This window comes from Dama dama, chromosome 15 (assembly GCF_033118175.1).
Source record: "Dama dama isolate Ldn47 chromosome 15, ASM3311817v1, whole genome shotgun sequence".
Classification (NCBI taxonomy): domain Eukaryota; kingdom Metazoa; phylum Chordata; class Mammalia; order Artiodactyla; family Cervidae; genus Dama; species Dama dama.
The window spans coordinates 67809460-68097817 of NC_083695.1; the positions used below are offsets into that span (position 1 = coordinate 67809460).

Here is a 288358-nt window from a genome sequence, read left to right on the forward strand (position 1 = left end):
TTGATAACCACCAGGCAACCCCACAATGTTCTGTGGAAGGAGAGAATCAGAGTCCCCCACATTTTATCCAAAGATCCTAGAATCCTAAGGTCGTTTCTTGGCCAGCTTCTCCTCAGGCTTCAGCTCTGTTCTGATTTACACCCCTCTCCCTGTTCAGTGGCATGTCTGGAGGCAGGCTTGCCACTGAGCCTTCCTGGACTTTGCTGGGGAAGGTTGAGGGAGATCACCAATCCAACTCCTCTACAACACTGTACTCTCCCCACACAAGAAAGTGTCCCCTCCTCTCTGGCTTCCTCTTCTCTTTCACAGGGAAACCCAATGGGGAAGAAGTGAACCCCATGGTTGCCAGCAGTTGTCCTCAAGACACACAGAGGAAAAGGTTCACTGGCAAGTAAGAAGACATCTAGATGTTGCTATTCTTTCAGCTTCTACTTTTTTCACAAATCATGGCTATCCAGATGCTCAGGAAAGTTATTACCCTTTTTTCCTTTATTGTTATTGACTTTAAAATTATCACAGCAGAGTTCAGAGCACACAGGGGTGAGAGGCCCAGCAGGAAATATTTCATAGAGCTACACAGCTACACACAGAAACCTTGGTTCAAAAGGCCAGGCACAGGGTGGGGCTTGGCAGCAGCAGTGGTAGCACCCACTGCCCTAGAAGTGGAGGGCGTGTGCTGGGGGAGCTTCTGGGGAGGCGGTGACAGAGGAACATGCTGTCTGACGCTTTAGGACCCCTCCCCCACTGCTCTCCTGCCCGCCCTAGAGTCCCCAGGGGGCTGGAGTCACAGCTGAGGCTGTCTGCAGGTGCTCCCAAATGCCTTGTTCCCCTGTTGGAAGAAAAAAAGGACAGGTCACTTGGAGGAGGAGTTTGTGTCCCACTTTCCTTTTACCTGGATCTGTTTCTCCAACCCCAGACCCTCTCCTGGAGGCTAAGGCCACCCTCAGGCCAAAGCAACCAACTTCAGTTCTTCTTTCCACCCACCCGACCTCCACTGACAGACTGACTATTGGGAACATGTTGCCCCAGGAGCCTGAAATGCTGGTCTTTCAAAAATGTTTTGCCTCCATCCACTGAGTGGAAAAGATGGTAGAGATCAGCTGTGGGCAGCCAAGAAGAGCCAGGTGAAGGACCACTCACTGCTCCCGGAGGAGGAGCCAGCCACCCCTTCCTCTCCACCATCATCAGCTTCGAGCTCATGGCATCAACCTGGGTCATGACTCCTTCCAGGACAGTCTCCAGCCGCAAAACTCTCCTTGTGAGCCTGTGCAGGATTTGAGAGAGACCAAAGGAGCAGAAATATGTGTCTGGAGAGCTGGGTGATTCTAGGGGAAGTGGGTACAGAACAGGGGGTACCTGTATGGGAGCAAGCAACATAAGGCCCAGTGGTGCTGGGAGAATTAAAGGGGGACAGGGGTTTTCCCTGGGGTAGGATAGGGAGTTGGAAGGAAGCTCAAGGTAGGACGACATAAACACAGTCAGCCCTGGGCCCCCTGGCTGCACGTACGTGTAGAGTTCTTCTCCCGAAACCCAGCCACCTGCTTTGGCAGCCTGCTTTGGACTCGACTCGCCTGGTAGGCTCCTCACAATGGACCAGCCCAGGTTCTCCAGCTCAGCATGGATGGCCACCTGAACAGGAAGTCAGAGGTCAGGGAGAAGATGACTTGGGAAGTCATCAGCTCCTGCTCCATCACTTGCTCTAATGGGCTTTCAGGACCAGGCCTTGGGCTATAGTTATTGCTATTTCCTTTTCCCCTCAAACTCTAGAGACAACAGAATCAGAGTGGTGGTGCTGGACACAAAGCTGGCCTGACCTCTGGGAGAGAATCACCTCCCCAAGAAACAAAACGCAAGCTCCTTGAACCACTGATGAATGAGGCACTCACTAGAAGCCAACTCTGTTGAGGAAGAGGAGAGACAGTGTCCTGGCACTGCTCCTTTAGCCCTTGGCTTTTTGGTCTATGCAGGCTAGGGATGAAGAGGCATAGAAGGGGCAGCTAAGAGTTTGAGAACTCCAAGGAGAAGGCAAGTGCTCTGAAGGAATTGTCAGAAATTCCTCGGCACTTGGTCCTTTTTTCCCTGAGGCTGTGTTTTAGAGCAATGATGATCAAGCTTGGCTATGCACTGGAGTCACCTGGGGAGCTTTAAAACTGATGAGGCTTCCCTGGTGGTTCAGTGGTAAAGAATCCACCTGCCAATGCAGGAGACATGGATCCAGTCCCTGATAGGGGAAGATCCCACTATGCCATGGACCAACTAAACCCATGCACCACAACTCCTGAGCCTGTGATCTAGAGCCTGGGAGCTGCAACTACTGAGCCCACATGCCACCAGCTACTGAAGCGCACGAGTCCTGGAGCCCATGCTCTACAATAAGAGAGGCCACCGCAGTGAGAAGCCTGCACACTGCAACTAGAGAAAGCCCGCAACAAAGATCCATTACAGCCATGAATAAATAAATTAATTAAATTTAAAAAATCAGCCAGTGTCCAATTCTGGCAGAACCACACTGAAAACAAATGATGGCTGACCCCCACTGACTCCCCCAGAGATTCTGGTCTGGAGTGTGTGGCCTGAGCATGAGGATGTTTTTAAAGCTCTCCAAGGGGTTCTACCACACAGCAGTTTGAGAACCACTATTCTAGAGAGCTCTTTCCCACCCATCCAAGTTGGTTTGTGTTCTGGGTGTGCTGCAGGAAGAGGAGAACGAACAGTTTCCTTGTAGCCTCTCCACCAGCCATCTGGGCTCACCCTCTCCCCCTTCAGGTTCTGCCGCATCTCTTTCTGCTCCTTCTCATCTAGGATGCCATTCCCATCTTGGTCAAACCTGGTGAAGGCAGCCGTGAGCTTGGTCTTCTCATGCTCTGTGTGCTCCAGCCTGAAGATAACAGGGGATGGGATGAAATGACCTCTGACCTGCCATGGCTGTGAGCTCTCCATTATGGACTCCTCACTCTTTTTTAGCTAGACTCTGGCAAGAGTCTTGCTCTTTAGGGACAAAGGGGTCCACATGAGAAAGCCAGGATGTCAAGGTCTAGTGATTTGATACCCCTCACCCAATCCCTTGAATCTATTTCTTCCTTCCCTGACTCCTGCTGACTAGGTTCAGGCCCTCAGGATCTCCTAAAAGAATTACTGCAAAAGCTCTTTGCCTCCAAATAACCCACCCTCTACCTGCTCCCTACCTCCTGCCCTGTGGCCTTCCCTTCATTCCCTACCCCTGAAATCCATCCTTCATACTGCAACTAGAGTAATTAAGATTTCTAAAGTACAAGACTAGGGAATTCCCTGGCGGTCCAGTGGTAAGGACTCTGCATTTTCACTGCCAAGGGCCCAGGTTTGATCCCTGGTCAGGGAACTAAAATCCCAAAAGCTGTATTGCATGCCCCTCCCCTACCCCCACCCCAAAAAAAGAGTACAAGACTAACTATAACCCTTCCCTGCTTAAAACCCCTCCTGGGCACCCTATTCTTTGGATAGAGAAGTGGTGTTCAAGGTTTTTCCCAGTGTGGCCTTAGCCCATTTCTCTGCCTCATCTGTTTGCCCAACCTTTCATTTAATGCCTTACAATGCTCAGTTACTTATTACTCCTGTGTATGTGGCTCAATTTCAGACCTCTTTGCCTTTGTATGTGCTTTTATATCTCCATGCTCCCTCTCTTTTAGTTGTTTCTGTTGTGGAACAGAATCACTGTTCTGTGATTGCTGTTTATGTGCTTACATGTCTGTGAATTCCTGGAAGACAAATATTATCTCATTTGATTGTATGCCTGGCCCACAGCTGGTACTCACAATATATCTGTTCAATGTTTATTCATATGTTTAACTGAGAAGCAGGGAGAGGATGGCCAAGGAAATGATCCTGTGTTTGTGAGGAAGCATAGAATTAAGCTCAGAGTTTTGTGGGAGTGAGGGATGTATACAGTGGTTAGGGAATCATGGTATTACACTAGTGCTAAGGGTTGTTCAACAAGGTCCAGAATATCACAGAACACGATCAGACTCCTTTAAACCAAGGGCACAGTTCCGTAGGTCAGGATAAGAGACCTATAAGCCAGGGTCAAAGGCCTGTAAAACAAGGTCAGAAGCCCACAGGCCAAGATCGGAGGGTTACAAAGGGCATATGCTTGAGGGTCAAGGACTTATAGACCAATGTCAGAGAAGGTTGGATTTCCGCTTGCTCACTCCTTCAAGCTGTTGGTGAAGTCCTCGAACTGGATCTCCTGCTCCCCAGCCTGCAGGACCTTCTGCACATCTGAAACCTGCTCCTTCCTCAGACGCAGCCTCTGTAGGGTCTTGTTGTAGCCCTGGACAGGGACAGGAAACAGGCCTGGTTCCCGCCCACAACCTCCTCCTCATCTCTTGTCCCCACCTGCACTCACAGGATGGCAGGATCCCAGGGATAAGCTGAAGGCACACGAGAGCACAGGCCCCTAACCCATCAGGCGCAGACCAGGACACAGAGCCTTGACCTGGGCCCTGATGCACATGTACGGCTCAGGGAGACTGAGTAGTCACCTGTCTCAGGAGGTCTGAAAGCTGTAGCTCATCCTTTTGTCCAGCCAGCTCCTCCTTGACCTCTGAGTATGTGTCATTGATGATGGCCAGGAACATGTTCTGGAGGAGAAAGCAGGGATCAACGTCCTCACTTCCAGATCTACTGACAGCATCAAGTCCATTGACCCTATGAATGGCCCAATGTGTGTTCTAAAAAGGCCGATACTTCCAGCCCCATCTCTGCAGCCCAGTAATCCCCACATCTCAGGGTCCCCAGAGCCAGCCTTTCAGCACAATTCTATTATGGGGGTGGGGGTAGGGGTCATGCCCCCTCATCAACCTGATGTCCTCCTTCACTGCTGCAGTAATCTGGCCACTAAGATACCCCAGCATATGCCACAGGCCCCCTTCATGGAAGGGTCTGCCTGTCACTGAAGCCAGAAACTTTCCAAGGTGAGTAAAATTGTGCTCTCTTTACCGTCTATCCCCAAATCCATATCTGTATCCCTGTCCACCGATCAAATAAAGAAACCTGCTGGCTTTTCTAACAAAAATCAAACACAGATCTTTCATGGTTGGCAGGGAGAGACAGCAAATACAAAACAATGGTAGTAGAAAGAGCCAGAGAGCCCCAGGGGGAAGGGGGGCATTCTTAGAAAATAGGCAGAAAGGCTTTCAAGGGCAGGCCCTTCTCCTCATGAGGTAGACTTTCTTCTCTTTCCATCCTTGGAGGACAGGGGTTTGATTTTAGGGAGGAAGCTTGCAGATTCCTTTATCCTCTGCAAACTGCCTAACTGTGCTGACCACACACTGGCCAACTTTCAGAAAATGCAGAGGTTCTCCTCACCCCCCACCTCTCCATCCTTGGTTTGAGAAACCCACCATAATTATTAGTGTAGAACATGGGTGGAGGGGGGTGCAAAGCCCCACCCTGCAGGCCATTCACATGTCCACTCCTCATGTTCCCAAATCCCCATCCCTCAGTGGGACCCTCACCAGGAGCACGAAGAAGACGAAGAAGACATAGGTGACAAAGTAAACAGGTCCCAGGATGCGGTTGGCGTTGTCAATAGCATTGTAGTCAAAGTCCCCAAGGATGATCCGGAACTGAGTGAAGCTGAGATACCATGGCCTGGGCTTCACCCTGAGCCCAACCGTGACCTTGACACCATCTCACTTCCCTCCCTACTGCTCTTCAGTGAACTCAGAGCCCTGACCCAATCTGATGCGGACAGAACAGGGTCAGAGATGCTGAGCACACACACTAGGGCTTCTGGGGCCTCATCCAGATGCCTTAAGCACAGAGCCACCCACATCCACATCCCCCCAAATTCCCCAAGGATACACACACCCCTAGAGCCAGAGGGTGAGGGGCCAGGGAGGAGTGAAGGAGGAGGGACACGCACATGCACTTGACGAAAGTGCTAAAGTTTTCCACTTGGGTCCCGAAAAGCAGGTAGCCCAGCTGGGCGTAGGCGAAAAACACAATGAAGAACATGACAGCAAAGCCCAGGATGTCCTTGGCACAGCGGGCCAGCGTGGAGGAGAGCTGGGTCATGGTCTTGTTGAAGCTGATGTACTTGAATATCTGAAAGGGCCATGTTGAACCAAGTACTTAGGGAAGAAAGATAAAAGCCTGAAACAGTCCACTCCGGGAGCCTAGGGAGGCCACAGGAGTTGCCAAAACCAGACAAGGAAAATGAGACAAGTCCTAGGGAAGGGAGAATGAGGTGCTGCTGAGGGTGCGGGGCCCCAGGGTACCTTGATCCAGGCAAAGAAGAGGTTGACGGCGTTCATGTTGTTGTATTGTGTCTGCCAGAAGGCGAGGAACTCGAAGTCAGCATACATGTTTGGCTGCTGTAGAAGCTTCTCCATCAGCTGATTCACCTCGAGGGTTCGGAATATGTGGAAGCCCACAGCCATAATGGAGAGCTGTCACAACGGGGGTTGAGGGGTGTCAGAGAGTCAAGAGAATCTCAAGGGAAGTTCAACCATGAAGTCCCAGGGGAGACCTGGAGTGGATAAGACAGGTGGGGGGAAAAACACCGCTTTCCCTGCTGAGTGGTTGACTATCTTAGGTTCAGATGGAACTGGATAGGATGATTGGGAAACATCTTAAAGTCCCAGAGAAGGCTGTGAGACCAGTGGTAAATATGTAGGTTGTAAAGGACCATGTAGAGATGGAGCCAAGCAATTTTATTTCCCCTACCTCTTTCCAGCCTTGGTCAGAAATGCCTGTGTTCTGTTAATGGGAAGGAGAGGAAGATGAAGAGGCAGAAAATTTTAATAGAGGAGAAAAGGCAGGAGTTTCAAGGGGACAGGTCATGAGGGGGAGAAACAGAAGAGGAACATAATGTCAGGTACAAAAAAGAAGCAGGGCCTGGATCACAGGCCAGAGGGAGAGGAAACATGGAGATAGGATTCTTCTAGGGCCGAGCCTGGGGCACATCAGCCTCTGGCTTAGGGAACTGTTACACAGCGATTTGACCAGAAGTCTCAAGGACTTGGGATGCCAGAAGGAAGAACTGGGAGCCCCTCTCAGGGTCGACCTCCCTGCACCACCCCAGGTGTCCCAAGTCTAAGACATCTGTCCCTCACCAAGATGACCACCAGGTCCAGAATGTTCCAGATGCTGCTGAGATAACAAAGCCCGTGGATGTGGAGCTCTAGGATCTCCTCCACTATGTAGTAGAAGACGAAGATGCAGAAGGTGATCTCACAGCCAACAATAAAGAAGTCCCAGTTGCTGACATAGCGGATCAGCTTAACCGTGCGGATTTGCCAGGATGGGATGGCACCTCCTGTAGCTGGAAACTCCACCACCAGCCTGTGGGAGAAGTGGGGTGTCTGGTGGGGCCTTGCGCTGGGACAGTTCCTCCCGTCCTCTCCCCTCCCCCACCATAGGGAACACATTTAAGGAAGGATCTCCAGCAAAGGCGAAGTGAACCAGGAACCATGGATGACAGAGGGAAGGCAGGGGGATGACAGAGGGAAGGGGACCCACCTCAGAACACAGAAAAGATTGATGTTAGCATTGTAGACTGAGAAGTCGATGAAGACCACCCGAGTGCCCCTGTCAAGCCACAGGCCCTCCTGAAGGTCCCTGAGTGCCTCTGCACAGGCCTGTTGAGATCCTGGAAAGTCCAGGTAGTAGCCACCTCCACTGTAGCTTGTGAGCTGGCCCCAGTGAGAGGAGCCTCCCAGCTCATCCTGCGAGTGGTAGGTCCATCTGTCACAGAAGAAGCCATCTGAGTGGAGAAGTCTGAGCCAGTACCAGAAGCTGGTCTCCCAAGGCAACGGCAGCATTTTATAACTGTCTGGGCTTTACAGTTTCATATATATTACCTATACATATCACAGATACACTTTACATGTATTATCTTGTTTAACATAACTATTTGAGAAGGAAGGAAAAATATTATCCACATTTTACAGAGGATGAAACTAAGACTCAGATGTCTGAGATAATCCAGCTAGTTAGTGGCTGAAGTGAAATTCAAATGTAAATCTCCTGATATTTTACAATATCACCCAAGTCTACAGATAACAAACCCAAGTCCACTTTTGACTCCAGTCTGAGTAGTCCCCATGAGGAAAGCCCAGAAAAGGCCCTTTCTTCTCTTGTGGTTGTGCACCTGGCTACTTAGTCCCATGATTCTCTGTTCTGTCCACAAACTTTCCTCCCTGGACCCTCATTTCCTTCCCCTTCTTTCCTGTCCTATCAACCCTTTTCCCCTTTCTTCCCTAATTCCTCATCCATCCTTGGCCCCTTGCTGCCTTGCCCTAATAGCTCCAAGGGTCAGACTCTTCCAGCCATGACTTGTTTGGAGCATCAATGTTTCATCCATTCTCCATACCCAGGAGGGATTTCTGGGCAAGAAAGGATGCTTCCTCTGGCAGGACTGCCTCCAGAGTAGGGCAGCTGTGACAGGGACCTGTGTGTGAAGACAACTCTGGAGGCTATGGCTCTGTCTGCTAACATACCTTCTCTGTTCCTCAATGACCCAGACCAGGGTCTCCAGTCACAGATGGGATTCAGAGAGATGCCTCTCACCTCCCCACCAAGTACCCCCAAGGCTCTTTAAGTCTGAACGGAAATGGTTCCCAAACCTGGGATGGGCATCAGGTTCAGAGGGGCAAGCCCTGTGACACTGGTTGGGGGACTCACTCACGCTGTGCCATTGAGGGGCCCAAAGGGGAGTTGTTCTTCCTTGTCTGGGGAGTAGACATCGTAGCAGCTCAGAATGTCCTCGCGGAAGTCCTCATGCACCACGCAGGAGTCATTGCGGACCCGCAGCTGCCGCAGCCTTGGAACCCCCAGCAGCAGGTTCTCATAGTAGATGAAGGAGTGGGGGCCACGGCCAAGGCTCTGGTTGTTGTACCATTTGGTCCAATACAAGCTGTCCAGCAGTGGGCCCTGGGCAAACTAGATCACGAACTGGGTTGAACCTGACCCAGACTCTCCTGACTCTTACCCTTAGAATTCCCTTTTCCCATACTCACTGACCCCCTCCAGCTTGTCTCCAGTCTGCTTCTGTTGGGCTCTTCAGCTTCCCCGTGAACTCTTCCGCGTGAAATCTTAGCCTGATGGCCTTACTCTTGACTTAAAATACATTTTGAAGTTCTGCTTTACCTCTGACTCTCAATACTAGTTTAAGCACTGACTTGACTCTCTGATGATCATCCCGATCTCTAACCTCTCATTACCTGAACTCTGTCTAGTCTGACCCATTCATTCATGCCTGACCCCGTGACTCAGCCTGATACTGGAATGCCCTGGTCTCTGGATATGGCCTTATCTACCATTTCACAGCCCTGAAACCTGACCCATGGCCTCAGGCTTTAGGCCACTGTGAAGAAGAGGGCAGGGGTAGAGGAGATCTCATACTCACCTCCCAGAAGTCCTCCATGCTGCTGATGGCCTGGAAGGAGATTCCCGTGTCTGATGGGGAATGTAAGAAGAGCTCAGACATCACTTTGGTGTAGTAATAGGCGCTGGAGCTGGTCATTCCGTAGGTCACTAGAAACCAACCCAAGAGGCTGTGTCCTGAACACTGTTTCCTTCTCCATTATCCGGAAGAGAGAGGATAGCCACTGCCTGAGGTCAAAGATGCTACCTGGATGGGATATACCCCCTAGAGTTGGCTAAAGGGCTGACAGTGGCATTGGGGAAACCAAGGAATTAGGGGAAAGTTGTAGTTATAGCTCTCCTCCTCTCTTCCCAACTCACCTCAGAAAAACTTAACTCCACTGTAACTATCTCTTGACATTGTCATTCTAAATAGTCACTTTTCTCTTCCTGAGCCGGCTTAACTTCCTAGCTCTTACTCCCCAGAACCAAAAAATTTCTACCTTCTACATCAGGTAGTGCTTCCCTTTATTTGTCGTATATTAATGCCCTTGGAAAAATGCCTCCAAACTCGAGTATGCCAAGTTCAGTTCGGTTCAGTTCATTTCAGTCGCTCAGTCATGTCTGACTCTTTGCAACCCCATGAATCACAGCACGCCAGGCCTCCCTGTCTATCAGAAACTCCCGGAGTTCACTCAAACGCATGCCCATCGAGTCGGTGATGCCATCCAGCCATCTCATCCTCTGTTGTCCCCTTCTCCTCCTGCCCCCAATCCCTCCCAGCATCAGGGTCTTTTCCAACAAGTCAGCTCTTCGAGTCTGCCAAAGCCATGCCCAAATGCCTTGCCATGGAGATGGGCGTCCTGGACCTTGGAGTCAGTGACTGCAGCTATGGGAGTAGGAGGTAGGCATGGCACCTTTGGCCCCAGTGCAGCCTGCTGGGCATAGCTGTTCTGAGAGAGGGACTCAGAGCATTCCAAGAACAAAATAAAACCTGGCCTTTGTTCTGAAGAACCAGATCCCCCTTGACCACCTTGACACACACATCTAGACCAAAGTAGGGCTGTCAAGGGAAGTTACAAGTTTTCTGGTTAAAGGGCAGAATTGAAGAGTATAAGCTATTTACTTTATAGATTGCCCCTCAAATGAGATTTGTCTGGTGTTTCCTTGTGTTTAAATTCAGGTTTTGCATTTTTGGTGAGGAATAACAGAGTGAGACTGTCCTTTTCAGTGCTTGATATCAGGAGGCACAAATTGTCTAACTGCATATTACTGGTGATACTAGCTTTGATCCCTTGTTAAGATGATATCTTCCAGCTTTCTTCAATATACAAATATTATTTTTCTCTTTGCAATGAACACATTTTGTGGGAAAATACTTTGAAACTATGCAAATATCCTTTATTCATCAATTTTTCACCATTGATGACTTTTGCCTAATTATTATTATTCTGGTTGTCATGCTGTGATTTGCTCATTCTATCATTCCTTCTGTGTTTATTGGCATTCTCTTCAGGAAGAGCTTTCCTTACTTCCTCACTAATTTATTTTTTATGTTTATCAGTATGAAACTCTTTAATATTTCTATAATTCTGTAAAATTTCTATAATATGTCAATTTTTTTAGACAGGTCATGAAAAGCAAAGAAATTGTCCTAAAATACTAAAGAACTCTTAAAGATTAAGAGAGACTAAAGAATCATGAAAATGAAATGCAGTATGAACATCTAGTTAGGATTATATTCTGGGCCATAATTTTTCCTTTTTCTATAAAGGCTATTAGTAGAATAACTGGTGAGACTGTAATAAGGGGTGTTCGTTAGATAATAGTACTGGATCATTGATAGTTTCCTGGCTTTGATCGTTTCCTTATTTTTAGGAATAACAGGGCATTATGTCTGCAATTTACTCTCAAATAGTTGTGTGTGTGTGTGTGTGTGTGTGTAGAAGGGGGACGAAGAGAGAGGGATAAAGAAAAAGCAACCACAGTAAAATATTCACATTTGAGACATTTGGGTGAAATACATATAAGAACTCTTTCTATTATTCTTGTAACTTTTCTGTACATCTGTAAATTAAAGTTTTTAAAAATTGAAGTAGGATTTGTCAGCCTCTTGTGAACAACTCCCTTTAAGAATTTTCATTTTCAAATCTTGGAACCTATTTTCTTCCAGTGCCCCATCTGGAAAGGGAATGCCCTGGGATGGAACTGAAGTTCACTCACAATTTGGGAGGAAAGAGAGGCCAGTGAGTGGTCTCAGATTAGGCACAAGCAACACCATTCATTTCCAGGGAGAAATCAGCAAAAAGAAAGCATTATTATTTCACATTTCCCCATTCCACTCTACTAGTTCCAAGAGGTGACTAGATTTCTCTCTAAATAAAATCTGTGATTACCCTTCCTTAGTATCTGGAGGACTCAGACTCAACTCATCTGAATCTGGAAAATGGGTTGGAAATCAAACTCTTCTGTCTGCTGAGAGCCTACCACAGTTAGAACTGATGGTCAGTGAGCTGAACTTTTCCTAAATACCGCTGCTGTGCTGTGCTCAGTCATATCCGACTCTGCAACCCCCCTGGACTGTAGCCCGCCAGGCTCCTTTGTCCATGGAATTTTCCTGGCAAGAATACTGGAGTGGGTTGCCATTTCCTTCTCCAAAGGCTCTTCTGATCCAAGGGATTAAACTCGCATCTCTGGCATCTCCTGCATTGGCAGTCGGATTCCTTTACCACTGCGCCACCGGACATTGCTGATTAAAATGTTATACCTCTAGAAGGCCACTAGGTGGTATTCACAACTATATCTTTTTCTCTTCTCCAATTCTAAATTACCCCTCAGAATTAGTATTGCTCTGAACTGGTTCTCAACCCTTTATGGAGGAGGCATAACATCTCTGATTATTATCCAAGACAGTAAAGACTATGTATTCTGAGAAAAATGGTTTCACCTAGTCAAATGCCCACTGATACTCAGAACACCTATTATATGCTCTATGTTAAATGCTTGACATGACTATTTCATTTAATCCTACAACAACCCAATGTATTAGGTGCTATTATTTCCCCTATTTTCTACTCTCAGAGGGCTGGAGTCACTTGCCCAGGGTAAATAACATAAGGGAGCCAGGAATCAAGGATGGCCCTATATCCAAGAAGTAGAAGTTATAGAAGGAAAAACTTAAGTTCCATTAATGGCAGAACTTCCAAACCGTGTGTGCTTCCTGTTAAAAAATAGGCCACTTCACAAACATGCATTTCACCCCTGGCGGTGTCAGCAAAGGACCACGTGCTGAGGATCACATTGAGGGGGTTTCTGCAATGGGCAGCCGCTGGCCTTTCCAGTTCCTTCCTTTAAGATCCAGTGAAGGAGTGGAATGGCTTCATATGTTTCAAAAGATAACACTAGGGGCGGGGCTGGGGGCGCTGGGCCCCGCTGCAGACCCCGCGGCGGGCGGGGGGCGCCTGGCTGCCAGGACCGGCCCTGTGGGGAGAGGGGCGGCGGCGGCGACCGCGCGAGGAGAGCCCCCGGCTGTCCTGGTAACTTACAAGATTAAAGTTAAATTTGGTTGACGATTCTGAACAAATACGCTGTTTTATTTGAGGTATGCCATTTGGAAGACTGAGACCATGGAATTTTATCCTTGAGGATAAATCTTTGATACTCTGTATTTTGTATAGCAAGAATAGGAATCCTGAAGCTGAATTACCTAAGGGGCCTCTACAGCGAAGTGAAATAGATGTTGGTGGAAGCATTTACATCCAATCAGCTTGAAGAGTCTCAAATGGACCCTATCACTGAGAAATCAAGATGGCAGTCCACTATGGGGAATTGAGAAAAATGAATTAATACAAGAGTGCTGTGATAATATGCAACCAAGACAGGGTTCTTTTCACATGAATTTCATGAAATGAATGAAGATATAGGTTTCTTAATAGCATAAATGGACAGTGAATTTGACTTTCTAGAGACTTTTTGTATCATTAAGAATATTTTTTACTTTTGTAGAAAAAGATGGCACATTAACAGATGATAGTTTGTATGCCTGGAATTTTTTGCGGTTTGATTTGTACGAGTACGACCTTGTGGAATGTTAACTTTAATAAAATTTCTAACACTTAAAAAAAAAAAAAGATAACACTAGGGCAGAGAAAGACAAGCAACGGGGAGGAATTTGAATATATGTCAGTATGTCAGATGTCAGTGCTAAGCCACCTTTCTGGTGTAGTGAGGGCCTCATTCCAGGAAATTTTCAGATACTGGACAATGACTGCATGAGAATGCTGTGAAAGGGATTCAGAGACCAGGTGGCCATCCAGTACAGAGAACCTGATTTTTTTTTCTCTTAGATACTAAGTTCTCCTACACAGTATATCATATCTGGTAACTTTGGCTTCAGATCAAATTCCCAGTTGCTGAATAATAACAATAATTGCCATTACTTACTTATTATTCACCAGGCTTTGCATACATTTTCTCCCATAATCCTGAAAAAAAACCCTCATAAAGTAGGAACTATCTATATTTTATGCAGACAACAGAAATCCAAATGTTATTAAATAACTTGTCCAAAGATCAGACAGCAAGCAAGTAGAATTTGGATTCAAACTCAAGTCTGACTTACTCCAAGGACCATGAATTTAGCCATTGCTCTACATTATACTAATATATCACTCTACTACTCAACATCCTTCTGATAACGGGTCCTGGCTCTCCTTCCAAAAGTCAACACATATGATTAGGATGGTGCAGGTTTATAAGGTGTCCTTAGAAGAAAACTATTTGAAGAGTTTGACATTTGACTCAGGAGGCAAATTATAAAAGCAATTGGTGAACTCAAGATGGGAACACCTTAAAAGAAACTTCAAATTTCTTCTGGTATAAATGGAAAATGTATATAAATCTGTATCAAGAATCACATTCTGACATAGATGAGTCCCAAAGAAGGGGAAAAAATCACGTAAAATTGTTAACCTGGGTTATTCACAATATCAAAAAATTACAAACAACCTACATGTCCTACAGAAAGGCAGTAGTTAAGTAAATTATATCACTGAGACACTTAATGGAGTATGATACAGCCATTGAAATGCTAATAAAAGCAGAATGAAAAATTGTTTCCCTGCTATCACTATATTTAAGTATTTTTAAAATGTTAAACATGTAAAAATTTAAAGGAAAAGTGAACTTTTAATGAAAAGTATAATAGATTCAATTAATCCTATAATAATAATAATAATAGAATAGAAACAATTCATTTAAAAAAATCTTCTCACCTTTTTGTTTTAAAGTCATGCGTTGAAATTTCCAGGTGCTAGATGCTCTACTGGGCTTTGTGACTGCTCCCCTAAGATCCTCTCTTGGTTCATACCATGATTTTATGTGAGGTATCACACCTCTCCTGATCATCTCACCTATGTCTCCAGATGCTGAATCCACCCCTGGATCTAGGACTTGGACAGGAGGCTCAGAGCTAAGCTGATCCACAAATACCTCTCCCTTGGTACCATTATTAGTTCAGAGATGAGCATCTAATACATTTCAGATCAAAGACTCATGAAGAGAGATTTCTGGAACCTTTGGGAATTTCCTCTCTCTTGCTAGATATGAATAAGAAGGCCCCAGATGATCCAGACTTAGGATGAAACTGATCATGCAGCTGACAAACTGAATAACAGAAATAAGTGATGATGTCATTAAGTCACGAAGCAACTGGATTGATCAACCCTGAACCTTGCCCTCCTTTGGATCTTCACCTGGACAAAAAGTCCCATTAAGGTGTAAGCCTGTTTTCACTGGATTTTATTTTATTGTAACAGTCCTTACTTATATGGAAATCAAGACATTTTCAAAAAGATTGCATTATTTCTGAGGAAAATGGAGCTAAAAAAGCTTCTGCTACTGTCTGAACATCTCTAGAAGGTAGTGGATGGTAGCATATCTGTGCCAAAGTCTACATTAATTAAAATACATTACAGCCCTATAAGAAAGAGGGCTTGGTGACCAAGCCAACTGATGATGAGGATATTCTAGGAACACACCCATCATTCTGAAACAAAACTTTCTGAACTTTATTTATTAAAGTCAGGTTTCTAGAATATCATGAAATTTACTTATATACCTACTCCTAAAAATTGCCTTTATAGAATAAGGATATTATACAGATTTTAAGAAAGGCAGATATAAAAAACAATCAAAAGTAGCAGAAATTTTTAATATTGCCTTTATCCATTATGATATTCCATGTTCCTTATATACAAAATCCAACGAAGCTAATTCTTCCAGAGTTACATCTTCTTATTAACTGGTGTGCTCTTTCTTACAATGAGAACTACTCAATCCATTTGTGTTTTCTTTGCTTTAGCTGCCAGGAACCTCAGGGTTTTTTCTCATTTGTAGTGCCTTTGTTCATTTTAAGTTATTTTCCTCCCCTTCCTCCTCTTATTTTGCCATGTCTTTTTATTACAGTTTTAAAAGGTTATATTTTATTGTATCTGTGCTTCTTAATGTAAACTGGCTCAGGTTCCTTATGGACATAGGTAGGCCACAACATCCACTGGATCATCAAAAAAGCAAGAGAGTTCCAGAAAAACATCTATTTCTGCCTTATTGACTACGCCAAAGCCTTTGACTGTGTGGATCACAATAAACTGTGGAAAATTCTGAAAGAGATGGGAATAACAGACCACCTGTCCCACCTCTTGAGAAACCTATATGCAGGTCAGGAAACGACAGTTAGAACTGGACATGGAACAACAGACTGGTTCCAAATAAGAAAAGGAGTACGTCAAGGCTGTAAATTGTCACCCTGCTTATTTAACTTATATGCAGAGTACATCATGAGAAACGCTGGGCTGGAAGAAGCACAAGCTGGAATCAAGATTGCCGGGAGAAATATCAATAACATCAGTTATGCAGATGACACCATCCTTATGGCAGAAAGTGAAGAGGAACTAAAAAGCCTCTTGATGAAAGTGAAGGAGGAGAGTGAAAAAGTTGGCTTAAAGCTCAACATTCAGAAAGCTAAGATCATGGCATCTGGTCCCATCACTTTGTGGGAAATAGATGGGAAAACAGTGGAAGCAGTGTCAGACTTTATTTTGGGGGGCTCCAAAATCACTGCAGATGGGGATTGCAGCCATGAAATTAAAAGACGCTTACTCCTTGGAAGGAAAGTTATGACCAACCTAGATAGCATATTTCAAAGCAGAGACATTACTTTGCCAACAAAGGTTCGTCTAGTCAAGGCTATGGTTTTTCCAGTGGTCATGTGTGGATGTGAGAGTTGGACTGTGAAGAAAGCTGAGCACCAAAAAACTGATGCTTTTGAACCGTGGTGTTGGCGAAGACTCTTGAGAGTCCCTTGGACTGCAAGGAGATCCAACCAGTCCATCCTAAAAGAGATCAGTCCTGGGTGTTCACTGGAAGGACTGATGCTAAAGCTGAAACTCCAATACTTTGGCCACCTCATGCAAAGAATTGACTCATTGGAAAAGACCCTGATGCTGGGAGGGATTGGGGGTAGGAGGAGAAGGGGATGACAGATGATGAGATGGCTGGATGGCATCACCGACTCGATGGACATGAGTTTGAGTAAACTCCGGGAGTTGGTGATGGACAGGGAGGCCTGGCGTGCTGCGATTCGTAGGGTCACAAAGAGTCGGACACGACTGAGCGGCTGAACTGAACTGAGGGCACAAATATACATTATTAAATAAGTATGACTGTAATAATTATTATTAATCATCATCATCATGAACTTGTGTAATAACTTGATTTTTCCATTCCAGTGTTCATAGTAGAGACTGAAAGTTCTTGTCCTCTTTTTTGAATTGCTAGAAGACCTTTCCAACTCAGAGCAATAAATCAGAAGTTGCTTTGTTCTTTTCGTTTCCCAGGTGATCATCACATAGGTCATCATCACCCAACTCTGAGCTCCTTGCCTGTCCCTAGTTACTATTTAAAGAAACAGAGCCATCCTTTTCTAACAGCATTCTCCTTGGGCAGGAATGAGATCCTTTCTTTCAACTAACTGACAAAGTACCTTGAAGAACTAAGGTGCTTCCACCAGTAAGTGTATAATTCCTTTATGTGTCTACACTACTCCTCTGCTGGAAGAATCTGTGTCTTCAAGTTTTTGACACTTAAAAGCCAGCTACTTCTTTCTTAAGCTGGCTGGCTCTGAGGAAAAGCACTGCAGATGCTTCTCTAGAAAACTGCAGGTCCAGTTCCAGCCCTGGCAGTGATCATGTGGATAGAACTTCCACTGTTCTATCCATCCTCCAATTGCAGAAGAGCTGGAAGTTCCTTGGGCTTTACCAGTCCTATATATTTAACCTATAGCTCCTCTGGTGGCCTTTTCCTGAGCCTCTCTTATCACCTTGCTTGCTGAGAAGCTCTCTGAAATATCTCTACCTATTTATTAGAACATTGGATCCCTTTTGGTTTTGGTCACATACATAATGTGGAAGGAAATAAGGTTTATGGTTGGCTTCCCAGGTGGCTCAGTGGTAAAGAATCTGCCTGCCAATGCAGGAGACATGGGTTTGATTTCTGGATTGGGGAGATTTCCTGGAGTAGGAAATGGCAACCCACTCCAGCATTCTTGCCTGGAAAATTCTATGGACAGAGGAGCCTGGTGGGCTGAAGTACATGGGGTGGCAGAGAGTCAGACAAGACTGAAAAACTGAGCATGTGAACAAGGTCTATGGTTGTCCCTAAAGGACAATTCTACTTTCTTGTGAAATAAAATACAGTGCCCTGAAACTCACCCTTCTTTAATGTCTCCCCAACAATCTTTAAAAATAGTTTCACAAGAGCTTAAATAAACATTGGAATACTCCTGCTGGAAAAAAAAATCAGATCTCATTAGCCTCCATTATGATTTATGTCAGGGATTTCTCTAGGTTCCATTAGCTGTTGCTGTTCTCCTGCCAAACTATGGAGAAGATTTATTCTCCCCCTACCTGCCATAGACTGTTAGCTATTCCCCAATACATCTCCTCTCTTTTCTGTATAGTAACATTATTTTATCTAGGTGCACATGACTGCCAAACTAAATACCACATTGCCCAGCATCCCTTGCAGCTAGGTATAGTGGCCATTTGAGTAAATTTTGGCCAATGGAATAAAAGTGAATGATATGTTTCCATGTGCCGCTCTGACTTATGTCCTTAAAAAGAAGGAAAATGTTTTCCTTTTCTACTTTCCTACTTCCTTCTACCTAGAGCATGGACATAAGAGCAGGAGCTAGAGCATGAGACAGATGCCATATGTTGAGGATGGCAAAGCAATATGGTAGAATGAGCCTGGGCCCCACATGATTATGGAGCTCGACATTAGTTCAGGGCTTCTTATACCTCAGATTATTACATGAGAGAGAAACAAGCTTCTGTCTTATTTAAGCCACTGTTATTGCAGCTAAACTAATATCCCAACAGAAGCAATTCATATGAATAGATCCATATCAGAAGGGTACTTTCCAAAAGGACTTTTTCTAAGAAAATTAGGATAGGCATAGAGGGAAAAAGAAAGAGTTGAAATCAGCAAGCTGTTAGCCACAAAATTCCTGTTCTAAGAAAAGTCAAGTCTAATCACAGATCTCTTGTTAAAATCACTTCTTGGATACACAGAACATTTTTCCTTCTCTTAGTAAGACATTCCCTATTAAGAAATTATTTTGTTCTTCTTGGGCAATTCCTCCCTTTGTTCTTTTCTTTACCTGCCATCCTACTCACACATTCTGATTCATGCTACTGGATTATCCAAAGTTGGATTCCAAATACTTTATGTTTCTTAAGATGGACCGTAGGCAGAAGAAAGTTGGGACCTGGAAATGAAGGAAGTGTTAAGTCCTCGGAGTGCTGAATGAAGGATTTCACATAGGTGTATCTAAGAGGACACAGCTGAGAGAACTAGATCACTCACAGCTGCTTTGGTAACTAAGTCCATGAGTATTATCAAGCCTTTCAGGAGTTAAAAAGATTAAAGTTCTAGAGCAATCTATGACTACATATGGTTAGTTTCTTCTTAGGAAATCAGATTCAAGGCCAAAGAGTTATGAGTTGCTTTAGAAGGAATTCAGTCAGGCTAAAGGTGATCATTCTGAGAAGTGGAAAATGAATCCAAGAACAAACCAGTGGTCTCCCTAAAGTTTCTGGTAGCTCTGAGATCTTAGGGCAGGGGTAAGAAAAACTTATAAATATCTTTCCATCCTGAATCAATGTAACAGATTGTCTCAGGAGATGAAATATTGAAATAAGATACCTAGATGATTATCATGCTGAGTGAAGTAAATCAGACAAAGACAAATATCATATGATTATCGCTATATGTGAAATCTTAAAAAAATTATACAAGTGACCTTATCTACAAAACAGAAACAGACTCACAGATTTAGAGAATGAATTTATGGTTACCAGGTTAGAAGGGTTTATGGGAGGGATAGATTAAGCATTTGGGACTGACATGTACACACTACTATGTTATATTTAAAATAGATAACCAATAAGGACCTATTGTATAGCATAGGAAACTCTGCTCAATATTCGGTAATAATCTAAATGGGAAAAGAATTTTAAATAGAATGAAGTGAAGTGAAGTGAAGTGAAAGTCGTTCAGTTGTGTCTGACTTTGCGACACCATGGACTATACAATACATGGAATTCTCCAGGCCGGAATACTGGAGTGTGTAGCCTTTCCCTTCTCAAGGGGATCTTCCCAACCCAGGGATTGAACCCAGGTCTCTTGCACTGCAGGCAGATTCTTTACCAGCTGAGCCATAGGGAAGACCTTAATAGAATAGATACATGTTTATGTAGAACTGAGTCACTTTGCTGTTCATGTGAAACTAACAACACTGTTAATCAACTATGTCCCAATATAAAATAATCAAAGTTTAAAAAAAAATAAAAATTATATCAATTGTCAAAAATGATACCTAGATGACTGGAGATGGGACTAGGGAACAGGCCACAAGAATACACTTATGATTAGCTGCTGGAACTTCTCTGTTCTATTCAATTTCTCAGTGCAGATGCAAGGGAGAGCAAAAGCAATTGATTCTTACAGATTTAATATAAACTTAGCTGATAGGTTGTAAACTGTTACATAATTTCAGAACCCAAACAGCATAGTTCTTATGTAATCCAGAACCCTCAAGATATAAAATGAATTTCAGCAATGTCATGAAAGATATATAAGACATATAGAGCTTTGGTCTCTAAGAATAAGGGCACACTGTTTTAAGAGAAGATGCCAACTGGAGTATAACATAAGAGACCTGCCTTAGTATGGGGTTTTTTCCTAGTTGCTTGTCTGAAGTGATTCTTACACATATTTTCCTAGAAGGTTACAGAAGAAGACTGTGCTTGCTCTTATCTATGTTTCCTTCAATGATTTCACCTGAGATCTCCTAAAGACTAATCATGAAGGAAAAAAAAAAAAAAAAAACCAAGGCCATAGAGAGGAGTATACACCTGAACTTTAAAGACTTTACAGCCTATAGCTATACCAAAGAGCTATTTCATGTTAAATCTGAGGAAGCATTAAAAGAGGAGCCCTTTAAGTTAAAGGGTACCATGGTTAGAATTCTTGAAAATTTGGACCCAAACAAGTTGAAAATGAGGCAATACAGATAAATGACATATTTAGGGGCTACCCCAATTATGATGCCACCATTTCATGCACTATCCTTACAAAATATCACAGAAACGTGACTAAGGTAGTAGCATTGGTAAGGAGTGATTTCACGACATAGAAGTCATGGACTTCACCTGTAATTTTGCTGTTCAACCTGCATGCATCAATGATTCTGTGAAGATTATAGGATAATCAATACCATGACTAAACTACAAAGAGATCAGTCCTGGGTGTTTATTGGAAGGCCTGATGTTGAAGCTCAAGCTCTGATATTTTGGCCATGATGTGAAGAGCTGACTCATTTGAAAAGACCCTGATGCTGGGAAAGGTTGAGGGCAGGAAGAGAAGGGGACTACAGAGGATGAGATGGTTGGATGGCATCACCGACTCGATGGACATGGGTTTGGGTGGACTCCGGGAGTTGGTGATGGACAGGGAGACCTGGCGTGCTGCGGTTCATGGGGTTGCAAAGAGTCGGCATGACTGAGTGACTGAACTGAACTGAAACGACATGATCATCCAGTGCCAAGAACTGATTCTGTCTGGAGTTATAGGGTCTGTTAAAGGTAGCCTCAACATTGATTGGCTCATAAAATATTGCAGAATTAAAGCAGTTCAGGAAAAATGTACAAAGACAGCTTCAGACACATCACAAAAATATATCACCTCCTTTACTATAGGGCATGCTCACTCAGTACAGAACAAGAGGCTCTCAAATGATTCTACAGAAAGGGAAGACATATTTAAGTAATTAAAATATGAACTGACTTTAAAATAATTTAAATAGAGACATGTCATTATCACTTTGAAGGGCGTGAATGCCTTGAAACACATTATCAAACTTTCCCTATGTAAGCTGGTACAGCCACTATGGAAAATAGTATGGAGGTTCCTCAAAAAAAAAACTAAAAATAGAATTATCATATGATCCAGCAATCCCACTCCTGTGCATATATCCAGACAAAACTAATAAAAAAAAAATACATGCACCACTATGTTCACAGAAGCACTAATCACAATAGCCAAGACATGGAAGCAGCCCAAACGTTCACCAACAGATGAATGGATAAAGAAGATACGGTATATATGTTACTAAGTGAAGCAACTCAGAAAGAAAAGGACAAATACCATATGATACCACTTATATGTGGAATCTAAAAATGACACAAATGGACCTATCTACGAAACAGACTCATGGACATAGACAACAGACTGGTGGTTGCCAAGGGGGAAGGTGATAGGGAAGGATGGAGTCGGAGATTGGAGTTAGCAGACATCAGCTATTACTTATGGAATGGATAAACAACAAGGTCCTACTGTATAGCACAGAGAACTATATTCAGTATCCTATGATAAATCATAAGGAAAATAATTTTTAATGCATATATATGTATAACTGAATTACTTTGCTGTACAGCAGAAATGAACAGAACACTGTAAATCAACTATATTTCAAATAAAAATGTTCAAAAATTAAAAGACAAAGTGAACTTTCCCTGGGGTTGTCAAATTAAAACAATATTCACAATCTAAAAGTTGAGAGTTAACAGTTTACTTGGTGGAGATTTTTAGGATTTCAAGTCTGGCAGGCAACATCTCAAGTAACCCTAAGAGAACTGCTCTGAGGAGGTGAGGGGGGAGCCAGATTATACAGAAGTTTTGCAACAAAGGGCAAGTAGTCAGAACATCAAAAGATTATTGTAAATGACAGAAAACCAAATATCCCAAGTTAAGGAATTTAGCATTTTTATGTGTATGGAAAGATGCAAGAGCCTGGGCTCACTGAAACCATTCCTTTGACATACACTTCAGCTATGTGGGGCTGGTATTCTGTATTTAGACAGCCTGAGTTTCCTCAGGGCTTACCATAGGGAGTGGCTGCAGTCTGATGGCTGCTAGATAGCAGGTATTCTTTCATTCCTGAGTTTTCTCAGGAATCACCAGCTCCTGGTGGAGGGCTGCAATTGCTGATAGCTATAACATCCTTTGTTTACTGATATGGCGGGCAATATTCCATTTCTCAGGTAGTGAACAATATTTTCCTGGAGTTCCCATCAGAGATAGCCTTTCAAAGAAATCTCAAGAAGCTGTATCAGGGACAGAGGTCAGGGAAAAGGCTATAGACAGTGGAGCAGAGAAAGAAGTAAAAAAGAATGAAGGTTCCAGCTCAAGATGGCAGAGTATAAGGACATGTGCTTATCTCCTCCTCCTCCTCCACCAAAATAGCAACTAGTTGTTGAACAACCATCAACAGGAGGACATTGGAATCCACAAAAAAAAAGATACTCCACATCCAAAGACAAAGAAGAAGTCACAATGAGACGGTCGGAGGGGAACAATTATGATAAAATCAAATCCTATACTGGACACCACCCTTATGGTAGAAAGTAAAGAGGAACTAAAGAGCCTCTTGATGAAAGTAAAAGAGGAGAGTGAAAAAACTGGCTTAAAACTCAACATTCACAAAATGAAGATCATGGCATCTGGTCCCATCACTTCATGGCAAATAGATGGGAAAACAATGGAAACAGTGACAGATTTTATTTTCTTGGGCTCCAAAATCACTGCAGACAGCAACTATAGCCATGAAATTAAAAGACACTTGCTCCTTGGAAGAAAAGCTATGACCAACCTAGACAGCATATTAAAAATCAGAGATATTACTTTATTGACAAATGTCCGTATAGCCAAAGGTATGGTTCTTTCAGGAGTTATGTATGGATGTTAGAGTTGGACCATAAAGAAAGTTGAGCGCCAAAGACTTGATGCTTTTGAACTGTGGTGTTAGAAAAGACTCTTGAGGGTCCACTGGACAGCAAGGAGATCAAACCAGTCAATTGTAAAGGAAATCTACCCTGAATATTCATTGGAAGGACTGATGCTGAAGCTGAAGCTCCAGTACTTTGGTCACCTGATGCAAAGAACTGACTCCTTAGAAAAGATCCTGACGCTGGGAAAGATTGAAGGCAGAAGGAGAAGGTGATGACAAAGGATGAGATGGTTGGATGTCATCACCAACTTGATGCACATGAGTTTGAGCAAACTCTGGGAGTTGGTGATGGACAGGGAAACCTGGCGTGCTGCAGTCCGTAGGGTTGCAAAGAATCGGTCATGACCGAGCAACTTAACTGATACCTGCTGGGTGGGCAACCCACAAACCGGAGAACGATAATACCCAAGAAATTCTCCCACTGTTCTGAATATTCTGAGCCCCATGTCAGGCTTTCTATCCTGGGGATCCAGCAAAAGGACTGGGAATCCCCAGAGAATCTGACTTTGAAGGCCAGTGGGATTTGATTACAGGATTTCCACAGGAGTAGGGGAAACAGAGACTCCATTCTTGGAAGGCACAAACAAAATCTTGTGTGCATTAAGACCCAGGGGAAAGCAGCAGAGGATACTGAACCAGACTTACCTGCTAGTGTTGGAGGGTCTTCTGTGGTGGCATGGGTCGGCAGTGGCTCACTGCAGGGACCAGGGAACTGGCAGCAGCGGTCCTGGGAGCTGCATCTTGGCTTAAGTACTCTTGGAGGTCACCATTTAACCCTACCGTGCTGTGCTGTGCTGTGCTTAGTCACTCAGTTGTGTCTGATTCTTTGTGACCCCATGGACTGTGGCCTGCCAGGCTCCTCTGTCCATGGGGATTCTCTAGGCAAGAATACTGCAGTGGGTTGCCATGCTCTCCTCCAGGGGATCTTCCCAACACAGGAATTGAACCCAGGTCTCCTGCATTGCAGGTGAATGCTTTACCATCTGAGTCACCAGGGAAGCCCAAGAATACTGGTGTAGGTAGCTTAATCCTTCTCTAGGGGATCTTCCCAACCTAGGAATTGAACCTGGTTTTCCTGCATTGCAGACAGATTCTTTACAAGCTGAGCTACTAGGGAAGCCCTAACCCTACTACAGAGCCCTGCAGATCCCAGGGCTGGGTGACTTCAGGCCAAACAATTAACAAGGAGGGAACAAATCCCACACATCTGCAGAAAATTGGATTAAAGCTTTTCTGAGCATGGCCCTGCCTACCAGATCAAGACCCAGTTTTTCTCACTGCTAGTCCCTCCAGTCAGGAAGTTTATACAAGCCTCTTAGCTTCATCCATGGAATGGCAAACAGAACAAGCAAGAAGAACCATAATCCCACAGTAGCTAGAACAATAACCATATTACAGAAAGCTAATCAGGATGAAAAATCAGAAGATTATGTCCCAGATGAAGGGACAAGATAAAATTCTATAAAAACAATTAAATGAAGTGAAGATAGGCAACCTTCCAGAAAAAGAATTCAGAATAATGATAGTGAAGATGATCTAGGATCTCAGAAACAGAATGAGGATGATGCAAGAAATGTTTTCCAAGAGATGAATAATACACTGGAAGGAATCAATAGCAGAATAACTGAGGCAGAAGAATGGGTAAGTGACCTAGAGGACAGAATGGTGGAAATCACTGCCACAGAACAAAATATAGACAAGAGAAAGAAAAAAAAAAAAAAAGAAGAAGAAGAAGATGGCCTCAGAGACTCCTGGGACAACATTAAATGCACCAACATTTGCATCGTAGGGGTCCCAGAAGGAGAAGAGAGAGAGAGAAGGGACCTGAGAAAATATTTGAAAAGATAATAGCTGAAAACTTCCCTAACATGGGAAAAGAAATAGTCAACCAAGTCCAGGAAGTGCAGAGAGTCCCAGGCAGGATAAACCCAAAGAGGAATACACTGAGACACATAGTAATCAAACTGACAAAAATTAAAAACAAAGATAAAACATTAAAAGCAACAAAGGAAAAATAACAAATAACATACAGGGGAACTCCCATAAGGTTATCAGTTGATTTCTCAACAAAAACTCTACAAGCCAGAAGGGAATGGCACAATATACTTAAATTGATGAAAAGAAAGTATCTACAACCAAGAACACTCTACCCAGCAAGACTCTGATTCAGATTTGACAGAGAAAGCAAAAGCTTTCCAGACAAGCAAAAGTTAAGAGAATTCAGCACCACCAAACCAGGTTTATAACAAATTCTAAAGGAACATCTCTAGGCAGGAAACATGAGAGAGGGAAAAGATCTACACAAAATAAACCCCAAACAACTAAGAAAATGATAATAGGATCATACATATCAGTAATTACCTTAAATGTAAATAGATTAAATGCACCAATCAAAAGATAGACTGGCTGCCTGGACGAAAACATGTGCAAGTGAGACAGGGTGCTCAGGGCTGGTCCACTGGGATGACCCTGGGGGATGGGATGGGAAGGGAGGTGGAAGAGAAGTTCTGCATGGGGAACATATGTGCGCCCATGGCTGATTCATGTTGATGTTTGGCAAAAACCACTACAATATTGTGAAATAATTAGTCTCCAACTAAAATAAATAAATTAATCTTTTTAAAAGTGCAAATATGCTCTTCCACTTACCACACTCTAATTAACCTCCCAAATTGTATGTAATTATTTTATATTGTTAGGTTAATCATGTTTCCATTATGGGTTGCAATTGTAATGATCTTTTTTGTCTGGCTATTGATGGTGAAAACTGATAAACCTCTTCTATTATTGTGATTTCTGCTTAAAACAATAATTGTATAATGACTGGTCAGCAGAAAATAATAGAGTTCTGTATCACTGAAATTACCATTTAATAGAAAAACCTGTAATCACTTAAAAATCCAGAGGCATATCAGAATTATCTTGGAATTTTTTTAAAAATACAAATGCTCAGGTATTGCTTTTTTCCTCCAAAACTCCAGATATGTTGCTAATCAGCAGCCACTTTTTTTTTTATTTTTAGCAGCCACTTTTAAAAACAACTAAAGTATATATAATGATCTTTTATTTTTATCTAGTTTGTTTCTCTTTTTCTATTTCATATTCAGTACTCCCATTTCATTTAGTTTATGTTTTCCAATTTCTCTTTTTTATGTTCTTTCTCAAGCCTTTATCAAGAGTAGCAGAAAAGCTTTTATATACATATATATAAATAGTATGTATAATATAATAAATACATTTTAGAAAACTTATGGATTTTCGCCTAGATAAAAATTTTATGACATTTTTATTCCACTTGTTTGACTTGATATGAAGAGAATGAGAGATTTTGAATTTATATTCACTCAAAACTTTGATATAGTTCCACATATTTTGGCATCTAATATTACTGCTAAAAGTCTAGAAAGTTTATTATCTTACTGATTTTTAAAAAAATAAAAAAATTTGAGTGAGGCTTGAAACTTCTAATCCAATTCTGAGAATATAAAGAAATATTATGTTTAAAAAAATAGGAAATTAACATGTGATAGATTATTATTAACTAAAGTACAGATTTTGTTCAAATTTCACAAAATTTTATGCTAGTGTCCATTATTTGGTTTCATATCTTATTCAAGACTTCACATTGTATTTAACTGCATTGAGCAGCTTCAGCTGTATGCAACAAATTCTGTTGAATTCTCATTTTTATTCTATTACAAAATATTTTCTAATTTTCCTTGCTATGGCTTCTTAGATACATCCATCATTTAAAAGTGGACATTTAATTTCTAAATACATGAGATTTTTTTAAGTATCTTTGGTATTAATTTCTGATTTTGATATTAATTTTTCATTTAAATGCTTTCTTCTCTGCAGTCACCCTCTGTGCTTCTTCAGTCTTCTAATTTTATTGAGGCTTTCAATGGCTAAGTCAAAGATCTCTCTTGGAAATGTTATATTGCACTTAAAAATACGTGGATTATTTTCAAATATCTTTTGATATTGATCTCTAGTATAATTCCACAATGATAAGAGAACAGACTCTGTAAGATTTCAATACCTTTACAACGTGAAATATTTGCACCTGGTCTTAAGTCCCTGGATATGTTCTAGTGTTTCCTAGTTATTGTCTATGGGAAATTCAATAGAATTTGTATCCTACTGTTGTGTGAAATTTGTATAAATCTTAATTATGTTGAATGCTTTTCAGGTCTACTATATCCTTCTACTTCTCTGTATATTCATTCTATTAAGTTTTGAGAGTTTGATATTGAAACTCCAATTAAAAATCTTAATTTATCTACTTAAAAAATAATTGTAATATATAGCAGAATTATATGTAATTTTGTTCTGTATTTTCCAAGTCTCCTGTAAATGTGTTATCATATTTTCATAATTAAAAAAAATTAAAAAGAAACAGAAAAAAATAAACACAGGAAAAAAAGTTAAACAAACAAAAAAAAACCCCAAGCCATCAGAAGCAGTTTACCAACTACAGGAAGTCTCACTATAATGTATTCATTGACCTAGGTGCCAATGTAAAATTTCATTCTGCTAATAAATGTTCATTTTTATCCTTATGTATAATGCAAATTGTCTAACGATTTCTTCTCTTGTTTACCTATACTAATAAAATTCAAAATTGAAGCCCAACTTTAATCTCTCTGAAGGAAGGTATTTTTGCATAATCATATTTTAACTCTGTCCTGGTCTTAATCTTCCAACTCTGTTTCCTCTGAAAACAGATTTTATCTGTATAGGATTTTCTAGTTTAGTGTGTGGGTTACTACATTTACGTTACATTGCTCTGTAAAATAAGGCAGGGAATAAATATGCTATTTAAAGTTTTTTTAAAAAAGGAAAGAAGGTCTTCGTGTTCGCATTTTAAAATTAGGTAAATGACCTCATCTTTCAAGCTTGAATTCATTTTTACTTTTAATTTTATTTTATACAATGTGTAGACAGTTCCCTGTTCTCTGCATTTAGAAGTATAAACAATATAAAGCTGTTAATTCTGTAAGTAATTTTTATAATTATGATGTAACTCTATCCTATCCTTAAAACATTTAAAATAAACCCTTTATGTGCAAAAAAAAGAAAAAAGGAAAGAAGAAGATTCAAATACTGTGGGTAGAGGTAAGTGAGAAGAAAGCAAAGCCGACTAGCATCTGGGGAGAGAGATGAGAGACAAGAAAGAAGACATTGGGAGAGGTGGGTCAAGTTACAGAAGTACCCAGGGACATTCTTGGTGTTTAGGTGGCAAAGACTCTGTGCTCCTAATCCTGAGGGCCCAGGTTCCATCCCTGGTCAGGGAACTAGATCCCACATGCCGCAACTAAGACCTGTCACACCCAAATAAATAAGTAAATACATAAATAAATATTTTTTAAAAAACAAAGAAGTACCCAGCAAGAAGCACTGTATCTGATTCCTGCCTTCACTGCAAGCTGTCAGTTTCTGGCAGATATTCTGAAGTGTGAGTTAGTTTCTACAAAGTGCATCAAGAGTTCCTACACTGACTTTATTGCCATCAGCCATCAACATCTTAGGAAAGCCTCCTATGCTTATCATCTTCAGAGCACATTTCATTTCTGTTTGCCTAGAACAAACCATCTGTTTGCCTATAAATCAACCAAAGTCTCTTTTCTAAAATTTCTACCTATATGTGCCTGGGCTTCCCTTGTAGCTCAGGGGTGAGAGAGTCAATTCTTAGGCAGGTTGATAAGAAATCCGGGGTCCGAGGAGGAGACAGGGGTCTGGAATTTTCAAGGAGGAGGAAAGGACAAACTTTTTTTTCCCTCTACATTCCTTAGTCACATAAAACGTTTTTTCTTTAAGCCTGAGGATTACACAACAAACAACTCTGTTGAAACTCTCTACTAAGGATTATAGAACAACAATGTATCCTGGTTGAGAACAGTTTCTCCTTCTTAAAAACCATCTGACTAATCCTGTTATCTTAAAATGCAAATTGTGGTAGTGGGTCTGTGTGTGTGTATTTAGTCATTCAGTTGTGTCAGACTCTTTTTGACCCCATGGAACCTTGAGACATTCTTTTGATTTATTGTGATAACCAATTAAAAAAGTATAACTCCTTTGCTAACACTAGCTGGGGGGCACTCTCCATCCCCCTTCTGATGTCTATATATAGAAGCTTTCTCTGTCTCTTTTCATACTTTAATAAAACTGCTACACAAAAGCTCTTGAGTGATCAAGCCTGGTCCCTGGTCCTGAAGCTAAATCTTCTTCGGAGATCAGGAATCCGACATCGTTCACCATAAGCTCTCAGTTGTAAAGAATCTGCCTGTAATGCAGGAGATATGGGTTCAATCTCTGGGTCTGGAAGATCCCCCTGGAGAAGGAAATGCCAACCCACTCCAGTATTCTTGCCTAGGAAACCCCATGGACAGAGGAGCCTTGCCAGCTACAATCCATGGGGTCGCAAGAGTTGGACATGACTTAGAGACTAAACCACCACCACCAACTTATGTGCCTAGAAAATGGCTCAAATGATACACACCGAACTGTTAATAGTGGTTAATAACAGTGGCTTTATTGGGCTTTTTAAAACAAGGACTATGTATTAACATTTCAATAAAGATGTTCCCAGAAACTTTTCGGGGGGGGGGGGGGGGGCGCGGGGTTTGGAATTTTTTGTAAGTAACGAGGAAAAACACTATTTTACATTTTCCTGTTATACTTGTCCTTTCAGACTCGGAGTATGGCAAAGCTCTTGTGTAACTATAGTCTGAGGCCTTAGCTGGCTCTGGCTACCTCCTCCAACCCCTGCCTCCTCCAGGCTAACAGCCAATGATGTTAAAACAAGCAGGCAAGCAAACAGCAATGACTTTAGGCCTCTTTGGCATTGACTCTGGGTCTCCTCAGATGCAAATGCTTGCCTGCCTCTGGGAGCTGCGAGTGCTGCCAGATTGCTCTGACCATTTTGTTGCCCACATCTTGCCACAGTCCAGAGCACCCCTTCACCATTGTATTCATCACACCTTGTCACTGTTGCTTTACATTTCTACCATCTTTCCTCCTTGAGGGCAGAGGACGAATCTCTGTATTTCAAACCCTTTAACAGTTGGCCTAGGGCCTGACATAGTGAAAAGTGAAAGTTCGTCACTCAGTCATCTCTGGCTCTTTGAGATCCCATGGACTGTAGCCTGCCCAGCTCCTCTGTCCATGGAATTCTCCAGGCAAGAATACTGGAGTGGGTTGCTATTTCCTTCTCCAGGGGATCTTCCCCACCCAGGTATTGAACCCTGGTCTCAATTCTTTACCAACTGAGCCACTAGGGAAGCCAGGACTTCATATATGTTTGAATGAAACAATGTGAATACCCAGGCTCTTGTCCTTCATTGGAACTCTTTCCTAATAAGCTCTCTTTGTCTCATTTGTCCTTTTCCTCAATGTTGTGAAATAATTTGGTTTGACTAGATCAGACTCATTCTCTAAGTCAGTGGTTCACAAATATTTTGTTCTCAGGAGCCCCTGAAAGGGTCTCAGTATATCCAGGTGTCCTTAGAGCACAACTTTGAGAACCACTGCCCTTTGCCTATTTCTGTGACTAGCACCTCCACCCAGACCTGAGAATCTGCCTGAACGTAAAACCCTAGACTTTCTCCTGCTACCATTCCACAGTGTAAAGAGATCATTATCAATGTAATCCCTTACCTGTGTACCACATTACATAGTTCACAAAGAGCTTTCCCCTGCAATATCTCCATATAGCTTGTCAGACATGGTGTGATCTTTCCACATTATCCACAAGCAGTTTCCTATGAATTATGAGGTTCAGAGTTATTTGACTAGCTAAGGTCATTTAGCTGGCAAGAGGCAGAGTCAGCACTCAGACTCATGCCTTATGAATATGAACTACGTGTTTTTTCTCTGGCCACTTACACTGGCAGTGCCCCAGATTTCATCGGCTAGTGGTGCCTGCACTTCTGTGCTTGACTGAAGCATGGTCACGTTGCTGTTGTTGTTTACTTGTTAAGTCATGTATGACTCTTTTGTGACCCCATGGACTATAGCCTGCCAGGATCCTCTGTCCATGGGATTTTCCAAGCACGAATATTAGAATAGGTTGCCATTTTCTTCTCCAGGGGATCTTCCTGATCCAAGGATCGAACCCGTGTCTCCTGCATTGGCCAGGTGGATTCTTTACCACTGACCCACCTGGGAAGCCTGAAGCATAGTCATAGTCATAAGAAAAACCCTTTCCCTGATCCTAAGATCTAGCACTTAAATGTACTAGTGTGTTTCTAGAGACCAGTGACAGCCCCAAATGGGAGAAAACTAAATGACAAGTTATCATTCAGCATTGGACAGTAGGATATGTCCAAACCCACTGGTCTTATAATAGTGATCCAGGCCCTGAAAATTCCGGGGCACCAGGGAATTCCGCTACAGATCAAAGCCTGCTGTGCTGTGCTGTGCTTAGTCACTCAGTTGTGTCTGATTCTTTGTGACCCCATGGACTGCAGCCCGCCAGGCTCCTCGGTCCGTGGGGGCTCTCCAGGCAAGAATACTGGAGTGGGTTGCCATGCCCTCCTCCAGGGGATTTTTCTAATCCAGGGATTGAACCCAGGTCTCTGGCATTGTAGGTGGATTCTTTACTCCCCGAGCCACTAGGGAAGCCCCAAAGCCTGCTGATAGGGCCTAAATCTCTATCATTTAGGTTTAATTGACTCAGATCATCTCACCCTAGTACTGGAAGGACATCTTAATTCTCTGGGTCTGGATGGGCCATGGTTAACTAAGTATGCTAGGAGAGGCATGAAATTATTATCCCATGGTCATCCTTTCTTTTTTTTTTTTGACTGTGCCAAGTCTTAGTTGTGACCTGCAAACTCTTAGTTGTGGCATGTGAGATCTAGTTCCCTAGACAGAGATCAAATCCCGGGCCCCTTCATTGGGAGCATGGAGTCTTAGCCACTGGATCACTAGGGAAGCCCCCTCATGGCCATTCTTAGTATTTGGCAACCTCATCTGGAGAGTTAGTCTTTCTGATCCTTGCTAAGCATTATATTGGTACTTTCAAACAGATCTCAGGTTCTGGTGGGTTAAACTTTTCATTTCCGTATTTTCCAAATTTATGGAAATGATGTGGAATGACAACTGATATTTATTGAAAGTCCACTATACGCCAAACACCATATTAAGTACCTTTTTTTGTTTTCCACTAGTCTCACAAAGCAAACATTATCCTCATTTGAAATACAAGGAAATCAAAACCTCCAGGGATTTAAATATCTTGACCTACATCTTATCAAAGGCACATGTCTAATAACTGGTTGCACCATCATTTGAAGGAAGTCATCTTATTCTAGGTCCCATACTATCTCCATCACCACTGTGCCTTCACTAATGTTATGATTCTATATGACCAATTATCTTCTGCCATCATTACAGCCACATGGGGGCATGGGGCTCACCGAAAGATATTTCCTTAACCTCTAATATCTTTCTGTTCCTTTCTTTGTTAACTCTAGGGACGCTCAGTCAAGAAAGTCATCTTCTATGAAGGTTTCTCAAAAAATTAAAAATAAAATTATCATATGATCCATTAATTTTATTTCCAGGTATTTATTCAAAGGAAATGAAATCTGTACACCCCTATGTTTACCGCAATATTATTTGCAATAACCAAGACATGGAAACACTGATGGATGAATGGATAAAGAGAAGGTGATGTGTGTATGTGTGTATGTAAAGAGAGAAATACTGTGTAACTTTACTTACTGGTAGAATCTTAAAAAACAAACAAAGAAACCAAACCAAACAAAACAAAACCCCCCAAAAGAAAACCATCTCAACCTCCTGAACTCATAGGTACACAGAACAGATTGGTGAGTACCAGATGCAGGAGGTGGGCAAAATGGGTGAAAGTGGTCAAAATGAAAAAATTTCCAGTGATAAGAAATAAGTCTTGGGCTACAGGGCTGGTGACTATATTTGAAAAGCTGCTAAGAAAGTAGATCTTAAAAGTTCTCATTACAAGAAAAAAACCTGTAATTATGTGTGCTGATAAACTAAACTTAACTAAACTTACTGCGGTAATCCTTTAACAATATATAAATATATCAGAACATCATGTTGTACATCTAAAACTAATACAATGGTACATTATCAATTGTATCTCAGTCTAAAAAAAGACATATTCTTCCTAATCTCCAAGCTTATTCCAGCCTCTCCTGTTAGCGTAAGATTCCATCAGTCTACAGACAGAACCTTAAAACCCACTAAAAGAAAGCCGAGTGAACAGGCATTTCCTGACAACCAGTAGTGGATAAAGAACATCCAATTGACATTAATTGGAGTGTAGATATAAGTCGCCAAAGGCCAAGGGTCTTTGCCCTCCTCCGCAGCTCCATGGTGACCAGACTCAGCCTTGTCTTGGCTCAGAGCTGCTTCTATTCCAGGGGAGTGAGGGACAGTCCCAGGTGCACCTTTGAGATAACAATACTGTCTCCTAAAACAAACAGCCATTGTTTCTACACAAAGACCTTCAATGTTTCCTCCATCAACAAAAGGCTACAGCCATCCTACCAAGAAGACAAAAGGCTGGAAGCCCTTTCAGAAATAGCATGATGGTGGGAGGGAAGAGGTGGGGGCAGGAAGATCATTCTTAAGCACTTTCTCTGCCCAGGAATAGGATTGACTCTACTCATCAGGAACCAGACTGAATTACTGATCATTCCTGGACTATTCATAATGACAATTGTAACAGCTTTCTAAGCTGTGGAACGGAAATAATAGTATCTACTCCTTACAGGATTGCTGTCAGGATCAAATGAGATAACAGGTGTGAAAGCTCTTTGTGAAATTTAAAGGACTGCACAACTGATATTGTTATTATGAAAAGATTGATAGTTCACCCATAATGCCTCTATCAAAAAGACAGATTTATTTTAACCAGATGAGACTCCAAATACCCTGGTGTCTAGATCCACCCAGTTCCTGAACCAAAGCATAACAGAGAAGAAATGTAGTTAGTATGGCTAAGCACCATGGTTTACTAGTGCCCATTTCAGCTCAAATTGCTGTGCAGGTGATGCCTGACCTAGCTGACTATTCTATCCAGCCCCAGGAACCCACATCCTGGAAGTGAGCCCCTTGGTGGTTGGTCCCTACCTAGGGTCTAATGTGCCAAACGTCACCCCCAATCTTCTTCCTTGCTCTTCTTAAAATGTATTTCTTATGCAATTATACAAAAATAAACACACATAATATATTAAAACATGAGAAAACTGTCTATCCTCACTAGTGACCAAAGACAAATAAATTAAGGCAAACTGTACTATGTTATGCCTATTTAATAATAAAAATTATAAATAAGAATATCCAATGTTAACAAACTTGTGACAAAATTGGTGTGATCTTACAATGCTAACAATATAATAAATCTATATGGTTGCTTACAGAGGGAAAATAACAACACATAGCAAGTACTAAGAAGACATTCCTGCCTTTGGCATAGTAACCTCTCTCCCTGGAAATTCCAAGGAGGTCATTCAACAAAAGTGGTGAAAAAAAGCAGCAAGTATAGATATATTTACCTGTTCTAGGCAAATACTGAAATAACAAGAGAAATGTTTTAGTTAACTGTGGTGTGACTGTAGTCATTAAAATGAAAATATAAAAAACACTTAGAAACATGAGGAACTATGATATAATTCCAAGTGAAAGTACACAATATGATGATGAGGCAACATAACTTCATCAATCATATACTATGGTCTACGGCTTCCCTGGTGACTCAGCTGGTAAAGAATCTGTCTGCAATGCAGGTAGATTGACCTTGGTTTGATCCCTGGGTTGGGAAGATCCCCTGGAGAAGGGAAAGGCTACCCACTCCAGTATTCTAGTCTGGAGAATTCCATTCTAAACCCATAGAATATACAGCACCAAGAGTGGACCATAATGTGAAGTATGGACTTTGGATGATGACGACGTGGCAACATAACTTCATCAATCATAACAGGTACCACCCTGGATCTGTGTGTGTGGAGGTGAGGGGTCCTTCCACTATCTCCATAGTTTTGCCTTTTCCAGATTCAGATGCCAGCTCTTCTCCTTACTAGTTCAAGTATTTGGAAATCCCCTTAACACAAAGATAAATACTATCAATGATTGTGTGAGGTTCTTTATACATTATCTCCATAAGTATTATTATCTTTGTTCTGGTCTAGTGTTTCTTAACATTTTTTGCATTGTACCCTAACCCAGGAGCCTCTTTAGACATTTTTTTTCCTAATCACCCTACACCCTAATTAAATTTTAATATCACATACACTTTCTACATTAGCTCAAGTACTAGGGTCCTTTGGAGATCCAAAAGCTATAGAAATAGCTAAGCAGGGTTGTTTTGTCCTGAAGGCAACTATTTTCACCCCTTTGAGGGCTACATCATCCCCACTGAGAATATTTAGTTTAGTTGCAGATGGCCAGCGCTCAGGGAGACTGTGTGAAGAAGCGAAGATGCTAGAAAGGTGAGGTCAGGACCCTGGAGAGCACCAAAGAAGCCCTACTGAGACCTTGTCTAAGACTCAGTGTTACCTGAAGATTAACCTGAAGCAAGGAAGGGGCTATGAGAGGAGGGGGCCTAGGAAACTAGTCTTAGTGGTATTTTATTGCATGTTGTAGGAATCATCAGAATATGAAGGCCTCCAAATTCTCTCTCAAAAGAAAGCTCTTGAGGGGGCTGGCAGTCTGTACTTATAACTCTTCACAGGGTCCTCAGGATAACATCCCAATTACATATTATACCTTATAAAGCCCTTCACAACACCCTCTGCTTAAATGGCTGGCCTTGTCTTCCTTTACCACTTTGTTCTTCAAATTCCCTGCTCCAGCCACACTGATGCACTCTCACTAAACTGTGCCCTCTTTCACTTCTGGGGCTTGGCACATATTATTCCCTTTTCCCAGAAACATCCTCATCTTCACCTTTCAGGAAGCGGAATTCTCCTCCTCATTCAGGTTTTAGTTCAGACATTATTTCCTCTACCTGTCCTCATACATCCCTCAGATCTGGAGTAACAGCATCACAGAACTCTGAACTGGCTGGATTGACTATGGAGTATTTTGTCCATTAGGGGTATCATATAGATCAGACCTGGAGACAGGCAATCAGGATGGTGAGCATTATGGAATATACATGCTAGGCATGGAGGTAATGACTCCATGGATCTTACTTCATGTTTCTCACGTAATAATCCCATTGGATTGGGTAGGTATAGAAGAGAAAACTAAAACTCAAAGAAGTTAAGCTACTTACTCAAGGTCCCTCACCTGGTAAATGGTAGAACATGGTGTTTGAACCCAAATCTGTGTAAATTCAGAGCCCATGCCTTCAATCTCTGCATAATACCACTTCTGGAAACCATTTTATAATGACTGGATTAGTGGGAAATTAGCAGGTATCTAATCCAGAGAACAGATCACCACATCCATTCACACAGCTGAAGAACTGTCACTTTGGAGAGTAACAGGGAAGTAGATGGCTCAATAGAAGGAAGTTCTTAAAAGGAGAAGGTTGAGCCCCTGAAAGGCCCAAGGATCAGTCATTTCTGCGTATCTCAGTCCAAGGTCTGGTACAGAAGGGGGAGCTCTGTGAATGGAAGGAAATAGCGCTGTCCCATGAAACAGTGAAACTCTCATGGATGCTCCATAGGTTGTAGTCACCTGACAAGGCACCACAGGGAGGATCAAGGAGAAAGGATTTCTATCTCTTTGAACTAGATGAACTGTAAAGCTCCTGGACACTCAAAGATTCTGTGATTATTGGATTGAGTCTATGACTCAGACTTTGGCAAGTTACAGACCACCTAGTATTCGGCAGTGCATTGGGATCTCAAAAAGTAGAGAATGTGAGCGGATGGACTAGTGGGCTCTGAGAACTGCAGCTTCCCACCCTGAAGCCAGAATGGTTCACTCTGACTCTGGGGATCCAGAAACCTCCTGATCTTGCTCTGGAAATAGAGACATTCCTGTCATTTATAAAGAAAGGCTCTGCCTACCTGTTACAGCTGCTGTCATAGGATCTGAAAATGGAGAGAAACACTCCTTCCTGGCAGATGGTTGAGACAAAAGACAGTATGTCAACAAATGAATTTCTGACAGTCATTTGCTGAGAGGAATAAAATGGGTCCCACAAAACATACCCTGGGTTGACTGTTGTTCCCCACATGCTCTGTCTCCTTTCACTCCATGCTGATGGCCTATGGTAAACATAGAACTGCCCCCCTCTCCCCACAGAATGAGTTCCAACCAAGTACAGCCAAAACAAGTGCTCAGCTTTCCTAGAGGGCTCATATAAATGTGGATGGCTCACAAACATGATGAAATTTTTAACCTAAATTATATTATCAGAACTTCAGATTCTGCTTGCAGAATATTTGTGCAACCTAGAAAGAACAGAGACTTCTGTGAGGTATGTGCTGTGCTGTGCTTAGTCGCTCAGTCGTGTCCGACTCTTTGCCACCCTGTGGGCTGTAGCCCGCCAGGCTTCTCTGCCCATGGGGATTCTCCAGGCAAGAATACTAGACTGAGTTGCCATACCCTCCTCCAGGGGATCTTCCCAACCCAGGCATCAAATCCAGGTCTCCTGCGTTGCAGGGAGATTTTTTTCACCGTCTGAGCCACCAGGGAAGCCCAAGAATACCGAAGTGGGTAACTTGACCCTTCTCCAGGGGATCTTCCCGACCCTCAGGAGCCGAACTGGGGTCTCCTGCATTGCAGGCTGATTCTTTAAGCTGAGCTACCAGGGAAGGCCTCTGTGAGGTATAATATCACCTAGTAATGGAGGCACCTTAGCTGTATGATCTAAGCTGCAGCTTCAGTCAATACACGTACCCACACAACTCCATCAAACTAACCAAAATTCACTTGTGCAAGAACTTAAAGCAGCAGTTAACTAAATACAAAGCACACTTACCTATAGGTCTTATAGCATCTGCTCGATCCATCTTTATCACTACCTCCAGTTATTTGTTCTTCTATGACTCACTGATCTACTTGCAAAATATTTATGTTAAATATGTAAATATGATAAATATTACAGTTATCAGAGAAGCTTTTCACTTGCTTCTCTCAAGGGACAAACCAAACCTTCCCAGCTTATATCTATAGATAGAGCTTCAGATAAGCTTCCCTCCATACCCTTGGCATGGGAGAATCTTAGCTACACTGATTACCACACCATTTGCATCTTTAACCTTTTATTAGGGATATGAATTCTAAGGCCTGCCTGAATCTTTTTCTTTCTGCCTCCAAAGAAAAGTGGATCAAACATAGTCTACGTTAACTATGTGAAACCCACCAAACTATTTTTTTCTGAACAGAAAAGAGTGTCATCCACTCTTTACAAAAGGTTAAAAACTTCCACCTGCTAACAGAGAACAGTGGTTGCTAAGTCAGTATCAAGAACTTGAACTTAAAATGTGGATTCCCCTAAAAACGAAACAAACAAAAAAAAGTGGATTCCCCCTTGTAACTCTTGACAAAGCAACCTGTATGAAGTTTTCCCAGTCTGCCTTTTTCTCCTGAACTCAGTGACATGCACTTTTTAATTAAAAGGCCTGAAGCTGGAAAGGTATAAAATAGAATGTTATTATTGATATAAAGGTCCTAGGACACGGTCTGATCACACAGGTGGAGGAGGCTGTCCCCACAGACGCTGCCCACAGAGGTGTGTACACAGTTGCTGTACACACAGGTGCTGATCACACACAGATGTACACAGAGACAAACGTTACTCACAGAGACAGATGTCCACCAGGAACACGATGTATACCAAAAGCTCCCGCAGGGTGATCTTGACATACAGCTCCCGGTTCTCAGCTGTGTTTTCAGTCAAGGTCGTTCCCCAAAGTCCTAAAGGGAGGGACATTGGAAAGATGTCCAGAATTCCCACAGCAGGGTTCCTTCCAGTTACCCCACCAACCAGTCCCTGGAATTTATGCTCATTTCTACCCCAGCCCCTTTTCCCATCACCTTATCCCAGATGGGGCAGGCTAGGGTATCATCACATCCATGTCTTCCCTCAAACTAGCTCCCATATACGCTTCTGAGTCCCCAAGAGATGACTGTGCCAGGCTTTCCCTCTGAGAGACTACCACACTAGCCTCTGTACCCTGGGGCATTCAGATCTGACACAGACAGTTCACAAACCCCAAAGATACATCTTCATACTGTATCCCCTTCCCAAAGCCTCAACTGGCCCCTTCTCCCGACCCCAGTATCTCAGGAGGTGCCTCCCCCCACCAGGCACCTCTGATGCCACGACAGATGCGAAGGCAGCAGCTGGACACCAGGGTCCTGTGTGCTTTCTCCTGGGGTCCATCTTCAGGCTGCTTCGGTTGGGATTGAGGCGGCACTGCACTGGAGATGGTGCAGATCCTGAGGGTCCCTTGAGGGGAGGGGGGGCCGCTGTAGGTGGGGTTGTCCCAGGCTCCATTCCCCAGCTTTTGTAGCTCCTGCTCCTCGGGGCTTCCCACAGCATTCATGGGGAATGAGGCAGGGGACCTGGCACCTCAGGTACCCACTGTCACCTGGAAAACAGAGAACAAAGACACAGGTTAGCCTAGCCAGCAGAGGGAAAGGGAAGGGGATGTGAGAGCAGCTGGTCTCCCGCAGCACGGGGAGTCTGTGCCCGCTGCGGGGAGGGAGCAGAGGAGATGGAGGGTGGGGAGTGACCGTCAGTGCTGCCAGGGGCTCTCTCTCCCCTCAGCAAGTGCAGGGGACAAGAAGAAAGAGGGTGGGAGGGAACTGGGAGGCAGGGGTTTGATGGGGGAATAGGAAGGTGTGGAGACTAGGTTTGGAAGGAAGGTGGGGCAAGAGAGGCGAACACTGTGGGGAGAGCAGGGCTGCTTGCAGATGGGGCCTGGGAGGAATGCACCCCCACCAGATAGGAGAGGTGATGAAAGAGCAATGGGTGGGGCTGGGAGGAAAGGGAGGCCTTGGAACTTCACTGCAGGTCTGAGCTCATTGTCACTAAAAGCTCCTGAAAGGGCCGCCATGGATCGGGGTGGGGACCCAGGCCAGGCACAGGGACTGAAAAGTGCTGCCTCCCTCCAGGCTCAGTCAATGGTGTCTGAGGCTCTGTTATTGTCTCACCTTGAGCTGACCCCTGGTGGGGTGAAGAAGGGGGGCTCTTCTCCCTCATTCCACCCTCACAGCTGGGGGGAAGGATCAAGACAGGAAGTCCCCCTCTTTCAGACACTTATGTGACAGGGTCTCTGACCGCAGATGAAGAGGGGGAATGCCTGCAGAGGTCCAGATCACCTGTATTCTTTTTTCTGAGGTCTGTCCTCTTAGAGGGTCCACACTCTAGCTTACAGCTGAGCTATACTGCCAGAAAGGTCTTCCTGCAGGGTGCAGAGCTGTTTAGGGAAGAGGCTAAGCACTGATTGGGAAGGCTGACCAGAGAGCAAAGGGCAAGGGCTGTGTGACCTGGGACTCCTTAAGGGGAGTGTACATGTGGACCCAGCTCAGCTGACAAGCTTATCTTAGCCTCTGCTTAATGCTGGACCTAGAACAGTGAGCAGGAGCACAAAATGCAGCAGGAGAAATAGCAAGGCTGATTGGCTTCCCCCCCCAATCTTAGGTTTCTGAATCAAATCCCTGGCAAGGACCCTCAGCAATCTTTGCCTGTGCCTAGCTCCAGGCCCTGAGCAAGTGCCCTGGCTTGCCTACAGGCATGAGCTGTGGCTCAGAACAGAGCTGGCCCCATGGATGCAGATGCTTACCTCCTCCTTGATGGCTGGAGTGGGGGCTGCCCTCTCTCCTCCTCCTGACTCCCTCTCTGGGCTACTCTATTGCTGGTCTGGCCTGAAGCCCACCCACCTTTGTGCTCAGTGAAACATCAGCCTGGTGGAAGTCAGCAGTCTTAGGTGTCCCCATAAAGAGATCCTGATCCCAGACAACTCAGGGCTGGGCTCAGCTCCTCATGAGTGTATTTTAGCATCGGAGACAGCATCTGTCCTACCCCCGGGCCTGCTGCATGGCTCTCCCACCCCAGCCCGGGGCCACTATGAAGGGAATGAACTCTCCATCTGGGCTGTAGCTGACCCAACTCTGTGAGCCCTCCCAGATGGAAGAGTTCCCCTCTTTGCATTTTACTGGTTAATGAGACACATTCCAAGGTGATAGTTTTCTTTGGGAAGACAAAAGATCAGGACTGGGCCTGTACTGCCCATCTGATCTGAAACCATCTGACAGGGAAGGAACAGGAGTTTCTACCTCTCACCCATAGGCTTTTCAAACAATTGCAAAAGGACCCTTGGCCTGCAAAACTGAGCTCTGGGACAGAGGCGATGAACAGGAAGCTAGAGTCCAAAGAAGTGGGGAGAGGAAATGGAGATGGTTTCTGATTCCTTTGGGATGATTTTATATCCTAAGGGGGGCTTATGATCAGCAGGGGTTTGGATGGACTCAAGGAGGTCCATCACGTGACGGGTCCTAAGCCCCAGGGAGCTTAAGGCCAGGGATATGGGACCTGTCTCGGTCACCTACCTGGCCAACATTGTTCTTCCCTGCTCAGTCCTGAGCACTCCCCATGGAGTATGATCTATAAGGCCCACAGTGGGCACAGGTCATGTAACAGCTTGAGAAATTCTCTCAAAAGGCATTCTGCATTCTTAGGATGTTAAATCTTACTCAAGAAGTTGCAAATGTGGTAATAAAGTGGGATCTCCTGATGATTTAATGACCAGCAGTTCTCCAGGCCCTCCAGCTCCTATTGGCACTAGACTCTACTCTGTTAAAAAAAAAGCAACTGATTTCAGAGGAGTCCTGCGGCTCAGACTGCCTCTTATCGGCTCAGCAAAACCCAAGAGGCTTGAACTTGAAACCAAAACTCCCGGGTTTAACTCTTGGCTGAAAAACACATTAATCAGATGGTTCTAGGCAACAATAAGAGTCCCTTTGAGGCTCTGTTTACCTATCTGCAAAGTGTTGATGATAAGGCCTGTCCTGCTAAATTTAAGGATTATTTTAGAACTGAAATGGAAGTCTTTATAATCTGTGCACTATAAAGCACACAACAAATTTAATAATCCTAAAAAAAAAATAATAATAATAATCCTAGCATGACATGCACCCTAGTGCATTCCACTCAGACACAGCGTTCATGGTTAAAAGAGACACCTTCAGCCTGGACTCTGTTGTCATTGCCCCTGAAGGACAAGGGTCCAAGAACTCTCTGTGTCCACACCCACTCCACTTCAGCTGACACCAACAGAATGGAATGATAGCATTTCACCTGGAAAGTATTATACAAGTAGTCTTTAAATGAAAGCACCTCTTAGAAGAGTTTTACAACCACAGGACCAGCCTTGTGACTCATTCAAATCAAAAGTACCTCTTCGTCATGAAGCCTCTTAGCCACTTGGTGACTTGGTCCCGTTGCTTCAGTAAGACAAATTTTTTGGTCACATCTTCTCCTCATGCAGTCACCAGGAAGAGGGTTACCCCATGCCTGCCACCGGTACACTCCTTTTCACAGCCTCCCCATCCCAGCCAGCTTCTCCAGGGTTTCTGGGATCCAATAGGCCTTGACAAAGGGTTCAGAGACATCGAAGTCTACAAGATGGAATCTTGTGCTCCATCTCCTTATAAGCTTTCCTTGGAAGTTCCTCTGAGATAGGACACTTTCCATACTTTAGAGAAAGGAATTCTAGGGTGATTCACAGTCCAGGTTCTACAGGGAGAAGCAAGCTGCAAACCACCTTCTGTACTCTACATAGTGACTCAACCTTTTTCACCCCAATAGACATAAACAGTAAGAAACACTTTATAAGTAACAGTGGCTATGGCAATGATTCTCAATGGAAGACACTGGAAATCACTTATCTGTAAGAAAGAAGCCTGGTATAAGAGCTTAACCTTCACTGATACACCACCACAGTCATCTGCCTGGTAAAAATACTGAAATTTGAGTAGCCCAAGTTTTCAACAACAAACATGGTGGATCAAGCAAACCAACCTGAGTAAGCTAAGCCAAAGGGACTCCTCCCCTGCCTTTTTCCATGTAACGAACACCACAGCACTACACCAGGGGGCCTGCACAAGCCCCAGCTTCTCCATAATATATTAAAGTGAACAAGTCAGTTCTGTTGGAAAGTCCAGGTAAATGAAGTCCTGTAGCAGCTGTCCCAGCCCAGACAGCAAGAAAATAGCCTCTGTCTTGTTTCACCAGACACCTCACAGAGAGGCTGGATGTGACCCACCTCTTCATTATAAGGACCCACGTTAGCCTTTTCATCCTTTGCTTTTACCTCCCTGATTTCAGAGTCCTTCTGGAATACATTTTGCATCTTCCATCTCTCTAAAAGGAATCCTTGTGAATGAGACCCTCAGCTTTCCTCCCATTTCTAGAGGATCCGCATGGACATTGATGTCCATCTGTCCATACTGTCTACAGAGATTTAGACAGATGGAGGAAAGCAATCAAACCTAGGTGGTAAGATACAGATGACACTATTTACAAAAACAAAGTTAGGACTTCCCTGGTGGACCAGTGGTTAAGACCCTGCATGCCACGCAGTTCGGCCAAAAAATAAACAAACCAAAAATAAAGAGGTTGTCACTTGACTAAGCCCTAGAAAATGGATCTGAGCTCACGTGTCCTGACATAATCCATCAGCAGTTTCCTTTCTAGGCAGAGCTCCTACTGTGGCAGGCAGGGTTCTTTAGCTGGTGTGTTGCTGCTGCTGCTGCTAAATCACTTCAGTCATGCCCGACCCTGTGTGACCCCATAGACGGCAGCCCACCAGGCTCCCCCGTCCCTGGGATTCTCAAGGCAAGAACACTGGAGTGGGTTGCCATTTCCTCATCCAATGTGTGAAAGTGAAAAGTGAAAGTGAAGTCGCTCAGTCGTGTCTGACTTGTAGTGACCCAATGGACTGCAGCCTACCAGGCTCCTCCATCCATGGGATTTTCCAGGCAAGAGTACTGGAGTGGGGTGCCATTGCCTCCTCCAAGCTGGCGTGTTAGTGGAGTGTTAATCAGGCCACCTGCTGGAGGGGGTGGATTGGGGAAGGAAAGAGCTCCATGTGAGTAGGAGACACCAGGCTAGAAAGAAAGAGGAGGAGAGGAGAAAGAAAGGCATGAGAGGGAAAGGAGATGGAGGATAGAGAGGCTCGGGGAAGAGGACGTGAGAGAATGCGGTTCTCCTCAGAGCCACTCACCACATTTCACATGAGGCACTTTGACTGACTGTCCCAAGCCTGTGTAGAGGGGAGACTGGAGCCCCAGGGCAGGTCCCTCGGGGTTCACTCCTCCAGCATCACCTCAGGCTCTCAGGGCAAACATCCATCATACCTCCTTGTACCTCCCTCTGAGAGCCCCATTAGAGAAGCCACATCTTCTTCCATCCCGAGTCCTCATTCCAATCATAATTCACTCCACAGATGTTTACTGAAATAGCAAAGGAGATCATTAGGGCCCCCTGCCTCATGAAATTTACATTCTGGTGAGGAAGATAAACATTAAACAAATATACAAATAATTGATGGTTTATCATCATAAAAAGTACTGTAAGGGAGAAGCAACAGGTGCAACAGGTGCTCTGCGGCAGGAGATCCAACTTTCTGAGGTCAGTGAGGAATGGAATGATGATTTCTATCTCTCTTCCCGCTTCTTGTTCCTGCAGCACACCACATTTTCTGAGAGGCAGACATGTTTTACAGATAGCACGCACAAGAAAACAGATCAAGTTAAAAGATCAAATGAAAAGAAAGTTACAACACTGCAAGAAATATTAAAACTTACAGTGATCTTTATTCCTCATGGTCACTGGAATGGGAGCTGAGCTAAGCTTGAATTACTCATGCCTTAGCTTCTTTCCAAAAACAGGGAATCCAACAACTTTTTCACTCCTGAAATTGGTTATCTCTTTAAAAGCTGAAAAGGAGACAAATGAATAAAAGAGCTAGAGTAGCTGGTGAAACTACTAATTGATTAAAATTTCCTGAGGTGATGGTTTTAAAGCTGTACACTTATTGCCAAACTCACTAAGTGGTATACATTAAATAAATACAGATTTTTGTATGGCAATCACACCTCAATAAAGGTCAATCATTTTTCAAATTTTTTTTAAAAAACTTCCTGAACAGGAATTCAGAACCAAGAGCTTTCTTTTCTTTTGTTCCACTGGCCCTGTTATCTAAAATCGAGAAATCTACCTTGGTATCTCTATCAATATGATTGATAAGTTATTAATTTTTTAAAATGCTGGAAAAGAGGAAGCCCAAATATCCAACAATAGAAAAAAAGATCAAATAAATTAAGACACATTCACATAATGGATTGTTGTGCAGAAAAAAGCAACATTTTTGAGTAACATTTAATGTCATAAGAAAAAGCTCAGTGTATGTTATGTTAAAACCTCTAGCATATACATGTACAGAATTCAAATTTTCTCTGTATATACTTAGATAGATGCATCAAAAAAGGACTATATCGAAGAATAAAAGTATTTAGTAATGGTAGCTCTGGATGGTGTGATTATAGATGCTTATTGTTTTGCTAATTTTTTCTACAATGATTATGAGTACTTTCATATTTGGAAAAAATAATTATTTTTAAAAAGCCAGTTGTCGGTAGTTATGTACATAAAAATCTGAGGTTCATTTTTATTTCAGACTCAGAGAACCTCTTGGCTGGTTGCCTTCACAGCACTAGCTCTCCATACCAGTGAGACATCAGTGTGTTCATTTCTTGACATGGGAGTCACCATGTAGTAGACTTGCTTACCGCCTGCCTGCTCTAAGCCTAATTGCTACTTCCTTGGAGATTACAGCTGGGGAAGAATATGGGTGAAAAGTATGGCAGATATGAAAATAGCTACAATGATAAGTAATATAATGGGAAGTACAGTATCTCACAGAGGAAGGAAGGTGATTGAGTTTGGCATTGGGAAGGTCAAGAAGGGAATTTTGAATGGGAATAGCACCAAAATGGATTTTGAAGGATGGATAATATTTTAAGAGGCAGAAATAAGGTATAGTTGGGGCTTCCCTGGTAGCTCAGCAATAAAGAATCTGCCTGCAATGCAGGAGACATGGGTTCCATCTCTGGGTCTGGAAGATGCCCTGGAGGAAATGGCAACCCACTCTAGTATTCTTGCCAGGAAAATCTCATGGACAGAGAAGCCTGGCAGGCTACAGCCCACAGGGTCGCAAAGAATTGGACTGAGCACAGCACAATAAGGTATCAGTTCAGTTCAGCCGCTCAGTCGTGTCCGACTCTTTGCGACCCCACAAACTGCAGTACGCCAGGCCTCCCTGTCCATCACCAACTCCTGGAGTTTACTCAAACTCATGTCCATCGAGTCGGTGATGCCATTCAGCCATCTCATCCTCTGTCGTCCCCTTCTCCTCCTGCCCCCAATCCCTCCCAGCTAGTTACCACTTAACCAAAATGCCAGATTCTTTACTGTGTATTAATATGACCTCAGTTATCTCTCATACAATTAGCTTTTCATTATCTCTATTTTACAGGTGGAAGAAACTGAGGATCAGAGAGAGAACTTATGGTGGTGTCAGGCTTCCAAATGGGGTCTGACGACAGTGGTAATGACTTCCCGCGTATCAGCCTGCAGGGGCAGCAGCGTGTATGAAGCCAGGCAGGTGGGAAGCTGAAAGTAAGTCTCTTTTGGAAGAACAATCCCACTTTGGCTGGAGTATAGAAAGGGAGCCAGGAAAGAGGGTTGGGAGAAAATATGGAAGCCCTCATATACCAGCCATTTTATTTATTAGGCAACAGAAAGACAGACAAAGCATCTGAACAGAGTAACTATATTAAAGCTATATTTTATGGAAAACAGTCTGACAACAGGATAGGTTGGTTTGGGGAGAAACTGGAAGCAAGCAAATCAGTTGGAAAATTGCTGTGTTAGTTCAGGGACAGATAATGAAAGTACGAATTTCATTTGGTGAAATAAGACTAGAAAGGAAAGGAAAGATATATGAGAAATCTCTTAGGTGGCATCTGCTGGGATTATGATGTACCTGAAGGATGTGGGGTACAAGGGAGAGAAATCAGAGGCAGATCTAAGGTCTCAAACCTGGACAATTGGAAGAGTGGTGATGCTATTACAAGGTGGGTGGGGAGATGGAGCGAAAGAGGAGTGGATTTCAGTAGGAAGGTGATGAATTTGGCTTTAAGCATATTTGAGTCTAAAGTGTTAAGATGATGAAATCTGACAGTCTGTTGAACAATTTGGGCTAAAGTTTAAGTGGGCAATAAAGACTATGGACAGTAATATGGGGATTGTGTGGCTAGAAGTTTATTGGAGCCACAGGAACAGTTAAGATTGCCAAAGGATTAGATTGAATAAAGAAAGAAAAGAACTTGAGTTGGAGGACAGAAGAGGAGCCAAAAGGGAGAAAGAGTCATTAGAGACAGGAGGAGGACCAGAGATTTTCAAGACACGAAAGTCAGAGGAGGAGTGTTTGAAGAAGTAGGCGCTGATGGACGGTATCAAATGGTGCTAAAAAGTCAAGAATTCCAATAAAAGTTTCTGGATGTTTAGACTAGAATCTCTCAGGAGACCTTGAAAAGTGAGGAGGCTAGAGATGCCTGATGTGGAGGAGCAGGGGTGTAGAGGTTAAAGGGTGGGTCACAAGGCAATGAAAGAAGTGGCTCCATTTAACTGCACATGTAAATTTACTAAGTATTTGAGTACCTGCTGGGCAAGCTTCTTGCACATCTGCTTGGGGATGTCCCAAGAAACTGAAACCAACCATCCTCATCTTCATGTTCTAAAAGCTTCAGTTCATAATATCTGAAACTAACCCAACATTGTAAATCAACTATCCTCCCAATTAAAATTAAAATTCTTCTATTTTTTTTCATTTTAAAAATAAAAATTATTTTAAATAAAATAGAAGTTTCCATTCATTCCAACTCCTCTTCTGGTGCTGAATTTTAAAAACAGATTTATTGAGATATAATTCACAGATCATACAGTTTACCCATTTAAGTATACAAGCTAGTGATTTTTAGTATTTACACAGATGTCCAACCATGGTGTTGACTTTAAAGGATAAACATTTGAATCTGGAATTCAATTCTTATAATTTATGTTGTAAATGAGGGAGCTGCTGCTGCTGCTAAGCCGCTTCAGTCGTGTCTGACTCTGTGCGACCCCATAGACGGCAGTCCACCAGACTCTCCTGTCCCTGGAATTCTCCAGGCAAGAACACTGGAGTGGGTTGCCATTTCCTTCTCCAATGCATGAAAGTGAAAAGTGAAAGTGAAATCACTCAGTCGTGTCTGACTCTTAGCGACCCCATGGACTGCAGCCTACCAGGCTCCTCCATCCATAGGATTTTCCAGGCAAGAGTACTGGAGTGGGGTGCCATTGCCTTCTCCGAAATGAGGGAGAGGGGATCCCAAGGCCCAGAATAGATTCTTCACTCCCATCTTCTTGAGCAGGATCACAGAACAGTGGGAAGGCACAACGGTGCTTTGCCTAAAACACCCACCAGGTGGTAGCACTACCCTTGCCCAGTTTGAAAGGCTGTGTCCTCAGGGTCTCCCACCTAGGGACTGGTCTCTCCTCTGCTCCTTCCTGTTACTTACTCTTCTCTTCTTGGTAACTCTACTAACAGGTCCTAACCAACAGGGATTTATCATTCTGGAGGCATGGTAACTTTTTGTGTGAATCTGTGTCCTCTGAGAAGCAGAGGCCAAGGATAAAGCTTGTGAGGGTATTTAGTGTGGGAAACACTTGTAAGTGAAAATAGGGACTGAGCCTAGGAAGGCTAGGAGAGTTGTCAGACTAGAATGTGAATCTGACCCCAAATGAAGAAGAGACAGTAGGAAAGTTGGTGTGGAGCCTCCTGCAGTATAGTTAGTCTCAGAAACGTTGGCCAAGACCTTCAGGAAGCCCAAACAAATGACCAGAATTCTGTCTCCCAGGAAGGAGCCTGCCTTAGTATCCCTGCTAAGCTCAATTATTGGCTGGGCTGCTCACCTGTAAGTGGCCCAGGTGGAGGCTCTTGGTCAATTATCCCACCAGCAGTTGGTAATGTGTAAGGCCTGTTCTCATGGCCTCCACATCTTCCTTCAGAAAAGGAACAGCCTCAGGCCTCAGGTACAAAATGACACAGGGCAAAGGCTAACAGAGTTCTACCAAGAGAACACACCGGTTATAGCAAACACTCCTCCAACAACACAAGAGATGACTTTACACATGGATATTGTCAGATGGTCAATAATGAAATCCGACTGAATATATTCTTTGCAGCCAAAGATGAAGAAACTCTATACAATCAGCAAAAACAAGACCTGGAGCTGACTGTGGCTCAGATAATGAGCTCCTTATTGCAAAATTCAGGCTTAAATTGAAGAAAGTAGAGGAAAACACTAGATCATTCAGGTATGACCTAAATCAAGTCCTTTATGATTATACAGTGGAGGTGATGAATAGATTCAAGGAGATTAGATCTGGTAGACAGAGTGCCTGAAGAACTATGGGCAGAGGTTCATAACATTATACAGGAGTGGGTGACCAAAACCACCCCCAAGGGGAAAAAAACGCAGGAAGGAAAAATGGTTGTTTGAGGAGCCCTTACAAATAGCTGAGAAAAGAAGAGAAGCAAAAGGCAAAGGAGAAAGGGATATACCCAACTGAATGCAGAGTTCCAGAGAATACCAGGGAGAAATAAGAAAGCCTTCTTAAGTGAACGATGCAAAGAAATATAGTAAAACAATAGAATGGGGAAGACTGGAGATCTCTTCAAGAAAATTAGAGATACCAAGGGAACATTTCATGCAAAGATGGGCACAATAAAGGACAGAAATGGTATGGACTTAATAGAAGCAGAAGATATTAAGAAGAGGTGGCAAGAATACACAGAAGAACTATACAAAAAAGATCTTAATGACCCAGATAACCATGATGGTGTCGTCATTCACCTAGAGCCAGACATCCTGGAGTGTGAAGTCAAGTGGGCTTTAGGAAGCATTACTACAAACAAAGCTAGTGGAGGTGATGCAATTCCAGCTGAGCTATGTCAAATCCTAAAATATGATGCCATGAAAGTGCTGCACTCAAGATGCCAGCAAACTTGGAAAACTCAGCAGTGGCCATAGAACTGGAAAAGGTCAGTTTTCATTCCAATTCCAAAGAAAGGCAATGCCAAACAATGTTCAAACTACAGGACACTTGCGCTCATTTCACATGCTACCAAGGTAATGTTCAAAATCCTTCAAACGAGGTTTCAACAGTATGTCAACCGAGAACTTCCAGATGTACAAGCTGGATTTATAAAAGGCAGAGGAACAAGAGATCAAATTGCCAACATCCATTGGATCATAAAAAAAGCAAGAGAATTCCAGAAAAACATCTTCTTCATTGACTATGTGAAAATCTTTGACTGTGGATCACAACAAACTGTAGAAAATTCTTAAAGAAATGAGAATACCAGACCACCTTACTTGTCTCCTAAGAAACCTCCTAAGGTCAAGAAGCAACAATTAGAACCTGACATCGAACAACAGACTGGTTCCACATGGGCAAAGGAGAACACCAAGGCTGTATATTGTCACCCTGCTTATTTAACTTTTATGCAGAGTTTAACATGCAAAATTCTGGGCTGGATGAATCCCAAACGGGAATTAAAATTTCCAGAAGAAATATTAACAATCTCAGATATGCAGATGATACTACTCTAATGGCAGAAAGCCAAGAGGAATTAAAGAGCCTCTTGATGAAGGTAGAAGAACTGAGTGAAAAAAACTGACTTAAAACTCAACATTAAAAAAACTAAGATCATGGCATCCAGTCCCATCACTTCGTGGCAAATAGAAGGGGAAAAAGTGGAAACGGTGGCAGATTTTATTTTCTTGGGCTCCAAAATCACTGCAGATGGTGACTGCAGTCACAAAATTAAAAGACGCTTGCTCCTTGGAAGAGAAACTCTGACCAACCTAGACAGCATATTAAAAAGTGGAGACATCACTTTGCCACCAAAGTCAATCTAGTCAAAGCTATGGTTCTTCCATTAGTCATGTATGGATATGAGAGTTGAACCATAAAGAAGGTTGAGCACCGAAGAACTGATGCTTTCCAATTGTGGTGCTGGAGAAGACTCTCGAGAGTCTCTTGAACAGCTAGGAGATCATACCAGTCAATTCTAAAGGAAATCAACCCTGAATATTCATTGGAAAGACTGATGTTGAAGGTGAAGCTCCAATATTTTGGCCACCTGCTGCAAAGAGCTGACTTATTGGAGAAGACCCTGATGCTGGGAAAGATTAAAGGCAGGAGGAGAAGGCAGTGACAGAGGATGAGCTGGTTGGATGGCATCACCAACTCAATGGACATGAGTTTAAGCAAACTCCAGGAGATAGTGAAAGACAGAGAAACCTGGTGTGCTGCAGTCCATGGGGTCACAAATCGTTGCAGCTTAGAGACTGAACAACAGCCCTCAGTAGTCTCCACCAAGGGCCATCTGTGTTCCCCATCTCTGAGGGGGGCAGTTCAATCCCCACTTCACACCTCTTGTGCTGACTTCATGCCCCACTCCCCAACCTCTCTCCCATCTGCTTCATGCTGCATCCAACTCTCCACCTTCCTGGATGAATCCAAGCCATATACCCTCCCAAGAAAGCCCTACCTTTTCGAGGCCCCTGTCTTTGGCACCTTCCTTCTTATAAGCTCTCGAAAACTGAATGAGGTGATGGGATTAACTGGGTATTGGCTTCAGCCCTGACCCACAGGCCCAGGCACCAGTCTGCCCTGGCAAGAGATGGGTTGACCAGCACCAGGGCCCATAACATAGCTTTGCCAAGTGGTCCAGAGGGCCAGGGAGCTCTTGGGGGCCAGGAAGAAGTTGGCATTTGCCCACGGAAAGCAGAAGTTTGGGGAGAAGGGTGTTAGGGAAGAAGACGTGTGGGTACCCGACATGACAGGAACTTACCACGTCAGTCGCCTCCGAGGGCTGCCCTGAGTGCTGAGGGCTCATTGTGCTTGGACCTCTGGGTTTTGCCCCTCTCTCCCCTGGCTGGTCCTCAGCTGAAAGACAGGGTTGGCAGAGATGGGCTGATTACAGCTAGCTCTCCAGTCTGTTGCTTGAAAGAAGCACATGCGGAAAGCAAGGATTCTGCAAGAGCATATCTGGGCCAGGTGACATTGCAAACACAGAGTCCCTTAGGGAAATAGGAAGAAACAACTTGGGAGTTTAAAAGGGAAACCAGGCAATCCCTGGCATGGGAGCAGCAGAGAATGGCCTGGCAATCTACCCCAATTGCATTATTTTCACTTAGATGACAGAGGAAGCTGAGGGCAAGTGTGGGGTTTCCCCTTTTCCCTCCTGAGCAGAGAGAGGTGGAAAAGAAAGGTGGAGTTGGGGAGTGGAATAAAAGGAAGACACCTCAGGTGATACGGAAGGTGGTGGTGGTGGGGTGGGTTTCCAGACTGTAACCTGCCCAGGGACCCGGACCAGGGTTGATGGAACCAGGATGGGGGCAATGGGACTAGCAAGACTCCTTTCCACTCCCCACTCAGCACATTTGTTCCATGCTTGGAATGAACTCCTTGCTAGACAAACCTATGAAGTATATATCCACCCCTAGCAAAGGGAGCTGATATGTACCCCCCAACATCACCCCCACCCTAATAGCCCCAGACTGGTACAGCCTTCTGAGCCTTGTAAAATAGGCTAAATATATCAATAAATATTAGTAGCTTGTCAGAACACCCAGGCCACTGCATAGGAAGAGACGCTCAAAAAATTGCTAAATGAGTCTGTCTCAAGCCCATTCTCTCCTATAACCAATTCTAGGGGCACTTCAGTTAGGAACCTCTCCTGAACCCACTCCCCATTTAATAGGGTCTGTTTGTACCCTGCGGTCATCAGATGCTATCCTGCCCAGTTGGCTATTGTACTTTGTCCTGTTTCCTTTGGAAAGCTGTGAGCTCCCCGGGGACAGCTTCAGAGCCTTGGCTGCATTCTCCACCACCTTCCCACCCACCACTACCACCCCGGCAGAGCAGAGAACTAACACTCCACTGGGCACTGTGAAGGCTCAGTCAACACTCAATCCTCAGGTGGATACACTGGCTCAGAGGGAGAGCAGCAGGCTCTTGGCTGGGAGAGGCTGCGCAGAGAAGGCGCCAAGGGAAGCCTGACTCGGGACACAGACAGCTGCCCTCTGGTCCGGGCACCCCTGCTGTACCTGGCTCAGCTGCTGTGTCAATGGAAAGCAGGGTGACATCAGCTGTGGAAGAGGTTACTATCAGGCAAAGGGAAGGGCAGGGAGAGCAGGCCAACTACCTGTGGAGGCTAGAGGCTGGATCAGCTGGGGAGAGGGTGCCTCGTGGGGGCTGGGTTCAGGTAGGGGCCTGCAGGGAGCAACAAGCAGGGAGGGAGAGATGCAGAAGAGAGGGGCTGAGGGCATGGATGGTTAAGGCCTCTAGCCTTTCGCCTGTAGGACAGAGGGAACCTTGGTTTGGAATTCTGGAAGACAGTGAGACTCCCCTTAGCCACTATACGAAGCAAGCGGGGTACACCTCTCTCTGACCACAAAAGCAAGGATAGGGCAGGCCCTCTCTTCTCCATTCAGGTCAGAACAGAGTCAGGGCAAGAAAGGCTTTCCTTCCAGCTCATGTATTTGTTATTGGAGGCCCTGGGTCAGTCCTTCTTGCTGCCCACCACAGATGAAATGCTCAGGTATGGGACATCTTCCCTGGCTGGGGTAAGAGCCCTGGGGAAAAGTCAGGCCACCACAGAAACTGCCAGCCTGGCCCCGGTCCCAAGATCTGTTCCTGGGTGTCACCGCCCCCACCCCAGGGCGTCAGTGAGATCGCCAGCCTGGACCTTTGAACAAAGGTTCTAATAAGACCTTTGTCTCCAAGTCTCGCATGCCCAAACTCTTAGGCCCTGGTCCCACATTCTGCCCATTTACTGCCCCCAGTAGCACTCACTCTGATCTGCAGACATAGGCCCAGTTCCCAGAGACGGGCAGTAATTACTTGGTAGAGGCACCAAACCTGCTCCCCACCCCCCCGCACTGGGGACACAGTGGCACATGGCTGTATGTGTGTACACACAGGCATGCACACACACACACACTGCTGTTCTAGGCCTGACAGGAGGACTGTGGCGAGGGGGATGGTGTAGATACACAGACATGCAGTCAAACAGGGAGCTGGCTGGAAAAGTGCCCCAACCTCTCCTCAACCAGGGTCACATAGCACAAGACCTCGCACCATCTCTCTGGCCTGGGTCCTTGGAGGAGTGTGTTTCAAGTCCTATTCAGCAGTGTCAGTTTTGAGTCTCTCTTCCTCTTCTGAGCCTCTAAACTTGTCAACTGCCCTTCTCCACATCCATCCCAATGGTACCTTGAGACTCACCACTGCCACCTCCTCCAGGAAGTCTCCCCTGATTCTCCCAAGCTGGTCTGGTATGTGCCTCTCCCTGGAGTCCATAGCACCCTGAGCTAAACACCACTATCCAGGGTTATAAGGATCTCCACTACTATGGTGAGTTGCCCAAGGTCAGGACCTCCTTATGACTTAAGCACTTACCATTATGCCTGGGACCATGTGGCACTCCATATTCACTGCATGAGAGAGCTGATATATTTCTGGAAGTGCAGGGTCTCCATCCCTTGTTTTACTCAATTTCCCCCAGAAGCCAGTGGGAGCCCAGAAGATAGACTAGCCTGGTCCCCACTCCTCTGGGCAGGAGGAAGGGAGTCCACCGATGCTAGCTCTCCTGGCTGTCTGCTGTCTGTGACTCAGCTTGGACCACGAGACAGGAAGGAGCCCAAAGCCCAGGAGGGTCCTGCCCCTTGTCTCTGCACAGAGAACAGGCTGCGGACAAGCCCAGGCCAGATGTGGGTGCTGACTTCCCTCCGTTCTCCACATTGCCAGGTCTCACGGGAAACCTTGAGGTCAGGGAGGTGATGACAGTCTGGACAGCTCTGGTCTCTTGCCCTGATGTCACAAGGCCATGGGCAGTATGGAAGGACAGTGACATGGGGCTGGCTGGATCACACCTTGTCTCAATGTGCTTGTTTGAGTAAGCAGACACTTTAATCTCAGGATCTGAGGGACTGAAGAGAAGCCTTGGGTACCTGTCAGTCATGGGGGAGGAAATGAGCCTAGTTACCGTCATCATCGGGTAGGACGTTAGGTCAAGGAAATGAATTATCTCTACTTGTGTGTGTGTGTGCTCAGTCATGTTGCGACCCTTTGTGACCCCATGGACTGTAGCCCACCAGGCTCCTCTGTGCATGGGATTCTCCAGGCAAGAATACTGGAGTGGGTTGCCATTGGGTGCCATTTCCTCCTCCAGGGGATCTTCCTGATGCAGGGATTGAACTTGCATCTGCTGCATTGGCAGGTGGATTCTTTACCATTAGTGCCACCTGGGAAGCCCTTATCTTTACTTATGTACATCTAAAGTTTGGCTTAGATCTGTGGGAAAGAGCGAGGAAGAAGGAAGTAAGGAAAGACAGATCGGGGGGGTGGGGGGGGGATTGGGGCAGGGGACAAGTGTGAGGTCCCTGAGCACCTATGAGGGTCGCAGCCAGTCCTTCTGTAAACCTGACCTCCCCAGGTTCAGATCTTATAGATGTTACTGGTTTCTCCATACAGGGATCCCTGAGAGCAAAAGGAAGAGACTGCCGAGTGGGCTGTCCAGGTCACAAGAAGATCTGTGAACGTACTCCCCCACCCCCATTTGACATTTGACTGGGACAGTCACAGATCCTCAAGGGAAGTGTTACCCAAGGCCCAGCCCCCACCACTAAGCTGCCACTCCATCCCCCTCTTTCCTTCTGCAGCCTAATGTGCCATGATCCCAAACATGTGTCCTCAAGCCCTTCTTCCTAAACAAGTCAAGGGAAGGAAAAAGGGAGGCCCAAACTGTGTCCAGCACAGGGGCCTTTCTGTGTCACAAGCAAGTGTTCATGAGAATCATGTGATTTCCTGGGATACAGGTCACCCGTGTACAGAAAGCCAATCACATGGGCCCTCATCCTTTCCCCAAACCCCTGGGAGACCAGAGCTAGGTATTCATTGACTTCCCTCCTATGAGAAAAGTATATGATAACTGAAGATGGCTTGCCTCCATTTTGCAGAGGAGAGATTGAGGGACAAAGCGTTAAAAGAGCAAGTTGGAGATGAAGTTGGGACGAGAGTTGGAAGTGAAAGGAATCAGCTCTGGAATCTTGCTATTTTCCATATTCTCAAGTGTCGGTTTATTTCCCAAGCGGGGTTGTCTACTGTGTCACCCCACTGCCTACTACACAAAGGGAAAGAATGCTGAAACCTACTAACCTAAGCTGTGATGTGGTCAGCTACAAAGCAACAGGGAGCCAGTATCCTAACACCCAGGATGCCAGGGTCTTCAGAACAAGGATTCTGGAGGCTTCACCCTGGATCCAGAAAGCAGAGAGACACTCATAAACTGACAGAATCACCAGCATGCAAAGTACAGCCCCTACATTTCAAAACCTTTGCCCTGGCCACATGGAGTCCACAGAGGGACTGTCCTGACAACGTAGCAGCTGGTTTTGTAGCCAAGAATGACTCACAGTCACAGGAGGTGAAAAAGGGAGAAGGAACCTTGCCTCACAAGTCTGCTTCTTCCTGAAAGCTTTGGGCTTGGGCCACTCTCCCCACCCCAACACCTGAAAGACGCCCCCTCCAGGAGGATCATGGCCTCCCATGGAAGCCTACTGCCTTCCCACTGGGCTGCTTAGCGTGAGACACCCAAAGCCAGGCTTGGAGGGGCCAGGTCACTAAAGAGAGGCCTTCACACAAGGGGAAGAGCTGATGCCAGGCTGAGAAGCACCTCTATGCCCCAGAAGTATCTCTCTCTCTCCTAATAGTGACCTGCTTGCCTGCGTGGGGTCATGTTCTTTCTTGTCATGTGGGTGGGGGAAATCTTTGCCTTCCCAGCAGTGGGAAGAGGTAGGAAAGTCCTCTGAACTGTCCTCCCTTTTCTTAAGAATCCCTGTAAGCCAGAGGTCAGGTAAACGCAAGCGCACAGTATGGGGGATAGTTTAGCTGCCAGCTCCTGAAAGGAAGTAAAATGAAAGAAGAGCAAGGGCACACTGGCAGAAGTCAAGAAGGGATAGAGGCCGGGTAAAGAGACTCAGCAGTTCTGGCGAGTTTTGCCCGTAGGCTGTCCCTTGCAACTACCTGCAACTTAGAAATGAACCTCACCCAGTAGTGATTCCATCTACTTTGGGTCCAGTCCAGAAACATATAGGGCAGCAAGTGCTGAGTACACATTTGTATCCCAAAGGGGAACCAGAAAAGTCATAGCTAAGTGGGAACTCAGTCCAGAAATAGGCACAAATATTGAAGCAGCAGACTATTAGGGCCGGCAAACTGTAATTAAATAAAAAAGACATGGGCTTTGGGCTCCTCTTGAGCATAGATCATGCCCAGAATCTCCAAAGTTTCTGCATTTCATAGAACAATTTGCTCTAAATTCCCTTACTATCCCCACCCCCCCCCACGCCCAGCACTTGCTATTAAATATGTCTGTTAATTGTCTCTCCCATCAGAATGTAAACTCCATGAAGGCAAGATTGGGGAGCTTTATCACCAGTGTTCCCAACTCCTAGAACAGTGCCTGTTGTAGAGTAGGGGTTCAATGGATATTTTACTGCCTTCTCACACTACTTCTCACACTACACATTAGTTATTCCTCTTACTAGATTTCATAAAAAGGAAATCAGTCAGTATGTTACTTTTGGTGTCTAGCTTTCAGTGAGCATGTTTTTTTTAAAACAATCATCCATGTTGTTGCACGTGTTTGTAGTTCATTCTTTCCATACATTGTTTATCCATTCTCCTCTTGGAGCAACTTTGGGGATGTTTCCCATTTGAGGCTATAATGTATGAAGCTATAATGAATTTTCTTGTACAAGTTTTTTTGTGGACATATGTTTTCATTTCACTTGAGGACAGTTCTAGGAGTGGAATTACTGGATCTTCAGATGGGAGTATTCAGCATTTTAAGAAACTGCCAAACTATTTTCAAAGTAGTTGTACTGTTTCATGCTTCCATCAACGTTTGAGGGTTTCAGAGATTTCACATGGTCACCAACATTTAGAGTGTTCTCAGCCCTTATAGGGATTCCCTGGTTGCTCAGTGGTAAAGAATCCACCTGCCAAAGCAGGAGACAAGGGTTTGATCCCTGGGTCTGGAAGATCCTGAGGAGAAGGAAATGACAACCCACTCCAGTATTCTTGCTTGGGAAATCCCATGGACAGAGGAGCCTGGTGGGCCGTCCTCCATGGGATTCCAAGGAGTGACAACAACAACAAATTTACTTTATTGTTTATTTACAATAAATTTCTTTATTATGTTTATTTACAACAACATAAATTACTTTATGTTTCTATAGATCTCGCTATTCTGGACAGTTCATATAAGTGGTATCATACATATGTGCTTCTTTGTGGAGTGGTTTCTTTCCCTTAGCATATTTTCAAGGTTCATTTATGTCATGGTATGTACCAGTACTTCATTCTTTTCTTTTAAACGCTGAATAATAGTCCTCTGTAAAAAATTCTACCTCTTACTTTTCCGTTAGTCAGTTGATGGACATTTAGGTTGTTCCCATTTTTTTTTTTTTTTTTGGCTGTTATGAATATCTGTATAGACATTTATCTGTGCACATATATTTTTTTATTTCTCTTGGGGATATACCTGGGAGTGAAATTCTGGACCATATGGTAACTCCATGTTTAATCTTTTGACGAGCTGTCAAACTGTTTTTCAAAGGTGGCTGCACCATTTTCCATTACCAATAGCAAGGCTTCAATGTGTCCATATCCTCACCATTTTTTATGTTTTATTGAATATAGCCATCCTAACGGGCATCAAGTATCTGACCTCAGTTTTGACATGCATTTTGCTAGTGGCTAACAAAGCTGAGCATCTTTTCCTATGCTTATAGGTCATTTGTGAGTCTTCTTTGGAGCAGTACCTATTTTTAATTGGGTTAGTTATCTTTTTACTACCGAGTTGTTAAGAGTTACTAGTACATTCTAGATATGAATTTCTTTTCTGATATATGATACGCAAACATTTCCTCGCATTCTATGGGTTGTCATTTCACTTTCTGGATAATAACCTCTGAAGCGTAAAAGGTTTAATTGTGATGAAGTTCCATTTATCTATTTTTTTCCTTTGTTGCCTATGCTTTAGCTCTCATATCTAAGACTAGTGCTGTTCAGCAATTTTTCATGTGCTATTAAATAATAGCCAATATGGCTATTTTTATACCTCCTTTTGTGAAATGTATGTTTAAATCTTATGTCATTTTTCTGAGTTATCTTTTTATGTGCTGTGATATATGTTCTCATTCACTGTCTTATCTATTTGTTTTCTTAATAGTTTCTTTTGGTATCAGAAAATGTTAACTTTCTTGAGTGCAATTTATCAATTTCCCCACCCCATGGTTCTTGCTTTTTGTATCCTGTCCAAACAACCTTTGCCTACCTCAAGGTCACAAAGATCTTTTCCTCTATTCTACATAGAAACTTTATAGTTGTAGGCTTTACATTTAGCTCTCATTTTTTTTTTTTTTTTTTTTTTTGTGGAATGAGCTAGAGGTTGAAGTTCATTTAACCTATATGGTTATCCAGTTGTCCCAGCAATACTTGTTAAAAGAGACTTTCCCTCTCACATTGTACTGACCTGGGACCATTGTAAAAAGTCAGTTAACGTGTGTTGGTGGGTTTCTAAAATTTCTAATTTGTTTCATTGACCTGCTTGTCTCTATTTCCCTAATACCACATTCTCTTGAATACTCTAGGCTTATGGTTAAGTCCTAATTAAAATATTTTACTCCTTCAGCTTTGTTCTTTTTCTCCAAGATAATTTCTGACTACTCTAGACCCTGTGCATTTCCACTTAAATTTTAGAGTCAGCTTGTCTATTTCCTCAAAGAAATCTGTTGGATTTTTATAGGGATTAAATTAATCCATAGATCAACATCAGTCCAGAAACTGCTATGGTATACCCTGCACCCGTTTTCACAAAGCAAGGTTTATAGGTCCAATCTTCATCTCCCAAGCATATTTTGTGCTTTCCTATTATGCACTGAAACACCTATCATCTTAATCAATGTATACATGCAATTGAATACAAATATTGATAATATACTTATTTATAACTTCTAATTTGCCACTGACCTAATACTTCTTGATATCAAAGTTCATGCTGGGATTCCCCTGACAGTACAGTGGTTAAGACTGCACTTCCAATGTAGGGGGCACACGTTTGATCCCTGGTCAGGGCACTAAGGTCTCTCATGACCGAAAAAAAAAAAAAATTAAAGCTCATGCTTTCCCCATAATATTACTCCTACCACATAGCCACATTTCATGGGTTGTGGCAAGCTACTGAGTTTTAAAGTAGTGGGTGATACACTCCTAGCCATGTGATATGCCCCAGATGAACTTCAGGGAGGAAGCCCAAGCTAGGGAACCACTCACCTTTCTACTATAGTTATCAACAGTGAGATGGCTCTGGCCATTCCCCTCCTCCCCAAAACTCTCTCCTTATCCAGACCTTCTATAAACTCCCAGAGATTCCCCCACAGGGTAGCATCTTGTCTTTAGAGAGGAATAAAATATTCCTGATTCTCCATTTATGTCTTGGCAGGCCCCCTTTCCTTTCTCTTGCAGAACATGAATGACCTAGCACCTAGCTTACATAGTAATGGCAGCATTAAGTGATATCAGCAGTCATACCTACCTGAGTCTAAGTGAGGAGGAGGGCAGTTTCTAGAGAACTCTGATGTTTCAGCTCGTTCCCTGACGAAGTAGAGGAAATAGGCTCAGATATACCTAGTCAGTTAAAGGGAAAGAAATTTGGTATCAGTGGTAGAGCCACTTTTGGCCACAATTGAGGGTACACCCCCAAAGCAACCCTGACTCTTCTACCTTGAAGAACAGCCCTATACATGGCAGAGGAATTAAGCCAATTAGACATTGCAGAAGAGCCTGGAGAGGAGCAGCAGTGCCCAGACTTCTCTCCCCCACATACACGCTGAGGGCTACTGAGCCATGACGAGACAGCTGTCTGTATCTAAAAACATCTAGTCTCATTCAAAACTTTTGCACTGGACAGGGAGTCAGGACTGGAATGGAGGTGGATGGTGACCGGCCAGGAGGCTGGCCAGACCCCAAGACCTGCGGCCTACTAGTGAGCTCCTTAATCATCCTTCCAGGCCATCCCAGGTGCCTCTCTTCCAGAAGCTAGTTGTTGGCACAAAACTCCTCACTTTCTTCTCTTCCCAAACGGATGGTATTTGGGGAGACAGGGGTGTGGTTGGAGTCTGGGAGAATGCACAGCCTGCCTGGTTCCCAGCTTACCCCCATGGTAAGGCTCCCACAGCCCTCGGAAAAGGCAAGACTGTGAGCCACAACACTGAGGTCAGAACATGTCAGGGACCAGGGATTCTGAGTAGGGATTAAGACCTGGGCTCCATCATTATATTTCTGGGATCAGCTACTAGCTCTATCATTGACTGGCTGCTGTGACCATAAGAAAGTTATTTAATTTCTCCATAGATCACTTCTCTCATCTTTTAAAAGGGAATAAATGACTACCCACCTCACAGGGCCACAAAGTGAAAGTGAAGTCACTCAGTCATGTCTGACTCTTTGCAACCCCATGGACAGTGGAGCCTGCACCAGGCTCCACTGTCCATGGAATTTTCTAGGTAAGAGTACTGGAGTGGGTTGCCATTTCCTTCTCCAGGGAATCTTCCTGACCCAGGGATCGGACCCAGGTCTCCCACATTGTAGACAGACGCTTTACTGTCTTGAGCCCCCAGGGAACTTCACAGGGCCACAAGTAAGTATCAAATGAAAGGATTCTTGTGGATTGGCTTGCAATCAATACCTTTTGGCTATTCTTGCTGCACTTATGAGTTCTTTCTCCTGCTTTTGAGTGAAAGCACGTCTGTACTTTCCCCACGAAATGGCCTTTCCCAACGAAGGCAATTCCAAAACAACAACCCGACAATCTAAAGAATCTCCAGAACATCCCTCACTCGTTCTGTTGGCGTGGGCACAGGGATAGCATAGTTCACTGGTGCCTGGCAGTGAACATTCCCTTTCGACGTGCCCAGTGGTTGAACCTCTTGCGCGCGTGCAGATGTACACATCAGTGCATCTACTTGTGTGTGCGCCGCCTCCCGCCGGCCTGCCCGCGGGGAGGCCCGCATGCCTGTTCAGCAGTCCCGGGTTAGCGCTGCGCCGCTGGTGGGCGGGGCCCGGCCATTGTTCCGTGGCCAACCGAACGGCCCCCAGCCCCCTACCCCGCATCCCCTGAGCGCTAGCGACAGAGGGAGGCGGGGCTTCGCCAGGCGCGCGGCCCGGGACCCGGGGTTTGAGGGCACGTCTCCCCTCCCACGCGTCTAGGCGAGCGGGAAGGCCGGGGTGGAGTTGTGCGGAGTGGTAGCCCGCGTGGTTTCCCCACTCTTTCCCGGGAAACTTCCCCAGTGCCCATCTATTTGCGAATTGCCCGGGGCCAGTCCAGGGCTGACACGCATCCCCGCACCGTTCCCCGACCGGGTCCTCTCCCTCTTCCCGAGCGCCTCCGAGGCGGCAGGATGCCCGGTAGAGGCCCAGCGGCCGGTGGAAGAGAAGCCGAGGAGAAAGGGAGGGGAGGGGGAGTGAGGAGCTCGCGGCAGAGGGAACAGCAGATTGCGCCGAGCCAATGGCAACGGCAGGACGAGGTGGCACCAAATTCCCTTCGGCCAATGACGCGCCAGAGTCTACAGAAGCCCATTAGCATTTCCCCAGGGGCAGGGGCAGAGGCAGGGGCTACGGCGGCCAAGCCGCGGTGTGTCTGCAGCATCCAGTTCTTGCTTCTCCGGCCGCCAGCACGCCTCGGCTGTCTGTCTCCTCCCCTCTCCCGCCCATGCGGGTCTCCCACGGTGAGCCAACTCTGCGCACTTTGCCCCTAGCTGGCAGCGAATAAAAGGGGTCTGAGGAACTACGGGGCACGGTCACCCGCTGCCAGCGCTAGCCTTTAAATCCCCAGAACAGCAGGTCCGGTTCGGACACCAATCCAGCGCGCACCGTGCAGCGGAAGGTCCCGAGCGCAGCGCCGCGGATCGCCACGCAAAAGCAGGCTCAGGAACTAGCCTACGCTCAGTTCGGACTGCCCCGAACTCCGCTCCGCAGTCTCAGCCCTGGGAAAGTGATCCCAGTGTCCGAGGGCCCAGATGCCGGCCCACTTGCTGCAAGAGGAGGTGAGAGCTTCCGAGGAATGGCCCCCAGGTCCCGGGTTCGCCGGTGCTGGTGGGGCTTCTAGGTGACTCACTGGAGAAGAGTTGAGATCATCGCAGGAGAACATAACCATCTTTTGCGAGTTGTACTGCCTTCAGTTTGTTGGGAATGGGGGTTGTAATTTGCGAACTTAGGTCTCCAACTTTCGTTTCTTACGCTTTAAAGAGAAACCTGGTCCTGCCGGTAGCCTTATGTATGTAGGTATGCGGGCTTTCTTTGTGTGCTCGTTGGGGTGCGAGTGTTTCACTCCTCTTTCTTATTTCCCCTTCACCTTGAGGTTTCACCTCCTCTCCCCAATCTCTGCATAGTTCCTGGGGACTTCCCTGTCTTCCGTCTGCCATAGACCTTGTCCTCAGGTAACCTGGGTATTGGGACCAGGTCTGTGCCTATCCCCCGCCCCTCCCCCAGCTTGACTAGGGAGTGAAGTGGTCCCTACTACCTCCACGTGTCCTCTCCTCTCTCTTGATCCTCCACTCCGTCTCCCTTCCAGATCTCTAGCTCCTACACAACCACCACCACCATCACAGCACCTCCTTCCAGGGTCCTGCAGAATGGAGAGGGCAAATTGGAGAAGACTCCCCTATACTTGGAAGAAGACATCCGCCCTGAAATGAGAGATGACATCTATGACCCAACTTACCAGGATAAGGAGGGCCCAAAGCCCAAGCTTGAGTATGTTTGGAGAAACATCATCCTCATGGGTCTGTTACATTTGGGAGCCCTGTATGGGATCACATTGATCCCCACCTGCAAGATATACACCTATATCTGGGGTAAGAAGTTCCCATGTCCTCCCAACCCAGTACCCCAGGTTCTCTCCACTCTTTTAGTTAAGTAGGAACTTACATAGAGTAGAAACACCAGCCCCTCCAGGCCGAGGTTTTCCCAGCCATTTCTCTTTGGTGTCCTGAGAGGCTGGGTGGCCTGGGAACAGAGCCTTTGGGATGCAGGAGCGTCCACTCTGGGGGATCTTTTAATTTCAGTGTTGGGGCTGGAGCCCTGAGACCATGGGCCTCAGGTTTTGAGATGAGCAGAACTATACCAGAGAGTCATCTTTCTCTGAAAGAGGTTTTCTGTTTTAAGTCTTTTGCTTGACTGCTTGTCCCAGCCCTGCCAGCCAGGAAAGAATCAAGGTCCCTACCTGGGAGGCATGGGAACATGGGACTAGATGAGTGACTTTAGAGGGCTTAAGCTGAGTCTAGTCATGGGGTAACAAGAACAGCTTCTCAGGAAGAGAGTTAGTAGTAGAGGAACAGAGTGGTGGTCATCCACAAACTTATTTTGCCCTGACCCTGGGCCCTTTCAGGCTCCTTGGTTACATAAACAGATGAAGAAGGCTCCTGTGTAACTTAGTTTATACAGATGATTGATCTGTGATTCTGTGTAGGTCTTGACCGTACATGACACTCGACAAATTGTTCTTAGATTGAAATAAGGTTCAAGAAGTGTTCCATGTCCATTCCACACCCATCCTGCTCCAGCCCCTCTCTCCTAGGCCTGGGCAGCCCTGGCCTTCAGGCTGCTGCAGTGAGGGGGATAGTCCCCAATGTATCCCTCACCTGCCTGTCCTTAACTCAGCTCTTTCAGGAATCCATGGGCTTGGGCTGATAGCAGGGCCTTGCCGCCTGCACACACACATGCGCTCTGTGGGCATTCCCACCTCTGCCACTATGAGTCTGGCTTGGGAAGGGGAAAACAGAGAACCCTAAAGACCAGGGATGGGAGGGTGGGGCACATCAGCACTCTCTGAGAGGGGCAGACCAGAACTCCCCCTCCAGAAAGCAACTGTAGGTCTTCCAGAGCAGTCTTGGGTGTGGGGTGCTTGCAGACAGCTGCACTCCTGGAGGGGAGTTACATAGAAGGGCTGGCGGGCCAAGTTTCAGACAAGTCCTCCAGAACCTCTTTGGTCTAAAGGTGGTGGATCTGGTATGTGGAGATTTTGGGAGGAATCCTCTTGGTAATCCATGGACAGAAATGTAGCTGGGTAGATCCCCTCTCTCAGTTTTTCAAGGAACACACTGGGGACAATAGTACTTTTTTTTTAAGATTAGAAAGGTAGTGCTTTTTTACATGTGTTTAATTGCTGGGGCCAGCCAGGCACCGATGAAATCGTTTCATCGGCAGACCAGGAAGGGCTCTTATTTTTGAGGGGAGGGGGACATCTGTTCTCTAGTCCTTCTGAGAACCCAGCAGAACTTGAGTTCTGGAATTTCAGTTCAAACTGAGGAATCAGGAGCAGGACAGGGATTCCCCAGGGAGGCTTCGGACTCCTCTCTCCACCCCTTCTCCCCAGTAGAGAAGTCTTCACCAGGTGTTTGGTGAAGGTGTTTGGTCACCTGCAAGCCCCTTCCAGCCCCAAGAGTCCTTGAAAGCCTCGTAAAGTCCTGAGCTTGACCAGATGCTGTTGCTCACTCCCTTCCCTTGGCTGCTGGTGCAGGGGGCAGAATGCTATCCCCAAACCAGGGCTGTGCCCGCTACCTTTTTGGTGTCCTGCCCATGGGTGTGTGCTGTGCCTTTGGACAGAGAAATGTGTCACATGGAGCCTGGATGGTGACTTTTATACTCCTGTCCCTGGGCCCTGTGGTGGATGGCTTAGCTGATGGAATGACTGGTTTGGTGTGGGGATTTCAGAACTCTTGTCTTAAGGAACAAAAGGGCAGTGGGAGGAGGGAGGGTCAGAGGGGCCTCAGAGTTCAGGAGCTTGGCTTTACCTTTTCTTGTTTTATCCCTAAGGATGGTGTTAAATTAGCAAATGGTTGTGATTCCAGCTTTTCTCATGACTGAGCAGTTTTGGTGTCTCAGAACTGCCTTGAGGGAATGGCCGAAGAGATATCTCTGGCTACACTGAGGGACCATGGGGTAAAACTTCTCCAGTCTCTTTCTTAGGACTAAAACTGAGGTTTTGCTTAACCACCAATTTGGACTTTAAGAGAATGAATTTCCAACTGACCCAGAGCCTTCTAGTAGATAGGCTTAGAGGTGCTGATGAGAAAAAAGCCACCAGAGGGTTTGAGTGCTTTTTCCAATTCCTCTGTCAATGCAGGGATCTTAGGTACTTTTCTGAGTCAACTTGCCAGGGTCTTCTGTGGCATGAAACAACTCTAGGAGCTTCTGTGCTTCTGAGCTGAGTGCTTCTTCTTTTGTGCCCAAAGAACTTTCCTTTACCCTGGGTGATTGGTGGGCTGTGGCTCAACCATCATCTCTCCAGGTGTCGATGCAGACAGATACGGCATCTGAAAGGCTATTACCACATGCCCAGGGACCAGCAAATCACCTAGGGCCCCAACCCAGTCCAGAGGGCTATGAGTAGAGGAACTCTCACTGGGACAGACTCTGGCTCCATGGCTCTCCTCCTGTAGGAGAAATTGGATAGGGTAGAGGAAGATGGGTGGGGTGGGGGCTTGTTTAGGAAACTGGTGTCTGTGGCAGGAGAAGAACACAGAAGGATTTGTTACAATGTGCAGTGTCTCCAACTGCAATTAAGTTCAGTGGCCACTGAGAATCTATTGTTTCTAGCCCTTCCCTAGGAATGAAACATTGTCAATAGTCACTGCTCTACCAAGGCCTCAACCCCTGCCTCCCTGGAGCTATTGAGCAGAGGAAGGTGGGTGGCTGTTGGGTTGCCCAGCAACCCACCTCCCAGTTAGAGACTCTATCTGGTGCCTGGAGCCAGCAGGCCTCCAGGAAGGTGAGGCATGACAGTGTTGGGCAACTTTGAGCCTGTCCTGCCGTTATCTAGAATTAGCCTTGCCAGCTGGAGTATGGACTGGCAGAGAGACGTGGCAAAGGCGAGACATATCTGGCGAGACATATGCCACGGAACCATGGGCATATCTTGGGGAGGTGGATAGTATACATCCTCGTGCCAGACTTCTGGAACACAAACCACTTTGTTGAGACAGAAATCTAGTTTCAAGCCATGGCTCCATTTCCTAGCCATAGGACCACAGATAAACGCTTAACTTCACCAAGCATCTGTTTTTTCAGCTGCAAAGCAAGGGATATTAAACCCCTTTCAAGGTATCTAGTGAATCAGAAAACATAGAATCCTTGGTGAAGCTTAAGACACTGCAGCTATGACTGATGTGCGGGGTTGGTTTTCCCCTCCTATGGCCACATTGCCTGCTAAAAGTTTTTTGGACCACTTGGTAAATAGTCCTAGTTCTGAGCCCCCTTAATGTGCCCTAGAACCCAAGCACCCTCAAATGGGTCAGTGCCCAGACTATACTGTCTGTTAAATATTTTAATACCACCCTTGCCTATGGGTCTTAAGCACTGCCATAGTGGTCTGTGGTCCTTAAAACATTGAAGAAGGTTAGCAGAAGGTCAGAGGGGTTGGGACCTGGGAGAATATCCATGACTGAGAAGGCCAAATGGCCAGGGAAGGTGGGGGTGGGTAAGAGCCCTCTTCTCTCTCCTGCCTTTCTGAAGTTCCCTGGGACTCCTAAGCTTATTCCAGCTCCTAGGTTAGATGATGAGAGGGGGTGGTATTTTTCAAGTGATTAAAATCAAAGGCGCCTAAGAGATCAAGGTATCCCTGGAGTTCAGGGAAAAGCAGATCCTCACCGGGAGCCTGAAGAACACACACTGTGACCTGAGGAAAACATCATGCAAATACTCTCCTAGGTTACTGACTGCCTGCCCTGTCTTATCCTGGCAGTGTTATTCTACTATTTGATGGGTGCCCTGGGCATCACAGCAGGGGCCCATCGCCTGTGGAGTCACCGAACCTACAAAGCCCGGCTGCCCCTGCGGGTCTTCCTGATCATCGCCAACACCATGGCGTTCCAGGTGAGAAGCCAGCTGTGCTCAGCTCTTTCTCTCCTCACTCTTTATCGATAAGCCGGTGGCGGAATGGAGGCAATCAGTGCCTGGAGAGGGACAGCACCTGGACAACCACTTCACTTTCCTCTCTCCTTGTGGTTAAGTTCAGGTTCGGTCCCGAAGTCCATAAAACATAAGGATACTTCTGAGTGACTGGCAGAGGCAAGTAGGAGATAAAGAGGAAAAAATGTCGGTGGGTAGGGTCGTTTTTGAACCTCTGTTCTCACTCAGTCTGGCTGTTGTGGTCTTTCATAAGTGCATAAGGCAAGAACTGAGCCTGGTTTCACGGGCAGACATTGGACAGAACATTCACAACTCTGGGTGGATGTCTTAGGACTCTATCACAGTGGGGTTGAAGTTAATGTTTCACAGATTTCTTCTTTTAAACTCCGTTGTTTTCAGGTAAGACGATCAAACACTTTTATAGTGCTAACTATATGTCTGACACTACTCTAAGCACTTGACATAGACTGCCTCATTAAACCCTCACAACAATCTTAGGAGGTAGGTAGCATTGTTATCCCCATTTCACAGATGGGGAAATTTTGTCACTGAGGGTTTAGGTAGACCAACATTATGCTCCTTTTAATGGGTTACCAGGCTGCCTAAGTCAAGTGTTGAGGTTTGTTGAAGCAGAAAGTTTTTAGCAGAGATAGAATGAAGGGGACTGGAAAAAGAGAACTCATAGTTATTAAGCAGTAGCAAAGGGCAAAAGATAGCATGTAGTGAGGGGCCTAGCTTGGAACAAGAGGAAAACACAAGGAAGCCCAGTTAGTCCCCTTCTCCATGGCAATATCCATGGTTGTGTAATCATCTCTGCCATATGCCTTAATGCCTCAAAGGCTCCTGATATTGTCCCTGTAGGGCAAAAAAAAAAGGAAGAGAGATTGGCGCACTCTATGGAATAGAAACAGTTCCAGAGGCCATTTGGGAATGTGGTCATATCATGATTTATCTGCATGGCCTTTTCGAGTTGTATGAAGTATCTCTTGCCAAGGCATCAGAATGGAGCTGCCCACAGCTTCATCCACTGACCAGGGTGCTAAGACATAAGGCTGCCTGCCTCCTGTTATCCACGCTCAGGGATTAGCCCGCCACACCCCATTTCTTGCTTGAAGAATTGCAGTGTTCCCTCCTAATGTAACTCTGAGCCCTGTACAATCTTCCTGCATTCCACCCACCACAAAACCCTCAAGAAGCAGCCAGCCCTGTTCATGTGGTCCTGAGACTTGAAGTTGCTTTTCCACTTATGCTTCAGCAGCAAGTTTAGGGAGGAGAGGAGGCAACTGCATGACTTCTCCTTTGGAGCACTGACTCCTAGGTATTTTGTGAGGTTGGGCTGAGAGCTGTGGGCTCTGGAAGATGCCCAGCAATTGGAATTCCCCTGAGAGGGTGTCTCTTCACAGGCCTTCATTCCTCTTCTCTGTTCCTCTAGAATGACGTTTTTGAATGGTCCCGAGATCACCGTGCCCACCACAAGTTTTCAGAAACGGATGCTGATCCCCACAATTCCCGACGTGGCTTTTTCTTCTCTCACGTGGGTTGGCTGCTTGTGCGCAAACACCCAGCTGTCAGAGAAAAGGGTGCTACGCTAAATTTATCTGACCTAAGAGCCGAGAAGCTGGTGATGTTCCAGAGGAAGTGAGTGACATGATGATGGAGCTGGGGACCTGGCATTTGGGGACCCCCTTTTTTCTCCTAGGACTTGTCAACATGAGCTGAGAAATTTACTTGGTTTCCACATCTCAGATTATAATTTAAAATCCTAATTTTTAATAGCCCATGGGCCCAGAGCCATAGACTGTTGTTTCTTTTTCTCTGAGCTACCTAAGCCAATTAAATTCAACAAATGTTTGTTGACCTAGGACAGTCATGGATACAAAGCCAAATGTGTCAGTCCTTACCTTCAAGGAGTTCATAGCTTATTGGGGAGTGGAAGGATAAGCCAAGTGTCCAAATACCTATGATACATGGCAAAATATTTTCCATAGCGAGGAGAGGCACAAAGGGGAGGGAGACTGTAGAGTGGGGAACATCAGGGAAGGGCTTATGAAGAAAGTAGCTTTGGAATCCACTGATGGATGGCACAGGGCAGGTGGGTGGGGGGACAGTGCAAATAGAAAGAGCTGAAGTGTGTTCCTGGAACAGAGTCCTTTTGCTTGAAATACGGGGTGTGGTAGGAAAAAAGACTAGCAACAGAGACTGATGCCATTCTTATGGAGTCTTACAAGCAGACAAGGTTTAATTCAACCCAGGCAATAGGAAACCATGGAAAGGTTTTTGAGTCAGAAGGTGGCATGGTTGGAGGTGTGCATCCATCTGGGGTGGATGAGAGAAGGCATTGAATGAAAGAGGTGGGAAAGTCCTGGGTTTCCGTGTGGGGAAGTGGTGGTAGGAATGGAGAGGAGTTGAAGGCAGCAGGGGTTACTAATGATACAAGAATAGCAGACTTAACTGCTGAAGGCATCTAGGAAATCAATTCCCTGGTAATGTCGATGCCTGCTGTACCTTTGGGAGGAGGAAGACTGGAACAGGGCCTCCAGAGGGACAGATCTGCTGGCATCTAGGACATTTGGGGTGCCTCTCTGAGGGAGAAGAAGAGGAAGGATGATAAAGATTCCTGGCTAGCAGGAGATGAAGGCAACATACTAAGCAAAAGTTCTGGGGACTTCCCTGGTGGTCCAGTGGTTAAGACTCCACACGTGCACTGGGCACGGGTTCGATCTCTGGTCCGGGAACTAAGATCCCCTCATGCCACCTGGTGTGGCCAAAAAAAAAATAAAGATTGACTTAAACATAGATTCTGCAAAGAGCACTGCTGAAAGGGAAAGGAAGCCCAAAGGCAGATCGGGAAAACCCGGGAAGGAGAACTCAGTCTGTAATTTGGACCCTGTCTGTTCCCCTGAAGTAGTAAAAGAGAGCAGTGGATTTAGAGTCAGGAGATGAAGCATTCCAGTCCTTGCTCCACCACTCCCTGGTAGTGTGACCTTAGAAAAGTCATTTAACCCCTTATTACCTCATCTCAGAAGTATGATAATAACACTATATTCTCAGAAAATTTCCTTGCCCATTCCCTCTTGCTCTGTTGCCTGCCACATTGTGCTCTCAGTGTAGAAGGGACAGCCCAGCCCTGTGAGAGTGGAAAATCAGGTAGGCCTCAGCATCCTCTCTCCACTCACTAAGTGTATGATCTCTCAATGCAGGTACTATAAACCTGCTGTCCTGCTGTTGTGCTTCATCCTGCCCACACTCGTGCCGTGGTATCTATGGGGTGAAACGTTTCAAAACAGCCTGTTTTTTGCCACCCTTTTCCGTTACGCCGCTGGGCTCAACGCCACCTGGCTGGTGAACAGTGCTGCCCATATGTATGGATATCGCCCTTACGACAAGACCATCAACCCCCGAGAGAATATCCTGGTTTCAATGGGAGCTGTGGGTAAGTCAGCAGTCCACAGCAAGACCACGTCTAGTGGTCTGCTGCCTAGGGTATTAGGTTATGAGCCAGGAAAACTAGATTTACCTGTTTTATATCCCCTTTCCATATGTCATTCCACTATAAAACTAAGGGACAGTATTAGAAAACCCTTGAAAGTTAAGCCACAAGTCCTATGTAAAGAGAAAAGGGCGAAAAATAACAATGCCTTTAATTCCAGGTTTAAGAGCAATCCACAAATGCTATGTATGATGAGCCCCTTTGGGCTGTCCTCTTCCCAGTCATCTCTGATCTGGGTGGTAGTCTTGCTTGGGGCAGGGAATGCATAAATAGAAGAGTAGGGTCATCTGGGTGGCCAGAAAGCCTAGTGTTTTATATTTAGACGTGATATACAAAACAGATACTTGTTGTTTAACTCAATAAGCTTCTCTTTTATCACCTTCCTGTATTCAGAGGGGCAATATTTGAAGTGTGTTACATGCCTTACTGCCTGGTGATGCCAGTATGAAGGATATTGAAGCAACTGTTGGTGGCCCTTTATCACCACTTACCACTCTCTTCTCTTATCCTTTATTTTTCTCTCTTCTGTTTCTCTGCTGTGCTGGGAACACTCCCTCCCCACAGTGTGACTTAGGAAACTCCCAGTAAAGCAATTACTTACTGACCCAATGCTGACTATTCAGGAATTTATTTCTACCAGTCCTGTTCCAATAGCCAGACAACAGGGTTCTGCCATCTGTCTCCATTTTCTTTTTCTTTGGTTTTTTTTTTTTTTTTTTTGGTCTGTCACTCTTTTCAGCTAAATATAGAACTTGACTAAGGCCTGGAATTAGGTTTCCTTAGGCAGACCCCACGGCCTCTTCCAGTGATCAGGGCTTCTGGTCATCCGGCATAGATAGGTAACCTCCCTGTTCCACACATGTACATATGCCATGGCCTAGCCATCACTTGGTTCTCTTTAAAACCTTCCTTTATATTCTCAACCCTGATTGTCTTTTTCTTTTTTATTACTCTCTGTACTAAAGGCATTTTTTCATTCCTTTTTAATTTTCATGCATCTTCCCCTCCTTCCAGACACCATGTACTGTTTACATGTTCTTACTCTGAACCATGCTTGAAATCAATCACATTATAGGCTATTTTCATAGAAAACCAGTGAATGTAATGGAAGGTTTCTGGAATGAGATCAGTCCCGTACTGCAAACAGATCTGTTGTGAGCTTCCCCAAGCCTATTCAGAGTGGCTGTCAGTATCTCACTTATCATTTGTTCCTTCATCCCTGGTGCTCCCCACTTATCACCTCACTCTTTGTTCTCTGGTCGCCTGTTTCCCTGCCATTCTAATCTTGTTCTTGAATTACACCCCCCCCCCCCACCCCCAGTCACATGCTCATCTTCTCTCTGCCAGAGCCAACCTCCCCGCTTGAGCATCTTTTGGCTGTATCTTGCTGTTCCATTACAGAGTCTCATCCTTCTTTTGCCCACTAACCTTCCTCCTCTTTCTTTCCTCTCTTGGCACCGTGTGTGTGTCTGATTGTTTTAAATCTGATAAGTGTGGGCCTAGCTAGTGCTTAGACAGAGCCTAGTTGCAAAGTCATTTATGGAAATTAGCGATCTTCCGTCAGTACCTTTAGCCTTGGGGTTATCCTACCCTCCAACTCAGTTCACACTGAATAAACTGATGATCCACACTGTGAGCAAACCTTGAAATGGCGCCCTGGATGGTGTTATTCCCATCATAGGACTTCCTTCCTTGTTGGTTATTAATGTCATTATTACTGTACTGGGGCTCTTTCATCTTCAAAGGGCTCAGCACACTCTTTTATTAGCTATTCTTTACCCAGCTTTACCCCAGCCTCATAAGGGTATTGTTATTGAATGTGGTTGCAAAGAAGATCCTGCCTAGGACTGGAGAACTCTATGGAGTTTCCACAGCTTGACTCATTACAGAAATTATTCTGAATCTAGAATTTCTTTGATTTTCCTCTGTCCAGCAAAGTGAACTGCTTGTTTCAGAACTTTAGAGGTTAGAAGGAATACCTAAGCTTTTTGATTCTTATTCCCTCAGAGAGCTTCTGTTTTATCAGCATCACCCCCAGGATGAAAGCTCAAAGAATTAGGAGCCAAAACAGTCCACTCTGAACCAGTAGAGGCTGAGGAAACTTAGGCCCCTGGGCTAGGCCTCCTTTCTTCTGACTTTTGACTGTGCCCCCCAGTTTCTTGGTACCCTTGGAGAGAGTGCCTGTGCAGTGGGGGAAAGTGTGCTCCTTTGCTCATCTTTGTAAGAAACCCAGTAAAAGTTCTTCATTCTGGACTCTCTCTCCACTCTAACATGTGCACATATACATGTGTTATATGTGGTATGTGGTTATATGTGGTTATGTGTGGTATAAGAGCCTTTAGGGTCTTATACCAATATGTAGTGAAGCGCTGGAATTTTCTTATCTAAAACCCATTTCTACTGATAGCAGTTTCTCTGAAATCATCTTATCTTCTCAGAGAAACTGCCAGCCCTCCTCCCACAAAGGTTCCCAGAGAGCCATGGTGACCAGGTTCTCCCCAGTCATTTCTTAAGATGCCTCTCAGGGCATCTATTTGATTCAGAGTTTAAAAGACTAGCTTCATTCATTCATTCAACAGCAACAGGTTTCTACTAGGTGTGAGGCATTCTGCTATGGAACCAGAATGCCAAGATCAAGAAGCCAGCAATCCACAGTATAGCTACATAACTTTTCTCTGCTTTTGTTCCAGGTGAGGGCTTCCACAACTACCACCACACCTTTCCTTATGACTACTCTGCCAGTGAGTACCGCTGGCACATCAACTTTACCACATTCTTCATTGATTGCATGGCTGCCATCGGTCTGGCTTATGACCGGAAGAAAGTATCCAAGGCTGCCATCTTGGCCAGGATGAAAAGAACTGGAGAGGAAAGCTACAAGAGTGGCTGAATTTTTGGCCCCTTGGGTTCCTTTTCCAAAAGCCAGCTGGGCAGAGGTTTAATGTTCTGTTTATTAACTACTGAATAATGCTACCAGGATGCTAAAGATGATGTTAACCCATTACAGTACAATATTCTTTTAAATTTTCTTTTTAAGTTGAAAGCCAACAACTCTGCCTTTATGATGTTAAGCTCATGTTCTTATTTCTTCTCTTATCTTCTTTCTCTTCTGTTCCCTTTATCCTTCCCTTTGTTTAGTCCCTATCACCTTTCTTTCTCTTTCCCCTCATTGCCTCCCAGGCAAGCAGTTGGTCAGTCATTGGCGGGTTTCCAGCTTCCAAAGCCTAGACAACCTTTCTGTAGTCTAAAACTAGTGGTCTTTGCCCCAGCTAACCCTTTCCTTGAGCTATCTGAGATTTAAGGTGGATGGCTCGAGCTAGAGATAGAAGAGAATCTTCTGGGAAGGGCCCTGATGATCTTCAGCCCAGGGTTTTGCTGGATGAAATGGAAAAATAACTTTATTTTGGCACCAAACTGCGAAAACAGGTAAATTGTCAGGGGAGAGAGTCAGCATGCATGGTATGATTGATAAATAGGATGAGTTGAAGTGGGAAACAAGGCAGGAAGCTCCTGCTGTGATCAGACACCCCTGTCTGCCCATCACCCAGCATGCTCCCTTTCTCTCCTGACTCTGACTGGGAAATAGCCATGGAGCAGGGCAGTCCTAGAACTCAAAAGCAAATCTCAATGTCCTGATATACTTTAGGCTGAGGATAAAGAAGAAGCATTTAGTTTGTGGTAAAAGTGGTCTCTGCTGCAGACAAATTGTTTTCTTTCTTTCATAACAGGAAGATTTCTTATTCTAGATAACAAGAAATCTTGAGGTTGGTTGTTTCCAGAATTGCTGACTCTAGCAGCTCAGGAAATTGTCAAAATTCTTTCATCTTTCTACTCTGCCATCTTTGGGATATTGGTCAGCTCCCCTCATGGTAAGAAGGCAGCTACAGCATTTTGAAACTTCCAAAAAAGAGATGTGTTGGTGGTATGGTGGTGAGCATAGCTGCCTCCCAAAAAAGAATTTTAGGAGGTGGAATTGGGTCAAACATAAAGCTATATATACGTGGGTACTTTGGTTGGAATATTAAAGTAATTCTCTCAGAGTATTTCCCTCTGAAAGAGAGGGGGGCTTGAAGAAGAGGAAGAATTAGCCAGGTTGTCTCCTTTCCTCTCGCTGCTGGACAGGAGATGGAGAGGTTGAGGGGCAGGGTCTGTAGGCAGTTCCCAAGAGATAAGGTTACAAAAGAAAGGCTCTGAGATCGCATTGCTGGGGGATTCAGAAGGTTACTGAGTAAGTTGTTGGGTGTCCTGATATGGAAGCTGGTTATACAAACAAGTTAGATGTTGGGTTCATTTCATTAATTCCACTTTCTCCTTGGAATGAGAAAGCATTAGAAGGCTTCTCCCCACAGTGTTGAACCCTTTCACTCATTCCTTCTATTAACTTCTAGCTGAAAGTATAGGACTGGCTGGGGGATGGGGTAGGAATCTCTTTACTACCCTATCGATTCTTGGCTCTGCCTTCTCTGTCCCCTTTCTCCTGCTGGTTCTATCTCCTCGATGTTTCCTTCTTTCTCTGGACAGGCAAACCTCTTCTGTGTGTATTCCAGAGGCAGTGATGGCTACTGCGGTTCCAAGTTGTTCCCTCTCTTACCAACAGAATGGTCAGGGTCACTGAACCACTGTTTCTCTTTACAAAGTTGAGCAAGCTGCCACTTTCACTTGGCCTCCAGAGCCTCCATCTATATCCTTGTGCTCCTTACCACACTGATGACTCCAGACAAGGCTGGCAAACCCTGCTAGAAACATCCTGGGCACAGGCATTCACACTCATGAGGCACGGCCAAGCCGAATGCTCATATTGTGCCAGAGCCAGCCATGGGGCAAAAGAGGATTTGTTTTTAGTCTCCTCTGTCTGGGTCAGAACCAGAGAGCATGCTGGCTGCCCCGGGCGTACTGGGTAAGCTGCCTAGCCTGAGTCAGTGCTCCCAGTGCTTGCAGAAGCACTGCAATGCTTGCAGAAGCAGGGGGAGCCTAGCCTTCACTGGGAAGCACAAGAAGCAAAGGCAGGTTCCAAAGTGCCTCACTCAGAAGGTGGCCCCAGCCCCTGGAGGGAGCAAGGGTATACCGCAAGACCTTGACTGAGGCTTAAGATGTGAGATGCCATGAACTTTGCTGAACAGTGTCTCTGTTCAGCAAACTAACCAGCATTCCCCACAAACACAGTCTAGAGCAGACAATAGTATAGAGGAATGTTGGAAGAACCTTGGGTCTCTCTGTCCCTGTAACCTCAGTTGTCAAGGCAGAAGCCTGGCTTTATTCTATTTAAAGGTTGAAAATATACAATACCAAATGCTCTGCCACTGTTGAGCTCCAAGGATGGAAAGGAGGAGCGCATTTCTTCCTGTATTAATTGGAAAAATGGCAGCTACAGGGCTTGGGCTAAACTAAAGGCATCCTTGTCTTTTGAGCTGTTCCTCTCAGTAGGAAAAAAAAAAAAATCTAATAGAATATCACTGTAGATTAGATCCTCTGACTGAAGCACCTACCCCTTGGAAATGCCTGTGGGGTAGTTTTAATTCCACAGGTCGTCTGATGTGTGCTTTACAACTGATGATCAAAAACAACATATCTTTCTATTCTAATTGTGTTCCATGGATCTGACCTATACCATGACCCTACACAAGGCTGGATGGTGTCCTTGGGCCCAGGGTACTTGTACTTGTGTAGGTGGGGGTTGTCTACTGAGTAAGGAATACTGTTTTTAGGGTTCTAAAGGTAAATTCAAATGGCGTGTTAATGACCCAGAAACTCAGATCTGATGCTGTCTGAATTTCTAATAGTCCTTGCTTTGTGGGTATGCTGACAACTTATCTGGATGCCTTACATCTTTTCTAATCAGTGTTGCCTCTGAGCCTGCTCTGCTCCCTCCCTGCTCCTTCTGTGGAGCCCTTTGCACCCCAGAGCCTGCAAAAGTGGCCTGGCTGGAGAATGATGAGTATAGCTGTTTGCAGGATTCCCTTCTGGGCTTCATTTTGGAAACTTTGCTTAGGGCTATTTTTCTTAATTGCCCGCATTTGATGGAGGGTGGAAGGAATTTTGAATGTATTTGATTTATTATTATTATTATTATTTTAGATTAAAAGATGGTTGTAGCATTTAAAATGGAAATTTTTCCTCCTGGTTAGCTAGTATCCTGAGTGTATTCTCTGTAAAGTGTAGCTCAAATGGGTCATCATGAAAAGTTCAAGAAAGCTCGATGTCAAAGTTATATGGGTGGTTAAGGCCAGGGCCTGTCCTACCACTGTGCCACTGACTTGCTGTGTGACCCTGGGCAAGTCATTTAACTATAATGTGCCTCAGTTTTCCTTCTGTTAAAATGGGATAATAATACTGACCTACCTCAAAGGGCAGTTTTGAGGCATGACTAATGCTTTTTATAAAGCATCTTGGAATTCTCTTAAGTCCTGAGTATTTTTATAGTAGCAGTATCCACCATGAACTGTGTCCACCATGAACCTGTCCTGGAGGCAATCAGGAATCTATATGGTTCTCTCTGAGGGATTGAATAAATGCATTAGCTAAGGGGTGGATAACTAGCCAGACAAAATCTGAGAATGCATAAACTCGTTGCCATGGAAACATACACAGGATACCTTTTCCTTGATTGGGTGGGATTTTTCCCTTTTTATGTGGGATAGTAGTTATTTGTGACCTAAGAATAATTTTGGAATAATTTCTATTAATATCAACTCTGAAGCTAGTTGTACTGATCTGAGATTGTGTTTGTTCATAATAAAAGTGAATCTGATTGCCCTGTGTCTGAGCTTTTTTGGCTGTGATTCAGTCTCTTCACCACCCTGTTTATGTCCTATTCCTGTACCTTTAAGAGTAAAAAAGAAGTAGAAACCACAATGGTTGACTCATACCCCAGTAACCTGCCCTGCCCTCCTGCCCTTCTAGGGGTAACTTTAGGTTAAACTCAGCCTTGGCAGCAGGAATCCAGGAGTCTGCTGCCATTAGATAAAACATGTTAACACCCAGCAAGCACTTTGGGTCTGGGGAAATACCAGGTCTCCTGTGTGTCCCATGGTCACATGAGCCCAAAATAGAGAAACAGAGAGGAAGGGAGCAGCAGGAGACATTCTTTGGAAAGCAGTTCTGTACCTGGCAAGCCGGGCTGGGCCATCCAGGTCATTCGTCTGAAATGGAAACAGAAACGTGGTCCCTGAGGGGAAGAAAGCTTCCTGAAAATGCTGATTAACAGCCGCAGGAAGACATGAAAAAAATTCAAGGAAAAGCTTGTAAATTCCTGGAATAGAGAGGGCTTCTTGATCATTAGGGGAAAAAGGCTTTTAGCTTTTACTACCTTATCTGAGACTGGAGAAGGAAATGGCAACCCGCTCCAGTATTCTTGCCTGGAAAATCCCATGGACAGAGGAGCCTAGCAGGCTACAGTCCATGGGGTCGCAAGAGTTGGACATGACTTAGTGACTAAACCACCACCACCACCACCTTATCTGAGAATCTGAGTGGAAAAGAGAAGGACATTTTCTGGTTTGAGAGAGTTTCATTTTCCAACAGGAGCTACCCGGTCAATGCCTGGGCTTCTAAACATTCACCAGAACCAACCTCCCTCACTTCCTAATGTCTTGCCAGACCTTAATAAGTTGATGGTGCACTTTCTTAATCAATATCTGGCTTTCCACCCCTTTCCCTCTATTTTGTTTGAAAGGTTCAGGTTGGACATTTTTTTTCTGTTGCTCTATAATTGCCCTGTACTTTCCAAGTCTTACCTTTGTCTTGGAGACAGAGACACCAGCCACATGTAAAAACAACAGTTGCTATAAACTAAAGTCTACCTAGAATGATATATTTGTGATACCAAACTCCTTGGAAAAGTTCACAGATGTACCATGTTCTATATTAGATAGAGGGATTGAGCCCAAACATGAACAGGAATCCCACAGACTTTTGATGCTGAAAGTCTGAGTTCTAAGTCCACCAGACCCACAGACGCCATGATAATATTTACAATAGCCAGGCACTATAGCGAGCACTTGACAGAGTGCATTTTCTCATGGTATGTGAAGTGCTCTGATTACTCCAGTTTTACTGATGAGGGAACCAATTTCACTGGGAGAAAAAACACGGTGTGGCAGTGAGCAACAAGTCTGTGATCCAGTTCCAGAAGTTCACTCATTAACTGCTCTGCATAACCATCTAGGTAAATCTGGAGTGCACAAATCTCATATGCAAGTAGATGCCCGGTGAGATGCACTTTTACACAGGCAAAGCTTGGCTGCAGTGGCCGGGAGCTAAATTTATGCAAAGTTAAATTGCAGATGTATTCTCTGGTCCAGACGAACCCAACTCATGCCACCTTGTGACCTGTTTTAACATTCAACCACACCTGAGTTTTAATCTCTCTAACAATAGAAACCTATCTGACATTTCCTCTAAACTTTTACAAACCGTACTCCACCCTGCTGTCACATTTTGAGATCCTTAGCAGTATCTCTTGGAGAAGAAAATGGCAACCCACTCCAGTATCCTTGCCTGGAAAATTCCATGGACGAAGGAGCCTGGCAGGCTACAGTCCATGGGGTTGCAAAGAGTTGGACACGACTGAGACTTCACTTCACTTTAAGGGTATCTCTTCTTTTAGAAATGTCTCCTGCACCTGAACAATCTGTGTTTGATAAAGTTATTGAAAGACCTCACATCTCATTTTAAATTCTGTCTCTGCAACAAACTGTGTGAAATGTCACAGGGGGTGGGAGTTGTATTCTGTGACTGATAGTTAACTTACTAAGCCGCAGGCAAAGTGCTGCTTCTTGTATGCTGACTTTGGAGCAAATGCCACAGGCCTTAATTGCAGGTTCCAAGCAGTTGAGATTCTATACTAGGATGGCTGGAGGCAGGGCCTTCCCCTTTTCTGGACCCCGGTTTCCCCCTTCCCTACCCTGGCCTGCCCAGCCTGCTGCACCCAAGCCACAGAGAGCTCACAAAGCCCAAGTGTCTGCTATGCTGACTCGTGCAGCTCTTCTACGGCCAGGGCAGGACTGTCCAGAAGGGCCCGAGGGAGGCCCTCTCCTTTTGGCCATCTCCCATAGGAGCAGTGTACAGCCAGGGCTGGGCCAGGCTTTAGAACTTTGTGACCGACCAGAGGAAAATGAAAATGAAAGGGCAGACTGCACAGTCAGAGAATTCTGAACAGCAGTGAGGATTCACCCTTCAGTCTTTTTCTTTGCTTGTTTCATATCCATATGTTTTAAGTAAAACTCACATACCATAAAGTTAGCCATAGGGTGACATCTTAGTCCATACGGAACACTGTGCAACCCCTATTTCTATACAGTTCTGAAACCTTTCCTTCACCCCAAAAGAAGACTTGGTACTTGTTCCACACTTGTTCCTCATGCCTGCCCCCGGCAACCTCCAGTCTGCTTTCTGTCTCTATGGATCTACCTATTCAGGATATTTCATGCAAATAGAATCCTACAAGATGTGACCTTCTGTCCACACAGACCTTCTGTGTCTGGATTCCTCCTCTCAGCATAGTGCTTTTGAGGGTCACCCACACTGTAGTATGTATCAGTACTTCATTCCTTTTTAACACCAAATAATATACCATTGTATAAATATACCACAATTGCTTTCTCTATTCCTCTGTTTCCACCTTTTGACTATTATGAATCCTGTTGCTATGAACACTTGTGTGTAAGAAATTGAGTATGTGCGTGCTCACTCACGTCTGACTCTGCTGCGACCCCATGGACTGTAGTCCGCCAGGCTCCTCTGCCCATGGGGTTTTCCAGGCAAGAATACTAGAGTGGGTTGCCATTTCCTCCCCCAAGGGCTCTTCCCAACCCAGGGATCAAACCCACGTCTCCTGCTTGGCAGGAGGATTCTTTACCACTGAATCACCTGAGAAGCCCCAAATAATTGAGTGTGGTCTTCAATTTATTTGGGTTTATACCTAGGAGAGGAATGGCTAGATTATATGGCAATCCTACATTTAACTCTTTCCAGAACCACCAAACTGTTTTCCACAGCAGCTGCACCATTTATGTTTCTACAAGCAAGGCTCATGTCACACATATTCTTTTATTTTTTTCACCCTTTATACTTAACAGTGTACACATTTGTTTCTTTCCTGCTCCCTACTTACAAGAAAGCAGCGGTAGAGGATGGGAGAAGCTGCACCTCTAGTAGAAAGATGATCCCCCCATAAACCGGGGCAGCAGGAGCCCCTCTGGCCTTATGCTTTGCCTCTGCTCTTGCCTCTTCAACAAACAGGATTCTGTGACCAGGAACAGAGGAGGGAAGGCTTCCATCTCCCTGTGACACACCCACCACAGCCATTTATGTTATCCCATAAAACGACCCTCCCAGCGCCCTGCAACACTTCCCTGCTCACACAGAATATCCCATTAAACGGTCTTAAACAGCCAAAACTGAGAACAGAAAAGAAGCAGCTCCGTGTGGAAGCTGCCAACCTTGGCTCAGCTCTGCAGGCGAATGTTTAAACTCTCAGCTCAAGCTTAAGATCTCCGAAGACACAACCCCGAGCCTTGTGCTGCCCAGCCCCCCTGCTAAAGGGCCTGCCTGTCTGAGCTTGTCTGGACCTGGCTGGGAGCAGACATGAATGGAGAGGAAGAGCTTCCCTCTCCACCCCCTCTCAACGGGGTTACTGCCGGTCACAGAGCTATTTACATTTACAACAGCCCAACAGCGCCTGATCAGGCGGGAGCCAATCAGCAGCCCCCAAGCTTGTCTGACTCCGTCTGCGCCAATCAGGAGGTGCTATCCTTATAGCCTCTCTTTTCTTTGAATCACACAGGTCGGTTGTCGCCTGTTTTGGGGAGGGGAGCCTGATTCAGAGTTCAGGCTCTCCCTAGACTTCAGTTTGTCATTCACTGGAATGGGGAAAATACAGAAACAACACTCAGCTTCCCGGGGAGACAGCTGCACATAAAATTCTAGGAGAGTGTTATAAACAAATGGAGAACACTGTCTTCCTTCCCAGCATAGATTCTGTGCTTCTCCGCTGCGAAAAATTGTATAGACAGAGTTTCTCCTCCTTCACTGCCAGCCCCTCCCTGACTCAGGATTATCAATATGGGCTCTTAATCCATGATTGCCTTGCAGGCGGTGCGACATTGCTGACCACAACAGGCCAGTAGGCAGAGCTAATTTTTTTTCTCACCAGCAATAGTGCAAACACCTGTCAGTAAAAGGCAAAGAGCAAAGGATCAGCAAAACAGGCTAAAGACTGGATAGTCACAGGGTAGAGCAGAAGCAAGAACGTGTTTGGGAGCGGTCAGGGCTGATGTAACCGGAACCTGCAGGACTTGGAGTGCAACGTGGAGAGAGGCCTTGAAAGCCCTCCTGGAGCGTTTAAACATGCTTCCGTGAGTGATACAGAGCCCCGGGGAGCCACCAGTCATTTTCAAGCAGGAGAAGAAAATAATTTCCTTTCTCCCAAAAGTTATCTCTGATGATTCAGAAAGTTAACATAAAGAGCAGATCAAGGAAGGATCAGATTAGGGCTGGAAGATCAGTTAGGAGGTCATGAGACCTAAATACTAGGATAGTAATGGCCAAATGGAAAGGACGGGCCCGGGTTGAGAGGTATTTTGGAGTCAAATCGATAGCACTTAATTGATTGGATGCTTCCCAGGTAGCGCTAGTGGTAAATAATGATCCTGCCAAGGCAGGAGACAGAAGAGAAATGGCTTTGATCCTTGGGTTGGGAAGGAAAAACTTCTTCCTCTTCCCTTTCTAGGTTTGTCTGTTGTTCTAAGAGAAGGGCATGGCAACTCACTCCAGTATTCTTGCCTTTAGAATCCCATGGACAGAGGAACCTGGTGGGCTACAGTCCATGGGGTCATAAAGAATTGGACACTACTGAAGCAGCTTAGCAGGCATGAGAGATGACACGGGAGAGTCGTCAGAAATGACTTTGAGGTTTCACTCCTGTGTGACTGGAAGGGAAGCACCTGCACTAACTGAAATAGGTAGTTTAAAAAAGAAAAGTAGATTTTGGAAAGAGAATAGTTCAATTTTTAATATGTGGAGTTGAAATTACAAGAATACCTATGTGGAAAAAATACCTAGTCGACTGTAGGGAATAGGGATCTTAGTGCCAAAAAGAGAAATAAAAATGAGCTCCAAGGGATTTATACTGAAACTAGGAAGAAAACTGATCACCTGGGAAGGGACTGCACAGTAAGCAGATTCAAAACCAGAATCTTGGGAAATACTGACACTTAACAGGGAGAAAGAGGACACAGAGTTAGCAAAACCTAGGCTAACAAGTATGAGATATGAGGAAAAACAAGCAAGCAAACTAGAACAGCATATGAGAAGTAAAATATTAATTCCAGGAAGAGGGAGCAGGACATGGCAAAAAACAGATACCTGACAAAAGGACATTGGTTAAACAAATTATGAAACATTCATTTAATGGACTACTATGCAGAAATTAAGATTATCTCGTAAAATTATTGCCATCAGAAGATGTTTAATAAATCTAGTTAAGAGAAGCATCCATTTTTAAAAATAGTATGTACAAAATAATTTTTAAAAATTACATATATGACTGCAAATGGGCATGAGGGAAATTTTAGGGGGAGGGAAATGTTCTATATGCTGACTGAGGCAGTAGTAACACAGTTGTATACAATTGCCAAACATCCTCAAACCATAATGCCTTAGAAAAGGAGACGTGGCTGTCGATGGTGTCTATTTCATAGAGTTATTCTGGGAATTAAGTGGCATGGTGCCTGGAACATAAGAAGGGCTTGGTCAGTGGTGAAGGAAAGGGTAATGGTGAAGAAGGAAAAACTTTTTCCTCTTCCCTTTCTAGGTTTGTCTGTTGTTCTAAGAATTAAGTTGACATGAGACAGATTAACAAGAGATAATAAAATTCAATTGCATACATATAGGGGCCCTATAAGAAAATGAGATCCAAGGACAGCTGTTACAGGTCTTGGGAGAAGTAAGCCACACCTCACCGGATTTGTCCAACCTCTTGTATGGGGTGTGATAATGGATGAGCTTACCTCTTTGATTCCACCTAATTCTTAAAAAATATTTAACTTTTAAAAAAAGCCTTTATTGAATTTATTACAGTATTGTTTCTGTTTTTATGCTTTGGTTTTTTGGCTGTGAGGCATGTGGGATCTTAGCTCCCCAACCAGAGATTGAACCCTCATTCCCTGAATTAAAAGGTGAAGTCTTAACTACTAGACCTGCAGGGAAGTCCCAGGTTCCACCTAATTTTAAGACTCTATGATTTTAAGTACATGAAAGCCCTTTCTCAAGGTGATAGAAGTTAAATTTTGTTGTTTTCAGTCTGTGGAATGGATGTCCACCTTGCCTCTTTTGATTGTCTAAGCAGTATCCCATCTCTTTATGGTTTTAAGCACATCTATTTAAATTACCTTTATGACCTGGAATAGAGGAGCTTAAAATGGTCATGTCTGGCTAATAACAACTAACTGCATTTCAAAGTAGGCCTGTGGTAGAAATTTTATTATTATTGTGTTTTATTGAAGTATAGTTGATTTACAATATTACATTAGTTTCAGGTAGACTGAACTGAACTGAACTGATACAGCTTAGTGATTCAGTATGTTTTTGTTTTTGTTTTTTTTAACAGATTATACTCCATTAAAAGTTATCATAAGATAATGGCTGTAATTCCCTGTGCTATACAATATATCCCTGTTTCTCTATTTTATATACAGTAGTTGATATCTCTTAACTCCATACCCCTAATTTTCCACTTTCCCTTTCCCTATCCCCTTTGGAAACCACTAGTTTGTTTTCTGTGAGTCTGTTTCTGTTTTGCATATACATTCATTTGTGTTATTTTTTATTTATTTGTGTTATTTAGATTGCACATAAGTGATATCATACAGTATTTGTCTTTCTCTGTCTGCCTTATTTTACTAAGCATAATATTCTCTAGGCCCATCTAGGGTGCTGCAAATGGCAAAATTTCATTTTTTCTTAATGTCTGAGTAAAGTTCCATTGTGGAATTTCCCAGATGGCTCAGTGGTAAAGAATCTGTCTGCCAGTGAAGGAGACACAGGAGACCTGGGTTCAGTCCCTGGGTTGGGAAGACCCCCCCTGGAGAAAGGAATGGCAACTCATTCCAGTATTCTTGACTGGAAAATCCCATGGACAGAGGAGCCTCACAGGGTCACAAAGAGCTGGACATGACTGAGCACACACACACACAAAATTCCATTGTGTGTTTATATATATATATATGGATGTATGTGTGTGTGTGTGTAACTGTATGCCCCATCTTCTTCATCCACCTGTCTGTTGAGGGGCATTTGGGTTGCTTCCATATCTTGGCTGTTGTAAATAGTGCTGCTATTAACATTCAGGTGCATGTATTTGATTATTCGGCTTTAATATGGGTGCACATTATATTTTATTATCTGTATCACTCATTTTGGCATTCTGCAGTATAATGGAGAAACTATTAGATGAGGAGTTAATAGGTCCTAGTTTCAAGTGAAACTAAATGCATGACTTTGAGAGAGGCATTAAATGCAGGAGCTTTCAACATGTGATCCATAAACACCTGGAGATCCCCCAAGAAGCTTTCAGGGATCTTTGAGACCACAATGAACTTCATTGTATTTCTCACTGTCACCCACTTGGAGGGAGTTTAAAAGTGTTCATTTAAAAGTGTTCTTGATTAGGAAATAAAACTTATTAATTATATTAAATCTTGACAGTTGAGAAATATCTTTTAAAAGTTCTGTGTCAAAAACAGGGTGTATACATAGAGCACTTCTGCTAACTATCACAAAATGAAAAAGCAATACTGTAAACATTTGAGTTGTAAGTTAAATTAAGCACTTTTTTCTTTTTTCTAATTACTTTTTTCATATAAGATCATTTTTACTTAAAGGAATGACTGACAGGCAAACTATAGACATTCAGACAGATGTTATTTTGAACATGAGTGATTGTTTTCATCAATGAAAACATCAGATTGTTTTCATTAGTGAAATCTAGAAAACAACTGCCAGTATATGTTCTCATGATAAAATTTGAGCTTTAAAGGAAAAGTTAGAAGTTAGGAAAACTTGTGTGTGGCATTGTGTTGGACAACTTCCCCCAAATTACAGACTCCTCTGATGAAATCAGTGGTATTATTAATGATGGTGGTTTTTTAACATTGTAGAATAAAATGTGTCAACATTTTGGAAGATTTGCATAACTTTGTGAGCCAGTGTTTTCAAAATGAACAAAGAGCATTACAAAATCATGCATGGATAAAAGCTGCATTCGAAATGCAAGAGAGATCAATGGATTCTAATAAAAACAAAAAGTTCATTGATGTGGTTTCATATTCTGCACTGCAACTAACCTTTAAGTTGGTTGTTATTTTTCCATAAAAATTTGTTATGCTATCTGTTTATGTTAACATGTAATAGGTTACTTTTGACTAGACGGACCTTTGTTGGCAAAGTAATGTCTCTGCTTTTTAATGTGCTGTCTAGGTTGGTCATAACTTTTCTTCCAAGGAGCAAGTGTCTTTTAATTTCATGGGTGCAGTCATCATCTGCAGTGATTTTGGAGCCCCACAAAATAAAGTCTGTCACTATTTCCACTGTTTCCCCATCTATTTGCCATGAAATGATGGGACTGGATGCCATGATCTTAGTTTTCTGAAAGTTGAGTTTTAAGCCAACTTTTTCACTCTCCTGTCACAAAGAGTCAGACATAACTGAGCAACTGAACTGAACTGAATAGGTTACTACTTAGAGGTTATTGATAGGTTGTTGTTTAGTCACTCAGTTGTGTCTAGCTCTTTGCAACCCAATGGACTGTAGCCCATTAGGCTCCTCTAGTAGAGAATCCATGGGATTCTCCAGGCAAAAATACTGGAGTGGGTTACTGTGCTCTTCTCCAGAGGATCTTCTCAACCCAGGGATCTAACCTGTGTCTCCTGAATTGGCAGGCAGATTCTTTACCCTTGAGCCACCAGGGAAGCCTTAATGATAGGTTATGTGGGTTTTTTATATAAAGCCCATATAAACAAACCCTCTTCAGAGTCCTCTATTTTTCTTAATAACAGCTCTATTGAGATATAATTCACATACCATAAAATTCACCTATTTAAAGTGTATAGTTCAATGGTGTTTAGTATATTCACAGGATTGTGTAACCATCATCACAATCAATTTTAGCAGATCCTCACTAAACATTTATTAGCAAACTGATTAATATAGCATAAACAATCTTGCCTATGTTCTCAGGGAGGCAGAAAGAAAAGTTACTTTTTTGGAAGTCACTGCCCCATCCCCAGCCACTTTTTGCTGTCAACTTGCTAAACTTGCAATTAGTTAGACTCATAGCCTTTTTTTTCCACCTGAAGTGTTAAGCAAAATCTTCCACACGCTGTTTATAAAATTAATATTTTGAATATAAGCATGGTAAATTTCATTTTTTTGTTAATCTTAACTTTGCAACCTATTGAGTTTTTTGAATTCCCCAATTCATTCTTCTATGATATTAAATATCTCTCCCAGCTTTGCTTAATTGAAAATAGGATAAGTATGCCTTCTCTGTCACAGATAAGAGGGTTGTCTAGGTCAGACCCAGGGACAGTGTGAAATGTTTTGAACTAATCTAAAATGAGAGATTCTTCTCCCCTGAGTACCATGCAATGAACAGATAAGCACACCTGACCTACCAGGGTCACTTAACTGTGTCCTCCAAAAAGTTCTCTTATTTATATCATGGGCCAGCCTCAGAACCAGAGCCAGTAAATAGCCAGTGAAAGGGAAAGAAAAAATATTCTAGAATTTGGTAGCTTAAGGATAATGTTCTCTGCACAAATAAGCAAAGCTAATAGGGCTTCTGCCTTTTATCCCTGGTGACCGGCAACACAGTAAGATGAAAGGGTAACAGAAATAGTCTGTTACCCAAGTGTTAACAACTTGGCAAGTGTCCATATCTGCTAAAAGGAGATGTACCCTGAGGCCATCCTTGTCTCTAAAGAAGGAGAATCTAAAGGAAGAAGGAGTAGAAGGTCCATTTACAATCAAGGGTTTTGGAATCAAGATATTCAGTGAAATGTAAGGAAGAGGAAATACATTAGGAGAGACCATCTGAGTCTCTGAGATTTGTAACTTCAGTGGAAAGGCTTTAAATTGTCCCCGGAGAAGTTATCTACTGATAACGGACTAAAGGTGACCCAGGGCTCCTAACAAGATCCCAGAAGGGCAGATCCCAGACTCAACCAGTGTTTCCCTTTCCTCTGTCAGAACTTTGGTTTGTTGAGGTGGTGGAGATACTGGGGAGAGGCTGGTGATTTATGAGATAAGACAGGGTTTGATAATAGCAATATTGGAGGGGTGGGGAATGTTGCAATGGGCTCTGTTCACTTGAAAACTCTTTTGTAGTTTCTTTGAATTTTGTTTTTATTTTAGACCTAAGTTATACATATACATAAAAGAGTCAAATAGTTCTATAAGTCTTGTTTTGAAAACAGCAGTATGCCATCCACATCTCCTCACCATTTTCTGCTCCACAGAAGTAACTATTTTCAACTCTTCTTTATTGAATTTATCAATATTGCTTCTGTTTTTTTTATGTTTTGGTTTTTTGACTGCAAAGCAGGTGGGATCGTAGCTCCCCAACCAGGGATCAAACCCTCATCCCCTGCATTGGAAGGCAAAGTCTTAACCAGTGGACTGCCAGGAAAGTCCCCATTTTCAACTCTTTTTAGCTGACTCTTTTGGCATTTACTTCTGTATCTCTAAATGACACACTTGTGTGGCTATCTGTTGGTATATAGATTTCATATACATTATTTATTGACTTCCCTCCATGAAAGATGAGACTCCCACCTTCATTATCATTATCACCACCACCACCACCACATTCACACGGGCTGGCAGGCTTCACCTTCCCTGTCCTCTCCAAATGGCTGTGTTCTGATGTTTGGTTAAAACAATATTCAGTGTTTATATTGCTATGACCATGTAAACATTGCTCACATATAAGCCATATGATATACCCATGATTTCTTTTTTTTTTTCCTCCATGATTTCTTTCTTGCACAACTTTTTGTTTTCTCTGGCCCTCATGATGACATTTTTTTCATTTAGTTTTCTATGTACTTAATCATCAGTTCAACTCAAACTCCCCATTAATTGTCTACATCTCTTCTCAATAAATTTGGTCATCTTAGGTATTCTCTCAGTTTCATCTTCTTGAAGAAATCTCCCCTGGAGCCGTGTCATCTGCTCTAACCTAGACTGGTTACTCTTTAAGCTGTTGCAGAGTTCTTGTTCTGGGAATTCTCGTTGGCGTCATTGTAGAGATTCCCTTTTCTTCTTTTCTAGTTGGATTCCCTGCTCCTGCATCCTGTGTGACTCTTTTTCTTGGTTTCTTCTTTTTCTGAAGAAACCAATTCTCTATTAATCTCATGAAGAATGTTCTTAAGATAGTTTCTTTGTCCTTAGTTTTCCAAAATTTCATAATGCTGTGCCTTGGTCTGGATCCACTTTCATTCAACATCAAGGACTTTGGTGGACTCTTCAATCTAGAAATCCTCGTCATTCAATTCTGATAAATTTTTTTATTATTTCCTCCTCATCCACTCTTTATTCTCTCACTCTAGAGTCTCCAGAATTGATCCTTTATTAGGAAAAAAAAAGAATATTCTATTTTCCATGTCTTTTTCTTTTGCTTGATTTTCTAGGTTTCTTCAACTTCACCCTACAAACTTCTATTGCATTTTTTAAAGATCTTATGATACTTTAATTTCTAAAAGTTCTTTTGGAGTTTTCCTTTTTATTGCCTCTTGTCTTGTTCTATGGATGCAATATTCTCATTTATTCCTTTAAAAATATTAATGATAATGTGAGGGAATATTTTCTTTCTCTTTGCATAGTCTCTTGTCCTCCAAGTTTTTTTATTTTTCCTGTTTTTAGTTTGGGCAGATATATTTCCACACATAACTGATGATCCTTAGTTCTCTGTCTACATACAAGAGTAGAGCACCAAAGAGCCAATCAGAGGCTCTGAGCATGTGTTAGACACATTTGATTTCCATTGCACATAAGCAGATCTATATGTTTCTGACTGGATTCTTTCTTTGAGTCATCCTTAATATTGTAGGTTTTTCCTTTTAGACTATCAGCCTTTGCAAAGAAGACCCCTTCAATTTCCTGCCTGAATAGTTCAGCTTGGCTGCCAGCATTTAGAAGCTGAAAGAGCAAAGAGGCTGACCTTCAATATGTAAATATTCTACCGAGCATGGGAATATTTTGTATAATATTGTGTGGTTTCTGTCTCCTGAATGGACCCAGATTGATATAATAACTCTTCCTTTAACTGAATCTGATGTTTCCCCATTAAGAGACCCTTGGTTTTACCCTGTCCAATGAAGTTATGTGTTATGTCCAGTGTTATGTGTTGAGTTGAGGTACCACCAAATCTTGAACCTTAGTGGCTTCTTCAGTGTAAATCACAATTCTTCTTGGTTCTCCCTGACTGCTGGCTTAAGCTTTAGCTTTCCAGGTTCTACTAAGACAGTGATCATTTTTTCATCTGTTTTCCAGCTTCTGAACTCTTATTGTGGTCTCGTCTCCCATTCTTTATGTCCTTGTGAGGTTATGCCTCCTTTACTATTATTTTACTAGGGTTTAGGGAGGGAGCAAATGCATGTATTCAAAATATCTTCCTTATCTGGAAACTTTCCTGTAGTCTCTCAGACCCTATTTATCCCACATAGATTCATGGAGTGCCTCATACTGCTTAAGCACTCGGGACGCATCAGTGAACAAAATAGAATATCCTTGTACTTATAGAATTTACATTTGTGTGCTTGTATGTATATGTGTGTGTGTGTGTGTGTGTGTAAGGAGAGATAATAAAAATAAAACCTAAATACATAGAGTATATATTAGGTATTATATAGGTAAGGTAGAAAGTGCAACAGGAGGGGAGAGTATGGAGAAAATGGAACCCTCCTACACTGTTGGTAGGAATGTAAACTGGTATAGTCACTATGGAGAACAGTATGCAGGGTCCTTAAAAAAACTAAAAATAGATTACTATATGATCCAGAAATTCTACTTGTGGGCATATATCTGGAAAAGACAAAAACTGATTCAAACAAATACCTGCACCCCAATGTTCATAGCAACACTATTTACAATAGCTGAAACATGGAAGCAATGTAAGTGTTCATTGACAGATGAATAGGATAAAGAAAATGTGATATGCATATACCATGGAATATTACTCAGCCATAGAAAAGAATTAAAACCTGCCACTTGCAGCAATATGAATAGACCCAGAGATTATCATACTAAAAACAAAGTAATTCAAATACATGATATAACTTATATGTGGAATCTAAACAAATGATACAAATGAACTTATTTTTAAAACAAATTAGACATAGAAAACAAACTTGTGGTAACCAAAGGTGAAAGGAAGAGAGGGATAAATTAGGAGAATGGGATTAATAGATACACACCACTATACAGAAAACAGATAAACAACAAGGACCTACTATATAATGCAGGGGACTATATTCAATATCTTGTAATAATCTATAATGGAAAAGAATTTGGAGAACACATATAAATATGAACCACTTTGCTGTATACCTCAAACTAACACAGTACTGTAGATCAACTAAACTTTGATTTAAAGAAAGTGCAGCAGGAATCAGTAGTAATTGGCAGGGGGGGGAAGGTTGCAGTATTTATTAATAATAAAATGATCAATGTAGGTCTTATTAAGAAAGTAAAATTTGAGCAAAGACTTGAAGGAATTGGAATCATAAATATGTATACTCCTTGTTGGATGGGTTTCCACATATTGTCCACAAGTTTAGCCTCTGTTTATCCTTAGCTTAAAGGGAGACCAAAGTCTTCTCTTTATTTTGCACCCTCACTATACTTGGCTTTTAACTCTTCAGAGAACCCAACTTCACTAGCTGCCTACATGCCTGGAGAGATATTTGGTCTACGGCCATACCACCCTGAATGCGCCCAATCTCGTCTGATCTCAGAAGCTAAGCAGGGTCGGGTCTGATTAGTACTTGGATGGGAGAGATATTTGAACTTAGGGGCTCACCAGCCATATTCTTCTGGGTAAAACACAATTCCTGAATCTCAGTTTTTCCATTTGCATATGGGAATGATGGTGAATCACTGGGCCTCATTCTCTACCTGGAAGCTAGTACCCATTTCTTCTAAGATTAGTAAAATAAACAATAAAAATCATGTGATGAGTATGACGTCTTTGATGATAAGAGAGACACAACCAACATTTTTTTTTGGGACAGGGAGAAAATACTGAACTTATCTTGGACTTTAGATTTACTAGGGGCTTCCTTGATAGCTCAGTTGGTAAAGAATCCACCTGCAATGCAGGAGACCCCAGTTCGATTCCTGGGTCAGGAAGATCCGCTGGAGGACGGATAGCCTACCCACTCCAGTATTCTTGGGCTCCCCCTGTGGCTCAGCTGGTAAAGAATCCACCTGCAATGCAGACCTGGGTTCAATTCCTGGGATGGGAAGATCCCCTGGAGAAGGGAAAGGATATTCACTCCAGTATTCTGGCCTGGAGAATTCCATGGACTGTATAGTCCATGGGGTCACAAAGAGTTGGACACAACAGAGCGACTCTCACTTCACTTAGATTTACTCTGGAGTATACTGAAGTAAGCTGGTTTGACCCTACCAATCCCACTCAGCCACCCCTCAAGCTCCCACCCACAGTTTTGCAGGCTGACTTCATGATCAATTAGCCAAGCAATATTCTTCTATCCAGGGCCACAATCAAAGGAACCAACTTTGAGTGCTTACAAGCCCAGTACTATGCTGGTGCTTTGTCTGTTGAAACTCACAACAGACTGATGAGACATAAGTTTCTAGCCCTAATTTCAAATAAGGAAACTGAGTGGTAGAGTTTTTGAAATGTGAGCAAATTAACAAGAGAATAAAACCCCCATTTTATTTAGTAGGTATATTAGTATGGGTTCTTCAGAGAAAGAACCAAAGGGACTTTTACCTCCCCATCTCCCCATCTATTGACTGATGAACAAATGGATAGGTTTACTATCTATAAGGAATTGTTTCACATGATGATGGAGGCTGAGAAGTCAAAACCTGCAGAAGTTATTATCTATGCAAGCTAGACACCTGAAGAGTGGGTGGTATAGTGCCAATGTTCCATAAAACATTCTGAACTGCAACTCCAGGAGGCTGTCTTCTCAGGCTGTTGTGAGTGTCACCATGTATTCACCCATGTTGATATATTTGTAGTCATTATGTATTATGTATGACTAATATTTCCTGACAGCTCAGTGGTAAAGAATCTACCCGCCAATTCAGGAGACACGGGTTCTATCCATGGTTCAGGAAGACCCCCTGGAGAAAGAAATGGCAACCCACTCCAGTATTCTTGCCTGGGAAATCCTATGGACAGAGGAACCTGGTGGGCTACAATCCATGGGGTTGCAAAGAGTCAGACACAACTGAGTGACTAAACAACAAGTGACTAATATTAATATAATACATGCAACATAGATGTAATATTATAGCTAGTCATCATTGATAAATCTATAGTTATTCATCCATTCTCATGCTGATGGACATTGAGCTTGTTACCAACTTTTTGCTATGCATATTCTACATCTGTCTCCTTGTAAACATGAGCACAACTTACTCTAGAATTGGAAGTTTTGGGTCACAAGATTTGGGTCACCAGCATCTTTGACTTTATTCAGTTCAGTTCATTTGCTCAGTTGTGTCCGACTCTTTGTGATCCCTGGACTACAGCATGCCAGGCTTCCCTGTCCATCACCAACTTCCAGCGCTTACTCAAACTCATGTCCATCAAGTCAGTGATGCCATCAAACCATCTCATCCTCTGTCATCCCCTTCTCCTCCTGCCTTCAATCTTTCCCAGCATCAGGGTCTTTTCCAAGGAGTCAGTTCTTCGTATCAGGTAGCCAAGGTATTGGAGCTTCAGCTTCCAATGAATATTTAGGACTGATTTCCCTTAGAATTGACTGGTTTGATCTCCTTGAAGTCCAAGGGACTCTCAAGACTCTTCTCCAAAGCATCAATTCTTTGGCACTCAGCTTTCTTCACCATCCAACTCTCACATCCATACAGGACTACTGGAAAAACCATAGTTTTGACTAGACAGACCTTTGTTGGCAGAGTAATGCCTTTGCTTTTTAATATGCTGTCTAGGTTGGTCATAGCTTTTCTTCCAAGGAGAAGGCGTCTTTTAATTTCATGACTACAGTCAACTATCTGCAGTGATTTTGGAGCCCCCCAAAATAAAGTCTGTCACTGTTCCCATTGTTTCCCCATCTATTTCCCATGAAGTGATGGGACCAGATGCCATGATCTTAGTTTTTCAAATGTTGAGTTTTAAGCCAACTTTTTCACTTTCCTTTTTCACTTTCATCAGGAGGCTCTTTAGTTCCTCTTCACTTTCTTCCATAAGGGTGGTGCCGTCTGCGTATCTGAGGTTATTAGTATTTCCCCGGCAATCTTGATTCCAGCTTGTGCTTCATTGAGCCCAGCGTTTCTCATGATGTACTCTGCATATAAGTTAAATAAGCAGGGTGACAATATACAGCCTTGACGTACTATTTTCCCAATTTGGAACCAGTCTGTTGACTTTATTAGATATTAATAAATTTTCTCCCCAAATGGTTGTATCAATTTACAGTCTCACTAGCAGCACAGAAGAGTTTCTACTGTTTCATTTACTCACCAACACTTGATAGTTTCAGACCTACTTTCCAACATACTCTTGTAGCTTTAATTCCCACTGCTCTCCTTCATTAATCTTTGATTTCAGCTAAATTCTAGTACACACTGATACCTGAATATATACTGTAATGTACTTCCTTTCTCCCTCAATATTTATTGAGTAAGTACACTATGCCAGAGGCCCAACTAAATATTAGGAAAAAAATATGAAAAGACATAGCTCCTGTCCTAAAAGACTTTATACTTCCCTGGAGGGACAAGACTTGCAAATAGGATTTAGAATATAATTGTTATGATGAAAGTCTGTATAAATTACAGTACGCAGTAAGGCAGAAGCAGCACATAAATGTTCCTCCATTTGGGGCAGGGAAAGGAAGGGGAGTGGGGAGAGATGGTCAGGAGAGCCTGCCCAGAGGAAATAGTTTAACCATGTTTTCACTCTGGAAGATCTTGTCCTTTTCATGACCAGCTCCAAGGCCAACTTCACACAAAACATCCCAGTCACCCAAGGGAAGTACTTTGCATTTTCCTTACAGGCAGCATTATACCATCTTATATTGTTGTAGATATCTGTATATGTGTGCTTTACCTCTTCTGCTGCTGCTAAGTCACTCAGTCATGTCCGACTCTGTGTGATCCCATAGATGGCAGCCCACCAGGCTCCTCCGTTCCTGGGATTCTCAAGGCAAGAACACTGGAGTGGGTTGCCACTTCCTTCTCCAATGTGTGAAAGTGAAAAGTGAAAGTGAAGTCACTCAGTCCTGTCTGACTCTTAGCGACCCCATGGACTGCAGCCTACCAGGCTCCTCCATCCATGGGATTCTCCAGGCAAGAGTACTGGAGTGGGGTGCCATTGCCTTACCTCTTCTACTAAATAATAAATTCATTTGTGGGAGGTGTTTCTGTCTTAGACATCTTTCTGTCTCCCACCCAGCCTGGAAGATTACTGACATACACTGTAAATTCAGTCAATGGTGCTGAATGAAAGATTAATACAAAAGAGAAGGGGTTAAATCATTTGGCTTCCTTTCTTTCAAATGCTTGACTTTTGAAACATTTTAACTAATTACTAAATCAGACTGATTTGGGGCTATTATCCAAGTAACAGGAAGACTTTAAAAAAATCCTTTATAAACATTTATTTTTAAATTTAATTAATTAATTTAAAAAATCTTTTTCAAAGTCAGTTGCCCAATTCCTTTGGTGCAAAAAAAAAAAAATATTATGTAACCTTATAAAATCTGGCCAATCAAAAGGCCTTTCCCTAGTCTTGTTTCCTGCTTCCTTAATAAACTCTACATTCTCATTTCAAAAGATCTTGCCAACATTATTTCATTATCACTGTACCCATCGGCAGAATGAAAAATGTTGGCATAGTTTTTTGGTATAGCAATGGAGAAATGAGGTCGAAGCAATTTAGGACTTGGAAGCTAGTGGCTTTTATAGTCTCTATAGAATGTCTTCCTCTTTCTCTTCCAACCTGAGTTCCCACCCCATCCTGAAACTGACAGTTTGATTTTGTTCCAGGATTTTGTGAGAAACATATACTAGCTATTAACTAACAAACCTATATGAAAAAATTTTCATAACTTTTTATACATACCACTTTAAGTGAAAGTGTAGTTGTTCAGTAGTGTCCAACTTGTTGCGACCCCATGGACTGTAGCCGACCAGGTTCCTCTGTCCGTGGAATTCTCTAGGGAAGAGTCCTGGAGTGGATTGCCATTCCCTTCTCCAGTGGATCTTCCCAACTCAGGGATTGAATCTGGGTCTCCCACATTCCAGACAGATTTTTTACCATGTGAGCTACAAGGGAAGGCATCCACTTAAGGACATTATCTATACAGATGAAAACAGAAAGTTTCATAAACTTCAGTTCAGTTCAGTCGCTCAGTCGTGTCCAACTCTTTGCGACCCCATAAACCGCAGCATGCCAGGCCTCCCTGTCCATCACCAACTCCTGGAGTTTACCCAAACTCATGTCCATTCAGTCGGTGATGCCATCCAACCATCTCATCTTCTGTCATCCCCTTCTCCTCCTGCCTTCAATCTTTCCCAGCATCAGCGTCTTTTCCAAGGAGTCAGTTCTTCGCATGAGGTAGCCAAGGTATTGGAGCTTCAGCTTCCAATGAATATTTAGGACTGATTTCCTTTAGGATTGACTGGTTTGATCTCCTTGCAGTCCAAGAGACTCTCAACAGTCTTCTCCAAAGCATCAATTCTTCAGCACTCACCTTTCTTTATAATCTAACTCTCACATCCATACATGACTACTGGAAAAACCATAGCTTTGACTAGACAGACCTTTGTTGGCAAAGTAATGTCTCTGCTTTTAAATATGCTGTCTAGGTTGGTCATAGCTTTTCTTTCAAGGAGCACGCATCTTTTAATCTCATGGATGCAATCACCATCTGCAGTGATTTTGGAGCCCCCCAAAATAAAGTCTGGCACTGTTTCCATTGTTTCCCATCTATTTGCCATGAACTGATGGGACCAAGCTGAAGTTGAATGGCTCTATGAAGACCTACAAGACCTTTTAGAACTAACACCCCAAAAAGATGTCCTTTTCATTATAGGGGACTGGAATGCAAAAGTAGGAAGTCAAGAAACACCTGGAGTAACAGGCACATTTGGCCTTGGAGTAAGGAATGAAGCAGGGCAAAGGCTAATACAGTTTTGCCAAGAGAATGCACTGGTCATAGCAAACACCCTCTTCCAACAACACAAGAGAAGACTCTACACATGGACATCACCAGATGGCCAACACCAAAATCAGTTTGATTATATTCTTTGCAGCCAAAGATGGAGAAACTCTATACAGTCAGCAAAAATAAGACCAGGAGCTGACTGTGGCTCAGATCATGAACTTTTTATTTTTTTAGATCATGAACTTCTTATTGCCAAATTCAGACTTAAATTGAAGAAAGTGGGGAAAACCACTAGACCATTCAGGTATGACTTAATCAAATCCCTTATGATTATACAATGGAAGTGAGAAATAGATTTAAGGGACTAGATCTGATAGGTATAGTGCCTGATGAACTACAGACGGAGGTTCGTGACATTTACAGGAGACAGGAATCAAGACCATCCCCAAGAAAAAGAAATGCAAAAATGCACAATGGCTGTCTGAGGAGGCCTTACAAATAGCTGTGAAAAGAAGAGAAGCAAAAAGGAAAGGAGAAAAGGAAAGATATACCCATTTGAATGCAGAGTTCCAAAGAATAGCAAGGAGAGATAAGAAAGCCTTCCTCAGTGATCAGTGCAAAGAAATAGACGAAAACAATAGAATGGAAAAGACTAGAGATCTCTTCAAGAAAATTAGAGATACCAAGGGAATATTTCATGCAAAGATGGACTCAATAAAGGACAGAAATGGTATGGACCTACAGAAGCAAAAGATATTAAGAAGAGGTGGCAAGAATACACAGAAGAACTATGCAAAAAAGATCTTCATGACCCAGATAATCATGATGGTGTGATCACTCACCTAGGGCCAGATAGCCTGAAATGAGAAGTCAAGTGGGCCTTAGGAACATCACTATGAACAAAGCTAATGGAGGCGATGGAATTCCAGTTGAACTATTTCAAATCCTGAAAGACGATGCTGTGAAAGTGCTGCACTCAATATGCCAGCAAATTTGGAAAACTCAGCAGTGGCCACAGGACTAGAAAAGGTCAGTTTTCATTCCAATCCCAAAGAAGGCAATGCCAAAGAATCCTCAAACTACTGCACAATTGCACTCATCTCACATGCTAGTAAAGTAATGCTCAAAATTCTCCAAGCCAGACTTCAGCAATACATAGACTGTGAACTTCCAGATGTTCAAGTTGGTTTTAGAAAAAGCAGAGGAACAAGAAATCAAATTGCCAACATCCACTGAATTACTGAAAAAGCAAGAGTTCCAAGAAAACATCTATTTCTGCTTTATTAACTATGCCAAAGCCTTTGACTGTGTGGATCACAATAAACTGTGGAAAATTCTGAAAGAGATGGGAAACCCGACCACCTGACCTGCCTCTTGAGAAACCTGTATGCAGGTCAGGAAGCAACAGTTAGAACTGGACATGGAACAACAGACTGGTTCCAAATAGGAAAAGGAGTACATCAAGGCTGTATATTGTCACCCTGCTTATTTAACTTATATGCAGAGTACATCATGAGAAACGCTGGGTTGGAGGAAGCACAAGCTGGAATCAAGATTGCTGGGAGAAATATCAATAACCTCAGATATGCAGATGACAACACCCTTATGGAAGAAAGTGAAGAAGAACTAAAGAGCCTCTTGATGAAAGTGAAAGAGGAGAGTGAAAAAGTTGGCTTAAAACTCAACATTCAGAAAACTAAGATCATGGCATTCAGTCCCATCACTTCATGGGAAATAGATGGGGAAACAGTGGAAACAGTGGCTGACTTTATTTTTGGGGGGCTCCAAAATCACTGCAGATGGTGATTGCAGCCATGAAATTAAAAGACGCTTACTGCTTAGAAGGAAAGTTATGACCAACCTAGACAGTGTATTAAAAAGCAGAGACATTAGTTTGTCAACAAAGATCTGTCTAGTCAAGGCTATGGTTTTTCCAGTAGTCATGTATGGATGTGAGAGTTGGACTATAAAGAAAGTTGAGCACTGAAGAATTGATGCTTTTGAACTGTGGTGTTGGAGAAGACTCTTGAGAGTCCCTTAGATGGCAAGATCCAACTAGTCCATTCTAAAGGAGATCAGTCCTGGGTGTTCATTGGAAGGACTGATGTTGAAGCTGAAACTCCAATACTTTGGCCACCTGATGCGAAGAGCTGACTCATTTGAAAAGACCCTGATGCTGGGAAAGATTGAGGGCAGGAGGAGAAGGGGACTATAGAGGATGAGATGTTTGGACGGCATGAGTGGACATGAGTTTGAGTAAGCTCTGGAAGTTGGTGATGGACAAGGAATCCTGGTGTGCTGCAGTTCATGTGGTCACAAAGAGTTGGACATGACTGAGTGACTGAACTGAACTGAACTGATGGGACCAGATGCCATGATCTTAGTTTTTTGAATGTTGAGTTTTAAGCCAACTTTTTCACTCTCCTCTTTTACTTTCATCAGGAGGCTCTTTAGTTCCTCTTTAGTTTATTTGCTTTCTGCCATAAGAGTGGTGTCATCTGCATATCTGTAGTTATTGATACTTCTCCCAGAAATCTTGATTCCAGCTTGCCTCATCCAGCCTGGCACTTCACATGATGTACTCTGCATATAAGTTAAATAAGCAGAGTGACAATATACAGCCTGACATACTCCTTTCCCAATTTGCAACCAGTCTGTTGTTCTAACTGTTGCTTCTTAACCTGCATACAGATTTCTCAGGAGGAAGGTCAGGTGGTCTGGTATTCCCATCACTTTAAGAACTTTCCAGTTTGTTGTGATCCACACAGTCAAAGGCTTTGGCGTAGTCAATAAAACAGAAGTAGATGTTTTTTCTGGAACTCTTGCTTTTTTGATGACCCAACGGATGTTGGCAATTTGATCTCTGGTTCCTCTGCCTTTTCTAAATCCAGGTTGAACATCTGGAAGTTCACAGTTCACATACTGTTGAAGCCTGGCTTGGAGAATTTTGAGCATTACTTTGCTAGCATGTGAGATGCTTGTAATTGTGCAGTAGTTAGAACATTCTTTGGCATTGCCTTCTTTGGGATTGGAATGAAAACTGACCTTTTCCAGTCCTGTGGCCACTGCTGAGTTTTCCAAATTTGCTGGCATATTGAGTGCAGCACTTTCATAGCTTCATCTTTCAGGATTTGAAATAGCTCAACTGGAATTCTATCACCTCCACTAGCTTTGTTTGTAGTGATGTTCCTAAGGCCCACTTGACTTCACATTTCATGATATCTGGCTCTAGGTGAGTGATCACACCATCATGGTTATCTGGGTCATGAAGATCTTTTTTGTATAGTTCTTCTGTGTATTCTTGCCACCTCTTCTTAATATCTTCTGCTTCTGTTAAGTCCATACCATTTCTTTCCTTTATTGAGCCCATCTTTGCAAGAAATATTCCCTTGGTATCTCTAATTTTCTTAAAGAGGTCTCTAGTCTTAAACTTAGGTGAGAATATTCCATATTGGCTTGTAAATCCTCTGTGTTAAAAAGACTAATCTGCAACCTTCCCAGATTTTAGGTTGGGAAAGAGATACAGCAGATACCAAAGATATCCATACCCATAGACTCTTTGTTGCCAACTCAGCTACACTGGTGACTTGGACATATCAGTGGAAGCTTAGTTTGAAGCCAAAATCTAGTAACAGGTTTACTTTACAAAGAATTGGAATGGGAAATGATCTTTCATGAAGGAAGATAAGAGGTAAGTACTTGCCTATCATAGTGAGAATCTTTAGCTTTTCCTTCATGAGGGAAATTCCCTTTGCATCTAGCCTTTTGTCCTAGATAGGAGATTCTAAGGAAAAAAAAAAAATTCTTTTCATGAAGATACTTGCAAAATCAAGTGTAATGTTTTTCTCTTCTTTGAACATTTCACAGAAAAAGCTATTGATGCAGTGATTTAGCTGCCACAAAAATCAGGAGGAAACACACAGGAATTCATTCATCTCACTCTGGTGATGGAAGACCAGCACACAAGACCTACAGTAATGTTTCCAAACTTGAAGGTGAGTGTATGTAATACTTCCTGCAGTTATTAGACTTGTATGAAGAAAGTGGACCTCTTCACATTATATTCAATCAGGGACTTTTTAAGAATGGTGCGTGGGATAAAGAGGATGGTGAGTCTCCGCAGTTAGGCATAGGGTCTAACATTCAGTGGTGCCAGAATGCAGAAGCCAGAGGGCAGAATGATGGCTTCAGGCAGGAATCAGCAGGAGTTGCCTCTGCTTCTTCTGTCAGTATTTCTTCTTTCCATTTTCTGAGACATGCACTTCTCTGTCACTGTCCCATATATTCATTCCACTCTACCCTCTGTTGGGGAAGAAAAAGACACCAGACCCTTCATAGCCCTGTTCCTGGTCCACTACTGAAGGGCTTACCTTCAATTATCCTTAGCTTGGACATCCATACTCCTTTTCCCTCAGTCTGGCAACTTAGCAAGTGATTCAATAAAAAGAAAAGGTGTTGGTCAACCTTTTTCAGATGCCAGTAAAAGGGATACCTTCCCACCTTTTGGATTCATCCAACAAAGCTAATAAAATTTTCTAATCCTATATTTCTTAGTCTGTGAGTTCAACTGACTTAATCCTAGATTAAGTCAAATTCAACCTCAGACAGACCAGGCAATGCCAAAATTTTGACACTAACATTGAAAAGGGAAGTAGTTCTCCTGTTCAGCTGAGCATGCCTACTCTCAAACAATTTAAAATTCTAAAATTTTGGAACTGGTAGAGACCTTTGTCCTTGTGACTACCCCTTAGTCTTGCTACTCATGAGTCTTGCCTCCAAAAATGTCCACTTTATGTGAAGTGGGACTCTGGTACAGCCAGATTTTTTTCTGTTACCTCTTTGTAATCAGAGAAAATGCAAGTGGCTGAGATCGTTGTCAGTATGTGGGTGTGGCTGGGGAAAAAATACCCTCTGTGACCAATAGTTCTTTCATCACTGTACTCTGCTTTCATACTGTTGCTCATGAATAAAACATATTCACAGGACATTTTGTACTTTTCTTTCCTTATTCAGTTTATGCAGATAGCCACTTCCTTTGGGCAGTAGGACAGAAACCTCAGTTCTGTGTAGCTAGAGATGAAGAAAAAGAGGCATGAAGAAGCTAGAGCATTTGCTGAAGAGCACATGATGGGACCCTCTTAGAAATAGGATGAAAAGTCACAGTCCTGGACCCTGGGTCCATAAGTTGGTCTGTTTTCTTCTCAATGAAAAGCTTGTTTACTAAAGAAATTCACAATGACTTTCTTTTGGGGAGGGACTTTCTTTGGGGACTTTGTCCTGTCATCAAGAAGAAAGAAAGGAAAGGAGAGAAAGAGAATCAGAGTAGTTTCAATTTTTTACAAAACTACAAACTTGGGCCAGTTTGAAAATATGAACATTCCATAAAGTGAACATGAATTCTTTGATTTGGTAACAATAACAAGGTAAATCATATGGAAAGTCACACGCAACCAGTGCAGTTCAGTTCAGTTCAGTCGCTCAGTCATGTCCGACTCTTTGCGGCCCCATGAATCGCAGCACGCCAGGGCTCCCTGTCCATCACCAACTCCCAGAGTTTACCCAAACCCATGTCCATCGAGTCAGTGATGCCATCCAGCCATCTCATCCTCTGTAGTCCCCTTCTCCTCCTCCCCCCAATCCTTCCCAGCATCAGGGTCTTTTCCAGTCAGTCAACTCTTCACATGAGGTGGCCAAAGTTTTGGAATTTCAGCTTCAACATCAGTCCTTTCAATGAACACCCAGGACTGATCTCCTTTAGGATGGACTGGTTGGATCTCCATGCAGTCCAAGGGACTCTCAAGAGTCTTCTCCAACACCACAGTTCAAAAGCATCAACTGTTCAGTGCTCAGCTTTCTTCACCATCCAACTCTCACATCCATACATGACTACTGGAAAAACTATAGCCTTGACTAGATGGACCTTTGTTGGCAAAGTAATGTCTCTGCTTTTAAACATGCTATCTAGGTTGGTCATAACTTTCCTTCTAAGCAGTAAGCGTCTTTTAATTTCATGGGTGCAATCACCATCTGCAGTGATTTTAGAGCCCCCCAAAATAAAGTCTGACATTGTTTCCACTGTTTCCCCATCTATTTCCCATGAAGTGATGGGACGAGATGCCATGATCTTAGTTTTCTGAATGTTGAGTTTTAAGCCAAATTTTCACTCTCCTCTTCACTTTCTGCCATAAGGGTGGTGTCATCTGCATATCTGAGGTTACTGATATTTCTCCCAGCAATCTTGATTCCAGCTTGTGCTTCTTCCAGCCCAGCATTTCTTTTTTTTTTTTTTTTTAATTTTTCCAGTGGGTTTTGTCATACATTGATATGAATCAGCCATAGATTTACACGTATTCCCCATCCCGATCCCCCCTCCCACCTCCCTCTCCACCCGATTCCTCTGGGTCTTCCCAGTGCACCAGGCCAGAGCACTTGTCTCATGCATCCCACCTAGCCCAGCATTTCTCATGATGTACTCTGCATATAAGTTAAATAAGCAGGGTGACAATACACAACCTTCATGTACTCCTTTTCCTATTTGGAACCAGTCTGTTGTTCCATGTCCAGTTCTAACTGTTGCTTCCTGATCTGCATACACGTTTCTCAAGAGACAGGTCAGATGGTCTGGTATTTCCTTCTCTTTCAGAATTTTCCACAGTTTATTGTGATCCACACAGTCAAAGGCTTTGGCATAGTCGATAAAGCAGAAATAGATGTTTCTCTGGAATTCTCTTACTTTTTCTATGATCCAGAGGATGTTGTCAGTTTGATCTCTGGTTCCTCTGCCTTTTCTAAAACCAGCTTGAACATCCAGAAATTCACGGTTCATGTATTGCTGAAGCCTGGCTTGGAGAATTTTCAGCATTACTTTACTAGCGTGTGAGATGAGTGCAATTGTGCAGTAGTTTGAGCATTCTTTGGCATTGCCTTTCTTAGGGATTGGAATGAAACCTGACCTTTTCCAGTCCTGTGGCCACTGCTGAGTTTTCCAAATTTGCTAGCATATTGAGTGCAGCACTTTTACAGCATCGTCTTTCAGGATTTGAAATAGTTCAACTGGAATTCCATCGCCTCCACTAGCTTTGTTTGTAGTGATGCTTTCTGAGGCCTACTTGACTTCACTTTCCAGAATGTCTGGCCCTAGGTTCAACCTGAATGGAGTTAAGACAGCCACACATTCATCCTGAGATGCTGGGGGGAGCTGGGACTGGCCTGACCAGATCATGTCACCTTCAGTCCCTGACCTTTGGGATCTCTGAAGTGACTGCTTGGCCCAGGCTGGGTTTTCCAGTAGCTGAGTTACACCCATGCCAACTTGGCTTGTGAAATATTTAACAAGCAGTTTTAAATATTATGATTAAAGGAACAGATATATCCAGAGGGCTTTAAAACCTCCCTTTCCTAAGCTATCAGAAGGATTTTCAACAGGTTTGGCCCTAATATTTTCAGAGCTAAATCAAGAAAACAAACAAAGGCTCACATATTATGTTCAAATATTTAGAATTTACAAACAAACCTGACAAACTGTTAAAAGAGGACAGAGGTGTCATCTTTCCTTCTGCTGCAACACATAAATGCCTCCATATTTTAAAGCCTAGATTTGGATTTAGAATTTCCGAATGGCACAGAGTTCCACACCAGAAAGTGTGGTGAGAGCTGGCTCCCAAGTTCCAGCCTCTGGACCCTTCCCCAGGCCTCCCCACTCTCGGAGGTCCTTGTGCTCCTCCAGGCTAACTCTCTAATCCCCACATTTCAGTTCCAGTTTTGTGCCCTTCAAACAGCCACACCAGGGATGTGGTGATGCGTGCACAGGTGGTGCAGTCCACCCTTAGAAGGTAGGCCAGGGAAGAGGCCCACACAGACTCTGGAATTGGGTTTTAGGCCACTTGGGCAAGAAGTGCTAGGGTTCCAAGTCCCCAAAACCTAGCGGAAAAGGAGGTGAATACAGATTCAGGGTGGACACAGCCACTTGGTCCCACGGATGCTTCCACCTATTGAAAGAAGGATCAAAGAGGCCCTAAAACCTGGGACTTGGGACACAGATTCCTCTCACCTTGGTCCAAGTATGAAAGTAAAAGTCGCCCAGTTGTGTCCGACTCTTTGCAATCCCATGGACTATACAGTCCATGGAATTCTCCAGGCCAGAATACTGGAGTGGATAGCCTTTCCTTTCTCCACCTTATCTTCCAAACCCAGGGACTGAACCCAGGTCTCCCATATTGCAGGTGGATTCTTTACCAACTGAGCCACAAGGGAAGCCCAAGTATACTACTTGGTCCAAGTGTACTAACTTTCACAGAGCAGTAGTGCCTTGTTTTTTTCCTTCTAGTTATGCTGAGATACAGTTGACATACAGCACTGTGTACACTTAAGGTGTACAGCATATACTGATGTGACTTTACATAAATGATGTAAGTCAGATCAGTATGCTGTACCCTGAATATTCATTGGATGAACTGATGCTAAAGCTGAAGCTCCAATACTTTGGCCACCTGATGGGAAGAGCTGACTCATTGGAAAATACCCTGATGCTGGGAAAGATTGCAGGCAGGAGGAGAAGGGGACGGCAGAGGATGAGATGGTTGGATGGCATCACTGACTCAATGGACATGAGTCTGAGCAAGCTCCGGGAGTTGGTGATGGACAGGGAAGCCTGGCGTGCTGCAGTCCATGAGGGTCACAAAAAGTCGGACAAAACTGAGCGACTGAACAACATTACAAAATGATAATCACAATAAGTTTAGTGAACATCTATCATCTCATGTGGACAGAAAATTCACAAAAAATTTTTTTACCTTGTGATGAGAACTCTTAGGATTTACTCTGTTAACAACTTTGATATGTAACAAGCAGCAATGTCAATTATGTTTCTCATGTTGCACATCCCTAGTACTTGTTTATCTTATAAATGGAAATTTGTCCCCCTTGACCACACTCATCAGTTTCCCCCTCTCCTACCCCTCACCTCTGGTAACCACAAATCTGATCTCTTTTTCTATGAGTTTGTGTGTTTTTGAAGGATAACTGATCTGTAACAGATATTAGTTCCTGGTGCCAACACAGTGACTTGATGTTTCAATCCATTATAAAATGGTCACCACTTACTCATTTTTATTAAAGTAATACATATACATAAAGCAGATCAAATGGTAAGGATGAGTTTATAATGGGAAGTCAAATATTTTTTCCTCTCTGAACCACTCCTAGAATTTTCCTCAATAAAGCCAGATTATGTTTTCACCTCTATTTATTAATTTATCAACTTTATTATCTTTTTTATATAAACAATCTTATTCTACTGAAGGGTTTTAAATAGGAAAGTGACAAGCAGATGTGCATTGTAAAAGATCACTGTGGATATAGTGTGGTGAATAGACTACAGGCACAGGAGCAGACACAGGAAATCTATTAGGAAGCAATTTCAGTTCAAAGGAAAGCTATTGGTGGCAGCAGAAAAGAGGGAAGAGGACAAACTGAAGAGATACTTGGGAGTTACAACTGAGAGGATAGATAGAATTGATAGGTATGGAAAGGAGAAAGAGTCAAAAATGATTCCTTCCCTATCTTTTCCTTGGTAGTGCTTACAACAATTATGATGAATTGGGTATTTGTATGATTGTTTAATGTTTGCATTCTCTTCTGGCTTATAAGCAACCCAAGGACAGGGGCCAGGCTTATCCAACACCTTATTTCTGTGTTCATGTGCTAGCATAGTATGTGACACACAGCAGTATTTAAAAACTGTTTATTGGTTAAATTGTATTTTGGGTTATAAGCAAATGGGTTTATGGTGGCATCATTCACCGAGTTCAGGGCATGGAGGAAGAAGATGAAATGTGGAGAATGAGTTTTGACCATGCTGAGTTGCAGGTTCCTGTGAAACATCCCAGGGGAGAAGTAATTGGAAATACATGTCTAAACCTTGGGAGAGACAGATGAGCCGGAGAGATGTGGGAGTCAGGAGCATAGAGAAGATGGTCAAAGTCATAGAGGATTTGAGACAGCCAAACCAGAAGTGAGCCCAGCTGGTAAAGAATCCACATGCAATGCAGGAGACCCCAGTATGATTCCTGGGTCAGGAAGATCCCCTGGAAAACAGATAAGTTACCCACTCCAGTATTCTTGGGCTTCCTTGATGGCTCAGATGGTAAAGAATCTGCCTGCAATGTGGGAGACCTGGGTTCAATCCCTGGGTTGGGAAGATCCCCTGGACGAGGGCATGGCAACTCATTCCAGTATTCTAGCCTGGAGAATCCCCTTGGACAGAGGAGCCTGGTGGGCTGCAGTCCACGGAGTTGTAAAGAGTCGGACATGACTGAGTGACTAAGCACACAAACCAGAAGCTTAGAATAAGAAAAGAGATCCTAGGAGAGCGCTCTGAGGAAGTAATATTTAAGGATCGTGCAGAAGAACAGCAATCGACAAAGGAGATAGAGAAATGGCCAGAGTGTTCTAGGTAGGAGGAAAACCAGGAGAAATTGGAGTGTGAAGTTTAAGAGAAGAATTTTAAGAAAGAAGGAGGGGTCAACATGTCCAATGTATCTAGGAACTCAAGTAAGGAAGGTAACCAATAATCAGGGTCAATTCAGTGGTGGGTAAAAAAGCCAGAGTGAATTAAGGTGAAAGTGGAAAGAAAATGAATTTAGCAAATGTGAGTGGCTCATTCAAATTCATTTATCAGACTAGTTCACTGTCATCTTTAAAATCAGTTTAGATTTCAGAGAGGATAAAATGAAGAGCTTGAATTAAAAAAAAAAAAAAAAAGAGAGAGAGAGAGGGACAATAGAGTTTGACTATAATTAAGCCCCATCTCTCATAGGTAGATGAGGGGATACCAGAGAGGTGAGGCTAGGGCTGAGGAGGCGGCTCTGGGGTGCATGCCTGTAAGAGGGAGGAGAGTAGCGTAGAGAATTCTGATTAGTTCATCATTTTGCCTTGTGTGTGCTAAGTCGCTTCAGTCGTGTCTGATTCTTTTGCAACCTCATGGACTGTAGCCTGTCAGGCTCCTCTGTCCAGGGAACTCTCCAGGCAAGAATACTTGAGTGGGTTGCTGTGCCTTCCCCCAGGGATTCTTCCCTCTGATTAGTTCATCATTTTACATTAGGTCAGCCCGAATCCTCACCTAATTCTCTGCCCAAGGGAAAAGGTCACAGGATTTATTACCAGGGTTTAGCTGATGGAATACCACCTCTCACAAATAGATTTTGTTAAGGTCCTCACTCAAGCAGCAAGAAGATAAAGCTCTGCTGAGAAATTTTAGGACATTTCACTAAATTTCTCAGTTTCTCCTCTGCAAAGAAGCTAACCAGTGATGAGAGCAAAGAATGTTGAACAACAACAACTAAACTTCCTTTTGTTGAGAAATTGAGATTAATAGCTGGCTAACCTTTTTTTGTGGTTCAGGAATTTGATTTGTTGTATATAATCATTTGTGCCCCTTATCTTGTTAAATCAACATTGGGAAGAACAAATAAAAGCATTTGTATGAACTGCTTCAAACTTTAAAATCAACAATAAGAATACAAGCGGACATTTCCTTCCCTAAGGGTTAATAAATTAAATATTAACCTAAAGTGCCACTTACTACTGGAGGCTTACACATTCAGCCCAATTGCTAACTAGAAAAATGCGAAGATAAAGTATAGATTCAGCCCTGATCTTGAAATTTCCTGATCCAAAATTTCCAGCTTTTTGGAAAAGCTGGCCAGAACAATGACTTTTCAAGCTGTAAGAACAAAAAACCAGACCCTCACAATAGCCCTGACCCCTAAGGTCTCAGACCAACTTCCTCAGGACACTGGATCCTAACAGCCCTTCAGTAAGGAGGAAGCACATTCCATCAACTTTGCCTAGGTAGCCTGTTTTCAGTTCTTTTGCTTCCTAAAACCTGCACATTCCTTGTTTAAGGTCAGAAAGAGTCTCTTCTTCCTTGCATTCTCTACGCCCATTTCCACCACCTTGTAATCTCTCCTACCATATAACTTCTTGTTCTGGACAGGTTAAAGTTGATTTGAAAAGAAAGCTGAGAGAAGAGAGTACAGAAAGTAAAATTTCTACCCAGAAAGCAATATCTCCATGGCACGTATGAGATTTTTTACTAATAGGCACAGTAGTTCAGAAATCAGGCAAAATTAGAAGTTATAAGAAAGCTGTCCTTTCAATGTACTTCAGTAACAGTAAAGATGTTTTTGCATATATACGTTTTCCACAAAGCTCTTGCAGTGGGCATACGTGATAATGAGGATTAAGGGGCTTAGAGGCAGGCTCACAAATACCGGAGATTGGAGTCCAAAAAGATAAGTCTGCATTTCCTTTAATCTTTACCCATCTCTTTACTCCAGTTAAGTGTTCCTGGACCCCATAAACATTTTTCTATTAATGTTTCCACATATCTTTATAATTTCCAAGAAGACCCTTAAGTCTGTCCCTAAAATTCATTCATTCAACTTAAGTTCCTTTTATTTTCCACCACCGAGCCAAGCACTGCCGATATAAACAGGAGTTAGACATGATCCTCAACTTTGAGGAGCTTATGGTTTAGTGGTGATTCAAGAAAAAAGAAATTAAAACACTTCTGGAGATCTAAAAGCATTTTTAGAAATATAAAGTGATAACATCTGGGTCTTGTTTTGTAGATAAGTTAACATCTTCTGATTTTGTATTATTGAAATCAAGACTCCAAGTCTAAACCCACCTGTTTATGCACGTAATGATGCTTTTGAACTGTGGTGTTGGAGAAGACTCTTGAGAGTCCCTTGGACTGCAAGGAGATCCAATCAGTCCATCCTAAAGGAGATCAGTCCTGGGTGTTCATTGGAAGGACTGATGCTGAAGCTGAAACTCCAATACTTTGACCACCTCAAGCGAAGAGTTGACTCATTGGAAAAGACCCCGATGCTGGGAGGGGTTGGGGGCAGGAGGAGAAGGGGACGACAGAGGATGAGATGGCTGGATGGCATCACTGATTCAATGGACATGAGTTTGAGTAAACTCCGGGACTTGGTGATGGACAGGGAGGCCTGGCGTGCCGTGATTCATGGGGTCGCAAAGAGTCAGACACGACTGAGCAATGGAACTGAACTGAACTGACTGAGGCACATAACCTTAAATGTTTACACGGTTAAATTTTAAACTGGTCCTTAAATAGAGGGGTTTTGTAATTTATTCATTTTTGAGTTTGTTTCTGAGGTATTTCTTAATACTGAAGCACTTATGGGATGATTTAAACATACTCACAAATTTTGAGAGTCAAACGGCATCTCTGAAAATAAGTACAGGGTACAGTGTCCAAGAATTTCCTGTTCTCCCTAGCTTTGATGGCTTTGTTTGCCTTGTTCAAAGAGATATTTGACTATTATGTAGAACTCATATTTAACAGACAGCTTTGCAAAGCTGAGTTGTGATATTTTCTCTTTTGCTGATCCATTTTACCATCTGAAGAATGTTTTTACGGTTTAGTATCTGGGCTCCTAGCTTCAAACACATGGGGTTTGAAATTGAGATACACAGTTAAAGTGAGACAAAAGTTCATGATGCTTCACCATAATTATTTAATATTTATCTTTCATTTTTCTAATTATTAACTCAAAGTTTTGGCTCAAATGATTCTAACCTGTAATCTGTATACGATCAGTCTTAATGAATGCTGAGTAGATTAACCCAGAGGTAGAGGTAGCCTATGAACTTGAAATCAAGTTATCTTGTAGAAAATAAATATTACAATTTCATTTCATTCTTTCATTCACAAACATTTATTCAGGGCCTTCCAAAGGATAAGAACAGTTCTAGGTGTTGAAAAGACATCAGTGAACAAAACAGGCTCCCCTAGGGAGCTCATTTTACTGGAGCTTACATTCATTTGACCAAAACCCCTGAAGAGCCAATTTTGAGAAGGAACTCCACTTTTTATGGGGGAAGGGAGACAAACGACAATAATCCCAGATCACTTGAAAGCTGCATCAGAGCAGAGTCAAAGGGCCTCTGGATTCGCAATCAGGAGACACTGATCATAGACGTCCTGTAACTCATTTTCCTTGCTGTTTTCTGGGTCTTAGTTTTCTCATCTATTAAATATTCATAATCTCAAGAGTCTCTTCTGGAGTGAATAGTCCATTATTCTAAAATATGTAACAGGCATTTACTTGTTTAGGGTAAATTCACATACAGTGAAATGCACAGATCACAGAGATTTCTTTTTCAAAAGTACAGAAATGTCTGGGAGCCATCTTAAACTTCTCTATCTTCTGAAGCTACAGTATGGTGTAGAAGTGTATTTTATGTTCAGAGTAATGATCCTGAGGCATTGCAGGATGCTGAATCAGTAAGACAAGGTTTAATTATGTTCATTAGACTACGTATTAAAGCAACAAAATAACTGAGGCAATACAGAGAGATTTCAAACAAAACTGTCTTCTCATAACCCATAGTTACTCAGAAACCCAATTAACCAATATGCTCCAGTCCATGAGTTTACAGTTTTCAGACTTATTTATTCTTCTTTACAACCATGACCAAGTCACTGATCCAGATTCCAGCCATTTCACACTGATTCCACTAAAATCAGTGGATTATGTCTCCTTCAAACAACATGAGATGAACCGAGAACTTCCAGATGTACAAGCTGGATTTAGAAAAGGCAGAGGAATCAGAGATCAAATAGCCAACATCCGTTGGATCATAGAAAAAGCAAGAGAATTCCAGAAAAACTTCTGCTTCATTGACTATGCTAAAGCCTTTGACTGTGTGTATCACAACAAACTGGAAAGTTAAAATGATGGGAATACCAGATCACCTTGCCTGCCCCTGAGAAATCTGTATGCAGGTCAAGAAGCAACAGTTAAAACTGGACATGGAACAATGGACTGGTTCCAAATTGGGAAAGGAGTATGCCAAGGCTATGCATCATCACCCTGCTTATTTAACTTATATGCAGAGTAAATCACGAGAAAGATAAGCTGGAATCAAGACTGCTGGAAGAAATATCAATAACCTCAGGTATGCAAATGATACTATCCTAACCACAGAAAGCAAAGAGGAACTAAAGAGCCTCTTGTAGGTGAAAGAGGAGAGTGAAAAAGATGGCCTAAACTCAACATTCAAAAAATGAAGATCAGGGCATACAGTCCCAACACTTCATGGCAAATAGATGGGAAAACAATGGAAACAATGACAGACTTAATTTTCTTGGACTTCAAAATCACTGTGGACGGTGACTGCAACCATGAAATTAAGACAGTTGCTCCTTGGAAGGAAAGTTATGACAAACCTAGACAGCATATTAAAAAGCAGAGACATTACTTTGCTGATGACGGTCTGTATAGTTAAAGCTGTGGTTTTTCCAGTAGTCATGTATGGATGTGAAAACTGGACAATAAAAAAGGCTGAGCACTGAAGAATTGATGCCTTCTCAACTATGGTGCTGGAGTAGACTCTTGAGAGTCCGTTGGACAGCAAGGAGATCAAACCAGTCAATCCTAAAAGAAATCAACCCTGAATATTCATTGGATGAACTGATCCTGAAGCTGAAGCTCCAATACTTTGGCTACCTGATGGGAAGAGCTGACTCATTGGAAAAGACCCTAATGCTGGGAAAGATTGAAGGCAGGAGGAGAAGGGGACAACAGAGGATGAGATGGTTGGATGGCATCACTGACTCAATGGACATGAGCCTGAGCAAGCTCCAGGAGTTCGTGATGGACAGAGAAGCCTGGCGTGCTGCATTCCATGGGGTTGCAAAGAGTCAGACACGACTGAGCAACTGAACAACAACTACCACCAAAACAATCACTTCAGAGACAGAAAAAAAATTATTTAAATAAGAAACAGGCTTATATAAGACTTATAGGACTTATATAAGTCTTCTTATGTTAAATAAGAAACAGATTGAGTGAAGTGATACAATTCTGAGTTGTGCGTGTGTGTGTGTGTGTTTTAAATGAAGGGGCCAAGGCCCACGATAGGTTAGACACTTAAAGGATAGGCACCTGAGACAGAACAGACACCAAGAGACAGCTCAGTAGACAGAAGGCATATAAAGTGATAGGTGCTCAGGAGAGCTGGGCATTTTCCAGGAGACTAGAGGCAAATCTGGAAGACATTTAAAGAGGCAAGAGCTGGGTATGAGAACATATTTATTAAAGAGGCAGGAAAAGGGAGTATCTTGTCAGGGCCCTGGGTAGGAAAAAGAACATGCACTCCTTCTCTTCTTCATGTGAAAGAAAGAAAGGAAGAGAGAAAGAAAGAAAAAAATATGAGCAAAGTGATAAAGTTCTGAGTTTTGTTTTACAACATTCCAGATGTATTCTATCAAGTATATGTGCAACTAAAAAGCAAGTGAAAATAAGAAACAAAATATCTATTTTCCAAATATGCTTTTACTTCAATAAATCTTAATCCTTTCTAAATTCTAAGCACTAAAATATGCTAAATAAGGGTCTCTGGAAAACATGCCTCGCTGATGAGGCTGAGTGTTGGAAAGGCTACAGTGGCACTAGTGGTAAAGAACACACCTGCCAGGGCAGGAGACATAAGAGACGTGGGTTCAATTCCAGGCTTGGGAAGATCCCCTGGAGGAGGGCAGGGCAACCCACTCCAGTACTCTTGCCTGGAGAATCCCACGACCAGAGGAGCCTGAAGGGCTACAGTCCATAGGGTCACAAGTAGTCAGACATGACTCCGAGACTTAGGACTGACAGATGGAAAACATGCCTCACTGATGAAGCTGAGTGTTGGACTGAGGCAAGACTGTCCTCCTCCTCAATTCATGGTATCTAAGGAGCTAAAGCACAACCAGAACTCTTTGAATCTTAATGGACATGTACACTGGCTTGATTCTTATAGAAGAATAAAGTCAGATTTCAAATTGGCTTTGGTCTTCAATACTTGATTGTAACATTCAGGAAAAAATCTGAAGTCTGGCCTGTTGTTTTAAAGCTGTGTTCATTCACCAACTGGGTGAATTTACAACTCACACATTCCAAAAGTAAAACTTTCTTTCATACGATACCTTTTGAAACATTCATCTTGGTCGTCATTCAGTGAAGAAATCTTATTTTCCTCATGCATGAATCACAATATCTCCTCAGAAGTTATTGTCCACAATAACATTTCCACTTTTAAAAAAAAACTAGACTAATTTCCTCCCTTCATGTTGCCTCTGATTAGACCTGCTCTTCTGTTTTCCTTTTCTGAAACTACTTCCTTCCACTGGTCAGTTAAATCAGTCTTTTAGAAACATTATTTTTCATCCCTTTCTCTTTCCTGGCTCTCCTTCACCTCTCATTCTCTTAAAACACCTCTCCCCATTATTCAGTCAGCCCAAACATTCATGTTGGCCAGGCAGTGCATGTCCAACAATGCAGATGTCTAAAGGCTAGAAGAGATCTAGGCTTGGAACCTTCAGTCAAGGGGCTTTCAGTCTGGTTAGGGAGACAGCAAGCATATCAGAGCAAATAAAACCACAAGGAAACCAGGACACTAGACACTGCGATCCGGCTACCAGATCTGAACTCTAGAGTTCAGAAAACCAAGCAGCCTGAAGTTGCAAAGCAAAGAAACAAAGCCATACACCATCATCTGCCAAGAAATCGTACACAAATATGCAGAGACAGATCTTGCCCAGTGTGACTTCCCAACTTTGGAACCAATATGCAACTGTTACAAAATAAGTACACTTTTAACATCTTCTTTCTAGCTGTATTAATTTGCTAGCCAGATCACTAAAGATGATCAGGCCATTGAAAAAATGTGTCCATAAATATCAGAAACATGAGTGTGTGCGTATGAGAAATAGACAGACAGAGATGGAGGGAGACTTAGCCAGGTAGGAATCAATCAAAAGGTGAATAATCAGAACACAGTGTACCCCAACCTGCTCCATCAATATAGCCAATGTGTCACTGTGGAGAAATAGCACCATTTAAGAGGTCTGATATATTAATTATGCTTGAATTATCATATAAAAATTAATCTTTCCAAGATATACCTTACAGCAGGTATTACCTGCGATAGATATGTTTTAAATGAAGTCACATATTGACTGGGAAACGGGGACCACTCTAGTCTCCCTGAGCAAGACTGTCACAGAGATTGGCATTTAACGTCAGCAGAAGGCTTGGCCATGCCTGTGTACCTAGTCATCCCAGTTTATTCTAGTTTCACAGTGAGGAGATCTTTGTTTTCCGTTTGGCGCAATGTTCCTTCCACCTCGTGCCTTTCTATAAGGACGTTTACTGAGGTCACCCCACACAGGTAAGGAGACTGCCTCGCCTAAAAATGTAAGGAAATGGTGCTCCCTGCAGGACAGAATGGTCATCGCAGCCCCAGTGACCCTTGAGGACGGCGTCGTGCTTTTTGTAGTGCAATACTATTTCTTTCCACAATGTGGCGCTGCTGTTCTAAACGTCGTTTTTCAGCCAGTTTTGGGTGGGAAAGCGGGTGACGGCGACAGTGAAGATATAGGGTGGGAAGTACAAGCAAATTAGGAGGGGAGATTGGCTAAGGAAGAAAGCAGACACTTTCTGCCAGAGAGGGCTTGCCTGGCAACTCAAATCAGACCCATTCCAATTAGGAAAGTTACCCCCGAGCCCAAGTAATTCATTTTGGATCATTTAATCCAATGCTTCCCAAACCTTTCTGACCAACAGAATCACCAGGGAACTTTTTAAAAAGATATAGATCCCCAGATTCTACCCCCAAGAAACTCTGATTCATAAATTTGGGGAGGAGCCCAGCCATTTGTCTTTTTTAAAAGCTCTCCCGAAGATCATTGCTATTTCATTTATACAAGTTTTGGAGAGGAAAACAAAAATTTTAAGAGGAATCAATTCTTGCAGCATACAGTTTCCATTTCTCAATTCAATAACAACTAACGCCATGAGAATCTATTCCTGAGTTCTCTAGGAAATCAGAGCACAATTGATTGACAATGCCCATCTGTCTCCTTGAAGTGCTTACTAAACAGACCTCTATTCTGTGTTTCCTCTCACCAGCTATGGGCAAAGACTGTGACCCAACAGAACCATAATCCCCTAGTACCAGACCACACTGTCTCCTTTCCACGCACTGATCACCCCAGTCAGAGAGCAGAGGTGGTCTGGCTAACTTTGGCATCATTCAGAACTGAGTTTGAATCCTAACCCAACAACTCGTCGGCTATGGGGCATTTAAAAATTTACCTAACCTTTCTGAACCTTTATTTATAATACGAGATAGTCATACTTGCCTCTGAAGGCTGTAGAAGACTCAAATGAGGTGATTTAAAGTCCATACATCCTGCCTGGCACAGGATGATTAATGAATGGTATTTATTACTGGCAGAAGTAGTCATGCTACCTGTGATCTCTGGAATTTCTCTCCAGCACCCGCACAATCTAAGGATTCTCTACATACATGATGTTTTTTGCATCCTAATGCCCTGTTTTGAGAAAGACTGCTCAGCCTTGTTTCTAATGACCTGTTTAAAAAGTAAGAAAAGTGTCCTTCCCTTCTCTGAATCATAGCAGATAGACAAAATAAACATCTTTAGCAATCCTTAATCCCCCAATCATTCATGTTAGAACGATACTGTTGGAACTTACCTTAGCAGGAGTTTTCAGGTTTTGGTGAGTGATCAAATCCTCCAGAGCACTTATTAAAAGCCCAGTTTCCTAGGCTACGGCTCATGATTCTTGATTAAATTAACCTGGCACGGAGGCCAGGCATTGTCACTTCAACAATCCGCACACTTGCACCGTGAAAAACATGGCCTTAAAAATAGCTTAGTCCCAGGTGATGGGTATTAACAAAACAGGGTGGTGATCCTCTTGCAATATATATGTCTGTCGAATCAGGTTGTACACCTTAAACTTCTACAATGCTATATATCAATTATATTTCCATAAAATGGGAAAATTACCCAGTTCCAGGGTATCAAACTCAAAAGCTTTCAGAAGCCAAGCAGATTGTGCATGTACAGGAAGGGACAGGGTGTCAGGTAAAAATGGTGTGATGCTTACCAAATGGAACTGGAAAGCCCATGCCCTATCTTCTTTACTTTTTAAAAATTAAGTTACGATGCATTTGGAAACAATTTGCTAGACAAATGGAATTTGTCTCTGAGCATAGGAAGGTAAAATGACTTGCTCTTTATCATTTGAGGAGTGGTGGAGCGATACTCACTTTGTGAATGTCCTGGTTACTGTGCCATGTGACAGCCTCTTGAGTGGAACTCAATAGTCTCCTTCTTTTTTGGCCTGAGACTAAATTTTATATCCAGTTGGAGAAAAGGAAAAACAGCATTGAGAGAGCACAGCTCAGAGGGTGATTCCAGCCTAGACTGTTCCCCTAAAGAAACCTTTTTTTAAAGCAAAGAAGCCTTGAGTTCACAGAGGAGGTCTTTATCCAGTGGTCCTGAGTGCCAAGACCTCTCAAACTGCAGACAATATGTGCCATCAATTATTTTTGATGGACTTTAAGAAAGCAACCATTAGCAGCCTGTCTCCCTCCTGAGAGAACTATCCACCTGGTGTGTGCTAAGCTTAGTTGCTCAGTCGTGTCCACCTGGTGATGGTGATCAATAGAGCCAAGGAAAGACAGAGTCGGATTAAATGGGGGAAGGGAACAATGTCAGGAAACTGTGGGAAAGCAAGACATGGCATTTTTAAACATGACTCGCCTGTCTCATAAAATTTCAGGAAAACCAACATCCCATAAAAATAAGCAACAGAAAAGCATCAAGATTAAATCCAATAAAGGTTATCATGAGGAAAAGGAGAATGAGAAGCAGATAACATTTTTACAAACAGTGAAAATGAAAGCACACCAGAAACAGATGAAGGCTATTCTGCTCCAAAATGAGCTGAAAAACACTTTTAAATGATACAAGACATAAAATAGTAGAAATCAGAAGTAGAGATACTTGAAATAAAGTGACAGAACTCATAAAAGAACTAGAAACAAAGGAAAAAATTCAGAGACTGGAACACCAGAGTGAACAAACAAACAGAAACCACCTTAACAGACATAGAAGGTGAAAAAGAAGGAAACTTTAAAACCAAAAAGAAATCGAAAATATTAAAGAGAAAGTGACAAATATTAGAGGCAAACTAAACAAAAGTGAAAGTCGCTCAGTCATGTCCGACTCTTTGCAACCCCACGGTCTATACAGTCCATGGAATTCTCCAGGCCGGAATAGTGGAGTGGTTAGCCTTACCTTTCTCCAGGGGATCTTCCCAACCCAGGGATCGAACCCAGGTCTCCCACATTGCAGGTGGATTCTTTACCAGCTGAGCAACAAGGGAAGCCCCCAAAAGACAAACTAAGGACATCCAATATGCTGAGCATAGTTTTATACTATCATAGTTGGGAGAGATCCCAACTAAATTGGGAACATAAATGTTTAAAATTTTTAAATTTTTTAGTCTATCTTAAACTAAAAAGGATTAAAATTCATTCAATGATTTTGAAGTTTTTCACTGATTAGAACCCAAATCCCCCCTTCCTGGGACTTATCATGTGAACCTGTCATTCCATTTCCAAGTATTTACCTCCAAATAAATGAAAGTATATGTTCATACAAGGACTTGTATTAAATGTTAATAGCAGCTTTCTTTGTAAAAGCTAAGAACTGGAAGGGGTTCCTTGGTGGATGCAGGAGACCTGCAATGCAGGAGAACAGGTCCAGTCCCTGGGTTAGGAAGATCCCCTGGAGAAGGAAATGGCAATCCATTCTAGTATTCTTGCCTGGGAAATCCCATAGACAGAGGAGCCTGGTGGGCTACAGTCCATGGCCTTGCAAAAGAGTTGGGCATAACTTTGCGATTAAACAACAACTGGAAAAAACCCTTATGACCACCTACTTGTGAACAGGTAAGCAAAATATGGTACATTCATGCAATGGAATACTACTTAGCAAAAAGAAAAGAAATGAACTTGATAAATGAACAATTTGAAAAAAAAACTCAAAAACATTATATTGAATGAAATGACATAGACAAAAAAAAGTACGTACTGTATATGATTTCATTCATACAAAAAATTCTAGGGCTTCTTTGGTGGTCCAGTGGTTAAGAATCCGCCTGCCAATGCAGGAGACATGGGTTCGATCCCTAGTCTGGGAAGATTCCACATGCTGTGGAGCAACTAAGCCTGTGTGCTGCAACTATTGAGCTTGTTCTCTAGAATCCAGGAGCCAAAACAAATGAGCCCTTGTGCCACAACTATTGAAGTCCTCATGCCCTACAGCCTGTGCTCCACAATAAGAGAAGCTACTGCAATGAGAAACCCATGCACTGCAACTAGAGAGTAGCCCTTGCTCACTGTAGCTAGAGAAAAGTCCTTGAAACAACAAAGACCTAGCACAGCCAAAAATAAATAAAAAAAATTTTTTAATTATAGAAAATGCAGACTAATTTATAGTGGTAGAAAGATGAGTGGTTGCTTGGAAAATGTAATAGGAAATGGGGGTGGGGCGGGGTAGAAGTTGGTAACATGGTATTGTATAATTGAAATTTTATAGGGGAGTAGAATTTAAGTATCCACACACAAAGAGAAAAGATGAATATGCAAGGTGATGGATGTGGTCATTAACTAATGGGAGGGAGCCTTTCATATGTACATGTATATTAAATCATCAAGATGTACATTTTAAATATCTTACAATTTTATTTGTCAATTATACCTCAATATGGCTGAATTACAGAGAGAGAAATGAGGGAAATGACTGATAAAGAAGGGATAACCATGACTAGTGAGAAACACACCAATAAATCACCCTCACAGGGAGCCAGCTAGGCTGGTGCTCAGAAAACCTGAGTAGTTAAACAGTTCAGGCAATGGCCAGGCCAAAGCCATCTAAAGCCATAGGTGAGGTGTCACTTCATCATGGCTCCTTTAGAACATTAGCAGAGGTATGGGCATTTGGGTGAGGATAGTTTTGTGTATTACTTGGTGCTTATTTTTTTTTTTTTAATATGAAATGTATTTCTTCAGAAGTCCAGAGTAAAATAAAACACCAGAGGGTTTCTTGGAGGGCTGGCTTTTGGACAGGCAGAGACCATTAGATACTGTGTTTCAGTCTTATAGAACTTAAGCTGAATAGTTACCAGGGGTCTCCTTGACTTGTCCTGTAATTGATGGTACTAAGGCATTCTCTCTCTCCAGCCTGTACTTTGGCAGATTGCAGCTGCTAACACAAAACAGCTTGCCTTTATTACCCTTTCCTTTATTTCCTCTCTTTTTTTATTGTGATTAAAAACATATAATATAAAATTTACCATCTTAACCATTTTTAACGGTATAGTTCAGAAATGTTAACTATAATTGTCATCATTGTGAAACAGATCCATTCTATTTCCCCTTGCCCCAAACCATCTCCTTGTCTGTTCTCCGCTTTCCCTTAATAAGCATCCTACTTTTCGATTCAAAATCGCAGAAACAACCTTTGTCTACCTCTATTCCACTTGCTAATTCCAGTCAGTTCCATCTGTAAGTTGTTAGAGGCTGTAAGTCAGTCTCCTAACTTTCTCATCTCATCAGTTCCTTCCTTTCTCATCTCTGTCTCTTTCCTAGTCTAAAGCCTTATTACTTCTTGCCTGGATAACTAAGAGTTTTATAAGTAATTCTCTTATCTCCAGGATCTCTCCCATTTTGATCCATTCTTTACCAAATTAACATTTTTAATAAAAATGTGGAAGCATAGTATTAATCTGCTCAGAAAAATCTTCCATGACCCCCCTATAAAATAAAATATGGTGTCCTTAGCCTATCATATAAGGGTCTGCATGATGTGCCATAAATTATCTTTCTAGCCTCATCAATAATAAGCATGGTGCAACTTCAGAGGACTGAGAAGAAAAGAACCATTGTCAATGTTCAAAGCAGAGAACACATCTCCATCGAGACCATTCCATAACAGCATATGACCCTGATTTCACTAGTGCTCTTGTTTCAAAGAATGCCTTTCCCTTTCTCCATATAATGTAAGTGTACAAGCCATTGTGAAATCATAGGCATTAAAAGTTATATGTTCATACTTCTTGCATGCTACATTATTTTTCTTTTGGAAATAAAAATATTAATTTCCTTGGACAATCATAGAACCAATGTACTGGAAAAAGTCTTCGTATCTGTCTACTTTTCTTTTCATCTACTGCTACCACTCTTGACCAAACCACCATCATCTTCTGCTTGGACCTCCACAGAAGTCCCCTAAATGTTTCTCTCTGTTTCCATTCGATCATTTGTCTAAAGTGTTCTTCACACAGCAACCAGAATACATTTTTCAATAATGTTAACCATATTATGATACTACTCCCCTGCTTAAAATCCTCCTATGACTTCCCATTGTCTTAGAATCAAATCCAAATATCTTGCAGGCTCTTCCTGATCTAGTTTATTCTAATCTATTTGACCTTATCTCCAACTATTCTCCCCTTTCTGCTTACTAGGCTTCAGCCACACAGGTTTTCTTTTGGCTCCATAAATCTGCCTGACTTGTTCCTACCTCTGGACCTTTGCATCTACTGTTCCATTCACTGCAATGTTCCTCTGTGAATCCATGCTTGGTGGCTCCTTCCTGTCTTTCATGTCTCATTTCATATATTCCTCTCTTTAGAAATTCCTTCCATCACCACCTGATCTAAAGTAGGTCTCTGGTCATCTATTTTTTTAAACTGAAGTATGGTTGATTTACAGTGTTGTGCCAATCTCTGTCACACAGCAAAGTGACTCAGTTATACACATATATACATTCTTTTTTTTAAATTCTTCTCCATTATGCTTTGTCCCAGGATATTGAATATAGTTCCCTGTCCTATTAGTCATTAGTCATTTCTTATTAATTATCCTGTTTGATAGCAAGTATCATCTGAAATTGCTGTGTCATTTATTCATTATCTATCTCCCCACCATCACCACCTCTGTAATGTGAAGTTCCATGACATAAGTTCATTTCTACGTTTCCACAGCTGTCTCTCTTGTGCATAGAACAGCATCTAGAACAACAGAGGCACTCATTAAATGTGTTGAATGAATGAATGAACTACTTCCAAGCAGACCGAAGGGAAACAGATTGTTCTCTCCTTAAACATCTCCAGAGATGATACCACCATTTTTCTGAAAATGAATTCCAGCATCCAATAACTTTTAGTTGTCAGAAAGTTCTTTCTAATATCCAACCTAAATCCTTTCTAAAGTAATTTCTGTCTCTTCCTATTTGGTTCTCAATGGAATCATTAAATTGCCCTCTTACAGTCAGTCATAAATTTGTTATTAGGCCCTATTAACACTGTTTTTACTCTTCACATTTTGTAACATTGTTGTCTTCTTCTGTTGTTGTCAAATTCTCCCTCTTAAACTTTGTGAGCCCAATATTGGACACAAATATTACTGCTTAAAATAATGCCTGTGTAAGAAAACCTCAGCTTATAAGTACCTACCTTAAAAAACAGCAGTTGTCATTGTCATCCCACCTCTTTCTTAATCTCTTTTTCTACAGGTTCCATATGTGTTTTTATAAGAGACTTTATTGGGCTTCTCTTGTGGCTCAGCTGGTAAAGAATCCGCCTGCAATGCAAAAGACCTGGGTTTGATCCCTGGGTTGGGAAGATCTCCTGGAGAAGGGAAAGGCTACCCACTCCAGTACTCTGGCCTGGAGAATTCCATGGACTGTATGGTCTATGGAGTCGCAAAGTGTCGGACACGACTGAGCGACTTTCACTTTCACTTCACTTTATGAAAATGCTTGGATTTTACAAGAATCTGTAAGTTCAAATGAGAATTGAAATAGCTGAAGGACACAGATCCTAGAAAAAGATCCTCAGTTTGACCGATCCAACTGTATTTTAGCCTAAACTCCACACAAAGCAGATTAGAGGCACAAGGTCTGAGCTTCCAACAACCCAGAGGAAGGTTGAATGGATAACAGTGAAAGAACACTTCAGTGAGAAGTTATCAAGACTAAAAGTGAGTTTTAGGGGTAAATCTCTTCAAAGTTGAGATGGGGGAAAAGGTAAACAGAACTTTTAAACTAGCTGTTTAAAAGGAATCTTTAAACTAGCTGATATTCAAGAATGTGGCATAATTTTATTTACGATAGCCAAGACATGGAAGCGACCTAAATGTCAATCAACAGATGCATAAAGAAAGATGTGGTACATATATGTAATGGAATACTAATCAGCTGTAAAAAAGAATGAAATAATGCCATTTGCAGCAACGTAGATGGACCTAGAGATTGTCATACTAAGTGAAGTAAGTCAGACAGAGAAAGACAGATAACATGTGATATCACTTATATATGAAATCTAAAATATGACACAAATGAACTTATCTATGAAACAGAAACAGACTCACAGACATAGAAGACAGACTTGTGGTTTCCAAGAGAGAGGGAGGATGTGAATGATGGATTGGAAGTTTGGGATTATCAGATGCAAGCTATTATATAGAGAATGGATAAACAACAAGGTCCTACTGTATAGCACAGGGAAATGTATTCAGTATCCTTTTTAAACTGATAAACCATAATGGAAAAAAAATATAAAGAAGAATGTGTGTGTATGTGTGTAAAACTGAATTACTTTGATATACAGCAGAAATTAATACAACATTGTAAATCAACGATACATCAATAAAATAAATTTTTTAAAAAAGAAACCCATCTTTAGAAACAGTGTAGTGTAGCTGCAGGACACCCAAGACAAAAAAACTATCTTAAAATGAGACAGAAAGTCACTACTTTCAAAGGAAAGATTATTAGATTTACATCTGACATTTCAGTAGGAACAGTGGAAGCCAGAAAACAGTAATGTATTCAATATGCTCAAATAAAATAAGCATAAACTAGAAATGTATATTTAGTAAAACTGTCTTTCAAAAAGGGCTTCCCTGATAGCTCAGTTAGTAAAGAATCCGCCTGCAATGTGGGAGACCTGGGTTTGATCCCTGGGTTGGGAAGATCCCCTGGAGAAGGGAAATGCTACCCACTCCAGTATTCTGGCCTGGAGAATTCCATGGACTGTATAGTCCATGGGGTCTCAAAGTGTCGGACATGACTGAATGACTTAATATCTTTCAAAAACAAGAATGAAATAAAAATATTTCAAACAAATATTGAGAGTTTGCTACAACACTGCAGGAATTCTAAAGAGTTATAATTCAGGTGAAAGGAAAATGATCTGTTTCTGCCAAAATAATTAGCAAAGAAAGTGGTAAATATGTGGGTGACTCTAAAAAAGCAATAACTAGATGAAATAATGACAACGTCTTGTGGCGTTTAAATAAAACAAGATAGAATTTAAATGCATGAAAATAATAGCATGTAAATTGGAGATCTTTGGAGGCAAAGTTTTCTACAGTCTTTTTTATTGTCAGGTGTGGTAAAGACATTGATTACCTTTGGACTTTGAAAAGTTATATGGATAATAAAATTCCAAGGGTAAACACTAAAAAAATAGAGAATATGTATAATTTCTAAGTTACTACTGGGAAATAAAGAATGAAAAAATATTCAATCATTTTAAAAGAGGCAAAAAAAGATATAAAAAGACACATGCGGGAAGGTGGGACAAAGAGAAATCACATAGAAATACAAATATGTCTGTAATCACAATAAATGTAAATGGGTTAAATGGTTCCATTTAATCAGATTGAATAAAAGTAAGTTTATCTATATGAGGTTTTACAAGAAAGACATAAACCATAACAACTTTTCAAGGAAAAAATGGAAAAAATACATCAGGAAAAGCACTAGCAATAACAATAAAATATATTAATATTGGACAAATCAGTGTTAAAGCAAAAAGCATTACTTGAGATAATGCAGGTCAATTCAAGAAAGTTTAGCAATTCTGAAGAACATCATTCACAATTTAATCTAATAGATCTAGAAGATACCCAACATTACAAGGTATATACTCTCTAGAATTCAAAAATACTTTAAACTAAGTGACATATACCATATATGTGATACAGCTAAAGCAATACTTAAAAGGAAGTTTATAGTATTAAATGCTTTTGAAAAGAGGATGACCATACTAGGGCTGGTAAGTGTTCCCCCAACACAGCAGTTAGCTTCTCCCAGAGCAAGTCATCCAAGAATGAGAACAAAATGGCATATAGCTTAAGAAGTTAAGAAAAGGGAAATAATAAATCCAAAAAAAGTAACTAAAATGAAAGAAATAATTAAGATAACCTCAGAAAGTAAGACTTTTACATAGTACTTTCCACGTGCAGGGTAGTGTTCTAAATTCTTAGCACTTATTAACAAAACCATGCAAAATAGAAAAGAACATAAGCAAAACATTTTTGAGCATGCCAAGAGGAACATGAAAAAATGTTCAGCATCATTAATTAATGGAGAAATGCAAATTAAAACTACAATGAGGTATCAACTCACATTGGGTCACAATGGCCATCATCAAAAAAGCCTACAAATTACAAATGCTGAAGAGGGTATGCAGAAAAGGGAACCCTCCTGAACTGTTGGTGGGAATGTAACTTATGTAGCCACTATGAAAAACAGTATCAAGATTCCTTAAAAACTAAAAATAGAGTTACTACATAATCCAGTTAGCCCACTCCTGGATATATATCTTAAAAAGATGAAAATTTTAATTTAAAATGATACATGCACCCCTATGATCATAGCAGCACTGTTTATATTAGCCAAGACACGGAAGCAACCTAAACGTCCATCAGCAGATGAATGAATAAAGAAGATGTGGTATATATACATAATGGAATATTACTCAGCAATAAAAAGAACAAAATAATGCCATTTGCAGCAACATGGATGGACCTAGAGAATATCTTACTAAATGAAGTAAGTCAAATAGAGAAAGACAAATGTTGGTATAATTTACATGTGGAGTCTTAAAAAAAAATGATACAAATTAATTTATTTACAAAACAGAAACAAACTCACAGACAGAGAAAACAAACTTAAGGTTACCAGAATGGAAAGGGATGGGGAGGAGAGATAAATTAGGAGTATGGGATTAAAAGATAGAAACTACTATACATAAAGTAGATAAGGAATAAGGATTTACTGTATAACACAGTGGACTATATTCAATGTCTTGTAATAACCTATCATGGAAAATAATCTGAAATATATATATCTGAATCACCTTCCTATACACCTGAAACTAACACAAAATTGTAAATCAACTACACTCCAATTTAAAAAGAAAGAAAATCATATAACAGAAAGAATGAACAAAATCAAAGCTTCATTTTTAGAAAAAAAATCTTAAAATTTTAAAATCTCTGGCAAGATTGATCAAATAAGGGCGGGGGGGGGGGGGTCCAAATAGTAATAAGTATAAAAATGACAGAGATTAAGTAGGTAATAAGAGTATATTATGAGAAAAAAACAACATAAATGAAAACTTGCATGAAATGAACCAACTTCCAGAAAAAAAATATAGCTTTCTCAAACAGACTTAGGAATAAACAAAAACCTTGACTAATTCTATAATCATTAAGTCATTGAAACAATAGTTGAAAATCTTCCCAGATAGAAATCAGGTCCAGATTGTTTTACCAGTGCGTTAAAATACACATTGAAGAGCCAAACAATTTCATTTTATATAAGCCAATCCAGAGTATGGAAAAAAATAAATTACTCCCCAACTGATGAAAAGCAAAATCCCGGCACCAAAACTTTATGAGAAAAGGGGCTTCCCTGGTGGCTCAGTGGGTAAAGAATCTGCCTGCAATCCGGGAGACCCAAGTTTGATCCTTGGGTCAGGAAGGTCCCCTGGAGAAGGGAATGGCTACCCACTCCAGTGGAGACTCCCATGGAGTCTCCCATGAGACTTGCCTGGAGACTCCCATAGACAGAAGAGCCTGGCAGGCAGACGAAGATTGTAGGCCAGACTCATTCAATAATATAGATGCAAAAATCCTTATAAAGTATTAAAAAACTAAATCCAATAATGTAAAAAAGGATAATACGTTATAACCAACTTGGGCTTATCCTAGAAATACAAGCTTGTTTTAACACTAGAAAATCAACCAGTGTAACTAATCGTAGTAGTAGTGTTGTGTCACTCAGTCTGCATCTTTGCAACTCTGTGGACTGTAGCCCACAAGGCTCCTCTCTCCACGGGACTCTCCAGGCAAGAATACTGGAGTGGATTGCCACTTCCTCCTCCAGGGGATCTTCCCAGCCCAGGGATCAAACCTAGGTCTCCCCCATTGAAGGCAGAGTCTTTACTGTCTGAGCCACCAGGGAAGCACAACTAATCATGCTGGCACATTAAGGAATGATAAAATTCAAAATAAGATGGATAAAATTCATATAATATTCAACATCAATTTGTAATTGTAAAAAAATATCTTATGAAAGTAAAAATCAGTGGGAACTTCCTTAATCTGATAAAACTTCTACAAAATCTCCCTGTATTTGTTATTCATTTTATAAAATAAATTACCCCAAATGTTAATAGCTTCACTCAATAATAAACATTCATGCTTTCACATGATTTCTGTGGGTTAGAAATTCAGGACAACTGAAGTTAGGCTTTCACACAAGGTTTCAGTCAAGAATGTTGGCCAGTACTGCAGACTCCTGAAGACTTGACTAGGCCGAGAGGGCCCATTTCCAAAGAGGCTTACTCATAGAACTAGCAAATTGATGCTGGCGGCTGGCAAGAGGCCTCTGCCACACTGACCCTTGAGTAGGCGCCCAACACAGCATCTGGTTTCCAAAGCAGAGCAAAGTGGAAGCAGCAATATCTTTTATAATCTAGCCTCAGAAGTTGTGCATGGAAATAACACACTGTTGTTTCCACGATATCTTGTTATACAGGTCAACCCTATTCAGCACCGGGTTGTGAATATCATTAGGCAAAAACCATTTGAAGCCATCCTGAGGACTGGTTATCACAAAGATATGACAAATGTTTTGTGGTGAAGCATTCAAAGTATTGCAATTTCACAAACAAGACAAAGGTTGCCACTCTCATCACTTCTATTCAGTATGGAACTAGAGGTCTTGGCTGATACAGAAAAACACGAAAAAGAAACAGAAGGAAGAAACAGTTACTATTTTCAGATTATATAATGTGTCAAAAAGGAAACAACAAACAAATATACCACAACATAAAAGAATTAAGGTGAATAATATTATGTTTCTAGATACAAAGTCAATTTATGAAATTCATTTTTAAAATTTTAAATTAAAAAAACATTTGTTTTATTTATTTGACTGTGTCAGTGCCTAGTTGCAGCACTCAGGATCTTTGATCCTCGCTTCAGCATGCAGGATTGTGGGATGTTTTTTTTTAGCTGCCACATACAGGATCCAGTCCCTGACTAGGGATCGAACTCAGGCCCCCTGCATTGGAAGTGCGGTGCCCCAGCCACTGGACCACCATTACACATTAGCAACAATGTTAGAAAATTCAATTTAAGAGATGATTTAACTTACAATAGCATAAAAATTATGAAGTACCTAGGAATAAACCTGACAAAATATATCTGAGACCTTGGAGGAGAATATCATAAGGCTTCACTGAGTAACATTACCGATCACCTAATAATGGAGGGATGTATCACCATCATGGACTGGAAGACTCAGTGATGCAAGGGTGCCAATTCCCCCCAAATTAATCTGCAGATCTGATAAATTCCAATCAAAAGCCTAAGAGAGTTTTGGGAGGAGGAGAGAATTCACAAAGTGATTCTAAAGAACTAGATAGGAGGGCTTGCCATACAAAATATAAAGAATGATTATAAATTCCAAATAATTAAACTATATCTTACTAATATAGAGATAGAAATGTAGCCACTGAAATAAAATGGCACAGAAACAGACTCATGAATAAATGAAAACTGGACTTACGATAGAGCTGGTAAAAAAGGGCAGAGGAAAAAGGATAGCTTTTTTTGATAGATACTTGGTTATCCATATGAAAAGTAATTAAATTGGACCCCTACCTTACACCATAAACAAAAATCAACTCTTAGTGAATTCAGAATCTAAATATAAAGGGCAAACTGTAATATTTTTATAACACAATATCAGAAATTATCTTTATAACCTATGGATAGGAAATAATTTCTTAAACAAGACAAAAAAGGTACAAGTTGTTAATAATAATGATAATAATAACAGCAGAAACACTAAATTTCATAGAATGTCAGATGCCAATGATTATACGATGTACCACTACTTTTAAAATAGGAAAAATATGTTAATTAACTATAGGACAGTTTTCTTATTAATCAGGATTTTTAACCTTATATTTTATATACTTACTTAAACATAGATTTTATGTACATACATGCATAAGAAAGACAATTTCAGAGAAATAAACTGATTAAAATATTCAATATCCAGTATATACAAAGAATTTATATACTTCATTTAAAGAGCCAATAAATAAAGCCAATAGAAAAAAAACAGGTGAAAGATTTGAAATTACACATCACAAAGTACCCAACAGAGTATAAAACACAAGTTGGAATGTAAATTAGTATAATTGCTTTGGAAAATAATTTAACATCATCTTCTAAAGTGGAAGATGAACTAGCCCTATGATCATGGAATTTCACTTTAGGTGTATATATTCTAAAGAAACTACTGTGAATGTGTACAAAAGACATCTATAAGAACATTCATAGCACCTCTGATACAGATTAGTAAAAGATATGACACAGCCAAATGCTATCAACAGTAACATGGATAAATTGTAAACTATTTATACAATTAGATAGTCTATCGTGGTGAAAATAAATGCACTACAGCTGTACATTAATGGCATGGATAATCTCAGGAATGTAATGTTAAGTTAAGAAAGCAAATTGCAGAAGAATACATACAGTATGATTTCATTAATATAAGTTCAAAAACACAAAACCAGGGGACTTCCTTGGTGGTACAGTTAAGAATCCACCTTGTAATGCAGGGGATGCAGGTTTGATCCCTGGCTGGGGAGCTAGATCCCCACATGCCATGGAGCAACAAAGCCCCTGTGCCACAAGGACAGAGCCTGCATGCCGCAACTAAGAACTGATGCAGGGAAATAAACAAACCCTAGAAAAAACAAAACAAAAACACAAATCAAAACATGTGAACAGCAAAAGCATGTTAAAGGAAAAAAAACTCAAGATATTATCTATCTCTGAAGGGGGAATAAAGGAGATAAGCTTGGGATGAGATATAAAGTGCATTTCAAACATAATAGAATTAGTCTATTACTTGTATTAAGCTGCATAGGTGTTCATTGTATCTTGTCTTTAAATTTTTAATGTATTCTTGTAAATTTTATTTTCATATTAATTAATATCTAAAGACAATTTTTAAAAGATAAATATAATAGTACATATAAGTATACACCTACTTTTCAAACACAAATGAAACAGTCATGTAACTTGAAAGAAAATCTCGAGGAACTTCAAAAAAGTCACGACTATACAAGCTACACTTTCTGATCACAATATAATACAGTTAAAGATTAACAATAATTTTTTAAAATGCATCCATTTAGAAAATATAAAATGCTTAATTAAATCAGATTAGAGCTGAAATCAAACAGAAATTTAAAAATATGGGATGTGGCTAAGCAGTTCTCACAGAAAAAATTTAAATGCATATACTAGAAATTAATGATAGAAAATGAATAAAGCATATAATGCAAGAAGCTCTAAAAAATAAATTCAATTGAAGCAGATGAAATTAGTAAAGTTAAAAGTCAAAATGAAATAGAAAACAAATGATAGGAAGAAGCAACTCATGGAATAACAATCTGAATAACTGTCATTGGTAATCAATAAAGTGCAAATTAAAATGAGGTACCATTTTTACAAAAGAGATACCATTTCACACTCATTAGATTGAAAAAATGTAAAATGTGAAAATAACCACTAGAGAATCTAAAGAATCTTTCATTCAATAGAAATGAAAAAGAAAAAATTGTGAAAATACCAAATGTGGATGAAGATGTGAAGAAACAAGAATTTTCATATTGCTTATGGGACTATAAATTGTCATGAATACCATGGAAAAAAATTTGGCAGAATCTGACAAAGCCAAGAAAGCATACTTTTGGGGCCAACAATTATATTTATATTTATATATTTTAAAGAAACTTTGATATAGGAGTTCCAGGACACATGAATATCTGTGTAAAAAATTCTTAAATATTCACCAAGAAAGAATGGATAAATAAATTTAGTATATTCATGAAAGGTATGTTATGTGGTAGTTTAAATGAAGAAATTAGGTTACATGAATCTAAATGAATAAATAACTAAAGAAGAAGAAAAAAACCAAGGAAGACATAAAACTATGTGGCATATGATTGCATTTGTAGAAATATTGAAAACATCCAAAGCAATACTACACATTATTTAAGAATACATATAAAGAATACATATGTATTTATACAAAGTATAAAACTTGCTTGGGAATTATAAGCACCAAATGCAGAATAATGATATGCCTGGGGAAAGAATGAAGGGAAGAGAATTGGGATGTAGTATGTTAGAGACTTCGAGTATATCTGCTATCCTTTATTTCTTTTTAAAAAAATTAAGCAAATAAATTACGACTTCCCTCATAGCTCAGTTGGTAAAGTATCCGCCTGCAATGCAGGAAACCCGAGTTCAATCCCTGGGTCAGGAAGATTCCCTGGAGAAGGAAACGGCAACCCACTCCAGTATTCTTGCCTGGGAAATCTCATGGACAGAGGAATCTGACAGCCCATAGGGTGGCAAGAGTCAGACACGACTTAGCAACTAAACCACCATGAAGCAAGTAAAACAAAATGTTTGGATTTGATAGAAGCAAGATGAATATAGATGTTTGTTATGTTTCAGCTCCGAATGATATATTTTATAATATTTTAAACTTTTAAATGACTCAAGAATATGTAGAAAACCTGAAAAGATGGATATTTACAAAAGATATGAATATGTTCTACTCAAGACAACAGCATCTGGTTAACATAATTTTATGAGTCCTAACAAATCTTAAAGAAATGATAATTTTTATGTTATTTGTATCAGGACTTAGAAAAGGATGAAAGTCCTTCAGTTTATTCCAAAAATCTAGCATAATCCTGCTACCAATACCAAACTAGGATGACATTTAACATTTTAAAAAGGGAGGCAGGTAGAGCTAAATTTACTTACACTCATAGATGAAATATCTGAAATGACATGTTAACAAATTAATCCAGCAACGCAGTACAGTAATAATACATCATGAACCAGAAACATTCATCCCAGAAATCCATGAATGATTCTAAATTAGGAATTATGTTGATATAATTCACTACATTAACATAGTAAAGGAGGAAAACCTATCATCTCAATAGATACCACCAAGATAATTTAATAAGATCAAAGCCCATAACAGATTTTTTTTAAACTCAGCAGAAATATTAAGAAAATTTCTCAGTCTCATGAAGGATACTAATCTACAACAAAAATCATATTTAATGATGAAATATTTAGCAGCATTTCCACCTAAATAGATGGAGAAGGCAATGGCACCCCCACTCCAGTACTCTTGCCTGGAAAATTCCATGGTTGGAGGAACCTAGTAGGCTGCAGTCCATGCGGTCACTGACAGTCGGACACGACTGAGCGACTTCCCTTTCACTTTTCACTTTCATGCATTGGAGAAGGAAATGGCAACCCACTCCAGTGTTCTTGTCTGGAGAATCCCAGGAACGGGGGAGCCTGGTGGGCTTCTGTCTATGGGGTCTCACAGAGTCGGACACGACTGAAGCGACTTAGCAGCCACAGCAGCAGCCACCTAAATAGAATAAGATAAAAACAACTACTATCAGCATTATATTCAAGTTTAGTCAAAGCAATAAAATAAGAAAAATAAGTGAGAAATACAAATATTGAAAAGAAAAAGCAATTTGGTAGTATCTACCAGAAAACTAAGTATGTATATGCACAAGTTTTGTGATGGCTGTGAACACATAGTTTTTCCCATTCCCTATTGGCATCACACTCCATTAAAATGGTGACAGAGAACTTATGGTTGCCAGGGAGAAGAGATAGTTAGGGACTTTGGGAAGGTCATGTACACAGTGCTACATTTGAAATAGATAACCAACAAGACCTATTGTATAGCACGTGGAACTCTGCTCAATGTTATGTGGCCAACTGAATGGGAGCGGGGTTTGGAGGAGAATGGATACATGAATATGTATGGCTGAGTCCCTTTGCTGTTCACCAGAAACTACAACATTGTTAATCAGCTATATGCTGGTACAAAATAAAAAGTTTAAAGTTTGGGTTAAAAAAAATTATGACAGAGAAGTACACATAAATTAAATGGTACAAATACTGAGGGGGTCTATAAGCAAAGGAAAGATTTCAACCAATATTTGGAAGTTAGAGAATGGATAAAGAAAGGGTAATTAATGAAACCAGTAAGAGGAAGTTACTGCCTAGAGTACGGAGATAGGGATACAGCTAAGGGCACTAACCAGTTTGTCAGAATCCCAGAGAAGCTCTTAGCTGGGAAGCACCAGGTACAACAGAGGGAATAAGTGAGATGTGGTACTTATTAATTAAAAGTCAATTTACACAAGAGTTAAGCCATCAATTTTACTCTCCCTCCGTCAGTCAAGTATCTATCCCATTCGCAAATAAATGAAGAGTTTTCAAAATAAACCATAAGGTGCGATGAGAAAAAAGGCTCAAAGGCTCAATATGAAAAATGCAGGCTCTAGAGTCACAGAACTTTCCCACATCTGATACATAGGATTTGATCACCCAAGTGAAAGGACCCAAAGAGTTAAATATGAGATTACACATCTGAATAAGAGTTGGAGGTTTGTTGGAGTCATGTGTGATAGGCTCAATTGTGATACCTTAAGGATATTTTGAAGTCATAACCCTGAGTACCTCAGAATGTGACCTTATTTGGAAATAAGATCATCGCCAATGTAGTTAGTTAAGATGAGGTCATCTGGGGTAGGATGGGCTCTTAATCTAACAGCTGGTATCCTTATAAGAAGAGGAGAAGAGACAGAGAGGCAGACACACAGGGAGAGGAGCATAGAGGACACAAGCAGAGACGGGGGTGATGTGCCTACAAGCTGTTGTTGTTATTTAGTTCCTAGGTTGTGTCTGATTCTTTGTAACCCCATGTAGGCCACTAGGCTCCTCGGTCCATGGGATTTTGCAAGCAAGAATACTGGAGTGGGTTGCCATTTCCTTCTCCAGGGGATCTTCCTGACTCAGGGATCGAACTTGTGTCTCCTGAGTCTGTTGCATTGCAGGTGGATTCTTTATTGCTGAGCCACCAGTGAAGCCACCTACAAGCTATTACAGCATTTCTAGATTCCCTAAGTCATCTACTTTAGAAAGCATTTTGCTATCCCATGCTTTTCCTTTCTGTTCTCAGCATCATTCTCCTTTTGGGGGGGTGGGGAAGGACTATTCAGGAGTCACTGAGAAGTTCAACTTGACAGAGGTACTGTTTCCTCTCTGTCTTCCAAATTTCCAGGGAAGGAAATGTGACTGGCTCAGCTGGGGTGAGTATCAACTTAGTTATGATCACTGAGGGTGTTGGGGAAAGACTGCTACATGGTACAAAATCACTGCTGGAGATCAGCCATTGGAAGTAAGACAGTCCATAAAAGCAGTCACCATAAGCTAGGTAGACATTGCAAAAGTTTTCTACTAAAACTTTTATTTACTATTATTTATGATAACTCAATTGATATCCTTGTAGATATGTCCTGATAGACATTACCTGATTACTTCCTTATGATAAATTCATAAAGGTAGAATTACTGGGTCAAATGTATTATCATGATTAAAGTTTTAAATTCATGTTATCAAAATTGTTTTTTGTTGGGTTAATTCACACTCCTATCAGCAGTATTACAAAATGACCACTTGATAAAACACAATTCCTTTGTCAGTACCGGGTCTTATTTTTATTAACCTTTGACAATGTGATAAATGAATCTGATGTCTCATTGTTTTTATCTATCTTTTCTCTTATAATCAAGAAAACTGAATATTTTTATTTGCTTTGGGGATATTTTTACTTCTATGTTTTTGAAGCATCTAATTACATAAATCAGCCGTTTTTAAATAGAGCTTCTTTTTTCATCCTAATGGCTACATAATAGCTCTTTATATATTAATATATAAAAAATTTACTTTTTAAGATCTATGTTGAAAATATTTCTATTTCTATTTTTGTTTATAGAGAGGGTTTTGGTTTTTTTTTTTTTTGGATGGCAGGTTATATCTAAGAAGATGATTTTACTCACATATGAATTGTCTTCAGATCAACTTTAATAATTGATTTTTAAAAATACTATGGAAAACTTTAGAGTAAATATTAACAAATGAATCTTGAATACTTAATGAGTATGAGGTGACAAGCAAATATGCACTCATGGAAGCCTCTGTTATATTAATGGCGATCTAACTCCATCCTCTTTTAATCATTGTGATAGTTCAGTCTGTCTCCTCTCTCTTGGATTTCTTCAGCTGGTCCTAAATTGTCTCTGCCTCTAGTTTCAGCCAAGCCATCTTTCATCACTGCCCCCAAATAATGCCAAATAATGTGGCATTTCATGTCACATATCTGCTTAACCCCCTTTGATGGCTTCTTGTTGCCTTCATGATAAAATCCAAACTCTTAGCACAAGGCTCTTCCCTACCTGTATCCTACCAAATGTCTCTGGCTTTCCTTCTGTCTTTATGTCACACATACTTTAGCCAAACAGACTAATTATAGTTCTCCAAACGTACCTTGTTGCTTCACAGATCTGCAAAACCTTCTGTTATTTCTTATATATGGAACCCCCTTACTGTCAGTCACTGCTGATGAACTCATTCATTTTTTTAAGACCTACACAAGCCTTTATCTACTCTAGGAAGTCTTCCTACCTCTCTCTCCTGTTCCTGTATGTAGATAGCCTCTAAGCTGCCACAGCACTTTATACCAATCTTTCCCTTGGCACTTCTGAGTCTAAGTCTCTATGTCTGTTTCTCCCAGAAGACCATCAATGTGGTGAAAGCTTCCTCTCTCCTCATAATGCATGGTCTTAGACAAAGCAAGTGTGCCAATGTCAAAGTTTTAAAGAGGAATTAAACAATACATCAGAGCATCAGGACATTAATAGCAACCATTTGTATAGTTCATATCATTTAGAGTACTCATTACATTGCTTGTTTTGCATATGCCTTAATTTCCACAGTTTTAGGTTTAAAAGAATATTATCAAGCAAATATCTTCAGACAATAAACTAGAATTGAAGGAAATTAAGAAACTTAGTTATAAGATGCTTCAATATGTCAGCTGCTGCTATAAAATTCCAGGAGACCTAAGAACATCTTATTTTCAAATATCTATAATATTTAAAAGTTATGGATTAATGCAATATAGTTTATTTTTAGAGGAATAATGCAAATGTAGTTCATTTTTAACTCAGACCCCTGATTTGAGGACATCAAGTAGAAACTCCAGACCTAGAATTTGGAGAAGATGAGAGGAGATTAAGAAGGTAATATAAACCTCAAAGTTGCTAAAAGACTAAGATTTGTTCTCACAATAAAAAAGAAATTATAATTATGTGACATGATAAAGCACTAAAACCTTAAAAATCTTGCAATGTTTCAAATCAGCAGCTTATACAATGTTGCATGGCAATTATATATCAATTAAGAAAAGATTAAAAAGTTGAGCACACACACAAAAGTACTGTGAAACTTATAACTTTATGTATGATCCATTGTACCTCAGACATTGAGATAACTCCTTTTTCCAGTATCAAAGTGATTAAAACAGCATTGTGTGCGGGTGTGCTAAGTCGCTTCGGTCATGTCCGACTCTTTGTGACTCTATGGACTGTAGCCTGCTGGGCTCCTTAACTCCAAATTGAAATAAATCAAAAAGTTTCCAGTTTCTTTGCTAGACTGAAAACAACCCAAAGATTCAGCAGAGTAAGACTGCTGACAATTTACATTATCATGGCCTTAAAATAAGCGAGAGGTCTTTAGGCCCTAGCATAGGGAGCTGCAAAATAGTAAATGAGGAAAACAACTTACAAAATATAATCTATATAATCTCATTTTTGTGAAAAAATGTTAATATACATGTTTATATTCATATACACAATATATTTATTTATTTAAAAACCCAAAACACCATCCAAAATTTAGTTGTTATCCTGGAGTAGGGAGAACGCAGTTCAGCAAGGGGACGTGTGCTCTCTACTTCATATGTTTCTGTTAGGCTTAAGTTTTCACAATGAGAAGGCATTAGCCTTATTCAAAACAATATGGGTATGAAATCTTTCCTTTGTGGGAAAAAATTCTGAGGGAGTAGGAGAGCACATCAAAAAACTTGTTTTAAACCAGGTCTCCCTCTTCACAGAAAAGTCACCCAAGTCTGCTCTACTTCCTACAAGTTTTTCCCTCTCCTGGGAATTTCTTAGTCAAGTAACTGTATAGAGAACTCTGTCCCTGTTGTCAGGGAAGAAGTTAGGATTGAAATTCATGAGTCATCGTGCCTTGTTTTCCTAGGACTTAACTCTGGGTCTTAAACAGACTCTGTGGCTCCCTTTCTGAAAGATGAAAGAGAGAAAAACCTACAAAGGGTACAAACTTTCCGTTACAGGATGAACAAGTTCTAGAGATCTAATGTAGAGCATAGTAACTATAGTTAATAATACTGTATTGTACACTTGAAATTTGCTAAGGGAGTAGATATTCAGTGTTCTCATCACACACACACACACACTGTTACCATGTGAGGTGATGGATGTATGAATTAACTTGATTATGGTAATCATTTCACAATACAGACATATATCAAACTATCATATTGGACACCTTAAGTACATACAATTTTCATTTGTTAATTATACTTCAGTAAAGCCTAGGAGAAAAAAAGAGAGCGTGAAGGACCTAAAGCTGTTTGTGTGGGGGTCAAAACTGACTGAGCTTATCTCACTGAGATCCCTTATCTTAAGGGATCTCAAATAAAGATCTGGAAGATTCAAAATGGACAACAAAGTTCATGGTCAAAATATTCAATTCAAGAGTCCTATCCTCTGGCCTGAATAATCCAACAATGAATGGACCTAATAACTCTTTATTTTCAGTTCCCATTGCCAGTGTAGATCTGGCCAGAGAGGGTTCTGAAGCAAGAGAAATAAAGATGAAGGGGAGGAAACAAAGACAGATCATTGTTTCTGGGGAGCCCTGAGGAAAGGTGATGCAGACGCTGAGGCAGATGTGACCACATGGAAGTGTGTTGGGGGCCCTTTGGGTTCCTGTGCTGTGACTCAGGTGACCTTTCCTGGGAAAGCAGCTCTGAGATGTGAGAACAAGAAGCTTGGGTGCCTTCTTGGCTTCACCTTAGGGACTTGGTTGCCTTTTGAAATCTCATCCTTTCTTTGAAGCTCGAATTCTACCTTCTTCAGGAAACCTTCCCAAATAAGCCTACATGATTTATACTCAGTGTGTAGCAATTTAATATCTTATTAAATGACATTCTTATATTATCACCTTACTAGGTTGTAGGTGTCTTTAGGGTAGAAATCCTATTTTAGTTTTAAAAATGTCCACAATGTCTAGTGTTGGGTTGAGAAAGTAATGTGTTCAACAAGTAAGTGTTTAATGGAAAAGTTGAAAGGAGGAAACCATCAGGCTCCTAAAGTTGCCTAAGCTTCATTCTAACTTGAAGAATACAGAGAGTTGAGTCATATCCCTGCATTCTCAAATCAGAGTGCTGAGGTTCACCCAGTACATGGTATATTTTTCTCTGAAGAAAGCTACACTGAATGCAAATGAAGTCACAAAGCCCTACAAAGTACAATCGGGAAAACACAATTCCTTCTAAATCCCTTTGGGGACCAGGCTCCCCTCTCCATGTGTCTGTGTCTGCGTTGAGTATGCCTGGGTGGGGGAGGCTGAGGTGGGGTGGGAGGAGGCAGAGGGAGGAGAAAGACTCCATGCAGTGATTATGTGGAGGGGATTTGCTATGTCCCTTTTCTCCCCCCCTCCCTTTTCTTTGTCCTCTTTCTCTGTGTTCCTCTCTTTGTCCCCTTTTCCTCGTCCCCTTCTTCTGCATTTGTCTGGGAGAGGATCCTGGAGTGTTCTTTTGATCGAATCAATCTTTCTCTGGCACTTGAGTTCTGATTGGCTGAAGGACTTAGGGAGGAAAAAAAACTTTAATTAAGGAGATAATCTCTTCTTTGGAAGTTTGGCAGCTCCATTTCACCTCCCCTTAAATCTGTTTGAGATCACTTACACACCAAGGAAGTTGGGGTTTGAGGGGAATTCCACCCCACTACCACTGAGGAGAATACTTTTCCGTCTTACCTCACTGTCTCCCAAAGTTTAGAATTTTCTATCCTTGTTACTCCAAAGGATTAGGATGCTTGTGAAGCCTTCTGTGTGCATCTTTCTTTTCACCTGTGTCTTCCAACTCAGCCATACCTGGTAAGTAACCTGGACTCCTACCTGGAACTGGGAATAGGTAATTGTGTGTAATCTATTGGAGAGAGCTTATTTGCATTTCCAGAACTGTAGGAAGCCTTGGGATCTCTCCTAGGGAAAAAAAATTGTTCCACGGAGTAGGACTCTTTCTAAATTCATGGCTGGTTTTAGTAAATCTTTAAGATTCTTGGAAATATAGGAATGGATTATAAGATGGGGGGTTCTTACTTTTATAAATTGCTGGATCACATATATTCAAGTCATTTTGGGGGAAATGGACAGTAGCCCTTTTTACCAAATTCTGATGTCAGCATTGTGGTGAAGAAGAAGGTGGTTCAGAGCAAGATCTACTGTAAACTGAATCTGATCTTTGAGGTGGAGGCAGGAGACAAAATTCAATGGAATCTTATTTTTGCACTTTCTGACTTAAATATTTTTTTCAGAATATTCTAAGTAACTGCTCATATCGACACTTCCTAGACACTGAAAAATTTACCCAAGTTACTGAGTTGGTACTAGGTTAACAAACATGTTTGAAATAAACTGTTTCAGAAACCTGAACTTCTCTACAAATGTATTTAATTTATTCCATTTACACATATTTCTAAATTGCTCAGAAAATGAGAAAATGTGTCTGAAAATGCTTTGTAATCCATAAACCATTACACAAATCATAGATGATATTATCATCCTTTTCATTTAGCTCTTGGAAACCATAAAAATATCTATATAAGGAAATGTTAACAAGCAAGTATGGAATAACATACAGAAGAAAGACCTGGGAGATACTTGTCGTGAGGTGTTTGGAATTTCTCCCTAATTAAATTATAAACTCAGTTTCTCTCTTTATCAATTTTAGCTTTGCCCATCTATGTAACCAAGATATAAATCCAATTGCTGCATGAACTACTGAGAAAACAAAAATAGGAATTTCATTGCTAAAATCAGCTTCCTATGCTAGTTGAGAGTGTATTCTAATTTTAAATGAGTAAAGCCATCTTTATTAAAGAGTTGATCAGAAGTGTGTCAAATGAGTACAACAATTTGCAAGCTAACACAATAATAACTGGTCAGTTTTTAATTGGCATTTTAATTAAATATATCATGTTGAAAAAAATCTGTCTTCTCTCTCCTTCATGGGAACAAAAAGACAAAAGGGAGAGGAGACTATTTCAGAGCATTTCTACTGACGTTCATGGTATTCTTCAGCTGATTCAGTATCAGCAAAAGAGAAACACGAGATTCCTTTCCCCAGTCACCAGGGCAGTGTGAGGAATTGTTCTATAAAAATACCTTTACTGTGTGTTCCTTCCCTGCTGGAGGGGGTCATGTTCATTTCATTCCGATACTGACACAGCCACACTGAAAGGTGGCTGGGTTGCTTGTCTGTCCAAATTCAAGTGTCTGGATTCAAAAAGAGACAAGGAAAAAAGAGATGTGAAAGAAAGTTCTAATTTAAAAACAGGGTTTAAGAACCCCTTCTTGCCTCGCCTGACTTTGAGGAGAAAATGTACAAATCTCCTGTATAATGCAATTAGATTTTAATTGCCTTTCCCCTATAAGCCCCAATTTGAATGCAACATTTATAGTTTGCCAAGAGTCTGATTTGGGTAGCATTTGAAAGTGATTTTTAAGCTTCACATTAAATCTTGATTATTCTTATAATGGAACTATCAGGGTTTTACATAAGGTCATCCTTCCCTTTGTGCCATGCAGAGAAATTTGACCAACCGCAGCCTTTCAGAGTTTCTCTTAATACTTCATTACCAACCTTTTATGTAAGGATCCCAAAAGCATTTAACAAATAGAGAACCACAATTTCTGCTTGGCTGTTCAATTGTAGGCTTTCCTGAAATTGCTGTCTAAAGGAGTCTATCAACAGAAATTCCTGAGCTTGAAAAGAAGAGAATAAAGATGACATTCACCTACAATCTGCAGTTTTACTAGATATCTCAGTGCAAGACAATTAGGAAGAAAAAAGCATTCTCCACAGTTCCTTCTTGTTGGGACTTCTCTGAGAATAATTTAGTAACTTGAGAAAAATCTTTTCTTTGAATTTGTCTTAATCCTAATGACTTAAGAAAGAGAGAGAAGGGGAATGTATGAGCGAATGACACAGCCAAGCAGATGGTGATGGTTATAATGGTGGCCAGAGATAAGCCAATTTGAGTTTTCACTTCCAATACTTGTGTTTATCTGGAGTAAACAGACCTTGAATATGTTTTTTCTTAACTTTTACCTTCATTTTATTCCAAATGATGTCTCATAATGATACTAGGTCTTGCTCGGTACTATCCACTTCTCTTTCTTTCTGATCTACTCAATCACCAAATCAGAAAGATGCACTGGGATGCAGATGTTAGCCCTGGCTCTGCCCTCAGGCTTTAAGAGAGGTTTTTAACTACCTCTCCTTCTTTACAAAGGAGTTAAACAGGGTCAGTCTCTTTTCTGCAGTAGAGAAAGAATTTATCTGAAAACTTAGGGTTTTACGGCATTTTTGAAATATATAATTCCTTGGTTCTCTGCAGGTGCATCTTTTTGGGTAACCTTTCTATGGCTCTTGAAATTTCATCTGATAATGACATGCAAAACCCCTGATATGAGATTATGTGTGTGTGTTGGGGGTGGGGCTTGAGGCCATATTCTCACCGAACATCATCTATAGTTTATTATTTTTTGCATGTATGTGAAGCTATTTTTCATATAAATTATGAATAATAAAACAAACTCATTTAAAGATGATAGAATTCATGGTAATTTGTTGCATATTAAGTTTTTGTTGAGTTCTTCCCACTGATAGATACTGAAAGAACAGGTGTGATTGGGTGAGAATCCATTCCATCTCTTCAAGCTAAGAGGATTCTCATCCCCACAGAGGCTGGGGATTTTCAAAGTTGGGGACATAAAAAGTAAGGTGTGTGAAATCGCTTTGGAATCTGGAAAATAATATGCCAATATGAAAGATTCACATACCTAATAGTTTCCCTGCTCAATAAAAAAAGGTTTATAGCCCATTGAAAAAAAAAATGGCTTGAGATTTGTGGAGGTGGATTAGGTTGGCAGCTGTACAGTAGGAAGTCCTTCCAAGGGCTTGTGACATGATTACTGAAATTTAATTTCCATTTTGTCATTGATTTCTCAACAGTGGAGCCATGTATTGTTTCTTTCAGAGTCTCTCTATCTCTTGCCACATATAATAACATTAATATAATAACTATTATTATTTACAAAGGCTGTGAGTTCTGGAGGAGACACTTCATTACAGCTTTTCTTACAAAACCAGTTTGTAGAGGTGATGATGACAATGCTCCATGATACATCTTCATTTTTGTGTGTGTGGATGATAATGTGATACAAAGAAAGATCTTCTTTTTATGATATTATAGAAAGAAAATTGGGCCTTCCTGGTGGCTCAGTGGTAAAGAACTCACCTGCCAATGCAGGAGACGAGGGTTCGATCTCTGGGTTGGGAAGATCCCCTGGAGAAGGAAATGGCAAACCACTCTGGTATTCTTGCCTCGGAAATCCCATGGACAGAGGAGCCTGGTAGACTACAGTCCTTGGGGTCACAAAGAGTCAGACATGACTTAGTGACTAAACAACAATAAGCAAATCAGGGTATTTTTTAAAAGGGTCAGAAGAAAAGAGGTTTCAAACCAAACCCTCTCTATTCCATGGAAAGAGTTTACTTTTTCCCCTTATTTCCCAGCTGGGACAATTGGTTTAATGCTACTCTATATTGGGTGATGCTATTATCTCAGGGACTATTAATAAAATCCCTTTTTCCTGGACTCCATTTACTCTTTTTTTTTTAATCCAACTCATACAATCAATTTCTCTTAATCTGCTGGCTGATTATTACTTTTATAAATCAGAACATTTCTAAGGGATTTCATTTGTTCACATTTGGATGAAATGGGTTTTTGGCTAAAAGATTCCAAAGATTCCACCAGAACCTTGCCATCTACTCATCCTTAAAGACTTAGCTCAGGTAGTCCCTCCTCCAGGAAGTCTTCCTAGATTGAATTAGCTACCTCTGCCTCCATTTTCATATTTTGTAGTTTAAAAACAGGAAGTTACCTGGCTTACTGAAGTTATTACTGCTATATAGCTACAGGCTCCTGAGAAAAGGAAGCTTATGATTAGCTTCGGCTTTGTCCCAGATTTGTCTTGGGACACAATCTATACTCAAGAATAATAATGATGTGAACCAATAGTTAGTGAGCATTCACTCTGTAACTTCACCAAAGACACATAGCTTGTTAGTAGTGAGACAAGAATTTGACTCAACGTCACTTGCTACGCTGAACCACCAAACCATCCTGTGTCAGACAGGACTGCTTTGTTTCCTCTGCCCCTGATTTGTAGCTCAGCAGCCAGAATACTGGACGGTGCTCCTTCATACTATGGCCAGACTTCTTCTGTCTGGCACTCCAATTCTTTTGGGAATTTTTAATGATATTAAGTTTAGTCTGACAAACCTGCAGAAGTCTGGCACTGAGAAACAAAAGCTTATACCTGGCTAATATTTTTATTTTTAAAAATATTTCTTCTGTTAGCTTACTTAAATTGTCTCTTACATTAAATATCCATAGAATGCACTTTTATTTCATTCCTTTCATCCCATTGAAAACTATCTTCTACCTCTTTATTTGGATTAGATATATGAAGTACTGGCTTTTGTCCCAAAACTCAAATTACCTGTTCTTTTCAAGATAGCAGGTTTGTGTTTGTATGGAGATCAGCGCAAAAACTTTTGTGCTATCTGTACTGCCTCTGACGTTAAAAGTTTACCTGCAACATAAGGAAGCTAGTTCTGACTATTTTCTCCTAAGAATAAAGACATATATTTGTAGCATCTGTTAGAATTTCCAGGAGCCCAAGAATGATTATGGGTATCCTCCTTTTCATCATTTTTCATTTAACAGTTTTTAAATAAACACTTGGGAATCTTTAGAACTTTTTTGCCTTTTGATTATCAAAGTAACTAGCCAATAGTAAAAACAAATTACCCAATATTCCTAATTTAATTGCACAACAAGGAGACATATAGAATAAATATATGTGTTTATCTTAAACCAAACACACCCAAAAAACTCTTCCCTATTTCCATCAGAAAGGCAGAGGAGATTTCATAGAGTTTAGAGAGAGGGGGCAATACAATTTTTCTTAGGATAAACTCATTTTTCAGAAAGCAGAGGCTTTTTCTTCCTAGGTAAAAAGATCAGGCTGGGTTAATAGTTGGGGGAACTCTGAGCTTGGTTCACATAAACAACATTCCCCACTGCCTCCCATTTGAAATATACCTACACTCTGAGGGCCTCTCGAAAGAAACTACCATCCACTTTGGACAGACTCTCTAGTCTCATTATGAGCCAAACTTTTACGGTTTGTTTTTCTCAATCTTTATTGTTGGCTCTTGTTATTGATCATATCATTTCACTGTATGCTTCTAAGATCAGAGCTTTCTCCAGACCAAGAGAAATCAAACCATAAGGGGATCATTTAAATCCACTATTATCTGACCAGTTCAAATTCACTTTTCTTCATAGGATATTTTCCCAACTTCAGCATCCTCTGGTACCAGCACACTGTGAGGCTATGTGCCAGCAATCTCAAAAAGACCCTGTAAGTGAGACAATAGCTCAATCTTTCTATGCAATTCCCTAAATGAAATTCTTACGTTTACTAGGTCAAGCTTAAACCATCCTTCAGAAGGAGAAATTCCCCTTCATTCAAAACTGCAATTCTTTTTTGCTACCATAAATCACAGTCCTTTTGCTTTACTCAGGCCCTCCATATCAGATTTTGAAGATTTCATTTCATACTAATATCCAAGCTAATAAATAGTGGTAGTTGAACCGTTTTATCCTGTCTGGCATTTCTTAATGTTAATCTAAGGCATCTGGTAGAGACTGGATTGCACAGATAGTTGGTTCTGTTCAGACTGTTTATTCTATTGTTTAATTCTATATTATCAACATTTTCTTAGAAAGATAGAGTAGCATATAGAATGAACTGCCATAGTTCAGCTTCAACAGTTATCAACTGCTGGCTCATCCTGCTTCATCTATACTTTCTATATTATTGGCAACTGCATATATTTCTCTTTGTCTAAACCTTCCATGGTAAATACTGCCATGGTTCAAAATAGGAAAAAGAAGGATAGGAAAAGGATTCTTGTGCCTAAGAGATCTTGAGCCAGTAATTAGAGTGAATCTTGGGGAACATCATACAGATATGCCCTTGAGGGAAAATCAAGAATACAAATTAGTGAAAAGAGAAAATTTATTCAAACAGATATTTGAGTTTATTTCTATTTGAGCTGTGGCTGGTTAGCAAAGGCAACAGAAATTGATAGTTGGGTCAGATTGAGGAAAGAAAACGTTTACCATCCATTTGGATTTAGTTCCATTAAGTAATGAAAATGGTAACAAAGTGCCAACGCTTGCCAATTTTCCCATCTTGAACTGGTCACCTAATTGTGTTGTAAGATAATTCTTACAGTTACCATACAAACTTTCCTCCTTGATCCTGACACAAACCGATTGACTCATCCATCAATAAAACTGAGAACATGAATATTTTCTAAAGTCTATACTGCACGGACCAACGTTAAAGATCATAAAACAAAACAAAGTTTTCAGCCTTCATAACAATCCTGGAAGAGGTTCCTGCAATCCCAGGCTTTCTGGGAACAGTGGTTTGAGCTGTACCTTAGCAGCTTTCACTTAGAGACCACAGAACAGAGAATGAGTTCAGTTTATTCCCAGTTAGAGTCCTCATTTACATGCTAAGTGTTGAAGTGCTTTTTTGTAGTTCAGTGTTTCTCAGCAGAGTTTGTTACAATACATAAAGAAGGAGGGAAATGAGGACAGAAAGACCGCTCTATAAAATATCCTCGAATACAAATGCCTTTTCAGTTTCAAGGGAAAAGATTATCCCTTGAAAATTTGTGATTTCCTTGGGAAAGGAATCTGCCTGAGGTTGTTTTGCAGAGACGCATGATACATTGTCGCCTGTGGGATATTACTGTGGGCTATTATATATTATCTTTGCCGTTGCCTTTGCCTTTGCCGGTAGTTACTTGGCAAGGGCTAGATCTGAGACAACATGGGATTTTAATACAAGCATTAAGGACAACTGTTAAAACTGAAGCATCTGTTTAACATTTCTTTCTTTATAGCCAAGTGGTGTATAACACTTTTTCCTAGTATTTTAGGGCGCTGCATTATAATATAGAAAATTCACATTTATATAAAACAGTTTGAGAATTATTTATAGAGCTGAATCCCCTTTGAAGAATGAGAGGGAGTTTAAAACTATGAAAGAGATAATGGGGATATAGCCAAAACTACACATTCGTTAATTTTTCCTTTCCTACTGATCTTGGAAAAAACCTTCACTTGTCCCCCAGTCTTCACTGCAGTCATTTCTCTCTTTCCTTTCACATCCACACTCCTTCAGTGAATCTATGCTAATTGCTTTCATTTCACAACTATTTACTTGCTGTAATCTGGCCTCTCTTCTATTTCTCCATTGAAATAGATCTCTCCATTGATATCACCTCTGTCCCCTCCTGACAAATTTTTAAGTTGGAGGAAGCTTACCTTTGAAATCCTGAATCCTTCTCTTCCCTTCAAGACTTTAAATATCTTGGGTCTTCTACTTTCTAATCCCATCCAATGACTAAATCGGAAAGAGCCTGATTTCAATTATTTCTACTTTACAATGTATAAGAATTAATCATGCTGGTCACTCTTGGAAAAGTCTGCATTTTAAACTTAACTCTCTCTAATTGTACAGTAAATTGTTTCTAGCTCAAATCTCCTTAGGTACTATCAGCAAAGGGAGTGAAAATGTTTGGATCAATGAGATATTCTTTCAGTCACCAGTAAGGCTTGCCTACTATGTATATAATTGTGTGTATGTACATATCTGTGCGTGTGCTCTGCAGGTCCGATGCTGCACAGGCTAGAGTCACAATGAAATTTGCTCAGAAAGAGCTGTCCTTGGGTTTTCCCCGGCCCAATGCATCTTGTAAATTCCATGGGGTGAAACACCTGACCATTAGACATACATTCTAAGAGAAAGTTGTTTCACTGGGGCATTTATTTGCCAGCGGCTCCACTAGTCTGGACCCTCCCCTCAACCCTTCTCCTCCTTTCCCCTACACTCTCACTGTGCCAGTTCACCAGCTCCAGCTGAAAATCTGTATCTACATTCATTTACCACCACTTCTCCTCTTCCCTGGGCTTCCCCCAAAGTTATTATTATCAGACTGTCTTCCTGAAGCGGACCACCTAGGGCTTCATGACCCAGAGACTCTCTGTGGACCTCAAAGGGTAAAGAGAAGCCAAACCTGTTACTCAAGGACCTGTGGGGAGAATGAACCAAGGAGGGGATCAGAGGGCATAGAGATGAACGTCCTGGGCATTGAGAAGAAAACACCAAATCCTGGAAAATTCTGTTTAGAACCTTTGTTTTTTGTTTTTGTTTTTTTTTTTAAGAAAAGGTGTGTGGAAGGGGAAAAGGGAATCCTAACTTAGAGTGAAACTATATCAACCACTGGAGTTCCAATGTATCTGGTTACACTTGCCAATCAGTGAGGCTGGCCTGTAAGCCTTGCTGCATGAGACTGAGTTCTTTCCTGGGAGGGACTCTCGTACTGAGGGGAGAGCTAGCCGTGCCCACAAACTTGGCGCAGTAACAAGGTCCTGGTCATGCAAAGGGATGAGTAAGTCTGCAGGTAGCATGCTGGGTGCTCCTTCCTGGGCCTGCGCTGGTCTGTGCTGTGGGGCTCTACAGAATCAGGCATGTGTCCTCACGAGGGCTGCCACACCACTCAGAGCACGAGGTGATGGGCTACAGACCTCCTCATGGGCTATGCTAGTTTGAAGAAAGCCTACAAATGGGGAGAAATAAGTAAAACTAATTGGATAGTGTTTGCCCACAATTAGATATAACTAAGAGTCCCCAGGTGGCGCTAGTGGTAAAGAATCCGTCTGCTGATGCAGGAGACATAAGACATGTGGGTTCGATCCCTGGGTTGGGAAGATTCTCTGGAGGAGGGCATGACAACCCACTCCAGTGTTCTTGCCTGGAGAATCCCATGGACAGAGGAGCCCGGCGGGCTCTAGAACTTCTGAGCAACTGAGCATGCATGCACGCAGGAAGTTCTAGAAAATTGCAGGTTCCCATTCTCTACTAGATATGCCTGCATGCATGAATGCTAAGTTGCTTCAGTCATGTCCAACTCTTTGTGACCCCGTGGACTGTAGCCTGCCAGGCTCCTCTGTCCACGGGATTCTCCAGATAAGAATACTGGAGTGGGATGCCATGCCCTCCTCCAGGGGATCTTCCTGACCCTGGGATTGAATCCAAATCTCCTAAGTCTCCTGCATTGGCAGGAGGGTTCTTTATGCTAGTGCCACCTGGGAAGACTCTAGAACTTCCTAAGTGGGTAAAATAAAGTACATTTCTTCAAATAGTATCAGGTGAAGAAGGGCTTTGAAAATCTGAGTGTATGGCTCTACGGATAATAAATGTTAGGTAAGAAAAGGCGAACAAACAAACTTGAAGGCTTTCCAAGAGCTAAAAGAGAAGCGGTGGCATTTGCATTTGGGTTGATCCAAAGCCCCTCCTGTCCTGTACCAGCTGTCTGGGAAAATTTTGCTGGTGATCAGGCTGATTCTGGAATAGCCAATTCAGGAGGCCAGATAACCCATGAAAAAAGCTGTGTAATGTTGGAAGCTGTGGGTGTTTATGCTCTAGATCAAAGAATTTTGCATTGTGGTTAGATTGTGGGCAGATTACAGCTACTGAGTTACTGCAAGTTTAGAAGGTCCCCAGAGCAGAGAAGCAATGGGGAAATGATTAAAAAAAAAAAAAAAAAAAGTCCATAGGGCTCTGCTTCAGCAGTTACTCACAGCCTCAGAACTGCTAATGTATCTGTATCTATGGATGGTTGCTTAACAAGAGTTGAAAAGATATTTAGTGATGGAGAAAACAGCAAGCACCTAAACTCACATTAAAAGGGAGGGGAAGGAACTTGTTAATGTCAATATTGCAGGGATTGTGGCAAAAGGTAGTGAAGTCAAGACAAAAGGACACAATGTGGCCAGTCAGTCCAGATGGGAGCAAGTAAAAGCAGAGGTACTTCCAGTGAAACAGGGAGAGATCTCAGAATGAATGATGCGGGGGCAGAGATCTGAGTACTCTTTCAAATGTGTCAGGTTGGTAAATTAACTTGGAAGAAGAATGAAATAGCTTTAGAAGCTTGTAGGAAAAAGCATAAAGCAAAACATGAGTCACAGACTCCCTTCAGGGTTAATGACAAGAGTGTGGGGGTGCCCTGAGAATACAGAATATTAGTTATGGCATTAAAGACTTCTGTGAGTGAAAGTAGTTAGCATGTTTCCTAGAGGACAGAGGGCCCCTAGATGAAGATCCAGAATCCTTGTGGGCATATCCCACTCTCTTCAAATAAATATTTTACTCTTGTAATGGGGAAGGTGGGCATAAACAAGGCAGCTGAAATCGCCAGGAAAAGACTGATACCAAGAAAAAACTGCAGGGAAGGAAGGAGATCCATGGTTTTCATTCTCAGTGCAGAGACTCAGCCTTTCAAGGCAGGGACCAGCAAGAGCTTTGGAAACGGCCCAAACCAGAAGGTGCTCCATCCAGACAGGAAAGAGAATGTCTACCTGTTTGTTACTGTTGCAGTTGGAGCAGTCATTTTCCAGAAGATCGAGGCAATATTTGAGTTTCCCAGGCCCTCAAATTATACCTAGGCGTGGGATGCTTGTCGGCACCTCCCTGTTCTCCCCTAACCAGTGCTTCTCAAAGCGGACTCTCAGGATCACCAGCAATACAGATTCTACCCACTCTCCCATCAACACTCTACTGTCCAACAAGAGTCTCTGGACCTGCGGGCCTTCATGTTTAATAAACTCCCCAGAAGATTCTCATGCACTCTACAGATAATATATCTGGATTGATTTTCAAAGTCTGTAATGAAGTCCATTCTCCAAATCTCTGGCGCTCCAGATTATGTATATATACATGTTGTGATTTTTACATAATTATTATAAAAGATTTGCAGAAGGTTGCAAAGAAATGTTCAGGGAAGTTCTATGCCCTCTTTCCCTAGTCTCCCCCAGCATTAGCATCTTACAACTACAGTATGATATCCATAAAGCTTATTCAGACTTTACCAGTTCTACATACACCACAGTCAGCACTTCACTGTCCTGGACTAATGGAATATCTCTAAAAGATCACCAAAGCAAGGCAGACGGGAGGAGAAAGGAGGTTGGGAAAGAATCAGGTCCTGTCCAGGTCAGGCACTATGGCCACCTGACAGTTAAAGGGGACTGGTACAGTGTGTCTGTGGCTTACACCATTTTCCACTGCGACCAACAGTAAAGCTGGGGCAGCTCTGAGGAGACGCTTTCATCAAATTCACCGTCTTCAGGCATCTGAAGACAAGGGAAGGGCTGGAGCTTCAACTGGAGTCTTATTGAGGAATCATCCTGCTTCTCTGGCTAAAATCCAAGTCTCCGTGTCTTTGCTTTTGAGCCACTGGAAACTGTTAGCTTCCTAGGTAATAGTCTTTCCTAAAATCAGAAATTCTTCAGAGTTATTATAGGAGTGGAAGTGGTCCAGGGTGGGTGAATCAATAATGGCCAGAGTGCCAAGACTAAGCACACTGCTCTTGGGTGGGCAAAGCACTATTTTCACGAGATCCCTAAAGGTTGATCCCAAGAAAAGTACTGAAAGAACACTACAGAGTCTAATACTTAAAAAAATTTCCCATTTCCTTGCAAAGATGACACCCTTTGAAAGGGCCACCGTATGAAGGGGTTTCAGGCTGGGATCACTGCTCGGATTCAGCATATTGGAGGCAGATCAGGAAAACTGGGATGGCTCAGGCTCCAGAAGTTTATCTAAAGGAGTAACTATGGAGTCTTCCTAAGAGAGCATTCTCTCTAAAGGAAGGAAATTGAGAAGATCAACTCTTAAATCTGGTCACTGGAATTTGTGAGCAAGCCCCTCAGTTTCAGTCCAGTGAAGGAGGTTGGAGGGTGACCAGGAGGGGGTTGTAAGCAAAAACAAAAGAACAGTTTCATGAAACCCTGTAAGACTTGTACACAAACAGCAGTTTCGATACCAAGTGGAAAAGTAAAACTCTAAAAGGGGTTAAAAGATATTTGCTCTGACATTGAAAAAATAGACTTTTAAAAGAAGTTTTAAGTTTACAGAAAATTAGAGCAGAGAGTACAGAATTCACATCTATCTGCTCCCCTTCTCCCCTGCACAGTTCTCCCAATTATTAATATCTTGCATTAGTGTGGTACATTTGTTTGTCCCTGCTTTTTCATCTGTTGAGCCCAATGTGCGCAGCAACAGTAACCCAAAATGTACCCAGGGGATGTGGTGGTAGACAAAGCAGAGCCTGGCAGATATGGGTGCCTGGTGGGCATGAAGCCAAAGAGAGCGTTATAGCAATGGAATAATAGAAAAGCAGCAGAGACAAGGTGATAGTTAACTGAACCTTTTATGACTGTGGGTAAAACACCTCTAAAACCTCCAAGAAATACCAAGATATTTTCAGGGATCGGGAGTCCTCAATTAGCATGTGGGACTAAGAGCAAGAGAAATATGAGCTGCAGAAAAGCACAGCAGTAAGGGAGTACATGCTCCAGAAATCAGACCGACTAGGTTCCAACTCCGTCTTTACCATTTAACTAGCTGTGTGACACTGGCTAACACTCCACTTCTGTTCCTGTGACTGTAAAATGGAAGACATACTAGCTTCTACCTCATATAATTGTTGTAATAATTATGTGAGCTTAAAACATGTAAAGTACTAAAAAGAGTATTTTGTGTGCACAGAATAAACACCCAATAAGTCGTGCAGTAACTACTCCATGGGGTTGTTATAAAAAAATTGAAAATGATGATACAGGTAGAGCACCCAAAAGAGTTCCTTATATATCTAATAAATTCTAATTATTACTTGTGTGATAAAAATTAAACTTTATGTGGGATTAGTATATACACTGGAGGACTAACCAAAGGAGAGGAAACAACTGTAAAATTTTTATTTGGCAGCGTAAAAGCAAAACTAACTACAGTTATTTATGTAAATTGCTTGCTACTTATGCCTAATTGCTATGAAGCACAATAACAATTATACATACCATTAGTGTGAGATTAACGTTGCTAAAAGTTTTGATTATAACATCAACCTCTGTGCACATATGCTCAGTGTTCATTGATGCTTTTGTGGAATGATCTGCTAATGTACCACACTCATCTGCTCACCATGCTAGAAAATTATTGGGAGCACAGGCTTGCCACAAACTTTTTTCTCATATCCCCCCAAATCTTTTTTTAGTCCTTTTTATCCTAGACTTTTCTGTTGATTCTGATGATCCTCTCATTTATTTTTGCAAAATATTTTAATTTATTTTTATTGGGTACTTGCTATGTTCAAGGTACTATATTGGGAGCTGGAGGGGATACAATGATAACTAAGACAGCCCCTACTTCAAGTTAAGTATAAGGGAATAAAGGAAAACCTTTACATGAGGCAGAAAAAAAAGTTGCTGTGAGTCTTCAAGAAACTGGTTGTGGCTTTTGAGTTAGATACTAATTTAAGAATAAGTAAGATTTTTTTACATATTCAGTTCAGTTCAGTTCATTTCAGTCGCTCAGCCGTGTCTGACTCAGCAATCCCATGAACCGCATCACGCCAGGCCTCCCTGTCCATCACCAGCTCCTGGAGTTTACTCAAACTCATGTCCATCGAGTCAGTGATGCCATCCAATCATCTCATCCTCTGTTGGCCCCTTTTCCTCCCGCCTTCAATCTTTCCCAGCATTAGGGTCTTTTCAAATGAGTCACTTCTTCGCATCAGATGGCCAAAGTATTGGAGTTTCAGCTTCAGCATCAGTTCTTCCAGTGAATATTCAGGACTGATTTCCTTTAGGATGGACTGGTTGGATCTCCTTGCTGTTCAAGGGACTCTCAAGAGTCTTCTCCAACACCATTGTTCAAAAGCATTAAATCTTCGACTCTCAGCTTTCTTTATAGTCTAACCCTCACATCCATACATGACTACTGGAAAAACCACAGCTTTGACTAGATGGACCTTTGTTGGCAAAGTAATGTCTCCGCTTTTTAATAATCTGTCTAGGCTGGTCATAAGTTTTCTTCCAAGGAGCAAGCATCTTTTAATTTCATGGCTGCAGTCACCATCTGCAGTGATTCTGGAGCCTGGCAAAAATAAAATCTGTCATTGTTTACACTGTTTCCCCATCTATTTGCCATGAAGTGATGGGACCAGATGCCATGATCTTAGTTTTCTGAATGTTCAGCTTTAAGCCAACTTTTTCACTCTCCTCTTTCATCAAGAGGTTTTTTAGTTCTTCTTCACTTTCTGTCATAAGGGTAATGTCATCTGCATATCTGAGGTTATTGGTATTTCTCCTGGCAGTCTTGATTCCAGCTTGTGCTTCATCCAGTCCAGTGTATCTCATGATGTACTCTGCATATAAGTTAAATAAGCAAGGTGAAAATATACAGCCTTGATGTATTCCTTTCCCGATTTGGAACCAGTCTGTTGTTCCAAGTCCAGTTCTAACTGTTGCATCCTGACCTGCATACAGATTTCTCAAGAGGCAGGTCAGATGGTCTGGTATTCCCATCTCTTGAAGAATTTTCCACAGTTTTTTGTGATCCACACAGTCAAAGGCTTTGGCATAGTCAATAAAGCAGTAGATGTTTTTCTGGAATTCTTTTGCTTTTTTGATAACCCAGCGGATTTTGGCAATTTGATCTCTGGTTCCTCTGCCTTTTCTAAATCCAGGTTGAACATCTGGAAGTTCACGGTTCACATACTGTTGAAGCCTGACTTGGAGAATTTTGAGCATTACTTTACTATCGTGTGAGATGAGTGCAATTGTGCGGTAGTTTGAGCATTCTTTGGCATTGCCTTTCTTAGGGATTGGAATGAAAACTGACCTTTTCCAGTCCTGTGGTCACTGTTGAGTTTTTCATATTTGCTGGCATATTGAGTGCAGCACTTTCATAGCATCATCTTTTAGGATTTGAAATAGCTCAACTGGAATTCCATCACCTCCACTAGCTTTGTTTGTTGTGATGCTTCCTAAAGCCCACTTGATTTCGCATTCCAGGATGTCTGGCGCTAGGTGACTGATCACACCATCGTGATTATCTGAGTCATGAAGACCTTTTTTGTATAGTTCTTCTGTGTATTCTTGCCACCTCTTCTATCTTCTGCTTCTTTTAGGTCCATAGCATTTCTGTCCTTTATTGTACCCATCTTTGCATGAAAAGTTGTTTGGTATCTCTAATTTTCTTGAAGAGATCTCTAGTCTTTCCTATTCTGTTGTTTCCCTCTAGTTTTTTTGCATTGATCACTGAGGAAGGCTTTCTTATCTCTCCTTGCTATTCTTTTTACATATTAATTGAGGTATAATTCATGCATTATAAAATTTACCCACTTAAAGTATACACACCAATGGGTTTCAGGGTATTAAAAAATCTGTACAACCCTCACCACAATCTGTTTTAGAACATTTTCATCACCTTAAAAAGAAATCCCTTATCCGTTAGCAGCCACGTCCCATTCTTCCACCTGTTAGTCCTTGGCAACTACTAATCTACTTTTGGTTTCTATGGAATTGTTTGTTCTGCTCATTTGCATAAAAAGAATCATATAACATATGGCCTTTTGTGTCTGGCTTTCATTTAGAATGATATTTTCAAAGTTCATTCATGTACCATTAGTACTCCATTCCTTTTTATGGTCGAATAATATTCCATTGTATGAATAGACCACAGTTTATTCATCCATTCATCACTTGATAGACATTTGGGTTGTTTTCACTTTTTGGCCATCATGAATAATGCTGCTATGAACACTCATGTGTTACAAGTTTTTGTTGGACACATGCTTTTAATTCTCTTGAGTAAATGCCTAGGAGTGGAATTGCTGGGTCATATAGTAACTCTGTGTTTAGCCTTTTGAAGAATTGCCAGACTATTCTCCAAAGTAGTTACACTATTTTGTAATCCCACCAGCAATGTATGAAGGTTTTGATTTCTCCATCCTTGACAATACTTGCTATAGTTTTTTAAATTTTTTAGTTTAGTGGATGTGAATTCTTGTGTTTTTTATTTGTATTTTCATGATAACAAACAGTGTGGCTTCCCTGGTGGCTCAGTAGTAAGGAATCTGCCTACAGTGCAAGAGTCACAGAAGATGTGGGTTCGATCCCTCGGTTGGGAAGATCCCCTGGAGGAGGGCATGGCACCCACTCCAGTATTCTTGCCTGGAAAATCCCATGAACAGACTATAGTTCATAGGGTTGCAAAGAGTCAGACATAACTGAAGTGACTTAGGATGCATGCAATGATGTTTGGCATCTTATCATGTAGTTAGTGGCCATTTGTACACCTTCTTTGGAGAAATTTTTATTCAGATTCTCTGTCCATTTTATTTTTCTTTCAATTAATTTTTATCAGAGTATACTTGCTTTACAATGTTGTGCTAGTTTCCAGTGTAGAGCAAAGTGAATCAGCTATGTGTATACATATAACTCCTTTTTTTTGGATTTCCTTCCCATTTAGGTCACCACAGAGCACTGAGTAGAGTTCTTTGTGCTATACAATAGGTCCTTTGCTCATTTTCAAATTGAGCTCTTTGCCTTTTCACTCTTTAGTTGAAGTGCTCTTTATATGTTCTGGGTAGTGTCTAACCAGATATATGACTTGTAGACATTTTATTCCATTCTATGGGGTGTCTTTTTACTTTCTTGATGGTGTCTTTTGAAGCATAAAAATTTTTAATTTTTATTAAGTCTAATTTATCTATGTTTTCTTTGATGACATGTGCTTTTGGTATATCTTAGAAACCATTGCCTGATTCCAGGTCATGAAAAATTAAACCTGTGTTTTTGTCTAAGAGTTTTGTAGTTTTAGCTCTCACACTTAGGTCTATAATTAATTTTTAGTTAATTTTTATGTGGTATGAGGTAGAGATCCAGCCTCATTCTTTTGTATATGGATATCCAGTTGTCCCAGCACTATTGGCTGACAATACTAAGAATAGATAAGATTAATGGAACAGCATAATCAAAGGCATAGAGGCATGAATGCATGGGTTTCCAAGAATAGCAACTGGTTAGGCCTGACTAGGGGCTTCCTGGTGGCTCAGATGGTAAAGAACCTGCCTGCAATGCAGGAGACTTGGGTTTAATCCCTGGGTTGGGAAGATCCTCTGGAGGAGGGCATGGCAACCCACTCCATGTATTCTTGCCTGGGGAATCCCAAGGACAGAGGAGCATGGTGGGCTACAGTCCATGGGGTCACAAAGAGTCGGACAGAACTGAGCAACTAAGCACCGCAGAGGCCTAACTAGAGGACTAGACAAGTAGGGGTGTTCAATGGGAAACGACCCTGGAAAGGGATGTAGGGTCAGATTATGGAGGGCCTTAAGTGGCCAGAGGTGGAGAACTACAAAAGATTCTTGAGTAGGATGACACTGGAATCAGGCTTTCGGAAGACTGATCTAGCTCAGACCGTACCTGACAGGAATTGGATAAAAACTGTTAATTAGAGAGGTTAATCACTACAGTTCTACAGTGGTTTAGGTCAGGGGTCACAACTCAGGCTGCAACAGTGAGAGTCACTGAGACAATGAGAAAGAAAAGAGGGAACTTGTATGTGAAAAATATTACAAAGGTAAGATACACTCAGGTTTTAATAACTGGTTGGATGCCGAGAATGGATTGAGAGAGACTGGGCAGTAGGGGTAGGGCAGGGAGGAAACAGTGAAGCCAGGAGAAGTGGCTAGTTGGCAGGGAAGATGATTTAACTTTTAAATATTCTGTCCTCCATTGTTTACTGGCTACTTTTGGGATTTATGTTGTTCATGTCCTTTTTTTTAAAAAAAAAAAAAAAAAGTGTGTTCTTTTTAATATGTAAGCGCTCTTTATGTGTCATATATTGTAAGCATTTCCCCCAATTTGTCAAATGTCCTATACAAGTATTATGTCATCTGACCCTCTCAATAGCCTCTGAAGTTGCCACATCATAACCCCATCAGTTATAGTTGAGGTTAACTGAGCACAGACTAGTCTCTTTCCCAGGGTCACATAGTTAATAAGTAGCAGAGCTGGGACACCAACCCTCTGGCTCTAGAACTTCCTCTCTCAGGTTTTCTGCCTCATAATAAGGCAAATTTAGTAATAGTTTCCTAGAAAATCATCTGTACTTTAAACAAATTTTAAAGAAAATAGGGTATATTTAAATCTTTTATAGTATTCTCTTTGCACACACCAACTTATTTGTATGTATTTGTGTTTCTCTTTTCTTGATGGCTCTAGCTAGAGATTTGCTCTTATTATCTTTAAAAGACAGCCCTATATAAAAACTACCATTTTTCTGGCTTCTAATTCTTTAACTTTTGCTCTTTTTTATTATAGTTCCCTATTTTTCTTATGTTCACTTTGCTGATTTCAAGAACACATAGCAACATTTTTTTAACTTTAAAAAAAAAGTACTTAGAGTTTTTCTCTTAATAGTGACTTTTAACCAGCATGAGAATGGGGAGGAAGGCTAATTATAATCTCCAGGAGGACTTTTTCACAGATAATCTACTATTCTCTTGTCCCTTGCACCAAATTCCCATCCCACCCCAACCTATGAGGAATATACTATGTTAAGAGTGCTTTCTAATAGCTGTGTGTTTCCCCTGTAAGAATAAAACTCAAGTTTTAACCACATCCCATGAGTCTTCATATGATATTCTCATTGTTAATATTTAAATAGGCATTGAAGTTATTTGGAAGGTGTACTTTTTCATATTAAATGGTAAAAATTAAGAAAATAAACATACTGTCATCACAATCTGAAGCATTCCCAGTAGAGAAGTCTAGCATTTGTTTGAAAACGTAGCTTTGGACCTCAAGATGGAAGTCAGGGTTGGAGGTAAAGATTTGGGAGATATTGCATATTCATGGTGGTAAGACCTTGAGCATGAATGAAGGATTCTCTCCTTTCCCCATCTCTCTAGATTGCTGTTCCTTCTGAGTTTCCTCAGATGATACTTCTTCCTGCTCCCACCCCTAAATGTGAGTTCCTTTGTTCTTTCATTCAACAAATATTTATTAAATGGTTACTATCCTCAGGCACTGTTCAAGGCATTGATAATATCTGGTGAACAAAACAGACCAAAAGAAAAAACAAGGGGAAAAAAAACCCTTGCCTAATGAAGCTTACAATCTAGTGGAAGGAGAATATACAAATAAAGATGTAAAACATGGCATTTAGATGATGAAAAGTGCCATGGAGAAAAATAGAGCAGAGAGAGGGACTGGAAGAAGTTGTAATTTTTAAATAGATGATCCAGGAAAGCCTCAGGGAAAATGACACATTTGATTAAAAGGCCGGTGCAAGTGAAGAACAAGCTATATGGTTGTATGGGAAAAGCATTCCAGACAGAAAAGATAGCCCATGCAATAATAGCCCAGAGGCTGGAGAGTACCTGGTATGCTGGAGGAACAAGAGGACCAGTCTGGCTGGAGCAGATTGAGGGGAGAGTAGCAGGAGATTAGACCAGAGGCATAACTGGGTACCAGATTGCATAGGATCTCATAAACCACAATAAGAATTTGGCTATCATTCTATGTGAGATTTAAGGATCAAAACAAAACACTAGAGGATTTTGAGCAGAGTGGCAAAAATTTGATTTATATTTTAAAGGGATCACTTTTAAAGGGATCAATCATTTTGAGCATAAATTATGGGAAGAATAAGGGTAGAACCAAGGGGTTCAGTTAGCAGGCTATGACAACAGTCCAGGCAAGAGATAATGACACCTTGGACCAGGGTGACAGCAGTGAAGGTGCTGGGAACTGGTTAGAGTCTGGGTATATTTTGAACTGGAGCTGGCAGGAGCTGATGACAGACTGAACACAGGATGTGAGAGAAAGAAAAGAGTTAAAGATGACACCCAGCAGTTGGAAGAAAGAACGGTCCTTTCCTTAGGTGAGGAAGACAAGGGGAGGAGCAGGTTTGAAATGGTGACAGCGAAGATCAAAACTGTTTGGACAAGTTTGAGCTGCCCATTAAAGCCTGAAGTGATGTCAAGAAATATAGTTGGGGGAATTCCTGTGGTCCAGTGGTTAGCTTCCCAGACACCAGCCTGGGTCGTGTCATCAGCAACTGTATGTAAAGGGAATGGGAAGCTTACACCTCTGAGTTTCCACTTCAGGGGTCCCAGGTCCAGTCCCTGGTCAGGGAAGTAAGGTCCTGAAAGCTATGCAGCATGGCCAAAACATAAATATATAATAATACCTCAAACCCTAATTCCTTTATATATATATATATATTGCTTCCCTGGTGGCTCAGTCGGTAAAGAATCTGCCTGCCATGTGGGAGACCCAGGTTTGATCCCTGGGTCGGCTGGAGAAGAGAATGGCAACCCACTCCAGGTTTCTTGCCTGGAGAATTCCATGGACAGAGGAGCCTGTCAGATTGTAGTCCATGAGGTCACAAAGACTTCTGAGTTTTATATATTATATGTATTTATGCAAATCTGGAATTTAACAAAAGGTCTGAGAAGAGCTGAGAGGGTCCAGAAAGACACAAACCTTTTGACACCAGCCTGGGTCGTGTCATCAGCAACTGTATGTAAAGGGAATGGGAAGCTTACACCTCCATGTAGTAGTAGTATGCTGCTTGAACCACATTCTGTAGAGCCATCTCCATCTTCCACTGTCTGTTAGCATCTTTCCTTTAATCATATTACTGTCCCTAGGTGGCACACATATACACTTAAATTCCTTCCTCTTTGGCTCTCCTCACATTACACACTCACTATGCCTTCTATAATCCATATTCTATGTCACTCCCTAAAAGGACATATAAGACTGCAAACTTAATCAATAAATGTGTGGGTTCTGACTGATCCACCCACCAGCCCTTCTCATCTCTCTCCCTTTCCTCAGGCTTCCTTATTCTCTGACACAGCAATATTGGAATCAGGCCAGTTGAAAACACCACAATGATCTCTAAGTGTTCCAGTGAAAACAAGAATCACTCATTTTAAATCAAAAGCTATAAATTATTAAGTTTAGTGAGGAAGTTAGGCTCCTTTCCCAAATATTGTAAATGCAAAGGAAAAGTTCTTAAGGAAATTTAAAGTGCTGCTCCAGTGAAGACAAGAATGATAAGTGAGGGGCTTCCTTGGTGGCTCAGTGGTAAAGAATCTGCCTGCCAATCAAGGCAGGAGACACAGGTTCAATCACTGATCCGGTAAGATCCCACATGCCAGGCAGCAACTAGCCTGTGCACCACAACTACTGAGCCTGTGCTCTAGAACCTGGGGGCCACAACTACTGAGCCCATGTGTTGCGACTACTGAAGTCCACACGCACCTTAGAGACTGTGCTCCACAGCAGAAGCCACAGCAGTGAGAAGCCTGCACCTAGCAACAAGAGAATGGCCCCCGCTCTCTGCAACTACAGAAAAGCCTGCATGGCAATGAGGACCCAACACAGCCAAAAAAAAAAAAAGAATGATAAATGAAACAGTCTATATGGAGAGAGTATTAGTATTAGTGGTCTGGATAGAAGATCAAACCAGCCACAACATTCCCTTAAGCCAAAGCCTAACCCAAAGCAAGCACCTAAGTCTTTTTAATTCTGTAAAGCCTGAGAGAAGTGAGGAAGATGCAAAAGAGAAGTTTGAAGCTATCAGAGGTTGGTTCGTGAGGCTTATGGAAAAGAAGCCATCTCCATAATATAAAAATGCAAGGGCAGACAGCAAATGCTGATGTAAATCTGCAGCAAATTATCCAGATTCCAGATCTAGTCAAAATAATTAATGAAGCTAAATTAAACAATGGATTTTCAGTGTAGATGAAACAGCCTTCTACTGAAAGAATATGCCATCTAGGACTTTCATAGCTAGAGAGGAAAAGCCAATGTCCAGTTTCAGAACTTCGAAAGACAGGTTGACTCTTGTTAGGGACTAAGGCAGCTCGTGATATAGACTGAAGTCAATGTTCATTTAACGTTTTGAAAATTCCAGGGCCCTTAAGAATTATGCTAATTCTGCCCTATAAATGGAACAACAAAGCCTGGATTACAGCACATCTGTTTACAACATTGTTTACTGAATATTTTAAGCCCAATGTTGAGAACTATTGCTCAGAAAAAACAGATCATGTTCAAAATATGACTGCTCACTGACAATACACCTGAGAACTCTGATGGAGATGTACAGTGAAATTAATGCTATTTTTCATGCCTGCTAACACAACATTCATTCTGCAGCCCATGAAGCAAGGAATAATTTTGACTTTCAAGTCTTATTATTTAAGAAATACATTTTATAAGGCTATAACTGCCATGAAGGAGTCCTCTGTACAAAGTTAATTGAGAACCTTCTGAAAAGGCTGGACCATTCTAGAAAACTAAGAACATTCAGGATTCATGGGAAGACGTCAAAACATCAAGTTTAACAGGGGTTTGGAAGAAGTTGATTCCAATCCTCATGGATGACTTTGTGAAGTTCAAGATTTGAGTGGAGGAAATAATTGCAGGTGGAAAAAGAACTAGAATTAGAAGCAGAGTCTGAAGATGCTGCAATTTCATGATAAAACTTCAATGGATGAGAAGTTGCTTCTTATGGATGAGCAAAGAAAATGGTTTCTTAAGATGAACTCTACCCATGGTGAAGAGGCTGTAAAGATTGTTGAAATGACAACAAAGGATTTAGAATATTACATAAACTTAGTTGATAAAGTAGTGACACTATTTGAGAGGACTGACTCCGATTTTGAAAGAAGTTCTACTCCGGGCAAAATGCTATCAAACAGCACTACATACTACAGAGGAATCATTCATGAAAGGAAGAACCAATCAATATGGCAAAATTTATTGTTTTATTTTAAGAAATTGCCATATCTACTCCAGCCTTCAGCAACTACCACCCCGGGCAGTCAGCAGACATCAACATCAACGCAAGACCCTCTACCAGCAAAAAGAGTATGACTCAGGAGGCCTCAGGTGATGGTTAGCACTTTTAACAATAAGGTTATTATTTTTTTTTTTTTTTAGAACTTCCCTGGTGGGCCAGTGGTTAAGAATCTGCCTGCAGGGGACTTGGGTTCAATCTCTGCTCGGGGAAGATTCCACATGCCATGGGGCAACTAAGCCTATTCACCATAACTACTAAGTCAGCGCTTTAGAGCCTGTGCTCTGCAACAAGAGAAGCGGTGGCAATGAGAAGCCCACACACCACAGTGAAGAGTGGCCCTTCCCCCCACAACTAGAGAAAATCGGCATGCAGCAACGAAGACCCAGCATAGCCAAAAATAAATGTATGGCAAGGTTGTAAAATCCATTAAAAAATAAACTATTTTAAAATTAGGGTACATACATTGTGTTTTTTTAAGATGATGCTATTGTACACTTAATAGACAACAGTATAGTGTGAACATAGCTTTTATATGTACTGGGAAACCAAAAAATCATGTGATTGGCTTTATTGCAGTATTTGCTTTATTGCAGTGGTCTGAAACCAAACCAGGAATGTCGCTGAGGTATGCCTATATATTTGCTGAAGTAATTCTTAAAACTCTTGGCATCAGAAATGAGTCGGTGTATCCCTATTATGCTCTGTGGTTTTTCTCTCTTCTAGGTCAGTGAACAATTTCCTGATGACTGGTCCAAAGGTAAGAAAAAAATTCCTTTGATTTATTTGGACTTCACTTAACTTCTTGACTGAGGACTATGTCAATTTATTTTCATTATATCCACATCTTTTATTATACTGTGTATCTTTTAGGCAGAAAAACTGTGGCACAGAAAGGGATACACTCCAAATTACACAGCAAACTAATGTCAGAGCCAGGACAAGAACTCAGGAATATTGACTCTGAATTTATGGCCAGAATAAAAGTTTTCTTCTGTAGTGTCAGGCTATAGTCAGCAATCCTTCTCAGTGTGGGATGGGGGGGGGGGGTGGGCAGAGCACGGCACGGGCAGGCCATCCTCCATCTTTAAAATGCTGGCATTCTACTACATGATCTCTAAGAATATTTCCAGCTACAAATGTTCTCTTCATAGGATGAAAACAGTTGGAAATTCATGAATCATGTAACTGAGTCTCATTTTGAAGTGACAGAGTACAGTGAATAGAGGTAGTGAGGTCTAGAGTCTAATGAAACACTAATTTCATTCCTACTTCCACCATTTGCTAGTGGTGGGACCTTGAGCAAATTGTTTTAATCGCCTTCCTGAGCCTTAGGTTACTATTCTATAAAATGGTACCAATTTCACAAGGTTATTTGCGATGTTACATTAGACAGCATATTGAAAGTGCTTACTCTGTCATTAATTTGGAGGAGTGGGAAAGTGTGCAGGAAAAGATGCGCTTGGCCACTTTAAGGCAAACGCCTACCAAGTTCAGCTGCTGTGAGTCTGAAGTTTGACACCTGTGTCCCTGCAGGCTTACCTGATCTACTCCAGCAGCGTGGCAGCTGGTGCCCAGAGTGGAATTGAAGAATGCAAATACCAGTTTGCTTGGGACCGCTGGAACTGCCCTGAGAGAGCCCTGCAGCTGTCCAGCCATGGTGGCCTTCGCAGTGGTAAGGAAAGCTTCAGCCACAGGTCCCTGGACCCCTTGGCCACAGGTTAGAGCCCCACTCTCCAGGGATGGAACCCAGCCTCCTCTCTACCTTTGTTCCTCAGCTGGTCTCTGCTCTCAGGTCATCTCCCTCTCTAGTATCTTCTCTGTTTTTTGCTCCAGCTCCTCTTTTTCTTTACTGACACCCTCTCTACTCAACAAATGGCCCTTGCCTCATCCCCAATCCTATACCATCTGCAGCCTCCTAGCTTCCTCAAAATATAAATAGATAGGTAGAGGTCATATATTTTCACATCTCTTAGTCTCTTCCTTTAGCAGGCTCAGTAGAGAGGTACAGGGCAAGTAGAAACTGACTTGGAGACCAGATTCCCATACAGAAGATTGAAAAGTGGCCATGCCAGAAAATGATTCAGGACTAGCTAGCACCTCTCAGAAGCCTCTCAGACTTTGATGTTCTAAGAGAAAGTGGGGATGGGTTCTTTACAACCTGACCTTCAGATTCTTCCCCATTTCTTTCTTGGTCTCTTTCCCACCTAAATGCCACCCATAATACTCTAGACACTCAGTCATAAAATGTGTAACCTGAAAAGATGGGAAGAGAGAAGAGCTGAGCTGAGACCAGGACTGGAGCAGATCCTGAAAGAGAGTAAGGTACATTATAAAGGTGGCAAGATATTGGGTTGGCCAAACAGTTTGTTGGGGTTTTCCATAAGATCCTGTGGAAAAACCTGAACTAACTTTTTGGCCAACCCAATAGAATGGAGCAGAGTGAGGAGGGTATAATAATGGTATTAAAGGTATGTCTTTGGGCTGTAAGTCCTCCCTCTAACTCCCTCAATTTTTGGTTCCTGCCAGCTAATCGGGAGACAGCATTTGTACATGCCATCAGTTCTGCCGGGGTCATGTACACTCTGACTAGAAACTGCAGCCTTGGGGATTTTGACAACTGTGGCTGTGATGACTCCCGCAATGGGCAACTGGGTAAGTAGTGAGCTTGGGGGTGGGTAGGGCAGCCCAGTGAAGTTCACTCAGGCAATGAAAAGCTTGGCAGGTACTTGGTGGAGTGAAGAAGGGTTGTAGTCTTCTAAACCTGAGGAAAATCAAGGTGGACCACTTTGAGCCCAAGCGGCGCTACAGTGACAAACAAGGCCATAGGTAGCTGGGAGCCCTCTTCTCACAGGGTGTTTCCCTTAACTTAAATACAGTAGCGATAAAAGAACAGTCCCTTCAGATTCTAACCTATTACTGTCTCGACCATGGGAGGGGAGCCCTTCCACACTGCCTAATGAAGGAAAGCTACAGGGCTCAAAATAGCCTGGAGTTAAAATTCCCCTCCAGGTCCTCCCCACCGTTCCATACAGAATAAAGAACTTTCTCCCCAGAAGAAAGGAAGGGACCTTAAGATTGATTACGTTCAGCTCAATCCCAGCCAATCCCAGTCTCTGGCCGGTCTCAGGCATTCCTTGCCCCAGTTGTTGAAAGCTAACTAATCAAAAATAATCATGAGGAAAAACAGACCCCCTCAAAACAATGTATCTCTACATATATATGTTTTCTATATACACCTACTCTCTTCTTAGCGCAGCAGCTCACTCATCTGACTGCTGCCCCTTCTCATCTCATTAAAGGTGATCTGTTCCTGTAAAGTGCCGGTCTTGTGTTTTTTTTTTTTTCTCGAACTTCGCCTTCTCTAACTCCCTTACCTTACACCTATCCCTATCTCATTTCCCCCGTTTACCTCCACTGTCCTCTGCAGTCCTCTGCCCTTCACCTCAACTGCCAACTGCTGTTCCATATTATCTCAATTGGCCTCTCTCCTCCTTAGGGTCTGCACTTTCCTCACGTTTTCCACACCATTTTGTGCCTTCTGGACGTCAATCTCTGGCAGAGCATGTGTACACTCTGCCTGAAGGCCGGGGAACAGGCACCTGCCTCCCGTGGTAGCTACTTAACGTCATTGGAGTCCTGAGCAGGGGGTGGGCTGAAGCTAGAAGTAGGAGTACAAAGGTGTCAAAAATAAATCTGGGGTGAAACTAATCTGGAGAGAGGGCACTCACCCCACCTGAATCCTTCCCCAATCCCCCTAACCCACTTAGAACCAGCAGCCCAGGAGGCTCCGTGCAGCCTGCTCAATGGCCTTTCTGCCCATCACGTTTTCCAGGGGGCCAAGGCTGGCTGTGGGGAGGCTGCAGCGACAACGTGGGCTTTGGAGAGGCAATATCCAAGCAGTTCGTCGATGCCCTGGAGACAGGACAGGATGCTCGGGCAGCCATGAACCTGCACAACAATGAGGCTGGCCGCAAGGTGAGTCCTGCAGCCCGTGGAATCAGGTGCCTGGCTCCATCTACTACCAGGCCTAGGTGCAGAAAGCCCGTCAAGTCTTTTATCAGACTGGGCAAACGTGGTACCAAGCCGGCTGGCCAGGTAGACTTGCAGGAAGCCTCGCAACTCACCAGAGGGCGAGACTCCCCAGGGACGCAATCCCTGGCCCGCTCACTCGTAGCTCTCTCCCCAGGCGGTGAAGGGCACCATGAAACGCACGTGTAAGTGCCACGGGGTGTCTGGCAGCTGCACCACGCAGACCTGCTGGCTGCAGCTGCCGGAATTCCGAGAGGTGGGTGCGCACCTGAAAGAGAAGTACCACGCGGCTCTCAAGGTGGACCTGCTGCAGGGTGCAGGCAACAGCGCGGCGGGCCGCGGTGCCATCGCTGACACCTTTCGTTCCATCTCCACACGGGAGCTGGTGCACCTGGAGGACTCCCCGGACTACTGCCTGGAGAACAAGACGCTAGGGCTGCTGGGCACCGAAGGCAGAGAGTGTCTGCGGCGCGGCCGGGCCCTGGGCCGCTGGGAGCGCCGCAGCTGCCGTCGACTCTGCGGGGACTGCGGGCTGGCGGTGGAGGAGCGCCGCGCCGAGACAGTGTCCAGTTGCAATTGCAAGTTTCACTGGTGCTGCGCGGTCCGCTGCGAGCAGTGCCGCCGGCGAGTCACCAAGTACTTCTGCAGCCGCGCGGACCGGCCACGCGGGGGCGCGGCGCACGAACCCGGGAGAAAAGCCTAAGCGACTCCTCTCCCCTCTTGTTTCCGGGTTGGTCCTTGGCTTTTTTTTTTTTTTTAGAGACCCCAGTAGTGAGGAATCTAGGGAATAGGGACCCCACACTACCAAGGCCAGGGATCCCGAGGGGGGAAAGCTGCTGCATTCTCTCCAGAGCTCGCCACTTTCCCACCTGTTTCCACAGTTCTCTGCTGTCGGCATCGTTTGCCCACCACACTGAGACCTGCAGCGCTCTGTTCTGAGACTCTGAGCTATTGATCTTCCCAGGACTTCGAAGGGAACGGGCCTTCCTTCTCCCGGTCCTACCTGACCTAGCCTGTGGAACTTAGGAACTGGAAGAACCCGTCTGAGATATGCAGGGCCCAGAGAAAGCATGGCTTTTTTTTTTTTACCCATCTTCCCCCCGCTACCCCTACTCCCCAATTTTCTGCTGTCAGCTCTCTGCCACAGCCACACCTTCCTTGGGCAGAGGCCCTCCTGTGCTTGATTCCCTAACTGCTGGCATAGACTCCCCAAGAATCTCTACTTTCCCTCCCCTTATCCTTCCTTCTTTCTCTGAAAGAGATACTGAGGAAACCGACCCAAGAAAAAGCATGTCTTTAGGGGTTGGTTCCTAGAGGCGGAAGTTTAAAATGGAGGAAGTGGGAACGCTTGAGTGCTGACTTGATGAAAACCAAGGGTGCCACTCACCCTTGTCGTGTCTCTAATGGACTTTGCCAGTGGGGCAATGACCTTCCTAGACAATCATCCAAGGTGCCCCAGACATATACCCACAACATCCAGGCAAGAGGTAAGGGGAGAGTGCCAGTTATTTCCTACCCTTTCATAAGCTTCTGCGTGCTCCTAACCTACATTCTCCTAGCAACCAACTTTACCTTCCCAAAGGATCTTATTCCCCTGAGCCAAGACTGAGATAAATAAAGCTAATTTCCCTTCAGACCCTGGTTTGCACCTCTGAAGACAGGTCATGAGGAATGAGAAGCTGGGATCCCTCCTTTTCACTAACCTGATTCTCAAATAGGCAGGATTCACGTACTGGATACTTTCCTTCAATATGTAAACTTCCTGCAATGAAACTGTTAATAGGAAGTTCAGTACCTTGAACCTTAATTTATTGCAGTCACTGTGACATCTTTTTTTCCAGGTGTTGAACTTATTCTTGGGGCTATGGGGAAGGGTGCATGGAAGATGTAACCTTTAGGCTCTCTCCTCCCTCCCACCTTGCCTGGATACTATCCTCCTGTGGGCCTCACTTCCCTGATGGCCTATGTAGTTATCCTGGCCTGGCTGAGGTTCATCTGCCAAGTATTAGGAAATCATGCCCGTAAGTCTTCCACTGATACATTTACTCAGTGGCTAAGACCTTGCTACTTGTGGTGCTTCAATTCTCTTCTCAGAAGGAAGCAGTACAGCAGGGACTTGCTGATGGAATAGGGCTCGGGAAGGGAAGAACTAACTCCTGACAGACCCTCTTCAGCCCAAGGAGCCTCCCAGTCATCTCCTTCCCCTAGGCTGGTCCTGGATCTGGGTGCCAGGCAACCCTCTGGAGCAGAATGGGTCAAATGCTAGAAGACTTCATCTCATCTCTTGTAGAGTAGAGCACAGGGAAAGAGTAGCTCCAAGTGGGTAAAATGGGAAGAGGCTTTAAGGGTCGATCAGTGAGAGCAGAATGGCTCCCATACTCCAAACTGAGACAACAGCAAGGGCAGATCTCAAATCCCTGACCTCATCCCTACACGTCTTCTGGTCCCACTAACACCTACTGAGGAGAGAGGTTCACCTTCCCTCCTTACAGGGTACATGCTGCCCTCCAGGGTGTTGGGAGTGCTTCACTTCCAGTTCTACCAGCAAAGGCCTTTTGCTCCTTTCTTCAGCTTTGATCTGAGCCTTGTGGATCTCCCAACTAGCCCTTTGTCCCTAATCAAGCAGTAGCATGCACTAACTTGACTGTCCCACTTGGTAGAATTGCTTGACAGTGTTCAGTAAGAAAATCTGGCAAGGCAGCTAAAAAATATAAAAGTAAAACCTTGTAAAGGAAAGTGACATTCCCCAGGAGGTCTCTCAGCATACTACTAGGAGAACTATCATGTGACCTGTGTGACAACTCCAGGTTGGTATTTGAAACATGTCACGCTGCCAGAAAGTTCTTTCACAGGTTATTGTTTTATATTCCCAAATGTCTATGATTGATACAACATTCATGTCTATAAAGAAAACAATACTGAGCTACCTTAGATCTGGATTACTTTCCCCCAGCCCCTTACATTATCCATTGATTCATTTATTCATTCAACAAAGACCACAGTAGAAATACAGTGGTGAACAACATACTGACCTCCTGCATTCGTGGAGTTTAAGTGCTCTCTTATAATCAATCACCAGTGCTGTGTTCCTCTTTATAAATGTGAACAACCAGACTGGCTGCTTGGGAAGATTCAACTTCAAGGTCAGCGAGTGAAAAATCTTTTGTTTTACAGATTTAAACTGACGCTGAGAAAGATGTCTGGCTTGTTCCACCAACTAGTAAGGTACCATGGGGTGAGTTCTGGAACCCAGGCCCCTCCCCTCCTCTTGTGTGCTCCTTTAGGAGTCCATCTGTCTCAGCCAGGGGACAGAAGCGGAGGGAGGTCCTGAGAAGTGACAAGGATGCTGGGTGGAGGGGACAAAACACTGTCTCCTTCCTGTCCCTGGCCTGTGAGCCTACACACAGGCAGGGCTTTCTTTCCTTGAAAAGAATCTCAGCCTCAACTGGCCTTAGCAGCAGGTTAGGGCAAAGACAGAGACAGGGTCGTGCTCAGCACTGGTGGTGCTGGGGGTGGTGGGAGGGAAGGGCAGGCCAGGGCACTCGCCTATTGTGGGTCTGGATTGGATGCTTCCACTCATTCATTTCCTTTTAATTAACCCGCATTCCTGGAGGAGAAATATTTATGTTGGCTCCCATAGAGGCAATCTGCAGACTGGAAAGAAGGGGGAAGAAAGCCGGCCTTAGCAAAACAATATCTCTCAAGAGCTCAAGAAGAGAAAATAAGAGAACAAAATGCCATTAAAATAGCCTTCTACCCCCACCGGAGTCAATGAAAACTTCATTTCACATGCTAATCCCCCACTCCGCCCCCTTCCCTTCTCACAACACCTTCCCGAAAGTGTTTGGGAAAAGTCTTCGCAGTCAGTACACAGCTCCCCGCAGCTCAGACTTCTCCTTGTGTTAGTTCAGGGCCCCAAGTGGGGCTCTCGCTCCAGCAGCGGCTTTTTTCTCCCCCACTTTAATTTAAACAAAGACTTCAGAGTTCATCAACCTCCCACTGAAATTCACAGCTGCTGAACAAACTAATCCCCTCTCCCGGCTTTTCTTCCCTTCAATGGGCTCTTGGCTTCAAAGACACTTTGGGAAAGGACTTTGCTGGGGCTCACACTGCTTTATCAATAGAAGTTAGTGCAAGTATTATCTGAAGAGCAAGTGGCTTTACAAACAAATACTGCTTAACAATCCCTTCCTCCCAAACACACACATCTAGCCTGCAGACATGATGGGATCTACAACAGGATTAGAGATCGTACCCCTGGCTTCACACCCGGCCCCTTTGTATAGCTGAGCTCAGCCCTGAAGTGGTGTGGGGAAAACCCTGGAGCTGAATGTCAGGCACGGATGGACACATGGACACACACACACACACACACACACACACACACACACACACACACAGAGTGATGCGGGGAAAACCCTGGAACTGAATGTCAGGCAAAGATGGAGACACACACACACACACCCGAAGTGTGTGGAGCTGAATGTCAGGCACGGATGGAGACATGCACGTGCACGCGCGTGCACACACACACACATACACACCCCCTCCGAGTGGCCATAAATGCTGCAAGGAGAGAGCCTAATTCAGTGCCACCTCCTTTCTTCAGTTCTCCTGACTTCCTATCTGTCCCCAAGCGCCTCCCCTGCCTTACTGAGGTACAGGAAGCAAGAAGAAAGGACTGGGAAGACAGGTAAGAGCAAAATAGGACCCAGAGGAGATAATAATTGGGAGATGACTGAGGAAACCAAACTAAAGCAGCTTTATTGCACATAAAGTACATCAGGGCTTCAGTGCAGAGTCCAACCATGAAAGTGCAGCCAGAGAGAGAAGGCAGCCCTGAGATGTGTGGGGGTGGGGAAGAAGGGCCTCCAAGTCTTGAAGAAGAGTACCAGAAGAGTCTTTCATTAATATGGCTCTATTCCAGAACCAGGCTTCTAATCACAGAATGAATGGGTCTAGATCTTGCCAGGGCCAGAACTCAGGCAGGCTGAGTCAGGGGCTGCTCCCCATGGGCAGTGGTCCTTCTGCTCCTATCCCATAGCTTAAGACAACTCTCAGCAAAAGGCACTGTACTCCTTCCGCCCTCCACCTCACCTAGTTAACCCTTAACAATGCTGGCAGAGGAGAAATCCCTTCTTAAAAGGGCCCGAGTTCCTTCTCTTGGTTCTGCTCAGCACCCATCACTCATGTCTAGGATCTGTTGAAAGGATGAGCAGTGGTCAACTCTACCCCAGTCTCTGGGACTCAGAGAAGTATGGAAACATGAAGTCAGAGGCAAGAAGAAGGTAAAGTCAGGCTCATAACCCACAGAAGGGGAAACACATAAGACCCACACGATGGGTATGGCAGAGGTAGACTTGAAAAAATGATCCTGCTCACCCTCTCAGAAACCACTTGGACAGAATACCCCTTGGGGAGAAGGCACCCTATGTCAGCCCCTGTTGGAGTATAGTTTTAGGGAAAGTGAAGAGAACAGGCTGAGCGAGCCCTGGGCAGATCCCAGAGGGCCAGGCATAAAGTTGTAGACAGCAGGCACTCTGCTGGTTCGGAGCCAAGCCTACAGCATCATATACCTGGCAGCAAGGAAGGAAGGCTGGGAAAAACAAACAGAATCTGTTCCAAAATTCCCTTCCTGCAGGAAGGGATTAAGTAACAGTAAAAGTGGTCTCCTGGCAAGAGGAGATGCCTGGTTTATACGTGCAGCTTATGAGCAATGGTGAGGACAGACTTCAGGACAGGCATGAAGCTGGAGACCTCACTGAAGCTGCTGCAGCCCACCACCTGGGCATGCACCATGAGGCCCTGCTCTGAGCTTCCTGCGTCCACACATCGGGCAATCTCATGGAGCCCAGCCAGCACAGGAGGCGAGAGCTGTGGAGGGATTGGCCCAGAGTTAGTAAGCCCAACTCCACCCCTACCCTGGAAGCATGGAGGGGAGAAGCGAGGACTCCTTTCTGGAGTTCTGGAGCCCAGTCCAGGCAACATGTCTATATTCTGTCGGGAACCCAGGGTCATGAGGCTTATGGGAAGAGACACTGCGTGCCCTCTGGCCATGGGTGAGGGTGGAAAAACAGGAGGCAGATGAGCACCACCGAGTGTACTTACTGTCCCCTCACAGAGCTTGTCATATAGACATTCTAGACGTTGCGCAGCTTCATCTAGCTTCCGTTTTGTTTTCTGCAGGGAGGGAAATGGATTCTAATTCCAGCCCTTAAGCCTAATACTACACAGGACCATAAAGAATCATGGTACCTTTAGAGCTAGAATGGCTCAATGCTCTTTCTTTCATTTGACAGAGGACAAATGGAGACCTGAAGAGGGTAAGTGACTTGCTCTAACTGACTCAGCCAGGAATGAATGGCAGGTCTCCTCACTACTGATCTCACCCTCCTTCCAGTACTCCCTGCTGCCTTTCCAAGAGCTAAGTCTCGGTGCTGTTGGGTCCTGCTACCAAGGAGCTAAACTCCAGACCAGACAAGTCCTCCCCAACTCCACACTGACAATATCAAATAAGTATAAGCTACAGACAGCATGTCCAGGAACAGTAAGAAGATTCACACAAGGAACTGGTCTTACAGTTAAGGGATCCTGGGACCAGCTGGGGTCGGAAGGGAGCATCATGGGGAAGGTTCAGACTCACTAAGTCAGTGGCAGACAGGGCGCAGCGCTGCAGAAGCGCCTCAAAGCTGATCTTCAAGGACTGGTGTTCAGGGGGCATCTCCTTCCTGTCCATCTTCTCCAGTGGCTGCTGACATTGCTGAGGAGGGAACAGGGAGACAGGAGAGACAGGCAAGCTGTCCTGCTTATGGCTCCCCTCAGGACTAATCCTCTGTGATTTGGGGTCATGCTGCTCCCACTGGAGCAGAACTGGGGAGGGGCATCCCCTTTCTCTGCAGTAGGGACACTTGGTATCTGCCTCCCACCCCATCTCTTTCAGCCCAGAGTCTGCCTCCAATGTGAGGAATGAAGCCATCCTCCATGCTCCCTGCTTTTCTACACCCAAGAAAAGAAGGTTTCCAAGAGGAAGGAAAACACATCATTCCTGTCACCTGCCGGCTGAGTTCTTGTGGGGCTCCAGGGGGAGCATGACACACACTGGGGACAGTGGGTTGTGAGGAAAGGACCCCTTGAGGCTCAGAAGCGAGGCACATAACTGGAGCAGTAATTGGTGCTGGGGGCATAAATGCCTCTGGCAACTAAAGAGAGAGAAAAGAAAGGCACATGAGTCTAACCTGGAAGAACTCTTCCACCCTGCTTTGAGGGAGTGGCAGAAACTATGAATGAACAAGGGCACAGAACAGTGAGTGGGGAAGTTAGAGGTCAGAAGATGGTGAATAAGAAAGAAAGAGAAAAAAAAAAGAAAGAAAGAGGAGGTGGCTGAGGGGAGAAGAGTGAGTGGGGAGACAGAGGAGACAGAGTGCCCATCTGAGAATGGGAAGGACTAGGCTGCTTCTATAAGGAACTAGAGCGTGGCTCGTTGGTGAATGTATGAGGCTTGAGTTGGGAGAGATGTATTCACCTTTTTCCTCTGGAGGTTTCCCTTGAGCACTGGAGCATTTTTCAAGGAATCCTGAGGTCCTGCATGGTATAAATATAGGGGTATTTAGGGGCATGACCAGAAACACTGAAATTTTTGGTCTGAAGATCAGTAAAATTGTTTTAGTTGGAGTCTTCCACATACACCCTCTGCAGACCAGCCACACTCTCAGTTGACATTTCTAACCCTAGTTCACTGGCTTGAGGAAAGAGACTCCCAAGGTGGTAGTGGGGAGGGGAGGAGAGGAGAGGGAGGCCATGGGAGAAGACTGACCTGGGTGAGGAGTCAAGATGCCAGTGGTTGGGAGGACACCAGCGCGTGAAGTACCTGGCCCTCCTGGAGGGTGGGCCCCAGGGAAGCTGACAGGAGGGGCTGTTGGCTGGGAGCTCATTGGGCTGAAGCCTGGCGCTCTCACAGGAAGCAGAGGGGGCACTGGAGGAGCCCCAGGCAGGGGGACAGAGCCAGGCTGCATAATGTCTGGGGGTGCCATGGGTGGAACCAGAAAAGGCCATGTTCCAGGGAATCCCACGGGGTTAGGAGCTTGCGCCCTTTGCCCTCGTAACAGCTGAGGCTGAGATAAAGCTGAAATGGGACAGAGAAGAGATTCAGACCACATCAGAGAGGAATCACGGAGGAATAAAAACAAAACTATAATAATAATAAATAATATAAGTGTACGGAGATCTATCATTTACAAACTACTTTTAACTATATTCCTTATTTGACCCTCAAAACAACCCTGTGGGATTGAAATGACCAATATAACAATCACTCTGAATTTTCAAAAGAAACAAAGTGGCTAGGTATAGTGCACAAAGTACAAAGCCAAGTACTGACAGTATTAAGAATTCAGACTCCAAGCTCCTCCCACTAGATGGACATATTATTTCCCAAATCCATGTCAGCCATGCCAGCAGTTTTTCTCTGCGCTCTGTCTAGACAGAGCTCCATTCAGCTGGTCACTCACCAGGCCTTACCCCAGGGCCCAGAGGCAACGGCTGTGCTTCCTGGACCCCAGATGGCCTGTAGTCACTTGTATAGTGTATTCTGGAGCCCTGATAAGGGCTAGGATGGGAAGGTGTCAAGGGCATCATTAGTGATGACTGAGGTGTAAAAATCCTTGGCCTTGGAGGTAGAATTGGAACCTGTAGGAAGAGAAAAAACGATCAGCATCTTGGAAAGGAAAAGAAAGTACTAAGTAACTGAAAATGGAAAAACAACAGGGAAAATGAAACCAAGGCTAATTAAAAAAAAAAACCAACAAAATTGATAAATCTTTATAAAGACTGACAAAGATAAAGAGAGAAGACACAATTCATCAAGATAGAGGACGAAACAGAGAATACTTCAACAGACACTGCATCCATGAAAGAGATGATAAGGAATGTTACAAATAACTTTACAAATAATTTGACAACTTAGAAAAGTGGAAAAAAAAAAAAGAAAAATGGACCAATTCCTCAAGAACCACAAACTACCAAAACTCTGCCAAAATTAAGCCAAAAACTTGAACGTTCTATAACTATTAAAGGAATTAAATTTGTAATTAAAAACCTCCTCCCACCCCCTTCCCCAAATAGTTTCTAGGTAGACCTAGATAGTTTCACTGGGGAAATTTTACCAAACCTTCAAAGAATTGACACAAAGGTTCCATAATCTCTTCCAGAATATAGAAGGACCATTTCCTAATTTACTTTATCAGGTCAGTACTACCCTGATACCAACACCACAAAATAAAACTACAGATCAATATTTCTCATAAACTCAGGCACAAAAATCCTCAGCAAAATTTTAGTAAATCAAATCCAACAATGTATATAAAAATAATATACCACAACCAAATAGGATTTATTCCTGGTCATGTAATGTACATCAGGATATATTTAAAAATCAATCAACGCAATCCACCATATCAGAAGAAAAATCATTTGATCATACAAAATGATGCGGAAAAAACATTTGACAAAATTCAGCACTGATTCATGACTCAGCATCCAGGAAAAGAAGGAATTTCCTTAGTTTCACAAAGAGCATCTACAGAAACCTAGAGCTACCATTATTCTTGGTGCTGAAAGACTGAATGTTCTCCCTCTAAGACTGGAAACAAGGTTAAGATGTTCACACTCACCATTCTCATTTTAATACTACAAAAAGGCAACAGAAATTAAAGACATGTAATCTGGGAAAAAAGGAAGAGGGATAGCCTTTTTAATAAATGATTCTGGATATCCGTTGGCAAAATAATAAACCTTGACTCAAATTTCCCACTTACACAAAAATTAACCCAAAGTGAAACATGGACTTAAAACAAAACTATTTCTAGAAAAAAAAAAAGTAGGAAACTTTGGGGATCTTGTACTAGGCTAACAGTTCTTTGACTTGACATGAAAAGCATGAACCATAGAAGGAAAACTTTATAAATTGGACCTTATAAAATTAATTTTTTTTGTTGCTCTATGAAGGACTATTAAAAAGATGAAAAGAAAAATTCTTACATAGTTATACACACACACACACACACACACATGAGGACATGTAAAACCAGTGAAATCTGTGGATTATACTAATGTTAATTTCCTGGTCTTGCTATTGTATTGTGGTTGTCTGAGATACTGACATGGGATGTGGTGGGCCTGGTATGCATGAAACTTCCCAGTACATTTCATTGTGTCTTCTTGTGAGTCTATGATTATTTCAAAATAGAAAAGAGAGAGGAAGGTTGGGGAGGGAGGGAGAGAAAATGAGCAAGTAGGAAAAATAGAAGGAGGTGGAGCAGAGCGAGAGAAAAAATGAGGGTGGAAATTAAAAGATGGGACAGGATAAATCATCAGAATTTTCCTGCCTAATACCTTTATCTACAATCTCCCTGGATTTTGCTCCCCTCTGGTAGGCTCCTGGTCTCACAAATTAACAGCATCCTATCCATCTGGGCACTGTCCTCTACACCATCATCAGTTTCTGTCAATTCTACTGACTAAATATCTCAAATCCAACCTCACTTTCTAGTTTTATATCATTTCTTTCCTTCATCATCTCCTGCTATGCTTCTAACTGTCTCTAGCCTTGCCCTTCCTTCTAGAGGAAGGGCATAGCTAATCCTTCCCCTGCATAAGACCACTCAATAGCTCCAGAATGCCTTCAGGGTCAAGTCTAAACTCTTGAACACAGAAATGCCAGGTCTCTCCTGATCTAACTATACATACTGTTACCCCAGCCTCAACGAACTCATCCAACTGCCACAAACACCTGCTTTGTAACCTCGTTAAAATGTTAGTCATTCCTCAAACAGGCTTTGCTTACTTTCCCTTTACTGCCTTGGCAGATGCCATTCCCTCTGCCTGAAATAACCATTCTTCCCTCTTCCTTTGCTTAAATAACTTTTAATCTTCAAGACTCAGATTAAATATCAGTAAATTGCTTTCTGTGTGATCTCAGGGCTCTTTGATCATATCCCAATCAGGGCATTTATGAATTTTACTGTAGTTAATCTTTACATATCTATCTTTTCACTAGATTACAAGGAAATTAAGGGCAAGGATCACGGTTTGTATACTTTTCTGTTCTAAATGCCTAGCAGTTGTTCAATAAACAGCTATTTAAAAATAACTGAATCTATGCTTTATGAAGATAGGACTTTTCATCATTTTTTTAATTAATATATTCCAATCATGCCTGGTACTTGGTAGACACTTAATAGGTATTTTTGAATGACTGAATAAGCAGGGTCTTACCTGGTGAGAAGACTGGAATTTCAGTCTGGGAGAGGATGTCTCTTGAGAGTAGGGGGTAGCTCCCACAACAACCCGGGGGAAAGGGAAAGGGGGAGACTGCTGGCCCAAGACACCAGAACCCTGGGCATGAAAAAGTCGATCTCTCAGCTGCTGAACTGGTGGCTATAAAAGTTACAATAATGAAAGACTGTGTTAAGTAAAATTAAAACAAGCAAACATCCTCTCTTACAAGCCTAGCCTCACATAGCTTTTAAACCTCAGCTGACCCTCAACATTTTAGCCATCTCAGAGAACTCAAAAGGTCTCTAACCCCTGCCAAAGTGACATCTGCCTTACTAGTTATTTCTCTTTGAAGGTACAACTCAACTGTTTTAAACCACTGAGAAGCCTTCTTCAGCTTCTCCAGACAAAGCCCAGCCCCTTGCCTGTGAAGTCCCACAATGCTTAGTATAAGCTTCTGTTATGGCAGGATAAATTACTGACATCTGGTTTTTCTCCAAGAGACTGTGAACTTCCTGAAGGACTAGGTCTTATTTATCCTGGGAGCTTTAGCATTTAGCATAGTGCCTGTAACACAGAAGTGCTCAGCCAATGTTAAGAAGACTGAAAGAAATGGTTTGGTCTCTCCACATGCTCCCACTCACCTGAGCACAGTCTCTGGGTAGGTAGCTCATGGCAGTGGCCAGGCTGCCCTGGGCTGCCAGGAGGTTGGCATACTGAGTGATTCTGTAGGTTGTGGCAGGGCCTGGGTTCACCCCATCAGGACCCCGCAGTAGCTCCAAGCTCCTGTTAAGGATCATCACTTTCTCCATCAGGTCCTGGAGGGACAAAAAAAAGGGCAGTCAGTCCTCATCAACACACACCCTGCTCTCTTAGCTCAGGCAGCTCAACCAAGGACTTCTCTACTATGGATAGCAGGTGATGATATATGATACGTAAGAGACATGACAGCCAGAGAAGGGCCACTTGGCTTCACCTCCCAAGCTGTTTGGGTCTTACACTCTTGTACATTTCTGTCTCTTCATTTTGGATTCTTTACCTTTTATGCTAATACATCTCAATTTCAGATTCTGTTATCCTTTTATTTCATGTGTGAGTTTGTCTCCCCATGACTGTGATCACCATCTTCTCTGGGCAACCACAGAGTATTTGGTACAACTTAGATTCATAGGACTTTTCATAGACGCTAATAGAAGGCCCAAACTCAGCATTATTCAAATACAAAGTAAACTTATATACCCAAACCTGAAGTGGGAAAAAATTACAAAGTTAGTATCTAAGCAGCTGCTACTCAATCTCCCTTGACTGAGAAGGAGGGAAGATGCTTATCCATGGAAAAGGTCCCAGACTTTGATGGCCCTTCCCTCTTCCCTAAAACTCCTGATTCCAGCCTGGATACCTAGAAGACTCGCCTCTGATGTCCCTGCAATCTCCACTTCCAGCCTCTCCTGAAGCCCTGGTATGGCGGGACCAGGCCCTGAAGTGAAGGGGTACCTGTAAAGCCATGGGGGAAGAAGCTGGCTGGCATCTTGCCCAGCACTCCACCAGCCGCTCCACGCTCCCTGAGCACACGTAGCAGAGTCTGGCTTCAGAGGCGAGAGCCCAGCCACTCTCCTGCTCCATACGAGTTCCCAGCCTGTCTGCAGAGAGATAGAAGCTTCTTAAAATGGCACAGCTTCCCTGTGCTTCTCCTCCTTCTCCTGTTTGAAAACAGGTGGGGGACCATGAGCTATGGGACAAGTAGTCACAGTGGCTTTAAGACAACACTGAGGTTAATCCTGCTCTGCAGTGAAGGGCAAAGCTTTTGCACTGAGATCTGACAAGAAAAAGTAAAAGAGGACAATAAATGCCCTCCACAGAAAGCAGAGATGCACTCTAGTCCCTGACGACATGGCTTGGCCTCCCAGAGTTCAGGCTGCGCCTCTGTCTCCTCCCTCAGTGTGTCCACTGACTCCATGCTAGAGTCACACCACTCCATCCTGGAGCCAAGGGCCACCTACCACAGAGCTCGGGGAATTTCTCTGGCTCTGAGTATGTCAGCAGCAAGGCCAGAGCCTCTCTCCAGTTCTTCAGGCTACAGGCACACACCATGTCTTTCCAATTCTTCTGTATAATGCAGGCTAGCAGCTGTAATGGGCAGTGAGGGAAGGAGGCCATCAGCTGTTCATGCAGCATAGGCAGCAGGAGTCACACACAGGGAGGTGCTGAGACAAGCCCCTGTTAAGCACTGTTTGACCACTGACTAGGGGCTCAGGGTAAGGTAAGGGTGGTTGGAGTAGGAGGAGAGAGAGGCAGATCCTCTAAACACCAGTCCCGTAGTGTGGATAGCCACTTGACAAGGTCCAAGCAATCCCTTCCTCCTCCTCTCTGCATGGTGGGCAGTTACCGGGGCGATTCCGGTTTTCTTCTTGGCCAAGTAGCGCTCCTGTGCTTGCTTCAGCAGATCTGCACCTCCAGCCTGGGCCAGGATGATGGCATCAGCAAAGCGCTCTTCCTTCAGACACAGCTCCACGGCAGGGCCCAGTTCTCCAAGCAGGAGAGCCCGGCTCAGGAGTCCCTCCGTGTCTGCAGGCAGAGCATCCCCTCTGTATCAGCCTGCCCTCAGACCAGTGCTTTATGTCCCCACCTCCTATACCCTGCCTCCCTGAGTCTCTCTCACCCCAAACTCCCAAGATTCATTCCTTCACAACAAAATGCAGGAGGGTGTCCGGGGACGCCCAGGTCCAGTGGTAAATCTCTACAAACAGAACCCAAGACAGGGGAGGGACTCGTGGCAGCTTCACAGGTGTGCCATGTGTTTGCTCAACAACAAGAGGGTCACAGTTCTTTAAGCAGGAAGACAGAAGGATGAAGACTACCTTGGTAGAAGGCCTTCCATATGAAGGACCCATTCATGAAAATCTTCAGCCAGAGAGAGCTCTGACTGGTACAGGACCATCCAGCATTTGCAGTCATGAGGGGAAGCAGGAAGCCAGGGACAAGAAGGCAGGGTCTTCAAGTCTCGAGAACTCTGAGCCCACCTACCCCCACACAGAGGGTTCCTCTCCCTCAGGGTCAGGGTACCTTCTGTGATGGGGATCTCCCACGGAGTCATGTTTTGAGGGATCAGCTCATCAAAGAAGGCTGAGGAGGCTGAGGCTTCCCAGGTAGTATGTTTGGAGGTCTGTACGAAGAAGGACAAAAGTGGCTACTTGAGAAATGAGCCTAGAAGACAGAGAGTTGGCTTAGTCGCTCTCTTTCAGAGTGCTATTAAGAGTTGTCCCTTCAATAGAAATAAAAGCAAAAATAAACAAATGGGACATAATCAAACTTGCAAGCTTATGCACAGCAAAGAAAAACAAAAGACAATATACAGAATGGGAGAAAATATTTACAAACGATGTGACTGACAAGGGCTTAATTTCCAAAATATACAAAACAGCTCATACAATTCAACAACAACAAAAAACAACTCAACAGAAAAATGGACAGACAACCTAAACAGATATTTTTCCAAAGAAGACATACAAATGGTCAACAGGCACATGAAAAGATGCTCAATTATTGAGAGATGCAAATCAAAACTACAGTGAGATATTACATTTCACTAAACAGAATGGGCATCATTAAAACATCTACAAATAAATGCTGGAGAGGGTATGGAGAAAAGGGAACCCTCCTACACTGTTGGTGGGAATGTAAGCTGGTGTAGCCATAACAGTATGGAGGTTCCTTAAAAAACTAGAGTTTCCATATGATCTAGCAATCCCTCTCCTGAGCATATATATGGACAAAACTATAATTCAAAAAGATACATGCATCCCTATGTTCACAGCAGCACTATTCACAACAGCCAAGACAGGAAACAACTTAAACATTCACTAACAGATGAATGGACAAAGAGGATGTGATACATACACATTGGAATACTACTCAGCCATAAAAAATGAAATAATGCCATTTGTAGCAAGATGAAGAAAGACAAATACCATATGATATCATTTATATGTGAAATCTAAAATATGATACAAATGAACTTCTCTATGAAACAGAAACAGACCCATGGACATAGAGAACAGACTTGTGGTTGCCAAGGGGGAGGGAGGTGAGGAAGGGATGGAGTGGGAGTGTGGGATTAGCAGATGCAAACTAATGTACATAGGATGGATAAACAAGGTTCTACTGTACAGCACGGGGAATTATATTTAGTATCTTGTGATAAACTATAATGGAAAAGAATATAAAAAAGAATGTATGTATATATATATACACACATAACTAAATCACTTTGTAGTACAGCAGAAATTAACACAACATTGTAAATCAACTATCTTTCAATTAAAAGAAAAAAAAAAAAAGAGTTGGCCCTTAATGGGTAAAGCTAAAAGAATAACCAGGTAAAGTTTGGGAAGTGCTATACTTCATGGTTAAAAGAGCTCCACTCCTAGCTCCAAACCTTATGGGTTCTGTGTCTCTCCTTGGTTCTAAATGAGTGAGGAGTTTGAAAACTTCCACAGAAGTTGAGCACTTATTGAGAGCAAAATGAAGGGCTCAGAGGGGCAAGATTCCCTAAGGGCAGGTTTTCTATGCCACCCTAGATGGGGCTGGCTGGGCTCCTTCCATACCTGTAAGGAGAAGGCCTGTTGTCTGTTACTGTTGAGGTCATCTCCCTTGGACTGAGGGCTCTCATCCAGCCTCAAATCACTCCTCAACCATGTGGCCACCTGCAGGGAGAAACATATGAATACCACTCTTCCCAACACGTGATCAAATAAATATTAAGCTTTTCTTCCCACCTTCATACTCCACCAACTGGACTTACTAAGATCTTTGTACTATTTTCCTGAGAAACAGAATAACTCCAGGAGGTAAAATGCTCATATATGCATTATGGAAGCCCAGGAAGAGGTATTCTGAGACGGTTTCCACCAGCAGGATTCTCTTTTTCTGCAACAAACACATATTTCTGACGTGAAAGCAGCTTACCTTCTTCTGAAGTTCATCTTTACTATATCCTAATAGCTTCAGGAATTTCATTCTGGAGTCCTCCTCTAAAGTCACCTAGGAGCCACAGAACACAGAAATGTCCATTAAATGACCTGCACCAGTTGGACATCTGTGCTAGTGTACCCTCAAATGTAGCTCTACCAGAAGTGCCCCCTGAGGCCAACACTATCTCTCCCCTCTTTTCCACAGACTTGATTCCTGTGGGGTTATGGGTAGATTTGTTAATAAACCCTTTCTCCCTTCTGCATGAGAACTGGACCTTCAGGTTGACTTTCTAGATCTATTATGCTGGTACCCTGATAAGAGTAAAATGTCAGCTATGTTTCTAGGCAACACTGCTTGTGACTGGTAAATTGCATCTGGACTGGAACTATGTAAACTATAAATAATTGATATGGACACCATGCTATGGGCTTCCCTGATAGCAAGGACTCTTGTACTAAATAAATCCCTTGCAGGGACCCTAGAAGTTATGCTTCTGGAGTTCATAAAAGAGATATTGGCCCTTGTGGGCCTGAGGCTTCTGAGCCAGTGCAGCTGACACACCAGCTTGATGTATATCTTATCTTCTTGCACCTGAGCTGTCTTCTGAGGAGCTGAAGGGGAGAACTCTATGCTGCTGCATGGACTGCAACAAGGACTCCCACAGAAGAGAACCACTTGATGCAGTCCTGTGAATCTAAATGGCTAGGTGAGAAGACTCTTAAGTAGAAGTTGCATGGATGTGGTAAACAGTAAGCTTACCTACTCATGTTCCAGATACTGAGGGCCAAGGTTTCCTGAAGCTCTATCCTAATAGGTTAGTTGAGCTGGGCCCTTCATTTATTCCACACTGAACCATAATCTTTCACAAAGTCTCTCAGGGACCCCTCCTTCTTCTATGCTCTTCTGGAAATGCTTATCTGCACTCAGCTTCAGAACTATTGATAGACAGCTCTTGCATAGCTTTAAATCAGACTCCCCTCTGTCCTATGGGCGCCAGTGCCTCCTTTGTTCAGCAGAGTAAGGGCTGAACTCTCGATTATTCCCTCCACCCTTTCCCACCCCATCATTCCTGGAGCTATTACCTGTATTTTGCTTATAGCAAAAGCATTATTTCTTATTATTTTCCTCCCACATCTTTTTCCAGCTTCACTCTACAGTTGATGATTTTTCTCACATTCTTTTCCTCTTCTCAGACTTGTGGTGTCTACCTTCATAAAGTTCTAGCACAGACTCCGATTTCTTCTCAAAATCCCCAGAAAAAATCCTTTTTTGCATTCTACTTTATAATCCCAAAGATCTGATTAATCCTCTCACTGCCTGTCCAGTTGCTTCTCCTTCCTTTAGCTCTCTCATGCGTTCACTTCCTTTGATAAGTAAAGCACTCCTCCTCGTGTCATAAGCAACCTGAAATTGGATTGACACTGGAACTGAAGCCATGCTTCCAGAGTATAGTGGCACTTGAGCCCGCCACAATGACTTGCCTTGGGTTACCTGATAAAACTCAAAGCCTTCCAGCTGATCTTCCCTTCCTACTGCCCCATGGCATGGCACTGGAAAAGCCTTCACCTTGGATCTGGTAAAGTACCCAGGACATCAGCAATAGTAGAAAAAAGGCCAATGTCACTTGTATTCCTCAGTTTCCCTAGCCATAGAGAGTCTCTGAGCCTCTGGTAAAATGAAGATTTTGTTCCCAGGATGGGTGCTGTGTAGGAAAAAACCCAGCAGGGTTAAGGCCTCTGTAATCTGGGCCATAGGGTGGTTGTTGACAGAGGCTGGGGTATCTGGCTTTGGGGAGACACTTCTGAGCAGCCAGCCTTCAGGCTTCCTACCTTCAGGAACTGCCAGAGAATCTTTTCGCTTTGCAGTGATGCTTGCTGGATCTTGTTCTGACAGTAATTCAGGAGATTTCCTGATCCCAGGGCCTCCTGCAGCTCAGCTGACTGTGTCAGGAATTCAGGTTCTGTGGTGACCTGACTGATAAAGACTAGGCGGAAGCAAGGTTGTGGCACCTGATGGACAGGGGTGCTGGGGAGGCCAAAGGTCACCAGCTTGCCCCCAAACTGATAAAGGAAAACAAGAAGAGTAGGGCAAAAATTAACACCAAGTCAGGATTACAGGGGAGGCTATCTATTGGTCAACCCTTAAAGATAGGAAAGCAGTAAAAAAAAAAAAAACAAAAAAACAAAACAACTCCTGGGGGTGGAAAGAATCAGGAATTGAGTAGTGAATGTGCCGATATCCCAAAACCACCCCTGCACTTTCAGCACCATTAACTTAAAAGGTACAGTGCATGGTACTCCTCCTTTCCTCACCTGTTCTGCTGCCATCATTCTCCCAGAGTTACATGATAGTTATCACTATCCCAGGCAGGGGGCTTCCCGGGGCTTCCCTGTGGCTCAGACGGTAAAGCGTCTGCCTGCAATGCGGGAGACCTCGGTTCGATCCCTGGGTTGGGAAGGTCCTCTGGAGAAGGAAATGGCAACCCACTCCAGTACTCTTGCCTGGAAAATCCCATGGACGGAGGAGCCTGGTAGACTACAGTCCATGGGGTCGCAAAGAATTGGACACGACTGATAGTTATCACCATCCCAGGTAACTCTGGACTAAACCCCTTGTCATTATCACAGTCTTTTTACCCACTGTAGCTGAGCAACAATAAAATCCTCCCGCTTCTTGTTCAGTGTCTCCCATTCCCTGTGCTAGCATTTTCCTCCTCCATTCCAAGCCCTAGACTACCACCCTTTTCCAGGAGCTTGTAATGGTTTCACAAGGCCACGGGAGAGAATTTAAGCTCCTCTGCCTATAATGCACAAAATCTTTCAAAATCAGGACCAGACCTGCCTCTCTAGCACCATTCTCTCTGTTCATTCACGTGATCACTGTGTCTCCAAAGTGCCCAGTACATTCCTGCTTCTATGCCTTCATCCACCACAACACTCCCACCTGCGCATCCTTCTCACCAAATTAGGTACTTTATTATATAAAGCACCTGGCACAAAAGCAGAGCACAGTCAAGTTCCTTTACTCCAGCAGTTCTTCACTTGGCTGCACATTAAAACCACCTGGGGAGGTATCCAAAGTCACCAGGCTATACCCCAGACAAAAAATTTCAGAAGCTCTGGAGGTGGTACCCAGGCACTGGTAATTTTTTTTAAGTTCTTCAGTTTATTCCAATTGCAGTCGTGGCCAGACAACTACTGCTCTACTCCCCAACCATTCACTACTCTCCCTCTTTAATGAGTGCTTCCAGCCAGAATTCTTCTCATGACTTTTATAGCACAAAATCTATACTATAGATCAGTGCTAAATGCAGTCATCTTAACTTTTGATTTGTATAATACTCAATAGTTTTACAAAGTGTTTATATGTACTCTTTTTTGAATGCTGGATGGCATGGACTGTTTCCTAACCTCTGTTCTCCTAGGGCAGGAGAGGTGGGGGGTATCAAGTTCTCAACCCTCTTCCTCCTGTTCTTCCTAAGGAGAGATTTCCATTTCTCCTTGGCCCGAGTCCCTGGCTGAGTCTCAGTGGACCACAGACAGAGGGACTGAGGGTTAAGAGGGGATGTTTGTGGGAGGCATGCAGGAAAATCCTTCCCTCTGCTGTCCCCCACTTGGAGAGGTGATGGGTTTGGAATGTGAGAACAGTACAATAAACAATGTTTAGGGTAGTGTCCCTCATCCCCCATATACTGTCACCCTGCTTATTTAACTTCTATGCACAGTACATCATTTGAAATGCTGGGCTGGATGAATCACAAACTGGAATTAACATTCCTGGGAGAAATATCAACAGCTTGAGAAATGCAGATGATACCACTCTAATGGCAAAAAGTGAAGAGGAACTAAAGAGCCTCTTGATGAGAGTAAAAGAAGAGAGTGCCAAAGCCGACTTAAAATGCAACACTCAAAAAACTAAGCTCATGGCATCCGGTTCCATCGCATCATGGCAAAGAGAAGGGGGAAAAAGTGGAAGCAGTGACAGATTTTATTTCTTGGGCTCTAAAATCACTGTGGATGGTGACTGCAGCCACAAAATTAAAAGATGCTTGCTTGTTGGAAGGAAACCTATGACAAACCTAGACAGAGTATTAAAAAGCAGAAACATCACTTTGCCAATAAAAGTTCATATAGTCAAAGCTATGGTTTTCTAGTAGTCATGTACAGATGTGAGAACTGGACCATAAAGAAGGCTGAGCACTGAAGAATTGATGTTTTCGAATTATGGTGCCAGAGAAGACCTCTGAGAGACCCTTGGACAGCAAGGAGATCAAACCAGTCAATCTTAAAGAAAATTAAAAAAAAAAAAAGAAAAGAAAATCAACCCTAAATATTCATTGGAAGGACTGATGCCAAAGCTCCAATGCTTTGGCCACCTGATGCAAAGAGCCAACTCATTGGAAAAGACCCTGATGCTGGGAAAGACTGAGGGCAGAAGGAGAAGGCGGCGACAGAGGATGAGATGGTTGGATGGCATCACTGACTCAATGGACATGAGTTTGAGCAAACTCCGGGAGATAGTGGAGGACAGAGGAGTGCCTGGCGTGCTACAGTCCTTGGGGTTACAAAGAGTCTGACATGACTTAACAATTGAACAACAAGAACAACCCCCACCCCCTAACCATCCCTGGAGGTAAATGGGGGCTCTGTGTACATTTGGCCTTGAGTCTAAAAGGTAATGGCAGTGGGGAGGGTCAAAGGTTTTGAGCAGGGGAGAGGAGAAGATTTACATTCTTTCTCCTCTACTATCTATTCATTCCGTTCTTGCTTTGTATTCTAACCAGGAAAATCAGACGGAATGGCAGGCAGTTCTCCATAAGTGAGAGCTCAAAAGCAATCAATTCTTTTAGACAGGACTGGCACTGCAAGCAGGGTAAAGGGGTTGAGAAGAAAGCTTAGCAAATCGCTGCTTAAGCAATAAAATGGGACCTGATCTGAGACTCAGGCAGTGAGAATCAACTTCTTATAGAATAGAGCTCCATGCTGGGGACACAGTAGGCTATACACACACACTACACTTACAGCAAATGAAACACCTGCTGGCCTCCTCATCCATTTGGGGGGTTTTTTCAGGGGAGGTATCAGTGATGCTTGGGCCACTTGCTTTGGCACCTGCAATGGTGGGAGAGGCTGGCCTTTGCTGAAGGAAGAAGAGATCTGGGGACAAAAAGGACACCTCCATTACCGGTGTGGAGTGGTGGCTTAGCCAGGAACTCCACCTACAAAGTCCATTTTGGGAGGGATCCCTGAGATACGCAGTCTGGCCCACAAAAGTCAGGACTCTCATACTTCAGGGGGCTCGTAGTTTCAGATGCCCATGCAGCAGGCTCCTGGAAAGCCAACTGCATCCAATGTCTACAGTGAAGTGTGACACAAAATGTATCTATAGGAGACAGGGAGGTAAGTTCATTCTTCAAAATAGTGGAGGGTCCCAGCATGGAAGTCCAATTCCCCTGAAATACCACAAGGAACATTCAAGAACAAGAGTCAAGGTAAAGGCCTCCTTTGTATTGGGCAGGAACTGACATCCTTCCAGGAGGATGGACACTGGTGCAAAGGTTCACAAACCTGGGGTTCCTGAATCCAGGGCCCTAGTCCCCCAAGTCTTCAGTAGTCCCCACTTCTCCCCAGGCTTATGTCCTTTGTTCTCCCACTGAATAGAGACAGTCCCTTCCCTCCAGCATTTTCCACCAAGCCCTTCAAACCTTGTCAGCCTGTCTCATCTGCTGGACTTCCCAGCTCCTACCCATCACAGAGTATAAATTGATCCAGCCATCAAAGGAGGCAGCAGAGAACACCAAAGGGTCCCGAGGGCACCACTGCACATCAAAGCACCAGCTGCTCAGCGTGGGTAGTTTATACACCACCTATTGTGAGGGAACATAACCAAGAGGGAAACCCTGACTTAGGTAAGGCAACTAGAGCACAGAGGTGCAGCTGGGACAGCCCTACCATCCCAGCATACCCACAGAAGGGCCAGCCTACCTCGCTGCTCCCCAGGTTCCAGCACAAGATCTGGTTGTCCTTGGCACTGCTGAGCAGCAGCTCAGCATCAGCCTGACTCCATGACACTGACAGGATCCCCCTAAAAAGGAAAGGAAAGAGGAACTAACATTTGTTGAATGCCTACTACGAGTAGCATGCCTTACATATCTTGGGTAAATGTCATCCCCTCAAAATAAGCAGTGTGACTTCATTTTACATATGAGGAAAATGAGGCTTGGGAAGAAATTGAGGAACTTGCAGCAGTCATGCAGCCAGAAGCCAAGTCAAATTTCAGTGTGGGCATAATGTGCTATAACCACTCTGCTACCCACAGGTCCCTGCAGGATGGCCTGATTCTCTTCCCTGATTGTAGGGTGGGTAGAAATTCTGAATCAGCATGAATCAGGGAAGCACCCATTCCTATGGGTGCTTTTAGCCCAGGAGGGTAGTGAGGACCTAACTCTCAGAAGTCCCTAAGGAGGTACAAAGGCATGATCTTTGAGTTAGAAAGAACAGACTATGGGGCTGCTTCTTCTGCTGTAGGCCCAAGAGCAGAGGCTTCAGAGGCAAACCTGTTCACAGGAAAAACAGGAGCCAGGGTTCTTTTATTAAGAAGTCTTGGAAGAGGCAGCCTAATTACATAAGAAATGAGCATGTCCTCAGATGAGAGCCTGGGGGCTCTCCCAGAGGAACTAAACATTGGCTCCAATATTCCTCATGACCCTACCCCCACTCACATGTGTGGAGGTTACATGGAATCTCAGGCTCTTTTCTATAACCTCAGGGTCTACAGGAACTCCTCTAGATTGGAAGTGGGGCTAGAACTGGGCAACTGTGTGTTCACCAGGATGGCTCTGAAGCTGGGGAGAACGTCTGCTAGCCAAAGTGAGGCATGTATTGCCCTCTACCCAGGTCAGCTATGCCCTGCCCTCCACCAAGGATGACATGCTACCTGCTGTGACTCTCCAGCACCTTTAGGGGTGAGGAGGCAAAGCGCAAGTCCCACAGCTGAATTACTGGAAGACGATCATCTTCTGAACAAAGTACCAACTGGGTGGCTACATCTGGGTGCCAGGCCAGGCCTGAGCAGTTCATCTGTGAACAAAGCAGATCCCAATGGGCAATACAACCTGACTCTTTTTATGAACCCTTTTTGTCAAGCTGAAATGGGACCTCTCTGAGGGTTCTGTGTCTTTTCTTATGTAATCGGGAACACCACAGCCATTGGGAAACAAGTGATGACCATAAGCAAGGAGCACTAGAAGCCTTCAGATCAGCTCAGTTTGTTTTCTCTGAGCTTTCCCTCTCAATAGGAAATCTACCACAGGGCTGAATCCACACGTGTAACAGCTGAAAGCAGAACCCTGGCCTGGGGGAGAGCAGCTCCAATACTAGGCCTGAGAGAGACACCAGAGCCCGAGCCTATATTCTGCCTGTATTCAACTCACCCGGTTGCTGTGATCACTGACTTTGATGATAGGTTCATTCTTCCTTAGATCCCACACGACTGCCTTGCCGCTGGGGTGAGCAGAAGACAGAATGTGTTGAACTTGACGGTTCCAAGATAGAGCCTTGACATCTTCTAGGGGCTGCTAAGGCAGAATGGGGCAAGGGGCGGGATGAGGACAACCTGTTACCCCTGGACCAAGAGACAGCTGGTCTGCCACTGCTCCCAACCACCCGCAGAAAAGCCAAGAGTAGACGCGGGGCTACCCAAACCATGCCAGTCTCAGGAAGCTGGAAGGGAAGTTTTCCAGAGGGGATCCTTTAGAAAATGATGTAGAAGCTGAAAGAAGGACAGGTGCACTTGGGTTTTACTCCTATCCCAAGATGCTCCTGAGAAGATCGAGTCAAGATTTTAAAAAGAGCCTTCTCAACTATGACAAGAGAGAGAGAGAGAGAGGGAGAGGAGAAAGGTGAGGATAGGAAAGAGGGAAATATAGACCCCCAAGACCCCCAGGGAGAATGAGGTAGAGAGAAAAGTCACTGATACTTTAGGGCACAAGATGCTATCAAATTCATACTGAACTTACCTCACGATACTGTATGCATAAGAGAAAAGCCAGGAAGAAAAAGATGGGGGCCCAGTTACAGACTGACAAGACAGGTACACTCAGACACAGAGACAGAGGAGACCCCCAGCTGCACGGGGGAACAGAACACAAGGACAAAGCTGACCTTTCCACAAGAGGACAAGGGTGTATCTGGGTGTCCTACTCTTGCCCCTGGTTGGCTAAACCCAGGGCCCAGCCTTGCTTAAATTATACTGTAATAAATAGTACAGTCACCCCTTCTCTCACTTTTACTCCCCTCACTCTTCTTGCCTTCCAGAAACTTCTAGGACAGTTAATGATCACAAGCCACTTCCACCCCTATCCATATTCCCCGACCTCCCACCAGTCCCCACCCACCTCCCTCCATTATCTGGCTGGTAGGCAACATATTAGTCTGTGGAGCTTTACTGCCCTCCAGTGGTGAAGACTGAAATCTGTGCGCTGGCGGCCTCCAGAATTGAATTCTCCCTGGGAAAATCAGGTGCACGCTTCTAAGCAGCAGCACCGGGAGCCTCCTCACCTGAGACTTGGATCCTGGGGTCATTGGCACACTCAGGTTATTCAAATCCCAAATGAAGATTTCAGAATCACTGGCCCCTGAGGCCAGGAGGTTGCCCTGTATGAAAGAATATGCCTTTGGAGACACACCATCCCAGGAAGAGATGAGAGCAGAAAAAGGGGAAAGAGACCCACATTTGGGTCCAAAGCCACCCCCGTAACAACCTGGGAAGGCTCAGAGTTACAGACCAGAGGTCACAAGTAAACGCTTCCCTTCAGATCTGTTGCTCCATGCCTCCCAGGTCGGATCAACTGAGATGTAGTACCTGGAAAGGATTAAAGTCAAGGGCTCTGACAGCCCCCGAGTGCTTCTGTCTCCGGGCAATCACAGGCTCCTTTCCCGAAGATAAGATGTGGGTCACATTGTACAGAGTAAGCATGCCATTGTCCCCGCCGCCTGCAATGACCCCGGAGGCTTCCAGAAGCCCATTGCCAAAGCTCCCCCAGATCAGCTTGTGAAACCTACAAAGAGGAACTGGCATCAGCAACAACTCAGGTCCACATCAGTCAGTAGAGAATGGGCATCTTTGTCAGCCTCTGCCATTACGCAGGCATCCCCACCCTTAGGGCCTACCTGTCTCCCTCATTTCCCAGAACAGAAGTCTCCCCTGCCTGGGCCTGCCCTTTGGCTGAGAAAAATACTTCAAATAGATTACTTCACTTAATCCTCCCAACTCAAATAACAATACTTACTGATAACTTCCTATGTACCAGGCACTGTTTTAAGTACTTTACATGTATTAGCTGATCAACAATCCCATGAAGTATTTACCTTATTTTCAATTGAGGAAAGTGAGGCACAGAGAAGTTACAAAACTTCTGTTATACAGCTAGTAATTTTACTCCCATTTAACAGCTAGGAAATGACAGACTCAAGGTTCAAAGTCAGGCCCATCTTATGCCAAAGCCTGAGCTCTTAACCATCATAGAATATGGTCTTCTATTGAGAGGAAGATCCAAACTCTTCTACACCTGAATAGAAGCAGGTTCCCTAGGCCAACAGTTGCTGTCCCTTCTTAAATAGGAAGTGAGAAAAGATCTATAGACCTTCCCTTTCCATGCCATGCTCATGTGATTAGTCCACTGGAGCTGCCGTATGTATTCTGTGGGCCAGCCTTAGAGAAACACAGAGGCATGAAAAACAAATGCACTGTTTGGGAAACACTTTTCTGGCTTTCTGAGCATCTTGCATTCTGGCACACAAGAAAGAGATGGACCCTGGGCTCCCTGGCTAAGAACAGGCCCCCTGAAAAGGCCCTAGGGAAGGCATGTGACACCCCCAATGCCTCACAGGTGGTCTTCCCTCCATTTCACAGCTGTTAGCCAAGGATATTTCCACAGCCCTTCCGAGAAGGCAAATTTCACACTGAATGATGTCATGTAAGATCCCTAACTGAAATTAAATGTTTCCACACTCAGGGAACAGTCAGCAAAGAAACTGAATGGGGAAACCAGGCAGGAACCTGTCTAGCCAGTCCTTAGATCAGAGCCAGCCTCTCAGAAGTGAAGAGTTGAGCACTAATTCAATAAGGTCAGCATCTGAACAGAAACAGCACAGCTGAACAAAGAGTGGGTCTAAAGCTACTGTCAGAAAGGTACGTTTTCTAAAGTTACGCTGATGTTGACATGGCAGAAGAGCGTGTTCCATGCTGGCTCCAGAGGATGCCATGTCATCCAGGGGCTGGAGCTCAGCATGGGCAGAGAGCAAGACAACAGGTTACCCAGAGAAGCCTGAAACAGGTCACACAAGAAGCAGAGGAAGGTACGCCCAGAGGAACTCACATGGGAACGCAGTGACCTCGGAATGGTCACAGCACATGACTTACAAATCAGAGTGAAAGGTACCTGAGACCTCAAAGGAGTCACCACAGGGTTAGAGAAGAGGGCCCAGTTACTTTAGAGTGGCTGAACTGCAGAATACAGGGTGTGACAAAATCATTATTCTTTGTGTAGGCATGTAGAAAGTATATTCCTATTGTTAACAATTCACTGAGAGTGAAACCGGAGCCTGAATAGCTGTGATAGACAACATCTGGGAGACGGGAACACCTGGGAAAGCCTGGCAAAGAAGACTTGGTTGTGTGTGTGTATGTACAAAGAGGGCACACAACATGTGAGCAAATATGACATTTGTTAGTGTTAAAACATCAACAACTGATGAGTCTAAGTGAAGGTATGTGTGCTTAGTCGCTCAGTCATGTCTGACTCTTTGCAACCATGAATTGTAGCCCGCCAGGCTCCTCTGTCCATGGGATTTCCCAGGCAAGAAGACTGGAGTGGTTGGTTTTTCCTTTTCCAGGGGATCTTCCTGACCCAGGGATCAAACCTGTGTCTCCTGAGTCTCTTGCATTGCAGGTGGATTCTTTACCATTGAGCCACCTGGGAAGCCTTCATCATTGTAATATTCTGCAATTTTTCTATGTTTGAATATTTTGAAAACAAAAAGTTATAAAACAACAACAACAAAAAAGATGGCCTGAAAATAGGAACTAAAAGATTTAAGGAGAAGGTATAGGGAGAAGAGTTTGTATAGGAAAGTGGGAACTTTGCAAACATGAAAATACAGGTGGAATTCTTTGCTAAAGAGTTTCCCAGGATAATGATGGCAGTGATGGAGACCATATGGCATCACAGAATGACAGGAGGCACCTGAAGAAAATACAGGTTCCTTGACTCCCTCCCAGGCCTTCTGAAGCAGAATTTCCAGAGTCCGGCCTTTAGGATCCACATTGTTAACAAGTGACCCCCATGATTCTAACAAGTTGCCAAGATTGAGATACATCAGGCTGCACACCAGCCTAGAACAACAGGAAGTAGTTGAATTCATAAAGAAAGAACTAGCCCCAACAATCAACTCATGGCTACACTTCTGGTAAAAAGGAAAAGACAAGGCTGGAGAGAATAAACTGAGACCTGTGAGATCAGATTATCGTACCACCTAAGCTCACCTGAGGCCAAGCTTCAGCTGCCATAGGATTAGGAATACATGCTATATAAATGATTGTTCCCATGATTTCTGTACTTCTCTCTTTTGGATTTTTATTTTATTTGCTTAGTAAAGTTCCTTATGAAAAACCCCAACCTCATGTTAGTGGGTTAAAGTGAAAATGAGTTTGTCCACATCCTGGCCAAAATAACTGAGGAAATCCAAGTTTCCTTGGAAGTTAAACAGAGCAATGAGGGCAGTGCTCCAAGCTGGAGAATGAAGACAGTGGGGTGGAGCAATAGCTGTTTGAGAGGAGAACTACTTTTCTGAATGCCTAGTATGCACTAGGCTACAATGTGCTGACTATATATCTCAAATTTACAGTAGAGAAAATGGTCAGAGAAGTTAAAATAAGGTGCCCAATAGGACAGAATATGGCAAAGCTGGGATTTGAACCCAACAACAAAGCCCATGCTCTCTCTACTCTGTGATCCTGATGTTTCTAAAGAGAAGGCAAGTCTTAGCAACAAGAAAACTAGGAGTGGTACCAAAATGATCTCTTAACTGCTTGGTGTTATCCCTTACAGAGGTACCTAAAGAGGGGTCATAGTGCCCCCTAAGAAACTGAACTGACATAAATGTATTGGAAGATAGATCACCTACTTTCTCCATGTTACCAGAAGATGAGTCAGACATAGGTTACAGAGGCCACTGAGAGATCTAGAACGTCAGTGTAGACAGAGGAAGAGTGCAGCAAATCACCCACTGACCTCTGAACTCATTCAGGCATAGGCAGCCGTGTCCTCAACTCAAAAGTCAATACATAAACAATGTATTATTCTCCCACAAAGCTTTCTTCTTGAGTGGGATTCATCTAACAAACCAAACATCACTTGCATCAGTGCACATGCTAATCCACATGGATGCTGATTGCATCCAGTGGCATTTATCCATACGCTTTCTTCCCTCTATTTATAGCTTTCGACTATCTTTTTTTTTTTTTGCTTTTATTTATTTATTTTTTATATATATCAAAATTACTTTATTTTTTTTTAATTAGTTGGAGGCTAATTACTTCACAACATTTCAGTGGGTTTTGTCATACATTGATATGAATCAGCCATAGAGTTACACGTATTCCCCATCCCGATCCCCCCTCCCACCTCCCTCTCCACCCGATTCCTCTGGGTCTACGCTCAGACATGCATCGCTTTCAGAACATTCCTTTCAGTCAGGTATTTCTAAATAGATAATATTTCTCTGATGCATCATGGATTGAGTATAAGGGGATCTTCAGGATTCAAAAGTAGTTGAGGCCTGGGTCTGGTAAGAAGGGCTGGCAATGGAAGGGGGAGGATTTTGAAAAGTATGTTAAATCAATAATAAGAGAGATACCGAGAGGGTTTTGTTTTGTTGTTTTTTTTAAGGGAAAAAGGAAGGAAATTAAGCTAGAAAAAGGAAAGAACATAAGACCTAAATTTGGAGTTCAGTAGGTTCTTAGAAGTCATTTTATACAACCTCTTCTTTATACATAAGTGAGGAAACCTAAGATCACTGATGGAATTAAATTTGCCCGAAGTCACATAGTTTTAGGCAAGGCAACAATCCAACACAACTGTGCTTTCCATTAAACCATGCAGAAGATGACACAGAAAAGAGGAAAGCATAAAGCAAAGGGTGGGTTGACCTTTATCTACCCTGATCATTTTGGTCAATTGTTTGTGATGCTGACTTTTGAGTAAGTGACCTAACCCAGGCTAGAATGGAAAGAAGTGAGTGCCTTAGACCCTGGAGCGTCTAAGATGATTTCTTCAGAAAGGCTTCAACAGAACTGCATCAAAGGTAATCCCCTAGGTCTTCGAGAATGAGAATCAGTCTTTAGACACAATTATAGAGGTGAAAAAAGGAAGCTGTCAACCTAGTTGACTGCAAAACAGATTGTTACCCTTGAAAAGCTCTTCAGGCACTAACAGAAGACTGACCATAACTAACTGAAGTGGTGAAGACTGCTCAGTTTGGTAATCCAGAAGTTTCTAATATCACTCATTTATTCCACAGATATTTTTTCAACTACCTAATGCCAGGCACTATTCTAGATGCTAGAGATACAGCAATAAATAAAACAGACAAAAATCTCTGCCTACGTGGTTCTCAGGATTCAGTTTCAAGGTTTCTTAAGCAATTAGCTCTTTCTTAAGAACTCTTGGCCTTAAGGAGCCACTACTGTGCTGAAGCTGCTACTTGGCTGGTTGAAGAAAAGAGCCCTTGCCCACTGCCCCTTTTCTTATCTTCAGGAGTATAAACATGATTAAATTAGCTCTCCTCTTTCAGCAGCCCTTTCTGAAATGCCTACTTACAGGCTAACAATATCTCATCGTTACTGGTAAAATTGCTAAGGCCTTTCTTCAAAAGGTACAGGTCCTGGAAATACAAAGAAATGTAAAAAACTGCAAAATAAGGGATTCTGTAATAAAGTGATAAAGGAGTGATAAATAATAAAGGAGTGATAAAGTGATATACGAGCTCAAGAAAGTATGAATAACTAATTTTCATTATTCAAGTTAAGTCATGAAAAGAAAGAGGAGGGTACTTCTAAGTATCTTAATCTAATCACTCAGATGAACCAAAAAATGCATAAGTTGAAAAGTTACATAACAGACCAGCAATCTCTTATGGGGGATGGCAAGAAAATCCTCTGGGCTGTAAGAAAAGGATTTATATTTTTATATTAAAAAATAATACAGTAATACATGTATATTATTTATTTTGAAAATATACTTGAGTGCAGTAAATATTCACACTTCTCCTGATGGTGCAAAAATCTGGGGATCACTGATTCAGACCAAAAGCCTCATCTTTACAAAACTAATAAAAGGACAGTTGAATAATAGAAAGCAGGTCTTGGAGTCAGCTAGGACTAGACTTAAATTCTAGCTTCCCTGGGTTTTGGTTCTCTCCCATGTAAAATGGGAATAATGGTATTTATTGGCTAGGCTTATTTTGAGAAATGAATACAATATACAGAGCCACAGCATAGTGCCTGGCATGTGTACACAGGCTCAGTGAATGCTCATACCCAGCCCTGTAAGTCTGCCAGAGCCAAGAAATCCATGAGTGACCAATCAGTGCCTGACAGCAGTGAGGAGAGGACCATTCATTCGCCTCTCATTGGCAGAAAAGGGAGACACTGTGTAAGGCTGTTATTTTCACAAGAGCCAAGGGAGGAAGGAGCCAACATCTCTGGGTTCCAGAGATAGACCAGGTACTTGTGGGTCCAGGCTTGTGTGAGGCGTCTCTATCACATCATTCTGCCTTATGCTGCTGCTGACCACAAAGGTTTGAATGGGAGTTTTCAAAATCTTCTTGCAAAATAAACCCAGAATTAACTTCTCTTTAACTTAAAGATCATTCTCCCCTCACTTGTCCCCTCATGAGCCCTGAGAAGCACACACCACTCCTGAGATTCCCCATCAAAGTCTATATCAGGATCTGCCCTGCATTCCCATCAACAGTTCAGACATAGTACCTGCTGGAGGCAGAAAGGACTCCCTTGCGTTTCAAGTCCAGAGAGGGGTCCCTGAAATCAACCTCAAAGATTTCCAATGTGCCATTTGTACTAAAGGAGGCATCTAGCTGCTGGGCAGATGTTCCTAGGCACAAGAAAAGTCAGGAAGAGGCAGCATGTGAGCAACAATATATGCATGGATTTGGGGTATAAATGGTTAGGCAGTAGAGAAAAGGAGGAATAGGAGAGAACTGGATATACCCTTTTTCAAGTGGTACCTCCAAAAAAAAAATCAAGAAAGCATGAGGTGCTTAGCCTTGAGCCATAATCCAAGATTGTCCCCAGGGACCAAAACTCCTAATATCCCCTTGCTTATGCTGCTAGTCAACCCCACCTTTCCATGACTGAAACTTTCTCTGAAGCACAATCAAGAACACTGGATACTAAGTTTCCCTTCAACCTATTCAGTGGATCGTCATCTACAGTACCACCATACCTGTGGCCAGATACACAGGGTACTGGCTGGCTGGGCTCCAAACTTGGACGGCTTGTCGCTCAAGCTCCTTCAGCTTCATTGTCTGTCCTGTAGGTGGCAGAAAAGTGACAGTAGAAACCACAAGCTTTTGGGCCAGATCAAGGGAATACCTGTGGACACAAGCACCTGTTTTTCTCGCTCCACCATAGGATGGAGTATTTGAGGGCAATACAGGGTGACAAATACATGATCGACTGCAGATCTGTAATGACAATTCAGTTACCCAGTTGGACAGGGAAACCTGGTGTGCTGCAGTCCACAGGGTCACAGACAGCCGGACACAACTGAGCTACTGAACTGAACTTACCCAGTTACTGAAATCTAGTGCTTTAAATCCTAAAAGATACTGAACCACACTGGTTGCCACAGGCCCAATTGTGATGATGACCATCAAACCAGAAAATCTCAGTCACTCTATCCATTCCCTTGGTTTTAAACATTATCCATATGCTGATGACTGCCAAATTTCTATCAGCAATACAAATCTCTCCTCTGAGTTACAAGTTCTTATATACAACTGCCATTTATACAAGTTCTTATATACAACTGCTAATCAAATATTTCCACTTGGGTATAGTCAAGATACCTAAAAGTTAGTCTGTCTAAAATGGAATTCTCTATTCTACCATCTCACCCCTTCATCTGTTGTTCCTTCAGGTTTCTTCATTTCAGCAAACAGCCAATTGCTCAACCTCAAAACCTGCAAATCACCCTAGATCCCTCCTTCTCCCTCTTTCCCTTCTAATCCATCATTAAGTCTTCCAGATTTTACCTCCAAAATAAATCTTAAAGTATTTTTCTCCATCTTCACCACCACTACTCTATTTGAAGACACTATCATCTATCACCTAGATTACTGGTCATCTAAATCATCCAATTCTTTCTTTGCATAGAGTAAGAGTAAACTTTTAAAATCAAAAATAGGATTTTGGCATTCCATGCTTAAAGTTCTTCAGTGGCTTCTATCACACTCAACAAGACACAAACCCCCTTTAGCCCTGCTCACAATTACCACTTCAACTTCCTCTCTTGCTACTCTCCCCCTTACTTATTGGGTTCCATCTGCATTAGTCTTTTAATTTCTTGGCTTTTCCCCACTTTAGAGCTTTGTAAATTAGGTTTGCTATACTTTGAAAGCTTTTTATTTCATTCTCTGAATAAGTGGTTCCTTATCACATCTTTCAGGGCTCAGCTTCTTACCTCCTCAAGGAGGTGAGTCACCCAATCCAAAATAGTATTTTTTGCTTCTTAGCAATTTGTAATTGTATATTCATTTACATCTACATTGTTGGTGTTGTACACTAATAAGTAAACTCCATGAAAGCTACCACTGTGTCTGCTTTGTTCACCATGTTATACCTAGTGTTAGAACAATGTCTAGCACATAGTAAGTGTTCAATAATATTTTATGAATGAATGCAGACATCTATTTTAACTTGGGTTTCCAAACCAATTCTAACACATACTCAAGGTGCCATTCCAACAGGCTAGCAAAGCAGCAAGAAAGTTAAAAACAAAACAAAACAAAACAAAAAACCAAAAACAAAAAAACAATGAGCTTCATGGAGTAAACTTGGGACCCACTGTGACCTGCTTGAGCAAGCCACAGCCAGGTTAGTCTTGACCAACAAAAATAAAAGCTTTTTTTAATCTCGAATGTACTGTTCAGCTTGAAGAAAGCTTAGGGCTGCCAACTCAACCAAGACTTTCCGGGCACCTCTAAACACTTGAGGCTACACCAGGACTCCTCTGACGAGTTTGCACATCATACTATACGGTCACCAGTGCCACCTGCTGGTCAAGATTATTTTCACGTTTCTGGAGAAAGATCTCTTAAGTGGGAGCAATAATTAGTTCAGTGCACTTAACGTGCACCTCCCATTTAATTCTAACAATGATTCCATGCTGTTACTATCCCCATTTTACAGGGAAGAAAACTAGCTAGGCCAAGCTGTGAACCCCAACCAGCCTTCAGAGCCCGTTGCTTTTAACCATTATACCAGTCTAAAGTAAACTCCATAGTGTTTAAATCCCAGACAGCCTACAAATTGAGAAGATAGGCTTGTCATCTACTTTGTTCAGAGACAACTGTTGGCAAAAATGGTCCCCGATGCAGTCAGAATGGCGGGGCCTGGGAGTGTCAAAGGTGGGGAGAGCTTATGGATCATGCAACCAAGAGCTGGATACACTGGTGCAGTGAAGGGGGAAAGCCAGCCTTCCTTGGCTGTCCACTCCCTCTCTGGAGGACGGTCGGCCTTCCCCGCGGCTCACCGGCGTCAGCACGGACGGGCGTTTTCGCCCGGGCGGGACGCACAGACCCGCGGCCGACTCTGGGCCCCGGACAGGTCAGGGCCCAAGGCTGCTGAGGGACGTGCGAGGGCAGCGCTGGAGAGAGATCGTCGTCGGGCTGCGGGGCCCGGGCGCCGCAAGGAGAGTGAGCCGGCTGCAGTCCGAGAGCAGGGCGGGCATCGTGGGGCCCCCTGAGAGGCACACCGGCCGGAGCCCCCAGGAGAGAGCCGGGTAGGCCGGGGTCTCCGCCGAGGATGAACGCCCCGCCCCGCCCCGCTCCCCCCACTCTCGCGAGAGAGGAACCGCGCTCTGGGTCCCCGGCGCACCTTCTGCTCTCAGGAGCCCGGGACAGGCGGGGAAAACCAACCTGCGCGGACAGCCCAGCTCACCGCTCTGGCGTCGCAGAGCTAGAGTCGGAGCCGGTTCCCTCAGGGCGTTGGAGCTCAGCGGGTGCTGTGGACGGCGGCTGCGGAGGGCCAAAAGTAGTCCAGGCCGCGGGCACCGCCGCCCACAGGCGCCGCCAGACGCCAGGCCCGAGACCCGGACAACCCACGGAGAACGTTCCCTCGTAGAAATGTAGCTTTTAATGGGGCTTCCCTCCTCTGTCCTGTGATTATGCAGTGGGTCAGATCCCGCGACTATTAAAGTTCTGGGGTATTCGAGTCAGGTTCCGGGGGTATCCTCTGAAAAGGGAAAAATACTAATTGAAGCGGAAAAGACCTGGTCCTAGCTCCAGGAGCGCTCTGTGGAATCCACTTAGCTGAAAAGGTGAAAAGCAATCGAGGCCAGGTGGGTCTAGCGATAACCCGCCTACCAATGTAGGAGACATAAGAGACGAGGCTTCCTTCTCTGGGTTGGGAAGATTCCCTGGAGGAGGGCATGGCAACCCACTCCAGTATCCTTGCGGGGAGAAGCCTGTGGACAGAAGCACCTAGCGGGCTACAATCCATAGGGTCACACGGAATCAGTCACGACTGAAACGACTTAGCCCAAACAGGCCTTAACACCAGAGTGACTTTCTGCGGCGGACCAAAAACTGGTGCTCCCAAGGGCTGTAGATGGGCGGAAGGCGAGGTACTGTAGACCAGGGGTTACCCGGAAGGTATCAGAGACGAGACAGGTGTTACATGTTGAAGTTTGACGAAGATAGGTGATGTCCCAACAAGGGGAAAAGGGCCCAACAGACTGACAGGCACCTTGGCATTTCCCATACTGTGAATGAAAGCGGCCACAGTTGGGGAAGTGGGCTGACTACAGATTGTGGAATACTAATTCCACTCTGCAGGTAATTGGGAGTTACTGAAAATTATAGGTAGATACGGTGGCTTAGGAGTAAAGAAGCTGCCTGCTAATGCAGGAGACGCTGGATTGATCCCTGGGTTGGGAAGATCCCCTGGAGAAGCAAAAGGCAACCCACTCCAGTATTTTCTTGCCTGGGAAATACCATGGACAGAGGAGTCTGGCCGACTGTAGCCCATGGGGTTGCAAGGGTTGGACCCAACTTAGTGACTGAACAACATGCAGTTAAGATTATATCACTAGCAATATGGATCCCCTTACAGAGAAAACAGAACTGGAGGCAGGGAATCAAATTAGGAGACTAACAGAACAATTCAGGTACCAGGTGATGGATTGGATTAACAGATTGTAATAGCTGAACAGGCTCTTGTGACTGATATAGGTAAACAGTTGGCAGGGGTATCTGTGACCATATATATCTATTGATTGAGGGAATTATGGCATTTCCAAATAAAATGTTTTGTAGGCAGCTGAAGATTTTAGACCTAAGTTATTTTGATTCAAAACTTATAATGCATGAATTCTACTGTAGTCCAGTGTGATATACCTCCAAAGATGGTGAGCTGATTATGACTGGGCCCCAAGTCTTTGTGACACAGCTCTAGATTTCCTTTTCACATGGATATGGGAGTTTTGAACTCAGAACAGAAAAGAACATAGGGTACTGGTGGTGCCTGCCCACTCTTTTTATGTACTATTTCTTGAATTTCTCAGCACAACAGTGGATAACAAACAGGATTGAAAACTGAACCTCAGGCAACAACTCAAAGGAGGGAATGAGGCCAAGGTGTCACTGAAGTGTTCTGAAAGAAATCTGAACCAAAGGCACAAGGTTAGTTTCAAGTAGGACATGATTTAAAAAAAAAAACAAAAACAAACACTCTTCCTGCAACTGGGACATTTTAGAAATTCTTTTCACCTTGTTTTATAAATGCTAGTCTTCTCTTCTAGGTAACTCATTGAAGGCAATTATTTTCTTGTTCAATTTTATATCCCCAAGGCCTATCAGTGTCATATATATTAGGCAGACAGACGTTTGTTAAATGGTTATCAAATGCTCTAAAGGACAGAGAATGAAGACATATAAAAAGCAGTGGAGACCTTCAGAGAGGCATTTCAAAAAAGAAAAGAGAGGCATTTCAGCAGACCCACTCCCTGATCTCATGTCTTTCACTGTCTTCACACCTGTAAATGACCCCTTATCTACCGTGAATGGACTCACTTCCACAGATTATGCTGAATGTATACTTTTTTATGGGACAGGTTTTTAGGCAGTATCATTGTAATTTAAGAAAATGTCCCTAAAGGGAAGAAAAGAAGATAAATTGGTTCTCTTTAACAGATGCATTGACATACACCCTCAAAAATATGGTTTTTCTCTTTCTAAAGGCTATTATAAGAGCTTGGATCAATCATTAAGGTAATGAAAGCCAAGCATAGTTTCAGTAGTAACTCAGTGACTATCCTCTAATTCATAAATATAGGTAATGTCAACTTATAACAGTCTAAGATTCAGAAGCTGCTTTGGAATACATATTCTCTTTTTCTAAAATGAAGTATAGTTGATTTACAATGCTGTGTTGTTAATACATATTCTTATGAGAGATACATACAAAATTAGAGGCAATCACAGTCCTAGGCTTGTCCTAGAACACTTATTTATCCTATAGTATTTTGAAACATGTTAGAGTATACATTTTTTAGCTAACTACTATTTTTTTTTTAATTAAGGAGGGGGGTATCAGTAAAATTTAATATTCTTTCAAACAAAACCCCTTCATCTGTATCATATACTTGATAGCTTCCTCTAAGGCAATTTCACAAATCTCACCGCAAGTGAAAAATGAAAGTGAAGTCGCTCAGTCATGTCCGACTCTTTGCGACCCCATGGACTGTAGCCTACCAGGCTTCTCCATCCATGGGATTTTCCAGCCAAGAATATTGGAGTGGGTTGCCATTTCCTACTCCACTATTATTATTAAAAAGTTTTATGGGAAATAAATCTGTTCCAACTGCAGAAGTCGAAAACCCTGTAAATGGGGAGCTACCCATAACATAACTGGAACCCTCAACTACCTTTCCCAACAAAATTAACAAATCAACATCTTCTTATGCTTCAGTTCAGTTTAGTTGCTCAGTTGTGTCTGACTCTTTGCGACCCCATGGATTGCAGCACGCCAGGTCTCCCTGTCCATCACCAACTCCCGGAGTCTACCCAAACTCATGTCCATTGAGTCAGTGATGCCATCTAACCATCTCATCCTCTGTGGTCCCCTTCTCCGCCTGCCCTCAATCTTTCCCATCATCAGGGTCTTTTCAAATGAGTCATGCTTAAGCAGTAGCTATTCCCGGGGGAAATGAGGCACAGATACCACAGCACTAAGTTTTATTACGGGTTTCATTAAAGTTAAATTTCTCCAGTTGAAGGAGTCAGCTAAGGAACACAAAGCTCACGAAGCCTCCTCAGATCTCATAGTGAACCACTGGCTCAGGTTCTTTGTTGGGATCACCACCTCGTTCCAGATACAGATTATTGTAAGGATACTGCTTTGGCCCCTAAGGAAAAAACACAGGTCAGCAAGAACAACATATATCCAGCCAACACCTGGCTACAGCCTACCCCGAGTGAAGAATCACACACAGTAAACAGGTACACGGTAGCTTCTGGTCAGACCCAGCTGGGCCAGAACAGCAGGGACAGCACTCTTCTTCCCAGCTCAGCCCAAGGCAGTGAGAAAGCTTAGATTGTAAGAGAAGTGGTGCCTACAGAAATAGAGAGAGAGAAAGAGAGAGAGTGTGTGTGTGTGTGTGTCTAAGAGAAGGGTGCCTACAGAGGTAGAGTGTCTGTGTGTTTGTGTGTAAGAGAAATGGTGCCTACAGTGTATGTGTGTGCGTGAGAGAGAGAAAGAGAAGGAGGGAGAGGGAGGGAGAGAGAAAGGGAGAGCATGAGGGAAGCTTTCTAAATGAGACGATGCATCCATCCATCCCCCTCTCTCGGGGTTGAGACAGACTCAATCTCCTTTAAGTCACTCAGCCTCTAATGGTTCCACCACTAAAGTGGCCTAGCAAATGAGGCGTGCAGGAGCAGTAGTGGGGGAAAGCACAGAGGAAACATAGCTTGGACGTGCTTTAGGGGCTGCTGGCTTTACCAACAAACAGCTGTCAGAGAACACAGCTCAAGGGGAGGAGAAAAGGGTGATGTGCTTACAGAACTGAAAAATGGAGGAGCCACACTGCGTTTCTTGCTCTCCTGAAGTGGTTAGTGCTCACACCAGCCCTATGCGCACTCTCCAGCCTGGGGCCCCTGGGGCTTGGTAGGAAGGCTGTGTCAGTGCACAGACATACGAGCTACCATTAGGACATTGCCTATCTCAGCAGAGGTAGCACTGTGCAGCCAACTGGAGACAGGGCAGCCTCCTGCTTTTAGTACCTTTCTCACAGTCTGCCCTGTAGACTATTCCCAGGTTAATCTTTTAAAAACCTAGGCATCATTACAGCATTCTTCTGTTCAAAATCCCAATATGGCTCCCTGCTTCCTAGAGGCAGGCCAAGTCATCAGTGTATTCCCAACCCTTAGCACCTTCTGTACCTGGTACATGACAGGAGCTTCATAAACATTTATTGAATTAATGTATTACTATACCATCAAGTCCAGATCTCTCAGCCATGCAATAAAAGCTGCTCAACCAAACTGATCAAATGTACTTCACAATATTTTTAACACAGCAGTTTCCACACCTGATTTCCCAGCACATCAAAATTACCTGGGAACCTGTTAAATACTGATTGTAGAACCCCACTGTGGAGTTACTGAATTAGGCTCTCCAAGAGCTAAGGAATCTGACTTTTTAGCAGTTCCCCAGGTGCAGCTGGTTGTCGGAGAGTTATTTATAAACCTATTCCACTCCAGCTAACTCACTGTCCTCTTCCTCCATTCTGTTTTCTTTTCCCCCAAATGTTCTCTTCAACTTCTCTCCATCATCTAAAAATATATGTTTTAGCATCTAGCATAATCCTCCCTAACAGCACAAGCACATGTTTTCACTATGCACATATATACACAAAAACTGTGCCAAATTCCTGTATATGTTCCAATGTTGCTCATGTCACATCTCTAAATTTTCTTATCCAAATTAAATGTCCTCAAAGCTAGACAGTATATTTTCATTCTTTTTTTAATATAAGTATAGTTGATTTACAATATTTGTCAATTTCTGCTATACAGCAAAGTGATTCAGTTATGTATGTGTGTGTGTGTATACACATTTTTTCATACTCTTTTCCATTATGGTTTATCACAGGATATTGAATATAGTTCCCTGTGCTTTACAATAGGACCTTGTTGTTTATCCATTCTATTTATACTAGTTTGCATCTGCTAATCCCAAATTCTCAATCCATCCCTTCCCCATACCAGCCCTATGTGCACTCCCTGGCAACAAGTCCGTTCTATACAGACAGTATATTTGCTGTGTCCTTCATGTTCTCTAAAATTAACTGTCCACGTTAATTGCTTCCTATAGAAAATGCCCTTCACACCAATAAAGGATAAGCTTTCAACTTGAGATTCCTGGACTCTACCTTAAAAGATCACTTGCTGAAATATGGTGTTAAGTACACTTCACCAAAGGGCAACTCTAAAGGCTAGCTGGCTTCTTCATTCTCATTCCTCACCTAGTCCCACAGTTTCTTCTCACTCAGACTGACCCAAGATACAGTCAAAAGCTGTGCTTTAGTACTTGTTCCAGGACAGTAGCTAAGGCCCTCTATAGGCCTCACCAGGAAGCCAAGCTTGGTATCAGGTAGATCTCTACTCCAGAGACTGCATTCCCTCAGGAAAGTGTGCCCGAGGGAGCACTCCTCAGATACTCACCACAGGCTGGTAGGCGGGGTAAGTCTCCCCTACCCAAAACATGAACAGCATGAAGGCGACGAACCCGAAGAGGTGCTTACACATGAGGTTCCAATTAACAGCAGTCGGGGACGTGTCCACACGGTTCCTGATATACATGTCCAGGTCCCAGTGCATCTGAGACAGAAAGGCAGATCACTGTCACATACTGCTCTTCCTGCAAAAGGCAGGCAGTCCAGAGTGATTAGAGCCTCATACAAGACTTGAAAGGCATTCTCCTGCCCTGGGCAATATTCTGAGAGCCACATCTGAGATACTCTGGACCATAGGACTGGATGCTGTCTTATGTCTGGGTTTGGCTGATCAGAGACAGTCCCAATCATGAACATTCACAACTCAAGAGCTCCGATTATTCTCAGAAGTCCTATTCCACACACACACACAGGGAAGCTTAGGTCTCAGAGCACTTGACCCTGCTTCCTTGGGCAGAAAAACCTTAGTGTTGTTGATGTTTAGTCGCTAAGTCATGTCCAACTCTTTGCGACCCCATGGACTGTCCATGGGGTTCTCCCGGCAAGAATGTTGGAGTGGGATACCATTTCCTTCTCCAGGGGATTTTCCTGGATCAGGGATCAAACCCATGTCTCCTGCAGTGGCAAGCAGATTCTTCACCACTGAGCCACCAGGAAAGCCCACTTGGGCAGAAAAGTGCCATCTGTTCTACAGAAGACATAGGGAAAAAGAAGGAAGGGCAAATGGGACATGGTTCTCTTACCGGTTCACCCCAGTTCAACCGCAGGTCTGGGTGGTCCCAGTCATACCATGGATCCCTCTCCTGCTGTGAGCGGTCAGGCAGTTTCGGATAGTCACCATACCTGAGAGACAGCAAGAACTTCTGGACACGGCTTTGAGAGCCTCAGACAATGCACAGCCTCCTCAGCTCTGAGATGAGAAACCAAGTGACAAGATAATGGCTTTCCCCAAAGGACAGAGGAACTAACCTTCCAATCAAGATCTCAGTGTTTTCCTGTGGTGCACATATTGAGAAATGTTGGGTTAAAGGGCGGCTGGTAAATATCCCAAATATCCCCCCAGAAAAACTGTGGCAATTTACATTCCTGCAAATGGTATAAAAGAGATTAATTTTCCTGAATGCTTTTCAGTATCAAAATTATCATTAATAAAATAAAATAGTTGCTATTTTATTGTTTTATTAAATCTCAGTTTTCACTCACTAAGCACAACGCTAACTGCAGAAGTCCAAATTGTTATTAAAAATTCATGTCAAACTCTGAAACATTATTTAACATATGTAAGCTTTTCTTATCGTCTTTCAACAAAAAGAAAAAAAGTCACGCCATGTTATAATGTTAGCAAGGGAAGGGAATTCAACAATCAATCACTCTGTTTTCCTGAGTAGACAGAAAAAGAAACTGAAGTTTAGAGTCTGAACCTAGGTTGCCCAGTTAACTGGAATAAAAACAAAAAGGTATAGATGACAGAAGCACTCTTCATAGCAACTGTTTCTCAACCACAAAACTGACATGTATCTTCAAGCCTCAAACACCTTATGGGCGTGATAGGCTGGATTTTTCACCAGCAAGTGCAGGTTCAACTTATACAGACTGCTACCGAGGCTGCTCTTGTCCACAACACAATAGAAGTCATAGGAAATTTAAAAAAAAAAAAAAAAAAAGTCATAGGAAATGATGACAACTAGGACATGTGTCACTAGGACATGTGTCACAGGAAGTGATTGGAAAACAACAAGATGAATAGGAGCTGCTGAAACCACCGCTGAAAGAGTGATGCTAGGGAGAAAATGAGGGTGACGGTAATCAATTCAGGTAATTAACCAGAGATGTTATGGGGAATGGGGGGAAACCATCAACTGGAGTAAGAGTTAGCTATTTAACCTTTTAAAGTTGCTAAGATTTCCACAACGCTAACAGCAACGATTAAAAAAAAGAAATATACACATATAAATATAGAGTACTCTATCTACAAATAAGGTTCTCATGACAGGAGTCCAGCTCCAGCCTGGTCACATGCCTGGATGACAGACAGCACCTGAGCCCAGCAGATGCTCGATCTAAATGAAACCTTGCGCTCTGGATGAACCAAGGAAGGTTCCCGCTATTCAGGGGTCCTCAAGGGAGCTATTAAAACCTCAGCTTCCTCATCTGAGGAAACAACCCGAGCCAAGGAGAAAATTAAAGTCCTCTCTACTGCAGCTGCTCACCCATCCCCTCCCACCTCTCTCCACCGAGAAAAGTACCCACACCACTGACTCTGAAGGGTCACGAAAAGGTTCGGGGAAAGGGGTCAGAATAGAGCCACCCACCCAGTCCGAACCTCTCCCATTACTACCCGGGTGCGAGCAGACCCTATCTTACCCCATGCCATCATCTGGGTACGGCTCGTAGTCTTCCACCCGCATATTATACTTCTTGGCGGCAGCAGCCCGTTCTTCTGGGGTCTTGGGATAGGGTCCCGGGAGCATGTCCTTGGTAATGTGGGAGGCTGGAGGGCAGACGAGGGCAAGTCAGAAGCGGCCCCATTTTTCCTGCCACTCTAAAGGCTTCAGGCTTCAAGGTCAGAGCCCGAGGCTTCGAGGGACCAGCAGACCTTCCTTCCGTTTCTGTGGATATCCCAACTCCACCTCCGCCCTTTCCCGAACTCGGCGACCGTGGTACCCCACCAAATCCACTCTGCGCCCGACACAATAAACCTCAGGCACCCCTCCCTCCCACCCACACTGAGGCCTCGCCCGTTCTAGCGGACCTGTCCGTGCACCCATCGGCACCATGTTTCGGGCTGCCTTTTGCAGCCACCGGACTCCCAGGACCCCCGCCCTGGCCGCCGCCATCTTCACCTTCTTCCCGTTTCACCCCGCACATGCGCAAAGACTTTGTCACGGCGCCTGAGCCGGGCCAAACGCGGTTAGGGCGAAAATTGTTAAAGGAAGGGCGGGGCTTAAACGGTGCTGGGAAGCCAGAGGGTTGGTGAGCGGATCCGTAGAGGCTGAGAAGCAAGGCGGGAAGGACAGAAAAACAAGCGGGTCACTGCTTTGACATTTCTGATTGTTGACTCCCTTTTCTCCCTCTGCTGACTTAGACGCATCCCAGAATAGCGGGCATTGGGAACCTGAGCATCTCGGGTGGATAGCTGACCCACCTCCCTCAGGACCTGTATAAGTAAAATGAGCCTATTTAATCTTTTTTCTAGGGCTTCCCTCATAGCTCAGTCAGCAAAGAATCTGCCTGCAATGCAGGAGACCCGGGTTCGATTTCTGGGTCGGGAAGATACACTGGAGACGGAAATGGCAACCCACTCCAGTGTTATTGCCCGGAGAATCCTTTGGACAGAGGAGCCTGGCAGGCTGCAGTCCATGGGGTCGCAAGAGTCGGACACGACTTAGCGACTAAAGAGAGAGAATCTTCTTCTCTGGCTGCTTGCTGGCCTTGTTCTTCTCCTTCAGTGGCAGTTCCTCTTTCCATCTTCAAACGTGATCATTCTTCAAATTTAGTGCTTGGTCTTGTTTGTTCATGTTTTGTTTTCCACATTAATTATTTCCTTCAGTTAGAGGCAAATTGGCCCCCCAAACTGGTGGTTTTGTTTCGGCCGCGCGGCTGGCGGATCCCAATTTCTCGGCCAGGGATTGAACCCGCACCTTTGGCCTTGAAAGCGAGGAGTCCCAACCACTGGACCACCAGGGAATTATCCCTCGCCTCCCAAATGGTTCTTCAGTTTCAGTCTCGTGTTTACATCCGCATGTCTCAGTCACCACAACCCAACAAATATAAAACCAGTCCTATTGTTTGAACCCGCCTCAGATTTGCTAGACTCGGATAAACACACTTCGAGCCGAACCACAATTGGCGAACACTCCAGTACTCTTGACTGGAAAATCCCATGGACAGAGGAGCCTGGTAGGCTACAGTCCATGGGGTCACAAAGAGACCGGCAGGACTGAGCGACTTCACTTTACAGCCCAACAAAAGAATGGGAGGGGCATTATTGTTCGCATATGAATGTTTTTATTTACACAAGTATGATTTGCATAATTTACAGTATATGCATGCACATATTTCCAGGAACTTTTACAGTGATCACTGTTTTGGAGTAGAATCCATTATTATAGACATTCCCCAATATATATCAGAGCAATAAAAACTGATAAATACTCTTCAGTATATGAAATTTGGGGGAGAATTACTTTACAGCAACTTGCCCTCTTGCAAATGAGCAACTAATTGATGTTCAGAATGGGGCGGGGGTGACATCTGCACTCGACCAATAGCAAACCCTGATCTAATTCAGTCGAGAAACAGAGTTGGACTAAGGCAAAAATGCCTTTTAAGTAGGTGAGATGGAGAAATCAAATGGCGCCAAGCCAAAAAAAAAAAAAAAAACCGCCTTTGACTTCAGAAGAATTCAAGTTGCCATATATTTTTTTGCAGAGGGCTTCAGATCAAACTTTGCTCAACATCTATGTATTGGACAACTGCTTTTCCTTCTGACTTCCTTAGGTGGGTCAAGTTTGTGTCTCCCCCCATCCGTCAGGGTAAAATTTAATGCCTCACTAAACTTGCCTTCTTCTTTGCCTGTTGTGTAGGCCTGGACGCATAAGCAATAATATTTTGTGAATTGGTTAGCCCAATCTAGTCAGTGAAATAATTGTCTAGTCTTAGAAACCTAAACTCTACCTAGTGTAGAGCTATCGGTTACCATTAGGAGGCACTCCCAAAGGGCTCGGGCCGGCGTTCTTAATTTCTCTGGGCCGCTCTCTCTTACCGCCTATCTCTATGGTTTCCGTTGTATTATTCTCCGGAATAGGCGCAGCTTCCGCTTCCGCTGGGGCCGTCCCTAGCGGTAGAGATGGCGGCGACAGCAACGGAGGCCGCGTCCTCGGCCTCTGGAGAACCCCGGGAAGAGGCTGAAGGTCCTGGCCCCGCCTGGGATGAGTCCCAACTGCGCAGTTACACCTTCCCGACCCGGCCCATCCCGCGTTTGAGTCAAAGCGACCCCCGGGCGGAGGAGCTTATCGAGAATGAGGTAGGGGGGCGGAGCCGCTTTCGAAGCGGGAGGGGGAAGGGACCAGGTTGGGAGGAGAGGTCAAAGGCGAATGGTGGTAGAAGGAAGGGACCGGCCGGGCTGTGGACTAGGGTCTTAAGCGGGGATGGAGAGGAAAGCGAGGAGAAATGGAACTTGCGGGGTTCATGCTGATTAACATAAGTTACTTTGAAGTTGGGAAATAGTTGGAATCTTGGGACAAGAACCCACCAGCTCCTTGGGACAACTTGATTTGTTTTTTCCATTTAGGAGCCTGTGGTGCTGACTGACACAAATCTTGTGTATCCTGCACTAAAATGGGATCTTGAATACCTGCAAGAAAATATTGGCAACGGTGACTTCTCCGTGTACAGTGCCAGCACCCACAAGTTCTTGTACTATGATGAGAAGAAGATGGCTAATTTCCAGAACTTTAAGCCAAGGTCCAACAGGGAAGAAATGAAATTTTATGAGTTTGTTGAGAAACTGCAGGATATACAGCAGCGAGGAGGTGAAGAGAGGTAAGTTCTGAGATCATGGCTTTTTCCATTGAATCTAGGGCATCCCATTTTTCTTTCCTGTATTTATTTGAGGCTGAATTTTCTAGCTTGAGGGATGATGGAATGACTAGACTTGAAGTGTGACTCAAATTTGTTGTCTTCATAAAGTTAGAATTACACTTGCCTAGCACAGAGTCGGACATGACTGAAGTGACTTAGCAGCAGCAGCAGAGTCTAGTAGGTGAATGAAATGAGTGAAGGTTTGGGTGAAAGCTCTCATGAAGCTGAAGGCATATACCCTGTTCAGAGTGAGAAGTCATTACTTAACTCTTGTTTCCATTTTGGAGTGCAACCCCAGGGTTGCGAGATAGTCTGATTCCCTCCCCCACGTCCTGCCAGGAGAAGCTAGAAATCAGGATTTCTATTTTTAAAAAATTTTTAAGCTTTAAATGTGGGCAGCTAATTCAAGTTTTTTAAAATGCTGCAAGAGGCCAGTTTAAAATGTCAGTGAATTTCCTGAGACTGCAGGTTTGCAGCCTTTGTCCTAAAATATTTGAATGGGGGCAGCGCAGGCTGAAAAGTTGAATAGGTGAGGGTAGGGAGAATATTGATGTTCTGCATTATATTGACAACAGCAAACCCAAGACACCCACACACATAGGGGAGTGACTTATCTCTCCCTTTTAACTCTCTTTATGAGGACCTTCTCTTATATAGTTCTCAGACAGCATTCAGTCCTGCTTTAACTTTGCTCCTGGGGAATTGCTGTCACTGAGTACTTGATGGTGACTGACTATCTCCATCTCACATTTGGTGCCCAACCCAGGGCTTTTCTTCAGTTTCCAGCCCCATTTCTCTTTCAGACTCTGTTAGCAATATGTGGCAGAGTGAAAGGATTTGAAATATCTGCCTCCCTCCCCCCTCCCTTTTTTTGTCTTCTTAACTCTTAGCTATTGTCATAATGTTGGAACTTTGACCAAAAGAGTTTCTAGAACCCGAACTACAATAGATTTGTTCTTTATGTCTTGTAGAGACTATTGCAGTGGAATCCATTCATGCATTAATGTCCTCAAATTTACCACAGTGTGCACTCATGCACACACAAACATACACACACAACCAACATTGAGAAGAAAGATTGATTTAGATGATGCTGGTGGAGTGTAAATCTGTTGGGTGAACATACGCACTATAGTGAGCATGAGATAAGATACGAGTCTTCTGATTTCTCAGTCATTTTAGGGTTCTTGTTTCCCGTAGTGAGAACATTTTGCGTAAATGTGAGCTAGGAGTGTAGTCTGTACTTTGTCGATGACTTAAGGAAAATTTCTTTACTGTTTGCAGATTTTTCCCTACCAGCTGACTTTAGCATCAACTAACCCCATTGTATAATGATACAGGTTGTTACGATTCTGAGGTAAAGGGTATTAGGATCCTCTTTGAGCTGTTTTGAGCATTTACTGTTAAGGTTTCAGAGGAATTGTTTAGATTCCTGTTTGGGAAGTGTTTCTCAGTCTTTCAGAGTTACTTGAGAAATATTTGTGTGAATATACATACTTCATAATCTCTGGGGAGCATTGCAAGGTTGTATTCAAGTCTTGAGGGTTCCATGTCCCCACACAGGTAGCTCTTTTCAAGTTAGCAAAATTTTAATAAAGATTGCTTTAAAACATCATGGTTATCATCAGGCACCGAGATACCTTTGAGCCTTTTGAAATGACGTTCTTAGCACCATTACTTTTTTTCCTTCATGTTTGCCTCCTAAATAATATTTCTTTGGGGACTTGAGCAACTGTGTTTGGGTTTTCATATGTATTAAGTAACTTCTTACCTTCCTCAGGCGTGTTAGGGGCCCTGAGTCTGCAGAAAGTTTAGTGAGGTTTCTTCCTTCAGCTCCAGATGGCTGCTACAGATAGGTGGCTGAATCAGTTAAGATAAACTAGGCTTCATTCCAGGACTCAGCAATGTGAAGCATGAAAGGTTTATTTTTCACACATGCTACATGTCCATCTTGGGTCACCTGGAGGCTCTTCTCTTAGGTCATCTTTTCCACTTTGGGACCCAGATTGCTCCAGCAGTTGCTATCTGAAACTTTGCAGTTGCTGTGGCTGAGGGAGAGTAATGTGGTGGTAGTGTGTACTGGTTCTTAAAATTAAAGTTTGGAAGCAGCTCCAGTCACTTCTGTGGACAACTTGGTGGCCAAAGAAGTTAGATAAGCAAACCTTACTTCAAGGAGGTGCAGAAGAATAACTCTCACAAGGAGGGAATACAATCTGCCACAATGGCTGTTGGAGGCCAGAGGAGACCTCTCAGGCCCTGAGAGTTTCTGGAACAGGCTGAGTCATCATTCTAGGGTCTGTGGGTAGGCTTTGAGGAATCTATGAAATTAAATGAAAGTTCAATGTATGTGCATTTTTATGGGGAACCTCCCTTGGGTACTTTTCTCCCCTCTTGGATTCATAAAAGATTCATAATGTAACCCAGAAAAGCCAAGAATCACTTCTTTAAAATACAAAATTTGATGTTGAACAGAGCTCAAAGAAGGATAGGAGAGGATTCGGCTCTGTGAGAGTTCATGACTGCAGCTGTTTTTCTTAGAAATGTTGGTATGGACTTGGGTTTGAATTTCCAGGTGTAGGGAGGCCATGCCACAGACAGTGTGTACATGCACTAATGGGATTTTCTTTTTGGGGAACACAGGTTGTATCTACAGCAAACACTCAATGATACTGTCGGCAGGAAGATTGTCATGGACTTCTTGGGTTTTAACTGGAACTGGATTAATAAGCAACAGGGAAAGCGTGGCTGGGGTCAGCTGACCTCTAACCTGCTGCTTATTGGCATGGAAGGTAAGAAATCTTTCAGAAAGCAGCACGACTTGGGGTCATATGAACTGATTTCTGATCCTTTCCCCACCACTTACTCGATCCATGACTTTGAACAAGTCATGTAACTTTCTTAAGCCTCAGTCTCTTAATTTGTAAAACAGGCACAGTAATACCTTAAAATTGACTATGAAGGTTCAATGAGATTAATATGTTACATCATTAAACTAGCTTCAGGCACTCTAAAAAGAAAGTTCCCTTTTCCCTTCCTCAGCTGCTTTGTGGATACATATAGTCAGATACTGGAGATCTCTTTAAAATTCTGCTGTTTTCTGTTTGATATGTGTGCAGATTTTTATCCTAGTAGAAGAGAAATATTTTTCAAATATAAATTGAACTTACCTTTTGAGCAGATAATACATTTTTGGAGTTAAATTCAAAAGGTATAAATAAGTATGTAGTGATAAATCTCTTACTTTCCAGTTTCCCAGCCTCCCAGTTTCCATTCCCTCCCTGGAGGCACCAAATGTTGTTAGCTGGTTCTGTATCCTGCTAGAAGATTTTACACGTACATAAGCAAATACTTGAATACTTCTTTTTTTTTTTTTTTTAATTAAAAAGAGATGCCTTTAAACTCCAATGAGGAGAAAGAAACCTATTTACCAACCAGGGTCATTGTCTCAATTCTGTCACTAGCTCAGTGCCAGGGTCATTGTAGAGGTACTTTGTACATGGTGAGTAAATTGAGTTGAACAAGGAAGCACAGTAATTACTCATTATCAGTCACCACTAGGCTCTGAAGTCTCTTCTTCCCCTTTGATTGTCTTTTCTCCAGATTTATATCTTTTACTGCTAGTATTAACGAAAGCTTCTAGTATTGCAGCTTATGAATTGACCCTTAGCCTGCCCCTTTGAAGCCAACTGTTGGTTGACCTACCAGGAGCCAGTTCTTATTTACTTGACTCTGAATGTTGCCTTTCTATCCTCTGGTAGAGGGCAAGAAAGCAGATAGAGCAGGTAGAAACAAGTGAGCAAGTCTTCTTCAGGAATGTACATGGACTCTGCACCTAGTAAAGTGGCTGTCTTGGCCCACTCAGGCAGACTGGGGAATGTTTTCTAAACTCCATGCCCTGCAGAGGTCCCTTGAGCTCTCAGGGACTGTGCAGAGAAACAGTGGGGCTCTTTATAACTGTCAGATGCAGCCTCAGTTAAAAAGAGGAGCATACATACACAAGGGCAGATAATTCAAGATGGCATTTTAGATAATTTGCGTTATTCGGAGTACACAACACTCTTCAGGAGTTTGTTATGCTCCCCCGGCTCCCATGAGAATAAACAGCTCCAGTGTTCATCTAAAGAAGTGTTGCGGTCCAACAAGTGTGTTGAAGTGGGAGCAAAGGTTGAGAATCTTTGAGCTCCAGAGAGTGTTAGTCACTCAGTTGTGTCTGACTCTTAGTGACCTTATGGGCAGTAGCCCACCAGGCTCCTCTATCCATGGAATTCTTCAAGTAAAATTACTGGAGTGGGTAGCCATTCCCTTCTCCAGGGGATTTTCCTGACCTAGGGGTCGAACCCACCTCTCCTGCATTGCAGGCAGATTCTTCACTGTCTAAGCCACCAGGAAAGCCCCTGGTGAGCTCCAGAAGAGCTACCCAAAGTAAGTACATATATACAACTTAAGAAGACTGGTTAACTCTGTCAAAGAAGAGCATGTATGCATTGCTGATACCAGTCATTTCAGCTGTTTCTAACTCTTGCTTGTGTTTCCCTTAAATTTGTGCCATTATCAAGAAGAGTACAAGTACAGGTTCCCACTAGCTGTCTGAAAGCAGACCATCCCTTTGAAACCTTCTATAAGCCAAGATGATGTAAAACAAAGAAGCAATTATCCTGGGGCACATCTTGCTAACAGATGCACAAAATAAATAGAGATAAAGCACAGATGCTCACAGACACAATCAGAGCTATGGTGGCTTGATGCTGAGTGTAGTTTACAGGCGAGGAGGTTGGCAGTGCCACTCTTGCTGCTCGTGCTCGCTGCCTCTGTAATGGCTCACTCCAGAGCAAACACTGAGTGATACTTTTGCCTTTTTCTTTGTAAAAATGAAAATTCTCTTTGAATTTCTTTCAGTTAGCAAAATAGGTGCAAATATAGGTCCTTTGTAAAAGCAAAGTGGTATAAAGTGAACTTCCGAAAAGCAGGGCATAGCTGTATGGAGTGTATTATTTTGTCATGCTTGTATCATTTTGATGTGCAGTTGTATACAGTAAGGGCAGCAGCCGTCATTTAAGGAAGTCTACTCTGCTAATTGATGGTGAACCCTTAGCCAGTGATGTTTGCTACTACACCTATCACCTATTAAAAAGTGTAACACCTAATTGAATGAGTTGTGATTATAGTCTCCCTGATTTTGATTTGGAACCTTTTGCTGAGAGGGCAGACTAGGTTTCTCTGTAACATTGAAGCCTGTGTTCCATCCTGTGAGTAGAGCTACTGTCTTGAATAAGAAAATGTCTTTCTTCTTATAGGAAATGTGACACCTGCTCACTATGATGAGCAACAGAACTTCTTTGCTCAGATAAAAGGCTATAAGCGATGCATTTTGTTCCCTCCGGATCAGTTTGAGTGCCTCTACCCGTATCCTGTTCATCATCCCTGTGACAGACAGAGCCAGGTGAGCTTGTGTGATCCGAGGAGGGTATAGAACTCCTTTGAGGTCCAAGATGGGCATTGGTCCCCCTTCTCTGTGGCAGTATGCCAGGTTTGGATAAACTCAGAGGACAATTTCACAATGTAGCTTACATATTCCTGGCCCCTGTGCCGGTCTCCAGATGTTCAGGGCAAAGCCCTCACTGATGCTGGTGGGCTCTGGTTATTCTCTTTGATTGGATTATAAATTCATGAAACAAAATGTGTATGTCTCCATTAGATTTTATGATTGTTTACTTTTGTCACAGATGCTACTTCTTTTTGATAAAAAGAAGGATGAATAGAATTGAGATATGTCACTTAAGGTCTTTTCTGGATCTCAGTGAGGTATGTAGTTGACTTTGTGGCCAACCAGAGAGCTCCTCTTCTTCCTTGAGGAGAAAGCTGCTTAGCTGCCTTGTGTAGGAGTCTTTGCTGGTTAGAATATGTGTTTGGGAGAAAGTTTCTGAAAGTTTGGCTGAAAGATGAGTCCTAATTCCTTAAAAGCCTAGTATTCATTTAACATTCAGCAGTGCCCATCTTCTTATGTCATTCTCTGAGAGAGTTTGCATATGTTTAATGTGTATTGTGTCTTTTGCTGGATTAAAAAAAAAAATCTCAAGACTTTTTAAGGGACCTTTCTTGATTACCAAAGTAACAGATAAAAATTTGGTGATTGACTGATTTTTTTTTTTCCTCTTGAACCTCTCAGGTGGACTTTGACAATCCTGACTACGAGAGGTTTCCCAATTTCCAGAACGTGGTTGGTTACGAAACAGTTGTTGGCCCCGGTGATGTTCTTTACATCCCAATGTACTGGTGAGGATGGGGCTAGGACTGGGGGCTTCTGGGGAGCTTTTCTTTCCGATTCCCTGGAAAGCCTTATCCATGTCCCTTCTTTTGAGTTGTGGCAGGATTGGACTTAATGTGATGTACAGGAAGGTTGGCATATCCAGATGATGGGCATACTTAATGTGGGGGAAATGACAACACTGTCTCTAGACGGGATAACAGTTCCTCTGGTCCAAAGAGGCCCCAGAGGCTTGAGGCTTGGCTCTGTGGTATTTGAAGACCAAACACCACACTCCCTCTAGCTCCAGGGTGTGTTTAATAGGATGAGTGTGAAGATACTGTCTTCTTTATATCCCTTAGCTGCACTCTACCTAGTTTCAGAGGATCCGTCCCTCTGAAAAGTACTGGTGGCAAACAGCAACCTGTTTATTTTCTTGCAGGTGGCATCACATAGAGTCATTACTAAATGGGGGGATAACCATCACTGTGAACTTCTGGTATAAGGTGACTATGGTTTTTTGTTCTAGATGGGAGTGGGGTGAGGTAGGTGTGATGAATTATTTCGGGGTAGAGCAGGGAGGTTGGCTGTCCTGGAAGTGATTACTGGGTCTTTGGGGAGATGAAGAGGGTTGGGGTTGAACGGGTTTCCTAGGAGAGGGTGGTGCTTGGCACAGTGGGTGACTCTGGAGCCTGCTGAAGACATTCCTGAGCTGCTGCTTACTTTGCAGGGGGCCCCGACTCCTAAGAGGATTGAATATCCTCTCAAAGCCCATCAGAAAGTGGCCATCATGAGGAACATTGAGAAGATGCTTGGAGAGGCCTTGGGGAACCCACAAGAGGTATGTGGCTACCCCAGAGGGGCACTCCTGTGACTCAGTGGGCAGAGTGACCAGGGGAAGTCAGGGTTGGTGTCATGTTCTCTCTTGCTCATCTGTTTCAGTATGTTGTCCTCTCTCTTCATAGAGGTTATGGGTGTGTTCAGAAAATTCTAATTTTTTGGTGAGAGCTGGGGTTGACTGGCAGATCAGTTGTAATCTGTTCCATGCTAGTAGTAATGTTCCTCATGGGGCTTGTGTGCCAGCTGGGGACCCCTGAGGGGATTCTTCTGGAACGGAAAGCGAGCAGTAAAGCATCTTCTGGCATGCTCCCAGCTGTGCCAAGGCTGCTCTAGGTAATGTTGAGACCTGCTTCCCACACAGGTGTGCCAGTGGCCCATTGCATAAATGGGGGAGATTTGTATTTGTGATGCTCTTTACCTCTGTCCTGTGGATAGCCTCTGTATCCATAGCACCTGTGGGGGGAGAGCACCAGCCCCAACTGCAAGTGATCCTTTCAGGATAAAGAAGCATTTAAGATTCTTAAGGCACATTTACGAAACACGCAGATAGACACTCTGAGGTGTCTGGGGAGTGTTAGCTCCTCCGACCATCTGTTTGTCAGTTTGGTGCTGCTTATGTGTATAGGGTGTTGTGAGAGGGAAGGTAATCCAACATGGACCCAGAGGAGGGGACCATGCCCAAGAACACTGGGTTGACCTCCAGGAAGAGAGTTGATTAGAGGGTTTACAAGATTGAATGAAAGCCTTATTCTTGCCCTTGGCTGGACGTCGATGTCTCCAGACACACCCCGTCCTGCTCTGGGGCTAGAGGACAGACAGTTCTGACTGGCTCCTCATGTCTTTCCACAGGTGGGGCCCTTGTTGAACACAATGATCAAGGGCAGATACAACTAGCCTGCCAGGAGTCAAGGCCTCCTGCCAGGTGACTGCTAGCCCGTCCACACCGCTTCATTGATGAGGACAGGAGACTCCAAGCGCTAGTATTGCACGCTGCACTTAATGGACTGGACTCTTGCCATGGCCCTGGAGGCAGGTGTTTGGGGCAAGGCAGGGTGGTTGGCACTCCACTCCCATTCGGAGGGACTTCTTACCCTTGCCTCTGTGCCCCAGCACCTTCCCTCTCTGCCCCCTAAAGTCCTGCATTCAGTGTGTGGAGTCCCCAGCTTCTGGTTGTCATCATGTCTGTGTGTTAGTCTGTCAACCTCGGGGTGTGTGTGCGTGTGTGTGCCTGCACACGTGTGTATGTATTTGTTCCTTGCTCCCTTCTCCTGGGTCAGGATGCCACTTTTGGCTCTCGGCTCTATCTCCTGCAACCTCAGTGCCTCAGCCTGAGAGAGAGGAGATGCTCTCAGATGCCCCCACATCTGGGCTACAGGGCCACAGCTGTCCTGTCTGTGAGGTCAGTCTCCCCCCTCCCAGTTTTCACAGAGTGAGGTTCTAGGCTGGTAGGAGTGCTACGGGGACTCTAATGGGAGAGAGAGGGAGGGGGAGGCGTCCCTCTGAGAGTCTCAATAGCTTCCTGGGAGAGCGCATTAGGCAGGGTTCCAGCTTGGACCTTCAAGCTTAAGCCATACACAGAAAAGCGCCTTGGGACAAACGAACCAAGGATTGTGCAGAACTTCCACATTACAGGAGTTTTACAGACAACTTCTCTCTTTCCTCACCAGCTCTTGCTCTCTGTCCTGAGTGCCAGGGGAGTCCTCTAGCAATGGCTTCTGTAGGTTCTAAGGGTGCAAGCCTTTTGTGGATGTGTGTGTGTGCATGTGTGTCTACACTGGCCTGCCTCTCTGCTTACCAAGTTTCTACTGCTTAACCTTGTCCGATGGAACATACAGCAGGAGCTCCAAGGCAGTACTGCCTGACCTGGTCTAAAGCTTTTAAACTCATTTTTAGCCATTGGATAATGGTCAGGCCTCACTGCAACAACCTGCCTGAGACTGGCTAGAGCCTCCAGGTCCTATGACCCTCCCCGCCCAGGCCAAGTCCTCTGCTATGTCTGTGGAGCTTCCTGGCTCAAGTAGACTAAGTGGGGTCAAGCCGAGGCAGCTCACTCACCACCTGTCATCCACCTCATGGCAAGGGCAAAAATGTAGCCTTGCCTCTTGAAGCCAGCACCTCTGCCAGACCCCACTGTAATGTTCCACAAACACCCTCACAAGTGAGGGCAACTGGTGGAGCATGGAGTGGAATTCCTTTTCTGTTTATAGTTACTTGTGGGAACCCCTCTCAGGGCTGCAGCTTACAGCTGGGCCACTGGGCACTGCAAAACTCAAAGGGCCGTCATTCACACCTGTGTGGTGGAAGTGGGGCCCTTGGAATTGGGCAGTGTGGTGGCCCTGCGTCCTGTCACCTCCACTCCCATCTCCACACCCCTTCTCTTTGGAAGGAAAAAGGAGTTGGAAGTCTCTGGGTTCATTTTTTTTTTTTTTTTGCCAAAGGTTTACTTCCAGTGTCTGAGCTGTGGCTCTCACCCCCAGAGCTCAGTTTATAGTTACAGTGCACTGATGGACTGAGGATGCCGCGTGTGTGTGCATGAGCGCACCTGTGTGTATTTTGGGGTGGGGTGTTTATTTTTAGTACCCCATGCTGGGGTTCTCTGATGCAGTGTGGGTGTTCAAACACGGTACCTTCTAAAGTGTAGTTCTTTCAAATATAGCCAATGCTGGAAAATGTGACCGCAGTGGTCTCTATCCCTCCATCTCTTTTGGGAAAAAGGAACACAGCAAAGAAAACAGGACAGAAGAAGGATAAATTGACCACACTCACATTTTGAAATATAGCACATTCTTTTCATTCTCCTCAGCATGTCTGCAGCCTTCCTGGCTCATTCCTCAAGGATGTGGGTGATGGCTTGGTCCTCTCAGCTGATCTTCTCTGGGTGCTGTGCCCACCCATGTCTGACTGGGGTGGAGGGGCCTTCACAGGTTGGCTCCTGATCCTTGGGTAATACAACAGGAACCCCTGACTATTAAGACACCTAATAGTGGCAAGTGCTTTTGTCTTTGTTCCTCGCTATCCTGCAAGGTAGGTATTCTCATTTTACAGCTCAAGAGTAAGTGATTGGTGGCAATCAGGATTCAATCCTAGTACTATTGGGCTACAAACCCCCTGCTGTGCTTCTCCAGCAAACTATATTGATTTTCCTACCATACCTCTGAACTACAGGCCTTGCTCAGATCTTACCCACTGGGCAGTATCTATTACAGACAGGCTTAGCCCAAAAGAATACAGAAGATACAGCTCAGGGTAAAAGCTCTCTGGGCTCCAGCAAACACTTCTTGGAGGAGATGCCAGGAAGCCATACTATGGAGTTAAAAGAGTTCTGAAATGAGTTACTGGGAAGCAGTTCTGGATCCCATTGATGACTTGTGTGTCCTTGAATAGGTCCGGTCACTTCTCCCAGCATGCTTGTGCATCTGGAGCGTTGAAGATCTAGGTCTGGAAGTTCACTGAGAACTGTGATTCATGTTCTGCTGCCTGCGTTTCCCCTGATGAAAAGATTGAGGCCCTTCCTTTCACATAGCTAGGCTAGGGCTGTTCAGGCACAAATTCTGCTTGTTGCAGAGGAAGCGTCTCTGCCCTGTTGCTTACACCTATCCTAACTAGCAGCATGAGGGCAGACAAGAGGGAAAGGTGGGGATTTGGGCCTGTATAGAGGTCAGCCATGTTGCATGCTCCTATTTTTACACCAGCAGGTACAGAGGAAACCACTCTCTTGTGAAGTCTAATATTTGTTGGGGGGTTGGAGTTGAGGGATGGAGGAGGGGCTGTTCTGGGCATCAGTTGAGCAGATGCCCAGGATGCCTGGGGGAGACCAGCTTCTCCTACAAATCAGAGCTCTAAATTACAAGGTTTTAACCAACGCGAACAGTTGGGGGAAGTCGTCTGCTCTCATTTGCGTAATGGTTTCTGTCACTGGTGATTAGACACAGGATGAAGGAAAAGAAATTTGACAATTAGGAATGAGCAATCATTAATCTGAATCTGTTAGGAGACAGAGAGGGGAAGGATCCTTATCAATGGGCCAACCCAATGTGAGGATACCCTCCCTCTGTCCCCCAGAGACTCTTGGGCCACATACCCTTTCATTATTTCCTTCATAGGCTGAGCTGTTATTTCTTAATAAAGGTTGGGTGGGCCCATTCTCCAGGCTGCAGTAGATTCAGGAACAGACATCTAGAGGCGTGAGCCAACAAGGAGTGTCAGACGCAAGCGATAGGGCAAAGAATAGCAACAGAATGGTTCTGACATGTGTTTCTTGTTTGTGGAAAATGTTTTTGTAATCAACACTCCAGATACCCCACCTGTGACAATTTGTTAAGATTCCAACACTGAAGGATGTGAAGAAAATCTGCTCTTTTATCCTCCAGGAGCCTCTTTAGTTGGAGAGGAAAGCACACGAAATACCCAGAGCTTATGAAGCCATGTGTCATGCACCCTGTGAGGACAAGATTAGAGGCTGTTGAGAGAGGAAGAAGATGAGTGGAGAGCAAAGCTCAGCCTCCGGGCTCCTCCCGGTCCTTGGGCTCATCAGGGAGGATGCTTCACCCTGGGCCTCCCCCCTCACATGTCATTGTGGCTGTAGCTATGTGGAAGGCCCTGGTGTGTGAGCAGGTGATGAGATGAACTAACAGGCTGAGTGTTAAAGTGTGAAGAGTCCCTCCTTGGATCATATGTCTCCATGTCACCTCGTCTCTCATCCTTCTGATTCTTCGAAGATCATGGACAGTATTTGCAGCAATTGTTATTTCTCAGTTTTGTGACTTACATGTTGGTGGTTCCTTAGGTCAGAGGCTCCCTCGGGGATTGGAGGCAGGGATAACGGTGGTGGTGGTTCATTGTCTCCTCAGAATGGGAACTTCTGTGGATAGGAGTGTCTCTCCCCTTGGTAACTTCCCTACCTCTGGGTCTTCTACCATTCAAAATCCAGTGCAGAGGTCAGTAGGACTACAGAGAGGGGTCCTCAGTGGTCAGTTTTACCCAAACAAGTTGGATATAGGGATACACTTAAGTGCTTGTGGACTTCCAGATGCCTTGGCCTTTCTTGCCCGTGTCATCTTGCCTTTTTCTGGTACCTCTAGTGCTTCCCCCACCGCCCAACACCCCAGTCCCAGCCTGCTTCTCTGGTATTCTCTCAAATTGCCTGCTCTAAAGAGATGTTCCAGCTTCCTTTTCCAGAATACCCCCTCCCCCAGTTTCTCCTACTCATCCTCTTCCTACCTAGTCACTCCAGCAGTCCCTTCACCAAAGTCCTTTTTGTAAACAGTCACTTTCTTAGAAGATCCCTGGCTGCAGGTGTTTGGATTGACTTTCTCTAGGGTCCCTTCATCTTTCTTTTCTGATTTGCAGTAATTCTGTGTACCTGTTTGTTGTGTGTCTATTCTCTTGCCATCCATTCCTTTGTCATGTCTGCACATCCTGGTTTGGCTTTGCTCACTCTGGGAGCCTTTTCTGCTAGTCTTCAGCCAGCTCCATTCAATCCTTACAGGGTTTAGGGCCCTCAGCAAAGCCCTGCTGAGCAATTTTGGTGTGATTCTGAGGGACAAAGCCTCACACGTGGGCAGCCTTGAGTCCTGTGGGGCCTGTGGTTAGTGAGACCTCCAGTGAGGAGTGAGAGGAGGGAATCCAGAGTCATGGACAGTGGAGGACCAGTGAGTAGAGATTGAGCAGGAGACTCTCCAGGAGTGGAGCTGAGCCTGGCAAGCCTGGAGGGAAGAACTGAAGTTTGTGTTTCTGTCTACATCCATCCGTATGCCTTAGGGTCCAGCAGTTGAGGGATGGTGGGTCTTTTGCGAATGTTCCCCGATTTCTCTCAGGTATCTTTAGTGATGCTCCAAGTCACCAAATTTGGCTCACTTCTGCGTTTCAGTGTTTGAGAGGGAGAAAGCACACTGACTAGTCATGTGTCAGGAGTGGAAGGTCTTAGACGAGAAAGACCCTGGAAGCCAGGGTAGCAGGAGACGGGGACCCAGTGGTCAGCTTGTATAACCAGACTGTCACTTCACTCCTCCAGGTGTTTAGTACAATAGGTGGTTAGAGGAGTTTAAAAAAAAATTGGGCCTTGCCTTCCCTACCTAAATCTGGTCTTCAGGTGATGTTTTAGGAAGGAGTATGTATCTTTTAGCTTCCAGTGAGAAACAGCATAACAATTGAGTGTAGTGTATAAAAGCATGGATTTGTGAATCAGATGTTGTACTTGGTTCAGATGTCTAATTCTACCTACCAGCCGGGCTGGACCTTGTTGATTGAGTTGACCCCTGTGAGCCTCAAGTTTCCTCAACTATAATGATATATGTGTAGGGAGAGGGAGTGGGTGTTGAAAATATCTACCTCAGGGCTGATGAATTGATGGAAACAATGATTGTAAAGCTTTAGCACAGTGCCTGGCAAGCACTTAATAAATGGCTGTGGTAGTTGTGGTTGTATTTTTTATATGACTTATTCAGAAACTCAATTTTAGTGATACCTTCACTCAAGAAAAGTAAGGAAGAATAAATTATGCTGGAGAAGCCCATGTTGCTATGGAGACAGACAGACGAGCCTTGGTATCTTAAACCCACCTTAGAGAGAGGGAAACGGTAGAATTTGATGCCTTCTGCTTGGTCAGCAGGACTTTTCCTCTACACCAGCCCAGGGCCGGCATGAGAAGCTGTTAGGTGCATGCTCCCCTTAGACTCTGAGAGCTGAAAGCAGCTGGATGAGTGTCCATTACACCTGAAGAAGCTATTCCCAACCTTACACCATGAGACATTGCAGCAGCTAAGTCAGGCCTCCTCGGTGCAGTGTTATTTCATGTATTTAAGTTATGTGTGTGAAGATTATTCTAGGGCAGGAGGGCACTCAGAAGAGAATTCAGAAAAATATGAGACTGGGATCTTTAATAGCTACCATTTGTGGAGCCCCTGGAGCATTTCTGTTCCAGACCCAGGGCTCGTCTCTACCCACGTGTGCTCAGTTCATTGTGGCCATGAAGCAGGCAGTTGGTGTCAGGTCTGCAGAGGAGAAGCCCCTGACAGGCTCAGGTGTTCACAGGCTTCTGGCAAGAAGTCACATAGTCTAAGCTGATTCATGGAAGACAACCCGGGTTTGGGAGAAGTGAAAGGCTTAAGTTTCTCCTCTGGCTTCTCTCTCCCAGTTGCCAAAGCAAACACTGTCTTCTTCCATGTTTAAGCATTTTAGGAATCACTTATAGGAAGGAGCTAGACAGTGGACCCCCAAAAGAAGAAAACCCTCTGGTTAGCCAGAGAAACCTTGGAAAATCATTTTGGTTGTCAGCCCAGCTTTGTCCTGGAGTGCAAATGGATTTGACTTGCTCAGTTGTAACTCCATCACTGCCTTCTCAGAAGACTGCATTCTGGCCTTTGGAGATACACCCTGCCTCTCTGCCTGGAAGAGATGCTGGATCCAGTACTTGGGCGTCAGCCTGAGATGTACTCGGATTGCCTGGAATGCTCAGCCTTTTCCATACTGATACCCACTGATCTCTTAGGTTCTGCCTTCACCCCCTGCTACTCCCCTCCTCCCCACTGTGAGCCACTCATATCCCTTTGCATCTGACCCTGGTCTCCAGCCCTGTGGGTGAAGAAGACCTCTCTAGCAGGTGCCAAGCCATCTTTGGACTGCAGGCCATTCTGTAGTCACTTTGTAGTCACATCTAGATGTCTTTTGCCCTGGATCTTGGCAGTCTTTTCTCTGGCTACAGAAAATGTTGCTGTGTTTTTTTCAGTTTGCTTAAAACTAATTGTTTGGTCGTTGAGGTCAGTCCTGCCCTTCAGGAAAGCTCTACTACTTATCTCCAAATCCAAGCTACTTCTGAGCTAGGTTCTGTTACCTCTTGAATGTGTAGTGTATGGTGCAATACAGGGTCTTGGTTGAGAATGAACACTTGGCATATTTGGCTTTGAATCCTAGGTCTGTCCTCTTACGTGACCTTGAGCAAATGACACTGCCTGAAACTTCATATATATGCGTATAAATTACCTACCTTGTCAGGGTTACATGAAATCAGGTATGTAAAGAAAGACTCAGCAGGGTGAATGTTCCATAGCTCAGACTTATTTGTCATTGGCCCCAGCCTTATCTCTCAAAGACTTGACTTCTCTTCCCATCTCACTTTCTAACAAAGGTCCTGCCTTTACTGCCAGAGAAAGTCTGGTTGTCGGGTCATGAGCAGAGCAGAGATGGTAGCATAAATTTCCTGCTCATGTTACCATTTACTACCGCTTCTTGGGCTTTCCTGGTGGCTCAGACAGTAAAGAATCCACCTGCAATGCTGGAGACCCGGGTTCAATCCCTGGGTTGGGAGGATCCCCTGGAGAGGGGCATGTCAACCCACCCCTGTGTTCTTGCCTGGAGAACCCCCCCACGGACAGAAGAGCCTGGTAGGCTACAGTCCATGGGGTTGCAAAGAGTCGGACATGACTGAGCAACTAAGCACCCCTTCTTAGTGATCTCCAACTTATTTTTAACAAGGACTCTAATCTACTATACTGCCATTGCTGGGGAAAGATCTTGTGAAAGTTGTTTTCAATTATATTAAAAATTCCTGAAACACACTGTCAGTGAAAATAAAAAACCTCAGACCTGCTGCCACCAAGGGGATCAGAGGCACTGGAAGTGTGTGGGCTGCCGGCACAACAGGTGTAAGGTGGGTGTGGCAGGGGCATGGAGGCAAGGAGGTTGGCACAGAAGCTGCTGTGTTCATCTAGAGGCAGCACATGGGCTTGTTAAGTTTCCCTCTAAGTTTTTGAATAGTGAGCTTTTGATTTGTTGGAGCAAAACCCCACCCACTTTACAGTCAGTACAGTCATTGTTCTCACAGGCCTTATGTGATATTTTGACAAGAATGGAGGTGTTGGATGTGACTCCTGGGCTTAAATCCCTGTTGTCCACTTCCTAACTATAATCTCTTAAGTCTCTGTCTCTGCCACTTCACGTGTGAGGGATTGAAAATAGCACATGGTTTGCAACATCGTTATGAGCGTTTGTGATGATTTTTTTTAATTGGAGGGTAATTTCCCCACAATACTGTGCCAACCCCTGCCACACATCAACACGAATCAGCCACACAGGCACACGCATGTCCCTCCCTCCCAAACCCTCCCTCACCCCTCCACTCCCATCCCAGCCCTCTAGGCCATTACAGAGTACCAGGCCAAACTCCCTGCATCACACAGTGAATTCCCACTTGCTGTTTGTTTTACGTATGGTAATGTATATGTTTCCATGCTATTCTCTCATGATTTAAAAAACAGATATTTGTTTAACTGCACTGGGTCTTAGCTGAAGCATGTGGCATCTAATTCCCCAACCAGGGATTGAACCTGGGCCCCCTGCATTGGGAACGTGGAATCTTAGCCTCTGCACCACCAGGGAAGTCCCATTTATGATGTTTTTAAAACACTCAATTCAGTATGGGCACTCAGAAAATGGTTTATTATGAAGACTCAATATTTAGTTAGTGCTTGAGGGCTGGGCTTTTTTGATCCTATCCTGACTCTCAATACGTGAAGTGGAATCACAGATATATTGGGGTGGGGGAAGCAAAATGGAAAAGATCAGGTTATGAAAGAGACGAAGTCTGTGAAAAGCAGAGATGGGGGCAAAGATGGTTTGGCTAGGATGGGGTCTTAAGGAACAGAAGCAGAGACCTAGGCTCTAGGTTACCATCCAATACATTCTACCGTTCCTGTAGAATGAAGGGAATGGGGCAGGAGGGTGTCTGTGGACCACACGGTGTGGCTAAGTGGAAGGAACACAAGGTTCAGGGGCCGTGAACCTACGTGTGACCCTTAGATGTCCCTTTCATAGGCCGAGTGACTTGGGGCACACTTGTCTCTCTGCTTCAGTCTCCTCTTCCTTAACAGTGGTTAGTATGACTACTGCCTCCTCTTGTTGATGGAACAAAATATGTGAGAATGCTATCTGAACTGGGCACTGTCTGTTACCTGGGTGGTGATTGGGGTCGGGGTTTAGGGAGCTTTCCCAGAGTGATGGGTCATAGAATTGCAGGAGTTCACAGATAAGAGCCTCTCGCATTTTCAACAGGAGACAGTAAAGCAATGCTGTTTCCCACAAAACCACTGTCCTTTCACTCTGCTAACATTTGTCTGGTAAGGATTTTGTTTTGGTTTAAGAAGGAAAAGCAGTGTGCTGACAAAGGTCGTGAGTTTTGGAGTTCCATGGATTAGGTTTGAATCAGTTTCACCACTCCCAGCGCTGAGATGGTCAGATTACTTACACTGTCTCTGAACTTTGCTTTCTTAGCAGGCCCCTTTGACTGGCTATTGGGAATTAATGAGACACCTCAAGTAAACAGCTCGGTGATTAGTACCTCCCTAGTAGTTCGTGAAAGTCGCTCAGTCGTGTCCGACTCTGCGACCCCATGGACTATACAATCCATGGAATTCTCCAGGCCTGAACACTGGAGTGGGTAGCCTTTCCCTTCTCCAGGGGATCTTCCCAACCCAGGGATCGAACCCAGGTCTCCCGCATTGCAGGCAGATTCTTTACCAGCTGAGTCACAAGGGAAGCCCAAGAATACTGGCGTGGGTAGCCTTCCCGAATCAAACCAGGGTCTCCTGCGTTGCAGGAGGATTCTTTACCAACTGAGCTATCAGGGAAGCCTCCCTAGTAAGTGCCCAATAAATATAAATTCCCTTTTCTTTCCTTTCTCTTCCTTTCAGTTCAGTTCAGTTGCTCAGTCGTGTCCAACTCTTTGTAACTCCATGGACTGCAGCATCCCAGGCTTCCCTGTCCATCACCAACTCCCAGAGTTTGCTCAAACTCATGTCCATCAAGTTGGTGATGCCATCCAATCATCTCATCCTCTGTTATCCCCTTCTCATCCTGCCTTCAATCTTTCCCAGCATCAGAGTCTTTTCTGATGAGTCAGTTCTTCACATCAGGTGGCCAAAGTATTGGAGCTTCAGCTTTAGCATCAGTCCTTCCAATGAATATTCAGGAATGATTTCCTTTAGGACTGACTGGTTTGATCTCACAGTTCAAGGGACTTTCAAGAGTTTTCTCCAGTACCACAGTTCAAAAGCATCAATTCTTCAGTGCTCAGCTTTCTTTATGGTCCAACTCACATGCATACGTGACTACTGGAAAAACCATAGCTTTGACTAGATGGACCTTTGTCGGCAACGTAATGCCTCTGCTTTTTAACATGCTGTCTAGGTTGGTCATAGCTTTTCTTCCAAGGAGCAGGCGTCTTTTAACTTCATGGCTACAGTCACCATCTGCAGTAATTTTGGAGCCAAGAAAAGAAAGTCTGTCACTGTTTCCATTGTTGCCCCATCTATTTGCCATGAAGTGATGGGACTGGATGCCATGATCTTAGTTTTTTGCGTGTTGAGTTTTAAGCCAACTTTTTCACTCTCCTCTCACTTTCATCAAGAGGCTTAGTTCCTCTTTGCTTTCTGCCATAAGGGTGGTGTCATCTGCATAGCTGAGGTTATTGATATTTCTCCTGGCAATCTTGATTCCAGCTTGTGCTTTACCTAGCCCAGCATTTCACATAATGTACTTGGCATATCGATTAAACAAACAGGGTGACAATACACAGCCTTGACATACTCCTTTTGCAGTTTGGAACAGTCTGTTCCATGTCCAGTTCTAACTTGCTTCTTGACCTGCATACAGATTTCTCAGGAGGCAGGTAAGGTGTTCTGGTATTCCCACCTGTTTAAGAATTTTCCACAGCTTGTTGTGATCCAAACAGTCAAAGGCTTTGGAGTAGTCAATAAAGCAGAAGTAGATGTTTTTTCGAACTCTTGTTTTTTCTATGATCCAATGGATGTTGGCAATTTGATCTCTGGTTCCTCTGCCTTTTCTAAATCCATCTGGAAGTTCTCAGTTCCCTACTGTCCCTTTAGGAAGCATCTAGTTTACGCATTGTAAAAGGAACTCAGTTGTCCATGCCTTGGTATGAACAAGTAATATCAGAATTCCCTTTTCTAGGATGAGATCAGTTGCCCAAAGGAGTGTGAGAAAGAATTTAGGGAGAAGAGTGCAGGACTCTGCTATATTGGAGCTGGAGTAGGGGTCCTTTGGTCATCTCGTTGGCATGGGGGTGGGTGAAGAAACCATGGTGTTGAGAAATGAGTTTGAAGAAAGAAGGTGGGTGCTGAATGCTAGAAGGAAAAGTCAGTCAGTGAGGAGGCTGTGCGGAGTGGAAGACACGGACAGGTCGGTGAGCTGTGGATGAGATCAGAGTTCTGCCAGGAAAACCTTAGGAACTGTGACTGCAAATCAAAGTTGTGAGGGAAGTCTTATATTCAGCCTGCTGTCATCTTAATACCTCCAAAACTTGTGGTCTTTCTAGAAAGGAAGAATATAAAAAGAAAGCAGAAATCTTCAAGATGGAAAGCCTTTTAAGTGTTTTCAGAGCCGAGGAGATGCACGACCTAAACAAGGTATCTGACAGCCTAGGTGGGATTCAAGATGTCTGAGAAAATGCAGTAGGTACTGAAAAACACCAAACTCAGGGATATGAGCTGGGGACCAACTCATTAGGTAATGGAGGCCCTGTGCTAAGGCTTTCAGAGACAATAAGGAATTTCTGGATCCCTTTTTAGAATATAGTCAGTAGCCCAATCAGTGTTTCTGGTTGTTTTACCATCTTAACCATCTGAGAAGGCCACCTTCAAAATATATAGGGCAGTATCAGTTGTTTCCTTGACAGGAAAGCATCTTTTAACTCGGGAGAACTTAGAATAAAGGATAGGCATGTTTAAGAACATGGAACCTGCAGCATTACTATGTTTACTTGAAGGAATCTATGCAGTTTGTTTTTAAATCCTTTAACATAAGAGGGAGAATTTGCCTTTTAGTTTGATAGGTTTACCTTATAATACCAACTAAAGAGTGTTGAATAATTTATTTAGGCTTGAATTTTAAGTTGAAATCTTGCCAAGTCTCTGTTGTTTTGAAAGATTTGAAATGATTTGAGATTTGCTGTATTAGTGTGATTTATTGGTGATATGATAAGTACTTGGGAAGGTTTGTTTTAGTCTGATAAATGAAGTACTTAAGGAAATAAAATATATTAACCTTACATAACTCCTTGTTTTATAAACAATAAGATTTGCAAGCTGAGCTTAACAGCTTAGGCAAGACCTAGGATTTTGAATATGAACTTTGAAAATCGAGTATGACTCTTAAAATCAAAGTAATTTCTGGATAATTATTTTCTACACACAAAAGTATCAGACACCTCCCAGGGAAACGGCATGTAGCATTAGTATTATAACAGACCCACCCACTCAGCATCTCCAGGTACCAGTCATTCTCCAAGCACTGGAAGCAGTTAAAATGGCCACCATGGGTCACATCATAGCTACAGACATGGGTTTTGAAAGCTTTTGAAGTTGGTTGGCAACATTTAGGATAAACTTGAAAAACAAACAAAAACTTGGTTTCTCTGGAAAATTAGAAGATCTGGCAAGTTAAATCACATTTCCCATTTGACAACAGTTGGCTCCAGCTGAGTAGCTACCACCACTTTCAGCACTTTCCTTCCACCTTGCCAGTCACCACTCTTCATTTTGGTACCTAATACCTGGTTTATCTCACCTCTGTGACCTGTGTGACTGACTTTTTTGCATGTCAACCCCGAACTAGAGATTTTTCAAGGTTCCTAACAGCTGATCAATAGCTGAGGGAAGGGCTCAGGAAAAGTGCAGTCCCTGCCCGCCTCTCTATTCTCATCATCCCTACCCTGGCTGGGCCTTCTTTTCCCATCCACGTGACCCTATGGCTGGCTTCAGCCCGTGGAGGAAATACACTGGAAGTTCCCTGGCTCAAACTTCTCCACATTAGCTGCTCTTATTTATAACCAGACTGCTTCCAGATATTCTCTTGCCCAATCTGCCTGGGCTCTGACCTCACGTCTCTCAGTTAATGTGACCTTCCTGCTTACCTTGCTTATTTAACCACAGCCTTGCTTTGGGGTTTAGTGTTCCCAGGCTCTGCTTTATGAAGCTCCCATAGCTGACTAGACCTGGTCTGTCAGGCTTGCTTGTGAATCTTCCGATTCAGACTCCCAAATCCCAACCCATCTCCGCCATCACTGCTCACTCACTGGGCAGTGTGATTACTCAGCTGAGGAATGGAGGACTGTTGAAGGTTCAGGAAACATGAAAGGTGAGGTTGGAAGTGTTTGCACTTTCAAGAGAAGGATGGAGACTGAAGCCAATTACAGTGTAAGGAGGCAGACAGAAGAAGGCTTTTTAGGTGAGGGAGGCCAGCAAGCCTAGTTGTAGACAGAGGAGAAGGCAGCAGAAGAGAGAGAATTCGGGTGTGAGAAGAAGGTCACAGAGGAGGCACAGGGTGATAAGATAGGAAATAGCAATAGTTGGTGACACCCAGGGAGATTCTGAAGCTTAGACGCCTCTTAACACCTTAAGAGTTGCAGGAGTGGGCACTGTTGGAATTCTGCAGTCCCCTAGAGTTAGGGTTAAGAAAATGATGTTAGAGGTTAGGAGCGTAGAAAGAGGGCCTGGCCATGGTGGGGCTGGACCTGGGGCAGGAGAAATTTCCAGCAGTGCAGCCAGCAGCATCTCTCAGTATCTGTAGACATAGTAGAAGCATTTGAACCAAATGGTCATGAAACTTGGTGAAAATGAGACCCAATGAGGGTTGGTGTTGGATCCACATCAGCCTGGACTAGAAAGATGTCTGCAGCAGTGTGCTTTAGGGCTCAGTCTGGGCCTGTGTCCTGTCTGACATTTTTATTGATTACTGACCAGGGCGGCAGGCTCATCAAGTTTGCAGGTGATAGAGCTAGGAGGGGCAGCTAATACTTTCCCTGAAAGAGTCAGGATTCAAAATGATTTCAACAGGCTGGAACACTGGGCTGGAACCAACAAGATTAAATTTAACAGGGATAAATGTAGAGTCCTGCACTTAGGTTAAAACAAAATCAATGACATAAGTACTGGGTGGGGGGGCGGACCAAACTTGACAGCGGTTCATGAAGAAAAGACCTGGGGGGTTTAGTTGACTGCAAACTCAATATGAGTCAGCTGTGTGATGTGACTGCTAAAACCTCAAATACAATCACGAACTGCATTAACCAAAAAGGAGCAGCCAGATAAAGGGAAATGCTTACCCCACTGCTTTCTGAGATTGTCAGGCCACCTCTGGAATACTGGGTCCAATTCTGAGGTTCATTTTCCTAAGGAGATCAGTGACAAATGAGAGAATATTTTGAACAAGCAGCCAGTGTGGCATTAGGCTTGAATACTGCCAGAAAGTTTCCAGAAATTCTGTGGTGCTGAGGTTCTGGGATGAAGGGCAGGAGTGACCCCTGGCAAAGACGATTGTGTCTAGAGCACTTTTCTGCTATTTGGGAGGCTTCCCTAGTAGCTCAGACAGTAAAAAATCTTATTGCAATGCAGGAGACCCGGGATCAATCCCTGGATTGGGAAGATCCCCTAGAGAAGGAAATGGCAACCCACTCCAGTATTCTTGCCTAGAGAATTCCATAGACAAAGGAGCCTGGCGAGCTACAGTTCCTGGTGTTGCAAACAGTCGGACATGACTTAACTAATACACATACATGGGGACCTACTTTTCCTCACTTCCTATGGGTACCCAGAGGCATTGGCCTGCAAATATCATCCTGGATTTCCTGAAGTTGGGCAATTGGGGATCAATTAGAAGGGGTCTAGGACGGGGATCAGTGTGAGAGCAGGTAGAGAAACGGGGCAGTGTGGCAGTAAGGAATCTGCACACTTGGACCCCAGCAGCACCTTCCCAGCATCCTTCTCCAGGACATGTAGTCCTCACTTCTGTCACAGCGTGGCGCCCTCACTCCATGCCGAGATCCCGAGTCCACAGAGGGAGCCAAGTGGGCTGCAAGGCCGCAGCTGCCCTTCCCACACTCCCCACTGCAGGGAGCCCACGGGGCCGCTCTCCTGATGTGTGACTGGCCTGGGCTCCCGTGTGGTGAGAAGACAGACGTGGAATTCAGGTGTGGCTACTGTTACAGCTGAGCATTCTGGCCTGAGCTACTGTGCATGTGGCCTCTTGTCTGCCCTGGCACGGAGCCCAGGGTGCAGAGAACTGATCCTCTGGCAGGAGGGTTCCTTGGCACCAAGAGCTTCATCTCTATGGAGTCATGGACCAACCCAAATCCCCTGCCATGGGTTGGCTAACTTGACTGTTCGCAGTTTACCCAAACTAAGTTTTGTTTGTCTTGAGTTCCGTAACTATTTGAAGTAGAGTAACACTGCCAAGTTCATAGAGTTGTTAGGACTGAATGAGTCAGGCTTCTAGGGCAATATTCTGAACAGTTACAGGAATCACCAGAGGAGCTTGTTGAAAATATAGATTTGTGGCTCCATCAGCAGTCATTTGGTAGTTCTGGATGAAGCCCAGAAATCTTTTTAGTCAGCTCCTCAGGTGATTCCGATGTCCATGGCACTTTGAGAAACTGATCTAGAACATACAAGACTACCTAGTATGCATTAGTTCTGTTTCTCAGCACACAAGGACAGTGTGGCGATCAAGAGTACACAGTCTTGCTGTCTAGATTATTTAGCCAAGATGTTGGGAGGAGGAGGATGGGTCTGGGGACAGGAACACAATGTTTAAGCCCAGAATGGGTGTTTGAGACCTGAGGAGGCTGATAGAAGGAGGGCCATAGGGAGAGCAGGGGTACTGGCATTGTTGGAGAGTGATGGGAGTGTGTCGGTGTATTGTAATGCTGAATGTAATGTGTTGTTGAAGGGAATGAGATCAAAGTGTACTGGGGAGAAGGAGTGGAGAGGGTGGGTTGGGGTACATTGACGTTTTCTTGAGGAGCTGGAGCTGGAGATTTGTTATATCATGATGGGGTCACGAAGATGAAGTGGTGGAGACTGTGATGCTCAGTGAAGCCCCACGGGGGCAGTCATGCTTCGTGATTTATGGTGAGACATTAAGCCCAGGCTTCTGACTATTCTCTTTTTGGTTCTAAGAGGGGAGGTGAATGCTCCTTAAGCTTCTGGGGGAACTTTTCTGCTCCCAGCATGTACCGGCTAAGTGTGTGTGTGTGTGTGTGTGTGTACCAGCTAAGTGTGTGTGCGCGTGTGTGTGTGTGAGAGAGAGCGACTGAGAGAATGGGGAGGGGAAGGTGAGCTTATGTGATGAGATTTTGAAAAGTCTTTCCCTGAATTTCCTGACTGACTTGAGAAGAGGGAGTCAGTCTACTCAGCCAGTCAGTTTCCTCTCCCCTACCTTCACATACAAAATAATGTTTGATCTGCCTGGTTTCTCTTGGGGTTCAACTCGCCAAAAGGAGGCACTCTTGTCAGCTGCTCATGAACATGAGGATGTCTGCTAACTGAAGACACCTTCCAGAAGCTCTGAAGATCTTCCCAGAGGAACATTCTAGAAAGAATCCTCGAATTTCAACACTGGAATTGGAAGAGATCTTAGATGCCACCTGATGCAGTCTCCCTCAGTTTGGTCCTGGAAAGACCTTGTGAGGACACTCTACTTTCTAAGCCTTTGGATATCCCAGAGCATGGTGTAGGAGACAACTCATGTGTTACCTAGGGAAAGGGGAGACTCAGTAGAGTAAGGTAGGGGTTTGTGGGTTCTGCTGGTAAATGCCTAGGAGGTCAGAGGTAGGTGAGAGCCTATAGAGGGCTCCTTAGAGCCAGGCAGCTGGAGCTACGGATTAAAATGGGTGGAATTTATTTTTAGTTACATTTGTTCAATAATTTTATGAAAATTAAGGAAACAAAAAATACTGGGATGAGAGGGTGAGGCATCTGTCTGTAGGGGAGCCTGAATCCATCTGAGGTTTGGAAGACAGTAGAGAGACCACCTTGGTTAGAGAGCTGGGACCACTGTCAGAGCAGAGTAAGTGAGGAAGACAGAGTGGTCTGGCTGTGGCGGGAGGGGCGAGACTGGAAGCCAGAGGAAGGACACTGGGGGTTGGGTTCAGGCATGAGGAGGGTTGAGGCATGAGGAGCAGTTGAGAGCACCCAGGAGACAGAGGACAGAAGAGGTTTCCAGGGCCAGGTGTGAATATACATCCCATCCAGAGAAGTACTGCTCAAGGAAGCAGGAATGGAACCCAGAGAATGGAGGTCGTTGAGCTGGAGAGAACTCAGGAGGGGCAGTCACAGATCAAACACTAGTAGCTTCGTTTGATACAGGAGGTAGGGGTGAAGACCAGTGAAGATCCTTAGAGTTGGTGATTAAGAGGTCAGCAGAATAGTAGGGGTTAAAGAGTGAGTTGGTGGATAAGAAATGGGGCAGTAAGTATAGACCACTGTAGGTTATCCTTTGAGAAATATACACAGGGCTGGAGATGGGCTGTAGTCTGAAAAACAAGCTGCAGCAAAGCTTTGTTAGCCTGGGGGAGAGGAGTAAATCTGTGGACAGAGGACAAGGGAGAAGGAGCTGTTGAAGAGGAAGAGATTGAGCAGACACTGGGAAAGAGCCAAGTTGTAGACAGGGATCGAACCTGCATCTCCTGCATTGGCAGGTGGATTCTTTACCACTGAGCCACCAGGGAAACCCATCCATGAATTAGGTAGATGCTATTATTATTATTTTATAAATGAGGAAATTGAGGTTCAGAGTGGGGAAGTAACTTAGCTGAGGTCACACAGCCAGTTGGTGTCAGAGTTAAGTTTGGTTTTTCTGATTCCTAAGCATATGCTTTCTGCTGTGCCTTTTAATCACTACTTACTAGGTAAGTGACCTTGAACAAATTAATTTCTTCCTCACTTTCTTCATCTGAAAAGTAGGGATAATAATAATGCTAGCTCATAGATTTTTGTGAGGATTAAATAGATTAATATGTGTAAAGGGCTTAAAACAGGGTCTAGTACATAGAAAGTGCTACTTAAGAGGATGCTTCCATCAGTATTATTATTTGTCATTAATCCTCATAGCCTCCAGCCAGAAGCTAAGGACTTTTAGGAAAGTGAAAGAAGATCTTGGAACATACAGGTAATTTAGAGAGGATCAAGTAGTGGGAGAAAAGTGAGAGAACCGTATCGTCCCAGTGGTTCTCAACCAGGGACGTTTTTGTTGATGTGGCCAGGAAGAGCTTCTGGGTTTTGATGGAATCAGGAGTGTTAACAGTGTGCAGTCATTTCCCAGTTGAGAATGTGCAGGAGAAACTTAGCTAGAAAGGATGCTTGGTATTTAACTCCTCAGAAGAGTAGCAGTTCCAGAGACTGGGAGCAGCTTGCTCGAGCAAGTGTCGGGAGGAGCTTGAAGATCTGCCTGGCTGGGGAGAATTAGACTCTGTTGGAGGCAAGTGTTCCTGGAGGGAAGGGAAGGGTTAGGGCTGCAGAGGAAGCTGGGAGCACATCCCAGAAGGTCAGACCGAGGGCTCTGGACACTGAGCAGAGAAATGGAAACCCGTGGGGTTCTGGGTGAGAGCATGGCATACTTAGGGAGACCACTCATGCAGTCAGGGAAGACAGTGGGTGAGAGGGGGAGAATTTGGACCAAACCCTGGAGGAAAGACATGAATTGGACTAGATTTGGGGCTGAAGTGTGTGAATAAGCAGCAACCTAAGGGACACTTGAAGGAAAACTCCCAGTGTGAAGATGCATGAATGGAGAGTGGGCTGAACCTGACCTAGCAGGCACATGACGTAGGAGAGAATTCTGGGAGAGGTGAGCTGGTTTGGGACTCAGGTGGTCACAGTGAATTTAGTGTGTAGTGATGGGGAATCTGAAACGAGATATCTGGTGAGGAACTGGGGATGCTGGTACAAAGTCAGGACTGAAGTACCGATTTGGGAGTCATTAATCCACATTATTGAGTACGCTCAATACACATATAAAAATGGGCCCCTTTGAGGGTCATTCCTATGGGGTTGCTAGTTGAATTTAAAGTCCTGCTTGTAGATAAGTTGGTCATGGGAGAGAGTGTGGAGAGGAAAGCACTGAAAACCTTCAGACTGAGCCTTGGCCCCTTCTGCAGGTAAGAAGAGTTGCTGGGAGAGAGTCAGAGAGGTTGGAGAACTAGGAGAGGGCAGAAAGCTTCCGGGGGGGCATCACCAGTGCCAGATACCTCAGAGAAGAAGCCTGGGGCTGGCTGCTTCCAGAGCAAGTGACTTAAGGACAGCAGTAGGGTGGAGGCCAGAGACAGGCAGAGGGGCCACTAAAGGAAGGATGGTTGGTGGGCTGGAGAAGTTTGGGAACTCAAGGAAAAAGAGAATTGAGGTTCCCAAGGCAGGTTGTAAAGGGGGTGTACATGAGAGAGAAAACAGGCTGATAGAGTAGGAGAGGGAGCACTCCTCTGAGCTGAGAGGTTCCCAAAGAACCAGCCCCACCACAGGTACAAAGTAGTAGATTTCTCTTGGCTCCCATTCTCTGGCCTTTCTCTGCTCCTCTTTTAACCCCTAGTTTAAGCTATTATTTCCTCCATGCCTCAAGAAACACAGAGAAAAACAGCCCATGTCCTGTGGCTTTCTTGATTTATCTGGCTTCTCCACCCTGCCCTCCGGACTCAGCGGCTCTCACCTCCTGTGCCCTCAGCCTTCCCTTCTCCAGGATAAAGTCCAGCTCCTCTAAGGGGACTGCACTGAGAGTTCTTTCCTGTTTGCCATCCGCAGTGCATGCGGGCTTTTCAGAAAGCTTGTGGACCACCCTGTGCCCTTCTCCCCCTCCCCCACTGTCTTCTGCTGGTCCTATTCAGGCAGGGCTTGCCTTTTTTTGTATGTTGCTTTGATCACAGTCACTTCTGAGAAATGGTTCCCTGATCCCTCCCCCACCAACTCCCTGGTCTCTGAGTCTGTCACCAGACTTAGGAATCAGCAAAAGATGTTGAAAACTCCTCTCCTCGGGGAATCCTCCACCAATTGGGCTCATTCAATTCTTATTGCTACTTCCTCTGTCGATTTTGCAGATGGGGGTCCACTTAGATAACTTTGCAGATAAAAAGCAGCACCTGCTTCGGCATCTTCCTGTTTTGGAACTATTCTGCTTCTGTTGTATTGTAATATTCCAGAAGGCAGCTAGAGATCACCTAGTTCAGGGATTTCAAAAACTATTTTAAATTTTAGAACCTTCAATTCTAAATACACACACACACACACACAGAGATAAAAGCAGAAATGCTGTGGCTGAAGTTTGCTCACCTTCGCTCCCATCCTTGCCCACAGCAGCTTGGGTGTTCCTGAGCCCCTGGAGCTCCACAGAGCACATTCTGATGTCTTCATTTGCGGGTGAGGAAATGAGGCCCAGAGAGATGAGTCACACAGCAAGAGCAAGCACTCAGGATTTCCCCATGATCTTCCCAGTTCTGGCATTCTAGGACTTATTAACTAGCCAAGCTGTCCCTCTAGTGTTCTTTTATGTACTTTGTGTTTGTCATTCAGTCATTTAGATGTTTATTGAGCACCTGCTATGCGTTGGGTACAGAGTAGGCCCTCAGGACTATTAGGTAGCAGTCCTGGGAATCAGTGAAAGCAAAAGCAGACTCTGCTCTCATAGGGCCTTCAGTCCAGTGGTGGAAACTGAAAAACTGTATCTATGAAGAGCACCATAATGGAGAGATCAGCAATTTAATAAGGAGGACTTATAAGTGGCATGTCAGTCCTTTGGGACTTTTAGAACAAAACACATAGACTGAGGAGCTTATAAACAACAGAAATTTATTTCTTACATGTTTCAGAGGCTGGGGAGTCCAATATCAAGACACCAACAGGATTAGTTTCTGTTGAGGGCCCCCTCCTTGTTCATAGATGACTGTCTTCTCACTGGGTCCGCACACTACAGGAGGGCGAGGGAGCTTGCTGGAGTCCCTCTCATAAGGGCACCAATCGCCGCCCAAAGGCCCCACCTCCAGATACTCTCATGGTGAGGATTAGATTTCAACATATGAATTTGGAGGGGTGCACAGACATTCAGTCTACAGCATGAGGGATTTAACCTAGTGAGGAAGTGACCTGAAGCCAAAAGCTGAACGTAAACTAGAACAGAGGAGAGAAGAGTTCCAGGTGAAGGCAGCAGCGTAAACAAAGCCCAGTGGAAGGAGGGAGCTGAGTGGGATGAGGAATGAAAGGAGGCCAGTGTGACCTGAGCATAGGAAGTAGGGCTGTGGCTGGGCAGGCAGACAGGGGCTGTGTACAAGACGGGACAGTGCAGGCTGTTGAGAAGTACTGGAATTAGATTTGTGTTTCAGAAACTTGTCTCCAGTTGCAAAAGTAACTGAATGACTTGTGCCCTACTCTGTCCCAGCTGGGTTCCTTTCATTCCATCTCCTTCTGTCTGCTTTTCTGATCTCAGTTACATGGTGCTTGGGGTGTTACTAGCAGAGTTTGTTTCCATTTTTTACAGCGTATGCATTTCAGCTCTAAGGTATATGTGTGCAGTGTAGTGTGTGAATGTGCTATGACTGTATCATTTATTCATTCAATAAATATTAAGTTAGTGAATGCCAAAGAATCTGCCTGTCAAAGCAGGAGATGCCAAGAGATGCAGATTTGATCCCTGGGTTAGGAAGATCTCCTAGAGTAGGAAATGGCAACCCACTCCAGTATTCTTGCCTGGAAAATTCCATGGACAGAGGAGCCAGGTAGGCTACAGTCCACGGGATCACAAAGAGTCGGACAGGACTGAAAAACTGAACATGCACACTTGAGCCAGGTACCATTTGATTATCATTATGGGCAACCAATAAGCTGGGTGATAGCATGTCCTCGTGTGTGATGTTGGTGTGTTGTGTCGTCGTGTGGGTGCCTGCGTGTGAATGTGTGGACTGTGTGCTCTTAGTGATGGTCACTGCAGGTGGCTGTGTTACCCCACGGCTATTGGTGTATGTCTCTCCTAGGTGTCCTTGCATGTGACTGTCATCATGGGTGTTGTGTGTCACTCAATATAACAACAGTGGGTGTGGTGTGGTTGAGGGTGTGGGTGTGTTGCTGTGCAGTGTGAATGTAGGACTGTCAGGGTATGGCATGCATGGCCTGGCCAGGTGAGGCTTGGTGTGTGATGTGTGTGTGTGTCGGTGGGGGCCATGGGAGACCCCCATCTCCCGCCATAAATCTGGAGGAGAATGAGCTTCCTGGACTGTTGGAGGTACTCTTGGTGGCCCCCGGATGATTGATGCGGGAATGGAGCCTCCGCCTGGCGCGGCCCTGGGACGTTGGGAAGCTGGAGCCTCCCCCACTGGCGCTGGAGGGAGAGGGGTTATAGGGGCGACTAGGCGGCTCTGGGCTGGCCAGACGAGGCCAGATTAATAAAGAGGGACCCGGGGGAGGGAAGGCCAGGGCGGCGGCTGCGGCAGGAGGCAGCTGAGATGAAAGCGGCCCGACTGGTGAGCAGGCAGGTGGCCTCTCCCCTGCCCTGTCAGCACTTTTTAATGTCCCCCTGGTTAGAGTGTGCGGGGGGACTGGGGCGAGGGGAGCCAGAGCTCACCTTTCCCAGGCCCTGGGGGAGGGGCTGGGGTTGCTTTTGGTGGGGTGGGAGGAAAGCTGTCAGAGGTGTAACTGAGAGGAAGAGCCTGGCTCATGCCCTAAACGCTGTCCCCTTAAACACCTTGGCTCAGGCTATCCAGGGACAGCAAGGTTCAGAAGCAGCTGGAGAAACAGAAAACCAGAAAGGCGGGTAGAAGGGGGTGACTGTGTGTACAAATGTGGGCACAGCACATGCAGGTTACTGTCAGGTGGGAGTGTGTATGTGTGTGTGTGAGAAATTGAACCAGCTACATAAATGAGCGTGAGGCTGAGTTCAAGAGAATGTGTGAGCAAGACCAAGACCCTGTGTGTTTGTGTTTGTTCAGCTCTCTGCTGTTGGCAACTTAAATTTTTAAACAGGGCTCTCGTCCTGGCTTGGCCTGTTAGTATGTGGTTTTGGGAAGTTCGTTTAACCTCCCTGAGCTCACACTCAACTGTAAGTCTCTCTGTAAATGTTTGGGGTCATTGTTAAAAATTGCACATGGGGTGTGTTAGGTGACTGTGTGTGAAGGTGTGGGTCCGGAGGCCTGAGGGTCATGGTGGTTATCAGCCATAGTGGGTGCGTGGGTGAGAGAACAAGTGTGTTAGTAAGTGTGAACTTTATTTGCAATGACCTGTTGTGGGAGGGAGTATACAGGTGTTTGAAATGTATTTGCTAATTGTAGTGAAATATCTGTGTGGGTCCAAGAGTAGGGAGTGTGTCTGTGTGTGACCATGAATGTGCGTGTTTGGGTCCCATGTGTCCATTGGCAGTAGGTGATTTTGTGTCTCAGGGTGTATCTGAGTTAGTTGTCCTGGCACCTGCAGTGAACGGGTGCCTCTTGGAGTGTACACTGGCCATGTGGGGGTGTGCGGGGATGGATTTGCGTGTCCGTGTGTCTCAGTGTGTGTCCCAATGCAAGTGTGGTTGAATGTGCCTTTGTCTCAGTCGCGTGAGTGTGATGGCGGTATGTGGTGCCTTGGTGTGGCTGTGTGTGACAGTGTATGTGCGTGTGTGCGTGCGCGTGTGTGTTTGGTGAGCGGCTCTGCTGCCTTAAGCACCTTTCGAATACATTGGCCACAGCTCATTGAATCCTTTAACAATCTGACTCTGCTCTTCCTTCCCCGTTTTTTCTAATTCAGTTCCTCTTATTACAAAAATAAAAAATAAAGCGCTGCCCCTTTCCAGTGGCTGGCCCCGCGGAGCCCCTGCCTCGGGACCAGCCTCGTTTCACTCCATTTCGGGGAAAACGGGAAGTCGGTAGTTTTAAAAAATATTTTCTACTTTATTTGGGATTTAATGTTCTTACAGAATCCTGCTGCCTCCCTCTGTTCCCCCTCCCCACCCACCCCCAGCCCCACATGCAAGAGGCGTAATGGCCCGTTCAGCATATTAGGGGAGCCAAGTGTGCGCCCTTGTGTGTGTGTGTGTGTGTGTGTGTATACATACCCACACTCTTGGAGAAAAACATGCAGAGACCCACAGCAGACACACTTAGGAATACACAGCAGCTCAAATGTATACTCAGACATAAATTTAAACACTCTATCCTAATACTCAGACACCACACAAAGACAGAGACAGTCACACTCTGAAGGGAAACACAAAAGTAGGAGCACTGTCAGGGGAGTCTCGGCAGAGACATGAAGGGAACCAGACAGGTAGAGAGGGGAGGAAGGAAAGAGATGTGCTCCCAGTGACAGATCAGAAGCAACTTTTACACCATAAATGAACATGAGTGGTTCAAGAGAACGAGAGGGTGTAGATCATCCCTGGGCCAGGTCTTGTCCCTTTTGTACCAGGGGATACTGATGGTCAAAAAGTGATAATTCAAGATGAAGACTAGATGTGGGGACAGAAATAATTCTGTGCCACTTGCCTGTGTCCTGCTCTCAGGGTTCCAGGGCAGTAAAATGCATAACTGTATACTTGTGTGTGTGTGTGTGTAAGATGTGCTTTTGAGCAGGACTAACTTAAGTGCCACATACATATTAGGCTCAACAAATGTTTGCAGAAGCTAGCAAGGCCTGGGTATGGCTGTGTTTGTCTTTAAATGTATATTTGAGAACCTGTGTCTACACACAATGGGAGCATCCATTATAGTGTATAAGCCTGTGTAAGTGTGGCTGTGTATGGCCGTGTCCACACATAGACTGTAAGCCCCATAGGGGCAAGACCAAGTATTCTCTCTGTAGCTCCATCACTTAAGAAAGGGCCTGGCACATAGTAGGTGCTCAATAAATATTCATTCAAGAACAAATGAATGAACAAAGTCACTCTGGGAGATCACATAGCTTAAAGGACCTGATTGTCATGGGTAGAGACCATGAGCATCCCAGTCTCTGGGCAGGACCTGGGAAGAGGGGAGATGGTATACAGCATGAATGTGGAGGGTGGGAACTCAGGCAGTCTCTCCCTGCCTCTGTCTCTTTTGCTAGGAGATGTGGGCCCTGTGGTCAGTGCTTTGTCCAGAGTGATGAGTTTCAAGAGTTATTCTGGTGGTGAAAAAGAGAAATGAGCTATCCATTTAAAAAATATGGGACAGGTGAGGGAGAGAAGGGCAGAAGTGAACAGAAATTCAAGATGGATGGATGGACAGAGACAGATAGGCATACTGAGTAAACACACGAACTCATTAATAGATTTATTTATAGACAGACCAAAAGACAAATAGAGACACAGATAAACAGGTGTACAGATAGACACACAGGCTGACATGGATAGGCAGGCAGTCTCCAGGAGGGACTGACAGATCAACAGACAGGCAGACCAATCGATACACAGCTAGATGGACAGGTGATTGCACAGAGAAGATGGATATATAGCTCAGCATATAGAATGGGCCTCCCCAATAGCCATGCCCCATATTCCATCCTCCCTCCTTCCTAGTGGAGCCCACTCTTTTGTTTGGTGCTCGGAGACCAAGTGCTTTGGGGAAGGTTGAATCTCTCCCTTGCCCCAGAGGTGACTCTTAATTGGTCCAGGAAACTCGTGATAATTCTATTCCCCTTGCTGGAGATTGATTAAGAAATGGACATATGATACAAGTCTGACCATTGAAATGTGGGAGGAAGTCTGTTAAGGAAACTTTGGGGAAATTTTACCTCAGACTTATACAAAGACCCACAGAGGAGACGTGCCCTCTTCTCCCCTGGATTCTGGACTTTGCTGTGTGAAGGTGTAACGTGTTGAGTTGCTGCAGCCTTTTTGAAACCCTGAGGCTTCTCCTGAGTCAAAAGCCGATGTGCCAGAGATGGCGGAGGATAGCTGTGAAAATCTGGGTGCCAGACGATGCCCCCAGAGTCACATTAACCAATTTAGGAATCTCCCTGCTCCCAAACTTCTTGTTATCTGAGATAATATTTTTTTTTAATCATCTAAGCCACTTTTGGTAGGGCCATCTGTCACTTGCAGCCCAAAGCATCCTAATTGCTACACAAATCAACTGACAAATTGGCAGACAACTAGTTAGAGCAAAAACAGGCAGAAAAACAAAGGGGCAGATGGACAAAAGACAGACAGGTAGTCAAACCTCAGGCATGTAGATATATGGCTAGTTAGACAAATTTAAAAGCAAAAAGAAATGGGTACATGAATGGATGGATAGAGATGGACAGAGAGATAAACAAACTGGGCAGCAGACAGTTGGAAATACAATCAGACTCTGACCCTCATGTTTATGTTTATCACTTGTTAGATACTTCCTTGTTCCTGAAACTATGTAATTATCTTTTTTTGGGAGAAATTCTCTCTGTCCCTTTACCCTCTCCTGCCCCCTCTCTCCCTCTCCCCTACCTTCTCTCCTATCTCTGCCCTCTGTCTCTCTTTTTCTCCCTCTCTCTCTCTTTTCTTTTCTTCTCCTTTCCTTTTCCCCATGTCCTCCCCCTCTGCTTTCTCCTCATGCCTCATGTTCCTCCCCTTGTATACAAGCACACTGACCTCCAACTATGTTGATAACATCATCAAGAAATTCTTCCACCATGTCTTGTGCTTTCTTCTCTGCTCTGGTCAGAATCCAGGCTCCTGCAGGTTCTTGGTTCATCCCCTTGACCTTTCATATTCTCAGTTCCACTTTTAACAAAGAGACCTTAGCATGTTTTTTGGGTTATGGCCTTTGATGTGTTCCCTCAACCTTGCTTGTTATCTGCCCAGACACTGACCCTTCCTTCCTCCCCTCCTCCACTGCCCTTGCTCCTCCTCTTCCTTCTCAACATCAACAAGCTTCCTTGAGAGCCTCCTGTGTGTAGAGTGTACCCTTAGGGCAGAGATCTGGAGCCTGACTGCCTGGGTTGTAATTCTGGCTCTACCTCTTCCTAGCTGTGTGACCTCAAGCAAATTTCTTAGCTTCTCTGAGCCACATTTCCCCATCTACAAGATGAGATTAATAATGGTATTAACACCTGCTTCACAGGACTGTTGAGAGGATTGATTTGATATGAGAAGGGTGCTTAGAACAGTCCCTGACATATCAGTTCAGTTCAGTCACTCAGTCATGTCTGACTCTTTTTGACCCCATGAATCGCAGCACACCAGGCCTCCCTGTCCATCACCAACTCCCGGAGTCTGTCCAAACCCATGTCCATCGAGTCAGTGATGCCATCCAGCCATCTCATCCTCTGTTGTCCCCTTCTTCTCCTGCCCCCAATCCCTCCGAATCAGGGTCTTTTCCAATGAGTCAACTCTTCGCATCAGGTGGCCAAAGTATTGGAGTTTCAGCTTCAGCATCAGTCCTTCCAATGAACACCCAGGACTGATCTCCCCTAGGATGGACTGGTTGGATCTCCTTGCAGTCCAAGGGACTCTCAAGAGCCTTCTCCAACACCACAGTTCAAAAGCATCAATTTTTCGGTGCTCAGCTTTCTTCACAGTCCAACTCTCACATCCATACGTGACCACTGGTAAAACCATAGCCTTGACTAGATGGACCTCTGTTGGCAAAGTAATGTCTCTGCTTTTTAATATGCTATCTAGGTTGGTCATAACTTTCCTTCCAAGGAGTAAGCGTATTTTAATTTCATGGCTGCAATCACCATCTGCAGTGATTTTGGAGCCCAAAAAAATAAAGTCTGACATTGCTTCCACTGTTTCCCCATCTATTTCCCATGAAGTGATGGGACCAGATGCCATGATCTTCGTTTTCTGAATGTTGAGCTTTAAGCCAACTTTTTCACTCTCCTCTTTCACTTTCATCAAGAGGCTTTTTAGTTCTTCTTCACTTTCTGCCATAAGGATGGTGTCCTCTGCATATCTGAGGTTATTGACATTTCTCCCGGCAATCTTGATTCCAGCTTGTGCTTCTTCCAGCCCAGCATTTCTCATGATGTACTCTGCATATAAGTTAAATAAGCAGGGTGACAATATACAGCCTTGACGTACTCCTTTTCCTATTTGGAACCCTGACACATAGTCAGTACTATAAAAGTGAGAGTTCTGCTTCTCACTTTATTATGCTTCTGACTCTAGGAATTCAGAATTCTCAAGTATAAAGGAAGATAATTATCAGCAACTCAGTATGCTGAGGGTCTTATATGTGGTGTCTCAATTAAAACAAACAAAAAAAACCCTTGTGATATGGAACTGTCACCACACGTGTTTCCTGAACAAGGCGATGAGGTGTTAGGTGGCTGATGTGACTCGCAAGAGGCCTCATCACCCGTACGGGGAAGATTCAGGAGTTGAACTCAGATTTAGTTGATTCAAAAGCTGTGCCTTTTCCAAGACATTGTGCTGTTTCTTTAATTTGTGGATCAAGAGTTTAGGATTTGGAGTTAGCAATTCAAGGATATGAGGTATCCAGATGCTGGTGTTCTGGGTGTCCTCGTTACCTTGACTGGGAAATATGAATAGCTTGTTTTCAGAGTGGTTAGAGTGCGTGACATGGGATTGCAGCCTCCCTGCCACACATCCCCACCCTCTGCCTTCTGAAATCAATGCTGGCCTCACAGTATGATTTGGGGGTTCCCAGTGGGTGAGGGTCAGGTGAGTACTGGAAGACAGCAAGAGTCACCAAATTAATGCCTTGCCTGAGGTCAGGAAATCCAGGGCCACCTGGAGATGAATTATCTGGTTAAGAATCCATGACCAAGGGATGGGTTGGGGAGGGAGGTGGGAGGGGGGTTCAGGATGGGGAACACATGTAAATCCATGGTTGATTCATGTCAATGTATCGCAAAAACCACTACAATATTGTAAAGTAATTAGCCTCCAACTAATAAAAATAAATGAAATAAAAAAATAAAAAAAGAAGCCATGACCAGGTAAGTCAATGGAGACAGAGGGTTTTGCCACTTATTGCCCTGCATTTAAAGAGCTGCAGTGCTGGGGTTCATGAGGACTGTTGCCTTTCTCCAGTAGTGCACCCACCCTGGACCTCTGAGTCCTCAGGGAGCCTAACTGGGAGACGTGAGAACTGAGGGCTTCCCCAGGAAGCAGATTCGGAGATAGAGATAATACACAGAGTGTTATCAGGAAGCTCTTGGGGTCAAAACCTTTGGAGGGAGAGGAAGGAAGCAGGACTGGGCAGAGGCCAACCCTTTGGGCCACTCTGGGAATAGAATGGCCCTTGAACTTTTCCCCAAGTTGGGGCCAGATTTTCTACCCTTTTCTACCTTTTCTACTCTTGGATCATGGAATACAAGTAGTCCCGGAAGTGGGTGTGACCTTAGGCTGGGCAGCTTTCCTCAACTGAGGCCATTCCCCCATGGTAACAGAAAGCTGAGGACTGTCTGCAAGCACTCCCAGCAACTGGGGTAAATCCTTCACTGAAGGGGATCGGGCAGCACATTATAGTGTTTGCCAAGTCACCTTCCTGAGCTGGGCAGGACAGGGCACTCACACAATGAAGGAAGGCTTCTGTGTATGAGACAGTTCCTGGGCTTTGAGAAGTGTAAGTAGGAACATGTAGGCAAAGGAGAGTTTCTAGTTGAAAGAACAGCATGTACTAAAACCCAAAGACAAAGTTGACATAGGAGAGGTAGGCAGGACTCAGATCTGAAGCTCTGCACTGCTGTGATAAAGAATTTGAGTTTTTGAGGACTTCTCTAATTGTCCAATGGTTAAGACTCCACGCTTCCAACGCAGAGGCACAGGTTCGATCTTTGGTCGGGACACTAAGATCCCACATGCCGTGCAGTACAAGTGGTGGTGGAGGGCAGGGGGATGAATTTGAGTTTGAGTATTAAGGAGGTAGGGGGGCCTTTAAGGATTTTAGGACAGTGTGGGGCATAATTAAAATTCGCACTTTAGAATAATCTTGACATGCCACTTGCTAGCTATGTTCCTAAAAAGTGACCTAACCTCTCTGTGCCTCAATTCCCTCCTCTGTAGAATGGGGACAATGGTAGTGCCTGCCTCTTGGAATTATTGTACAAATGTAGTGAGATAGTATGGATAGAACTGGGATGTGGCAACACTTGGTGAAGATTAGCTGTTGTTATTAGCTATTACAGGCTAGATTGGGATGGGCAGAGACCTGGAGAAAGAGCAATGAAGATGGACGTGGATGGAAGTGTGATTGAACTTGGGAGTGAGACAGAAGAGATCTCAGAGAAGCAGAAGAAAGAAAGAGATGCTGATGTCAGGAAAGCCAAGGGAGGAAAGAGACCCCCAAGGAACAGCCAACACAGCTCATTGTCACAGAGAAAGCATCAACATTAAAAGTGGCAGAGTCTATGGAAGAGGGTAAGGGGTTCCTGGTGATGTACCCTGAGGAAAGCATATCATCAGAGTGGTGGTTGGAAGGTAAGTTGTGGTAGTTTGAAGAGTAAAGATGAAGCTGAGGGTTGTGTCTCTCTGAATGAACAGACATATGGATGGAGAGATTCACCAAGGTCCATGCTGAGGCTGTCCAAATACAGTCTTTCCAGATGACCTCTGCTTGTGCCCTCCTCTCATGTTTCCCATCATAGACTGTATCTATCATAGTTACCTCTATTCCTTCCTATGTGTCTACTGGACCAGAAGCTCCTTCAAGCTGGGATCCTCATCCATGTTTGGGTCCTTCTCTGTACCAGATGGATGGTACTGACTGGAGGGGCAGGGAATCAGCAGCGCCTTCTTGAGAGAATGAACCATCTGAGGTGAGACCAGGAAGCAAGTTTCCTGGTTTGTAGACTGGTCAGTCAGCAGAGAAATAGTGAAATTATGTCCAGACGGAAGATGTGTGAGGGCAAGAGGGTTAGCTAAGTATATATGGAGGCATGAATCAAGGGATTTAGGAAAAAATAAATACAACTGACCTTTGAGCAGAAATTCTTAGCCTTTTTAGATCCTAGATCCCTTGCAGATACAATGTAAATAATGAACACTTGCCCCAAGAAGAACATGTGTCACACACTCATATTCAGTCTACATGTGATTTCAGGAGTTTCATACCCACTGAGGCTCATCTGTGAACCTGTCTAGTGGTCCCATGGGTTTCAAGCCAAGAAGGTACTTCCAAATGAAGTCCTATAACCTGGGATATATCACTCACCCACTCTTGGCTTCAGTTTCTTTATCTGTAAGATGAGGAATCATGAGATGGAGACCATAAAGAAATGAACAACTTTGCAAGTCATCTGAAGCAGGCATTTTATTATACAGACCACAAGTATTCTACCTGGTTAGAAGGTAGAATTATCTCCATTTTGAAAACAGGGAAATGGAGACTTGGTTCAAGAAACTTGACCAAACTGACACATTGAGTAAGTGAAGGAGCTAGAGAATCTACCCAGATCTGTCCAACTCCAAATCCTGGGCTCTTCCCTGTAAACTGAGCTGCCTACCAGGGATAGTACTGTTGATGTCTGTCTGCTCATCCCTGGCATGGTTAATGCACTGAAAATATGTGAAAACAATTTAGAAACTGGATAGCACTTTTGCAAATATAAGATACCACATTGGCATCCTCATTACTGGTCACCCTGTATCTTAAAATCCCTTCCTTGGCATCTGTTAGTTCTTCCTCCAACCTCAGGCAGATTCTTCCTTGCTTCTGTCACCTGTTCTTTCTTTCCCTTCCACTTCCTGAGGGTAGGTTTCTTTAGTCCCTCTTGCTTTCTTTTCTTTACTTTCTAAATCCTGCCATCCTATAGCTTCAGCTGTGACCTCCCAAGTAGTGAAGTGAAGTGAAAGTCACTCAGTCATGTCCAACTCTTTGTGACCCCACGGTTCATGGAATTCTCCAGGCCAGAATACTGCAGTGGGTAGCCTTTCCCTTCTCCAGGGGATCTTCCCAACTCAAGGATCAAACCCAGGTCTCATGCATTGCAGGCAGATTTTTTACCAGCTGAGCCATAAGGGAAGCCCAAGAATACTGGAGTGGGTAGCCTATCCCTTCTCCAGCCGATCTTCCTGACCCAGGAATTGAACTGGGGTCTCCTTCATTGCAGGCAGATTCTTTACTAACTGAGTTATGAGGGAAGGTGACTCTCAAGTCTATACTCCAGTCCAGAGCATTATTTCAAGCACTTGCTGGTAGTTTATTGCCTAAATTACGGGTCTCAGGCTTTGTTGTGCATTAGAATTGCCTAGAGTGTTAAAACACAGTTCGCTGGACCTATTCCCAGTTTCTGATTCAGTAGGCCTACAGAGGGCCTGAGAATATTTTTTACAGCATTATGCAAGGTATACTTGACATGCAACAAACCACACATATCTAAAGTGAACAATTGGATAAGTTTTGATATAAGAGTACACTTGTGAAACCAGCACCACAATCAAGATAAACATATCTGTATCCCCCAAACTCCTTGTTTCCCTTTATAATCCCTCTTTTTCTCTCCTCAACCTCCACTTCCATCCCCAGGCAGCCATTAACCTATTTGTGTCAGTATAGATGAGTTTGCATTGTTTAGAGTTTTTTGTAAATGGAATCATTAAATATGTACTCTTTCTTGTTTCTGGCTTATTTCATTCAGCATAATTATTTGTTACATGTATTAACAGTTCATTCCTTTTTGTTACTGAGTGTTAGTCAATTGTATGAATATATAGCAGTTTGTTTCTCTGTTCAGTAGTTTATAGACATTTGGTTTTCCAGTTTGGGGTTATTACAGATAAAGCTGCTGAGAACATTTCTGTAAAAATCTTTGTGCTTTTATTTCTCTTGGAAGTGAAGTGAGTCATGTGGTGAGAGTATGTTAGCTCTTTTAGGAAGGAACTGCCAGACTGTTTTTCAAGTTGGTTGCACCATATTACACAGCCATCAACAGTGTATGAGAATTCCAATCATTCCACATCTTTACAAATGTCTGGTGTGATCAGTCTTTTTAATCTTAATCATTCGAGTGGGTATGTAGTGGTATCTCATTGTGGTTTTAATTTGTATTTCCTTAATAACTAATGATGTTTAGCAGCTTTTCAGGTTCTTATTTTTCCATCCATTTATCTTCTTGGGTTAAATGTCTGTTCATATCTTTTGCTTATTTAAAAAATTGCATTGTTGTCTTCTTACTATTGAAACATGAAAGTTGTTTATATTTTCTAGAATACATGTGCTTTGTTAGATGTGTTTTACAAATAACTCTTCTCAGTATATGTCTTACAGTTTCATTATTTAAACAATATCTTTTGAAGAGCAAACATTCTTAATTTGATGAAGTTTAATTTATTGATTTTTTATTATTTGCACTTTTCTGGACATATTTAAGAAGTCCTTGCCAAATCCAGAGTCATTAAGATGTTCTTCTACATTTTCTTATAGAAATTTAACGATTTTAGCTCTTACTAGATATATGATTCTTTTCAGGTTAACTTTTGTATGTGGTGTGAGGTAAGGGTCAAGCTTAATTTGTGTGTGTCTCTGTGTGTGGGGTGGGGGGGGCAGCTAGCCAACTATTCCAGCATCTTTTGTTGAAAAGATTTTCCTTTCCCCATTGAATTGCCTTGGTACTTTTGTCAAAAATCGATTGAGCATTTATTTCTGAACTTTATTCTGCTCCATTGGTCTGTTTGTCTGTCATTATACTAGTACCACTCTGTCTTGCTATATCTTACTAAGTCTTGAAATTCATTAATGTAAGCCTTCCAACTTTGTTCTTTTTCAGAGTTGTTTTGGCCAATAAAAAAAAACACACTATTGTATTTTCTCTAAAGATTTCTATTTCCTTGCTCATCTCATGCTCTTTCTCTTTGTCTACCTATTTGAAGTCTAGCTCTGATGTGCCATCCTCCATGAATCCCCCTCCCTGATTCTTCCATCCAAATGTGATTTCTCTCTCTTCTGAACTTCAGAGTATTCTAATTGTATCCTTCTTGGCAGTTAGAGTTTACCTCAAATTATCATTACTCAGATGCCTATCCTGCTAGATCATGAGCTCCCCTTATGGTGCCAAGCACAGGGTTATTGTTCAACAAAGATTTGCTGAAAGAATTCATGAATAAAGGAATGAGTAAGTGAAAACAAGGAGTAAACATTATTTTCTCTCCTCGTCCTGTGCAGCATCCATCCAAATCCCTTCACAAGGTTGAAAAGATCCCCACAGTTGATCAAGGAAAAGAGAGAGGCAGTGAGCACAAAGTAAGCCAAAGGACCTCCTCTGTCTGGAGAGGACCAGACTGAGGGAGTATAATTACACTTGGCCCAGCCTGCCTTTGTAACAATGACAACACCACCAACTAATGTTTACTAAGTACTTGCTATATGCTGAAACCATGCAAAGTGATGTACATGCACAATTTCATTTAATTTAATCCACCAACAACCTATGAGATTGGTACTAATCTATCCCATATTATAAGTGAGGAGACTGAGGTTCAGAGAGGTTTACTCACCTACCCAAGGGCACAGAGCTTGGAAGTGGCAGAGCTGAAACTGGGACCCAGTCCTATTGGATTCCAAACCATGTTCCTAACTATGTGCCAGACTAAATAAAAAATGGCTATCTATTCCCCTAAGTGGTGAGGTCCTGATACATAAGAGCCATAATTTATATACTTCTGCCACACTGCAGTGACTGTATAGTCCTGAAGTCTCTGCCAATGGGTGAGTATTAAAATTATCAAAGAGAAGTTTCTATCCTAGGATGGCAGAGTAGACATACTTTCCCCAGTTTCTTCCATTCTTCCAACTAAAACTCCTAGACATAATACATAGAGCAAACATCAGAAAACTCTGAAAAGTAGAGATAAGAAGGCAGATCAGCTAGGGAACTTGAAACCTGAGGAACAACATGATGGTTAGTTCCCTGAGTTTTCTTTTTGTCTCACCTCATGTATCCCAGACCTAGAGCTAAAGAGGGCAGTAACCCAGAAATACTAATAAGTACAGATTTTTTTTTTTAAGTTCCAATGAAAGCTTGCTCTCTTTAGTCAAAGAACTAGGAAAATGACAGCTTAGGAAGGCAACTTTTAGACAAAAACTGCTCAACTCCAGCCAAATGCCACAGAAAAACCTATGATCTGCCTCTCACCTATTCCAGCAAGGGCAATTGCTAAGTCTATGCCTCTACCTTCACTAGTCCATAAGGTGGCATCCCAACCCTCTGCAGGATGGTGTCAGAGGAGGCTAAGAAAGGAGCCTGGATATTCATACTGGCTCCCCATCTCCACTGCACAGTATCAGTGGAGACCACATGAGGAGCCTGGGCTTCCATCCATACCCAGCAGCAATAAAGCAATGCTTCTCCTCCACACTGGGGTGGTATCAGAGGAGGCTTACTGGAGAGCTAGAACTTTCATGCCTCCATGATGTCAATGGAAGCCATGTGTATAGCAGTAGCAAAGTACCCCCTTGCATCCAGGGAGGTATCAGAGGAGGCTTCGTGGAGAGCTGGAACGTTCACCTCCATCCAGCAGTAATAAGATCAGAAGCAAAGTGGAGAACCTGAACTTCTACTCCACCTTGCAGTTACAAAACAGTGTTCTCCCCCTTCTTCAGCTGGAGGAGTATCAGAGGAAGACAGCAAAAACATAAGATTTAAATAAAAGCAAGAGTCTTGTAATACCCAAAGTGTTCAAGTTTGGATAAAAATAAATCACTCATAATACCACAAACAAGGAAGATGCCAAACTGAATGAAAGAAAAGACATTAAATAGATGCCAACACTGAGATGACAAAATGTTAGAATTATTTAACAAAAAGTTTAAAGCAACCATCACAACAATGTCTCAATGAACAATTATGAACATACTTGAAACAAAGGAAAAAATAGAAAATTTCAGCAAAAGTATAGAAACTCTTAGCAAATAAATAGAAAATATAAAGAACCAAACAAATTTTAGACCTCAATGGATGGGCTCAAAAGCAGAATGGAGAGCAAAGGAATGAATCAGTGAACTGGAAGATAGAAGATTAGAAATTACCCAATCTGAACAACATAGAGAAAAAAACACTGAAAACAGACTGCAGGACTATAACAAAAGGTCTAACATATTTGTCATTGGAGCCCCAGAAGGAGGAAAGAAAGAGAGCAGGGCTGGAAAAATACTCAGAGATGGCCAAAACTCCCAGAAATTCAGCAAAAGATATAAACCCACAGATTCAAGAAGTTGGTACATTCCAAACAGGATAAACCTAAAGAAACCCACTGCAAGACATATCATAGTCAAACTTCTAAACACTGAAGACAAAACTCTTAAAAAAAAGTGAGAGAAATGACACTTTACCTATAGAGGAAAACCAGTTCAAATGCAGTGGATTTTTCGTCAGAAACCATATAGATGAGAAAAAGTAGTACAACATTTTTTCGAGTGCTAAAAGAAAAGAACCGTCAACCTAGAATATACAGTGAAAATATCCTTTAGAAATGAAGGGGGAATCAAGATATTCTCAGATGAAGGAAATGAAGATAATGTGTCACTAGCAGACTTATCCTAAAAGAATGGCTAAAGAAATTCTCAAAATAGAAAGAAATTGATAAAAGAAGGAATCTTGGAACATCAAGAAGGAAGAAAGAATGTACTAAGTAAAAATATGGGTAAATATAATAGACTTTCCTTCTACTCTTGAGTTTTCTAAAATGTGTTTGTTGAAGCAAAAATTATAACACTGTTTGATGTATGTAAAGGATGTATTTAAGCCAATGATATTATAAATGAGAGAGGATAAAAGAATGTAAAATGAGGTAAAGTTTCTATAGTTCATTCGAGCTGGGTAAAATGATGACACCAGTAGACTGTGATGTTTTGCAAATATAATGTAATACCTACAGAGACAAGTGTTTTTTTAAGCTATGCAAAGAGATACCCTCAAAAACATTATAGGAAAATAAAAGCAGAATTCGAAAAAAATGCTCAAGTAAACCACAGAAAGGCAGGGAGATGAAAACAGAAAAAAAAAAAAAGAATAAACACAAAATCCTCAGAAAATAAAAAGGCAGAACATAATATATCAATAATTACATTAGATATAAATGGTATAAATATACAAATTAAAAGATTGACAGAATGATTAAAAATCTTAACTATATGCTGTCTACAAGGAGCTCACTTCAAACATATCTCCTATATATAAAGGCAAATTGAAAGCAAAAGGATGGAAAAGATCATAAAAAATTATCATAAAATATTAAAACATTAATCAAAAAGCAGGAGTTCATATGTATATCAGTCCATATGCTATGTTAATATCAAATAAAGTAGACTTTAGAGCAAATAAAATTACCAGAGACAGGGGTGTAATATAGTGATAAAAGGGTTATTCCACCAGGAAAATGTACAGTCCTAAGTATATATGTGCCAAGCAACAGAGCTGAAAGATATGTTAAGGCAAAAACTGATAGAACTGAAAGGAAAAAGACAAATGTAAAATTACAGTTGAAAACATAAACATCCCCTCTCAATAACTGATCAAACAACTAGAAAGAAAATCAGACCTCAACACCAGCATCAACCAAAAGAATCCAATTGACATTTACAGAAGATTCTGTCCAGCAACAGCAGAATACACCTTATTTTCAAGTGTATGTGGGACATACACCAAGATAGACCATATCCTGGGCCATAAAACTAACCTCAACAAACTTAAAGGAATTGAAATCATTTATGGTGTGTCCATTGACCACAGATAAAATTTTTTATAAACAGAACTGATGATAACATAAATATAACAAGAAACTCTTCACTTAGAAATGAAACAACACATTTGTTTATAATCCATTGGTCAAAGAAGACATCTCAAAGGAAACTTTAAAGATACATCGAACTGAATGAACATGAAAATACAATAAATCAAAATGCATGGGCCACAGCTAAAGTAGTGCTGGCAGGAAAATTTATATACTAAAGTCATGCATTAGAAAAGAAGAAAAGTCTCAAATCAGTTTTACAAGCTCTCACTTCAAGAATCTAGAGAAAGAAAAACAAGATAAACATAAGACAAACAGGAGAAGGAAATAATAAGAGCAGAGGTTAATGAAATTGTAAACAGTAAAACTGAGAAAATCAGTGAAACAAAGATCTAGTTCTTTGAAAAGATCAACAAAGCTGACAAACTTTTAGCAAAATCAACAAAGAAAAAAAGACAAATCACCAGTATAAGGAATGAACAGGAGACACCACTACAGACCCTGTAGACATGAGATGTGTGAGGGAGTAGCATGAGCAATTCTTACACACAATGAAGAACACAAGCTGCCACAATTCATCCAATATGAAACAGACCATTTTAATAGCATTCTAACTACTGAGGAAGTTGAATTAATAATTTTAAAACTCCTATAAACGAAATCTCCAGGCCCAGACAGTTTTACTATGGAATTCTACCAAATGTTTAAAGAAGAATGTAGTGCTACATAATCTCTTCTAGAAAACAGAAGAGGGAGGAACACTTCCCAATTAATTTTATGAAGCTAATATTACCTGGATATCACCAACAAAGACTGTATCCAAAAAAGAGAAAACTACAAACCAATATTCCTCATGAATATGTGCAAAAATCCTCAACAAAATACTAACAAAGTGAAGTGAAGTGAAAGTGAAAGTGAAGTTGCTCGGTCGTGTCCAACTCTTTGCGACCCCATGGACTATAGCCTACCAGGTTCCTCCGTCCGTGGGATTTTCCAGGCAAGAATACTGGAGTGGGTTGCCATTTCCTTCTTCAGGAGATCTTCCCAACCCAGGGATTGAACCCAGGGATTGAACCCAGGTCTCCCGCATTGTAGGCAGATGCTTTACCATCTGAGCCACCAGGGAAGTCTAACAAAGTAAATCCAGCAATATATAAAAAGAATTATATGACATAAGTAATTGGAGTTTATTCCAGTCATGAAAGTCTGGTTCAATATTTTAAAATCAGTCAATGTATTCTATCCTATGTACAGGCTAAAGAAGAACAATCACATAGACATATTAGTTGATGAAGAAAAGTCATTTGATAAAATTCAATACACAATTTATGATAAAAAAAAAAGAAACTCTCTGAAAAATAGGAATAGAGGGGAACTTCCTCAATTTGATAAAGAGCATCCATTAAAGTCCTAGTGCTAACATTATACTTAATGGTGAAAGACTGAATGTTTTCCCCCTAAGACCAGGAGCAAAACGAGGATATCCATTCTCCCCACTCCAATTTAACATGTTCCTTAAACTTCTAGCCAGGATGATAAGGCAAGAGAAGAAAAGAAAAGCTGTATTGATGAGAAAGGAAGACATTATGTCTACTTAAGGAATCCCAAGAATATTTTTTAAAAATTTAAAATATCCTAGAATTAATGAGTAAATTTAGCAAGGTTACAGGATACAAGATAAATATATAAAACTCATTTTTTAAAATATACTAGCAATGAACATATGGACACAAATTTAAAATATTTATATAATTGCTCAAAAATAAGTGAAATGTTGTTAAGTTGCTAAGTCGTGTCCAACTCTTTGAAACCCCATGGACTACAGTACACCAGGCTTCCCTGTCCATCACTATCTCCCAGAGTTTGCTCAGATTTATTGAGTTAGTGATGCTATCTAACCATCTCATTCTCTGCTACCCTCTTCTCCTTTTGCCTTCACTCGTTCCCAGCATCAGGGTCTTTTCCAGTGAGTTGGCTCTTTGCATCAGGTGGCCAAAGTATTGGAGCTTCAGTTTCAGTATTAGTCCTTCTAATGAATATTCAGGGTTGATTCCCCATAGGATTAACTGGTTTGATCTCCCTGCAGTCCAAGGGACTCTCAAGAGTCTTGTCCAGCACCACAGTTTGAAAGCATTTAGCTAAAATAACATGTGCAGGATTTGTATGCTTGTATTTCTTTATTTGAGAGGGTCTTTTTAAAAAATGAAAAGATGTATCATATTCACAAATTGGAAGATTTAATATACTACAAGTGTCCATTCTTCTCAAACAGATATACAGGTTTAACACAATTCTTATGAAAATCCCAGGAAGATTTTTAAATAAATATAAACAAATTATTCCAAAATTTGTTTGTAAAAAAAGCTGAGGAACTAGAATAATTAAAACATTATTAAAAAGAATAAAGTGGGAGGAATTTATCTGTACAGTTTCCAGTTCTATTATATAGCTACAATAACAAAGATTGTAAGGTATTTGTAGAGGTATAGGCACAGATCCTGGAGAAGACAATGGCAACCCACTCCAGTGCCCTTGCCTGGAAAATCCCATGGATGGAGGGGCAGTCCATGGGGTCGCGAAGAGTCGGACACGATGGAGCAACTTCACTTTCACTTTCATGCAATGGAGAAGGAAATGGCAGCCCACTCCAGTGTTCTTGCCTGGAGTATCCCAGGGACAGGGGAGCCTGGTGGGCTCCCGTCTATGGGGTCTCACAGAGTCGGACACAACTGAAGTGACTTAGCAGCAGCAGCAGCAGGCACTGAGATCATGGAACTGAGTAAACAATCCAGAAATAAACCACACAGTTGTGTCCAACTGATTTTTGACAAAGGTACAAAAGCAATCCAATGGAGGAAAGATTGTTCTCTTAACAAATGGTGCTACAGCAAGTGGAAAGGCATAGGCTTGAAAAAAGAAGAACCGCCTTAACCTAAGTCTCACACCTTATAGAAAGGTGAACTCAAAATGAAGCACATATTCAAATGTAAAATTAAAATATTTAGAAAAAAACAGAAAGTTGTCAGGATCTCAATAGGCAAAGAGCTTTTAGACTTAACACCAAAAGCGTGATCCATGTAAGGAAAAATTAATAAACTGAACTTCATAAAAATTTAGAACTTTAGCTCTGTTAAAGACTGTTAAGAGAATGCAAACACAAGCTACAGACTGGGATAAAATATTTGCAAATCATATATCCAAAAAATGATAGGTATATGAAATATATAAGAAACTCAAATTCTTGACATTAAAAAAAAAAAAAGTCAAGCAATCCAATAGAAATGGACTTAAGACCTGAAGAGAGATATTTTTCCAAAGAGGATATACATACAGCAAATAATTACATGGAAAGATATTCAAGGTAATACAAAAACAAACCCAAAACCAAACCACAATGAGAGATTATACACCTTTCAAAATGGCTTAAGATTAAAAAAAAAAAAAGACACTGCCAAATGCTGGCAAGGATGCAGAAAAGTGATCACTCATACATTTCTAGTGGGAATGTATTATATAGTCACTCTGGAGATGAGTTTGGCAGTTTCTTAAAATTATCTATCTATCATATGACCCAGCAACTGTAATCCTAGGCATTTATCCTAAAGAAATGATAATAATTTATGTCTACACAAAACCTGTACACAATTGTCCATAACAGCTTTATTCATAATAACCAAAACCAACCCAATTGTCTTTCAATAAGTGAATGTTCTTCTGTGGGGAAATAAATTGTGGTACATTCACACTGTAGAATGCTGCTGCTGCTGCTAAGTCCCTTCAGTCGTGTCCGACTCTGTGCATAGATGGCAGCCCACCAGGCTCCACAGTCCCTGGGATTCTCCGGCAAGAACACTGGAGTGGGTTGCCATTTCCTTCTCCAATGCATGAAAGTGAAAAGTGAAAGTGAAGTCACTCAGTCGTATCCGACTCTTGGCGACCCCATGGACCGCAGCCTACCAGGCTCCTCCGTCCATGGGATTTTCCAGGCAAGAGTACTGGAGTGGGGTGCCACTCCACACTGTAGAATACTACTCATCAATATAAAAAGGAATGAACTACTGATACATAGCACAATCCGGATGACTCACCAGAAAATTTTGCCAAGTTAAAAAAATAAAAACCAATCTCCAAAGGTGATTTCACTTGTGTGAATATTATACAAGTGAAATTATGTGATTTCACTTGTATAATATTCTTGAAGTAACAAAATAGGAGAACAGAGTAGTGGTTGTAAGGGGTTAAGGAGGTAATGAGAGCTAGAGGGAAGTAAGTGTGGCTTAAAGGGCAAGATGAGAGATCTTTGTGATGAAAGTTTTCTGTACCTTTTCTTTATCAGTATCAATATCCTGATTGTGGGATATTACGCTACAGCTTTGTAAGGTATTACCATTCACTGAAACTGGGTAAAGAGTATTGTGTTATTTCTTACAACTGCATGTGAATTACCTCAAAATAAAAAGTGTAATTTTAAAAAATGATCAACGTGGGACTTCCCTGGTAGTCCAGTGGCTAAAGATTCTAGGTTCAATCCTTGGTCAGGGAACTAGATCCCCCATGCCACAACTTAAGATCCCATATGCCCCAACAAAGACTGAAGATACCGTGTGGCACAACTAAGACTGGGGACAGCCAAATAAATAAACAAATAAAAATAAAATTTTTTAAATGATCAAAGAAAGTCAGCAACTACTTTACACAAGCCCTTCATAAACCTTACCCTGGGAGATGAGGCACAGCTGAAAACATATACAGAATCAAAGTAAGTCTAAATAAATGCCTGTATGGTAGGTCTGAAGTCATTCTCTGATCCTTGGGGTTCTTCCTTAATACCAGGGAGGACAGCCATGTTCCCTGTGACACTCTGTGGGACTTTGTCAATATGGGACCTGAAATTCAAGGAAGCATAGGGCAAAGCTGCAGGGCAAGTCTCTGGTTTTTATGTTGGAGGAAGATATGAAAGGAGTTGAGGGACAGATGTGAGGGAGGACAGAGCCAGCTCAGAAGCCACCCCCTCCAGGAGTGCTCTGCACAGTTGCCCAAGTTAGGTATCCCCTTCCATCTGCTCCATTAACCTGCATCACAATTTACTATGATTAATAACTTACTTCTCTGTCTCCCCCTCTAGACCATACATTTCTTGAAGGCTGAGATCATTTCTTAGTTTGCCTCTGCATACGTTAAATGTTTTCTTTTTGAGTTAAAACAAAGACTATTTACTCTGTAGTTTTTTTAAATGTATGGCTAAGACCTTTCTTTGTATATGGGTGTGCCAGCTAGCATTCCACCATCATCTTTCCTGCATGAGTTATACCCAGAATGTATTTTTTTTTTTTTTTTTTTTACCCAGAATGTATTGACTGCCATTTTCAGTTTTGATTTCTTTCACGTGGATTAGAAACTTTTAAAAAAAAAAAGAGAGAGAGAGAAACAATCTGAATGCAGAGCCTTAGACTTTAAATAATTTTTCTTCTTCTTTTTCACTTGTGTCACCAATACAAAATTTGATAACAAAATTCTTTAGCAACTTGCCATTATGGAAACTTTCCAAACAGCAACATTAGTTTTTGTTTTTGTTTTAAGTTAAATTTAGATACATTGGCTCTTAGTTGCAGTACTGAGATCTTGCTTGCATCATGTGGAATCCTCCGCTGGGGCGCACAGACTCTCTGATTACGGTGCACAGGCTCCAGAGCACACAGACTTCAGTAGTTGTGGTGCATGGGCTTAGTTGCTCCATGACATGTGGGATCTTAGTTCTCCAACCAGGGATTGAATACACGTCCCCTGCATTATAAGGGCATCTTAACCACTGGACTGCCAAGGAAGTCCCAGCAACATTAGTTTTGCACTCATGTTTTAATGGCTTATGTAGTATTTATTTAAATTAGATAATAAGAATAATAGGCACAGCTGGCATAAATAGGCAGAGTTAAAAACAAATGACTCTTGGTAAACATGCAGTTCAACCCAATGGGGGAGCACAAGTGTACAGCATCCTAGCCATGGAGGTTTGATGAGCCATGAATGTTAGTATGTTTTACAAAAGAATTGATGGTGTCACTTTAGCCAGTGAGCCAGGTAAGTGCAGGTTGAAGTTCCATTTTAATAATACCAGTAACTTAATAATCTTAGTAATAACTAACACTTATCAAGTGCTTGCTGTGCCAGGCATCATGCTAAATGCTTCTATACATATCTCAATTAATCCTACCTAAAGAAAGTACTATCCCCATTTTATAGGTAAAGATGTTGAAGCTCAACGAAGTCCAACAGCTCTATAAGTTCTCACAGCTTTTAGGTGGTAGAGTTGAGTTTCTGTCCAGTTCCAAAATCTGTGCTTTTATGTCTACACTGTATTATTTCCGTGTGCATGCATGCTCAGTTGCTCAGTTGTTTCTGACTCTTTGTGACTCCATGGACTGCAGTTCACCAGCTCCTCTGTCCATGGGATTCTCCAGGCAAGAATACTGGAGTGGATTGACATTTCCTCCTCCAGGGGATCTTCCCAACCTAGGGATTGAACTCGTGTCTCCTGCATTGGCAGGCAAATTCTTTACCCCTGACCCACCTGGGTTATTTCCAGTATATATCTAATGGATGAAGGAATGAATGCAGGAAAGTATACAGAGAACAGGGTAAGGTTGGAAGTTGGGAGATAGTTTTTTACAGTCACAAAAATATCCCTTAAAGACCAACTGGTTCACCTTTGGCAGTTTCTTGAGGTAACAGGGGTTCTGAAGAAGAGCGTTAGCTGTTCTTAGAGGACTTGGGAGAGGGGGAGACCCACCAAAGGACCTAGAGGAGGCCTACATCTGGTGCTGGGAAATGATGGGCACCTCTCTTTTATCTAGTCCAGACTTCTGACCACCATCACCAGTGGCCTCCCTTTAGTTCAGTTCTGCCTTTTATTTCAACTAAATCTGCCTAGAATTTTAAAATCTTAATTACCAAATGAAGGGAAAATAGCAAAACTACACTCTCAATGCCTGGACTAGAAGCTGAATTTGGCTGCTATAGCTTATGAGCCAATCACCTTCTTGTTTCTCACCTCAGCTCTGGGTGGATCAAGCATGATGGATTCAGGCTGGCACTATGGTCTGACCGAGGCGGGGTGTGTGTGTAGGGGGAGGCTCAGTTCTTCCCCAGGCCTCCTTCTTAGCTGCTATCCCTAAGCATCTGTCCCCTGGCCAGCTGCAAACCTCTGCACCTCAAAGCCACTGGTCTCCTAGAGGCCTAGTCTCCTAGTGAGGAAGAAGAGTCAAGGTTTGGCTCATCCTTGTATTTCAGTCCCCTCTGTCTTCCTTCTCTCCAACCGTTGCCATTTCTTCTGCTTCTTGGGTGACTTATCCTTAGAAGAGGATCTGCTCTACCTCCTCAGGCCCATTTCTCTCTGCCCTCTTAAATCCCATTACCTAAAGCATTCCTACTGACCGAAGTTTAAGCTAGTTTTCTTCCTCACTCAGGTTCCTGGCTGGTGCTTGGGTCTGGTGTCTCCTTTGCCTTGTACTTTAAAGAAGGCAGTGTGCTCATTGTTGCCTCACTGTCTCCTGCTGAATCCCTCCCATGGTCTGGAGCAGATTATTCACCTCCTGAAAGTAATTCCTTCTGCCTGGAATGCCCTTCCCTCTTTTCTTACCTAGATACCTTTTAACTATCCTGTGAATCACAACTCGGATGTCACCTCTTCCAAGAAACTTCTCCAGTACATCTATGCTGGGTGCCTTCCTTTCCTCTGTGTTGGGTGCCTTTTTAGCTTTCAAAACATCACACTGAAATTGACTTGTCATTTATATGTCTCTTGCTCTAGGCTCTGATCCCTGAGAAGCTATGTCTTGTTCACTGCTGTAGTCCAAGCACCTAACAGCGTTTGTTATGAACTAGGTGCTCAGTAAATATTGTTTATTTAATGTATAGTTTGAAAGTCTAACCTACTACCCATCAACTTTCATCTGCTGTATAAGAATGGTTCTGTCTCTCTGACCATGAGTGGGACAGAATGACTCTCACCTCCTGACCCTAGTGAATGAGCAAGTGCAGTTCACCTAGCTACTTACTTTCTCAATGGACTCATTCTTCCTGGGTTCTCAGAAACCTCCTGGCTTTCTATGTCTGAGGATGTTCCAATATATAAAAAAAAACAAACCTGTATATGAAAGTTGTATAAGTCAGGATAGATGGGTATGTGGCTGTAGCAGCCCCCCGTTTCAGTAGTTTAAGACAAGGAAAGTTTATTTCTCACTCATACTACGTGTGCATCATGGGTGAGCTGGGGACTCAGCTTTGCACTGTTGTCTCTAAAGGACCCACGCATGATTTTAAGAAGTATTGTGGCTTAAAGAAGTTAAAATCCTGTTTATATTTGTTTAACCTTCTGTTTCCCAAATTATTTGACCCCAGATTCCTTTTTATTATGCAACAATTATTTACACCCTATGGACCTCATGCTCAGAGATGCCAGTCTAAAGAGGTTATAGCAGATCAAACCTTCATGGCACACCTAATAGGTGATAAAATATGAGTAAAGCAGTCTCTGTTCACATTTGTTGAATTTCAGAATATGTTCAATTAATATCCATGAAGCCCTTACTTTGTGCCAAGTGCTTTGCCAGGTGCTGGGGATACAGGACTTGCTGAAATATCTATGGTCCTTGCTCTCATCTAGCCTCCCTTTCAATAGGGAAGATACTATTAAACTGCAAACAGCCATCCTCACGATGCCATATAAAGTAAATATATTCCAAAATGACCTTGCATAGTCAAGTTAAGACTGTTGCAAAGAAATTAATCTGATATTTACAAGATGAACAGTTAGGCAAAGTAGGAGTAGAGAGCAGTGGCTAGAGGTGGGAAATGTACTAGGCAGAGAAAACAGCATGTGCAAAGGCCCTGAGGTGGAAAACAGAGAGGCCAGTAAAGTTGGAATAAACTGAGAAAGGAACCATGAACAAAGGGCCATGTCATGCAGGCCTCACATGCCAAGTTGGCATTTTGAATTTCATTTGAAAAGCAATTGGAACCAATGAAGGGGCTCCTAATCCAACAGGAAAAATGCAAACACATTCAGCTAATTAATTATATGGCTTTTTATAAGATATTTCATTGGTGTAGCACTTATGCTTTACAAAATATTTTCATGTCTTTATTTTATGTCTTCCTTGGAGCAGCTGTCTGAAGGAGATAGTCCAACTGTTAGTATAGATGGGAAATCTGAGGCTCAGAGAGGTAAGTAGCTTACCTAAGGACACAGTGACTTAGCCAGGGAACAGGCATCCTCTTCTGATCATTTCATTTCTTAGGCCAGTCATGCAGAGAAAGCACTGGTCTGTATGAGTCAATCCTGGAGTCTATGTCTTTACTGGCAGGGACAGAGGGGCTTGATTTGAGAACTGTATGGAATAGTGGTTAAGTGCTCTGGCCAAGAGTCTGCCAAACTCAAGTTCAAATCCCAGCTCACCAAGCACTTACTAGCTAGGTGACCTTTTGCAAGTTACTTAACAGCTCTAGCTCCTACACTCATTTATAAAATGGGGATAGTCATACTAACCTCATAGGGTTGATGTAAAGATTAAATGAGATGATGCATGTAAAAGTGTTTGACACATAGTAGGAGCTCAAAAAATGCCAGTCTGATTTTTAGAGATAACTGGCTCTTTCTTTCAATTTGGAACCTTGGAATGTGCTGAATGTGCTAAATGTGCAATTAAGTGAGGCTCAAATCCCTTCATGCCAGGGATCATTGTATATGAGATGGGTTGAATACTTGTGTGATTTGCAGATATTTAAAATGGTACAGAGAAGGAACAAGTGCTGGGGCCTTTCTCAATAATGCTGATGCTCCAAACAAAGTCTTTACATCTGATACTTCTACCTTCTAGACTGCAGGGGAGTTCTCCAGATGATAATTTCCCTGGGAGTTGAGTGCAGGGGAGTAATTGCCCAGTTGTCCTTCCAGGTGGATATTATATGGTGGCCTTGAGAACTACATTCAAGGAGCTGTCTAGGGTCATGACCCTAGAATAACTGCATTTAAGGGTCTAAAAGGCCTGCTAAACATCAGCTGAAAGGCCTGTCCAGACTTTTGATAGGAGTAGCAGAGTGAAGTACAGGGGCCTGGAGCACAGAGAATATCTGTGATTCATAGGTCACACTGGGTATTCTTGACCACTTGTGGGGCTTCCAGTCCAGGGCAGTGTGGGCCTTTGTGAAACCTGCCCTCCTCAATGGGGCAGAAGAATTTCATATGGAAAAGATAGGTCTTGAATTTCCTGGCTTTACAATTAATTTTTGCTCTTGAAGATGGTCCTGCTAGAAATGGATAGTAGGTTGAGTAGAGGCTCAGAAAAGTCTAATCAGTGACCCTCAAACATTTTCACCCTGACTTACAGATTGAAATACATTGTGCATGGTGACCCAGTGTGTGTATATGCATGTGTGCATGTGTGCACACAAACATACAAATGTGAAATAAAATTTCTGTAATCAGTACCTACACTTACATATGTGAGGCACCTTGGTATTTTTTTTTCTGTTTTATTGTATTTCATTAAATTGGTTTCTTGACCTACTAATGGATTGCAACCTGCACTTTGAGAAATACTGGTCTAATAGATGATGAATTGTCCTTGAAGGTGATTGAGAAAGATGTTGTTCATGAATAATGAAATTCAAATGAGCAATGCCAAAGGCTGAACAGACTGACTGTATAGTTTGAATGCTCATAGCATATCCAGAACCTGATTTTCCCTCACTTCTGAACAGTGAGGTTGGAGATAGTAAAAATAATAAGAAAAATTACATTTTCTGAGGACCTACTCAGTTAAGAGAATGGGGTTATGTACTTGAATAGTATAAAAGTATAAATAGTAAATACTCTGACCTTAAAAGAGCTTATGACCTAGTGGAAAAGACGGACTGGATCATAAGCACAAGAATGTAAGGGGATTTCAGGTCAATGTCACAGACTGAACTGATATATGAAAAACGTCCCCTACTAGAAACAGAAACTTTATAATTGTATATATGATAAACTTTAAAAATACAAAATAAAATAATTGAAAATTATATAATCACATTCTAAAGCAATAAATGGAAGAGCCTAAATGCCAGGAATGAAAAAGAAAACTCAGAGCCAAAGTGTCCAGGGGGATTTCGCAGAGTTCTTAGAGCCAGTAATATGTCATAAGAGCTAGAGTTTAATAGTAATGAAGATAGAATAGCAAGCCCAAAACCTCTGCATGAGCTCCTTTCATAAAGTTAGGAACCATGAAGAGCTATTTATCTATGCAACAGGAACCAGAAAACTCCACTCATTGATAAGGATTCAGTAGAGAAGCATGTCATCTTTTGGGGGCTGAGGGTAGAATAAGAGTCATCTGTGAAAAATTAGAACTCCAAGTCTGTGCCAAACATGGTTCCACACTGCAAATTTTGTACTACTCACAAGATGTGGGAAACTCAATTCAAGAAAATAACAAACTGGTCCATAAATGATGAAACCCATAGAATTCCAACAGAGGCAAAACTTTGACATGATTCTTCCTCCAGGGCCAAGGGCAGGTTAGCCTTCTCCAGACACCAAGTTTTGCTAGAGATGAGTTCATAATCAAAAAATACAAACCACAAGAATAAATGAACCACTACAAGAAAGAGAATCAGCAAACACAGTACACTGAAGAATTTTAATAACTGTATAGGCAATAAAAAACAATATGGAAAATACTTTAAAATGTTCCCTCAAAAAAGGAAAGAACAGAATCCAAAAGGCAAGAATAAGACATGCTGGAAAAGAAGAGTCAGAAAAGAACCAAGTAGAATTTCTAGAAATAAAATAATATTTACATAAAACCAATTCAATGGAAGGTTTGAACAGTTGATAACACTGCTCAAAAGAGAATTAGTGAATTGGAAGACAAATTCAAAAGTACCCAAAATGTAGCTCATAGAGCTGCATTTGAAGTCAGGGAAAATATGAAGAAGTTGAGACATGAGGAATAGAAGGTACAATAGAAATATTAGAAATTCCAAAAGAAGAGAGAAGAGAGAAGCAGTATGTGAAGAAGATACAATGGTGGAGAATTGACCAGTATTGAATGCAAAAATTCCTACTAAATAGGAATACAACTGAGTTTCTGAGGAGAATAAATAAAAGAAGTTTACACCTAAACACATTGTTGTGATATTGTAGAATATCAAAGACAAAAGTCTTAAAAGCTAACAGAATAATGACAATTAGACAAGCTTCTCATTAGGAGCAACAGAAATCAGAAGATAAGTCATTACAGCTGAAGGAAAATTACAGTCAACATAAAGTACTATAACTCAAATAATTATTCAACACAGAAAGGGTGAAATAAAGACAATTTTAGATATAACTGAAAAAAAGTTTAATATTCACAGACCTTACTGATGAAATTTTTTTTAAAGACTTCATTAAGAAGGAAATTGAACCTAAAAGGAAGAATTGGCTATTAGAAGCAGTAATGAGCAAAGAAATTAGCAAATATGTAGGTAAATCTAAATAACTATTTTGAAATATATTTTTAAAATATAATAAAACTAAAATACTACTAATCAATATATAACATGAAAATATGGAAGAGGTTGGTTTGCAGTCTAAGATCCTGCTATCGTTGAAAAGAACAGAAAAATAGATTAGCTTTTGTTAAGTAAAAATGTTCAAATGTAAAAAGGTTTAAAAATTAAGAGTAACTGTTTATTTAGAAATAGAATGTTTTTAACTTCCAGACCAGTAGAAAAGAAAATAAAAAACAGAATGAAGAAAACTTTATCAGTGCAATTGGAGGCATGAAAGAGGGAAAAGAGGAAAAGCAAATAAAAAGCAGGAAGAATAGAAACACAAAATGAGACAATAGAAGTAAGTCCAAATGCATTAATCACAATAAAAGTAGACATATCAAATTTGCCCATTAAAAGAGACTTTCAATGTGGATTTTTAAAAAATCCAGGAATAGGCTGTTCACAAAAAACTTGCCTAAAACAAAGTTACAGAAAGATTGGAAATGGAGATTTAGAAAGATATGCTAGGCAAATACTAACCAAAAGGAAGCTGGGCTAGCAATATTGATAACAGATAAGAATTTAAAAGCAAAAACATTAATGGAGATAAATGGAGATTTTAATGGAGATAAAATGGGACATTACTTATTGAGAGAAGGGACAATAAGGAGATTTACTTATCAGCAGCTTGGGCAGCTTGAGTCCAGCCTAGGCCAGCTTCTCCGTTGTGGGTAGAGGGCTTCCAGCTCCGACTGCATTGCCTTAGCTTCCACCGGCCTGGGTGGGGAAGGTACACCAAGACAGGGCGCTGCTGGGAAAAAACATGCTGTTTCCTGGGTACAACTTATAATTGTTGCATGGTCTAGATATATGTTTATTGTAACTTTTAATATTTGGATTTTGCAAAGTCTCGGGGTAAGAGAAAAAAGCACTAACCAGAGTTCCCCAACAGTGGGCAAGGGTAACAACCCAGGCTGGGAAAGAACTGAATCCTCCCTGGACAAGGAAATGCCCACCCACTCACATTCCTGCCTGGGAAATCCCACGGACAGAGGAACCTGGTGGACTACGGTCTGCAAGTCACAAAGAGTCAGACACAACTTAGTGACTAAACAACAATGTGACATTTATTCATAGGTAAACCATTACCTTGAGTTTTCCAGTGCATTTTATTTTCTCTGGAATAAAATGATTTTCTGGTGTTTTTATATTGGTTTAATTTTATGTGTTCTTAACAGTAATTCAAATCCAAACACTTCCTTAATTATGTAAATCTCTTTTCAAAATCTTCAAGTACATTGGGTGTTTTGTTAAAAAAAAAAACAAAAAACTGAATGTTCCATGGGGCTCAAAAATATCAAATACCACTGATGTGGCCTTGATGTTTCTCTCAAACTCACTTCTGTGAGTGGAAAGGACCTAAGGGGCTCTAGGATTTGAGGCCAAAGTAGAAGGTTTGATATATGTCCTTTTGTGGAGCTGGCAACAGCAAAGCAAGGTGTCAGGAAAGTGAGTGAGACTGACCATCTGGAAGACCCAGAATCCTGAAACCGGATCAGTATCTGGTGTTTCAGCCTTACCCTGACCAGACATCTAGACTCACAGAACTACACCTTCTGGACATACTTCCCTTGTGTACCATGTCCCTCCAGACCTATTACAGTGTGATTGGTCCATGGGACTTGGCAGTGTGTTTTTTGGCCCCATCTTTCAATTCTGATCAATATACCCTAGGGCCAAGGCCTTGAGCTTTATGATGGAGTTATTTTTCTCCAGAGTTTTTAATCTTTGGAGAGATTTTCTTTATGACATGTGGCTCTTGGAGTGTCTGCCTAGCATCTTTGGGAACCACTTTTCCCACCCACAGGGGTGGATTCCCAGGAGCCACATTTGGTCACAGTTGATTGAGGCCGGGTCAGATACCTTACTCACAGTGAACCAATCAGATTTCTGCTCTTGGGAGTTAGTCATTTGGATCAATGGGGCCAGAGATTGGGATGCTTACAAACAAAGTCACATTGATGGCAGCATGAAGGAGAAGGCTGATGAGCCTAAGGACTCCAAGATGGTGGCAGGTCAGCCCACTCCAGAACAAGTACTGAGTCTGCCTGTCATCCCTTGAGTAGGACTGTCTTGTCTCATCCCAGGAGCAGTAGCTGGAAGTCTCTGACCTAGGTAAATACTGAAATCTTTAGAGGTGAAGTGTCATTTATGTCAGCAAGGAACAAACAAGTGTTTCAGAAAGAGAAAGGGAGAGATAAACCAAATCTGGACAATAGGTACAAATTTTTCATTTGTGTCAGGGTATATACGAGTGTTCATTGTAACGGTGAACTTCTCTGTAGGTTTAAATTTTTTTCAGAATAAAAAGCTGAAGCAAAGAAAAAATTTTAAAACAAATACAACACCTAATGAAATCATGGATCTAGTCAATGATAGTAAGTGACTGTTAAAATCATTAAGTGAAAAACTGATAGAGGGGAAAAAAGCTGAAGGGGAACTTTATAATGGATAGATCTGGCTGATAGCTCCTGAACCCACTGATTAATCTTAATGTCATAAAAAGAAAAATGATGAGAAAGTATGTGGTCCTGATATGATGTGAGAGGAAGTTCACACCACATGTAAAATAGTCTTGCCAAAAAATCAGACCTAAAATCAGGCAGCTCTAGAATCTACCAATTTAAGGGACAGAGAAACAGGTTAAATGATACCACAGGGGTGTTATCAGCAAAACTCAGAGTGGAGGAAATTTCGTAGAATAAATGGCCCACAATTTCTTCAATTAATAAATTTCTGGGGGGAAAAAAAGGAAAGTGCAAATTCTGGAATAAAAGAAACTTAAGAGCCATATCAACCACATACATTGCATGGACTGTGATTAAAACCCGATTCAGGTGAACTTGAACATTGCATGTGTATTTGATGAGAGAAAGGATTATAGTTAATTTTTATTGAGGTGAGATAATGGTATTGTGGCTATATTAAAATAGTCCTTAAATGCATTCCATTTATGCATTTTAGAAATGCATATTGAAATATTTATGGGTGAACTGATTTGATATCTGTGATTTGCTTTCAAATAATCCTGGAGGAAAGAGAAATGTGTATAGAAGAAATAAGACCAGCTACATGCTGGTAGTTGTTGAAACTAGGTGATAAGTTTGTGGATTTTTAAAATATATATATATATATATATATATATATATATACTTGAAATCCTCCAGAATAAAGTTTTAACAAATAAAAAAACCCAAGCCACTTCAATATTTTCCTAATATATTCTCCCAAAGGAGGATCTTCAGTGTGAGAAAGAATGAGCGTCCCCTCACAGGCAGAGCACAGGTGAGGTCAGAGAGAGCTTAGAGGGGAGGGTAAAACCCAGGGTCATCAGGAGGATCCGAGTCCTCTTTCAAGTGGAGTGCTGCTTACTGCGGAAGCCTCTGTCTTGTGTCTTTAAGCCAGACTGTTCCCTGTTGGGTGGGAGAAGAAAATAATATATTTGGGCAGCTCCCCCAGTCAACCCAGGTTAAGAAATAGGGTTTGAAAAGGCTAGTGGGTTGGACCCAGAGCAGAGGAAGGAGGTGGAATTAGAGATCTCTTTTTGTGAGGCTTTGTTGAGGTTCAGGTTCACGATCAGAGAACAGGGATGGGGCTAGAGGGATGGGTACTTCACTAAGCTGGGTGCTCTCTGCTGAGACCTTTGAGGTTAAAGTCTCCTGGCCTTCAGAGCTTCATCCTCAGTGCTCTAGTTCTCCTCCAAGATGGAGCCAGAGGTCCCAACCCTTCTCTCTCCACTGTCTTCCTCACGTTGACCCACCTTAAGGCCCATCTCTTTCCCCGCATCTGATTCTGTGGCATATTTCCATTCCCTCCCTACTTGAACCTCCTCCTCATCTCCATTCTCCATTCCCTGTCCTCCACCCTACCAGACACCCCAGTTCAGGGTCCAAGAGAAGGACAGCTTTTATGTGGCTTGTAAAATTCTATTATATCTGTATTCAAAACCTAGCAGCTGAGAAACACTGGTAATAAGCGTGTTATTAAGCGTGTAAATACACTTCCACTCCAGGGCCTCCAAGGGGCGGGGGCCGGATTCTCAGCCTGGGTGTCTCCCCTGCATGTGAGTCCTTCCCCACCCGGCCTCCACCTCAGAACTGGACCTTGTGCCAAGGCCCAGGCCTCCTCCTGTCTCCAACCACCATCGTCCTGCAGATCTCAGACTCTTGGAGAAAGGGGGCGGGGGAAAGGGCCGAAGAAAAAAAACATTAGGAAAAAAACTCCCACCCAGAGAGCATTCTTTCTGCAGCACTCAGGAAAAAGGATGTCTCACAGGGGACGGGAAGGCGAAATTTTTTCACATCCAAATGGATTGCAATTTCCCTCCATTTAGCACCTGAAGGTAATTAGCTCGAAGAGACTGCCGAGTGCGAAACACGTTCACGGAACATTAACTCTCACACATTCTCCAGTTGCAGGGAATTAATAGGAAAGATTAAAGTTTAAAGAGAGCAAAATGCCATTACCTCGCCAGCCACCTCTCTCCGCGGCAGTATCCAGCCCCCGAAAACCTTCGGCCAGTACTCAGGCCGGGGCTCAGGTCTCTGCCTGCAGCCTGGCTGGCTAGGGCATCTGGGTGTGCCCCAAGAAGAGCACTCACATGTGCTGATGTGAACACATGTGTGCAAAACAGGTCAGCTCTGACCCTTCCCAAGGCCAGGTCAGCCCCTCCTCCCTTCACAGTGAAGCTTAGGGTGGACTGGGACAGGTGTGTTTTCTTACAGGCTGACAGCTGGCATTGGGGTGCATCGAGGCCCTGGCTTGGGTCAAGGGTCCTTGGAAGGGTCACTGGCATGGGTGTGCCCTGTGATTTTGGCGAAAAGGGTGCGATCTGCCAGCTTGGTCATGAGTAGAGAGATAGAAGGTGTCCCTCTTGCCTTGGGTGTGTACAGAAGCACTTGGGTGAGGTGATGGAGGGCGTTGCCTCCATTCTTGTGAGGCAGCCAAGACCCACAAACACACGTGTGCACACATGCAATCCCCCACAATCACACACAGATGGCCTTTGTCACTGATTTTTTCAAAGTTTATATAGGCTTCAAATTCTAAAGCTTTCTATGTGGCTTCAGTGTTTTAGGAAAAGATGAGAGACAGAGAGAGGGAGACAGAGAGAGAGAGTGAGGGAGAGAGAGTGAGGGAGAGAGGGGCAGAGGCAGGCAGGAGAGAGAGAGCGCGAGATGAAATTGAGACATGGAAGAATTTATTGCCCAGAAAATTCCATTCTGCTATCTGATTCAAAAAGTCCAGTCCCCCCAGCTTCGGAAAATCTATTTTCCACATTTTAATACCCTGCAGAACAGTCCTCATAACTCATCCGAGTGTGTTAAGCACAGTTTTATTAGATCTGAAACAAATTTTGGTGGGGAGATACTATAGGTCATTAACCATGGAGTAATTTTATCCTTGTTTCCCTAATGATGCCATAATGGCGAGCGAATTTCTTAACTAAAGACCAAAGAACATTTTGAAGGTCAGTTTCATCTGTGAGCTCCTTCAAGCGCTTCTCAGAGAAGATTGGAAAACTCGCCGATTTTTTGAAGAGTCATTAATAATGTGAAAGCTGAAAGCACCCTCCATTTGCGTTCCTGCTTTTTACCTTTTAATTTTATATCGTCCCCGCTCAGAGCCCTGCTCCCACTCCTTCACCCTCCTCCGGACCTCCCGCCCGCCTACCCACCCCGTGCAGGGAGCAAGGCTGCCTGGCCCCAGGTACCCAGCTGGCTGTGAGGGGCAGACGAGGGCACTGCAGGGGGGAGGGTTAAGAGCTGGAGAGGCCTGAGAGCCCCCTCTGGCCAGGGCCTCCTGCTGAGATGAGGGCCTTTCCTGTATTCCCAGGGTGTGGTGCACTGTGCAAAGGTATTGTCATAGGCATGGTGTGTGTGCATGCATGTGTGTGCATGTGTGCAACTGTGCGGTGCAGGGGACAGAGGTCTCTGGATCACATGCTGTCTGGGCACGCACATGTTGGGGACCAGTGGGATCTGAGTAATCCCTGTACCGGGGTGTCCCCAGTTGGAAGTAGGCTGGGAAGGGGGACTGAAAGACAACCCTGGGTTCCGTGGCCCTAATGGTAGGGCAGCTGCGGAAGTTGTGGTCTGTTGACAAGGGACGCCGTCTCCCAACAGGGATGGACACAGAAGTGTTTGCACGTGAGCCTGTAAGTCCTGAGGGTGGTGAGGTCATCAAGGCAGGAGCCTCAAGGCCCCTCCCACTAGTAAATCTCTAGATACTAAAGACAGTGGCCATTGTGTGGGCCAACCATCCCCAGTCCTCGTCCACTCACCCCCTTGTTCCCTCATTCATTCACTTTACTTGTCTTCTGACTCCCAGTCCCTGGCCCTTTGGACCCCCCTAGTTCCACCATCCCCCCAGAGCCATCCCCTCACCTCCTCACCCAGTGGATGGCTGTTATTGCCGGGTCCCCAGCCAGGAGCTGAGGTGGGACAGCACTTCTGTGTGTGAGAAGGTTTGGGGAGGAGGGGGCGGTATGGTGACACTCTGTGCTCCCAGATGTGGTGGCAGCGATAATTCCAATTTTATGCCTTTGTTATGGCTTTAATCACTTTCTTTATGCGTTTTGTTCCAGCGATCAGGGAGAGACACCTGATAGGCAAAGAGGATACCAGGGGAACCATTTTTATTTGGAATGTGGTGAGAAGTCTAATTAGAATCTGAATTCTGCTGAGCCTTGAAATGGCCAGCACTTTATCCTGATCGCCTTAGATATTGTTTCGAGTCAATCATCTGTCATGGTGCAGCAGGAGAGCCTCTCCCTGCCCACCACGCTCCCTCCCACTGCAGGCCCGGCCGGGGCACACTGGGGGGAGGGAGGCTGGGGCCCCCACTCTCAAAGGGACAAGTGCCTCCTCCTGGGGGTGCGTGGGAGGCTGTTTCCTATGGTTCATCGTCCCCTGGTGAGGTCTGTCTTTGCTGGGATGCTGAGTGTGAGCTTGTAGGGAGAAGGGCGGCTGCAGGACAAGTGTGCTGAGCAGCCTGTATCAGAATTCGGAACTACTAGGGCTTCTCTGGTGGCTCAGTGGTAAAGAATCTACCCGCAATGCGGAAGGCCTGGGTCCAATCCCTGGGTCAGGAAGATCCCCTAGAGAAGGGAATGGCTACCCACTCCAGTATTCTGGCCTGGAGAATTCCATGGACAGAGGAGCCTGGTGGGCTACAGTCCATGGAGTTGAAAAGAGTCGGACACAGCTGAGCAACTAACACTTTCACCGGGTGAGGCCGAGTTGTCTGGGGATACCCCCTAAGTGGTCTCGCGTCTCTATCAATGGTCCATGGGGACATCTCCTCACTGTCCCCTGGACATCCAGCAACTCTTCCACCCAGCATTTGCAAGACACTCAGCTCCATTTCTCTGATTTTCCTCACTCCAGTCCTGCAGCTGGAAGGTTGAGCCTGTTTTTTCTTCTTGCTTAGAAAATGCACCACCTGTCACATCCCCAAACTGGTTTCACCTCCTCCAGAAAGCCTTCCCTGGCCCACAGTGAGTGAGTTTCCTGAGAGGTGGACAGTAACAGCATTGAGCCCCTATCCTATGATGGCCGTGCAAACTGCGGACACTCAGTCCGACCAGATCTCCAGTCCACTTATCTTCCTCCTACCTTTAAATGGCTCCCTATCTCTTTTTCTATAACTGTTTTTGTGTTGGTGTATGTGTGTCCTAAATCCACTCAAGCCCTTTTGAACACATGGCAAAATGTAAAGAAGAAATAAATATTACTCTTAATGGCACTTTTATCTCTTGAACCACACTGTGAGCTCCCCAGACTCTGACCATTTCTTCCTTGTCTCCTGCCTTTTCTACTAACTATGAGCACGCAGGACTAGGCACACAGCGGGGAGCTGTATATGAATCACCTCCCAAAGTCCCAGATTCACTGAGGCTTTCTGCCTCCTGCTTCCCCTCGCCTGTCTTCCCCCAGTACCTACCTACCTACATACCTACCATGTAGTAGATGCAGGCATTGCTGTGGCATGATTAATATCTAAAGTAAGTGCTGTTTCTAGCTGGAAGGAAAAGAAGCTGCCCTATGAGTAGTGTTTCCGTGGGATACAACCTGGATGGCTGGTGACTCCTTGGAGGGTCAGGAATCCACATATGGTCACTGAGAGTCCTTTTTAGACATCTGGGGTACCCAGTGCCCCTCTGGCCAGGTAGTGTGTCCCATGTGGCAGAGGGTCTTCACTGCTGGGCAGCATCGCCATGAGCCTCCTGGATGGTCACTGCCCTCTAGAGACTGTCCTGGCAGTGACGGTGCCTTAGGGGTGGTCCAAGGGGCAGTGTGGTCAGACCCCCTATGGAGAGATACAGACTCGGGGTCCCTGAGTACACTTCTCAACCTCCTTACCCCTGGACCCAATTTTGCATGCAACCCTGACTCGTTTTGTTCCTTGCTGGTCTCTCCCTGGTCCCACCTCGGTCCTCCCTGGTCCCTGAGCTCTTGGTGGGGAGTAGATATGGCACCAGCCACAGTCTAGCAAATCACAGACTCTGGAGTGCGTCACATGCATGCTCAGTCACTTCAGTTGTGTCCAATTCTTTGCGACCCTATGGGCTGTAACCCGCCAGACTCCTCAATCCATGGCATTCTCCAGGCAAGAATACTGGAGTGGGGTTGCCATTTCTTTACCAACTGAGCCACCAGGGAAGCCATTGGAGTGCATTGCTGGGACTCTAATCCGAGCAGCCCTCATTTAGAAGGCATGGCTGTTGGTACCAACTGATGAATGAGTGAAGAAATGCAAGGAGATGGGGAGAGCCGGTGGGAAGATCCAGAATTGGGAGGTTCCCATTTACAGGAGAAGGCAGGACAGTGGCTGGAGGGACTTAGGAGAAGTTTCCTAGTGGGAAACTGCAACCTGCTATTGACATCTAGGTATATATTAATAGATCAGATGGCATGTGTATGTGTGTGTGCGTGTGTGTGTGCGTGTGCATGTATGATGGACGGTTGGTAGGTGAGGGACTGCCAGGGGGACCCCCGTAGGGAAGAAGCAGGACCCTGGTGCACTTGGTCTGCCCATGCAGGGTGAGGGTGTGAGAGTGACTCACTCTCCAGCTGCCGTTTCCCCATCTACATGCGGGAGGGAGATGGAGCTCCCGGCCCAGGAGCACATGTACCAGGTGGCGGTGGAGGGTGAAAGGACAGAGGTACCCAAGCCGGCAAAGGCCTGCCCTCTTCCTATCTCAGACCCCCTCGAGGCACTGTCCTCTCTCTATCCAGAGCTGGGCTGCAGTGGGGGTAGATGAAAAGGAGGAGAAACTGTTGGATAAAAAGAAATTCGAAAAAAAAAAGTAAGTGAAATATTCAAACTGGAAAGTGATATTATAGAAACTGCAGCCCACGGCTCAGTGCATTCAAATTTATTCAAACTCGGCGCCTGACAGTGATGGATGCGGCAGCTTTTCCCACAATATGGAGAAGGCGCGGGGGCATTTAGGACTGCGGGTCCCCTCCGGGAGGGTGGGAGCCCACACCACCTCCCATGCCTGGCTCTTCCTAAATGGAAAGCAAGGTTCAGGGTCCTGCCCTCTCTACTCTCCTGAACCCCAGCCACCTCCAGTACCCCACAGTCTTGGGGGACCTGGGCATCACCAGCTCAAGTATTTCGGGTATGGCCCAGGACAGAGGTAGCTCACCGTGGACCAGGGAAATCTCCAGTGCCAAGGAAGGGGATGGCCAAGCCTGTCCAGGGGGTGACTGGACAAGGGGGTCACAGTAGTGTGGATTCACAACTAAATAGATAGCATGAACCCAACAACCTCTGAGTGTGCTGAGACCTCAGGGTCTCAGGGCTCCTAAGTCAGGGAGCACTTTCCTCTCTAGGCCAATTTGGCAGCACTCTGCCCAGGACAAAAGACAGCCTCTGGGGAAACCTCAAGTCTAGGGGCTTGGTCTGCACAGTGGGTAGGTGGTAAAGTGTCCTGGAATGCCATACCCTGGAATATCCCCTGCTCCCAGGAGCATCCTCCAGTCTCCACTCCACCAACGCTTCACCCCACAAGGTTGCTCATGGCCTCCTGTCCAAGGTCCCAACCAACAGACCCCATTGCTGATCCCCAGGCCCCGCCCCAGGGGGACGCTTGGAATACTGCTCACTCCTGAAAACTCAGTCATCTCTCCACCCCTTTGCCCATCTCATTCTCCTGCTTCATCCACGTCTCTAACACACCTTCTGTCTCTTTTGCTTTCTACAACTTTCCCCAAATATGGCTACCGTGCAAAACAAACCCCAGCCCTCCACTCTCTCCTACAGTGTCTCAGGAGATCTCACCACTCTCTGCAGGTGATGGAAACATTGACCTCTAATTCCAAGCTTCTCTTGAGATCCAAGCCCACAGTCCAAGCAATGCAAGGCTAATATGTTGAAAAGCAAATGCCTCTTCTAAAACTCATACATCTCTCCCAAAGTCAGCAACAACTTGTGTCCCCCTTATTTGTTATTAGCCCTGTCACACACCCCCACTGACCCACCAGGTACCCTAGAACCTCTAGTTCCTCCTGGACTCATCTCTACCTTCAGTCAGCTTACAAATTCAGAGATACTTCCTAATGTCTTTTGCACCCACATTGCCTCAACATCACGACTGGCCCCAGGAAGGCCCTTATCACAGCTCTCCTGGGTCTCCTCAATTCAATCAATAAACTGCTCTGGAGCACCTTCCCTGTACAGGTGATGCATTTTCTTCCGAACAGGACTGTCTGCCTCTAAGTTCTGCATCTTTAGCGGTTCTACACACTGCTGTCAGATTAACTTTCCTAAAGCATGGCTCTGATCATGTCACTCCCCTGTTCAAAAACCCTCAATGGCTCCCCAGTGCGTACTAAATAAAGTACAAACTCCTTACTCTGATGTTCACAGCCCTTGTGATCTGGCCCCTAACTACTCCCTCTCCAAACCTTCCCATTACTCTCCTTCACGCTCATATTAGCCAGCCAGATTGGACTCTGAGCAATTCCCCTGGATACACCCCACCTAGCGAATTCCACCCTTGTGCACTGGTTCATGCTCTTTGCCTGTAATGCTCTCCTTCTAGAACTGCATCACCATCCAACACCCCAACTCATCTCTGCCCATCAATATTCTGATCCTCTGTAAAACTGGATTCAAATAAAGCTATTTTGAATATTCCCTGTAAAATACTTAGCAAGGTGCCTACTAGCTGTTATTGTTATTATTATTATTCCTCATGATGACCAGAGGTGGTTTATCTTTCCTATGAAGCTTCTAGTTCTCTCTACAGCTTTCCTGGCTCCTATCATAGCTTTCCTGATACTGTTATTACTAGCATGTCTGCCCAATGGCTCTCCTGGACTATAAATTTCTTGAGAGCCAGGACTAAGTAACATTCATTTGTGTCCTCCTCACCTCTAGCCTAGGGGACTCAGTCGACACTTGTTGGAGAAATGAATGAATGAGTGAACAAATGAACCACATACAGCAAGACCAGCTAGGATGTGGCTGTGTGACACAGACTTGGCTCTTCCTAGCCTTCTGTTCTGGACAGTGACCACCTAAGAGTTCCCTGTCATTACTCCCAGCCCTCCTGACATGTGTCCAGGTGAGCTGGGACACGCGTGTGCAGGCTGTGTGACAGGTGTGTCATTGCTCCGGAGCGAGAGGGGAGTGTGGCAGAGTTCAACCTTCCCAACTCATCAATCAAAGGGCACTTACTGACAGCTCCTGAGAGCCAGCTCTGGGCTCTGCTGGGTTACAGGGAGCAAGTGGGGGATGAGGGCTACCCTCTGGGGGTTCACAGTCCACTTGCCTCTTCGCTCATCCTGTGACTCTCAGGCTACAGGAACTTAAAGGACTCTATCGGTGACTGCAGGCAGGAGTGGGAACACTGATGAGCAGGCAAGACTTTTTCTCCAAGTGGCCCAGAAATGCTATGTGAGCCAGAAATTACCTTTTTCTCTTTTGGTTTAGATCTTATTGCCCCATCCAGATTGGAACTCCCCTGGGAAGTCTGTTGCTTTCTGCAGAATTCTCCATGACAGAGCCCAGAACCCCACAGATTAAAGCTACAGAATAGAGGGGTGGATGGATGTTGTGAATAGCTGACAAAATAAATGAGAAAATGAGCAACTCACTAGACATGTGGATGAACAAAGTACTGGGCAGATGGGCACACTCTCGGCGTTCACTGAGCACCTACTAAGTACCAGCATGATGTGCACGTGTGCTGTCGTGCGACTCTCTGTGACCCCATGGACTACAGCCCACCAGGCTCCTCTGTCCATGGGATTCTCCAGACAAAAATACTGGAATGGGTTGCCATTTCCTCCTCCAGGGGATCTTCCGGACCCAAGAATTAAACCCAAATCTCCTGCGTTGGCAGGTGGATTCTTTACCACTGAGCCACCGGGGAAGCCACTAAGTACCAGGCACTCTCATTCAATCTTCCCAAGGACCTAGGAGTAGGAGCTATTGTGATCCCACTGAGGAAGAGGAAACTGAGGTTCAAGGCTTGAAATAACTTGTGTGAGATCACCCAGTTCATCAGTGACAGAGTGACAGGACCGTGGTTCCCTGCCCTAAACTCTACACCTTCCTTGAGTGACCCTCCAGCCAGGGTCACTGACTCCCCCCTCTTCATCCCTCCAGCCCTTTGGGGTGTGGGGGGTCAGGGGTCGATTAAGCAGACTCGGGGGCAGGAGGTTCACAGATGGGTGGGGGGTATTGTAAAGTTCCTGTCCCGTCTCCTGCAGTGGTGGGAGACCTCTGGGCTTTGGGTTTTCCCTCCTTTTCTTGGGTCCCCGCCCCACCCCACCCCCACCCAGACAAGGGACGTGAAGAAGGGGCACAGCTGAGAAGCCTCTGTTTCCCAAAAGGGGGTCCTTCCAGCCCTCCCTCCACACCTCCTCCGTTTGAGAAGGGAGAGACACCCTCTCCAGAAGGGTCCCTGCGCTGGGGGTGCCTTCCCCGCCCGCCCCCGCCCCTCCTGATCAGATACAAACAAGCGCGCTAAACTCCGGGAGATTTACAGCAGGGCGGCTGGGCGGCGCGGGCCCCCGGCCGCCGGTGAGATATCTCCAAACAGCGCACTAACCACTTTCCATTTTATACCTCACCAGCTTTATAGCATCTTAAGGATTTCTGTGCACGGCTGGCTTCCTGCCCAGGGAAAAAACCCAGCCTTGTAAATAAATACTAAATATATATGAACAGAGACGACAGCGAGAGAAGCGGAGGAGGGGGAAGGGGTTGCGGGGGGGGGGGGGGGGCGCGGAGTGGGGGTGGGGGTAGCCGCCCAGGGCCAGCCATCGAGGAGGAGGGGGGGCAGGGATATACTGGGGTGTCCGAGACAAAGGCGACTGGGAAAAAAGCAGTTGACAGGAAGAGTGAGGGAAACTGAGACAGCACACCAGAGATGGAGGCAGAGAGAATGGGAGATGGGGGCTGGATGGAACCTGTCTCCTGGGGAAGGGGGGCCGTAGGGAGAACTCCCTTCAAGCTTGGGGAGAAAGTGAAGCCTCTTCCAACCCTGTGTCCCCTTCTCCCCATAATTTCTGAAGGGACTGAGACCCGGAGGGGCTACCCCTGCTGTGTGTGTGTCAATGTGTATGTTGTATATGTGTGACAGGAATCTGTCACGATGTGCTTCAAGGAGAGAATTTATGTTTGTGTGTGTGCATGCATATGTGTGTACAGGTGTGTGTTTGGGGCATGTGGAGTGGCTGGGACTGTGCCAGGTGAGTACTGGGGCCTCGGTGGGCATGTGGACAGAGCGTCTGTGGTGTGGTCAGGGTGGGGGGTTAGAATACATTTGGGGGAATGAGGAGGCTGGTGAGTTCTGAGAACGGAGGCCGTCATGGAGGGCTGATGGAAGCATATGTAATCGTAATCGGATGGGTTTGGGTGTCTTGGGGAGGGTGGGGGTCTCTGGGAGAAAAGTCATGGGCTCAGGTAAGGCAGGATGGCCCTTGAAAGGAGTTCAGTGTTGGAATGGAAAGCAAGTGTCCTGGCACGGGTGAATTTTGAGGTGCTACCAGGTGGTCAAACCACCACCTCCTTCCTAGCCCCACTCCCTGAGTCTTTCTAGAGGCCCTGGGACCTTCTCCACAATGGCCGCTAGGGAGAAGGCCCCCTGTGCTAATTGAAGCCCCCATGTTGCCCCAGCCCCCTGCTCTCAGAACTCTGGACAGGAGCCAGAGTGGAACTGGGGGCCCGGAAGAACCCTCCTCTCCCCTCTCAGGGGACCCAGCCATCCCTTCTCCTTCCCCCCTTGTCTTCGATATTAAGTATTCAAACCTCATTTACATCCTTATTTTTCAATTTGCTGCCACAGTAGTTTAATTTATTCGATATAATTTCTTTTTCTGAGGGGACATTAATCATTGCCCTGTGCTTTTGGGCGCCTGTGGGATCTCCGCGTGTGTATGTGTGTGCGTGTATGCATCTGTATGTGAGTGGGGGGGCGGGCACCGCATGTATCTATGAGTGTGCATCTGCATCTGCGTGTGTCTGTGCCCATGCATACTTGTGACTGTGTGTAAGTGAGGTGCGAGTTTGGTATGTGAATACGAGTGTGCGTGTGTGTGTGTGTGTGTGAGAGAGAGAGAGAGAGAGACAGTGTGGGTCTTTTTAAGAGGGCTTTGTGAGAGAGTTGGGGTGGGTGAATACGTGTGGGAGGGATTGGGTCCTCTTCTTCAGATCCCTCCTGGCCCTTCCCAGGATTCAACAAGGAGGGGAAGTGGGCAGAGTAATTGGGTGACAGGAGATGTGGCTTGCACCAGCTTCTTGGAACTGAACAACTTCAGGGACACTCCCCGTCCTGGGGCACCATCAAGGTGGGGGTCTTTCCAGTCTCCTCTGCCAGTTTGCCTTTCCTGAGAGTGTGTACCAGGCAGTGGTAGCTGTAATGTTGTAGAATCCATGGTCTGTCAAGAAAGTGAGAGGCCAGGGGCGAGGAGAGGAGGCGAGACAGACACAGAGCAGAGCGAGGCAGGCCATGGCCGGGGAGGAAAGAAAGAGGGAAAAGAGACATGGAGGGTGATGGAGAGAGGAGCAGGAGAGGGAGAAGTGAGCAAGCCGCAGCGTCTCAGCCCATAAAGTCCCTGGAATGGGAGGAAGGGGCGAGAGAGACTGCATCAGCTCAGGCCCAGTCATGGCTCAGTGCAGAGTTGAGGGGGGTGCACGGGGTGAGGGCTGGTTTTCTTCCAGGAGCTGAGATGAGTGAAGTCACTTGGGGGAGGCTTGTTTGGAGAGAAGAGACAAGGGGAAGGGGAAGGGGGACGGAGGGAGAGAAAACCCCCCTCCTGGGGATATAATTCAGGGAATGACTCTGAGGAAAATTTCTGAGGATGTTCAAGGGACTCGAGGGAAGAGGCTCTCCAGTGCTAGCCTCCCTCCCACCTCACAGCGCGTCTGGGCAAATCCAAGGCTTCCTGAGATGCTCTTTTGGTCTGCGGCCCTAGAAGCCCTCAGTTTTCCTTCTCTGGCACGTTCTTGGGGTCTCCTTTCTTCCCACTGGTGGGGCTTGGGGGAAAATGAGCCAGGAATTGAGGGGTGGCCCCCTGTACCCCAGGCGCGGTGATAGGAATGCACCTGTGAGTCCCACATACTCTTCCTGACAACTGCCCCAGGTGGGGCTGAGAGGAGGGAGGGAGAGGTCGGGGCTTGTCCAGAGTCAAGCGATAGTGCAGAGGATTTAGGTCAATCTGCCTGAGTCTAGGTGCTGAGATTGCCTCCCTCCTCTCTGTTGCCTTTTAGGGTTATGTCTACCCTACCCCTCCTGCCTTTGTACACACTCAAGCAGACACAATACACATTCACACAGGCATGGTACACGCTCTTGCAGGCGCGGTACACGCTCATGCACGTATAATACACACACAAAACAAGATCTGGGACCCAAGGCTCAAGTCAGGAGGCTTTTGGAGCAGGAGTCAAGAGGTTGGGGAGACCACTGCAGCTGATCTCCCAGCTGCCCCCCACTGTGAGGGTGCCAAGGCCCAGGACCTGGGCACCCTCAGGGTTCCTTTGGACCCTGTCTTCCTTCTCACCCAGGGCTCGGAGGCTGCTTAAAAACCCCTTCAGGAAGGTAGAGGCCAAACCCATTGAGGCTCAAGGACTGTCTGGCTCTGCCCTGGGGCTTGGTTTCTGCTCCCAGGACCTGAATGAGTCTCAAGCCCAGTATCAAGCAGTTATAACTTGCCCATGTTGACCTCATTCATTCCAATAGTGGCATGAGGTCTATGGTTTGGGGGGCGGAGCTTGCTTCTCTAA

General features: G+C 43.3%; 6 protein-coding genes, 1 long non-coding RNA gene and 1 other non-coding gene across 15 annotated transcripts; 5 read left to right on the plus strand and 3 right to left on the minus strand.

Annotated features, from left to right (window-relative positions):
- Positions 1-458: 458 nt before the first annotated feature.
- PKD2L1 (polycystin 2 like 1, transient receptor potential cation channel) lies at positions 459-44969 on the minus strand. 2 transcript variants are annotated; one of them, XM_061163129.1, is made up of 16 exons: positions 44932-44969; positions 40014-40293; positions 39503-39616; positions 9389-9516; positions 8669-8922; positions 7501-7725; positions 7095-7323; positions 6258-6428; positions 5903-6084; positions 5493-5613; positions 4518-4616; positions 4185-4306; positions 2752-2878; positions 1508-1629; positions 1137-1264; positions 459-829 (listed from the first exon to the last, which is right to left on the minus strand). In XM_061163129.1, exons 2-16 carry the CDS (start codon positions 40246-40248, stop codon positions 762-764), a joined length of 2325 nt encoding a protein of 774 aa, XP_061019112.1. In that variant the 5' UTR covers positions 40249-40293; positions 44932-44969; the 3' UTR covers positions 459-761. The 2 variants fall into 2 exon arrangements, with proteins under 2 accessions (XP_061019112.1, XP_061019113.1); XM_061163130.1 differs by lacking the exon at positions 44932-44969 and having other exon boundaries at positions 39503-39637; positions 40013-40085.
- TRNAE-UUC (transfer RNA glutamic acid (anticodon UUC)) lies at positions 3286-3358 on the plus strand. Its single transcript has one exon. It is a non-coding gene; the product is annotated as a tRNA-Glu (tRNA).
- An 18564-nt stretch (positions 44970-63533) lies between the features above and the next one.
- SCD (stearoyl-CoA desaturase) lies at positions 63534-79106 on the plus strand. The gene is made up of 6 exons (XM_061162393.1): positions 63534-63994; positions 64522-64804; positions 68692-68822; positions 70291-70496; positions 72059-72291; positions 75039-79106. Exons 1-6 carry the CDS (start codon positions 63968-63970, stop codon positions 75236-75238), a joined length of 1080 nt encoding a protein of 359 aa, XP_061018376.1. The 5' UTR covers positions 63534-63967; the 3' UTR covers positions 75239-79106.
- A 4499-nt stretch (positions 79107-83605) lies between these two features.
- LOC133070736 (uncharacterized) lies at positions 83606-122672 on the plus strand. The gene is made up of 3 exons (XR_009696205.1): positions 83606-83702; positions 102600-102727; positions 122516-122672. It is a non-coding gene; the product is annotated as an uncharacterized LOC133070736 (long non-coding RNA).
- Positions 122673-164901: 42229 nt separating this feature from the next.
- Positions 164902-168903, plus strand: WNT8B (Wnt family member 8B). Its single transcript, XM_061162400.1, has 5 exons — positions 164902-164928; positions 165705-165843; positions 166698-166823; positions 168004-168146; positions 168358-168903. Exons 1-5 carry the CDS (start codon positions 164914-164916, stop codon positions 168901-168903), a joined length of 969 nt encoding a protein of 322 aa, XP_061018383.1. The 5' UTR covers positions 164902-164913.
- Positions 168904-171036: 2133 nt separating this feature from the next.
- Positions 171037-202904, minus strand: SEC31B (SEC31 homolog B, COPII coat complex component). 5 transcript variants are annotated; one of them, XM_061162395.1, is made up of 26 exons: positions 202620-202904; positions 199966-200052; positions 199491-199614; positions 193305-193500; positions 193001-193096; positions 191875-192018; positions 191379-191521; positions 190427-190526; positions 190147-190308; positions 189464-189598; positions 186272-186502; positions 184437-184511; positions 184076-184174; positions 182535-182634; positions 181858-182036; positions 181472-181598; positions 180966-181111; positions 180116-180289; positions 179472-179633; positions 176708-176885; positions 176014-176322; positions 175723-175781; positions 175253-175399; positions 174844-174960; positions 174309-174380; positions 171037-171854 (listed from the first exon to the last, which is right to left on the minus strand). In XM_061162395.1, exons 2-26 carry the CDS (start codon positions 200042-200044, stop codon positions 171795-171797), a joined length of 3414 nt encoding a protein of 1137 aa, XP_061018378.1. In that variant the 5' UTR covers positions 200045-200052; positions 202620-202904; the 3' UTR covers positions 171037-171794. The 5 variants fall into 5 exon arrangements, with proteins under 5 accessions (XP_061018378.1, XP_061018379.1, XP_061018381.1 ...); XM_061162394.1 differs by lacking the exon at positions 171037-171854 and adding an exon at positions 172940-174074; XM_061162396.1 differs by lacking the exon at positions 174309-174380 and having other exon boundaries at positions 171038-171854; positions 202620-202903.
- Positions 202905-205964: 3060 nt separating this feature from the next.
- Positions 205965-211387, minus strand: NDUFB8 (NADH:ubiquinone oxidoreductase subunit B8). Of its 2 annotated transcripts, none has more exons than XM_061162401.1 (5): positions 211229-211387; positions 210841-210967; positions 209220-209319; positions 208466-208621; positions 205965-206148 (listed from the first exon to the last, which is right to left on the minus strand). In XM_061162401.1, exons 1-5 carry the CDS (start codon positions 211311-211313, stop codon positions 206056-206058), a joined length of 561 nt encoding a protein of 186 aa, XP_061018384.1. In that variant the 5' UTR covers positions 211314-211387; the 3' UTR covers positions 205965-206055. The 2 variants fall into 2 exon arrangements, with proteins under 2 accessions (XP_061018384.1, XP_061018386.1); XM_061162403.1 differs by having other exon boundaries at positions 211320-211359.
- A 1898-nt stretch (positions 211388-213285) lies between these two features.
- HIF1AN (hypoxia inducible factor 1 subunit alpha inhibitor) lies at positions 213286-251441 on the plus strand. Of its 2 annotated transcripts, none has more exons than XM_061162405.1 (8): positions 213286-213502; positions 213770-214020; positions 216700-216848; positions 219354-219499; positions 220226-220332; positions 220746-220809; positions 221034-221144; positions 225514-251441. In XM_061162405.1, exons 1-8 carry the CDS (start codon positions 213326-213328, stop codon positions 225523-225525), a joined length of 1017 nt encoding a protein of 338 aa, XP_061018388.1. In that variant the 5' UTR covers positions 213286-213325; the 3' UTR covers positions 225526-251441. The 2 variants fall into 2 exon arrangements, with proteins under 2 accessions (XP_061018388.1, XP_061018387.1); XM_061162404.1 differs by lacking the exon at positions 225514-251441 and adding an exon at positions 221993-223818 and having other exon boundaries at positions 213287-213502.
- Positions 251442-288358: the final 36917 nt, after the last annotated feature.

Coding starts and splice junctions, on each gene's coding strand:
- PKD2L1 (XM_061163129.1), bottom strand. CDS start 40,248: ATGAATGCTGTGGGAAGCCCCGAGGAGCAGGAGCTACAAAAGCTGGGG. Junction 8,923..9,388: donor GCATGGAGGACTTCTGGGAG/GTGAGTATGAGA, acceptor TTCGTGATCTAG/TTTGCCCAGGGCCCACTGCT. Junction 7,726..8,668: donor GGGCCCCTCAATGGCACAGC/GTGAGTGAGTCC, acceptor CTTCTGTGACAG/ATGGACCTACCACTCGCAGG.
- SCD (XM_061162393.1), top strand. CDS start 63,968: ATGCCGGCCCACTTGCTGCAAGAGGAG. Junction 64,805..68,691: donor GATATACACCTATATCTGGG/GTAAGAAGTTCC, acceptor TTATCCTGGCAG/TGTTATTCTACTATTTGATG. Junction 72,292..75,038: donor GGTTTCAATGGGAGCTGTGG/GTAAGTCAGCAG, acceptor CTTTTGTTCCAG/GTGAGGGCTTCCACAACTAC.
- WNT8B (XM_061162400.1), top strand. Junction 166,824..168,003: donor CTCCCGCAATGGGCAACTGG/GTAAGTAGTGAG, acceptor CACGTTTTCCAG/GGGGCCAAGGCTGGCTGTGG. Junction 168,147..168,357: donor ACAATGAGGCTGGCCGCAAG/GTGAGTCCTGCA, acceptor CTCTCTCCCCAG/GCGGTGAAGGGCACCATGAA.
- SEC31B (XM_061162394.1), bottom strand. CDS start 200,044: ATGAAGCTGAAGGAGCTTGAGCGACAAGCCGTCCAAGTTTGGAGCCCA. Junction 186,503..189,463: donor CAGCAGGTGTTTCATTTGCT/GTAAGTGTAGTG, acceptor TTCCTTTATCAG/TTTGGGGGCAAGCTGGTGAC. Junction 174,381..174,843: donor CCCTGTCTGCCACTGACTTA/GTGAGTCTGAAC, acceptor CCCTCCCTGCAG/AAAACAAAACGGAAGCTAGA.
- NDUFB8 (XM_061162401.1), bottom strand. CDS start 211,313: ATGGCGGCGGCCAGGGCGGGGGTCCTGGGAGTCCGGTGGCTGCAAAAG. Junction 208,622..209,219: donor GGTTGAACTGGGGTGAACCG/GTAAGAGAACCA, acceptor TTTCTGTCTCAG/ATGCACTGGGACCTGGACAT. Junction 206,149..208,465: donor ACCCCGCCTACCAGCCTGTG/GTGAGTATCTGA, acceptor TTTTTTCCTTAG/GGGCCAAAGCAGTATCCTTA.
- HIF1AN (XM_061162404.1), top strand. CDS start 213,326: ATGGCGGCGACAGCAACGGAGGCCGCGTCCTCGGCCTCTGGAGAACCC. Junction 213,503..213,769: donor AGGAGCTTATCGAGAATGAG/GTAGGGGGGCGG, acceptor TTTTCCATTTAG/GAGCCTGTGGTGCTGACTGA. Junction 219,500..220,225: donor CCTGTGACAGACAGAGCCAG/GTGAGCTTGTGT, acceptor TGAACCTCTCAG/GTGGACTTTGACAATCCTGA.